At 40.3% G+C, this 288,358-nt stretch overlaps 2 protein-coding genes across 2 annotated transcripts in view; both read right to left on the reverse strand.

The window, feature by feature from the left end:
• Positions 1-6,802: 6,802 nt before the first annotated feature.
• Positions 6,803-215,304, reverse strand: dpp10 (dipeptidyl peptidase like 10; the record flags this gene model as incomplete). Its single annotated transcript, XM_083890482.1, has 26 exons — positions 6,803-6,940; positions 8,189-8,262; positions 8,565-8,637; positions 13,791-13,849; positions 15,554-15,653; positions 16,176-16,230; positions 16,837-17,031; positions 18,203-18,272; positions 18,373-18,471; positions 24,487-24,531; positions 28,941-29,062; positions 29,878-29,925; positions 31,318-31,409; positions 34,018-34,125; positions 35,864-35,902; positions 37,339-37,462; positions 41,948-42,045; positions 44,703-44,857; positions 46,033-46,153; positions 47,185-47,266; positions 49,814-49,866; positions 64,519-64,593; positions 65,244-65,338; positions 92,193-92,288; positions 94,459-94,573; positions 215,245-215,304. 26 exons carry the CDS (start codon positions 215,302-215,304, stop codon positions 6,803-6,805), a joined length of 2,391 nt encoding a protein of 796 aa, XP_083746608.1.
• Positions 215,305-273,418: 58,114 nt separating this feature from the next.
• The window catches only part of LOC310928093 (actin-related protein 3), a 20,034-nt gene continuing 5,094 nt past the window's right edge, over positions 273,419-288,358 (reverse strand). The window contains exons 2-12 of the mRNA XM_083890567.1: positions 288,104-288,159; positions 287,248-287,372; positions 286,059-286,169; positions 285,323-285,418; positions 283,527-283,634; positions 282,377-282,520; positions 279,714-279,887; positions 278,276-278,368; positions 277,276-277,401; positions 276,624-276,707; positions 273,419-274,476 (exon numbers count right to left, since the gene is read on the reverse strand). Coding sequence (XP_083746693.1) covers positions 274,381-274,476; positions 276,624-276,707; positions 277,276-277,401; positions 278,276-278,368; positions 279,714-279,887; positions 282,377-282,520; positions 283,527-283,634; positions 285,323-285,418; positions 286,059-286,169; positions 287,248-287,372; positions 288,104-288,159 — 1,213 coding nt within the window. The 3' untranslated portion in view covers positions 273,419-274,380. The remainder of the gene's footprint in view (positions 274,477-276,623; positions 276,708-277,275; positions 277,402-278,275; positions 278,369-279,713; positions 279,888-282,376; positions 282,521-283,526; positions 283,635-285,322; positions 285,419-286,058; positions 286,170-287,247; positions 287,373-288,103; positions 288,160-288,358) is intronic.

Genomic DNA, 288,358 nt, shown 5'->3' on the forward strand with positions numbered 1-288,358 from the left:
TAGGTACCATCCTAGATTTAGAAACAATGGGCACCCACTGATCAGAGCCCAAAGATTAATAGGGGTTGGGTATCTTGCTCAGAGGCTCCCCAGCCCCTGACCTGTTGGGAGTTGAACTGGCAACTCTCCAGCTATAAGCCAATGTCGCTTTCCACTTGACCACAGGCTGCCTCATGAAGTGGATGCATGACATTATCAAGTATGATTGAACAAAGTGGTTCACATTCATGGTTATTTGAATGTTTGAACGTACCTTGACCCCATTCACGACTGTAGAAGATGGCACAAAATGGCGTCACAGGTGTGAGATGGCAGCACCTGTATGTGAGGTATTTTGACCAGTGTCATCCATCTTTATACCATATTCCTGGTGGCCTATGGCTGCGATCTGTCAAATCACGAGACATTAGTAGCATTGCCAGTCCAGGAGAACATGTATTCTTGCTGTAATCTAATTCTTCAAATTATCATTATTGTATGTAGTGTGTGTATCGTGCACTGAGTCAGGGTATCAAAGAAAAACGTATTTTTCCAGTTTTGAGTTTTTGCGGACAGCTGTAATCTACTGTAATTATTTCTATTTATTAAAGCTATACTTACCTTTCTTTCATTTTTACACTTTTCTTTTGTAATCTTAAAGGTGACGTAAGTAGTTTATAGTGCCATCTAGAGGAGAGGCTGAAATTTACAACAAAAAACTGCTTCTCTGCTCACCCCCTCCCTTCCCTGAGCGCTACAGTATCCTCAGCCGGTCAAATGTCGTCCTCGTCGTCTTTCTCCGTGTCAGCAGATGAGGTTCGTGAGGCGAGGGAGAGGGCGGAGCTACCGCGCCTGTAGCAGACGAAGCGGAGAGAGAGGAGGCGGGACTTCCTGCTACAAGTAAAGAGACGCTTGATTTGTTCTCTCGCGTTTGTCCTTACAGGCTCCGGTAGAAACATGGCGTCTCTCTGCTAACAGTGGCTATGTAACCGCGGCCCGCGACCATGTTATTTTACATGACTTTTTGAAACACTACGGAAATGAAACAAAAACTATTACACAGCGACTAGACAATGCAGGAGCACATAATATGTATAAAAAAGTGGATTTTGGGTCATATAAACCCATAAATACTACACAGTGTCCCTTTAAATTGCTCCTAATAAGCATATGGCACTCTAAAACGTAAGATAAACCCACCAGGTTTTGAAACTCATCATTATTTAATTATCATATTAATATGATAAAAGTATGACCAATTAAAAAATGTGGACCGAATAAAATAATTAGCCGAGCTTCCTGTCTGTCTTCTGTCGCGCGCCTCGCCGATCGCTCTCACAGCTTGCGAGTCACGCGCATCTCTGACAGAGCAGTGTTGCCAACATGGCGACTTTGTCGCTAAATCTGCTGACTTTTTGTGGTGTTTGGAGACTCTCACATCGAAGCACGTATCATGCTTTGACGTATGTATGTACGATCCCGGAAGTATGTTGCCGGGATCACCTCACAAAGCATGGAAACCTCCGCAGACGAAGCCTACAGTCAGAGCAGCGATAACCTCTCTGTGTCCAGGCTGCTAATGAATCCCCGGAGGGTGGGAGTTTGAGGGAGACGGAGGTGTTTACGTTCAAATTTGTTGTCTAAGTGCTGTGAGACATGCAAGAAAGGTAAGTATAGCTTTAATATAGCAAATTATGTCACATCACATCGAGAACCAATTTCTGCAGGTGCCTTTTCCTCATTACAGTCACTGTTTTGTCACCTCAGAGCCAACACAGTGTTCACATATAATCAGATCTTGCCACACATTCACTACCTGCATGTCTGTGTGTGTTTTTTTTCCTTGGTATTCTAATTTTAGTAATGATTTCTCTCCTGTTAATTTGCTGTAACAACCCTAAATCTGTCCTGATGTAAGCGGATTATGGGGTCTTCCTATTATTTGTATTACTATTAGCTGAGTGAAAAAAATTGACTTGGTGGTAATACACATAACATTTAAACATTTATTTCCACCAAGTCAAAAACATTTTTTTTTAAATTCAAGCTTTATGAGATCATGAAGATTGACATGTCACAATTATGATATGAACCATTGTGAATATTACATTCATCAAGTACAAAACACTTGGTTTTGTTGTTGTTCTTTTTCTTGTGTCTATGTCTCACGTCCAGTTTAGAAATGTTTTTTTTCATATGCCTGTGAGAGTCTTACTTTACACTTGAATGCAATCTCTTGCAAAAACATTTTCTTCTCCCGACTGATTCTGTCCAGATAGATTCTACACACGTTATCATGTGGCATTTAATATCCCACAATGTGAAAGTGTTTTCAAACGGAAAAAGGGAAATAAGGTTTGGCTAACTTGAGATAGTGGTTGTTTGTGCTGTACAGTGGTCCGTAACCATGACTCCTGCAACACTTTATGTCATCATATCCTTCCTGTGATCACAAATCTTTCTCGGACCATGATCCTGTGCTGCTCACTTTACTTGATTCTATCAAATTGCATGACGTTGACACCCCAGGGGGAAATTTATGAGCTAAAATATATAACTAAAGAGAATATTAGTCTTATCTGTGTTTTGCATTGTTTGCTCATGTGCCCAACAAAGCAATAAAAGTGAGAATTCATTCATGGGATTCACATCTGATACAAACCAGTCTGGACACGCGCACACAGGACTGAGAAACAGCAGCAGGACATATGTTATCTTGCAGCTGTTTTCACATTACAATTCATTGTGAGGTAAAGAATTAGGACGATGCTGTGCCAGGTTGAGTATGTGTGTAGGCAAAGTTGAGTGGAGCAGTTGAGAAAGGAGAGAGTTAAAGGTACAATATGTAGTATTTATGGGTTTATATAACCCAAAATCCACTTTTTTATACATATTATGTGCTCCTGCATTGTCTAGTCGCTGTATAATGGTTTTTGTTTCATTTTCCCCTATATAGTGTTCCCAGTCCCTCAGTCATGTGTCAGTACGTTGTTTATGTTGCCAACCGAACGCCCGTCTAAGTCAAGTCTGTCAATATCTTCTAGCCATAGTGTTACGCTTTTTGTTGTTCCTTTTTCATCTACACAGTGTTACACTTTTTGTTGTTCCTTTTTCATCTACACATAGTGTTACGCTTTTTGTTGTTCCTTTTTACCTAGCCATAGTGCTACGCCTTTTGTTATTTATCTAACCATAGTGTTACGCTTTTTGTTGTTCCTTTTTTGATCTAGCCATAGTGCTACGCTTTTGTTTTGGAATTCTAGAGACTCAAACAAAGACTCTTAAAACCTTCCAGCGTTGCCTCCAGTCTCGAGCGTTTGGGTCCAGCAGTGTTCTGCCTTCCTAACAGTGTATGGATTCCCTGAAGTCCAGAAAGTGTTTTCCTTTTTGTTTGTTTTATTTTTTGCGTGCATTAAACACACCCCTGATTTCTATTTTGTGTGTAACACACACACACACACAATAGGATTTTGCTCATGATAAACACTATTGTTTGTTACAACTGTCATACAATATACAGTATGTTGAGGTAACATGTGTAACCAGGTACAGTAGCCTCTGTTATATAATTTTGGGTATACAAAATACCCTATTTACTGTATTCCATGATCAGAAGTGCATGAATTCTCCACTGTATAGTCTCAACGTCTATGATGATAAGTTTCATCCAAAGAATCCTGCAAAGAGCAATGATCAATTTTATATTCGGTTGTGCCTTTATACATCATTGTCACTCTTTGTTTTTTTATAATTGTATTCATTTATTTATAATCATCACTATAGGACAATCACAATAATCCCAAAACCATAGCCCTGCCCCCTCCCATTTGAACGAGTCAAAAGAACAAGAAGAAGCATTACAAAAATTCATCCTAAAAAGATAATCAACAGCTCAAAGGAAAAAAAGAGGGAACTATAAGTACAACACATCAAGGTCAAATCAATCCAATCCCCATAGACTAAACTTCCTATGAGATCTGACATCTCAAAAATATATTTATGTACACACTCTGCTTTATTGTACTGTACAAAATGTGTCAACACTTGACACATTCCCTGTAGACATGCAAACACCTTACGGACACTGCAAAATTGTCCATCTCGCTAACACCCATTTTCATTGATTTTCAGCGATTTTCAGCATGTTCCTTTTTTTTTCTCCTCCAAATGGGAGTCTCCAACAATAACTAAAATGTCTCTTGACTTTTACGAAAGCTAGTAAATCTGGTTGAGATGCCCTGAAAATGTATCTTATTTAGGCTCAATTCCATGTCACCCCTTGCCCCCTACAACTTAGCCCCGACCCCACCACAAATGCACATCACACGTTGGGTGATACAATGGATGTGATGAATTCTGTGGATGTGATGTTATGTGATAGAAGTTAAATCTTAAAAAAAAAAAAAAAAAAAAAGCTCTGCTGGGTTAAAAATGCTCAATAACGCACATTGGAATATTTCAGCTAACCTAACCTAACTTGTGAATCATAATCGTATGACGATTGAGCGTTGAGATTTTACCAACAGCGTGACATTTCAGATATGAAAGACAAAAGTACAGTTGAGTTGTGCAGTCACATGAAGCTCTACAACACGTCTAACTTTGCTACCTCTGAGTAAGTTTAGCCACAGTTGACGGTGGAAATAAATGATGCTGGCTTCCTGTAATGCAGAAAAAAATATTCCATGGCAAATTACAAGTGAATGCAAAATACACATGGCAAATTAACCAAATCCATAGAAACCAATGTTACCCACATACCATAAACTGGTCCACCAGTATTTCCTGGTGTTGAAGACATTTTCTGACATGTCTCTGCTTTGCTGCAGTGAGAATATATTTGCCCACAGCATGTAATGTAGAGCTGAAACGATTAATCGATTATTAATCGATTACTAAATTAATCGGCAACTATTTTGATAATCGTTAATCGGTTTGAAGCTTTTTTTTCATGATTTAAACAACATTTCTGATTGTTTTCAGCTTCTTTAATGTGAATATTTTCTTAGTCTTTGCTCCACATAAACAAAGAAATCAATAAAACTGAATAATTTTGGTTTGCGGACGAAACAAAGACGTTCAAGAACATCATAATTTCCAGCTTTGACAAGCGCCGCGTCAATGTTTTTTAACATTTTCTGACATTTTATGGACCAAACGATTCATCGATTAATCGAGAAAATAATCGACAGAGTAATCGATTACGAAAATAATCGTTAGTTGCAGCTCTAATGTAATGTAATACTGTATAACAACAGCTAATGATAGCATGCTTACTTCACACTCACCATTGTTTGTTTGTTATATTGGATGTAAAACTCATCTTAAAACACATTTTTATTCTTCTGCGTTCAACTCAGCATGAGACTCTGCTCTTGTTTTAGTGTTTTATTGTTTAAACATTTTTATTGTTTTATAGTTTTATAGTTTTTTTTTTATTATTTAAACATTGTTACTGTTTTATAGTTTTATTGTTTTTATTTTGTCTCCTATGTTTTATGTGCCATGTTTTATTTATTGTACTGTTAAGCACTTTGTACCAGCTTTAGCTGCCTAAAGCGCTCTATAAATAAAGTTGAGTTGAGTTGATGTTGTTAAATGTCAATTCGCACTCTCTCCCCACTGTGAACACATCTTGTTTGAAACATCTTCACAAAGTGATCACTAAGGTCGACAGCAACAATAGAGATCATTTTTTTTAAATGTAATTTAACCCTGTCTGTGTCAGTTATATTGGTTTGTTATATATTTTTTGTAATTTTTCTCAGATCTGACTGCAGCATATTAAATTATTAGGCCAAAATGTCACCTCTGTCTACTTAAAAGCCATCAGAGTCTGACTTGTAACCTTGTTAGTACCTTGTTAATACCTCTTGTAAATCAGTTCCAAGGAGAAAGCGGCAAGAGTTACAGAAAGGAATATGGGTGAACATGTAAAAATGGGACTGGGCCTTACTCAATTACTTCATGAATAGCATGAATGGCATATTAAGATGGAGAACCTTTGCAGCGGGGCCTGGAAACTGCAATAACTGTATGGCCAATACCCAAAACTTATCCCTGACCATACAGCTGACATACTAACTGCAATGCTGTGTCACAAGGACCTGAGTTGACAATCGTTTACATGACACTGCTCATGGATGATGACAATACTATCACACCATAAGGCATCATACATGTCTACACAAAACCCCTGTACAATAAAGTGTGACCTATAAAGACGGTTTTCATTTAGGTTTGGGTGACGATGGCAGAAAGTTTCAGCAGGAAATTGCACTTATTAAGGACTGACTTCCATTGAGGCAAACTCAAGTTGTGTGACTTAATATCCGTGTAGCCGACTGAAGCTCGTATGACGATTCGTCCAAATGAGAGGTGAGATCCAAAGTGCGCGTCCGTGTTCTTTTTCTTTTCAAGTGTTAGGTTAGGGGGAAAAATAACCATGCATGTGATTCAGCGTGGGTGACCGAAGAGCCTGGAGGGCGTCGTCCGTGTTCCTTTGCCAAGAAACGGAAGCGTTCCAAAACTGAAAATGACTTAATTTAAGTTTAAACCACTGTTCCCTGCCTCAAGTCCCGGCAAATGCAAGTGTCAGTGTTGTGTACCTCCAGTTATCTTTTCAGCACATTTACACACACAGTCATACACACACACACACGCACGCACGCACACATGCACACAAACACTCTGGAGCATCAGAAGCTCTAAACCAGTGTTTACGTCAGGTTAAACACTTGGTCCAAATGCTAAAGGTCTTGGCTGACTTCAGCAAAAATTCTATCGTGGTCTTCCAAAAGGTCTAATTATCAAAGCTTTCTGCCTATTCCTCCTCTTCCTCCTCTGCCTCAGGCATATGTAGTACCTCCTCCTTCAGACAATCCCTGTAGAAACTGGTCAGTGTGGCATAGAGGTGCTGGCGGCTCGGCTCAGACAGGAAGTGGCCCTCATCTGGGTAGATCTGGTGGCGACAAATGGTACGTAAATGAGTTGAAGACATAAACAACCTCCATTGGACTGCAAAGTAAGTTTCAAGTTGGCTAAAGCACACATTGCCTTTCAGATCAGGCAGTGTGTGATTTTTTAACTAACTTCACAACAGTCTATATGATGGAAAGAAAAAAGTGTTGCATTGTACATAACATACTTAAAATGTCTAAATATATGTCAGAAGAAACTCTCAACTCCAAGAAACACGAGCACATGAGAGCTAATGGAAGTAATGTGTGTTGAACATAGACGAGCAGCTAAGGAGATGCATTCAAGAAACCTCTCAAGTTTCATCACTTCTATAAAAACACATGCCATCTTGTGGCATTCACAAATTAGGTCGTCATTGGAGGAAGATAACATTTTTATCAATTTACCTTAAAGGTCACATAGAGTGGTCCTGTTGCACATAAATGTTAGTTATGGAGGTCTACTTACATATATTAACTTGTTTTTATGGTCAAAAACCTCCTAGTTGCTGTGAACGAGCCGATAGAAATCCTCTTTTCTGACGGTGTTTTTCTGCTGCGAGATTTCAGAGTGAACTTTCACCCCCAGAAGACAGAGTCTTGTGATTGGCCAGTACTATCCAGCACATCCGTTCTCAGAAGCGCAGCGCCCCCCTCTGGAACGGCGGATGCACTGCTCCTCGTTATTAACAGTGTTTAAAAATAGCTTCGTCACGACTCCCCGCCGCAGTCCCTTTTATGACTTTAAACCGGAGTCAGACCCAGAGTCAGAAGACACTGTTGCTCGTGAAACACCTCCACAACGGACGTTATTCTTCTTCTGCGGTTCAATGTACGTAACCGGATGTGCCCGGACTACCGCCCGGAGCAGGACGATCGGTTATTCAGGAGAACCGCTGCTTACGTAACTATTACGGGATTTTCAGTGATCTCGTTGAGCCCCGAGATTACAATAAAACACAACGTTCTCGGCAATGGCCGAACTGTTTGTTTCGAACCGTCAGGGCTTCATAAACAAGGTAATGACGCAGATACACACCAAAAAAACAGCGATAATAGGTCTAGTTCCGCTTTAACATAGAAAAAAATGCCATATTAACTCAGTTTTTGAATCAAATGAATAATCAAATAATCATATATTCATGCAAATCCCTAGGCAATTTAAATACTGTATACATGCGTACATTGTACACCTGCTTCACTGTGGTTTCAAACACAGAGAGGTTGATAGCATCTGCATGATCACGCACCTGCATTGAGTAGTTGGCTCCAGCTTTCACAAGGTTTTTAACCAGCTCGGCAGTATGCTGGAAGTGGATGTTGGCTGTGAGAAAGAAAAGAAAAGATGTCGGCAAGATTCCGCTTGAATACTAACTCAGAAAAAAGAGAAAACAATCAGAATATGGAGATAATCTCAAATTGGACATGCACGGTTGATCAGCTAAAAGTTTTATTATTCTTCTGGAAACTGCAGCATCGATTTCTATAACACTTCTTGCCTTTTATCTTGTTTTGAAAACCATTTTGCCCAATTACCTACAGGGAAGACCATGCTCCTTTGTTCTCGACGGTGACGCACCGCAGATATACAGTATTTTAACTCTGTGACAATTTGGTGTCTCTTACCGTCTGCTGTGCCGTGCACCAACATCAGTGTCTGCTCCTGCAGTGCTTGGATGTTCTGCAGCACACTGGCAAACTGCAAGGAAATCAGAAATAGCAGGGGACTGATAGATATAACTGGCACTGAGGGAAGCAATACAAAGTCTGTATAATGATGTGATTTTACTTTGTAACCTGAGTGTACGCAGAAAGACAAGACAGTCACACAGGCAGAAGACTGGTGCAATATACATTAAGTCAGGGGTGTCAAACTCAAATACAGAGTGGGCCAAAATTTTAAACTGAACAAAGCCGCGGGCCAAGGTTGAACAAATTAACCTTTCAATAGGGACCCAAACAAGTTTTGCATTGAATATTGAACAAGCAAGGCTTATATAACTTTATAGTGACATGCAAAATCGAGTTTCAAATAATAATAATAATAAAAAAATATCAATGGCATATCAAATAAAATTTAAATAAAAATTGAATGCACCCTAAATACAGGATAAGCGGTAGATAATGGATGGATAAAAATTGAATGCCTCTTTTCTATTTGCAGCCTTCTGAGGTAAATATCAAAATAAACTTTTTCCACAGGCTAATAATACATTTGAAAATAAAATAACAATAATGAATGAATCAAACATTCAAGCCTTGAAGTAGCAAGAGAAAGTGCATGAATAAAATGTTAATTATTGCTCAGTTTGCTACACTGATTTGCTTTAACACTGAATATGGAACAAGCAACGCTTATAAAACTTAATAGTGCAAAATCAACTTTTCAAAAAACTAACGAAAAAACATCAATGGCATATTAAATAAAAATGTAATAAAAAATTGAATGCCTCTTTTCTATTTGCAGCCTTCTGAGGTAAATATCAACATTAACTTTTTCCACAAGCTAATAAATTTGAAAATGTTACAGCGGTGCCGCTGTATAATACCGGCGGGCCAGCTCTAATGTTAATTTGATATTGCCTCAAGGGCCAAATGAAATTACACGGCGGGCCAAATTTGGCCCGCGGGCCAGAGTTTGACACCCATGCATTAAGTCATTGCTGCATCAACCACCATACAATATGAGTAGGTTACATGTGGTGTTTTCAAATAACCAAATTAATTAACAGATTTACATGTTTGGTAACATTTTCCATAGCAACCTTTAGTGGGTATATGGATGTAGATACAGTTGGGTTTAGAGCTGAAACGATTAATCGATGAATCGATTATTAATCGATTACTAAATTAATCGCCAACTATTTTGATAATCGATAATCGGTTTTAAGCTTTTTTCATGATTAAAAACAAGATTCCTGATTGTTTTTGCTTCTTAAATGTGAATATTTTCTTGGTTTCTTCGCTTCACATAACACAGAAATCATTAAAACGGAATAATTTTGGTTTGTGGACAAAACAAGACTTTCGAGAACATCGTCATTATCAGCTTTGACAAACACTGATCAACGTTTTTTTAACATTTTATGACATTTTATGACCAAACGATTCATCGATTAATCGAGAAAATAATCGACAGATTAACCGATTGCGAAAATAATCGTTAGTTGCAGCTCTAGTTGGGTTTACTGCTAAATTTCACACAACATAACATGAAGAGTTAAATGTAAACAGTTAAATTAACTTTTAAGGTTAAAACTGCTTTATTCAATGTGTTTTATTATTAATCTGAAAAGCTCCGAGGGGTATCGGTATTTACGCGGCAATCAGATCAGTCCCACTTTATTAAAAAGAGATGGGACACAATCTTATTTATTTATTTATTTAAATTTTGGAACTGCAGCTTATACTCATGCATTACAGAAACCGCACACCCTTGAAGCCGTGTTACTGCTGCAGCCACACCTGTGTTTGTGTTCCCTACAAATAAATAGTGTTCTGCTGCTTCTGCTCTGGAGGTTCCACCCATAATCATTTAACCTGTATTGCCTCCAGGAATGAGGTGGATAGACATTAGATTTGTTTTTTTGACCCTACAACATGGTGTGCTTTTAAGGAAAGGATGTTACAATGCTACGAAGACAAATCACAATCTTTCCCAGGCACCTAAAGGAATGAAAGTAAAATATCTTCACACCTTAAGGCTCCCATTTAAATAATTGTTGTTGCGATCGATGTTTTGAGCACAACAGGCTCTTCCTCAGACTATTGATGAACACAGACCACCAACTCACATGACGTAATCACTAACAGTCGCCAATAATGAGGATATATTAACTGCATATTAGTTATAATAATAATTGTAAGGTGGTATTCACAATGGTGTTTGGAATATGTTACCAAATTGGGTAACGCTTTCTTTTACAGTCCCCTAATTACCTGGTATTTAGCTGGTAAATTCATGGTAACACTAAAGTGTTGCTAGGTAATTACCAAGGGTAATAAGATAAGTAAATACAGTGAAACCGTTGCCAAAATACTGGGTAATGCACGGTAATGTACTCGGTAAGTAAAGTAAAACTGTACTGTAAAAGAAAGCCAAGCTTGTTTCCATGTAATTACACACATTTTTAGGGTTAGGTTTGTTAGATTACCCCTTGGGTAAATAGCTAGTAATTAGGGGACTGTAGGTACCTGCTTATTACCAGTTTATAACCCAATAATACACTTACATTTACCATAGTTTTGCCATAGTTTAGCTGTACATACCTTCTTATTAACAGCAGTAATAACACGATATAATTAACTATATAGTTACCAGGTAAATGCCCAGTATTTTGGCAACAGTTTCACTGTATTTACTTTCTTATTACCATTGGTAATTACCTAGTAACACTTTGGTGTTACCATGAATTTACCAGGTAAATACCTGGTAATTAGGGGACTGTAAAAGAAAGCGTTACCTAAAATGGTTTCAACATGCATCTGGATGATGTTACTCTATCAATGTATAGCAATAATAGGAATAAATAATAACTGAAAAAAAACCTTACAGCCAACATAACAAATAATAATCTCACTATAATAACAGAAACCCTCATTTAAACCTTACAACAAAGATAACTTCAAAACAGTTGGAGTTAACATCTTCCCCTCAGTGTGGAGGTTTGACAGTCTTATACAGTATATCTACATACAGTATATCAAGGTAAAAATGGCAATTTCTTTATTTCTAAACCCCCAAAAAGTGCCATACACAGTTGAAAAAAACATCACAATGATATGCATGTATGTAGACATGTAGATACCTAACATAACTACTGTCTTGTAGACCTTTCACATTGTGTTATCCTTCTGTCACACATCATCCCTGACACTCATTACGTACCTTATGTCCCACACACAATCTTTACTTTTAAGATTATACTCTTCATATCATGTTTAATGCACAGACACAGAAGAAAATTATATAAATGATACGTGTACGCATCGTCATATGCATGTGTATGAATGAATGTATATAGCACCTCTACGGTGGCCGAGAAGTGCAAATAACATTGAGAGAAATCACAGCGACATTAACAGAAAGCACAATGACATTAACTTATCCCCTCTGCGACCTTTTTGCCAGTAGTTCACATGGATGTATTATAAGAACTGGATAGATCACTGCCCCTCCTGCCACTTTTCATGTGGCCACTTGTAATACTGCAACAAAAAAATACTCATGGCCCTAAAAGAAAAATGTTTTCCCTTTGACCCAGACGTCTGTGAACATGTCCCCATGACACCTCGAGACATGGACATAGGCTTTTTATAGATCTTTATATTCTATATTTGTAATTCATATTTTCATTCATAATTCATAGTTTCATATTTGTAAAACCTTCCTAAAGGCCATAAAAAGAGTGACCTCACAGCTCTATACGAGCACACCAAAGCGCCGCCATGTGGTGTCTCGGGAACGGCGCTACTGTCAAAGACAAAGCAGGTATTAGTTATTTAATTGTCACTAAGTAGCATTTATTTTTAAACGTATTATCGATGTATCAACAAGCTGCTGTGTGGATTAATTGAGGAGAGGAGACTGAAATGCTCCAATTTATCCCTGTCCCAGACAAGGTGACACAGCAGATGACGCAGTGGGGACCTGAGGTCACCACTGATTCTCGGGGAGGCTGCTTGTCTTATCGTTACTAATAAAGTTACTGATAAATATGATGAACACACAAATTAGAGTTGAAAATAAACAGGTTGAGTGAAAGAATCTGGAAACGTTTAACACATTGTTATTTCTCCTAATAATATGCTAATATCCTAAAGTACCGGCTCATTCGTCCCATTTCTTCCGGTAGAAGTTAATGCCGTTGTGATTTGTCTTAATTGCGTTGTGATTTGTCTTGTGATTTGTCTTAATGACGCTGTGTTTTGTCTTAATTGCGTTGTGATTTCTATTACTGTCATTGTGGTTTCTGTCAATGTCGTTGCAATTTTCACTGCTCGGCCACCTCGTAAAAGTTGTTGTGATTTCTCTTCATCGCGTTGTGATTTGCGCTTCTCGGGCCACCGTACACCTCAAAAATACATCGAATATGTCGCCAATCGACCCATACAAACTACACTAACGTTTCCGCTATTCAAGACCAGCAAGACTAAGAGCTCACACTTTCATTAAATATTCAATAAAACAGCTTTGTGCTTCATCAAGCTTTCTTTACCACAAGAGTACTGTTATCTCCTTATGTATGCACAATTATTACCAACCTCTTACCTAGAAATTACATTAAAAATGATGGAATACCACAATATCACAATCTTATTTTTTAAATTATTCTTAAGTGGTGATGAAACGTGTTACCATAAGAATAACAAAGAAACAAAAGGTGTCAGATGCAGTCTGCAGACAGGAAATGCAAACCAGTGCCGTATGGAGAGCAGTAAATTGCTTGCTTTCGGGCAGCATTTGTTGTTTGGATGCTCACAATGTTTATGATTGTTTTTTTTGTTTTTTTCACTGTCTCCCACTGTGTAAAACACCTCTGATATCTGAACAGCGTGTCTGTGCGGGGAGACCTGAGAGAGCCAGACAGGCCCCTTTCTTTGCAGCAGCAGCAGCTTATAAAAAAACTCCCGCATGTGATTTGACACACCAGTGCACGCAGTTACCAAAGAGAGACGAGTGACAAAAAAATCCTACAGAGCATGAAACAAACACTGGGAAAGGCAAAGCCTCGCTGCCTCTGACTTTGATAGCAGCAACATTCAGTAACACTGGTGAGCTTTAACTGTAGGTGTATGTCACTGTTGATGTTCGTGCGTTCATAACAGGCATGGGGAAGCTGGAAAACGCACCTGGTATCTGTTGTCATCCCGTAACGGCACGCCAAGGTATCTTTCAGAGAACGCTGATGCTGTGCAAATGAGAAGTCGTTAACAGTGTCAGTGGTCAAGAGTGATGATTCGGCTATGGTTAAGTACCTAAACAAAGTGTTTTCTGTTGCAGAGAAAAATAACACCTTCTGTCGGTTAATGAGTCAAATCTGGAATCTAAAGGCCACATTATACTTCTCCGACTGCGTAATGCGTTATCCGTCTGCGTCACCACGGAGACGCCTCGAGCATTTATACTTCTGCGTCGTGGTGACGGACACTCGCTGCAATTTCCCGCCCGATCAGTAGGGGTCGCTGCGCAAGGTTGTTGTGCTTCTGGCTACAGTGAGCAATGGCGTCCGAGAAAGAAAGAGAGAGAAAGACTGTTGTTGTTGAAACAGTGGCCGTTTCTCACTTTTCTGTGTGACGGAACGCAGTTTTAAGATAATTTGAGGCGAGAAATTGGCCATTTAGAGTCTAAACATGTGTTGCGTGTGTATAGATATGACGTATTTATAGTTCGGCAGCGGCGTTATCGGCGGGGATCAGCTCCGCCTCTGTCAGGACGCCCGGAGCGCACTGTGAGCCGGCACAGAGCAGCTTCCCTCGGCCTGTCCTGAGGACCAATCGCAGCTCTTGCCGTCTCCGTTGTCCCTTGACGGAGTGACGGACACTTGAAAAATATTTCGTGCAGACGGAGACGACGCAGAGGCTCTTCGACAGTCTCTGCGTCGACGCAGAGTCTCTACGTAGCCTACGCAGAGCACTTTACGCAGAAGTATAAATTGGGCTCAAAGCTGTAAAATTGTTTCTTTTGGGTTTGTAGATGTGGTCCCGTGTTACCTTTCTGATTCTTCACAGGTAAATGCACATGACAGAATACCATCTCTACGTTGTGTTCAATGCTTTCTCAATCAAAACAGCAGCTTTAGTGGCAAAAGACCCCGCAAGTCAACTCAGATTTGCAACTTAGAAACTCAGGACAAGCTCACCAACCCTGACATGGGATTCCAAGATGGCTGCCACCAGACAAACATTGCAAAGATTACCATTAATAGCACTTCTATTGTATTTGTTTAACAGTAAATCAGTCATACACATATTATTATTTAATTTGAGACATGTTGCTACACTACTTGTATGAGGGAAAAAAAAAAACATGTACAGATATCAACTGCTATTGCAAACGATGGCGAGCTTGAGATCCATCTGTGTCCACGTTTTTTTTATACAGCGCTGTGTAATAGAGGAGAGTCGTACACGTTTTGGAGCGTGTGTTGTTGCCTGTTCTGGTGCTCATTCAATTTAGCTTTTTTTTTTTTTTTTTTTAGCAATTTTTAAGTTCTAAAAACCTCTATGGTGAATTTACAACAGAGAGATGCACTGCAAAAAAAGAAAACTCAAAATCGAAAGGCAACTTGCTGCAATCCATTTTTGAGTTTACAGCCCAATTGAGCATGAAGCCTTGAAATTGTAGCCTTTTTTTTTTTTTTACAGTGTGGTACAGCTAATGATCATTAAAATGTGACAAAATTAAATGGTCTGCTCCATTGAATATTATACACAAGGATTTATATGGATGTAAGTACACTACTCAAAAACATGCAACATTAGTCTTGTCATATTCTGATATTTGATAAACATCGTATCATAAGCAACATTAGCTCTACATAAAACCACAACAGACATGTCAGCATTCTGTGACATCAGAGCAGTAGAGTGTTTTAGATTTACCCCTGACTCACCATAGAGTTTCCAGTCTGTCACCGGCGACATTGCACATGAGCATTTGAAGACGCTGTCAGTAGATTTGAGCATCATTAATGTTATATAGGCTCCGTAACCCTGAGCAAAGCCAACAAACAGACAAATATTAGTTTCTTTGACTGAAGTATTTACCAATGTTCTTTTTATTTAACCTTTTTTATATAATTGAATCACAAGTCAAACTAGATATACAAAGACAAGAAGAAATAAAATAAAAAGAGATAACTGTAATGTAGTGTTCCAAATTACAGAAACACAATTTAAAATCTTACAGGGGATTCGAGCTAAATAACTTTGGCTGCTGCTGTGGCATGTTCCATGTTGATTGGGCAGAGCACAAGAAGGATTTTTCACATTTTAACTCAAAAGAAGAGAAAAAACAACACTGACTGTGCTTTCTATGCATGCATTAAGTCAATAAAAACTATAATATGAATCTGCAGATTGACACCCGATACTTCTTTTAGGTACACCTGTTCAACTGCATATTAACGCAATTATCCAATCAGCCAATATAATACTTTGTTTCATTGTACAGTTAGTGTTTATTGCTAAGTTATTGTTGTTTTACTATAACAGAAAAACACAACAGCGTCTTACCTTTCCAAACACAGCTATCCGTGTCCGATCGATATATGGGAATTTCATCATGTATCTGGTCAGAAAACAAAAACATAACAAAAAACACTTGAAAAGCATCTGAAATTGAAAGTTAAGTTCAATCAGGTCGACATAATTACTCCTGCAGTGACTCAATTTCACTCCATCTGTTATTTCAATTTCATTCCAAAAAAAACAAGTTATTATTAAGGCCTGAGCGCTCAAAAAGTGTGACTTACCTATTGGTATTCATGGGATTATTTTTTCTTCTTCTTCTAGCCTAAATTATTGTAATAATCTGGATGATACCGAGGGAAAATGATTGGTCTAGCTGTTGTAGAAAATTGCACATGACCCTAATAAGTGCATCATGACCCTTTGTGCATGAAAATAATTAACTATATACAGTGTTTCTGTGTGGAATTTGCATGTTCTTTCTGTGTGTGGGGGTTGTCTCCAGGTCCAATTGGACTCTCTAAATTGACCATAGTTGTTCAGACAACAATGGCTGTTCATCTCTGTATGCTGGCCCCCGTTATGGACAGGTGACCTGTCCAGGGTGTTCCCCGGCTTTTTACCCTATGTCAGCTGGGATTGGCTGCAGCCCCCCCCCCCACAAACCCTCACATAAAGTGTGAATGAAACCAGTGTGACTGCATACTCTACTGCTGCAATCTGATCCTGGACGTCGACCGTTCCCAGTCGGTGGTGAACCTCGTGCAAGACTCTCTGACCCTGGAAGCCACTGCCCCGACCATCCAGACGAGCCACGACGATGTTGTCGGAACTGACCAGCACGGAGTCCCAGCTGAGAGAGAAGCGGTCGCTCACCACCTGACCACCAGGGGCACCATCACTGAAGGCAAAGTCAGAAATTATTAAGTGACATATTTACAGAGTATAAGTAGTAGTGCACTAACAGGGCAACACTAAGAAAGCAATGGTATTTAAGACTATCCTGCTGTGACTTCATACTTCATGGGTAACAGTTAAGATAATATAAGATAAGATAAGATAGTCCTTTATTCGTCCCGCAGTGGGGAAATTTACAGTGTTACAGCAGCAAGACAATAAAGAAGGATAATAAGCTTAAGTAAAGCTAAGCTACTCGATTTTCAGAATCATAGGATCACTGTTCATCCCAAAGTAGAATAAAGCCCAATTTATACTCCTGCGTAAAGTGCTCTGCGTAGGTTACGCAGAGACTCTGCGTCGACGTAGAGCCTGTCGAAGAGCCTCTGCGTAGTCTCCGACTGCACAAAATATATTTTTTAAGTGTCCGTCACTCCGTCAAGGGACAACGGAGACGGCAAGAGCTGCGATTGGTCCTCAGGACAGGCCGAGCGAAGCTGCTCTGTGCCGGCTCACAGTGAGCACCGAGCGTCCACAGAGGCGGAGCTGATCCCCGCCGACAACGCCGCTGCCAAACTATAAATACGTCATATCTTAACACACACAGCACATGTTTAGACTCTAAATGGCCAATTTCTCGCCTCAAATTATCTTAAAACTGCGTTCCGTGACACAGAAAAGTGAGAAACGGCCACTGTTTCAACAACAACAGTCTTTCTCTCTCGACGCCATTGCTCACTGTAGCCAGAAGCACAACAACCTTGCGCAGCGACCCCTACTGATCGGGCGGGAAATTGCATCGCCTATCCGTCACCACGACGCAGAAGTATAAAGGCTCGAGTGGTCTACGTGGTGACGCAGACGGATAACGCATTACGCAGTCGGAGAAGTATAATGTGGCCTTAAGACTTGAAAGTGCAACTGACAATTAACATCTGATGCAAATGTGTATTGCTGTAAAACAAGTTACAAGTCGGCTCGTTTTCACGTAGACTTCCATTTAAATTGTTCTTTTGGCACCCAGAGGAGTGGCCTCACTTTCTCTATTGCTACTCGAGGAAAAGCATCGATCCAGGATTGAGCAAGATAAATACTTCTCCATGTAAGAACAACAAGCAAATGTATACAGTTGTGCTATATCCGCAGTACAACACTTCATCACGTGTGGTACATACACAAGCAGCAGTAGCCCATAGTGACGGGAATCGGAAAAGTCTGGTGGGTAGGAGATCTTCAATGGTAAATCTGTGAAAAGAAAGTAAAGAACAGTTGATGTACCTGCACCTGTCGTGATTTGTCTGTTTCACACAGTCGCAGAAGAAGAAAACAATACTTTTACTCTCACCAAAATGCTCTATCTGAACTGCTCTGAAATCAGTCAGCTGGATCCTCTTGGACTTCAAGGCAGTCTTCAGCTGGGAGTTGTTCTCAAGAATGTAGTAATCTGTAAAAAATGAGGGCAATGGGTTTAAAACTGCTGCCTGTAATCTGTGTTGGAAGTGTCGCCGCATAAAATTGTCCCATAGCAATATGAAGATTTGTCTTGAAAGGTGAAACGTGATGGAATAGAAGGTGCAGGCAAGACAGATAAGAGAGCGGCTGTAAATTTAAAAAAGTTCAGAAACACTGGTGCACATAGAGAAACATTAACATTTTTTATTATTATTATTAGTATTTTATACAAAAACGACTTGAAGATAAATACTTTGTCGCCTCACAGACAGGAAATAATGCAAGCTAAAAATAATTTGTAATTCGTGACAGGAAACTGGAAACGCCGACTGTCATTCAAAGCGTAATAGTTTGGTCACTGTCATCACTGTTAGACTTGGACTGTAAATACACGGTCACAATTCTTTTTTTAAACATGTACTAAATAATGAGTCTGTGATTCTGCCATATTTTTCACATTCGAGCGAGCTGAGTAGCAGCTAAATGAAATGGAATTCATCCAGCATTTCTAATGGAAAACCCAAAATCAATAGATGTCTCATTATGAAACTGCTAGAGGCCTTGAGTTCCCAGCTGTGGATGGAGAGTCTGTCCAAATAACCCTGGGCAAATTGCTTGCTTTTCTGCGGCACAGCTGTTAATTTCTCTCTCTCTCTGTGTGTGTGTGTGTGTATGTAATGTGTTATGTGTGCCCGTATTTATTCTCGTGGAAAAGGAACATTTAAAAAGAACCTTCCAAACTTGTCGAGACTTCCAGACAGTGATTCATTAATCAAAACAAAAAACTTTTCTTTTGTCAAGAAAATCAAACTAAATAAAATGTATATTTTAAATTTCTTATTTTCTAATGTCCATTGACGAAAAATGCAACAACCAAAAAATAAATAAATATGGACATGGATATTGTGGTGGACATGGATTTATCGACTCAATTCTAAAACAAACATAACAGCCAGGACTAATAATGATAATAATAACATGAAGAAGAAAAAGAAGAAGAAGAATAACCTCCACGAAGCTCATCTTGTCCAGTGACGGGACAAATGAACCTACCATTGGTTGTTCTACAAAGCAGGCAGCTGTGAAGCCCTTTGATAAAAGGTTGCTAATCTAAAATTGATATAACTAGGCTGCAAAAAACTGCAAGAAACGGAAACAAATGACATGACAGAAGACATGTAGCAGCTACAGAGTGTCATTGCTAGAATAATAGAATGTGCTAGGGATAGAGAGAGTGTCTCACCTGTTCTAACATCCTTGCATGGACTAAATATCTTTCATTGTTTTAAAGCTCTAAATTGCCTGGCAACCAATTATATTGGACCTGCTTTGCCTCTATGCCAACCCCTGAGGTCTTATACCAGTATCACACTAGATACATAGGTACAGTGTGTGATGGCAACAGCGCTGCACTGTCATCGGATGCATAAAAAGAGATTGGATTAGGAAACTGAAACACCAGCGTGTTTTACTTTGAAACAATTACTTATGCAACAGATGTAGGCTGACAGATGTAGCAATGATAAGCTCTGCAGCCATAATGGACCCCACACACATAACTCCACGTTACTCCTAACTGTTAATTCCAAAAAAAAAAAAAGAAAAAGAACAGAAATGATTGAGCATTTGCCACTAGTATGATTTCCAATACATATACATTGCTTACAGCACAGAATAATTTTCTGTCAAAGAGATGGGCATTTTCTATAAGGCACTGAATATCATTTCCGCTAAGGACACCCTGTGGGACACTGTCATATACGGACATTAGGGAACTTCAGAACGACACCCTTTTTGATTGGAAGGGCTTCTCATGGGGCACTGGATTACATTTATCCACTAGAAAGGCACCCATTTAGAAACAATCAATTTTTTTAATTTATATTTTCCGTAAGAGGCCAACAGGAATGGCTGCCAGTAGGACACTTCCTCATGGTTTTACCATTCTAGAGGGCACTTTATGTCTTGTGACTCAGGGCATTTTAGCGTGTGTGTTTTTTTGTCCATTAGGGCACACCACTGGTTAAAGTCCGCATAAATGGGAGGGTTGTGTAAGAAAGGGTATCTGGCATACAAATATCTGCCAAATCAAATATGTATCATCACTGGGACAATAAAAAAAAAAAGTAGCCCGCGGTTGATGTAGTGGTTAGCACTATTGCCTTTGCAGCAAGAAGACCCAGGTTCCTGGGTTCGAGCCCCATTTGGAACAACTTTGGAACAAGGACCTGCAAGGAGTTTGCATGTTCTCCCTGTGGGTTTTCTCCAGGTTCTCCAGCTTCCTCCCACAGTCCAAAAACACGACCAATTCACCTAATCCCCATATCTTAGGTGAATTGGTCACTCTAAATTGATCGTAGGTGTGAGAGTGTTTAGTGAATGGTTGTTTGTCTCTATATGTGGCCCTGCGATGGACTAGGGTGTACCCCGCCTATCGCCCAATGTCAGCTGAGATAGGCACAGCACCCCCCGCGACCCTCTGGTGGAGGATGAAGAGGTAGATAATGGATGAATGTCGAGTGTTTCAGGTATGGAGATTGTCTCTGGTTATCTGTCATGTATAAAATTCATCCATCAGTCCAAGTTTACTGGAGGGAGGGGTTTAAGACATAGAGTTGTGATCAAACATTCAACAATCTGCTTCCTACACATTTGATTAAAACGTGTTACATGTTGTAATGAAGTGAGTGATTTCTCAACCACGAGAGAAGGTAAATAAAATCTTGGATCAATTCTGGGGCTTACCAGAATGAGTTTGTGAGAGTCAAAGTCTGTGTTGTCATGGGTTCTTCAGACAAAACAACAGGCTGATTTGGGGAAACTGGCTATACGGGCAAAGCATCACGGCTCAAGGTTCATGGTATCGTTATTAGCTTCACCTCAGGTGCCTGAGCAATCAGTGAGTCTGCTATGTTAAGATAGAGAGATGACTTCCCAAAGAAAATGTATTCAAGCTCAAGAGCAACAAGAATTAAAACAGGTGTGTCCAGCTGGATGTGTTCCTGACAATCTGACCGCAGCACCATCAACTGTGAAACAAAATGTGCCAGTACCAGCTGAGCATTTAACTCACAACATACAGCAAAAACATCAGCCCTGCTTTTACATGACTTAAAGAGAGCTGTCACAGAATGTATATTTTTTCTCTTTTTTCGCACAACTCTGACTCAGTCATCAGAGATCAGACTTCACAATGTTTTGATCTGCTACGATAGTTTCTATATCACATGAGGCACAGTGCCATGATGTGTCTGAAAGACTTGACAGACTACAAGATAGTACCCGACCTCACCTGACCACAAACTGACTTTGAGAGGAACAGGGGCTGGGTGTATACTTGCTGTGTTGAGTTATGAGAAATGGGCAGTTTGGACCTCAAAGAGCACTTGAGGTATCTCTCCTCTTTGTTTATGCTTGTTACTTTTTCATGTGCAGAACGCTCTGTGATCTCATTGGTCAATGATGTGTCAGAACTCATCGAAGATGGCAAAAAAAAAAAATTCCAGATACAAACTAGTCATGCTTAAAACATGATGTCTGACCTGATCATTAATTGTAAGCTGCAGCTGAGTTGTGCTGTTGCATGGTCATTGCTTGTTTTCCTAAATACAGGCATATGATAACCTCCACTGTCTTTCAGTACCACAACATATTTAGTTTAAATTTCTTCTCCTGACTCTTACAAAGCACTACATAACCTGGCCCCCTTACCTTACTGACCTGCTCCATTACCACACCCCCCCCCACACTCCGCTCATCTGATGACCTTCTCTCAACAACACAAAGGACTAAGCACCAGGCGGAAGCATGGCTGCCAATGTGCGCCAAACGCCCGCTCCGACCACCACCATGATCATTCATACATTTATATAAATAGAGAGCTAGAGGAGAAGAAAACAACCATTCAACCCTCACTCTCACACATATGGTCAATTTAGAGTGTCCAATTTACCTAATCCCCATATTACATGCTTTTTAGAACTGTGGGAGGAAGCTGGAAAACCTGGAGAAACCCACGCACTGGGAGAACATGCAAACTCCATGCAGAAAGGCCCATATTCCAACCATGGCTCGAAATTGTTCCAACAGGGGCTCAAATCCAGGTCTTCTTGCTGCAAAGGCGAGAGCACTACACCAACCGTAGGCCCAAAAGTAACCCTAACCCATGCCAAATCAGGGTTGGGTGGATCTCAGTTAGGATCTTGGCACATTTAATGGAGTCAGAGTAGCTGTTTCTTTACTTTCTCCACCTGTGCCATAAGCTAAATCCACCTGCTGCTACAGTATGTTAGCTTCGTTTAGAGTACATACATAGCAGTGTTGTCAATGTTCTCATCTAACTTTCAAGCAGGCGGCAAATAGCAGTAACATTCCTCAGCCAATTCTCCAGATCATCCTCCGATCTCATGATCGTAAAGAAAAAAAAATATGGGAAGACAAAATACGCATGTGGGATATGATGTTAGTAAACACTGGTACCTTTGGGATGAATGTTAACAGCATGTAACCAGGGCAATAGCTGCAGTCTTTAGAATTAAATATGCACTACAAGAGTTATATGTCCTATAAAATCCCCTTTGATAACAGCTGCTTGTTGGGGAGCACGCTGCTGGAGTTCCAGCAAGAAATTACTTGTTAAATCTTTACACATCATGGCTTCAAGCCTCGGACCAGAACACACGTCTGGTGTGCTTAAGGAGTGTAAAGCTAATTGGTCCCCGAGATGTTTAGGAAGCAGTCGACAAGTGCATCAGTGTTTAGCTACTACTGCTGCTCACACACAAAACCAACTTCTTCCTATAGCATTTTTTTGTATTCACCCCTCACCCCCCCACATTTAACACTTGGATTGATTGTGTCTCTTTCATTCTGTCTTATGCACTGAGTCTTCTTAGAGGTATAATCAAAACTAGTACCGCAAGTGGTTTAATGGGTTTGAGCTTGAAGTGTGCCAGTTGTCGTGCGCCCACCTCGACACGCACGTCTTGAGCTCGTCTCCTGTTAATTCACTGTCTGCTGTATTTGTTATTATCAGCGCTGTCCCTGCGCATGTCGGGCTGTGAAGGCAGAGTAATGTTTTACTTCCCGTTTAATGGGTTCCACTTCCTGTTGGGAGGACACATTTTGCAGACATGTTTGGGGCGGGTCCGTGGTCTCACATATCAAGTTCCGTGCAGATCGGTCAATGTACGGTAAAGCTGGAGGGCACTGTTTAAAATGGCTGACTTCCTGTTGGGTCAAAGGCGTGTCCATTGACATGTTCAGGGAAGTTCCCTTGACTCGCATATCATGTTGCGTGGAGATCGGGCAATGTATGGCAAAGTAACATTTTACTTCCTGTTTCCGCTGTTCCACTTCCTGTTGGGAGATCACATTTTGCAGACATGCTCTTCCCCAAGCATTGACTTTCGTCCTGAGATCAGGCCCTTCCCGGCCCAGCTGCATCGACCATCTTTTGCCACCCCATGCTAGCTCCCCTCGTAGCCTCACATTATTCTCTGTTAACTTCAATAAATATTGTTCATACTACTACTACTGTCTTCTCTGCATTTTCGGGTCCAACTCTCTTTGAATCGTTCTGTTAAACAAGAACGTAACATGTTTAGGCCTTCAAAAAGGCGATTTACTTTGCGGGCGGAAGAAGAAGAATAACGCCTTCAGTTTCAATAGGGTTCTTGCACAGTTGTGCTTGAACCCTAATAAACCTGCCCCTCCCTCTTATAAATGACTTCAGCAGCTTTCTGCAAAATGTTACACCAACAATCTTTAAAAAAACAGGATCTTTACGGACACAGCATGTATGATATATGAGGAAAAATGATGCATTATTTCCATGATACCAGCATACTTTGCTAAATAACAGGTGTTGGTTTATTTTGCAGCTGCATCATCTTGATCAGCAACTGTGCAGCAGTTTCAGATCAGTCTCGGCTTCCTCATCCTGCAGTCATTAACATGATCATTATATTCCACTTTTTCTCCCACAAGACTAAATGATTGTCCTTACTTGAATTGTTGAGGCTGTGTAAAATCACAGTAGGTGCTCCAGGGCCTGAAAGGATGGGGAAAAAAAGAGAAAGAAGCTTATGAGTAATTTAAACATGATCCTGGTGGAATGATTGTTGTAGGTGCGCTCGGCACAGATAGTGAAAATTACAGCACATTTAATAATTAGCAAGTAAGGTCTTTGGCACTGGTGTTCAAACCCAAACTATAAAACCGCACTGGAAATAGTTTCCATGTGTGACAGACACCTCTGGCACCAGAATGTGGAGAATGATGACGGTGCCTAATTCATTTCAAGTGGGTCATTTATTTGTATTTTCTTCTGCTTGGTTAGAGTGGAAATGAAAAGCAAATAGACTGGCGAACTGTCCAGGGTGTACCCCGCGGCCTATCGCCCTATGTCAGCTGAGATGGACACGGCACCCCTCGTGACCCCTTCATCAGAGGATATATTGGTAGATAATGGATGAAATGGATGGAAAAGCAAATAGACAAGTGAACATTCTCTCATAATTCTGTCTGTCAGTCGGAAAGCGCAGCGCTATAATTACACCCGAGGCGATCGTCCTAAGACAGCGAGGAAAGTTCTGCTTCCTCTAAAATGTCATAAAATAAATGTCAAATACGTACTGTTGTAGTTGTATTTCATTACTAAAAAGTGCTAGAATCAGCTGTTTATCTTGTCATACATTCCCCTATTAGCATATGGCACATTAATTCCAGCGGAAGCTCAGTTTCAAGTGATCTCTTAGAGACAGCACAGAACAGCTTTCTGACTGTGACTGGATAAATGCGGCAACATCGTCACCTCCAGGGCAGCTCGGGGCCTGTCCACACAGAAACGGATGTCAGTGAATATGTGTAGGATGTAGGACATTTCGTTGGGAAACGTGAATTCATTCTCAAAATGTCGCCTTTGCGTTTTTCCTGTAGACAACAAATACACTACTTTGGGGAAACAAAGATGCCATTGTCCCACCTCTCTCCCGCACTGGCATTTACTGTCCCTATTTTATTTGTTATTGTTGTTGTCGGTGTCATAATACTCAATGAAAAGTAACTAAAGTGAGCCAGAAAAGACAGTAGATATTGCAATTTGGACTTTGTTCTTTGGATTGGTGATTGATTTTGCAAACTTCCAGTTTCAGTCAGAATAAACTGTGAGACTGGGAGACTGGAGCAGAGGATGTGGTTTTAAAACAGTGCACACTTAAGCTGACATGTACTTTATTGTCGTAAAGTCTTCTGTTAAAGGTACAATATGTAGTATTTATGGGTTTATATAACCCAAAATCCACTTTTTTATACATATTATGTGCTCCTGCATTGTCTAGTCGCTGTATAATAGTTTTTGTTTCATTTTCGTAGTGTTTCAAAAAGTCATGTTAAATAACATGACCACGGACCGCGGTTGCATAGCCACTATTAGCAGCGAGACGCCATGTTTCTACCGGAGCCTGTAAGGACAAACGCGAGAGAACAAATCAAGCGTCTCTTTACTTGTAGCGGAAGTCCCGCCTCCACTCTCTCCGCTTCGTCTGCTACGGCCGCGGTAGCTCCGCCCTCTCCCTCGCCTCACGAACCTCATCTGCTGACACGGAGAAAGACGACGAGGACGACATTTGACCAGCTGCGGATACCGTAGCGCTCAGGGAAGGGAGGGGGTGAGCAGAGCAGCAGGTCTTTGTTGTAAATTTCAGCCTCTCCTCTAGATGGCACTATTAACTGCTTATTTCCCCTTTAAGTGGCTTAATTCTGATTTTCCCTGTGTCTCCGCTCATTGAAAATATACCATTTGTGGGTCCTCATAAGACCACATTTCAAAAAAGCATGAACTATCCCTGAAACACAGAGCTAGAGCTGCAAAGCTTCTCCACTTCCACATAATTCTGCTTGACATGTTACCAACATTGTGACAACTTAATGAACTTATTTGTCGGTGAAACACTTCAGTTGTTTTCATGTGTGCATTTGGAAACAGTCTGAAATGTTTTATGAATGGAATAAAATGTAGTTTGTGTAGCTTGTGATGAAAACAGGTGTCGGGACAAGCTTGTTGGGTTTATGTGAACTTGGCCCTCAGAAGACAATACTCTCTCTCCGTTATATTTATTGCTTTTGGGAGAGGGAGCATTGTTATGATTGTCCAATAAATCACCACACCGAAGCGCAAATGCTTCAGAGCGCGACGTGATCTCATCATCTCAAAATGAATTGGAATCACAAACAATAAGAGAGAGTTAGCATCTATTAAAAAGGCGACCTAATAACTCTACCTAAAAGTAATTATACATAATAGAGTGGCTAATTGTTTTAATTTTATGCCTCTCATTTGGAGGTGATGAGGGAGACATGTAAAACTGAATTAGATGAAGGATGACAGATTACGAGGGGTAAACCCCGACATCTGCCAGATGATGGCGGCTTGACAGTAAATGGCTGACTAAATTATGGACTCCATATTCTTTTACTGCATGAAGAATGGGATGATTATACCACTATTGTGGCTAAGCTTCAACCTAAAACAATGCAAAATTGGAAATATATCATTCCTATTTTTTCAAAACCACTTGTAGAGGAGTGATGACTCAAATTAAATGCAATTTGCTATTTGGAGCGATGTTAAGAGATGGTAAGACTTAATGATACTTTTTTTCTTAGCAGAGGTGGTCCAAGGAACTTCGGGGGCCCAAGCACGAGGAACCAAAGCACAAGTCCACTTCAAAGCTACAATGTGTAACGTTTGGTAATAATCCATCCATCCATTTTCTACCACTTTATCCTCCACATGGGGGTCGCAGGGGGTGCTGTGTCAATCTCAGCTGACATGGGGTGATAGGTGGGGTACACCCTGGACAGTTTGCTAGTCCATCGTATGGCCTAATAATGATAATAGTGATGACAATCTTTATTTTTTCAGTACTTTTTGAAACAAAGTCAAAAGTGATTCACAAACTGACTATTGTATTAAGACCATGTGTCAATATTAAAGGCCTCTCTAGTGCTGTGTTCCCACCCGATTGCGATTTTTCACGTTGTGTTGCGCCCATCACGCAGCCAGATCACTTTGCACATTTTGTGACATGATGGACGCGATGGGAGTGATGATGCAAGTCAACATATTATGAAATGACTACTTGGTACCACTGCGGGAAATCCTTGACTAGTCATCAATTTGCTGCTCGTCATACTAAAGTATCGCTGGAAGAGATTCTCATCCATACGTATCCGTATGGTGTTGTGATACCACACAAGACGGCAGTTTCTTCTTTCTGCTTCTCCAATTGCAAACTGTCGGTTTGACGGCAGTAGGAACAATGTGTGGGCAAGAAATTATAATTACTATTGTCTCTCTATTTGATTTTAAAAATGGTGCAGTTGATGAGAACTGACTTCCATGAGATGTTATGGGATATAAAGGAAATGTATGTCTGAATATCATCTGCAAAACAATAGTATGGAATATCTGAAGATGCTCAGTAATTGTCAAAGTGGATGTAGGAACATGGTAAACAGTAGTGATGGGATCGGCAGTTCATTTGAGTGTAATGAATCACTAGAATCCGTTCGTTAAAATGATTCGTTCAAAAGATTAATTCACCGAATCGTTCAGTTCTTAGCAGGAGCCCAGTGCCCCCGCTACGTGACTCACATCCTCCCTGAGTGCAGTATATGTTCGTACGAACGAGATTCATGTCCACAGCCACAGTTCAGTGTGTGTCAGTACGTGCGCGGGTCAGTGAGTGAGTGACATCGCGAACGAGTTTCATGTCCTTCAAGCCACAGTTCTCCAGTTCTCTGTGTGTCAGTTCGTTCGCGAATCATGAAATACTAGTCACTCCCTCCCCGCTCGACGCACGTTGGCCCGGCGAACGACTTCACGAGTGATTCACAGAACGCGGCAGTTCCACTCCCGGCCACCATGATCGCTGCTGAGCTCAACTGAACTGAGAAAGGAACTAATCAGTTCGTTCACTCAAATGATTCATTCTTTCGAACAAATCATTCATGACCGACACAACACTAGTAAACAGTTTGTGGCCATGGACAGAACCTTGAGGAACAACACAGGGCAGATATTCTATGGATGAAGAGCATTGACCAACCGTCACTGTGAGGGTTCTGTGTGACAGTATATGAGGACAACCAATTTAAAACAGATCCAAAAATGCCCAACCACTGTGTGAGACTTTCAATAAAAATGTGGCTGTATTCAAAGCAGTGATAAGGTCTAGTTGAACTAAAACATTATTCTGCATCAGCCTGCATTAGAAGACTATGTTATTCTCATGCAGTTAATTTTTACCACCAATCATAGGTCATAAACCTTTCCATGAAAAAACCTGGCCTAGTGGTAAATAAAAGAACATGCTTCAAGCAAGTCTTACACAGGACTTACACTTTTTATAATCACCTTATCGGTTTTAACATCAACATGACAATTTTACAATTTACCTTTACAATGGAGGATGATGTGCTGGTTTGTGGGGCTGATGTCGGCATCAAAGTACAGACAGTGAGCTTTATTTAACTCGCACGTTAAACATTGCCGTGGGAACAGACCCACAGTTTTAACACTGAGGAAAAATGAAAAGAAGAGAAAGTAAGTCAAGGTCCACAAAAGTTCTCATCTCTATAACAAACAACTTAATTAGCCTTTTTCACAGCAGCTCTTTTGCTATAACAAAGATGTACAATCACAGTTTGAAATAATCAAAAGAATTGCTGAGTTCAATTTAGCTCTCTCAGATCAGGGCTCATGCTGGCTCACTGTTACACTGTTCTGACCATGTGAACTGAAACAGAGCCATCGGTAATAATTCCAGTGCTGTTCCACTGCTGTATGGCAACGAGCTGCAACGATTACAACTCAACTCAATGAGAAATAATCTGCAGCTCTTGAGAAATTAACAATTTCAAACATTTTTATGCAACGGTACAAACATTCAAGCCAAATTATTTCACACCAAGATGGCTGGGTTTTTCTCTAATATAGGAATAAGTCACTGAATGCAACAAGACAAATTTTTTGTAACAATAAATTGAGAATTGTCGATAAGACTTTAAGTGTAAAGTAACATCAGAGTCATAATTAGTGCTCATATGCTGGAGTTATATATCTTCAATAAAGAAGTCCGTGTCTGGACTCACAGATGGGTCAAAATATTTTTTTTTGGATCACCAAATACATTTTCTGAATTGTTCCAACCTTTTATATACGTTTAATTTGTCATAAATAACAAATATTTCTTTTTAACCAATTGAAAATGTTTTACAGACTTATATGGGTTACCATATAGAAAGTTTGGGAAACACTGCTGCGTAATGCCAGTGGTATGTGAGAGTCTAACATTAATGGACACATGCAGATTTACTTTGGTTCCAAACAAACCTGAAAAGCTGTCGTCTTCGTGATGATCCCTCTGTGCTGAGAAAATACCTGTCAAAAGAACACAGTGTAAGTGAACTTAACCGGTAAACTTCATAATGCTTTTAATAATATGCTATAATATAAGTGTGGAATCTAAGGCTGTGTTCACATTGCAGACACATTTCACGTTGTCTGTCCAAACATTAATTGCAGATGATCAAATCAGGTAACAACAAAGGTGTACCTACATTTGTGGTGCAGGTTTCAAACACAAACTCTCTAAACGATTGCCCTCTCAAGTCTGGGTGCTGAACCTCCCGCAAAAAGTACCAGTCGGCAATTTATCTCACTCCACCAATTTCTTGTACTCTGCGGCACATGTGAATACTTCCAGCTCTTCCATCGTCCGTTTTGATGTCAGTGTTGTGCGTAAGAGTGACAAACAAGAAAATATGAAGCCCGATTTTAGGAGCCAGAATGTTCAGAGTGAGCGTCGTCTGTCGAAATCTAATTAAGATCACATTGCAAACCACCTTCAAATGTGGTTGGAGTCAAATTTGGGTGAGTTGCCTTCCACCAAAGACATTATGTTCCTCCTGTTCCAACAGTCTACATGCTAATGTGTCCCCGATTTGCTCCTGGCATCTGCACTGAAAGTGAGTGAACATGGTTGACAGATGTGTGAAAAAGCACTGCATATAAATGTGCTGCAAGAAGTTGTGTGAACGGACGAAGAGCAAATGTGTGGAGCATTTTGAGTGGCCATCGAGACTAAAAAGCACTATAAATACAGATTTACCATTCGACACAACTCTGACTCCATATGCTGCAAAACTTAAAACCCAATCCAGGTAAAATCCAAATTGAGAACATTTATTTTTTCTGGCAAACTACACATTCTTTTACCTTCATGTTCCATGTTTTGACTTCCTGTTTTATTTTTGTGATCACTCACCCCTGTCTCTGTTTCAGGTTCCTGTCTGCCCCGCCCTCTTCCTCGTTTCCTCTTCCACCTGATCCCTGACTGTATCTCCCACACCTGCATGCAATCACTCTCCAATCAAGCACGGCTTATATTCCCCCTGTGTCTTGTCGCGTTGCCATTTCGTGGTAGTTCTTTGCTCACTGTCCAGCATTATCTTTCATAGTCACAGTCGTGTATCGAACCTTGCTTGCCTTTTTGCCTCACGTTTTTGTACCTGATCTGATTGACCTCCTGTGTACCGAACTTTTGTCTGCCAATAAACTCTGATTATTGATTGAAACGTGTTCTGAGTCCTGCATTTGAGTCCTTTGTCCTGCCTAGCCCAACTTCTTGACATCACAAGGCCCCAAAAGTGTAAAACATACAATTTATCCTTCATTGTCTTCATTGTTGAACACGACAGATGCAGAGTGGAGCTTGTGTCCTTCTCTCTTTGTAAGAAATGTTAGCCAACACCGAAACCCTGTTACACTTACAGGTTGTCAGTATTCTCGTCGTAAGCAATGATCCTTGTCACCTCCCAGTTTCCTGACGTGAGGTGTCGCACTTCATTTTGATCTGCTCTGAACTGAAACAAACAAGAGAAGATGAGGTTGGGGTCACTTACTTGAAAGTCGGACTGCATTGTTTAGAATATGCTCTGTATCTGAGAAATGACAGCACTGGGCATTTGCACTAAATGAGTGCATAATGTGAATATGTATACAGTATATTTGATGAACATTTTTTTAGATAGCTACAAATATTGCAAAAAAAATATGCCTCTCCATGCCTCTCCAGTGGTCTTTTTATGCAATAATCTTAGCAACGGCAATATTACGCAGGTTTAAAATTAGCCAAACACACAGGAACACTCGAAAATCGCACAACAGTTGCTTTGGTACCAGGCAGAACATTAGCTGGTTGAGACAAATAGCACAGACTAAAAACCCTCAAGAAAAATAAATAAAATGCTTTCTGCTTTTTAACACATATTTGGGGAAAAGACTGGGTCCATGGTTCGGCATTAATTGGCAGAATTTGACTAAAACAAAACTTTACAAGTCTGTCTTCAAGAAAACTGTAAAAAATAATCCAGTGATAATTTAGTAAAAGAGGAATGAAGTTGGAGCCAGGAATAAAACAAGAGTTTAATCTAATTCAACTGATGAAGAGACTGTCACTGTAGAACTGTATGTGTGTAACCAAAGCGCAGTTTCATCAAAGCTTTGTCGCCAAAGCACTTTATATTGCTAATCTTTATTTGGCTGTTTTTCATCTGTCACTGATCATCAGAACCCGTACGCTTTGTCGGTTTACAACCTATTACATAGTCTATTAAGCAGTGTATTAAGTTGTGTGTAGATTAAATCCTCTTAAAGGAGCCATATTATACTCAGTTTTCCAAGTTAACCTAGTTCCCTGGTGTATTAGTGAACATGTCTGTGACATGCTTTGATCAAAATACCATACAGATGTAGCACCATATTAGTTCAATCACCCTGCCAAAACAGCCCTGTTCAGAACGCTCTGTTTCCACATAAATAAACTAACTGTAAACTGTATTAACTTTTACATTTTGCAATGACTCTGTTTTGTATCAAATGATGCTTGTTTTTGACATATCAAGGTTTAATCCCCTTTCTCATTTTAACCTTAGATGTAGTGATAAATTGCATGGGCTAAGTTAAAATTGGCATGTGAACACATAAAAGGGCAGACTCGGGCTAAGTAGTAAAATGGGATTGAGTAGAAGTGAAATAACTTAAAAGTATTTGAGGAAGAGCTGCTGCATATAACAGTGCAAGCAGTGTTGTTTTTGGCAGCCATTTTAAATTTAGTCTTAGTCTTTTGGACTAAAATGCTTATTAGTTTTAGTCAAACCTTAGTAATTTATATATATGTGATCGTTTTAGTCTAGTTCTAGTCAATGAAAACTCGATTGGAGTGGACTGCCCTCAGTGAGATCCAACCGAGTCGCGTCGGTTGAGAATACACCGTGTTCCAAATTATTATGCAAATTACATTTTTCTCAGATTTTCCTAAATAGTGCAGTAAATGAAACCAGAATAGCCTCCCAGAGCAGCTGCTTTTCAAACTGCCTTCCCACCCTCATAGATCTTTTGCTTGATGATGCTCCAAAGGTTCTCAATAGGTTTGAGATCAGGGAAAGATGGGGGGCCAGACCCCCAGAGAGTTTCTCTCCTTTTATGCCCATAGCAGCCAATGACCCAGAGGTATTATTTGCTGCATGAGATGGTGCATTGTCATGCATAAAGATGATTTTTCTACCGAAGGCACGGTTCTTCTTTTTGTACCACGGAAGAAAGTGGTCAGTCAGAAACTTTGCAGTGGTCATTTGCACACCGACAGGAAACCCGAAGGGGCCAACCAGCTCTCTCTCCCCATGATTCCAGCTCAAAACATGACTCCGCCACCTCCTTGCTGACGTCTCAGCCTTGTTCGGACATGGTGGCCATTCATCAACCATCCAATACTCCATCCATCTGGACCATCTCGGGTTGCACGGCACTCATCCAAAAACAAAACGGTTTGAAAATGAGTCCATGTATTCCTGAGTCCACTGCAACCGTTTTTTCTGCTTGTGAGCATTGTTTAGGGGCGGCCAAATACTTCTTGATGATCCTACACCTTCAGGTTCCCGGGACTCCAGAGGCACCAGCGGCTTCAAATACGTGTTTGCTTCTCCCGGCAATGGCATTTTAGCAGCTGCTCTCTTAATCCAATGAATTTGTCTGGCAGAAACCCTCCTTATTTTGCCCTTGTCTGCATGAACCCGCCTGTACTCTGAATCAGAGACACATTTTATTCACAGTATGATAATCACGCATACGTTTTCGGGAAATATCCAATGTTTTCATACCTTGTCCAAGGTAATGCATAATCTCATGCTTTTCAGCAGCAAAGAGATCCTTTTTCGTTCTCATATTACTTGAAACCTGTGGCATGCTATAATAATGTGTGGAACATCCTTCTTAAGTAGTTTTCCTTTGATTGGGCTTACCTGGCAAACTAATTAGCACAGGTGTCTGATATTGATTTCAATGATCCAAAGAGCCCTGAGACACAATACCATCCATGAGTTTAATTGAAAAACAAAAACAATTAATGTTAAAGACACTTAAATCCAATTTGCATAATCATTTGGAACACGGTGTAAATACTATGACCCTCACCTGTGTGGTGAACATGGCGATGTGATGAAACTCTCCACGTCCTCCTTGTTTGACGGGAACAGTCAGGAAGAACCTGTTGCCATCTTTGGAGAACACCGGTTCTTGGTTCTGCAAAAGACAATTGTTGTAGTTGCCCCTTAACATTATAAAAATACAGTATTAATCAACTTAATGTCAATAAAAACTCTCTTAGTTAAAACACACTGCGGCCATTAATGATGTTCTGTCACTGTACACGTAGAGGCTCTGGGAGTTTGCATTAACTATGATTACTACATGTTAATTATGGTATTTTTACAGAGTACTTCTGTTTTTATACTTTTAATTTTTTTTCTTTTCCATTTCAGATGTGTCTCAGTTTGTGCATCACTAGTAACAGCCTAACAATGTAATAATGTTCATATGACTGAACTTAATCAAGATAAAATCTCTTGAATAAAAACTAGTTGTAAATATTTAATAAGCACATACCTGTTGTGTGATAAACTATACATGTATTGTTTAAAGTTGTGTATCAACAATGATTAAATAGCTCAGTAACTAGAAATGGCTACGTTGAAGAGGGTCTACCATGAAGGTTGTGATGTAATTTCGACCAAAGTGAATGTAGATGCTTGAGATTGTTTGTTGAGATCTTCAAAAAAAATGTAAATGTATGTATTTAATACATTTGTACATATCTGCACTGACACACGCACACACACACTGCAGAGATTAACATCTTGAAAACACAGGCAGCTGTATGTGCCAAGTTTGTCAAGTGGTTAAATTACCCTCTGCTAGAGCCAAACATGTACGGCTGCATGGCTATATTCAAACTGTCAAGGTTTTTCCATCTTCCAGCCTAGATTTTGTTTTGTTATTTTATTTTTTTTAAGACCCAGATCTTCGCCAACATTGCTTGTTTCTCCATTTGTTTGAGGAGCAAATAAAGCCTCATCTTTTTTCATTCATCCTGATTGATCCTCCTGATCCTCATTGATAACATCCGTTGTGAAGGTGTTTCCTGAGCCACAGTGTCTTCTGACTCTGGGTCTGACTCCGGGTCAAAGTCATAAAAGGGACTGCGGCGGGGAGTCGTGACGACGCTATTTTTAAACTTTGTTAAAACAATGTTTTGATAATGAGTAGCAGCGCATCCACCGCTCCAGAGGGGGGAGCTGCGCTTCTGAGAGTGGGTGTGCTGAATATGTCACTTCAGTTGGGAAGGCTCTACGCTGGCTGGCCAATCACAACACACTCTGTCTTCTGGGGGTGAGATTTATGTCTGAAACGCAAACTCCCAAAGCCTCTACGTGTACAGTGACAGGACATCATTAATGGCCCAGTGTGACGTAAATGTAAATGTACATTAAGTAAAAGATGGGAGTGAGTGAAATGACATGACTGGATCCCCTGCCTTTTTATAGTTTAATATATCCATCCATACATCCATCATCTACCGCTTTATCCTCCACCAGAGGGTCCTGGGGGTTCTTTGCCTATCTCAGCTGACATAAGGCGATAGGCGGGGTTCACCGTGGACAGTTCGCCAGTCCATCGCTGAGTGAGACAAACAACCATTCACTCACTCACGCTCTCACACCTACAGTCAATTTAGTGTGACCAATTCACCTAATCCCCAAATCTGCATGTTTTTGGACTGTGGGAGGAAGCCGGGGGAACCCGTAGAAAACCCATGCACATAGGGAGAACATGCAAACTCCACGCAAACTCCCGAACGAGGTTCAAACCAGGGTCTTCTTGCTGCAAAGGCAACAGCACTAACCACTACGCCAACCACGTGGCCCTAGTTTTATATACATGACTTGTAAGTCAGTAAATAAATAAATAAATAAATGTTTACCTGCTTGGAGAGCCAGAGCTCTGAGCTTTCTTCGTGTCTCTGAAAAAGATGACAAAACAAGTCACAAAAGTCACAAAACAAAAGGTCTGGTTAATCTAAAAAGAATCCTCAAAATTGCTGTTTGTCCCTTTAATTAATTACTCCAAAAATGAAAACATAACTGATCAGTATTGTACAATCACATTCTTTTTCACGGTGAGTTTTCTTTGTCCACAATACAAGTGGAAAAGTGTTATAATATCTCTTCCTACATAACGCATACATTTCCAGACAGAATCATATGTCACATTAATGGAGCCCTTATTTTGCTGTTTATTTTAACATGCCACTGGGGACACCTTCCCCCAGACTGAACCCTCATTCCAAACCAATATTCATGAGCAGAGCCTTGCTGAGTTTTGGCAGTGCATCGTGGATGCTGTGTCCAGGCCCGAGCTAAGCTGCCTCTTGGCTGCACGGGCATAATGTTTGTTCGTGCAAATCACACCAAATCAGGAAAGCACAGCACTGAAAAAGCAGCCGCTTGACTCCCACAGTTCAACTGGAGGGTTGGCGGATTGCTTTGTGCCATCCAAATAGGAATCAGAGAATATTGCAGATGTGCTGCGATTTCATCAAAGTGAGCCGGGAGCCAAATCACGAGGAGTTTAAGGCCAAGTTCTCACTCCGCGGCTTTCAATGCCGTAGGATCACTGCCCATCTGAAAACTAACTGAAATGCTGTTGTAATCCAGAGTCTGAAAAAGTGTGGAGAATGACAAGGGGAATAGACGTGCAAAACCACGCTTTATTTAGCTTTCAGCATTTTTTTTTGGTCGCTGAACTTTTACAGCAGCAGAGGTGTTGAAGGTGATGTTGAATCTTCTCTGAAAACTACTGTAATAGTCCTGTTCAGATTTAAGGCGTCTTCAATTCGTCCTGCTCACTGCGTCTAGAAATTTCCATCATATTCATTTTGAATTATTAAAATAAAGTGAATGCCATGTAAATGTAGAAAATACTTGCTCATTTTAATCTCAAAGAGGTTATGCTAAATGCCAATCACTTGCCTATTAATTTGCTTGCTAAACCTCTTATGCTTCTTCTACATTAAAAATGCACATAAAACTAAGCAGAGACTGTTTTCACCTTCCTTTTGCCTAAAATATGTACATGAACAGGTTTTTCTTAGTCTTTTCAGCTGCTCTCTGAATTTACATTTGAGAGTCTAAATTTACTGAAGGTGTGAATTAGAATTGTTGCTATATTGGTCCTGTCATCAAGACAGTGTTGCCTCACTTCTCTCATGTCTTGGCAGGAATAAAGGTGGTGGCGGGTTGTTTGTTGGGATGATGAGTGTGTGGTGTTTATTTTATAAATTAAGATTGATTGACTAATAACAGCCAGCTTTTTTGCATGGGTCATCTCATTCAGTTCTTCATCTTATTCTCTCTCTCACACACACACACACACACACACGCATACACAAAAACGCACCGTGACGCAGGCTCCTGTGGTGGTGTCGCACACGGTCAGGATGGAAATGTTCTGGGCACGGTTTAGCCACCTCACAGAGGTCCTGGTTTTGCTGATCCAACTCACCATGGTCACATAATGCTCTCTATGGAAAAACAGAATAATCACACTGGTTGGTAAATGTTTTGGAATCAAAATGTGATACTATGGTTTGTAACCCAAATGTGTCCACCTCGACACACACACACAAACAAAGGTTTGTGCTGCTAATCTTCTTAGGACGCTGTATCAACTTCCATTCATTTGGACAGCCTAACCAAAGCCTTATCCCTAACTTTAACCATGACCAGTTAACACCATATCCTATCCTTAACATAACCACTATTCAGATCTTAGCCCTAAACAAAATGAGTTCCTCAGGTTTTGCCTCATTAGGACCAGGTTTTGGTCTCCATAAGGACTAAAGGCCACATTATCCTTCTCCGACTGCATAATGCGTTATCCGTCTGCGTCACCACGTAGACCACTCGAGCCTTTATACTTCTGCGTCGTGGTGACGGATAGGAGCTGCAATTTCACGCCCAATCAGTAGGGGTCGCTGCGCAAGGTTGTTGTGCTTTTGGCTACAGTGAGCAATGGCGTCCGAGGGAGGAAGACTGTTGTTGTTGAAACAGTGGCCGTTTGTCACTTTTCTGTGTCCCGGAACGCAGTTTTAAGATAATTTGAGGCGAGAAATTGGCCATTTAGAGTCTAAACATGTGCTGTGTGTGTTAAGATATGACGTATTTATAGTTCGGCGGTATTCAGCTCCACCCTCTGTGGACGCTCGGTGCTCACTGTGAGCCGGCACAGAGCAGCTTCGCTCGGCCTTTCCTGAGGACCAATCGCAGCTCTTGCCGTCTCCGTGGTCCCTTGACGGAGTGACGGACACTTAAAAAATATTCCGTGCAGCCGGAGACGACGCAGAGACTCTACAACAGGTTCTGCGTCGACGCAGAGGACTCTGCGTAGCCTACGCAGAGCACTTTACGCAGGAGTATAAATTGGGCTTAATGGTGAGTCGTTATACCAAAGAAGGTCCTAAAGATGTAACATACACAGGCACACTCACATATACATGACAAACACATACGCAGAGGTAAGAAAATAAAAGCCAGAATAGAGAGTTATTTTCCAATTGTGATTGTTCACATTTCATTCACATCTTCCTGGTTCTTACATCGACACCAAAATGACTTCAGTGTCATGTTGCTTTATGTCTTTTGTCCTGTATGTTCTTGAAAGGGCAAAGTAACTTTTAAGAAATGATAGACTTGGAACATAATTTCTCTGAACATCCGTCTGGTCTTTTTTGCACTACAGCTCAGTCCAGCATTACACAGTCAGACCAGAACAAGTAGTGCCAAAAAGACAGGTTTCAGTCCTGCTGACATTTCCATCAGTAAAGTCACACACAATTTATTGATACCGTTAAGAATGAGTTAGACGATAAAGGCAAGGATATTGACAGGTATGTGCCCTGTTAAAAATTTTAATCCAAAAGGACACATAAAAGTCACTATCCATGTTTTTTGTTTGACATTAATACATTGTGCAAAGTTTCCTCAATATACGGTTCATCGCGGCAGCCTGTTCAACACCATACAAGGTGAACTAAGTGGTGTCAGAGCCAACATCATATTACCATACTAATTTTTGGCCCAACCAAAAAAGTGATTGTCTGTCTATTTCTCTCTTCCCACAATCATGAGGTATGAGCAAAATTGCTTTTTGACAACGGGAATAATACATGTTATTCTTTGCACTGGCCATTTAAAGCGGAACTAGACCGGAAGTTCCTATTATTGCTGTTTTTTTTGGTGTGTATCTGCGTCATTACCTTGTTTATGAAGCCTGACGGTTCGAAACAAACAGTTCAGCCATTGCTGAGAACGTTGTGTTTTATTGTAATCTCGGGGCTCAACGAGATCACTGAAAATCCCGTAATAGTTACGTAAGCAGCGGTTCTCCTGAACAACCGATCGTCCTGCTCCGGGCGGTAGTCCGGGCACATCCGGTTACGTACATTGAACCGAAGAAGAAGAATAACGTCCGTTGTGGAGGTGTTTCACGAGCAACAGTGTCTTCTGACTCTGGGTCTGACTCCGGTTTAAAGTCATAAAAGGGACTGCGGCGGGGAGTCGTGACGAAGCTATTTTTAAACACTGTTAAAACAATGTTTTGATAATGAGGAGCAGTGCATCCGCCGTTCCAGAGGGGGGCGCTGCGCTTCTGAGAACGGATGTGCTGGATAGTACTGGCCAATCACAAGACTCTGTCTTCTGGGGGTGAAAGTTCACTCTGAAATCTCGCAGCAGAAAAACACAGTCAGAAAAGAGGATTTCTATCGGCTCGTTTACAGCAACTAGGAGGTTTTTGACCATAAAAACAAGTTAATATATGTAAGTAGACCTCCATAACTAACATATATGTGCAACAGGACCACTCTATGTGACCTTTAATGTGGAGGGGCTGGGTGGGCTATAATGTGAAAAATAATATATTCCCCCATTGAAACTAAATGATTTTGAAGTCAAAATATGCCCAGAGCCACAAGGTAGTAGCACAAATCACTTATTGGAAACAGATATACTGAATGTCACTTTTTGTACGAGCCTTTTACAGGTATTTCAAGAGGTAAAAGTGGCGAAGTGGGCTTTAATGTTTTTTGCAGGAGTGAAGGATTCGCTGCTGAGAAGATGGATTTGCTCGTGTGCCTTCATAATGGGGTACACAGTCTTTAGCTGGTGGTCCCTCTGCCTCCACCATCTACTGAACCCCTGTCCCACCAACAACTCCATTATACTGCACAGAATAAGGAATTGCAATTTAACTTTAGTTGTTAAACTTTAATTGTCCAAAACTACTGCCTCTCCACAGCAAAATACATTATAACAGACTCCTTCCAGGCGATACAGGTCTGTACAAACACACACAATGACTCTGTAACCCAATTTTTTTCAATATATTTCAATACATGACTATTGCAATATGTTGATCCCACAACACTTTACTTTAAACATAACTTCCATGTTTTATGTTTTTAATGTATTTTTTAAAAAATCTTAACGTACCTTGTTTTGTTTCCTTTTGTAAACTTTTGATCAGGGTCATTTTTGGTAGTTTGTGTTGTCATTATAATTTAAAAACAGTAAACACAGTTGTTTGACAATAAATGGCTTCAGCCAACCACCAACCATGAGTGAAAGAAAAGCTTTTGTGTTATCATTCATATTCTCTGAAAAATGTCCAAGATCAGGGTTCGTACACTTTTTTAACAATAGTTTTCCATGACTTTTCAATGACTTCTCCTTGAATAAAACTTAAATAAAACAACATATGCAGTTTGTTGCGACACATTTTTCATTATCAGCATTTGGCATGTCCGTGGTCTGCGTCTTTCAGTAGCCAAAGTTTAAAGCTCTCCTTAAAAAGCCACTCTGTTGTAACTTTCTTCCATACTTATTGATTTGAATTATTATTTGAGTAATGCTTTAAGTAATGGTTAAAAGAGGGGAAGTGGTTGTATTCTGTAAGGGCTTTTTTGTTGTTTGTTTCACGCCTGCAGTATACACTTGCAGCCACTGTGTGGCATACCTCCGAGTAAGAACGCCCCCGGAAGTGTGTTGCCTTGTGTTTTTAACTGCGTCTATGCCTTATTTGCATAGACGCAGTTAAATTATATCGCACGATCATCCATGTGAGGACTGGAGGGTTGCTAAGCATGACGCCAGTGATCCTCTTGTTTCCGCTTGAACTGCCGCATCGTGCTATATCGGTGATGCGGCACTTCCGTGTCAATTTAAATTTTAATCGCATATTACATAATTTTTTAATCATGTTTTACGCATCCTAAATGTTATCCATGCAATATTTCCATGACTTTTCCAAAACTTTACAGGAAATGTTGTTTTTCATTAACCTTTCAAGGACAGAGAAAAATGCATTTTCAATTTCCAATATTTTTCCAGGTTTTTCATGACCGTACAAACCCTGATACATTCTGCTAGGGTATAACTTACGAGCACAACTGTATCTTATCCTAAAGCTTCTGTAAACCCAAATCCACATATTAAAAATGCTTTTATTATTTCAAAGTTGAGTGTCTCATGAAGCATCCGCAAAAGTCTGTGTGAAAATAACTATTCATAACTATTAAAAAACCTGGTTTGAAAACAGCTCATTTTGTTGTTTAGATTGGTTTAGACCACTGCTCAGGACAGTGTGGGCGTGACAGATAACGCTCTTGATTGACAGTCACGTCGACGGCAGAGGGACCGTTCCCCAAGGCGGCTCCGGCCGTCTGATCAGACGCGCAGCTTGTGAACAGGCAGGCAACTGCGCCAGTTAGAAACTACTAACAAATAAAAAAAAACACAGTCCCTCAATCATTGTGGATTTGATGACGAGTGTTGATCTATTATTCCAATGGCACTGAGCTGAACAGAATTTAAAGTACAACATCCTGCTACGGTTACTGCAATGCGGGGACACAACCGGCTGCAGTTGAGTTCCTACTCAAAAAAAGACCAATCAAAGAGACAAATGTCCTCAGTATAACTTCGACCGGGAGGTTAGCAGATGCTCTCACCTTAGTTTGAGTGTCTCCGGAGGCATGAGCTCCAGTGTGTGCGTCGGCCCGTAAAGATTGACGACAAAGAGCTTCACTGCTGGGTTGGGTTGGCCAGCCTGTGTGCAGAAACAAGAATCCAGTCTTAAAACCAAAGCCTCACACAAATGCAGCTCTATTGATGCAATATTTTCAAATTGTTCCTTGATTTGGTTCACCAATAGTTGGTCAAATGTGTCTCAATTCAGGAGCTGCTTCCTTTGGAGGAGGTGCTCCGAAGCTGAACCCAAAATGGGTGCAGTACAGATCACTACCATAAAGCCTTATTTACAATCCATTGGACTTTTAAAATGCATCAATTTGTGGCTGTGAAAATGTTCCTTTCCAAATGTTCCAGAGATTCTGCATCAATGTGGTGACAGCACAAAATTGAGTATAGCACTGTGACAGTGGATGTTGATTTTGTAGTTGCTAGATGCTGCATTTTGACTGCAGAAAGAGTCCTTTATTCCTTTATTGTCGCACACCTGTAGAATTGGCACAAATGAAACGGTGACCATATCATTTTAATACACAAAAAGAACACACAACCCATCAGTAATCAAGCGAAAGAGATTGCTAAAGGACAGTGTGTGGTTACTATGGAGACACCTGAAACCTTTTGTTTAAGGTCGCACAACTCCTTATTTTGTCGGATGACATTGAGCAACTGAGGATGAATCAGGTATAACTAATAATATTCATAATATACATAATATTTATGTTCGAAAACAATATATTTCAAGTCCTGTGGTCTTACATATGAACCATTATCTAAGTGTGTTCCTCAATTTGTCACAGTTGTCAAAATATCCATCTCTGGTTTGCAATGAATCTCAGGATAGGCTGGGCTGTGAGAATCTACTTTCTGGGTCCCTTTGTTGCTTGGGGATGGAAGGACATTTGTCGTAGCCTTGGAGATGTGACAGCTGAATCGTGGCACTGTGACACAATGAGCCTTGAAAAAGCCTTGGAAAGAAGCATTTGATCAGGTGGTGTAGGATGATAACTTAAATGACTAATTTGTTATTCTGTGTCGACAGTTTCTTTTTCACTCCAGCTGCAGCAGCTCAAACAATGTTTTTATTTATTTGTATTATTAATAATATTATTATTATTGTTATTATCATCATTATTAGTAGTAGTAGTAGTATTTTCTGTAGCCATTGTTAAAGGGACACTATGTAGTATTTATGGGTTTATATAACCCAAAATCCACTTTTTTATACATGTGCTCCTGCATTGTCTAGTCACTGTATAATAGTTTTTGTTTAATTTTCGTAGTGTTTCAAAAAGTCATGTAAAATAACAAGGTCGCGGGCGCGGTTGCATAGCCACTGTTAGCAGCGAGACGCCATGTTTCTAACGGAGCCTGTAAGGACAAACGCGAGAGAACAAATCAAGCGTCTATTTACTTGTAGCGGAAGTCCCGCCTCCTCTCTCTTCGCTTCGTCTGCTACGGCCCCCTTTAACATCAATGACAGCTTTGAGTCTTTTGTGGTAGTTGTGGATGCTCTTTATCTTCTCAGATGGTAAAGCTGTCCATTCTTCCTGGTAAAAAGCCTCCAGTTCCTGTAAATCGTCTTGCTGTCTTGCATGAACTTGAGTGAGAGTTGCTCAATGATACTGAGGTCAGGAGACTGAGATGGTCACTCCAGAACCTTCACTTTATTTTGCTGTAGCCAATGACAGGTCGACTTGTCCTTGTGTTTCACCTGAAGATGTTTGTGGGTTTTTCTTTGCAATTTTCCTGGCAGTTATGGCTGTAATTTTAGTTGGTCTACCTGACCGTGGTTTGGTTTCAACAGAACCCCTCATTTTCCACTTCCTAATTAGAGTTGTAATGCTGATTGGCATTCTCAATTTCTTTGAAATTTTCTTATATCCCTTTCCTGAAGATGGTTACCTTTAAAGGTGAAGTAAGTAGTTTATAGTGATATCTAGAGGAGAGGCTGAAATTTACAACAAAGAACTGCTCCTCTGCTCACCCCCTCCCTTCCCTGAGCGCTAGGGCGAGCTACTGCGGCCATAGCAGACGAAGCGGAGAGAGTGGAGGCGGGACTTCCGCTACAAGTAAAGAGACGCTTGATTTGTTCTCTCGCATTTGTCCTTACAGGCTCCGGTAGAAACATGGCGTCTCGCTGCTAACAGTGGCTATGCAACCGCGGCCCGCGACCATGTTATTTTACATGACTTTTTGAAACACTACGAAAATGAAACAAAAAATATTATACAGCGACTAGACAATGCAGGAGCACATAATATGTATAAAAAAGTGGATTTTGGGTTATATAAACCCATAAATACTACACAGTGTCCCTTTAATAGCCATTCAAACTCATTTGTGTCAAGTTGTTATCATTGTGGATGTTATCAGGCCAAATCACCAGGGTATGTAAACTTTTGATCAGGGTAATTTTGGTAGTTTGTGCTGTCATAATAATTTAAAAAGAGTAAACACAGTTGTTTGACAATAAATGGCTTCAGCCAACCACTAACCATGAGTGAAAGAAACGTTTTTGTGTTATCATTCATCTCTGAAAAATGGCCAAGAAATCATCAATTCTGCTAGAGTATGTAAACTTATGAGCACAACTGTACATGTTTATCAGTATCACAAGAAGAGTTTTCCATCCAGGCTTGATGTACATGGTCTGAGCACAGCTCTTAACACAGGGAGATAAAGATAATTTTCACACATCATGGATACAGTGCAGTTGTAAAATAACATGTTTACCTTGGGATATGGGTACTGCTTTCCTTTGGGGTATGTCGTGCCAGTGAAGCGTGGTAAAACCATATTGGGCACTAGACTGTCGTTCAGAACCAGGAAGGCCAGTCTCTCTCCATCAGGTGACCACCAGTGTGCCACATGGGTCTGAAGAATCTCCTCTGTTTGAGATACACAAGTTTAAATGAGCAAATGAGCAAAACAAAACACTATACACATTTGTGTTGTCTGGATGTGTTGTCACTGTAGAACACGCACTGTGATGAAAGCAGATGTTCGATGACTTCTAATGTTTTCATTGTTTTTACTTTGACAACACATGCTGTACTGTGACAGTACCAACAAGACACAGGTACTGCTACAGTTGGCTCATTGTGCAAAATATTCTGGCACATACACAGACTGCCTACAATTACAGCTGTACTAGTAATCGCCAAAAAGGGACGCAAATTGTCATAAAGTGTAGCAAAGTGCCAGAAATAGGCGAAGCCTATTGGCTTTTTAACAATATATTCATTAATTATGGGTTAATGGGCCGCGGGCCGGTCCAAATTGCTTGAAGGGCCACTTCTGGCCCCCGGGCCTTACGTTGAATAGCCTTGATTTAGAGCGACCCCATAATGGAAACCCACCTACACATGTGGGAGGCACATAGTCATGATCATGAGAAATAGTATTTGCAGTGACTTGCTTGCGTGTGATATTTTTGCAGATGATGATACTGATCTGCAACACTTTAATTCAGGTTACTGTTGTACTATAGTATGTGTTAATTAGAGGTATGCACGTGTATTATACCTGTCATTAAACAGATAATGCAGTTATATGTAGTCATTCATGGTTAAACATAACTTACACTCTGTATAAGTGGTAACACATATTTTGGGGTCATGCATCACTGACTGTTAAACTGTGATACTTCACAAATTAAATTAAGAACAGCAGCACAGTCACTGGGTCCCTTGCCTTTTTTTTCGTTTTATATTTAAAGGAGATTTGCAGAATTCTTGTTTTCCCTTGAGAGAGTGGCTATTTGCTGAATTGCATGCAGTGTGTGTGTTCACTTAAAGCACATCGCACCCAGTGGGAAATCTCTGTACTAGAATACACATAAATATTTAATCCTCATGTTTTATAATGCAAGGCATTTAAACACAGGCGTTTCAATTTAAGGTGTGTCAACACATAATAATGTCAGATAGTATCATTAAGTTAACCTCGGCAGTGTTTAAAACCCAGGGTGGCAAAGCAGTTTCTCAGCAGGTCGTTATCTGATCTTTGTCACTGAGGTTTCTTCAAACTACTTTCAGAGAAATTCTAAAGTGCAGAGTGTTACCTTCATAGAGAAAGTCAGTGATTCCATTGAAGATGACCCCATCCTTCCCCGAGGATGTCAGCCTCAGGGAGTTGCTCTTCACATCAGATTGGTAGTAGATGTTATTTTCAAATATGTAGATCTATAGAAACAGAGCACACGCAGTCACAGATTAAATGTGAAGACTGTATCCCAGAGTCTTGTAGGATTCACAAGAATGGTACAAATGGACAAAATGAGGCATGAAAAAAATTGTATTATGTCAATATTTAATCATAAATGCATTCCATAGAGCTCTAACCCAGCTGTTTAAAGTATGGGGAGGTTGATTCCATTGAAGTGTCACAGACCATATATAAAAATGGAGATAGTCTTCAGGTTGTAAAATTAACCTCAACATCTCTGATCTGACCAGATCAGAGATGCAATTGAAACCCTAATCTTAGGGAATATTTTACTTTGAGGAAGCAATAAGACATTTCTTTAATTAATTAAAGAGTAAATAAACCCTTAAACCAATTGTTCAAGTTAAAACTAGTGTATATGGTTATCTAGTAATGTTATTTACTGATCCAGGGCCAACTCTTGGTAATTTTATATAAAGTATTCATAGTGTCAGTGCCTTGATTTAGTCCTGATGGAGTACGAAGAACAAGAACAGCATGTAATGACTGTAACAGTATGCTTCACATGTGACGGTGATGATGCTTACAGCGCTGCGGCATCTGCAGGTAAATCCACTGTCACCCCCTGGTGCGCGGTTGTAAACACTTTGTCCATTACTGTGGTGTTTATCGTCATTATCGCCGACCTCGTCGTCTTCAAACATAATTATGTCTTAACCATAAATCCCGGTCGATTTGTTCAGCGCGTTCGAAGTTATCAGCGATGACAAAACAATGTCGCGAGGAACCCTTATACCCCCGAAAATTGACATATCCGCTCTCCCGGCGTCAATGGTAGAAATGCCGCAATGCTTTCCCGGCTTCAATGGGTTAAGATCTTTATGAGATTAAATTCTTGCAATTTTTCTATTTTGATCAGGAGTGTTTATATACATTCATATATACATATATATATATATATTTACATATATGGAGACATATATTCATTATTCACCTTACTGTCAAATATGTAGATGCTTGTTCTGTCAGTTTTTCACAGTTTACTCACCAGTTGTTGACCCTGCACTCCCCACGCAGCGTACTGCAGCACCGAGTTCACTACCTCAGGAGGGTCCAGCTCCCAAACTTCCCTGGAAAAACATACATTAAAGACAAACTATGTCATTACTAACACGCACTGTTGAATTTTAATTGGGCCACTTTATATCGTTTATAAACTCTGCCTCAGTTCTGCCGGGAATATGATCAAATAGATGTACAGTATGCATGAGCAGACACGGGCCTGCTTTTATATAAAACATGGCTTTAGTTTCTCCAACATGTTCTCACATTGGAATTTATTTCATATTTACAGAAAACAGGACGGCATCACCCAAAAATTTCTGTTACAACATGTTATGTGATATTTTATTTACGGTTCAGTCGATAATAATGGTACACATTCGAATACGGTAAAAATACGGAAAATCGCACAGTGGTTTCCCTGAAATGGCACAATATCTGAAAAATTTGACACAAAACCTGCGGAAATTACACTTGTTTTAAAAAAGGAAAATCCCTTCAGCTGTGTTGTTTTAATCCTCTTTGATTTGTAATGGTTATTCTGACTGACAGAATGAAACGTTGTGGCAGGATTTCAACACCCCGGTATGTGTGGGATTAACACTTTAGCCTCTGTGACACTTGTTTCAAAAATCCCTTTGTGAAGCAACAGAGCCCCAAACAGCTGCAAACGGATCTGCAGATAATCTCAGAACCTTTGTCACGACTTAATGTTAAACTTTTCAGTATGTGATGTGAGGCAGGTCTGCATGACAACCTGATGACCTTCAACCCACAAAGTCACGCAGCCTCACCAGATAAATTGAAGTTTGCAAGTGTGCAATGTATTAGATCATTCAGTGGAAACAAGGTTTCACATTCAATCCCATTTTTTCTTAAAAACACCTGGAAGCTCCCTGATACTTTTAGGAAATTTAAAGGTCACATAGAGTGGTCCTGTTGCACATATATGTGAGTTATGGAGGTCTACTTACATATATTAAGTTGTTTTTATGGTCAAAATCCTCCTAGTTGATGTAAACGAGCCGATTGAAATCTGTCCTTTTCAAAGCGCTTGTCAGTCGCGCTATTTCAGCCATAAATCTCGCCCGAGAAGACAGAGTGTGTTGTGATTGGCCAGCCAGCGTAGAGCCTTCCCACCTGTGTTGCGATTGGCCAGGTATCTGGAAGTGACGTAATCTATCACGTCAGCTCTCAGAAGCGCAGCTCCCTCTCTGGAGCGGTGGATGCATTGCTACTCATTATCAAAACATTGTTTTAACAGTGTTTAAAAATAGCTTCGTCACGACTCCCCGCCGCAGTCCCTTTATGACTTTAAACCGGAGTCAGACCCAGAGTCAGAAGACACTGTTGCTCGTGAAACACCTCCACAACGGACGTTATTCTTCTTCTGCGGTTCAATGTACGCAACCGGATGTGCCCGGACTAGTGCCCGGAGCAGGACGATCGGTTGTTCAGGAGAACCGCTGCTTACGTAACTATTACGGGATTTTCAGTGATCTCGTTGAGCCCCGAGATTACAATAAAACACAACGTTCTCAGCAATGGCTGAACTGTTTGTTTCAAACCGTCAGGCTTCATAAACAAGGTAATGACGCAGATACACACCAAAAAAAACAGCGATAATAGGAACTTCCGGTCTAGTTCCGCTTTAAGGAAAATGACAACATTTGTGAAAGAGTGAAGGAGATCGGACCCGACCAGCTGGACATCAGACATCTGCCATTTCCTGCTTTTCATTGTCATCTATTCATTCCTAGATACTTGTTCAGGACCTCTAGGTGAGTAACTAAATACATTTGCAGAATTTGTTTTGCCCATTTCTTGAGAGAAATAGCCACAAACCATCCAGGGAAAAAAAAAGAGCTGCTTGATGTGCCCCATTGTTGTTTGTCCTGTTGTTATCTGTTGTGTCGCCTTTATTGACGGATTTGTGTCTTATGTTTTTAACATTTGAAGTTGATCAATGCCTGCCTTTCCCTTAAAGGGGAAGTAAGTAGTTTATAGTGCCATCTAGAGGAGAGGCTGAAATTTACAACAAAGACCTGCTGCTCTGCTCACCCCCTCCCTTCCCTGAGCGCTACGGTATCCGCAGCTGGTCAAATGTCGTCCTCGTCGTCTTTCTCCGTGTCAGCAGATGAGGTTCGTGAGGTGAGGGAGAGGGCGGAGCTACCGCGGCCGTAGCAGACGAAGCGGAGAGAGTGGAGGCGGGACTTCCTGCTACAAGTAAAGAGACGCTTGTTTTGTTCTCTCGCGTTTGTCCTTACAGGCTCCGGTAGAAACATGGCGTCTCGCTGCTAACAGTGGCTATGCAACCGCGGCCTGCGACCATGTTATTTTACATGACTTTTTGAAACACTACGAAAATGAAACAACAACTATTATACAATGACTAGACAATGCAGGAGCACATCATATGTATAAAAAAGTGGATTTTGGGTTATATAAACCCATAAATACTACACATTTTCCCTTTAATGCATGTCACATATTAGACATTGCTGTATCTCTGTTGTACCAAACTGGGTGGCTGAGAGTTATTTATTTTCACTAATCAGGTTTTTTCTAACATGCAGGTCGTCCTACAGCAACTGCTGAAGAAGACAAACACTCACCGTGTATGAATATTGTAGATGCTGTAGGAGGCCATGTAAGAATAACGGTAAACCTGGAGCAAAAACACACAAGACACAGAGAGGGAGGTATTAAAGGATGACTGTCTGAATCCCTGACAAGAGATGCAGGAGTGCCACATTATGACAAAAAAAAATGAAAAGGAGGAAGGCATCAAACTAAACAGAGACGGCTGGTGGGTTTGCAGTGATATAATCTCGAGACAATGCAATTTGCATGGGTGACAGCTGTATAGGATGAGACATTTTAATTCCATCAAAGGATCACAACATCACCCGAAAAGGCCTAGGAGAGAGAGAGAGAGAGAGAGAGATAGAAAAAGTGACAGAGGTCTGCACATGAAGCTATCTGAACGCCCTCCCTCCCTGCCAGAGTAGTAATCATGCCTGACATGATAATGGACCTGTGAATGTGGCGGGTGATCGGATATAGAAACGGCCAACTGATTTGCATTCCATCATGGAGATGACACTTATGTATTCAGCGCTGACAGAAGGCAAAGGAATCTACGGCAACTCTGACACAAACTTGAGTTCTGCCACGATGAACACGCACGCTCGCGCACACACACGCACACACACAGATTAGTCTTGATTCAAACTTGTCCTAGGAGGAAGACAGACTGACCAGACAATCAACCAATACTGTCGCCAAAGCCGGTTAGAAATCAGAGCTGCCAATGTGAGACACATGGTGTCAAAGTGGCTCACTGTTGCCTCACAGCAAGAGGGTCACTGGTTTTTATCCCGGTTATGCATGGATTTTCTCCAGGTTCTCCGATTTCCGAGTCCAAAAACATTCAGAGGTTATTCGGACACTCTAAATTGACTGTAGGTGTAAATGTGAGAGTGAATTGTCTCTGCATGTTTGCCGTGCGATGGACTGGCGACCAGTCTTGGCACAGCCTGCCTTTTGCCCCATTTCAGTTGGGATTGGCTCCCATCGTCTAGTCTTTGAATTGAAAAAAAAATCTTCATTATCAGTTTGGCAATATGATCTCAAATGCATTTAACAATATTCCATTGTGATATCACAATAACGTTTACTAAGTGGTGGGCCACATGTAACTGATTGCTGGGCCACTTGTGGCCCATGGGTCGTACATTTAGAAACTCTGCAGTTGATAATGAGTGAGAAGTCAATGTTGAGATATGGTGTCAATTTTCTTTTATGGCTGGTTTTCTTTCCTCTTCTCTCCATCCCATTTGGATGAAAAAGATTTATAGATAGATAGATAGATGATAGATGAAATACACGAGAATAAAAAGTTGTGAGTAACAGACGTGCTTTCAGCACAATGAATAATAAAAGAAAAAACAACTATTTCTAGTTCTATGCAAGTGAAATGAATTATTGCACGATTACAAAAAGTGTACTCGTAAATGGTTATGGGTTGGCTTTATATTCAGTCTTAGAAAAAATGTTATCTTTTTGGTACTGTGTTTGTGCATTTATATATATATATACATATATATATATATATACATATATATATATACATATATATATATATATATATATATATATATAATAAAACACTTGAGAGAGTGAGTGTGTTTTCAGACTAAAACTGACCTTGTGAGACAATTCTAACCTACCATAAAGACAAAATGTGAACAAAGAAACAGTACCTGAAAAACTACTATAAGCACCTTTTTTCATTTTATCAAGGATGTTATAGAAGCGAGTAATACACATGCCAGTGGCACAAATGAGCTCTTCAAGTGCTCCCTGCTACACCTCAAGGAGCTGAGCCAGAGGCTACAAGTGCTCTACATCATCTCACAAGGTGTTGTCCAAGATGGAGTTCATTTTGGACCATTCCTTCAGGCTGTCCAGACCCACAGAGAGACGATAAGCCTTTTTTATTTTACACTTTTCTCTTTACAATGGTATTGTGCCTGCTGGCGTGTGGGCTTCCCGGCACACAACAGCAAGAACATGACTTGACTTTCTCAGTAAATTGGAAGCTGCCATCTGTCTCACATACACAGAGCTTGTCACGTACCACTGTGCCAGTGACTACAGGACTACAGGACCCAAAAACATTTTGTCATCATAGGCCTTTTAATTTGTCAATGACAGTGTGGTTTTATTTATAAACTTACTTTCTGGATATTATTAGAAAAACAAATACATTTAGTGTAGGCATTTGAGTTCATTATGTGGTTGCTATTATAATAAAATATATTGTAAAAGCATAATTGTCATTTTAAAATGATGTGAATTTGACCTGTAAAAACCTTTGGATGTTATACAGGATAATGCCCCCTTGCATGGCCTGCTGAACCGAGACCCTACATACCCCAAGCAGACGTGTTCTTAATGAAAACATGGCTGCAAGTAGGCGGGCAGGCAGGCTGCCATTTAACACAAACTGTAGTTCAGCATAAGCATAAGTATGAGAAAAAATGAAATGTGTTATTTTGTGATTTCTATGTTAGAAACTGAATGACTGGCAACTTCTGTGGCCCCAGGTGCAGACAAATGCTGATTTTCTTGCTGACTTTGGTGAGGGAGAGTAAAGCCCAATTTATACTACTGCGTAAAGTGCTCTGTGTAGGCTACGCAGAGTCCTCTGCGTCGACGCAGAACCTGTTGTAGAGCCTCTGTGTCGTCTCCGGCTGCACGGAATATTTTTTAAGTGTCCGTCACTCCATCAAGGGACAACGGAGACGGCAAGAGCTGCGATTGGTCCTCAGGACAGGCCGAGCGAAGCTGCTCTGTGCCGGCTCACAGTGAGCACCGAGCGTCCACAGAGGGCGGAGCTGATCCCCGCCGATAACGCCGCTGCCGAACTATAAATACGTCATATCTTAACACACACAGCACATGTTTAGACTCTAAATGGCCAATTTCTCGCCTCAAATTATCTTAAAACTGCGTTCCGGGACACAGAAAAGTGACAAACGGCCACTGTTTCAACAACAACAGTCTTTCTCCCTCGGACGCCATTGCTCACTGTAGCCAAAAGCACAACAACCTTGCGCAGCGACCCCTACTGATCGGGCGGGAAATTGCAGCGCCTATCCGTCACCACGACGCAGAAGTATAAAAGCTTGAGTGGTCTACGTGGTGACGCAGACGGATAACGCATTACGCAGTCGGAGAAGTATAATGTGGCCTTAGTGGTTTAGTAAGTGACACAAACTTCAGTTTCCAGTTGGAGAGCGCTGTCTATGCAAGATAAACAACTTTTGCACTTAAAGTGGTGCGGGTTGAGCAAGCCTGCACACAACACAGTCATGGCTGAGTTTGTACCTCATACAACCATGCTGCAAATAACTGGAACTATCTCTTTACGTCTACATTTTGTGATGTAAATAAGTGGAGAGTCAATGGGTTTTGTTCTTCAGGAAGGAGGCGTCAGAGAGGGCGCTTTAGAGTCATTTGTATATTAATTTGTGGGTGGAAAAGGGCGTGGTGTGTCACTCATTCACCCGAGTACGTACTTTTCAAATTTTGTGAGTACGCCGTCTTTCAGTATGAAAGCTGTGCACTCTTTTATACATGAGGCCCCTGGAAGACCACGGAAAACCACTGTGATGGACCACTTGTGAAATCCCTTCACAACAGTTGGCCAGATCAAAAACACTCTCCAGGAGGTCGGTGTATGTTTCAAAGTCTACAATCAAAAGAAGACTTTACCAGAGTGAATACAGAGGGTTCACCACAAGATGGAAACCTATAGGGACGATTTGGGCGACGCTCTACCAACTAGGAGAAGAAAGAGAATTTCTTTTTCCTCAGCAATTCCAAAGATCCTGAGTACTAATATTCCTTTCAGCCGTCTCTGCCAGCAAAGGTAGTTATTATCAGTGTTCTAGACATATTATCTGTCATTGTCCAATCAGAATCGTCAGATTCAAGTCACGTTTTATGGTTCCGGCTCTTCTGGGGCGGTTTGACAGATGTGGAGAATCGCCCAAAAATTCTCCCATTGACTCTCATGTTAAAAAAGTTCTTTTTCGAAATCATACCCTCCAATGCATTTTTAATGAGTTGATGTTTGTATCGCTCAGGGTTTAACTGCAGGTTAAACTTCACGCAAATCAGACAATTTTGTTTTGCGTGCTGCTTCTACAACATCTGGATCTGAACTGATTTAAGTATGGAATTGCTTCAGTAAATAAGATTAGAATCTAAATGCTATACTTTTTATTCAAAGTCACAGACGAGTATAGTTACAAGAACACACAGAAGAAGCACAGTAAATTCTGTATTGTTATTATAATAATAATAATAAAGATTCCAGTGGTGCAGCTCACTTGGCAACTAGGCTTTAGTGCTGCTGCTACAACAACCAACATTTTAAAGTGTGTTTATTTTATTTTAATAGCTTGTTTTTACAGCATGTAATGTTTTATGATTTAATGTCAGTTCCTGTCTGTATTTTATTGTTTTTATCATCATTTTATTGCACTAGATAGAAATTGATAACCAGAAGAAGAGCCGGGTCCAACTGAGAGAAGGTCACTCAAAACTCCCTGTTTTGTTCTTTCCATCACCATTTCACAATCAACGTGAAATTCATTTTCAGACCAATTGGTCAGCAGTTTTCTACACAATCCCAAACAGCAAAGTTGCAGGAAAACAGTTTTGATCAACTTTTTTGCACTGACAGCCAGAAGCAAACATAGAGAGATGCTACGGGAAAAAAAAATGCATGGATCTCAGTTCATTGATGCCTTGGCATGCAAACAATGGAGGCTAATGGTCGTTTTGATTTCACTTCAGTGGGAATGAGACAGAAAATATGCATATTAGGAGAGGGAGAGAACACGCTTCAAATGTATAACCACCATATGAAGAATATGTGGTGTATTCACATACTTAAGTGGTGCAGGTTTTCTCTCACATGGACTACATACATTCAAACTATTGTGTGCCCATTTAAAGCTATAAGCTATTTATTACACCAAGCAGGCCAACACACATCAACACACACACTTCATAAGGGTTTGGTGTTTTCCTTTGCCAAAACAGCTAAAAAAAAAAAATATTAAAACCTCCACCGTTTTCCATTTTGGTGGTTCTTTCATTTCATAATGCAAGAAACAATGTGAATCCACCGGTGGCGCATTTCAGTGCTCAGAGCAGAGCAGCTCAGAGTATGAGGTTAGGGTTCGGGACAGGATAGGACTGAGATAAAAGGTTAGGATAAATATATTCAATAAATATATTGAATATTCACTCTTGGACACTGAAGCTAACTAGCTAAGAAACATATCTACGTTGTCAACAACCAATCAACCGCTTCATGTTTTGGGGCCCAGGAACATGGCCACAAGTAAAGCTCGCTGCACTGCATAGTTGTATATCTGGGGAGAGTTAAACATTCAACACTTGCATGTAAGAAATAACATGCCGCACAGATCCTGCACCAATTCAGGCATCACATGTAATTAGGACTATGCAACTGTGTGTCCTGAGAAGCCTAGACTCTTTGTTCTATTTGTTCGTCTATACGTGTAAAGCCCAATTTATACTCCTGCGTAAAGTGCTCTGCGTAGCTACGCAGAGTCCTCTGCGTCGACGCAGAACCTGTCGAAGAGCCTCTGCGTAGTCTCCGGGTGCACGGAATATTTTTTAAGTGTCCGTCACTCCGTCAAGGGACTACGGAGACGGCAAGAGCTGCGATTGGTCCTCAGGACAGGCTGAGCTAAGCTGCTCTGTGCCGGCTCACAGTGCGCTCCGGGCGTCCTGACAGAGGCGGAGCTGATCCCCGCCGATAACGCCGCTGCCGAACTATAAATACGTCACATCTTAACACACACAGCACATGTTTAGACTCTAAATGGCCAATTTCTCGCCTCAAATTATCTTAAAACTGCGTTCCGTGACACAGAAAAGTGAGAAACGGCCACTTTTTCAACAACAACAGTCTTTCTCTCTCTTTCTTTCTCGGACGCCATTGCTCACTGTAGCCAGAAGCACAACAACCTTGCGCAGCGACCCCTACTGATCGGGCGGGAAATTGCAGCGAGTGTCCGTCACCACGACGCAGAAGTATAAATGCTCGAGGCGTCTCCGTGGTGACGCAGACGGATAACGCATACGCAGTCGGAGAAGTATAATGTGGCCTTTAGTTTGCTGCTCCTTTGCAAACTTCCACCAACTGTATTTTGACCAGGAGGCTTTCGTGCATCTCTTATGCTGCTGTGCAGGGATTAAATGTTCAGCACATTTTGCCTTCATTTTGTATCACTAGCTAGTCATAAATAAGACTGTTCACGCTGATGTCAGCAACCTCCACACACACATACACGCTGAACTGAAACTGAAAAATTACATAGGCAACATGAACACCTCTCCACTCACAAGAAGAGTAATTAGGGGAGTCAATCAGCAGTGTACTCTCATGACTCTACAGTGATTTCAAACAGCACAGAATGTGCGGACTGTTTCCCTCACTGAGGAACCCAACAACTCCAAAGTGTTGACCTGACTAAAAGAGACACTCAGGATGGGCTCAGGATAAAAGGCCCTTGAAATATATTTTAAAAAATAGCTCCTGAAATTCACATGAAATATAATAATTAAAAAGTAACATTCTGTGAAAAAATGGCCAGCCATATTAATATTGACGGTAACAAACCATTTTTAGTAGGCAGAGTAGGCTGTCAGTGTCACACTTTTTTGGCACATTTCACATTTTGAGTTACTTACATATTCTGAAAGTGTGATTTCTAAGCTTTCCAACAATGTCCAACACATGGATTGCTTTAAAATGCAATAATGTTTTAGGCGAGAGAAAAAATCCTTCAGTTATGCTCTGTTCCATGCACATTTACTCTGACACAGTGGCATCTACAGTGAAACTTACACCTCTGGTGTCACAAGTGTTATCTGTATTTTGATACCAAGATAATTCACATGCAGCTGTTTGTCGTCTCCCCGATTCCGCAGTGTATTTAACCACACCCTTTTCCTTTGTCTTATTGTGAGTTTCTCTTCGTTTGTCACCGACTTAACACATGCTTTTTGAGCTCTCCTCTCCGTCGGGTATTTTTGGTAATTTAACTGTGGATTTTGTTTGTGCACGTGAGTGCTTTTGTGCCTCTGGTAAACTCTGCTTATTTGTTCCAGTCAAGTGACTCTCACAATTATCCCCTGTCTGCTTTGAAACGCATAATTGAGGATCGTCTGCCTGCCTTGTTTTTTTTTCGTGTGTTATTAAAGAGTGTTACTTACCACCATCCTCTGGGTCCAGTCCTGTTCCTTACAGACCCACCAGGCAACACTTACTGACCAAAGGTTTGGTTTTGACACCGCCTGTGACACGATCTCTCATCCACATCACTATCACATTCTTTATTGTTGTTATTCTGGTGCTGCGGTTGCTCTGTGTCTCTCCCTCTCTCTGCAAGAGGCGTGGCTGACCCACGTCCTCTCCCACCTATGTTCCAGGGCAAAAAGTCTGGCTCTATTGCAAGGATCCCACCCCCCCCCGATTCATTGGTCCCTTCCCGGTGGATCGCGTCATCAATCCTACATCTGTCCGTCTCGAGCTTCCACGATCACTGAATATCCACCCCACCTCTTCCACGTATCTCTTCTCAAATCCGTGGTCGAATCAGAACTGGTGGGTGCAACAGTCAAATTGGGTAGTAAAATAGTATTGCTTGGAAGATAAGCTCTCTGACAAGTTTTTTTGTTTTTCATAAAAACGGGGTGATCGCATGCATCTTTGTGTCTCTTTCTTCTGCCTTCTTCCTGCTGCCTGAGGCCTGCCTTCTGGACAATTCTCTGCCTTGTCAGCTCCATCACTAGAGCCTGCTGACAGGGACCATGAATGGAGCTTTTTTATCTGTCTGTTTCTGCTCACTGATTTCCTTCTGTGTATTATAATGTCATAACAGTGTGGATTTAGCTGTGACATTTTAAGGCTAGGTGCAGAACTCGGCGGTACATTTACAGTATTTCTAATAGTACTGGCCTAATTGCACTCACTGGCTTCTTTAGTTACGCTGTGTCAACTACTCATGAAAATATATCAGTATATCTTTATTTTGATTGTTCATTATTGACTCTCTATGAGTAATCAAGAGGTATTCAGTGTTATGTCAAAAGATAATCAGTTGACACACTTGTTCATATCTCATTTTCTCGACTGTTTTTCAGATTGTCCTGACACACATTAACAGATTCAATTGTTTTGTTTACATACTGTTCACAGATTCACAGAAGAATTGATACGACATACCTGTGATCATAACATGTTGATATGATCCTGTTCACGTTCAAGTGACAGACTAATCAAAAGTGAATAGTCAACTAATAAAATACTGACAGTCTACAATGCAGTTAAGTGATGGTTAATAACACTTTTTGGGTTAGAATATGTAGAGCACAACGTATAGTCTACTGGCCCTTAGTTAATTGAATGTCAACTATCAGTTGAATAAGTGTCAACTGATTATCTGTTGACAATATACTGAATACATGTTGCTCACTAAAAGAGAATCAATGTTTTACTCAAATATCGAATCAGCCAGTCACATGGCAGCAATTCAATAAATGTCAACACATAGACATGGTCAAGAGGACCTGCTGAAGTTCAACTTGAGCATCAGTGTGAAGAAATATATGTGACTAAATATAATGGCATGGTTAATGGTGCAAGATGGGCTGGTCTGAGTATTTTTCGACAGTGGTATGCAAAAGTTTGTAAATTTTCATGATTTTCCTTTATAAATCATTGGTTGTTTGAATAAGTAATTTCAGTTAAATATATCATATTGGAGACAAACACGGTGATATTTGAGAAGTGAAACAAAGTTTATATGATTCAAAAAACGAAGCTTAGTTTTTAGCACTTAAAGGGGAAATAAGTAGTTTATAGTGCCATCTAGAGGAGAGGCTGAAATTTACAACAAAGACCTGCTGCTCTGCTCACCCCCTCCCTTCCCTGAGCGCTACGGTATCCTCAGCTGGTCAAATATCGTCCTCGTCGTCTTTCTCCGTGTCAGCAGATGAGGTTCGTGAGGTGAGGGAGAGGGCGGAGCTACCGCGGCCGTAGCAGACGAAGCGGAGAGAGAGGAGGCGGGACTTCCGCTACAAGTAAAGAGACGCTTGTTTTGTTCTCTCGCGTTTGTCCTTACAGGCTCCGGTAGAAACATGGCGTCTCGCTGCTAACAGTGGCTATGCAACCGCGGTCCGCGGTCATGTTATTTAACATGACTTTTTGAAACACTACGAAAATGAAACAAAAACTATTATACAGCGACTAGACAATGCAGGAGCACATAATATGTATAAAAAAGTGGATTTTGGGTTATATAAACCCATAAATACTACATATTGTACCTTTAATATTACATTTTATTAGAAATCCTCATGTAATGCCTCACAACAAGAAGGTCACCAGTTCGTATGCTGGTTCCCGTGTATATGTGAGTTTTCTCCAGGTAGTCAAGCTTCCCCCCACAGACCAAAAAACAAGAAAAATTGGGGATTAAATGGGTTAATTGTACAATCAAAATGTGTGGATTTTGAGAGAACTGGCAACCTGACCAGTGTTGTACCCCGTCTTTCCCCATTATGTTAGCTGAGATTGGCTCCAGCTGCCCTGCAACCCTCCTGTGGAGGTAGAAAATGATTAACATTCAATTTACAATATATACGTATATGTATATATACTGTATGAGGGTATGGTGGTGGGCGCGTAGGAATACAGTTGCGTATGATGTTATGTGTGAAACCAAGTATGATTTACTGCCTAAAGGGCCTCTCCTAGTTTTAGAGTTTTGTATGGGAGGCGAGAAATAATTCAGTCTTGCGCTCATATGTTACATCATACTCTCTCACAAACACTACTATAGTCACACACTCACTTACTAACTTGCCTGAATTTATGCACATGCCTAATTTTGTTTAAACAATTCTTGCACATGATCTGTAAATCATATAAACGTTATTTCACTTCTCAAATATCACTGCGTTTGTCTCCTATATGATATATTTAACTGAAATTTCTTATCCAAACAACCAATTAAACTTTTGCATAACACTGTATCAGTGGGAATATGTGCCTCAGAATAATTAAACAGGTTTATGAAGAGATGTGAAGGGAGGGAGCCATTCATGTGTGTAGGTTTACTAATGTAGACTAATTTAAATGTTGACTTTTTCTTTAATTTTCTTCATTTTATATGGTAGCTGCACCTCTGATGTGTTTTGGTTTATGGGGATGTTTCATGCATCATGGTTGTGTTATTAATTATTTATCGAAAGTTTGGTGGTGCTTACAAAAGGGGAAATGCACAACAGAGCACTTTTCTTCAGCTTTTTGCCTTCAGAACAGCCGACATGTCAAGGCTTGAGGCGGATGAGTCTCAGGTGAATTCAGTGCAAGCTGCAAGTTCTCATCTTTGCATTTACAACAAATGATTCTCTTCTTGCACCTAAATTTGAGTCATCCAACACGTTATACGCATATGAATGAACTAACTAGTGGAAGGGATGAGCCGTTGACACTTCACCAGCCAGTTCAGTGTAGTTCTGAGCCCGTATTAAGAGTCTTAGAATTACTCCTAAGAACCCTGCTAAGAGTAGACTTATTAGTACAAAAATTATTAGCTGAAAGTTGCACTCAAAAGTTATCAAACGTCTTACTCACACTTTCAGCGAAGTGTAGGACTGAATCTTAAGTGTCACTCTCAGAGCTGAATTACGACAGTACTATGTGCTGAAAACTAAATTTTAGGTGACGTCACTTCCGTGTCCATAGAAATGACCAATCACGGAAGGGAATCCCTTGTCTAAGAATGAAGAAATATCGCCGATTCCGTGGGCACCGACGTAGATTGTGCATTTAAATGAACACAGCTGAAGTTAAAAGGTGGATTGTTTTCTGTATTCTGGTGGAAGGTATTTTTGACCATTTTTCTTTATAAAACATCCCCAGTTCAGTCAGGTTTGATGGTTTCCGATCACACCACAAATGTTCAATAATATTCAGGTCTGGGGACTGAGATGGACATTCCAGAATGTTACATTTGTTCCTCTGCATGAATGCCTTAGCCTCCTGGACATTGTTCTCAAGAATCTGCTGATATTGAGTGGAATGCATGTGACCTCAACTTTAACAAGATTCCCGCCAAGTGTCCCGCCTCCTCTGGAACGCAGTTGATGAGGAAATTCGGTGGATCTACAGACCTGGAGCAACAGGTGTATCAAGGCAGAGCGGATCTTCTCCTGAGGCTGCTGTAGCCTACATCTGACAGCTGAACGCCACATGAAACACAACAAACTCCAGGGAGTTCCATGCAGAGTTTAACTGGACACTTTACATTGACTGTAGGTGTGAATGTGAGAGTGAATCGTTGTTCATCTCTGCGATTGTCCAGGGGGGTTTCACCCTGTCAGTTGCCAGCCCCCTCACCATCATGTGGAGGATGAAGTGGTAGACAACTAGTGAGAATTAAACTACTAAAGTACATTAGAACCAAAAAAGTAATGCACACATTAACATCACACTGTTTTGATAATTACTTATAAGTCCACAGGGGGCAATGTAAGATATTCACAAGAGAAAGAATACAATCTCTTAATGATTCGTTGAGTTCAACCTATCATTTATGCATGTTTCCTTCACTGGTGTTGATAAAACTAAAATTTACTTTATTGAAAAAATAAGGGATTAGAGGGGTTTTGTGGGCTCTACAGTGCCAGAGGTGTGGCTCCAAAGAGGATTAAATAATTGCATTACCATTAAAGTTCCACTCTGCTTTCATACAACTGCTGTCAGGTGTCAGATGAGAAGGAATCAGACTTGAAGCACATTTGATTACTTGGATTATGTTGGCTTTATTCACCACAGATGTTGTGGTCTGCATAAACGCAAAGAGAACTTTTGCAACAAGTCTCAATTCATAAATTCTATACCTTTTTAACTCTGCGATGGGTTAATAATATGTTCACCATCTTTTCCTGTCATTAGTCAGGCACTTCTGGCTGTAAACTCAAGTTTCTAATTGTTCTCTCCCAACACAAAACTCCATAGAGAAAATCATCATATTTTAATCACAGCATGTTGAAATTTTAATCCCTCTCTGCCTCCGTCATTGCCTCCTACTTGTAAAATGAGGCAGAAGTAGAACGTTAGCTCATGTGTCCCCACAAACTAAACATTTGAAAATGGAAATGCCTGCCATTCTTTTCACACTATAATGAATACTGTACATTCTGCTCCATTACAAAACTTTGTCATATGTTTGCAATCCTGGTGATCACAAAAATGTGGGTTGCACATGGATGGAAACATGTATCATTTCCATTTTTCCCAATCCATATTTTTTCCATTGTATTCTTCCTCCAACATAACCCTGTGCTGAAAATAAACTGGGCTTCTGGCTCCAAATGTAAGCGTGAACCTTCCTGCAAAAATATGCAAATCACTTATGATTAATTGCATTGTCACTAATCCTCACAGTTGATCCCTTCCAGAGTGAAGGGTCTCATTTGCATATCTCATTTTGCATCGACTCTTTCTTTTTTGATGGAAAGCTGGTAATTATGGTTCAGTCCTGCCCTGCTGCCCTGTCAGTGAATGAATGTGACCTGCCACTCACACACTGGCCACCAAGGAATTTTAATCACCCCTGACCTTGGCCTTCATCGTAATGTATTAAGCAGTTAACAACTCTGTGACAATATTTATTTAACCCAGACAATATATTTCAGCATGATTTTGTATATATAACCCTACACTGCTTCATTATGAATAAATGAAAGAAAGCGTGAAATTAAATGATATTTTTGCTCCTGCCATTTTTCTTGGATTACACCTCGGTTGCCATTGTTGAACTTGCCTACATTGAGCTAATTGGTTCAGTTTATACATTTGTCAATATTGTTGTATATATTTCAACATTTTGAGATGACGATTGTAGGTTGGCAGCATTGGATATATTTTTTTTGTAAGTTGGGAGTAGTAGCCTCCTACAGACAGTATTGTTGGTTGATTGTAGCTTTAGGCTACTATCTTACACCTGGTGCCATAATGTGATGTTGATGTCATTGCTGGATTCAGACAACATTCGATTCAGTTAATATCAATATATATCATGATAACGTATCAGATGGATAAACGTTAAGGTTTTTGCCCTTAATTGAAAGTAGATTAAACCAGTTTGTTCTGGTTTAAAATATTTAAAAAAAAGACATGTTTAAAAGTACAGGGAGTACATTTAATTAATTCTCTATTGGTGAAGTTGTATGTTGCAGATCTCTCACCTCACCCTTGCCTTCCAAGTGTGTTGGAGAACTTACGTATGTAACCTTCATTTGGAATCATGATTTAGTTTGTCCATTGTGGGGTATTGTAAAAAATATGGTACTCCAAAATGGTGGCCTCCGTAGAGCTGCCCTGGCTTCTGATATGAATATAAAAGGCTCATGTTTTCAGCGAATTGGCTGTTGCGAATTCAGCGAATGTTTTCAGCGAATTGGCACATTGGCTGTTAAAACATCACAACACCAACATCCTGTCACCGTGTGGGTTGAGTGGTGCAAGTTTTTCCTATAGGACAGTGACTACATCATGTATCTATGCACACCTCGAGTTTGGTTCCAGGCTGACTGCACACAACACCCTCAAGTCCTGTTGGCATTACATTCTTATTTTGGTCAAAAGAGACAATGAAGAAGAGGGTACCACGAAACGTTGTTTGACAAAGACAGCGCTCAAAGAATACAATATGCAGACAATTTCCTGGTGTGAAAGTGACACAACTGGAATAGAATATGAGATTGAGTATGGGTGAAAACAACTTTCTTTTAAAGTATGAACAGAGCTGAGGGCTTGTAAGCGCATGCACACAGCAAAACATGTTATGTATGACCCAACCCTTATCCTTAGAGGTTTGTGACACTGAGTGTCATGGCACACACTTAACAGGTCACCATCATACCACAAGACAATGTAAGAAACTTTCAGTCTGTCCCTGGAAATATCTAGAGCGGTTGTGCAAATATCCACAAAAGCCAGCTACAAACTCAACAGCAGGAAAAGCTATGGGTAATTCACAGCAAACCAAGTCGATAAGCGTCCACCTGGCTTCTCCCATTGCCAGGATGTTTTTGGACATTCTCCTACGGTTGTTATCATATCTGACCCAGACAATCTCTTGCTGTGTTTACCGTATGTTAACAGCAAACACAGGACGGTCTAAATTGTTACGTCTGAAAGCAGCTCCGGCAAAATCTACCATCCACACGTACATTTACCGCCTCCATGCCTAGAAGTCTTTAGACTGTGGGGGAATGGACACAAATTGTATTCTTTTGCCAAAATAATGATACAAATAAAACACGAAAACATCAGATTGGGTGAAGATTTACATAATGTCACCTTACTGATCTGTGTTGTCAGCTGATGTCTCTAAAAAAGCTTATTTTTCAGGATTCCTGTGGAAATATTGTTTTATTTTCCCAGAATTGAATGCATCTAATATTCGGGGGAAAAATATGACTCTCTAAGAAACAACAACCTTCAACAGTCCTAGACACTGCTCAACTGTGAAGCTGTGTACATGTGCAGTTCAAACAAATGCAACGCAGCTATACAAAAAAACAAACAGAAAGATTCCTTTGGAATCATGTGTTTATGAGTGTGGTGTTCACTCATAATATATGATATAAAAAGAGGTTCGCCATTTTACTTGGTGATTAAGAAACTTACCTGTTTCACATCATAAGCAAAGAGGACATACTTCAAGTCAGGTGAGAGAGAATACTTGGCCACATTGAAATTGACCTAAAGGGAAGTGGATATAAAAGAAAAGACATGAAGATAAATTAATACTATGGTAATTACATGTTACAACAAAGACAGTAAGGCTACTAGAAAGGAATGACTCAAAAAAGAGAAATGAAGAAGCCCCTTGGATGAGAGAAATCTTAAATCTTAACTTAAGCCAAGCAAGTCCAGTTCGCCTCCGGCTAACTAAAGCTGGCTAAATTAATTACCAACTATTTTGATGAATTGGTTTGATTTTTTCATAAAAAATGTCTCTGTGAATCCACCTCCTTACATGTTAAAATATGTTCTGGTTTTTTTTGTTGTTGTTTTGTTGTTGTTTTATTCCTCTACAACAGGAGACTAAATATCTTTGTTTTTTTTTTTAACACATTGTCATTTTGAGGTTCAAGAAACACTGGTCATGTCAACATTTTGTGATATTTTGTGGACCAAACAGCAAATTACAGATACACTATGTTGTGCGTTAGAGATAGTTTTAAAATAAAGAGGATAAAACACATATTCATATCAGTAGAGAGTTTCAGAGATTGAAAGATTGCTTCAGGTTTTCTTTGGCATATGAAGCAAGAGTGTCAACATTTTAATCAATAATAAAGAAAAATAATTCATAGTTGAAGTATAGCGCGAGACTAACATCTACTTACGAAAGTTGTGTTTGTCAGGACAATCACTGTTTCATTGGTGAGGATGTTGAACTTGATGACATGGCCATCGCTGTTCCTGTAGATGACCTCAGAGTCTGGGGAACATAAAGAGAAAAAGAAAACAAAGACAGCTGTATGAAAGACATTCCATTTTCAAAGTGAGAGAAAAAAAAAAGCACAGCATATAGATAAAAATCTGCAAAGCAAAGACAGGCCAAAACAGTCGCCCTGGAATATATCAAAAATTGCAAAAAATACCATTAGAACAAATGCTTTCTCAATGTATATGTTGCCACAAACAGCAAAACACACACACATGTGTCTGAGCAACACTGATGTAATGTGATTAGCTGTGAGAGAGATTTCCCAGAAGAAGCGACACAGAGGGAAGGCGTACACCTTATTCACATATTGGGTAACACAGCATGATGTTCTGTAGTGATGAGGAGACAGCATTGTGCTGCACGGGCAGGAAAACAGCTTTTGTACCGAGCTGGACTGCTTCAATGTATCTGACTCTATTGTTCGTCTTTTGTTAAAGGCAAACAATCGGTTGCAAACACACTTGGACAAACGCGTACATATGCAATGTACATGCTGTCAGATCAAAAGCTGCAAGCAGCGCAGCAGAGACTTAATCGAGCCAAGAGTCAATACTCATACTAAATGACAATGTTACTGCAGCTTTTTAACAGTGAATTATTTTGAACAAACTGAGCCATGAGCCACATATTTTCCACCCAAAGAGTGACAATATGTCATAGATTAAAGAGATTAACCTCTCTAGTACAGAAAAAAATAAACAATACATTGTATTCATGTCTCACCAGTTTTAGGTAAGACATGTTAGCCATTTTTGACATTATAAGCCGAGCATAATACAGACTTGATATACAGTATGTCAATAGCTGATAACCACTTGAGCTATTTTGAGGGTGATAATAACCTGTCCCTTGTTACGAAACAACATACATTGTACATCATATTCATTACTGTACTCGAACAGCTATGCAAACCACTAATATTCTATATATACTATATGTTGGGGTCAAAACAAATATATAAACATTGAATTTGAAACAATGCTGTGAGCAAATTGTATTGGCTGCAATTGAATCATTTTAATTGTCCCATTTGTTCTATGCCATTTCAAATACATACATAAACAACCCATATATGTACTGGAAGTTGTCCTCCTTGCATGAAGTAATTCATATTTTGATGGTGTCTCGTGCCATTTTGAGTATATTGAGCGAAAGAGTGAATAGAAGTTATATCACAAAAAAATGTCACTAAATCATTCAGGCCTATATGTAATCTGTTTTGGAGTTTCAGGTTTTCCTCAGTGAGTGCGTTTACATGCACATTAAAAAAACGATTATTATCGGGTTTTTGTAGTTATCTGGTTATTCAAGTGCTCATGTAAACGGAATAAACCAATATAATTACCAGTTTATTGCCGTTATCGGTTTTTCAAAAACCTGTTTAACACCTAGTTTTCTGTCAATAATCTGATTTCTTAGAGACATGTATACACCTAAAACATTTTTTTCCAGTTACCCAATTATTGCTAGTTATCTTTTTTTTTTGTGAGTGCAGGTAAACACAGTCACTGTCGACATCCTTTTCATTACATTTCCGAAACAATATTTTTGCTGGTGAGAGTAAACATCCATGTCTGATTCCTGGTCCTAATAATTTCCCACTGTTTGCAGAAAAAAGAGTGAGTCAGCGTGCTTTTGTATTAGAATAAAGTGCCAACCACCCACAAATCACTGCTTTTATGATGGAAATGCAATTAATAATATAAATAAGTAAATAATAAATAATATAAATTATATTTATATATATATATATATATATATATATATTCTTAAACAGCAATACTTTTGACAATGGTGGTAGATCTGCAGCAGTGTACACCAAGACAGCATTCATTTTAGTCTTTCAAACACATTTGTGTTGGATTTTGCATTTTCCCATCTTTTTTATATCAGATCCATTGATTTTGACCAATATTGGACTGATACCGATACTCAGTATTGTATCGGCTCATCCCAAGCATGAACACGAGATGTGCAGTAGAATGTGAATCATAGATATGTCATTATAGTATATTATGATTTGAGTGTGGACCAATAGAGTGAGTCATGAAAAAACACACAAAAGCAACGAAAAATAAGATCTGTTTAACTCAACAATAACTCAAATCAAATGACTTTTAATTCAAGTTAGATAAAACAAAATGAGACATTCATTGTTCTTAGTCTTGACCAGATATGAGTCAAACAGGGCTTGTTTGATCAATACTCTCATGCTGCCACACGTGACTGTTCCTTTAATGTCCTTGCATGCCCATCACAGTAATATATCATACCAGACAGGTGATATAGATATGTGGTGTAGGGACTACAGGCCAAAGATCACTCTTAATGAGGAGGCCAATGAAAAATACAGGACATAACTCTTGATTTCAAACTGGCACAGTGCATTCTCTGGAGATGTGCTTGTGCACGGCAGATACAGCAAGTACACGTATTACACATTCACCTCAAATGCAGCTTTTCTCTCAGCCCCTGATGCTTATGTTTCCACATAGTTTTGTTTCATAATTATATTTGTATAGACTCCATCTTTATCTTTATTATAATACAGAGAGATGCCACTGCAACATGCAAGAGTTTAATTTGGGTGTAGGGGAAAGATTGTGGTTTAGGTTTAAAATGAGTACTTGTTTTATTGGTTAGATAACTTTTATAGTCACATTTGCTGGGACCACTAGATGTTGTTTAGCAATAAAACATAACTATAGTTCATCGTAAAGATGCTGGAACAGACAACTCATGGGCTCGGTTGTTACAGGAGGACAGTCTTGGGTTATGAGAGGTCACACAATCAGAAACGCAATAATAAGCTGCTTCCATGGTCTCGAACCTATGTGCTGGTTTTGTTTCTACACTGCAGAAGGGTCTAAATAATTAATTGTGAGTGTTTGTGTCTGGGTGTCAGGGTCAGGTCTGGGTTTTTCAGTGCCACTATAGCAGTCACATACACTGCAGTAATGAACAGCTTCACAAGTAATCACAGCTGTCTTTGCCGAACTCAGTCTTATCCCAGCAGCTGGCGAGGCTGTGTTTTGATGGCACTGTGTCTGCACCCTGAGTCCAGCTTCAACAATAATCCTAAAGTTCCTTCTGCTGTTTTGCCCGTCAGTTAAACAATAAAAAAACAAGAGCATGACTATAAAACCCAGGTTAAAAAGTGCAATATATATATATATATATATATATATTAATGTGTATAGTACCTTTGTATCTCTAACATGCTTACATGTAAAGCATTTAAAGGTACAGTAGGTACAATTTTGCAATATTCATCAGTGAAGTTGCTGCTGAATATCCCTCACTGCACCCTCCCAAATGTGTATTTTGTCCATTGTGGGCTATTGTAAAATCATAAAGGTCCATCATGGTGGCATCTGTAAAGCTGACCCAGCTCTGTCATTACCCGATGTTTACTGGAAACATGATTTGTCCTGTGCATGTGTAAACTGTGTGACTACTTCCTATTAAGCGATTTTAAATTCTATCAGATTATATTACTTTATTTCGGGGCTTTCAAAACAAGAGTCAATAGCTTTTTTTTGCTACTTCTTTTGCAAAACATTTGCCATAGTGTTAGGCAAAAAAAAGCTTAACAATTAAAATACATTACACAATGTTTAATTATATTTCACTCTGTTTAGTTAACTCTACAAAATCAAATACACATTTGTGTATTGTTAAGTCATTCCACAACTGCCATAATACATTAGCAATAACAGGAAGTAGTCACACTGGTTATTCAGAACAAATCATGTTTCTGGTACAAATTGGGTAGTGTCAAGCTCCTGTTAAACATGTACACACTGGTCCTTTGAAATATGTCAGCCGAATCAGTCATCTTTCAACCCAAAGGTTGATGGTACAATTCCCAGCTCTGCTAGTCAGTGTGTTGTGGACTATTTTAGATCATTGGACCAACAGCTGTGCTGACAGCATATGAATGATATCATAGATCATTGACCCTAAACTCATGTAGAGGAACAAATACACCGTTCTGGAATGGCCATCTCAGTCCCCAGACCTGAATATTATTGGAAATGTGTGGTGTGATTTAAAGCGGGCTGTCCATGCTCGGAAACCATTAAACCTGACTGAACTGGATATGTTTTGAAAAGAAGAATGATCCAAAACACCATCTGTCAGAATCCAGACTCTAATTGGAAGCTATAGGAAGCATTTAGAGGCTGTTATTTCTGCAAAAGGAGGATGCACCGATTTTTTCTTGTGTGGTGCCTAAACCTATATGCACATGCCTAATATTATTTCAATCATTCTTGCAGACTTTCTGTAACTCATATAAACTTTATTTCACTTCACAAATATCACTGTGTTTGTATGATATATTTAACTGAAATTTCTTATTCAAACAACCAATGATTTATCAAGGAAAATCATGAAAATTTACAGTGGTGCCCAAACTTTTGTATACCACTGTATGCAAAAGCCAGATTCTCTTGACTTTTGACAGCCTTTTCTGACTGGAAACTGAAGTTTGAGTGACTACACTTATATCACAGAGGTTCACAGAGAAACTCAGCTATTTTAAAAGCAAAAAATGCCTCCATCGCTGATTTTGTGATTTTAATAAAAACCCTGAACTATCTTTTTAATTTAATAAAGTAATGTTCAATCACACAAAACCAATACATACGTTTTCAAGAATGTTAAAAAAAATCCATATTTTTTAAAGATTATACAGTAAATTAATCATCCACACAATCTTAATCTAATGTACGATGGTTTTCATCTCAAATAAGTGAATCCATGAAGCATTTGTGTGATTTCTAAAACATTATCATGTCTCTGCACTTTCTCCTAAATAATGAAACGCTCATATCAGGAAAAATAAGAAGCTCAGGCTCTTATGTATAAGTAATGATCTACATCTGTGACGTGATGAATAATGAAATGACTTGGCTTTCATTTAACCAGACTTACTTTACTTATGGAATGAGAGTTCACTTATGGAATAAGAGATGGTCAGTATATTGTATCTCCACACCATGTGCTTACTCTGCAGCTTTATCAAGGTCATACAGGATATTTGTCTGTTGTTCAGGTCAGTACCAATACATTAAGCATAATAGCATCAAACTCATACTGAGATGCCATATCAGTATGTCATCCTCTTCCATGTTATTATAATAGAGATGTAAACACGGAGGACGCAAATGCAGTTTTCAATAAAGGAACAGAAATAGCCTGCAATGGATTAAACTCTAAATAACACAGGAAAGTAAGAATTGAAAACCAGACAGAACTAAAAGCACAGAGATTAATAAACAGCCCAACTAAAAGTGCCTGAATGATCCAGGGGTCATGACATTTGGAGCCTGTCAGAAAAAATGTAATGCAGCGTTTCAGTCAGTAAAAGCATTGAATCTAAAAAAGATAAATGAGTGAAGGCCAGCATCAGTCAGAAAATAGCTGCTTACTAATACTGTTGAACGTTTTGAAAAGAACAGGGAGCACCTAAAAGAGAATGGTGTGTCCTTGAATGAGACAATTACAATCAAGTGCTGCACCAGCTTCGCGTGGTAGGAGATGATGGGCCTCAGAGAAACTGTCCAATAAAAAAAACATTACTTGAAGAGCAGTAGTGGGCGTGTGCCCACTGCACGTCCACCTATATTTGCAACCGTGTACCTTTTACACGGTAGCTCAATACAAGCTGAGCTTTCATGGTCAGTGAAAATGATCATGATAAAACAAAACAATCTTGTGACCCCTAACAACATCAGAACAAACTGAGGTGAACAATAAGCAAATTTCAGCCACGACCAAAGGTCACATCCACTGGTGGACCAAGACGAACAGCTGAGCAAAGCACAGGGGCCCAAAGGGGAATTCTCTCTGCACTGTATATAATATGCATAGCACACACAAATTATTTAGCCAAGGTTGCGTAAGGCTTGAATGCTGCATCTGCAGTCCCTGAGGTTTGAGCAGATGTCACAGCTGGTCAAGCTCAAAGCCAACTTGTTATAGATAGAACACAAGTACCGCAGTTCTGCAGATGCTGGAAGGAAATATGGTCGCATTAGCTAGAAGAAATGATTCAGCCACAGCTAGTGCTGAATTGTTGTTGTTGTTGCTCATTAAAATGGCGCAGTCACTGCTAAAGACGCTTATGTTTCCTTGTTGATAAAAATTGTTTTTTCAGCACCGACAGTAATATATTGACTGGCTTCCTGTTTTTGCTATAACTATGGTACATCCAGACATTCTTATGCTGTGAACACACAACACGAGGCAAGTGGCAATTTCTTTTTGAAAAAATGTATTGGAATTTCAGATTGTATATATCTATACAATCTATATTCACATCTTTATTTCAGTATTATAGAATCAATTGACTTGAATTATTTAGTCAATCATTAATACATTTTTAAATCCTATACTTTGTTTTCTTTGCATGTTTTATTTTGTTGTTTTGGGAGGATGCAGTACGTGCTGTAATTGTGTCTGTTTTGTGCTGTGTTTATTTTTATACCTGCATATAAGAATAGTACCAAAGGACTTCTGGTTATGAGCTGTGCGGAGTAGACACGTGCACAGTCTGCTCCCACTTTCAAACTTTTATTTACTCCTTTAACCTCCCTATTTTCCTTAAACAATTATCTTCAAACATTTTATAAGGTGCTAATTGTAGCCTACTACTTCAAAATGTAAAAACTCAAAGGGACGGCAAGAAAAAGAAAGGGAGTCTCTGCCAATGGCTAGCACGGCTAACATAACTATACTTATTCATAAATCTGTCCCATTCTCTGAGTCCACTGTCATATCAGACCCCAATGGACGTTTCATTATTATTACAGGTTGAATTAGTGGCAGTAATCTGGAATTCGCAAATGTATATGGTCCAAATTGGGATGATGAGTTTTTCAAACATTTCTTTTTCTCTCTTTTTGCCAGCTTATTCTTGGGGGAGATTTTAACTGCTGTCTGGATCCTTCACTGGACCGTTCTTCAAATAGGCCCAGTACTTTGTCTAAATCATCCAAAATCATCCAAATGTTTATGGAACAATTTGCAATATCCGATGAGTACCAACGCTCTCGCCTTTGCGGCAAGTAGACCCAGGGTTCCTGGGTTCTATCCCCGGTTGGAACACCTTCGATGACCAAGGGTCCTCCTGCAAAGACTTTGCATGTTCTGCCCGTGTGTGTGGGTTTTATTGGGGTTCTCCAGCTTCCTCCCACAATGAATGATTGGTTGTCTGTGTAAATGATCGTGGTGGTCGGAGAGGCCGCTTGGCGCAAGTTGGCAGCCATGCTTCCATCAGAGCTACACGTAGCTTACCAAAACCAGTAAGAATGTGTTACTTAATAATGGGTATTTGTAAAGTGCTTCTAGAAAAGCACTATAAAAAATGCAATAATTATTATAATAATAATAATCATAATAATAATACTGTCCTCTGTCAGCTCGTGCTTGTACAGGCCTATTGCCATATCTGACCATGCAATTGTCATGGTGGATATTTCACTTCCTGGTAGGTCCGTAACACGATGGCGCTTCAAATATTTTCTGCTCACTGACTCTGATTTTATTAACACCATCAGTAGTCGTATTGACCTTTTCATCCCCACTAATATGAGCTTTGGTGTCTCATGCTACAACAAGAATAAGAGTGAATTGTTGCCTATTAATGCTGCTGCCTCAGTCTATCCTTTGTCAAACTTGCCATTTAAGATATCTGCAGAAAGCTTTTAATATTTGGGTGTCTGTGAGACTAAGAATATTCAGATTTAAGTGTTTTAAGTGTTTATATCTCTTTCAATGTATACCAGTATTGATTCCAAAACACTTTTTCTATTCACTTGATAGTTACATATCCCAGTTTATTTGGAACAAAGACACCTAGGATCAGGAAAAGCATCTTAAAAAAACAACAACAAGGAAATGGGTGGGTTTTTGTGACCACAAAATATTATGGTTACCTTTAATAGCCATTCAAACCCGTTTGTGTCAAGAGGCCGTATCACCAGAGGCCGGTTGCACAAAACTAGGATAAGGGATTAAGCCGGGTTGTGTTGCTTATCCTGGCTTAATTTATCTGTGATCCGGTTGTTCGAAAACAGGATAGGTGAAAACAGGAGATTACCATGGAGATTTATCTTTAGCCCTTTAGCGTTAGCCTGGAGCAGGCTAAGTTCCAGGATTTATTAAATCTTATCCCTCATCTCAGCCAGCAGTCGCCACATATGGAAACCAATAGTTATTCCACTGCCCACTACACAAGGTTTTCACATTGAACTATACCCACTGTCATTGTCTAAACATTTGTGATTATTGATTACAATAATTTCACAGAAAAGTTTTATTTATGCACGCCATATACATATAAAAACACAAACGCTTCATTGAATAAGAATAAATCAAAGCAAATAAATCAGTTCCTTTCAAAACAGAACTCTGAAACAGAAAGCACAAATTCAAAGCATATTATAGAACATAAGAATAAATGCACATTCAAAGGTCTGTATATAATACACCACACATGTCTGCACATTGAAATGAATGCAGGACAAATCCATACACAAATGAAAAGACAAATGAATGGATGCCTCCAATATATATATATATATATATAAATGGTTTTTTTGTCTTGGTGGATTTATTATTATGTTTGCAAAAATTGTCCTCACAAAAATATGTTATGCTATTACTTTCTGTCTGTTTTGTGTCTTTTTTTGTGTCAGGAAAAAAAAGGAAGACATAATTATTCAATTTCTCATAAAATAACTCTGTCTGCCTTCCTCTTATGGTGAAATACTGTAAACATTACATAACGTCTCATTGCTAAGTTAATGGCACTCAAGTTGATTAAATATTACATGGAAAAAATTAAAATAAACCTGAGGAGATGAATGATATAGGTGCTCATTTACAGCAACATTATGAATATAACAACCACTCAGAGCAATAGCTGGTAATGGCTGCCAATGTGTGGCAAACATACTGATGTTTCAGGTGAACAGCAGTCACATGTGACCTTTTTCCTCTGAATCTTTCTACACCCATAGCACATTAATTTGGATACACACTAACGAATGATCATTTGTTAAATTATGCTTCTAATGACCAAAAAAACAAACATGACTTGCATGGAGCTTTGACCTCAAAGATGAAAGTTCCCAGCCTGGTCTCCACCAGAAAAAACATCTTTGCTGAGTTACTTTTTCTAACCTTCTAAAACATTCAATTTGTACATTCTAGATGGAAAAGAAAGGATTTCTAAAACAGCATAGTTTGAGCAAAGAATTAAAGCAAAATTCTCATTTGGAGAAGGAGAACTGGTTGGTGGTTGGTGATAATAAGCGGGACACCCGCGAGAAAGCAGCAGACCACAGTTGCAGACCAATGCCCAACCAATGTTGCAGATTGTTATACATGTAACAGTGTCTTTTTATGGGGAACATCCAACACAGTGTGTCAAAATCCATGGTCCGCCCCATAGCCATAACGAGCTGCTTTATGTGGTTAAAACTAACCACCTTCATAACCAGGAAATTGTTTCATTGTATGATTACCTTCATTTCCACCAAAAATGTCAAAAGTGGTTAAAACTGTATCATGCTGATACGCATATCTGTAGATGTGATAATAAGTAACTTATCTCTGGGTTCATACTGGTTTGTGTGCAGAGTGTGATACCTGCTGTGATGATCTGCTGTAGCTTGTTTAGCTCTGTTGTACAAACAGCGAGTGTGTCTGTTGCAGAGCAGCTGTGCTATGTCTGCTACATTTTATATAGATTTTGAAAATCCTATAAATATACATTTAAATCCTCCTCTCTACTCTCTACTAAATGCCAGGACTTTTTTAGTATGAAGCTGTGTATTGCTATGTCCTGCATGGGTAAACATAAGTGGTGATAATAATACGTGGGAACTCATAAGTGATTGATCTAAAGGACACTTAACACAACACGATGAATTATGTAAATCATTATGAGCAGTTCAACAAGAGATAATAAGAGCTGATTGTTGTCGTCAATGGTGAGTCTGAAATGTTACTATACTCATGAGGGCTGGTGATAACTCATAATTTGTGTATCTGCGCTTGTGTGTGGGCTCACGAGGGCTCCAGTAGTTGCTTACCCGTACTGGAGGTACACTTCAGATTATTTTAACTGTGTCAGGCTCGTAAACAGAAATAAAGGCTGTAGTCCAGCACACATTTCAGAATAAAGCTTTGTTTTTCTTAAAAAAAGAGAGTAGATAAAAAAAACCTGTGCTTAAGTGCTTTGAAACATGTGACATATGAGACAGATATACTGTGGTCAGAGATAATTTCCATTGTCTCAAGTCTTTAATTTTCAAGTGGATACAGCAATCCCTGTTTGAACAGCATGAAAAACCGTAAATGTAAGTCTGTCTGCTGTCAACAGGGGGCACTCATTTTGAAATTTTATATTTTCATATATACGTCTTCAGGGCTGACCTGTCATCAATCCAAGCAAGTTTAATTCAGAATGGACCAGGATTCGCAAAGTTAAAAAAAATCTGACTTTCCATTGTTACCATGGCAACGCCCTTTAACGATTCAGCATCATATTGTACACACATCATCTACCATGTGTTTTGTCAGTAATTGTGAGTGTGCTACGATGATATCTGTAAAAGTTATTCCCAAAATCTTAAATCAACTTTTTTTTGTATGTTTTCTGCCACCACCAGGAGGCGCTGTTTTTAAAAATTGACCGTTTCTTCATAGTCTTCTTCAGCAACTACCCATCATCACTCATGGTAAGTTTGGTTCAGATCGGACCTTCCATCGTAAAGTTATACGAGTTTCTCGTGCGCCATATTTAAAAAAACCTTCCCACTCATTCTGTTCCTCAACTGGTCCACAGTGTTTGAAGGTGATCAAAAGCTGTAGGACGAGATAGGTTTTGTAGCACTGCAGCCACATAAAAATAAACCATGGCATGAAATCAGTACAATAAAATAGGCAAGGGTGGTGAAAGTAGGGAGGTTAGAGGGAGTAGGCAGCCTGAAACAGATGAGTTTTTAATCTTGATTTGAAGATGGGGAGAGAGGCACAGTTAAGGAGGTCAGGTGGCAGGGTGTTCCAGGGCTGGGGGGGGAGAGTCTGAAGGCTCTGCCCCCCATAGTGATGAGGCGGGCAGGGGGGACAGAGAGGTGAGATGGCGACGATGTGGGGGTGAGCAAGGGGTGGAGTCTGTTTATGTGGAGATGTAAATAAGCAGTGCGGGCAGTGATTTTTTTTTTAATCATTAATTCCCGTATTACTGTATATAATCTGTGCATTATTGTCCTCTGTCTCATCATAACCTTCATCTAAAACAAGGTCAGCCACAAATGCAATCCTCCCTCTGAGAACAAAAAGCAATACCCGTGGTTCCTGTGAATCAAAGGAAAGCAGAAGATTCTGCTTCAGAGGGACCTGGCAACATACTGTACATCTGGATGCTGCATTGTTCCTGTACAGTCAGCAGTTACGCCTGTAACCTGCAGTTCCCCTGTGACTCTGACAGGAACATTTCCATTATCTCAAGGTGTTTAATACGAAGGTCACCAAACACACACAGTAACATCATGTGCACCATAAGCTTTGATCTAAATGACAGAACTATGGTGGCCCTGAAGTGCAAATCACCACCACAAATAGGAAAACACAACAACATTAACTGAAAACACAACAACATTAACGAAACACAATGACAAAAGCAGAAAACACAACAAGATTAACTGAGCACACAACAACAAAAGCAGAAAACGCAATGTCATTAACTTAAAACACAACAACAAAAGGACACAAACTACAGTTTCCATGTTAACATGACCAGTACTAATTAAAGCAGGGTTGTATCGAAGAAAACTATTCAGATCTAGCTGAGGTAAGGCATGCCAATCAGACCCTGGGGTCAAGTCAACCATCATTTGGCTTTCTGTGGACAACTTGTATTCCCAAACATTTAACCTATTTGTTTAATGTTCAAATGTCAGCAACAGGTGGATATGGAACGTGTGTCTGCTTTAGATAAGCAGCAGAGCATTATCACATGGTGAAAGAAGGCAATGACAAGGCCACACAAAATATTAAAAAAAAATGTATACAGAGGCAGAGGTAAAGGAGAAGGTGAGATAACCTTGGCTGATGATTTGCCTCCCTGCTGATTTTCCTGGGAGAAAATTATCTACACAGCATCTGTCAATTTCTTCTCCACTTTCAGATATAATATTTTAACACAGCTCTACACCAGGCCCTTCTTTAACTTCTCCTCTAGTTGAGATGTTTTTGAGAGGGGTACCGAGGCTTTTTAGGTTTCGTAACTTTCCAAAATCCTGCTCTCTGCTGGTATCCCATGTGTTGGACTGCTACAAGCTGTGATTTGGGGTGGATAATGGTGGGTTACCAAACCAACCAAAACACCAAACCAAGTAAATAGTAAATTAGTAAATAGGTTTTCCGATATGTACATGCATATATATATATATTTATATAATGTTTTGTTGTTAAAAAAGTCTAATGCTGGAAAATATGTGTGTTCAGCAGTTTGACTGGATACAAGCCTCTTAAAACTGGGTCGTGGAGGAGTGGGGGTGGTTGGAAATCACCAAAACATAATGTCATGTAGAGGTGCCTACAGTGTTTCGGTAATTACTCTGACTTCCTTGTGGGGTGAAATAAATTATGCACTGGATCACATTCACGATAAGAGCAGCTCCCAGATGACCCACATTATCAACTTCAAAAAGGCCAAAAAAAGGTAAGATTCAGTCGATAAATAATAAATTGAATAAAATACTAATACTGTATTGTGTCTCTTTTGTTGTAGCGTGATAACAAGGCTTATAGTTTAAATCTCCTCCTCTAAGGTCAAGACAGGAAGGTTTACAATGCTGATCCACTTTTTTAATCATCATTCTTCTCTTCTATGCAGTTGTTAGACTCCTTTTCATAATATATCATCATAATATAAAATGTATCTTACTGCCATTTACTTACATGGCAGTATTTTGAGCTGTGAATTCAAATGTATGGTGCTGTATTTATTATTGTACCCAGCAAAATGGTGGTCAAAGAAACTACAGCGTGGTTCTTCATAGTAATGAAGCAAAATGTGAGCAATAAGCTTTGCCAGGCTTTGATAAACACGTGGAAGTTGTCGTCAACCACCTTCCTCGCACACTATCCCTGTATCTGAGATAGAGCATCAAAGTACAGAGGACTTAATTAAGTGAAATGTCAGAGCTTTATGGCAGGGTTGTGCAGGTTAGCTATGGAATATGAATGTCACTCCATAATGCATTGGTCCTTACGACCCAAGGGGATGGCAGCACAGAGGTGTGTATATAAAGTGAATCTATTAGAATCACACAACAACTACACACTTGCTATCCACAGATCCATACTGAGTGGCACCATGTCATAGCCAAGGAAGGAAAGGAAAGTTAAATAATTACATTTGAAATTAAAAATAACTTAACACTTTTAGCGTCACATTGAAGTAAGTATATCATATTCTGTACAAGTTTACTTACATAAAAAGCATCTCTTATTGGATCTTGAGTACATTACTTTGGGGTAATCTGTTCAATTGACTGATCAACTTAATCAGAATATACAAATATTTGCATAATGTTTGCTCTTTACTTTGCACTTTTTCAAACAATACAGTGACAAAATGCTACTTCCTCCTCTAATAATCAAGATTTGAATGTCTAATGACTGGTGAGAGTCGCAAATTAGAAGAATTGTACTTGTTAAGTCTTGCATCGTAGGGAATTACATTGATATTTCATCAAAAATCAAAACAAACAAAACTTTTGTCTTGCCAAAATCGGACCTTTCTGTGTTCATTAAATTATCATTCTTCTTCAGTGAAGCAAATTTATTTTAGTATATTAGACATAATTTGGGAGGTTTTAGCTTTCATATGAGCCATTTCTAAAACCAATGGGTTAATTAATAGTCAGGTTATATGCTGTTGTTTCTTTAAAATGGATAAACGACAAGACTTTTGGCCAGGGAGTGTGCTATTGCTGTGAGCTACACAGAACAATACATATACATTACATTAAAAAAACTCATAATAACCTCTTAAGGTTTGAAATGAAATAACATTAAAATATATATAGGAAGGGGGGGGGTGGCTTATTCTGTTATCATTTCTTGTCCTTACACTTGTGTTGTAATATTTCCATCATCTGTTTTTGTTGTTTCATAAAATTAAAAACAAAACTGAAGAGAGAAGGATCAGAGATAGACACATGTTTCTAATATCAAATCAAACTGCCTTGCCACCGCAGGCACTAATGAAATACATTGAAGTGGCTCTGTGGTGTAGTGTGGATGAATCAGAATGTTCCTGAATGAGCTGATGATCTCAGCTCGTTACTGAGTTATTTGCATCTCAGTCAATACTTCATACACAAAGCTGTGCCATTCACACATGATTCAAAAAACAACAAAAGCTCTAGAATGTGAGTACTGTCATTTGAAGCATGTAGTGGCTTCTTCCAAACTTCAACTTGAACAATTTTGAAAAAAAAAACTAAAATCCCTCATTTTGAAAAAAATATATATTTTTACATATTTTACTCGTTTTGCGCTGGGCTGACTTGCGCCCTCTAAGGCCATAGTCCACATTTGTTGTTAATTAATCAGATTAATCAACCAATCATTTTCACTTTCATATCATTATGTGTATAATATGCTTTACATCTACTCACTCACTCGCTCACTTATCTTCTCATGGGTCACCGAGATCTTACCTGTGCTAATTTTACTATACTAGGTGTTACACATTACAGTCTATTTCAAAACCTCCTTTCAAGGACAAGGACCCTATCATCTTTCCTGCAGTTGTAAATTAGTTGGGAGACTTCCTGGCACCTGCAGACTAGACATTGAACCTGAGCTGGTGTTTACACCCAAGACAAATCAAAGCTCTCTGGGAGGAAACAGGAGACTGGACCAAATGAACAAGTAAAGTGCTACGATCCCCTGAGGGCTGCTGTTAAAGTCTAACTGGCTCCTGAAACAACAGGGGAGCTGCAAGCCCCACTGTGCCCCTGGGTTGACCTCAACCTGACAACTTTCCCTGCAGCCTTTATACAGTAGAAGTGTTGTTCTTCAAGATGGAATTTGATAGAAAAAAGAAACAAGTTAAATCGGAACTAGACCGGAAGTTCCTATTTTCGCTGTTTTTTTGGTGTGTATCTGCGTCATTACCTTGTTTATGAAGCCTGACGGTTCGAAACAAACAGTTCAGCCATTGCTGAGAACGTTGTGTTTTATTGTAATCTCGGGGCTCAACGAGATCACTGAAAATCCCGTAATAGTTACGTAAGCAGCGGTTCTCCTGAACAACCGATCGTCCTGCTCCGGGCGGTAGTCCGGGCACATCCGGTTGCGTACATTGAACCGCAGAAGAAGAATAACGTCCGTTGTGGAGGTGTTTCACGAGCAACAGTGTCTTCTGACTCTGGGTCTGACTCCGGTTTAAAGTCATAAAAGGGACTGCGGCGGGGAGTCGTGAAGAAGCTATTTTTAAACACTGTTAAAACAATGTTTTGATAATGAGGAGCAGTGCATCCGCCGTTCCAGAGGGGGGCGCTGCGCTTCTGAGAACGGATGTGCTGGATAGTACTGGCCAATCACAAGACTCTGTCTTCTGGGGGTGAAAGTTCACTCTGAAATCTCGCAGCAGAAATACACTGTCAGAAAAGAGGATTTCTATCGGCTAGTTCACAGCAACTAGGTGGTTTTTGACCATAAAAACAAGTTAATATATGTAAGTAGACCTCCATAACTAACATTTATGTGCAACAGGACCCCTCTATGTGACCTTTAACAGTCAGACAGAATGACTAGGGGATGCAGCTGCCCTGCGTGGATGTGAGGACACATCATAACAACAGAGAGCCAAAGTTTAGCAGTGAGCAGTAAGGATCGCAGTGGGTGCTGGAGTCAATCCAGGTGACATAGGGCAAAAAGCAGGGTACACCCTGAAAAGGTTGGCAGTCCATCACTAGGCCATACAGAGAGGAACGACAATCCTCGCTCACATTTACACCTATGGCCGATTTAAAGTGTTCAAATAACCCTATCACCAATCTACATGTTTTGACTGCGGGAGGAAGCCACAGTACCCAAAGAGAGCCCAGGTGCTTATGGGCCTAACAGGCAAACTCAACACCGAATGGTCCTCAGTCGAATCAGTATCTTAGCGACATTTTAAATCACACCTGTTACTTAGTAAAACAAAATGTTGGCCTGAATTAAAAAAAACCTTTGACTCATTTTGACTGATACATGATGTGCTTCAATATTTTATTTTGTCAGCATTTTAATTTGTAAAAGTTTGCCTTTAATTAAAAACAATTAATGTGTGTGAGATTTGTGTCCCCTTTTCTTTTTTTGCATAGCACAACAAATAATCCCAAACTAGTAAGTAACTTTTACTGAGTAAAACAGGTCATGAACCAGGAAGCATGAAAACCAAGAAAACTGTTTTTCTCAAACTGTACAATGTGATAGTTCACCTTTTTACCTTGATATGGTTCATTTTCAGCTGCTTATGATCTGTGTTTTTTTTAATTATTTTCTCCAGATATGAAAAGATAGAGATACATCTGACTATTGATTTTGAGATGCTTACATCTGAATTCCCCTTCCTTCATAACAAATCACGCTGGTCAGAGTCACAAAGCTGAGTCCTCTCAGCATGAATGGGCTGTGACTGGTGGTTTGAACCCTCTGCTGAGACCTGTCAGCTATTCACCTCCATCCAATACATCACTGTCTTCCCTCCACAGCCAGTTACAAGCCAATCAATATTCTGCCACTAAGTATTACACTGCGTTGTCATTACGGCTGATATAGCCAGAGATAACATTTTCTTTGCACCGTGTCTTTCAGGAGGAATAAATTAACTTACATGTTTCATAAAGCCTTTTTTAATGCAAAATGAGCACAGGACGTGGCCTGAGATTTCTTGGTGGTGAATGATATCTGTTGAACGTCTGATTTTGCAGCTAAGTCTGAACTAATGACAGACCTCTGTAATGTCATTATCATTTTCTATTAAAAGGCTTGCATTACCTCAGTGTACCTCCCACAGGTTGGTTCACAAGGGGTCAATAATGGAGTGGTTCATGGTGAACACTGATAATAACATGATTATCATTGTGGCTTCATCCACCTAGAACCTGAGCAGACACCATTGGGGGGCGTAGTGTCCTTTGATATGAATACATCTAAAAGTCAGTTGCTGGATGCTGTGGTTTACATTTCAAAGAGAAACAGAGATAATGATAAATACACCACATACCAAAAATATAACAGGAAAGAAAATAATAATAATAAAAAATAAACTATTTGTGCTAATATATATGGAGAAACCATACTGATAGGTACAATAACAGTATGCTTACACAAACTCTGTCTGTTTTCCATTAAAAACCTACCTTTAACACAACTCTTAAATATACAAATTAATTGTGAGCCTATTGAACAAGTACCTGAAATGAAGTATCTGGGAATAATTATAGACTTTCAGTTGAATTTTTAAAAGTCATATTAAGAAAATCTGTAAAACCATTAAGGCCAACCTGGGCTATTTTATTTTGATAAGAAACCGCCTGACTTATGACTGTGCTTTTATTTTTATGAACACTATGATTCTTTCACATTTATCCCATGGCTTAACCACATGGTCCCAAGCTCACCAGTCATCAGTTAAGGCCGTAGAGTGTCTATAACCGAACCTTGAAAGTCCTGGACAAGAGGAGAATAAGGTACCACCACTGTCAAATTCTAACCAAACAGAATATTTTGATTTTAAGTTTTGCTAATATCATATCCCTGCATGTTGTGAAATTGGTCTTCAAAATGCCTAAACAACACTGCTCCTCCACCCCTTTGCGAAATAATGCCAAGACAGCAAAGTAATAGATCTACCACCCGAGCAGTGTCGAAAGGCAGAGTTTGTTTCTTTTACCATATTTAAAGACAAGTTCTTGAGATTTCTGTTTCCAGTCATTCCATTTTTTTATTTATAAATTGAAAATACACATAATAACAAGCTGATGGAAACTCATCTTATGTTGCACTATCATGGTGGATACATAGTAGATGATTTAAAAAAAAAAACACATCTGCATAGTTTTCCTTCCCTCAAAATGTAAATACTCTCCCAACACTGACTCACAAAGAGTGTGACGGGCATTTCATTTCTTCACTTGATTGCTACTGTACTTTATACTGGCTGAACTCCCTTTTTCCAGCCTAAACACCATGTGCTTTGACATGACAGCTCCCTGACAGCTGTGTTGTTATGGCTGGATGTTGTTATGAGCCTCTATTCGGGTAGCTTAACTTGTGAATGTTTTTGCACGATGATAAATTGAGCAGACATTGTCAAAAAATGTTACTGGTGAATAGCTCTTGGCTAGACTCCTGATGCATTAATGGCTTTGCTCATGTGCGACTTTCTGCAAAATAAAACAATAATTATTAATTTTATTAAATAAAATTGACACATTGAGGGTGGACAAAACGAGAAAATAGGAGAATTCAACCTCTCCCTTTTGATCAGTGTCCTCTGCTGTTTGGTGTAGCAATAATTGCGGTGTCAGGAGCTGTACAAATAGGATGCGCGAACAGGAGCTCATGGAAGCTGGAGAAGAGTGTGAGACGTGTTAGGCTTATAACTGTGAGCTCGGCTTAGTGCCACCGGAGCTCACAGAAATGACGAAGCCTCAATATTTAGTCTACGATAGACACAAGAAAAAGAGGATTTGAACACGTGAGTCAGTCTGTGTGTATGCATACAGAGATGTCAAGGTGGTTTACATGGATAGTTTAAAGTAGGCTAGGGTAGGGCTGAACGATTATGGAAAATAATCTAATTGCGATTTTTCATGCCAATATTGCGATTGCGATGCGATTATTTTTTAAAGGTCTTAATCTTCTGTATTATTAAACAGGGACAAGCAATACATCATAAGTATGGCCAATACTATACTACATTAAAGTCATATATATATATATACATATATTTTTTTTTTTTTTTTTTTTTTTTACAGCAGCAGCAACTGCAGCAATGCGGGGTGGAAACTAACTATTCTACAGTGTACAATGTCGTTTTAGGCTCAAAACTGTCCATTATTGAACATCAAAGCAGCGATAATAAAAATGAGGGTCAAAAAAAAGCGGAGCAGAGAGAAACTCTCCGCTGGCACAGATGTGTCTCCAGACGACTCAGGTTTTTGAACCTGCGCTTGTTGTGTAGGATCTTGACTGGGTGAGATGCCGTCTTCAATCGTGTAGACGGCTTATTGTTGTGTCCACCCCCGTTCTTAACATTAGCGCAAGCTCGTTCGCACGACACACGCGCACACACACACGCTTGGACACGCACAGTCACTGAACAGCTGTTCGGACAGCGGCCGAAGCTCCATAGTCACCTTACCGACCCGCCCTCACCTATTCCATTCACAAAAACGGGCCGTGACTCGTCCTCCGCAACGCGCGCATGTGAGAGCGCAGGGAGCCTTCATGTGACCAGAGTGCAGCGTCTGTGGTTAGACGATCTCGTTCATTATATTTATATCACATGTTTTACACGCGCATGTCACGTGAACAGCGTATAATCGCAGCCTTTGCGGTTAGAAAATTGCACTTGATCATATCGCGATATTATCGCAAATGCGATATATCGTTCAGCCCTAGGCTAGGGTGATAAATTGAGTTAATCGATTCATTTGAATTTGTTGTTTACACTTCTCTTTAGATGCACACAGCATGGCAAGAAAGGAAGCATGGCAGCTAGCAGGGAAGAGCATGTCCACAAGAAAGGCACAGTGTCCCCAGTACTAGCCACGGCTCCATCATGTACCCCAGATTAAAGTACAAAACGCAGTTTTTCCACCAAGTGGAATGGTTTGGTACAGTATGTATTTTTTTTGCATTTCCATTAGGAATAGTACCAAAAGAACCGGCCCCTACTGTTCCATTCTTTGGCACCCTTCCCTTGGGGTACCGGAGTAAAATGTATGAGGGTAAGTGAGGGTAGCTCCACCCACAACAGTCATTTCCATGGCCACCAAGGCGCTGCAACACATATTTTGTAAATTAGTGGTCTAGGCTATTTTAAGAATAAGGGCAGTTATACAGCTTTTTAAAGCTGTAAACTGAAAGCCATAAGCTGCACACTCTCCGACACCAAAGTCCATAGAGAATATTATTGTTTTTAGCTCATTGGGAAATGTGATCTGCTGGTCTGCTGCTGCCTCATTTTGTAAGTTTGTGTCCCGAAGGTAAATCTGATTAAAATACCAAAGTCACAGAATGACACATTTAAATGTAATGATGGAGGCAGCAGTGACTCAACAACTAATGTGTGTTGTGATGTAAAATCGCATGATTTTCTCTATGGAATCTGGTGCAGGGGAATAAGCAGTTTACAAAGAGAAACTTCAGAATTTCCACACTAAAAAGGCTGTCTAAGAGTGAAATACAGTATGTGAATTTTTCAAAAGCAAAGGTTTTCTTTGTGTCTGGTTCTCAGCACTTGGGGTGCACCTAATGCAGTCAGCACTGAATTAAGCATGTATCAGTACTTGTACTATACTGTGAAGGAAGCTACCAGGCAGCAGCATGCACTCTTTAACAACTTTTATTCTCTAATAAACATACTGTATGCCCCACACATTTGCATCTCAGCAGAGAGACACTTCTGCAGCCGGTCTCTTGCACAGCTTGGTCTCTAATGTTAATTAATCCAAGGTGCTGAAGCATGCAAATCTTAATTAACCCGTGAGTACTATGCTGCAAATGCACCCGAGTGGATGTGATTCACTTTGTCAAGACACTCTTTTCCTGTGCTGGTCCGAAAAACATCGCAAACCACATTGCATATCATTGGTAGCAGACGACAGCAAGTTTGATCTTTACCTCCCTTTTTGCCACCATGCAATTGGCACAGGCATAAAGATTAATTAGCACGATTGTGTTGCTAATTAGGAAAATGAAAGAAAATGGACATGGGTTGATGGCTCAACTCTAAACAACCCAGTAAACTGAACAGCAGAGTGATTAGTCATCCAACAAAGAAAACATGCCTGTTGGTACAAAAACATCTATTTGAAAATCAGACCATGATTTGGCATTTAGAAGCAATTACTTTATGTTTTGTGCAAATTATGGAAACCTGCAAGCTCCCTTCAGTCAACAGAGCAGCATTCTTGATTGAGAATAAATAAAATCAATCAGAGTATGGGATCTGTCAATGCCAAGGTAAATGGCTCAACCAGCAGGAACACTGGTGCCGCTTTTTTTTTTTTTTTTCTCGCTCCTGCTGGTTTGATCCGTCTGTGTTTTAACTGTGTTTCCTGAACATAAGAATGGTTTATATGAGATTTTAGCTGAGTTTCTGACCTTTCTGTGGGTATGCAGCATGTCTGTGTTTGTTAAAGTTAGATATGGTTTTATGACGCTTTTTGTTGCTGTGTCTGACACTGCCGGTCCAGGGGTCAACCGTGAAGAAGAGGTTAGTTTTGCTATTAATACTTTTGCTTTTTAAAAGATGCTCTGGGCTTGTTTCTGTTGTTCATGATAAAACAGCAATTAGTTTTAAAGTATTTTTATGTTTGTTATGTTAAATCCATTTACATTTCAGGATTCTTGCGTACCGTCCTCCCATGCCACCCTGCCAAGACCTCTTGCCACGCTTTGCCATGTAGAATTTTCTGGATCAGCCACTGAGGACACTGCACTCCATAAATCATGTCACCCAGATGATGTGTTAGACGAAAATCTGGATTCTTTATTCGCTGAACCAGCATTAGTCAGCTTATGACAGTAATTAGGCCACAGGGGGAAAATATTTATCATCATCAAGGACACATACTGGACTAAAGCTACTGTATAGGACTCTCCTTCACCAAATGTCACCCCCCATTATTCAATTCATGCCTCCACGGCATCATTAGAGACATACCATTGGTTTAATAATAAAGAAGCTGTGAAAACATGGATCATGGCTTCAGCTGACGTGTGACGATTGCAGCTAGTTGTCACTCTGCTACATATACATGGTTACAGTTATATATAAAGATGGTGTTGCTAAGAAATCTTTTACTGAAGACAGCTTTAGTTTGATAAGTGAAATTATGGGTATGTTCAATTACTTATGATAAATCTTAACAAAAACTACTAACAGAAACAGTGTACACTGAGGAAAACAGCTAATAATTAAAGTAACACCACCTTTTTTCAGGCTTTTGCGGCTTTATTATGAGTAACACAGTAATTAATTAGATTACTCGTTACTGAAAAAACTAACACCGTTTATTTTCAAAGCTGTTACTCCAATCACTGCCTATAACTGCCTCAGAGCTTAAGCTTGCCAACTTGCCAATATGAACACAAAATACAAAGCCCTTCTCTCTCACACCAGATTGCCAATGACTGTGAGTGTCCAGGGACACCAGTGACTCAGTGGCATGAGCTGAATGTGACTTTCTCGTGCACATCAGACACACGCATCAGCATGAAAAAGAAACACACAAACTGCACACTCACACACACACACAAAAAGCAGCTCCGTGGAGTCGACCAGATGTCGCCTTACAGTCCAGATCTCAATCAACGGCAACCTCAGCCACATCACAATGCAATGAATTTATTTTATGCAAATTGATGCCTTTATTGCACATTGAAATGATAGCTAAGATGCAGATTTGTTTCAAATGATGTGAGCGATTCAATGATGCATGGGCCAATCAGCACATGCCAATTCATCGTCCTCTTTCATACCATGGGCGATGGACACGCTCTTCATCAGTGTGATCCAGAGGCGATGGGGAGGCATTTATAAAGAAACAAATTTGTGAAAAAGGGTTCCATTAACCAGTGAGATGGAGGTGTGCACCTGATGAATCATGGTGGTCTTAGCACCATGTTCATGTATATTACAATGTCTCGGTGAAAACATGAAGTGGAAAAGCAAAACAAGATTAGCTTTGAGCAAATGATTAACTTTCCTATATTTGATTACATTTTAAATTAAAGTATTATCAATAACAATATGTTTCCACATTCAACTGAATGGATTATATCTGTGCTTAAAATAAAAATAGTCATTTATTTTGTTAAAATAATGTAAATAATAATTAGCCTTAGTTCACCTTTTTCTTATTTTCCATGATTTAAAATGTTTTGCTCTTGTTTTGAGTAAATGTGGTGTCTACATTTCAGATCTCACTATGTAAATGCACTTAGTCTCGTTATCAGTTTATTCTCCATTGCCTTATCTTTCCTTGGAGAGTGTTTCTCACTAGCTGATCAGTCAAAATGCTCATGCATATGGCTTTATTATTATTGTAGTATTGGTCCAGCAGTTACTGTTTATTTATATATTTTAAGCATGGATTTGTGCAGCCTGGATCACTTTTAGCTCACTCTTTTTATTTCATTTGTATTTACTGTAACTGTCTGTAACTGCAAAACAAATCTTCCTATGCATATAAATAAAGTGACTTGTTTGTTCAGTTATTGTCTGGGTTGAGATTTGGGTTGAAAAAAAGGAGACTATGGCACTGATCATTTTGTGCTAATGAAACCAATTTATCGTTGTGGACGTTTTGTTATTCTGCTGCATCCCATTTGCACTTGATTATTCATTTGACCACACAACGTCATCCCCAAATTATCTCTCATGTAGACAGAGATGAAAGACTTTCAACTCAACACTTCCAAAGCCTCTGTCTCAGTAGAAAAGAAAATCTCATTTTAGCTTCAAAATCCTAGCAATCAATCTTTCTTCCTGCCCGTCACTCCGTTATCTCCCCCCCATTTGTCCAGGCTCTATTTTGCCCCATCTATCCACACACCAGCCTATAAAGCTAACTTTCCTGGCTGCCTCATCGCACAACATCACTGCTCTCTGTCAAGCCTGAGGTCAGCTCAGGGGAATGAGATGGCGTTGCAAAGATAGAGGAAAAATGTCACCCTGGGAATGAAATATTGATGGACAGAAGGGCCTCGCTTCTTTCTCTTTCCCTCCGGGGTGTGGAAGGCGAGTCACACAGTCAATGGGCCACAAAGAGGAAAACCAAAACAAACACACTAATCTGCGGGGAAGGAGACAGACGGAGTGCAATGTGGGAAGGCCACAATCTTGTCCATCCATCCAACCCTTTCCCTCTGAGATACCTTCATCTTCTCTGCTTCCTCTGAACAAACCATAATCAGATTAGCTCGCACTTGGCTTGGCTGACTTCTCCAGCTTTAACATATGATCCCCCTTCCGGCAAATAAGGATCAATACGATGTAAATAAGCAGAGGGGAAATATATTCCAGAGTGAATTAGCATGGCAAGATATGAGGTAAAGCTGGGGTGAAACATGTCAGCCTCCTTTAGAACTGTCTGCTGGCTTTCAGAGTCAGCTTCACTGGCAAAGAGAGGAGTAATGTCCTCCCCCTGCTGCTGAACAAAGGCGGAGCACAATCAGGATCCATCAAAGTGTCACTGATATCAAGTAAGAGACTGGCTGTGTTTTGTATAAATATAGAAGCATGACGCAGTGGACAGGTAATGGAAGCAGTCGCCCACACATGCCCAACTCTTTTTAAAAGCAGAAACGGACCCATGAGGCTTGCAAATTTAAAGGTCACATAGAGTGGTCCTGTTGCACATAAATGTTAGTTATGGAGGTCTACTTACATACATTAACTTGTTTTTATGGTCAAAAACCTCCTAGTTGCTGTAAACTAGCCGATTGAAATCCTCTTTTCTGACTGTGTTTTTCTGCTGCGAGATTTCAGAGCGAACTTTCACCCCCAGAAGACAGAGTCTTGTGATTGGCCAGTACTATCCAGCACATCCGTTCTCAGAAGCGCAGCGCCCCCCTCTGGAACAGCGGATGCACTGCTCCTCATTATCAAAACATTGTTTTAACAGTGTTTAAAAATAGCTTCGTCACGACTCCACGCTGCAGTCCCTTTTATGACTTTAAACCGGAGTCAGACCCAGAGTCAGAAGACACTGTTGGTCGTGAAACACCTCCACAACGGACGTTATTCTTCTTCTGCGGTTCAATGTACGTAACCGGATGTGCCCGGACTACCGCCAGGAGGAGGACGATCGGTTGTTCAGGAGAACCGCTGCTTACGTAACTATTACGGGATTTTCAGTGATCTCGTTGAGCCCCGAGATTACAATAAAACACAACGTTCTCAGCAGTGGCTGAACTGTTTGTTTAGAACCGTCAGGGCTTCATAAACAAGGTAATGACGCAGATACACACCAAAAAAAACAGCGATAATAGGAACTTCCGGTCTATTTCCGCTTTAACAGTCACAGCACAGTCACCTCACATCAAGCAGGTTAGTTTGTATTCTGCGTTTCCACGCTTTTCTTTCTGCATTCTGCATGTACTTTCCTGTAATTATGATAAACATAAGAAAGATAAAAACAACCTTATAAGTGTTTCAGCAACCCATCACAATGGTTAAACACATGTAGTGTGTTAAGGATTGTGTGTTACGACAACATAAGTTACACATTAAGAGATTTAATACTGTAGCATTGGCATCCGGTCTAGTTCCGCTTTAACAATCCTTCATTATGTATTTAGGATTTATTTCTCTTATTATATAACTTTGATTATTAAGAGGGGGCCACATGACGACATAGTGGCTAGCACTGTTGCCTTACAGCAAAAAGGCATGGGTTCACGACCCGGTTCAACTCTTCCTGTGAAGAGTTTGCATGTTCTCCCCGTGTCGGTTTTCTCCAGTCGTTCAGCTTCCTCGCACAGACCGAAATCATGGAGAAGTTAATTGCCGTAAATTGACTGTAGGTGTGAATATGGGACTGAATCGTTGTTCATTATCGTGTGTGTTTGCCCTGCTATGGACTGGTGACCTTTCCAAGTTGTATCCCCCCTTTCGCCTCATCCTTATCAGCTGGGATTGGCTAACGTGGCCCCCGCATACCCTCATTTGGAGGATAAAGTGGGAGACAATGAAATAATGAATTAATTATCAGAAGGTCTCACTATCAGTGCTAACCCTGGCTGCTGATATCACTATCCTGTATGGATATTTGCACATCCCAGACACAGGAAGAGGTTAAATAAATAGAGCAATTATTCCAAACACTTTTTGTTTGTTTGTTATTTAATTGTGCAAGGACAAAACAGCCAACCTTATACGTGCTTCCAGCACATGACTAGCTAAGCTGAATGTGCGCTTGTGAGTGAGTGAGAGAGAGAGAGAGAGAGAGAGAGAGAGAGAGAGAGAGAGAGAGAGAGAGAGAGAGAGAGAGAGAGAGAGAGAGAGAGAGAGAGAGCGAGAGAGAGAGAGAGAGAGAGAGCGAGAGAGAGAGAGAGAGAGAGAGAGAGAGCTTCATCAGCTGGTGTGCATGAATGTGCCTGACGTTTGCCTATTTTTTTGACTGTTTTTGAAGGACACATCAGTGTTTGCAGCCGACCGTATATCCGAATTCAATAATAAAAATAAGTTATATTTGTAAATCATATTCCAGGTTAGTAGCATTTAAACGAAATGACTGTACTTGTTTCTCAGATACATCACATGCCGGTGTCTGCGTTCCACTTCTTCCAGTACTACACAAAATGATACTAACTGTATGGAGGGTCCATCAAAACTAATAAATAATCACAAAACGAATAAAACTGGTACTACACAAAGCTAGAACTGACTAAAAAAATACCACGTGGTCATTTTGTAATGCATAGAAGCAGAACATCCTTAGGTCCACATGCAACATTTCTTCAAACCCATTTCAGCAAAATCATTGTCATCAAAGGTGCAGGAGCTGACAGCAGAACTCACCATTGATCCATGTGGCTTCTGGGTCCTGGACCTGGAATTCAGCTCTGAACAAATCCTCCACAGTCAGTTTGGTGTCACTTCCAGCTTGGGTGTCAGCTGCAAAAAAGCAAGTAATGTATTAATGAGCATGGAAGGGCATGAGTAACATATACTGCAGCATAATATTATATTGTACTTTATTGTAATATACTATATCCGTTGGTCTGGGGAATACAGTCTAAATTAAAATGTATTAATATACACAAATATCTGAATAATATTAGTTGGTATGTTTATTTGTTGGCACCATCAGACCTCTCTCAGTTATGGCCACAATGTAGCCAAATATTTTTTTGATTAACAGTAATATTCTAATTTGATATGATTAGTCACTAATAATAGAGAAAAATCAGTTTAATTTCAATGATTTCTATTGCATTAAATGTGGTGCAACATCCTTGCTAATGCAGAAATCTGGACCTGGGTCACAACATAGGTGTAGAATTCAAATAATTATATTGGGCCTTTTTGGCCTTAATTGAACTGGAAGAGTATATATTATTTACTTTATATAGAGTATATTTGATGACTCCATAAAGTGCCCGTCATCTTACTGACTCGATGTATGCACCACATTCATGTGAACTGATGAAGGGTAGTGGACAGAACAAACAAAATAAATAAATTACTGTGTGCTCGTTTTGTGTTTGCACTTCGATTATTTGGTTTTTCCAGCATTAGTATGAGGATTTTGTGGGTGATGCAATGAAAAAGGTCAAATTATACAGGAATACAATACAGATGTGAGTGTTATATCAAAATAGTGTAACTATGCAAAACAAGTTTATGTAGATGGAAATAAGCTGTGTACCTAAATATTACTAAACATAAGGAGCTCTTGGCCACAGAGTGAAAAAAAAGACCCCTGCTTCATTCATTTCACAATTACCTAAAGAGGTGATTGATTTTATGACCTTTTAATTTCAATTTCAATAGTCAAAGTCAACAAGGACAAGTGGTTTGGGAAAAAAAAGCACAAAGAACAATATTCCCGCTCACCGTGGCATTTCATGTCAACTAACATGATCATTAGTGGGGTAGAAAATCCTTAAGCTGTTCCAGTGGTGCTGCAGGAAATGTTTCACTTTTAATCATGAATGAGAGAATGTATGAATGCCAAATGTAAGCTCTGTCTTAACAGGATCGCTGCTGCTTTTGTGCAGAGAAGGAAGGGCCACGTCTCATTTTGAATGTCAGCCATAATATGGCTTTCCTTGATAACTCCATGCACTATGGTGGTTTATGGAGACAATGGAAGTCCAACCAAGTGTGGGAGAGTGAGACTGTGTGTACATCTGAGTAAGAAGTGTTGTTTCATAAATTTGAAGGCAGGATTATGGTACAATAGTATCAAAATAGGGGATTTAACAATAAACACCAGCTATGTGACCTGTTCTCACAGGTCCCAGAGTGGTTTTGAGAAGGGTGAATTGTCTGGCTTAACAGTGGTCACTGCTTTGAAAATAGTGTGTACAAGGGACAGAGATATTTTTAAAGTTGTATCAAATCACATACTTGAGACCTGTTATAGCTACAAGCAAACGTTACAGTCTTAAAGCCTTTTTAATGAACACTTTTGGAAATGATTTGTGATTTGCAAATATTTATCACACTGTTATTTGTCGTGTTTTGTCTTTCCTTGTATTCGTATTCATTATGTTTTACTGTTTTATCTATCTCTGTGTCATTGATGGCTTGTTTGTTTTTAAAAAGTGATATACGAAATATAAATTAAACATTTACCATCATTCTGTTGGAGTTTTGTTTTGGGTCAATTTTCACACTCCTTTCATTGTGGTTTCATATCTCTGACTCCTGACCAAAAACATAAAAAAAAAAACTATATTCACCAGCTGTATGTCAACTTTGTCTTTCTCCTGTGAGATGCAGGTCAAATGCTAAAATACTCAGACAAGCTGGGGGAAATCAGATTTGTTGACAGTTCTCTGTAGGTGCCCTCAGACCTCCAATACCAACTGAAGTTCTGGATAATGTCTCTCATGTGAGAGTACAGCACGAAAAGCTTTGAATATTTCACAGTAAGCAAGTTCTGCATGTGCAAGCTGCTGTCTGGACATCCAGGGCAATCTCCTGACCTGTGTCATCAAGGACATAGGTCAGAAAGATCTACAGATGACGTATTTGCATAATCAACTGGGAGCATGAAAAAACAGTTACAAAATAACTGGGACTCTTGAACCATAGCGTAATCGCTCTCAAGTGTTACCTGGTGTGAGGAGGATGACAGACATGGTGATGAGCGAGCAGACCGCCAGGATGACCAGCAGAGCAATGGCGATTCCCTTCCAGTTCCTCTGCGGAGGACTGCCCCCACCCAAATCCTGCAAACACACAGAGTGTTAAAGGTCAGAGAGGAGAAAAGACATATAGATATATTCATTAGGTAGTCAGGTTTGTTCAGTTAAGACACCAGTCTCAGGGGTTTCGTTTTTGTTTGCACTTTTTTTCCTTGTGATATTATACCAGAGAGCTACGGAGCCCCCGAAGTGACATGAGAAAAAAAAAAACAGACGAAAATGCATTTTGAGTCGAGATCTCGAGTTTAAAAAAACAGTTCAACATGATACTTGTTACAACTTTACTAGTGTGTTTGTCTGTTTGTGTGTTTACAGATACGTGTGTTGCATCAAAATAAACCCAGCTGAAACAACAGCATCGGGTTTCAGTGTGTGAAGCTAAATGTATAGCTAAATAATAATTGTGAAGATTACCAGAATTAAGTTATCATTTTTTGATGTAAATAAATAACACAATTCAATCATTAAAGACTCCTAGACCTGTTTCAGGGTGTATTCTATATAAAATACTTAAATTATGTCGTTAAAATTCTTTTCCCTCATAAAAAAAATTCCAAAATATGAAAATATATGGCATCCCAAAAATTTGAAGTGCAGGAACAATATGAAAAACACATTTTTGAGTGGAGGGGGAAAATCTATCAGTTTTGATGATCAGGTAGTGATGCATGGGTCAGAGATACTTTGGTTTCAGCACCATGGACAGTGGTTAGAGAGAGAGAGAGATATGCTTCTCATTAGCAAGAAGCATGTTGCTTATGCAAAGAAATAAATCTTTTTAAACACAAAATCATTTTGTGAATTGAAAAGGAATGACAATGCTGCTTGATTGCATGCGTGTGGGGGGGTCGTCCGTTGTGATAGCGGAGCGGAGAGCCAGCAGCTGGATTTTGCAGCTAGGGTCAGTATTAGTAGTGTGTGCATAGGCAAACAAACAACAACAACAACAACGACCGTTATTCATGGCGTTATTACATAATTACAATATTGAAAGTTGAAAGCGTGTTTCGTTTGTAGTAGGCAGTGGCTATGACGTTTGTGGAAAATGTATTACGTTTGTGGGATTATTGCAACACACGTATCTGTAAACACACAAACAGATAAACACAAGTATCCTGTTAAACTGTAGCGACTTTGACTGGACTTCCTCTAGACTACATTGGTCGCCATGACAACAGGACAAATCAGCTGCCTGCTGCTTGCGTGCACTTGAAAATGTTTGAGCGGCTGGCAGTCAAAAGAAACTCAAGATCTCGACTTTCAAAGCCGACATCTCTCACAATGCTTTTTTTTTCTCATGTCACTTTTTTTTTCTTTTCGTCAATTTTTTTTTGTCTCGTCAGTTTTTTTTGTTTTTTTTCATGTCACTTTGGGGGCGCCGAAGAGAGCTGATGTAGACTAGAGTTTTAAAAATAACATCATACAAAGCATGTGATGTTCCATTTTCATCAAATCTAGAATTCACTGCTTTGACATTGGAGAGACGAGCCCAGCTGTACTGGGCTCCAGGAAGAACACCAGGAAGAACACCAGGGAGAACATGGACAACAGTCCAAAGCACAAACATATATTTGGCTGAAAATAAATGACCATGGCACCTGGCTAAACACTGGATTACCTAAATTGAGGTGAATACTCAGTATCTGAAGGCTTCTTCAAGGAGAAACGACACATTCATAAGCCCAAAATATATAGTAGTATAGCCAAGTAGAGTTCAAGTTGCAACATCTCACTTACCATTATCTCCATTTCAGTCAGCTCAAGTGATATATAAAAATGACCTGTATGCATAAGTGCTCTCGTTTCTGCACTATGTCCATCTTTAACTCATCTGTATGTTGTTTTGTATACCTGTCCTGTGTGCTTTTGCTTAGGCCACAAAACCCACAAAATTGTCTTAAATTGATTCAAATTGTCTAATTTTAAGAAATAAATCTAACAATGCAGTAAGTGAATGCTTCTTGGCTATATTTTTTACAAACATAGCTCATCAATCCAGCCACTTTGAGATGGTAGTGTGCCTTAGAACAAGACAAAATAGGCCAAAAACTGGAAACTAAGAAAGTTGTGCTCATCTGAGGTAAACAAATGTTTTCATGTAAAAAATGCTCACTTAAAATTAAGTCATTAATTAAGCTGACTGTAAGGATTTTAGACTTGAGAATGTCTTAAATATGCACATAAACCAATCAGTGACTGTCAATTTTAGTTTGGCATGTAAGCCATTCTTATCATACAGCAGTAGTGACCAAAGAAACCAGATGCAGGAGCAGGACAACACACATCTGTGGCCTGGGAGCAATGGGTTTATTTCTCCAAAGGATATAAAAATGTGTAAAATTATCTGAAATTAGACACCAGAAGTGTCTATACTGTATCTACGATGCTGTGATGCTGCATACACTGAAAACACACCTTCAGTGAAGCCATTTTCAGATCGACGCAGCAGAAAATCAAACTGTTTACATAGTGAGTTTTATAAATACGACAATATATATTATTTTCAAATGCGATATGTGATTACACAATGCTATTTATACCACACAAAAGCCATGCTTGAATTTGCCTCTTTAGAAGAGGGAAGAGCAGAGCGCGCCTCCTCTATTAGAAGATGTGCTACTTTTAATTTTATGCAAGCCATTGTTTTAGTTTTGTTACTGTTAATTACAGCTTGATGTAAGGTTTAATATCTTATTAATACAATGTTAGATATTTTTATTAACATTAGGTTATTTGTCAAGTGCAAAACAGTTCTTTTACGGCTGGGCCACAGCTGACTCCAAGGTTCTCAAGGATTTTTCTTTTTTTTACAGACTAAGATAAATGGATTGTTGTTGTCCACGCCTTATCAGAAATAGCATGTAATGACACGTGGAAGACTGTGAATGAACCACAACCATCAACCGAAGATATTGCTTGTCTGTCACATGAGCAGTAAAGCAGGCATTTTGCTCTCAAGTGTTCCATCACTCAGACTTCAGTAAAGACTTGGTGTGAGCAATCTGAGTGGCCATAGAGTTTACTGTCCCTATGTGATATTATCTGCACTGAAATAGCCATCCTGGAGAGTATGTGAAGCTATAGTCACACCGCCGTGTTTTCTAAGTCCTGAGTATTAGAAGTCTTAAACCTGGCCTTGCACCACATCTGCTGCCTCTGATAAGGTGAATTAAGCCTCCAACCTATAAATTTCTCTTCTCTGCAGAGCATCCTGGCCTCAATTATCCACAAAACACGGTGACTGCTGGTCAGCAAGCAACTACTATGACATGATTAGCAAGGAGAGGAAAAACAAAATGATTGCCAATTACAATTTTTACAAAAGAGGACTCTTTTCATTTATCTCTCTCAGATGTTGACGTTGGTTTGAAAGCAATGAAAACTCACTTCTTTTTTTTTACATTTAGGAGCCCAGTTTTTTCACACATAGCAGACAAAGTGGACAATGATATTAGAGGCAAGACACATTTGTAAATGTTTTTTTTTCTCAATTTTTCAAAACAAGTTAACAGTCAGGTTGTCCATAAAGGCTCTGATGGGGGGCTGGCGTACTCCAGACTTGGTAAGTTGGGTATTCTAGAAATTCTAATTCCAACTCACAGAGTAGAAGTAAATCATATGTGATACAAATCTTCTTAAAAAACACTTGATTGGCTTTTGTGAACCATCTTTGCTAATGACATTTATATATGAATATATTTGAAAGCTAAACGACAATGACAAAGACAATCAGAAAAAGTCAGAAAACTGCTGTCTTGTTGACGTGTACCACACTGTGTGCCAAAACCACATGAACAATAGGTGCCAAATCTCTTGTCATCATCCGGGAACAATAAGTTAGCTTAGGGCAGGGTGACATTGTCACATTATCACAATAAATCATTTTCAAATGAGTTAATGTATGACAGTAAGAATTTTAACCTTTAATATTTTTTTTTTTTTTTTTTTTTAATCTCTGTTAACTATGTTTTTAAGCTACCATTTTTCAGGAAAAGGAGCTTTTGCAGATTAAAGTGTCAATGATTTAGTGTGACCTATACATTATGCTGTGCTACATTTACATTGGAACATGAAAGTCGTGTACTACTGATTTACTGCTTTACATGTATTTATTTTTACTGATTTACAATTATGAAAAAAGTGCTATTAAATATTAGTTATTAAGGTAGCAGTGTTTGCGTGGTGGCAGCCATCTTGGAATCTCATGTTGGAGAATGTGAGGTTGCTCCGAGTTTCAGAGTTGAAAATTCCAAGCTCAGACTACAAATGGAATGCATCATTACAAATGATGAATAGCACGACTCTGGCTCCTGGAGTGGAACCCTACTTAATTCATTCATTCATTCATTGTACAAATTATATTTGTCCTACTATTTCATGTTGACAAATATCTGCTCTTAAAAAAGTCTATTACACAAAGTGTAGAATTGCATGTTGTATGAGTTAAACAAATTGACAGTTTGCTCATATATGCCAATGATTGAAACAATCAAAACAATAAAGTTGGTGGTGCTCTGAGACTTTTACACAGCTCTCTTTTAGCATTCTGATTACTGTACAGCTACTTCATTTTCCTTCCTGGTTTTCCTATGCTCCATTTGATGCTTTGCTCAGCAATATGTTACTTTGTGAGTGGCCGACATTGACTGAAATCTTCAGTTAATCTGGATGACTCAAAACCATGTGAAAAAAACTGGTTAAAACTGCAGTCTCACATTACAGCCCCCTTTGGACTCATAAGTCTGATCTATTATTGGGACTTGGACCACTGCTCATTTCATTTATAGCACAAAAGGCTTCCGTGCCCTTGAAAATTGACAGCAACTTTAAATTGCTGCTGTGCCTCCATGCATGCAATTCTTTCAAGCTCTCCTCTGCATTTTCTCCTCGTGTCATTTTCTCCTCCAAGTTCCTATCCAGCACATTTGGAGTCATCGCCAGCAAATGTATTGACCTAATTACGATCAGTGCTATAACTGCAAAGATAATTTTGACCAGCTCAGTCTCTTCACTATAGTCATTGCAGAAGCATAGAAAAGGCCCTGATGAACTGATGGACTACCACCAGGAACAAGAGTGGGTTTTACCATAATCATCAGATCCTCATATGAGGCCACACTGAAAGAAACACTGGTGTATTCACAGTGGGTTCATCACTTTTTGTGTCACCTTGAGACCTTTGTCTGTGCTGCAAGTAGGACATTATTTTATTTACACCAGGCGCGTAGCCACATAAGGGCCAACGTGGACCAGTGCCACTATGATTGACAGCTGGCCCACCCTATCAGAAGTGCCCAGCATTAACTTGAATTTGATTGCAAGAGATTGCGCATCGCGCTGTCCGGTGTCTCCAGTCAGGAACATTGTACTTGCAGCAGCAGTAGTGATTCTCCTTGTGCCACTTACCTCTGTAGCACAAGGTAAGATATAAACCCCCACTTCTTTCTCCTTCTCCTTGTCCGGTGCTCTGACTGCGGCCAATGCTCCGCGCATCTCATCTCATCTCTCTCTCACACGCACACACACACACACACTGAAATGTTTGTTAAATTCAATAGGCTTTTTTTGGTCAGTAGTTGTTATTTTCTGTTTTGTTAGGCTACCGCAGAATTAATGTTTTTACGTTCAGGCTGTCTGACCGGGCCATTTTTTTTTAGTCTCAAAGCACTCAATTTTTTAAATCACATATGCATGCATTTTGTGCCTCAAAAAAAATTAATAAAGTATAATCTATTTATCATTGTACCCTATTGCTGTTTGCCATTAATCGTCTAATATGTGATGAACTCAAATGTTGTTTAATTTAACAAATACTGCCTAATAATAATAATACAAAGTCATGAGTCACTCCTTGTGACTCGCCTAAACTTTTGGTTTTGTTTGATTAAAGTTCTTGTGCTATTGCTTAATCCAAGCCTGGAGGCCGGTGCCAGCTGTTTTTAATCGATGAAGCCTATCTGTTTTCCATTAATTGTCTGATATGTGATGAAATAATGTGCTGTTTAATTTCATGAACATATATGACCAATAGCATACCACTGTATTTCCATCATCTGTTTTTGTTGTTTCATGAAAACAAAAATATACTATATAAACTGAAGAGAGAAGGATCAAAGATAGACACATAATTCTCTGCCAGACCACCTGAAAGCAATTCCAACATTAGCCACCTTCAAAAGAAACACCAAATTTTGGCTAATTCAGGAGCAATATTGTACTCATTTTTAGCTTGTATACTGTGTTCTCTTGTGTATATTACTGTGTATACTGTGTGTATACAGTGTATATTACTCTCCTTTTACTCTATTTTATTGCATTTATTTTTATTATTATTATTTTTTTAATAATAATGTCAACCTGTATTTTTATTTTATTCAAAAGCCCTACTAGGGACAAGTGTTGTGAATTAGCTTTAGCTAAAAACACTATGATGCATGCATCAGATGACTGTTCAAAATTGTCTATGTTTTTGTATCTGTCCCTATCTAAATAAACCTTAATAATAATAATAATATCAAATCAAACTGCCTTGTCGCCGCAGGCACTAATGAAATACATGAAAGTGTCTCTGTGGTGTAGTGTGGATGGATCAGTCTGTTAGTGAATGAGCTGATGATGTGCTAACTATCAACTTGCTGCTAAATCATTAGCATAACAGTCAATACTTCACACACAAAGCTGTGTCATTCACACACGATTCAAGCACATCAGCACATGTTTGTGCTGAAGCAAGTGAATAACAATAACAAGAAAAAATGTCCCTGTATGTGACTGAACACTAACGTTACGTATATAAACCACGTTTAATGAAAACTCACCCATAAGGAGATAGAGCGGTGCTGGAGTCACATCATCGTCTCAGACAACTACGGTGTCTGTCAATGAAGTCTGCTAACACGTTAGCATTAAGATCGCTAGCTTAAAATGCTAACCAGTCCACTCACCGAGAAGTGCTGTCTCTGCGTATCTATGGACTGCGTATGTGTGCCTCTTTTTTTAAAGTTTACCGTTACTTTAGAGACTAGTTTTAACCATAGACATAATGGCCAATGTCTATTGTTATAATATAACAGTAGACGCCGCATTGGCTGCTGGGGCGCGAGAAATGCGGGCGCCATCTTGGACCGGTCGTTCTACTATTAGTTGAGCAGCAGAAGCAACACGATGCCAGAACATTGTGCAGCATATTCCTGCGTTAATAGACGGACGTTTGAAAACAGGGCTCGAGGGATTACTTTTCACAAGTAGGATTGAACATGACCCAGAACAGGTGATTAATTGAACCTAAAACTGATTTTGTCAGTTGTTTATTACTGTTCCGTCCAGTGTCTCTGGTGTGGGCTGCAGTTAACGATTCAACCTCCAGAGGCATCTGTTCTGTTAAGTAATATTGAGATTCCATAAAATTTAAAAGGAAAAGGGAAAGATATCATTTGAAAAATCAAGATAATAGTGGAAAAACAATAAACACTGTGTTGTGATCTCCCCAAGTAAATATGAGAGTTTCTCTGTGTCTGTAGTGTGTTCAAATTCAAAATAATACAAATACAATGTATTTGTATTATTTTGGGAAAGTGTTCATTTCTCAGAGCCTGGTATTTGGTATCTCTCTCTGTATATGAATTATATATATTTTAATTTTCTCTGATATATACCGTGTGTGTATGTGTATATATATATGTATGTATATATATATATGTGTGTGTGTGTATATATACATATGTGTGTTTGTATATATATATACATACACACACATATATATATACACATTTATATATGATTACTCTATGGTTTCTATTGCTGTGTTTATATTTATAGTGTATATAGTGTTTGCAAAATACCTACATATCACATATATCATACATCTGAATATTCTATTACTGTTAATCCCACTATGACTATTAAAATACACCGAACCATGTGTTCTACCATGCATGTATCACGTTTGCAGCAAATCACGGGAACGCGTCAATAATGTGCGTTAACGTTGACACAGTTGATGCCGTTGGCGCCTTTACAACAAACCCAGAGAGATGTATTTGATGCGCTCAGTATTTTTATTTTTAGTGATCTAATAAATTGACATGTAAGCTCCTCAGGCAGCAGTTCAATTCACACAAATCTCTGTCTGGATGCTACTATTTTTATGTTATCGATCTTGACCAACACTTGTGAGCTTCACAGTTTCACTGTGGGCGTATAGTTTACTGTAAAGTGGACATGTTACCGCAGTTAGGGCAAATGAATCTGTCAATAAAAACTGATGTTTTGCGCTGTTTACATCATCACGGAGGTTCCTGAAAAACATTCTGGTGCTCTTCGTTTTGTGGATATGGTTACAGGTTTTTAAAAAAAAAACAAAAAAACACCTAGTTAAGACAAAGGAAATGTTTATACTTTGTCTTAGCTGTGGAGGTCCGCCGCTTGGCTGATTTCAGAATTCTGGATCTCCATAAAAAACACCTTGTGTCCACATAACACTGTAAAATCCTTTTGTTGTTTGTCTCAATCTGTTCTGGAAATGTGGTGTCCTGCTTAGCCAATGTGGCTGAATAATTTGGTGGGAATATCTTACTGTCATACTCTCCCCAGACATTGGGTTCACCTCTTTCACCTTCTTTCTATTTTAATGCAAATACCTTATCGGTTCAATCACATGCATTTAGGCATGTAGACATGGCCAATATGACCTACTGAAGTTTAAACTGAGAAGAATCATCATTTAAAGGTGAAGTAAGTAGTTTATAGTGCCATCTAGAGGAGAGGCTGAAATTTACAACAAAGAACTGCTGCTCTGCTCACCCCCTCCCTTCCCTGAGCGCTACGGTATCCGCAGCCGGTCAAATGTCGTCCTCGTCGTCTTTCTCCGTGTCAGCAGATGAGGTTCGTGAGGCGAGGGAGAGGGCGAAGCTACCGCGGCCGCAGCAGACGAAGCGGAGAGAGAGGAGGCGGGACTTCAGCTACAAGTAAAGAGACGCTTGATTTGTTCTCTCGCGTTTGTCCTTACAGGCTCCGGTAGAAACATGGCGTCTCTCTGCTAACAGTGGCTATGCAACCACGGCCCGCTACCATGTTATTTTACATGACTTTTAGAAACACTACGAAAATGAAACAAAAACTATTATACAGTGACTAGACAATGCAGGAGCACATAATATGTATAAAAAAGTGGATTTTGGGTTATATAAACCCATAAATACTACACATTGTCCCTTTAAGTAACTTTGAATGTAACAATGAGTATTTAAGAAATTGCAGAGATACCCAGATTGGGAATGAAACCAGAACATATTGACCTGAAAAAAAAATAAAAATAAATACATTTAAGGCAACTACGTTATTCACGTAATGGTTGTAATCAATATAGGATCAACTCTTAAATGGCAGCTTTTGCAGTTTACAAATAACTTTTTTTTAAATTACGATTTAAGTTTGAAAATTATAATTTTTTTTCATCATCATTTACTCTACTCCTGATGCTTCATTTAGTGTCATGTCAATTAAATGGCTGTGAGTTTATATTGCAAGTGGATTCATACTATTATAAATATAAATATATATAAATATAACAATTGCCAATATTGGTGTTTCATACGGAGGCACATTGCATTCCAAAAAAAAAAAAACTCTGGTTGGTTTTTCTGTTTTTCCTGGTTTTCTGAGAATTTTTTTTTGTGGTAAAATAAATTACTCAAAACTAAATTACTCTGAAAAACAGAAATGATTACTCCGAAAAACAAACCAGTTTTTTTTTTATTCTTTATTTTTTTTTTTTTTATTTAAAGTGAATGCGCTTCCATAGTTTCAAGATGCAGTTTCAAATAAGAAATGTTAGGTGATATTTTGGCTTGTGTACTAGTCACATCAAATGTCATTGAGAATTGAATTGAGAGTGTCCAAATGCGCCTGCTTTTTATTTCATTTTCATGAGTCATTATGTATTTATTCAACCCATGCAGGCAATGATTAGAAGCCTCTTTTAATTTAACTGACACCGAGTGCAATTCTACCAAGCTCTCGCTGGACAAATTCCATCACACTCGATCAATACAATCAATTATTCATCAAGTCAAGCAGGCCAAAGAAAAGAAGTGGGGCACGTTTGTTGGTTCGAGACATATTGAGAGGCACAACTGAGTGAACAGTGATGATGGTGTTGATCCAAGCATGAACCCCTGCAGGACCTGAATCATACAGATATCTATTAAATATGCAGGTTGCTCACACAAACATGAACTATAGGGGAAGGCAGATTACATTTTCTGAATCTGAATCTAACTGATTTATCAATGCAGTAACATTTATTTGGGCAAATTTCAAGGTACAAAGAATATATATATATAGAACATGCTCAAACTTGAAGAAAAAGACAACACAAAAATCCAACATTTTGGCTCCGTCCATGCAACATACGACCTCATTTCATTCAAAAATATATAATAAGAATAATATTCTTCAGAGAGAAATACTAAAAAAAGATTATGCAAAGAGAAATACTGACGAGAAACAACAATGGAGGTAAATATGAACGTGGATTCATTTTTGTATTAGACAGATGACAAGGAAGGTGACATTTAAACTGAAAGTAATTGCTTTAACTTTTTTTAATTCAGCTAGTCGAGTCATGGCTCCAAATGACTTTCCAAAGAGCTTAATTTTGGCCTGTCTGGAAATGCAGCGACAGAGATTAAATGCTCATCATCAATGCAAATGTTTATTTTCTGTTATTGTTTTATCTGAAACCATTATTTTCATTAAATAATAATAATAATAATAGTAATAATAATTAAAACAAAGTATTGAATTCCAATATTAGCTATAGAGAAGGAAGCACTATCTCCATGGTCAGACACCTAACTAGAATGTATCCTATACTAGCTTGCTACTGGCATGAATGAACCATGAAGCAAAGAGTAAACAAAATAAATTAAGGAGTTAAAGGGACACTGTGTAGTATTTATGGGTTTATATAACCCAAAATCCACTTTTTTATACATATTATGTGCTCCTGCATTGTCTAGTCGCTGTATAATATTCTTTGTTTAATTTTCGTAGTGTTTCAAAAAGCCATGTAAAATAACATGGTCGCGGGCCGCTACTGCATTGCCACGACGCCATGTTTCTACCGGAGCCTGTAAGGACAAACGCGAGAGAACAAATCAATCGTCTCTTCACTTGTAGCAGGAAGTCCCGCCTCCTCTCTCTCCGCTTCGTCTGCTACGGCCGCGGTAGCTCCGCCCTCTCCCTCGCCTCACGAACCTCATCTGCTGACACGGAGAAAGACGACGAGGACGACATTTGACCGGCTGAGGATACCGTAGCGCTCAGGGAAGGGAGGGGGTGAGCAGAGGAGCAGTTCTTTGATGTAAATTTCAGCCTCTCCTCTAGATGGCACTATAAACTACTTACTTCACCTTTAAAAAGCGGGAGTATAAGAGTGGCTACACCTAATACATTTACATTGAAGTTATAAAGTGTATAGCAGAAGAGAATTATTAGCTAGTTCTCAACTTTACAAAGTTTACAACTTTGCAAGTCAACTATTTTCTGTTAAGATGTATTATGTGACTATATGTTCATTTAAATGTGTGGTTTGGGTATTGTGTGTTTCTCTGTGTGTGGAGGACAGGGGGGCTCAGTTTGGTTTCATGCAGTGGCCCCCTTTGAGTGCCTTCAAACGCCCCTGGTGGCACATCATCATCAATCATTGTATGCTATAAAAACTTCAGTGCCATTTTGGCCGTGTGGTTTACAGCCTCAAAACAGAGAAATGTCACACAAAGGAGAGCTGCCGAGCCGTGGGCCACACAGGAACAGTGAGAAATAATGGAATGTGCAAGTAAAGACACGTACAGGTGAGGCTGAGAACCAGGAGATTTTAAATAATCCACATGTGGAAGTTTGGGAAAATAAAGCAGTGACGAAGACAATAAAGGACAGCAGGGAAAAACTTAATTGATTGCTGCATCGTTTCTGTCTTTTAATGAAGACATGCCTTTATTGAATGCTGACATAAACTGGTTTCTATAATTACATCATTTGTCTTAAAATAGCAGGAAAAGCTATACCCTAACCCGTTGGTTCTCAAAGTGCGGCCCAGGGGCCAATGGCGGCCATGAATTACAGTTGATAGTTTTAATCCAGGAGCTACTAAGATTGTTAAGGACAACGGATGAAAACTAGCTATTGTGCTAACTCTGGCATATTTACATTGTTGCTCTATGCTGACATGTCGGTGAATATGCATTGTCCTAATTTAAATAAATAGATAAATAAATGTTTATTGGACATTACTGGATACAGACCAATAAGTGTAAACAAAAATACTGGGTATTTACCTGGTTTCTATATGGTGAATTTTAGTGTATTATTGGGTTATAAGCTGGTAATAAGCAGGTAGCTACAGCCCCCAATTACTAGCTATTTACCCAGTAAATATATGGTAACAGAAATGTGTTAGTTGGTATTAACCTGTAATTAGAAGGTAAGAACAATGGCCAAAATACTGGGTAATTACCCAGTAAATTATAAAGCGTTATTGTATTAATGCTTAAATTACATTATATTAACGCTTATATTACTTAACGCTAAACTGTTAAACTGAAATCTGGTCATTAAAATTATTACAAATGGTTTTTTTTTTCCTTTTTTTTCCTTTTGGCGGCCCTCAGTCCAATGTTGGGTTCCTAAATTGGCCCTCAGGTATCAAAACTTTGAGAACCCCTGCCCTAACCCATTTAAAAAGGCCTATAATCAGAGCTGAGACCGAGCAGAACAGAGACAGAGCTTATTCCTGCTTGAATGCACAGAATGGAAATTTAACATGGAGTATCAACCGTCTCCACCCATTCCTTACTCCCAACTCCACTGCCAGTCACATCCCGCCTGGACTATTGTAACTCCCTTCTCATTGGTCTTCCCCTCAAGTCCATCTATAAACTCCAATTGGTTCAGAACTCTTGCTGTTATTTTTTGTTATCATTATTTTGTTGTTGTACGGCGACCTTGAGTGTCATGAAAGGCGCCTTCGAATATAATGCATTATTATCATTATTATTATTATTATTATTTATCAGCATATGCCATATGATAGTGTATATTTTACATAACAGTTGTACTGCCAGTAAGTGCAAAATACTATTGCAAATTGTGAAACTAATATTTAGACGTTTTCTAAAATGTACATTTCTTTCAACTTTTGTATGTTTTTAAATATGTTGTTGTAAATGTAAATTAATTTCAACTATTGCATTTTTTTCATGTAAATTTGTCTCAGCACTTCTCAAGTTTTACAATGGTGTTTCACAGTTTGATTTGCACTTACTGCCCACTGTAGTAAGGCACCAGTGTTGGTTTTTCTCTCATTTCAAACCTCTGGTCTGGTCATTCTCCTCTGACCTGGCATCAACAAGGCATTTTCTCCCAGAGAAACTGCTGTTCACTGGATATGTTTTTCTTTTTTTCTGACCAATCTCTGTAAACACTGGAGATGGTTGTGTGTGAAAAGAGAGAGTCAAATATTGTGCTTACTACTTTGCTGTAACACGAAATAAACGTTTAACAATTTGAAAAATTATTTGTGTGACGATCATATTAATATTGTGGTGGTGGCTGCGACAGATACATTTTTTTTTTATTGTTTAACTGCCTTGTGTTGCTGAGGGGTTTAGACTTCAATCTGTCCCGAAGATGTATTCTCTCAAACACACAAAGATAAACAACCATTCACACCTTTAGTCAATTAAAGGTCACATAGAGTGGTCCTGTTGCACATATATGTTAGTTATGGAGGTCTACTTACATATATTAACTTGTTTTTATGGTCAAAAACCTCCTAGTTTCTGTAAACGAGCCGATAGAAATCCTCTTTTCTGACAGTGTTTTTCAGCCGCAATGTTTCAGAGTGAACTTTCACCCCCAGAAGACAGAGTCTTGTGATTGGCCAGTACTATCCAGCACATCCGTTCTCAGAAGTGCAGCTCCCCCCTCTGGAACGGTGGATGCACTGCTACTCATTATCAAAACATTGTTTTAACAGTGTTTAAAAATAGCTTCTTCACAACTCCCCGCCGCAGTCCCTTTTATGACTTTAAACCGGAGTCAGACCCAGAGTCAGAAGTCACTGTTGCTCGTGAAACACCTCCATAAACGGACGTTATTCTTCTTCTGCGGTTCAATGTACGCAACCGGATGTGCCCGGACTAGTGCCCGGAGCAGGACGATCGGTTGTTCAGGAGAACCGCTGCTTACGTAACTATTACGGGATTTTCAGTGATCTCGTTGAGCCCCGAGATTACAATAAAACACAACGTTCTCAGCAGTGGCTGAACTGTTTGTTTCGAACCGTAAGGCTCCATAAACAAGGTAATGACGCAGATACACACCAAAAAAAACAGCGATAAAAGGAACTTCCGGTCTAGTTCCGCTTTAAGAGTGTTCAATTAACCTCTGCATGTTTTTAGACAGTGGTAGCAAACCGGAGAACCTGGAGAAAAAGGGACGTAATGGAGGTGGTGGTTTAATTAAATTTGTTAATTATGTCCTGCAGCACAATGTGTATGGAGAGCAGAGAGGCACCATAGAGGACAACATAAAATAATCTGTGTGGCTTTCCATTTGTAGTTGGAACTCGGAATTTCCAACTTGGAAACTGGGAGCAGCTTCCATCAGTTTCTCCATCGAGTTCTCTGTGAAATGCGGTGAACTTCCTAAGGTTCTGATGTAAATGGAATGCAGCACTTGCGTCACAAAATCTGCCATCCACTAGATTCAGCCCAGTGACCCACCATTCGGGACTGTTTTAATATTTTATTTCTGCATATGTCAAACATATCTTCACACCTTTGGTCGTTTCTCTGAACATATCCCCCTGCTTGTTTTCATTTAGTGCTACGTCTAACTTTCAAAGTGGGAGAGTGTGAGAAAGATGAAATAAAATTACAAAGCACAAACGCATCATCAAGATTCCTGACAAAACTCCAGCTCGTGAGCTTTCTCCTCACTAGCTTTTGCTCTGCATGCGAACGCAATGCTGTCAGAGGAGCTGGGCTATTTATAGAGCTGTGAGCTTATAGCCTCTCCTGGACCCCGACCTTGGCGACTGTGACAAATGACTAGCAGCGTTTTAGACGAAGCTGGGCCATTTTTACAATGACAGCAGGTTGTAGAGGGCGAAAGAAGAAAAAAAATATATGGCGCTATCTGTACTGCCTGAGTTTGTTTACCCATGAAGCACCATTTCTCACTGCCTCGTGAATCATTGACATTTGCAGCCAAAGCTATTGTTGGGGTCAGGAGGCTTAACATCTGAGATTGATCCACTGGCTAATAGGAAACTGCAAGCGTAGCTACGTGTTGTCATTCTATTGAATTTAGCATTATCAGCCTTGCCCTGAAGGACTCTGGCCTTTGATCCCTGTAAGATAATTCTCAATTAATCACTGTCCATCCCATATTGGTTCCTCGCACACGAGCCCGTGTCCTCAGACACAAATATCGAATGATAAAATCTGTGCTGAGATAAGCTACAAAGAACCAAACCATTCAGTTGGCATTCCGGGGTCAGTGTGGCATTTGTGATTTACAGATACAATGGAAAGTGGTCTTCAAGTTTTTTGCACCTCACTGGATATCAGTAAGCTGTCAATGAGGATTTTCTGATCGTGAACTCCCTTTTAGAGCCATTTACCTAGTTTCTTTATAATTTTCTTCCATGAATTGTACACGTCTCTCCCCTGATGCTGTGCAAAAAGCTGAAATTGGTAAGTCTGAGCACATTTAAAGCTTAAAAAAAACAACCCCCTGGGGGCAACCAACCCACAGAGGCACATAGCACTGAAGCAGACACAACAGCCAGATGTTTGCTAGTGTGTTAAAGAATAATTATGAAGTTAAACTTAGTGTTTTGGGGTCAGAACTTCAACAAGAGGTCCAACTACAAGGGGTGGGATGTATTCATTGTATTTTGTCTGTTAAAGGGGAAATAAGTAGTTTATAGTGCCATCTAGAGGAGAGGCTGAAATTTACAACAAAGAACTGCTCCTCTGCTCACCCCCTCCCTTCCCTGAGCGCTACGGTGTCCTCAGCCGGTCAAATGTCGTCCTCGTCGTCTTTCTCCGTGTCAGCAGATGAGGTTCGTGAGGCGAGGGAGAGGGCGGAGCTACCGCGGCCGTAGCAGACGAAGCGGAGAGAGAGGAGGCGGGACTTCCTGCTACAAGTAAAGAGACGCTTGATTTGTTCTCTCGCGTTTGTCCTTACAGGCTCCGGTAGAAACATGGCGTCTCGCTGCTAACAGTGGCTATGCAACCGCGGCCCGCGGTCATGTTATTTTACATGACTTTTTGAAACACTACGAAAATGAAACAAAAACTATTATACAGCGACTAGACAATGCAGGAGCACATAATATGTATAAAAAAGTGGATTTTGGGTTATATAAACCCATAAATACTACACAGTGTACCTTTAACAGATTATGTGTGTGAATTATCTGTATCTATATGTAGCACCTTTCTAGCTTTAGACTACAGTTTTTACCATTTTACCAATTTACTGCATGCAATTTGGAGTGATGCAGACACACCAGTTTGTAGTCTTGAGGAATTAAAAAGATAGTAGGTGGTTAGAATGGTTGTTATTGAGGACAAAATAGATTCTCTCTGGCAAAGCGCTAGACAGACTTTAAGATAGAGTTCCTCTACGTTAGAGAAGAAATCTGCTAAGTTAGAAATGGTAATAGCCTGCATTATCTCCCACATCAAAGTAAATTAACCATTACCAGATTAATGTCATATTGAAGAGTCACTAGTTGACTAGTCTACTATTACGTGTGTTTTAATAACATTAAGTTAATCCTTTGACCTTCATGACTGTTGTCAGTTAGTCAGTGCAGCCTGCTTTTTTTCCATGGACTTACAGACCCCATATATATATATATATATATATATGTCCAGGGGCCTCATGTATAAAAGAGTGTGCAGCTTTCATACTGAAAGATGCCGTACTCAAAATTTGAAAAGAAATTCTCTAAGCAGAGGTGAATGACTAACACACCACCACCTTGTTCCACCCGCAAATTAATATACAATCGACCCTAAAACTCCTTCCTGAAGAACAGTGACAAGTGCGGCTTCAAAAGGTGGAAAATAAAAGAAAAAGAAGGAAAGTGCTCGATCAACACATCAATTTATGACGCATGAATTTGAAAAATACATATTATTTTGTTTTTGTTTTGTTTTTTGGAGTTAGAGATAAAAACAAAGACATTAAATGTCAGGGTCACATAGACTGCTCTCATATTAAACCCCAAACTTGGCTGGCCATGCATTTATAGTTGATCGTGTGGGCGTTGTTTTTTTCTGATGTAAGATGTTTGTTGAGACATGACTCATCCATGTGAGCTGAATCTGTAAATGTGCTTTTGAAAGAATGTCCTATAGTATGATAAACAACATTGATATATGTGGCCCGACATGGCCCAAGAGGGCGCAAGTTGGCCCGGCACAAAAAGAGTTAAATATGAAAATGGCATGAGGAAATGTTCAACTCAACGTTCAAGTTCCATTTTCTTACAACGAATGAATCTGTAATTTTATTTTGGAGGGATTAAAACATTGTAGACTGACATCTGTTCATGTGTTCACATCAGCAGCTGTGTGTCTATTTACATAAAGAAAAGAGCTGTGTAATGTGTGGAAAATCAGTCTCAGTCATTTGCAGTCGATTAAGACTTAGATAAAAGTCTGTCTCACTCTCACACTGTAGAGCAGGGGTGTCAAAATCAAATACAGAGTGGGCCAAAATTTAAAACTGAACAAAGCTGCGGGCCAAGGTTGAACAAATTAACCTTTTAATAGGGACCCAAACAAGTTTTTGCATTGAATATTGAACAAGCAAGGCTTATATAACTTTATAGTGACATGCAAAATCGAGTTTCAAATAATAATAATAATAATAATTAATAAATATCAATGGCATATCAAATAAAATTTAAATAAAAATTGAATGCACCCTAAATACAGGATAAGCGGTAGATAATGGATGGATAAAAATTGAATGCCTCTTTTCTATTTGCAGCCTTCTGAGGTAAATATCAACATTAGCCAAATTTGGCCCGCGGGCCAGAGTTTGACACCCATGCTGTAGAGTAATAATGTTATTATAACACTGTGATAAGTTTCAGAGCTTAATATTGCAGCGTCTCCACCTGACAAAAATTTGCAGTGCCACCCCAAGTACATTTTTATACATGGCGTTGTGGGCATGAAAGCAAGCTTACACTGTCTTTTTGTGCGTACACACAGTTTATACACAATGCCCCAGGATAACACAGTAATGTAGTGTAAGATTCCGCAAACCGCAGACTTAATGTGAGCTCAAGTTTCTGCACCACAGAACATTGTCCATAGACGTGCCAGTGTTTTATCTGCTTGTGGCACTTTGGGGAATGAGTATGATTATGTATTTCCTAGTTAAGAACAACTAACATGAACCCATTTTAACTTAAGACCACACATTTCATCGTGACTGACACTGAAAGGAACCCATATACAATAAAACACTACAGTAGTAAGTGTTTTGTTCGTACTGTATATTTACAATCGTTAACGTGACAGAAACACTTCACTGCTCATGTTCGGGCAAATTGGAAGACACACTGACACTCTTGTTTGTGTTGTGATGTAAGTGTTTGATCTATACAGAGGCTGGATAAGTGCACGTCAACTTAATTCATGTCATACTTTACATAATTTGATATGTATTTATTCAAGGCTTTGAGATCAACATGCAGTGCAAGGATCCTAATGTGTCTGTCAGGTCAGGTTGCTATGGAATAGCATGACAGATGAGAAACAACTGTCTTTACTTACAGTTGGAGCTGGGTATCATTAGCATTTACAAATTCACAAATAGTGACACTGATACCAATATTTTCCTAATACTCATTGATACCCCATATTTTCACTCAATTTCAAAAGAGTGATTTGGTGCTGACCAGTGACAAGGCAGTACCGAAAATACAAAAAAGTACAAAAAATTGCAGATTAAGTATTTTATTATCAATGCTTAAAGGTCACATAGAGTGGTCCTGTTGCACATATATGTTAGTTATGGAGGTCTACTTACATGTATTAACTTGTTTTTATGGTCAAAAACCTCCTAGTTGCTGTAAAATAGCCGATAGAAATCCTCTTTTCTGACAGTGTTTTTCAGCCGCGATGTTTCAGAGTGAACTTTCACCCCCAGAAGACAGAGTCTTGTGATTGGCCAGTACTATCCAGCACATCCGTTCTCAGAAGCCGGCGCCCCCCTCTGGAACGGCGGATGCACTGCTCCTCATTATCAAAACATTGTTTTAACAGTGTTTAAAAATAGCTTCGTCACGACTCCCCGCCGCAGTCCCTTTATGACTTTAAACCGGAGTCAGACCCAGAGTCAGAAGACACTGTCGCTCGTGAAACACCTCCACAACGGACGTTATTCTTCTTCTGCGGTTCAATGTACGCAACCGGATGTGCCCGGACTACCGCCCGGAGCAGGACGATCGGTTGTTCAGGAGAACCGCTGCTTACGTAACTATTACGGGATTTTCAGTGATCTCGTTGAGCCCCGAGATTACAATAAAACACAACGTTCTCAGCAATGGCTGAACTGTTTGTTTCGAACCGTCAGGCTTCATAAACAAGGTAATGACGCAGATACACACCAAAAAAAACAGCGATAATAGGAACTTCCGGTCTAGTTCCACTTTAAAGATAGATCTTTGTAATAAATAAATAAATTAATACATTTAACCAACACATTGTGATTTAAACATTTCAGAGATCTGAGGTGACAACATTATCATTATGTTTTAAATTTCTAAATTAATTTGCACCTTTCTATCAACAGTATATTGACCTTGTTGCAAGTGGAGACTATATATTTTAATTTTCATTAAACTGCAGCCTTATTCACATCTTCACATATTCTAATGGTCCAATCACAAAAAAGAAGCAACGACAAAACAATTTAGAGAGAGAGAGAGAGAGAGAGAGCATTGCATGAGACCATTATGGTGAAGGAGCTCAAGCACGGACAAATAAATTTGATTATTAAAGGTACATTATGTAATAAATCTAACCCAACTGGCCATAAAATCCTCCTAATATGTCACAGAGACTCAGAAATAATGTTCATATAACAAACTGAACTCACCAACAACAACAGGACAGACAAAATATTTGCATTAAAAAAAATACTGCAGACTGCAAATCATGATTTGAAATCATGTTTTGGCATGTGGCGCCACCTACCGCCATCTACCAGTCATTGCAGTCAGTAGAGTCTCAGCTGCCGACCAACCACGGGTTGCCAGTTACGTCAGATAACTAAACCTAAAAGACCTTGGTATTTTGAATTTGAATGTAGTAACCGTTTTTGGCCACATTCTTACATATGGCACCTTTAAGCTGTTTACTTTGGACTTTCTATGCATTTTTTTTTTTTTTGATTTTATATCATTTGCATGGCAGGTCCCACAAAGCCTTTGTCTGTCCACTGCAGTAAAATCTCTGAATGCAATTAGAGTCAACTCCATTCTGACCATGGACAACTTTTTATCTGTGTCCACACAATTAAAAAAAAAAAAAAATCTCATTTACTTAAAATATATAAAATGTACAAAAACAGACCCTAACATGAGGATGGACAGCAAAAGAAGCTCGGCATGGAGTTCATTGTTCCTGTGTTTGTCCTACTATTTTATGTCCAAACAAATTGACAAAGTGTGAATGTCTGCACGGTTCTGGAATGAACTTTCTGGACAACATTTACAATTACATGCAGCTTGACTGAGTCAAAACTTAAAATAAAATTTTGTTTCACAAAATATCCCATTTTTTTTTTTTTCTTAGAGACTCTCTTTTCCTTCTGTAGTTTAACTTCAAAACCTTTGACTGATAGACGAAGAGTCTGGGCTACACGGACAGTCAATGCATGTTTTTTCCACTGGATTTAAATACAAAAGGAAAAGCAATACTGTGCCACAGTGTGAGTAATTGTGGATGTTTGGTCGGGGGGGAGCCAATCCTAGCTGACATTGGACAAAAGGCCTATCACAGTAGACCTATCTTTGAAAAACAGTGTAGAGGACGACAGCGGCTGTTTTGAAAGTGTGTTCGTTTATTATGAAAGCATCCTCAGTTTTAATGCTTCAACTTCAGTTTATAGCACTGTGTTTTTGAGCAGCTGCAGCCTTGTGAGACATGAGAAAACTTTAAAAGCATTCAGTTTTTTTGATCACATCTATGAATGCCAGTGACATCCAGATTCATGAAAAGGCAGCTTCAAAAACAAGGGGAAAAAAAACCTGATGGATGTGTTTGTCTGAGTTACTGAGCTGTGAGAACATCAAGGTTGGCAAAAAACGTGAAAAAAAAAAAAAGTTTTGTGCCTCAACTGTCGCTCGCTGACAAGGATTTCATAGAGCTGTCGGACAAAAACACTAACTGCGGCACAATAATCCTTGAAGCTGCTGATGACAAGTTTTTCTTGTCTTGAATTTTTTTCAACTTAGTGGAATTAGGAATGTTGTACGGAAGCGTATTGCATTCACTTGAAAAAAAAAAAAACTCCTGTTTTTCTCAGTAATTAATTTTCGGTTTGATTTTTTGAATAATTTTTTTTCTGTTTTTTTCTGACTAATATTTTTTCCTGTTTTTCTGAGTAATTTTTTTTCTGTTTTTCGTGCAAATATTTGTTTCCCCTGTTTTTCTGAGTACATTTTTTTTTTCAGTTTTTCATGCAAATATGATGCATTTAAAATGCCATATCTGTCCAACTGATCCTGGAGAAAGATTGCTATGTCTAGCAGATCTGAATGGGCTTTTCCTTCTGAACAACCGCAAGGCCTCAGGTGCCTGCGTTAAGTCGACAAACTAATGATAATACCATCTAAAGACAGGACTATCTCCCAGTGTCTTAAATCCAGATCAAAGTATTACTTGATTAAACTAATCAAGCCGTCCAGGTTGTTATAAAAAAAATACTCGGAAAAACAGGTGGGGGGGGGGGAATTTGCACGAAATACAGAAAAAAAATTACTCCGAAAAACAGGGGGAAAATTTTTTTGCACGAAGAACAGAAAAATAATTACTCAGAAAAACTGAAAAAAAATTAGACAGAAAAACAGAGAAAAAATTATTCAAAAAATCAAACCGAAAATGAATTACTGAGAAAAACAGGAGTTTTTTTTTTTTTTCCAGTGAATGCAATACGCTTCCGTACTGTTGTAATACTAAAACTTCCAATTCAATACCCAGGAACATATTCAACTCTGAATACATTTGTTTAATGAAGACAGAAAAAAAACAATATCAATATCAGCACAAAGAATTATGTTGTTTGATATCTTGCAAAAAAATTTAAAAAATGTAAACGTTTCATTGAACTGAAAATGTCTCTTTGTTGACTATTATTACTTACTATTTTAATTTTTTCTCTTTGCTAATCTAATAAAGCTAGGAAAGGAATGTCTTGCTGCTGGCCAACTTTTCACAGCTCCAATTCTGGATTTTAAAAGAAACATTACCCAAAACCATACAAACCAATAATTGTTATCCTATTAAAGGGTAACTAAACCTCCTCTTCTGAAACTAACTTGGCCCAATGCCTGATTTTGTAAAATGCCAAAACGTGGGCTGAGTGCCCAGGGAGGGAGAGTGGGGAGCAGTGAGGGGGCCATGTTCTGGTAGTGAAATTTGGCAGCGAGTTGCAGGTGCTTAGTGACATTGAGACCCTTATTGCCTTACACCAGGTTGAGTATCAAACTGATTTTAAAGGTCACATAGAGTGGTCCTGTTGCACATAAATGTTAGTTATGGAGGTCTACTTACATATATTAACTTGTTTTTATGGTCAAAAACCTCCTAGTTGCTGTAAACGAGCCGATAGAAATCCTCTTTTCTGACGGTGTTTTTCTGCTGCGATATTTCAGAGTGAACTTTCACCCCCAGAAGACAGAGTCTTGTGATTGGCCAGTACTATCCAGCACATCCGTTCTCAGAAGCGCAGCGCCCCCCTCTGGAACGGCGGATGCACTGCTCCTCATTATCAAAACATTGTTTTAACAGTGTTTAAAAATAGCTTCTTCACGACCGGAGTCAGACCCAGAGTCAGAAGACACTGTTGCTCGTGAAACACCTCCACAACGGACGTTATTCTTCTTCTGCGGTTCAATGTACGCAACCGGATGTGCCCGGACTAGTGCCCGGAGCAGGACGATCGGTTGTTCAGGAGAACCGCTGCTTACGTAACTATTACAGGATTTTCAGTGATCTCGTTGAGCCCCGAGATTACAATAAAACACAACGTTCTCAGCAATGGCTGAACTGTTTGTTTCGAACCGTCAGGGCTTCATAAACAAGGTAATGACGCAGATACACACTAAAAAAACAGCGATAATAGGAACTTCCGGTCTAGTTCCGCTTTAAAGGGTCACTAAACCTCCTCTTCTGAAACTAACTTGGCCCAATGCCTGATTTTGTAAAATGCCAAGGGACCGGATGCCCAGGGAGGGAGAGTGGGGAGCAGTGAGGGCCCATGTTCTGGTAGTGAAATTTGGCAGCGAGTTGCAGGTGCTTAGTGACATTGAGACCCTTATTGCCTTACACCAGGTTGAGTATCAAACCCATTTTAAGTCAGGGGGCCATTCTGATCTCAAGCAGGCCGGATGAGTAAAATAATAGCGTAATAGCGTATATACAACAGTAACTCCAATTGTTTCCCTGGATCTTTTCACAAAACATATTATGAAGAACCTGAAATTGTATGCTTAAGTTTACTATTTACTATTGTAAATTGCAACTTACAGATCACAGTGGATCTACAAAGGTGCAAAACAAGATCTATAAATAGAGACCCCAGGTGACAAATTAGGATTTACAGTAAAATTTTGTATGTGATTATCTTCAATGTAGTGTTAGGAGTCTAAGAAGGAGGCTAATGAGGCTAATTATCTTTCTGCAATTGTCCCAATCTTCTCACATATGAGCACTTATGTCCCATTCCTGTTCATGATTCTTCTTGTATATATTCCAAACCTCACATTCGCTCACAGCACCACTGAAATCTATCCTCCCTGATCTATCCCACCCGCTCCACACACACACATCCAACACCTGCAGCAGCTCGACTGGTCTTCAACTTATTCAAACTCATCAATACTCACGACTGTTCGAGCTCCCCGTCGATATCTGGACAGCAGATATAGCCTCTACATCTTTGCACTTACTTGTACATCACACTTACAAGTGGCACTTTAGAGTTTGGCATATTTGAAGCACTTCTAGCTCTTGTATGTACCCAAATGTTGAAAAGCTTGTATTGCAAGTCGGTTTCGATAAAAGTATCTGCTAAATGACATGTAACATGTAAGTTGAGTAGATAATCAATGGTTTATTTTCCATTCTGTATGAATGAATGAATGAATGAATGATTTGTTTATTTCGGGCATGACAGTTAAATCAATTCAAATCAATAATTTTTTTTCAGTTTCAGCAGCAGTAGCAGTAGTATGTATGTGAGACTTAAATGGGAAATGTGGATGATCTATTTGTAATATAACCATGCTATATTACAGTATATAGAAGAGGTTTGATGAGTGCATAGAAGCAGCCTGAGCATTAGATGGATGAGACAGACTGAAATATGGCAAACATGTGCAGCAACTGTATACCTGAGTGTAGATAAAGAACATGTGATGTCTGCAGCAGCTATTTCACAGAGAGGGCAGGTGTTTTGAGTCTGAACACAGATGAAATGATGCTCTTAGTACCAAAGACCACACATCTGTGAAACTAACTGTGTTAGTCTGGCTATTATGCTTTACAGACAGTAACTGAAAGAAAAAACATGAAAAGTGGTCTAGACGAGTGTGACCCCTTTGGCTGAGACTAAAGGCCACATTATACTTCTCCGACTGCGTAATGCGTTATCCGTCTGCGTCACCACGTAGACCACTTGAGCCTTTATACTTCTGCGTCGTGGTGACGGATAGGCGCTGCAATTTCCCGCCCGATCAGTAGGGGTCACTGCGCAAGGTTGTTGTGCTTTTGGCTACAGTGAGCAATGGCGTCCGAGGGAGAAAGACTGTTGTTGTTGAAACAGCGGCCGTTTGTCACTTTTCTGTGTCCCGGAACGCAACTTTAAGATAATTTGAGGCGAGAAATTGGCCATTTAGAGTCTAAACAGTTCGGCAGCGACGAAGTTGGCGGGGATCAGCTCCGCCCTCTGTGAACGCTCGCTGCTCACTGCTCTCCGTTGTCCCTTGACGGAGTGACGGACACTTAAAAAATATTCCGTGCACCCGGAGACGACGCAGAAGGTCTTCGACAGGTTCTGCGTCGACGTAGAGGACTCTGCGTAGCCTACGCAGAGCACTTTAGGCAGGAGTATAAATTGGGCTTAATGCCACTTGTTTGAAAGAAAACAACAAAAAAACATAGGCCTGGTTAATACATTCCCTGTCCATGTCTGCAGAGGTCCACCACATCCATGTACATTCCTGCCCAAGGCTCAGCCACCACGAGGAGCCCTGGAGGTCAATAGCACACCAGGATTGAGGATTTAATTATACGTGGATGTGGAGAGAGCTGTATTGTCATGATTGATCTAGTTGATTAGTTAAGATAATCGAGACGTTTGGATCTGTCTTAGGTGTTGTTTGGTTTCATTTTGGAAAATTCCGTTCCATTTATGAGCTTGCATACTTTGTGCTCTAGATTTTGTATCTATTTTCATTGTTTTTTATTAATTTACTTTCATAAGGGGAGGGTCAATACTGGCAATGGTAATGGGAATGTGGAAGAGGAACAAATGAAATGTCACACATGATTAAAACACAATAACACAATGTAAGAATAATGATGCAATTGCAACTAAGACAAAACAAATATTGAAAATAAATATAAAAGGACAGTGAGTGTGGCTTAATTGTATGTGGGCAACAGGTAAAATAGTATGTGGGATGATCAGAGACTAAATCAAGGTGTAACTAAGTACATTTATATTAGAGAAGGTCATAATTTAGCTAATATAATCCCACATTTGCTTTGTGGACAGCCTTCCCATGTGAGTTTTTTTATTTTATCAGCAGAAATGTGCTATATTTTCAAAGAAAAGAGGGAATTAGTATAATTTACAATAACCATAACAGCAAAAATAGCTATCTGTAAAAGAAAGAAAAACAAAATTAAATGGGATTTACCCTGGTGTAAATAAACTGGGAGATTACTGAGTTACAAAGAAATTGCAGAAAACTGCATCATTATTTTTTATTTTACTCCCCTTCAGCTCTAATTTTCCTCAGAATTCTGTCTTACTTGAAGCTCTAGTCGGAATCAAACAGCCCTGTTCGGCATAAATATAGCACGAGCAGCTTGATGGACAGATATGGCCTTCTGTCTGTCTGTCTGCAGAGTGCTATCAATATAGCTGCCCTTCAAGATGAGCCGTTGATTATCTAACCCAGGGAGTGAAATCGATCCGCCGCTTTGCCCTCAGTGCTTACTATAAGTCCTGAAAGTGCAGAAAACCTTGTTTGCCAGAAACACTCACTTCATTCTGTGCTCAGCTGATGAACTAGCGGTCGAGTAAAAGCCTGGCACGAGTCGCCTCATTAATATTCATGAGGACAACATTTATGAAATAAAATGGACTCTGTCAAGCAATAATGTCAGAACCTGACTGAGGTGAGCGTTCGTGTGTATATAACAGCAGTACAAGGGCAGGCGGGGAAAAGAAGCATTTAAGAAGCACTTCTGAACAAGCAGGTTTGTAGGGTGGCAGAATTCATTTTTTTTCTTTTCATTGATACTCCAAACTGTTTGCAATTGTCTTGCTTGAGTGCAACGTTGCCTCCCTCTGTCTAGACCCCGAAACTAATCCCCACCTATGTGCAGCACAGGAATGTCACCACACAGTAAGGTTTGCAATGTTTTAATCACACTCACTCTGGAAAATGTTCATTTAAAGGTACAATGTGTAGTATTTATGGGTTTATATAACCCAAAATCCACTTTTTTATACATATTATGTGCCCCTGCATTGTCTCGTCGCTGTATAATAGTTTTTGTTTCATTTTCGTAGTGTTTCAAAAAGTCATGTAAAATAACATGTCCGCGGACCGCGGTTGCATAGCCACTGTTAGCAGCGAGACGCCATGTTTCTACCGGAGCCTGTAAGGACAAACGCGAGAGAACAAATCAAGCGTCTCTTTACTTGTAGCAGGAAGTCCCGCCTCCTCTCTCTCCGCTTCGTCTGCTACGGCCGCGGTAGCTCCGCCCTCTCCCTCGCCTCACGCACCTCATCTGCTGACAAGGAGAAAGACGACGAGGACGACATTTGACCGGCTGAGGACACCGTAGCGCTCAGGGAAGGGAGGGGGTGAGCAGAGCAGCAGGTCTTTGTTGTAAATTGCAGCCTCTCCTCTAGATGGCACTATAAACTACTTATTTCCCCTTTAAACGTTAAGTTGTCTTCAATTGAACCATTTCAGTGTTATTTTACCAATAAAACTATTAAACCTAACACTATTCTGAGTTAATTTGGTTCTAATGAGAAATGATGTTTTTAATTGACTGTTATTTTTACTTGGTAAAATTTACTATGTGACAATACAAGATCTAAACACTACTATACTGACAAACAGAACAACTCATTTGACAATGCTTTGATATGACATTTGTTTTTAGATACTCACATTTTTTTAAGCTGTAGACCGTAATAATCGCTTTCAAAAACATGCTTTATCTGATCTGTTGGAATATTCTTGTCGTCCTGATAATCATCAATACATAACATTGAAAAGAGATCCAGTGTCTGTATCCCAGGGAAATCTTAGGTAGCAGTTGCCAAAATGATAACATGCTGACATTATACTGCATCGAAACAAGCTCATGTTTACCAACATGGGATGTTTGTGTCAATATATCAACTCATGAAAAAGCAAAGGAAGAGATCAGGGACATGACTACTCTGTGGACTCAGCAACATAAGCAGCGTGGACTAGTGGGCAGACATGTGGTGTCTAAATTAGAGCTGAGGTGTTTTTTTGGAGACGAAAGTTGCCTGAAGCAAGTTAAAATTTGTAATACATTTGAGACCAGAAAGGAGTTCTTTTTTTCTAATGTGCATGTGTAGCAGAGTCTATCTTCACAGAAAAATCCATGTATGGAAGACAAACCATCATATCAGAGAGACTCAAGCAGTTGAGTTGGATGTTTTTCCTGCATTTACTAGCATCCACTTTATCACACACACACACGCACGCATGCACGCACGCACATCCACACACAGGTTTTCACAGCTACGCTCCTTAGGACAATGCATTGACTTCCATTCATTTGGACAGGCGTATCCCTAAGTTTAACCACAACCAGTAATTGTCTAACCTTGGGCTGGCTTAACACGACAACGCTTCCGGGTGAAACCAACAAAATATTATATCAGATGTGCCTTTCTTTTAGAAAAAATGCAAAAAAAATGACCCCTCCACATTGGAAATCTTAAAGCGGAACAAGACCGGAAGTTCCTATTATCGCTGTTTTTTTTGGTGTGTATCTGCGTCATTACCTTGTTTATGAAGCCTGACGGTTCGAAACAAACAGTTCAGCCACTGCTGAAGCGTTGTGTTTTATTGTAATCTCGGGGCTCAACGAGATCACTGAAAATCCCGTAATAGTTACGTAAGCAGCGGTTCTCCTGAACAACCGATCGTCCTGCTCCGGGCGGTAGTCTGGGCACATCCGGTTGCGTACATTGAACCGCAGAAGAAGAATAACGTCCGTTGTGGAGGTGTTTCACGAGCAACAGTGTCTTCTGACTCTGGGTCTGACTCCGGTTTAAAGTCATAAAGGGACTGCGGCGGGGAGTCGTGAAGAAGCTATTTTTAAACACTGTTAAAACAATGTTTTGATAATGAGGAGCAGTGCATCCACCGTTCCAGAGGAGGGCGCTGCGCTTCTGAGAACGGATGTGCTGGATAGTACTGGCCAATCACAAGACTCTGTCTTCTGGGGGAGAAAGTTCACTCTGAAATCTCACAGCAGAAAAACACTGTCAGAAAAGAGGATTTCTATCGGCTAGTTTACAGCAACTAGAAGGTTTTTGACCATAAAAACAAGTTAATATATGTAAGTAGACCTCCATAACTAACATATATGTGCAACAGGACCACTCTATGTCACCTTTAAAAACGCTCCACCGTCGTGTTCCCGTCTAAAGGGTTGAAAACCCAAAAAGTGTGCTCTGAGCTGCTTACGCTGGCTACCCTCCCGTACGCGTTGACGTCAGATCCATGTGCAGTACAGCCAAACAACATGTCGGATTATATCCATCAGTCGGACATTCAAATTGCCTTAGCTGCTCTGATACCTATCCAGGAGTCATTTCAGCAATTAAGCTGAGTTAATGTTTTGGTTTTCGACTGTGGGCTACTTCACGCTACTTGAGAGAAGTAGAAGGACGTTTCAACGCATGCGCGCACTCCTGGTGTTGTTGTATGGCAGTGCTTCACAGTGCCACTTAGCCACTTGGCATGCATATTACATCAAATTTCACACACTTTAGCGTCACCGTGTGCATGCAGATTTCCACCCAAAGACACCATCGTCTAAACATGAAATAAAAAGTGGGAAAGCAACGCCACTTTTGCAGTTTGTGTTCAGATCGTTGTCGTGTAAAGCCAGCCTTGATCTAACCACAATTCAAATCTTAGCCATAAACTTAACCAGTTCCTCATAAATTAGGTTCTGCCTCATTAGGACCAGGACTATTGGGCCTTAGAAGGTCAGTGTTTATGGCAAAAAAATGTCATAAAGAGGTAACAAATACACACACTCATACACACACGCACAATCTGTCTTCTTTTTTCTACTCGTTATCTCAGGGTTTTACTGTAGTCTGTGCAGTATGTGTCACAAATGATGAGTCAGACTTTGTAATTGCCTTTTAATTCTTTTCCAGAAAGGAACATGTGTTGGTGACAGTTAACTCGTGGAACAGGTCGGACCTCAGGATACCCAGGGGAGGTTGTGGCACCAAGGTCACGAGTGTGAATCACCACACAGGCCGGAACATTTTGGGCAGCAACAACAACAATGTGGAACAAGTAACAGCTGTCTCTCTGGTTCCGTTTGAGAATATGTGTGTGTTTAATCACAGGGCAGAAGGAGTTGTAAAAACTGAAATCAATCGTGAATAAACTGTAAATCTACATCCAGTCTGCACGTGGAAAAATGTCTACGTCTCCAAAGTACAGCGTGTCATATTTTCAAAATGCACCTCTCAGTGAACACGCTCAGTATTCATGAAGAGATGCGTGCAGATGTGGGCAGAACATTTATTAGGAAAACCTTACAGTGCATTCACATTGAATTCAAATTGCCAACTTCACTATATGCAACAAAAGGTTCCACACGTGTCTGTAGAGTGAAATCAAATCTATGGTAGATTCCACCGGGGTTCACGCAGGCTATACCCTGGATCATTTCTTTGAAATTGCAATTCAGTTTAAAACCGGTGAATATCTTTTTATCAATTGTCCAACTCTTCTTATAGGATGTGTTGCAGCTCAGGCAAGTTATTAAGGCTGAAAAAGCAAACCTCTTTCCCCTAAACGGAAGCGCATGTTTCCCCCGGCTTAGTAGAACAGAGGTGCCCTCTCTCTCTCGCTCTCTCTCAGCTGCCCTATATGATGGATAACATTTGACTGGCATGCATTGGCCCAATTTCTCCAGGCTGAAAACGGGAGTCTAGAGGAGATGCAGAAGTCTAGTTTGGAGTGTTTGATCGATAATGGCAAAAGTAAAAGAATCCATATTCGCAACAAAAATGAATGAACCTGATCAAAACAGAGGTGAGACATCACCAGGAGAATAGAGTATGAGCAAAAGGTGTGTATCAGGTAAACAAACAATGGATTTACACTCACTGGAAATGTTAGTTACTGCAGAGTTATTTTGTTGTCTGTGCGTATCTCTGCTGCCGATTGTCTTGGCCAGTAAGATTTTTTTTAATCTCAATGCTTGAAGCTTTCCTGGTAAAATAAGATATAATAATAACAATAATAATAATAAACTCAAATTCTTGTGATTCTGTTAATATATCGTTATTCCAAAAACATTATTGCCACCATTGTATTTTTGAGCCAAAACAATGACTTTACAAACATGTACATGTATAAATGTGCTCTTTAGTTGATATCTTTAAAGGTGACAGAGTGGTCCTGTTGCACATAAATGTTAGTTATGGAGGTCTACTTACATATATTAACTTGTTTTTATGCTCAAAAACCTCCTAGTTGCTGTAAACGAGCCGATAGAAATCCTCTTTTCTGACAGTGTTTTTCAGCCGCGATGTTTCAGAGTGAACTTTCACCCCCAGAAGACAGAGTCTTGTGATTGGCCAGTACTATCCAGCACATCCGTTCTCAGAAGCGTAGCGCCCCCCTCTGGAACGGTGGATGCACTGCTCCTCATTATCAAAACATTGTTTTAACAGTGCTTAAAAATAGCTTCTTCACGACTCCCCGCCGCAGTCCCTTTATGACTTTAAACCGGAGTCAGACCCAGAGTCAGAAGACACTGTTGCTCGTGAAACACCTCCACAACGGACGTTATTCTTCTTCTGCGGTTCAATGTACGCAACCGGATGTGCTCGGACTAGTGCCCGGAGCAGGACGATCGGTTGTTCAGGAGAACCGCTGCTTACGTAACTATTACGGGATTTTCAGTGATCTCGTTGAGCCCCGAGATTACAATAAAACACAACGTTCTCAGCAATGGCTGAACTGTTTGTTTCGAACCGTCAGGGCTTCATAAACAAGGTAATGACGCAGATACACACCAAAAAAACAGCGATAATAGGAACTTCCGGTCTAGTTCCACTTTAATTTCTCCCTCTCTGTCCTCTATGAGATGGTCATTCACTGATTACTTTCCTACTTGTCTCAGTGCTTTGCTTCCACTCATATTGACATTCTCTCTCCATTCACCCTTGTTTCTCTTGTGTTCATCCCATTATTTCTGAGAATTATAAGGTAGCAGAAGCAGCAGCAGCAGCAGCAGCAGCAGCAGCAGCAGCAGCAGCAGCAGCAGCAGCAGCAGCAGCAGCAGCATTGCCTTGAACATTTTCTCCATGAGTGAGAATTACAGTTTCCTGGGCAAAGGGGATCACAGCATGTGAAATCACTCTGACTCACAGTAAGGTACGTATTCCCTTTCTCCTCCTAACACTTGCCATTTTGTCCCGACCACAGCCGACAACAGCAGTTCCATTAACAAAGTGAAGGTGGAAACACTGCCAAAGCAGGTGGCAAAGTCTGTCCAACCCACTGAGTGCAGAGAGTCAGCGGTGGCCACAGGGTCACTCACACAGGTCAGCCTTTTCAGTCAGTGTGTGTTACACAGTGTGCTTTAAGGAGCCAGTGACTCAGCTTCAGTCACAGTCAATGTCAAATAACTCTGTTTGTTCTTGGGCTTTTCTCTCAAGGAAACTAAAGTATATTTCTAAATAGTTTGGCCACACTGTACGATTCCATTGCCAAGAGTGCTCCAGTGTGTCCATTCAATGTTGACTGTCTGGAGTTAAAAAAATGTTTTTAAGTACATATGAAGAAAAGCAGGAAAAATATATGATAATCCTGGATCCAGTAGAGATTTAATATGGGCTGAAATATGTGCCACCAGAAACTGAATTTGAATCATTTATATTTGAATTTGAATTGCTAAACTTGAATAACTGCATAAAAAAACAGAATTTGAATCACATAGTTTGAATCTGTATTGTTTAATTGTAATTATTGCATTAAAAAACTGAATCTGAATAGTTAGAATTTGAAATTGAATCTTTCAAATTCAACACTCCATGTATCTTCGCATTCAGTTCTCAAAATTCAGATTCAAATTACTGTGACAGACATCCGGGTAGTTCAAGGATGAAGGAATAACAATCGAGCGCAGACACAGGATCTGCCGGCTTGGCGTTGATAACAGCTGCCACCATAGACTTCTTTAACCACTGGCTGTAGCTCTATCCTACCGATAAGTTTCACTTTACGTTACTTTGTTCACTTGACTGGGTTTATTTAGGGGCTACCGGTTAGCAGATGAGAGGCTGAAAAAAACTCTCATCTCATCGCTAAGTTAACAGCCTACATTTACGCTAAGACTTAGCAGACATCTCTCGTAGGTTGAAATCAAGACGAACACATTATTAATTAATTAATCTGTTAACCTTTCCTGCTTTATCTCCTGATGGCACACACATGACCGGCCATTTTTGCTGAAGAGAATTCGGCTTTATTAGTTGATTGCAGAGTAACATTCAACACGTACAGTGCAGTTCTAAGCCTCAGTAAAGCCCAATTTATACTCCTGCGTAAGTGCTCTGCGTAGGCTACGCAGAGGACTCTGCGTAGGCTACGCAGAGTCCTCTGCGTCGACGCAGAACCTGTCGAAGAGCCTCTGCGTCGTCTCCGGGTGCACAGAATATTTTTTAAGTGTCCGTCACTCCGTCAAGGGACAACGGAGACGGCAAGAGCTGCGATTGGTCCTCAGGACATGCCGAGCGAAGATGCTCTGTGCCGGCTCACAGTGAGCAGCGAGCGTCCAAAAGAGGGCGGAGCTGAAGACCGGCGACTTCGTCACTGCCAAACTATAAATACGTCATATCTTAACACACACAGCACATGTTTAGACTCTAAATGGCCAATTTATCGCCTCAAATTATCTTAAAACTGCGTTCCGGGACACAGAAAAGTGACAAACGGCCGCTGTTTCAACAACAACAGTCTTTCTCCCTCCGACGCCATTGCTCACTGTAGCCAAAAGCACAACAACCTTGCGCAGCGACCCCTACTGATCGGGCGGGAAATTGCAGCGCCTATCCGTCACCACGACGCAGAAGTATAAAGGCTCGAGTGGTCTACGTGGTGACGCAGACGGATAACGCATTACGCAGTCGGAGAAGTATAATGTGGCCTTAAGGGTCGCGGTGCTGTGCCAATCTCAGCTGACATCCATCCATCCATTATCTACCGCTTATCCTCCACATTCATACTATACAGACTTTCAAACTGTCGGGTCAAAACGTTCACATTAGAAAAGAAAGTAACGCGTCAACAACAAATCTATCGATCACACCAAATATCTAATGACGGAGCCGTCTCAGCCAGCGGATCGTTTCAACAGGACAGGCCGAGGTAACGCTGCTCTGTGCCGGGAACTGCATGCACCGAGCGTCCGCTGAGGCGGAGCTGATCACCTCCTACAAAGTCACAGCCAAACTATAAATACATCACATATTAATACACAAACCACATTTTTGAACTCCAAATGACACATTTCTCGCCTCAAATGATCTTAAAACCACGTTCTGGGACACAGAAAAAATATTTATTTCAGGTTTTTATTTGTTTTCTCTGCTGCTGTGTTCTGGTGAAAAACCAAAGCAATTCTCCTGCATCTGCGCTCCATTGTTCTTCCTTCATCCTTGAACTACCCGGATGTCTGTCACAGTAATTTGAATCTGAATTTTGAGAAATTAATTTGAATTGTGAGAGTGTTGCATTTTAAAAACGTATTCAAATGAAACAATACAAATTAAAATATAAATGATTCAACTACTCAAAACACCAAAACATATTCATAGTCAAAGGGACTGATGTTCCTTAAAGAGAGTTTATTGACATAAATTGATTATACTACCCATATATCATTGCTTTAAATTACAAACTGTTTGGTTTTTGTAGCCTTAAAATAAGCCTGTGAGGAAGGACCTTGATCTATGGGGGCTGCCATTTGCACCACGATGACCAACCAGGCACAGCATGCATTTTTAGCGTTACAAAACAAAAGCTCTCTATAAAGAGAACTGACATTCTTCCTGGTATGTGAAGTTCCACCTTGGTTCCCTGATAAACTTGGGAAAGTGATGAATGAGAAGCAAAAGAGCAAGAGTCATCTGTTACCATCTGCAATCTCGAGATGCCACTGATTTATACACACTGGACCTTTAAAACTATACTAACACACAACAATACTAATGAACTATGCACAATATTATCAGCAGAATATAGGTATTGGCCGATAATGGCTTTGAAATGACAACCACTGGCATAGCCAGAAAAAAGACATTGGGCGTGCACCAGCAAATTGGGTTGACAACCATGCCAAGATCCCCTGACATGACTCATGACTAGGCTGCTACCTCCTTGACTTCTATGCTTTAGCCTTCTCCAACTCCAACTGTATATCTAGCAGCAACATAGGTATGAAAACATGTAAATTTCACTCCAAAAGACACTAAAGGAAAAGTATACATCTATACCCTTAATATACCCTATACCTTAATAGGCCATTCATTTTGAGGTTACTTTACACTCTATTTTAGAATGGTGAACATATTCTGAATTATATAGGGTTAATATATGATTATTTGGTCAATATTAACACATGCAGTTAGTTTTTTTGTTTTTTTTGTTCAATGAGAGTAGCTTTTATTTATAAAAAAAAAAATAAGAATAAATAATAATTACTGTTTATGGGGTATTGCCTACTCATTGGGTCCATACTATTAATAAGTGCTTTGTAATTACTAATGAGGGTCACAGGATAATAAGTAGCTAGGTAATGGTGAATATGTATAGCCTTATACAGTATAAAGTGTTACCAATATGACCATCATTGTTTTAATGTATACTTATTAAACAATGTAATTGCCAGAATTAAACATGTAAAAATCTAAACTTTTGTTTTAATCGGTTATCAAGCTTCGCTTTTGTTAAAGAGGTTGGTCACAAAAAAAACTTTAATCCCAAAGTTTTTTTTATTTTTTTATTATTATTATTATTATTATTATTATTATTATGTTCAAATTATTCTACTACTACTATGAATAATAATGATAATAATAATTAGGATAAGGATAATACATTTAAATAATAAATTTTAAAGACCGTTGAATATGCTGTATAGTTAAAGATTGCAAAGTAACTCATTAAAGGATTACAAAAACAAAGTTACATATACAAACTCTGATCAGCATTAGTGTGAATGCAAGACCTGGGTGAACATGCACATTACTTATTTTATCTGCTTCCTTTTTCAATAGCAATCCATTTCCTGTCCCATTTCCGGGCACAACACTAACATGTGCATTCCTCATCCAGCCATAAGTCATGAAGGTTTTAGGCTAACCTTATTTTTTTTGGATTATTTATTAACTAATCTTACTTTATTTTATTATGCCTTTTATTAGGGACCTAAGTAAAAGATCCAATATAGTAACGACTGCAACATGGTCACTGAGCTCCATTGTGGTGCTTTGTGTTTGTTTTTTTCCTTCTACCTCTGAGTTGTTTTGTCTACAGCAGAACAACCCCTGGCTTGGGGAATGGTGTTGTTTCTGTTCAGTAGGTTTATCTTTGCCCAAAACATCTCAGTGGACAAAAGTACAGCTCAAGCAAACACACTACATGTAGAGCAACCGAGTTCGTGAATCCGGCACGATGCAGATGCTCAGGTCTACTCCTCCACCGTATTATTTAAAGCTCCTGCCGTGTAATTCCACTTTGCATGGTTCATGCAAATTTGATGAAGAGCTCACCCAGATAAGAGCCTGCATGGCAAAGAGCAACAGTGGTATGCAAAAGTTTGGGCACCCCTGTAAATGTTCATGATTTTTTTCCTTCATAAATCATTGGTTAAATATATCATATAGGAGACAAACACAGCGATATTTAAGAAGTGAAATAAAGTTTATATGATTTACAGAAAGTGTGCAAGAATTATTTAAACAAAATTAGGCATGTGCGTAAATGTAGGCATTTTATTGATTTCAATACCTTTAGCACTAATTATTGGAACTCAAAATTGGTTTGGTAACCTCAGTGACCCTTGACCTCCACACACAGGTGAATCCAATCATGAGAAAGTGTATTTAAGGAGGTCAATTGTAAGTGTTTCTCCTCTTTGCATCTTCTCTGAAGAGCGAGAACTCAAATGACCTGAAAACATTGATTGTTCAACATCATGGTTTAGGGGGAAGGATACAGAAAGCTATCTCAGAGATTTAAGCTCTCAGTTTCAACTGTGAGGAACACTGTGAGGAATTGGAAGACCACAGGCACAGTTCTAGTTAAGGATCTTTCAACAGGACAATGATCCTGAACAAGGCACTAAGGCATTCATGCAGAGGAACAAATACAACGTTCGGGAATGACCATCTCAGTCCCCAGACCTGAATATTATTGAAAATTTGTGGTGTGATTTAAAGGGGAAATAAGTAGTTTATAGTGCCATCTAGAGGAGAGGCTGAAATTTACAACAAAGACCTGCTGCTCTGCTCACCCCCTCCCTTCCCTGAGCGCTACGGTATCCGCAGCCGGTCAAATGTCGTCCTCGTCGTCTTTCTCCGTGTCAGCAGATGAGGTTCGTGAGGTGAGGGAGAGGGCGGAGCTACCGCGGCCGTAGCAGACGAAGCGGAGAGAGAGGAGGCGGGACTTCCGCTACAAGTAAAGAGACGCTTGATTTGTTCTCTCGCGTTTGTCCTTACAGGCTCCCGTAGAAACATGGCGTCTCGCTGCTAACAGTGGCTATGCAACCGCGGTCCGCGGTCATGTTATTTTACATGACTTTTTGAAACACTACGAAAATGAAACAAAAACTATTATACAGCGACTAGACAATGCAGGAGCACATAATATGTATAAAAAAGTGGATTTTGGGTTATATAAACCCATAAATACTACATATTGTACCTTTAAAGCGGACTGTCAATGCTCGGAAACCATCAAACCTGACTGAACTGGAACTGTTTTGTAAGGAAGAATGGTCCAAAATACCTTCCACCAGAATACAGACTGTAATTGGAAGCTATGGGAAGCATTTATTGGCTGTTGTTTCTGCTTTATTTACATTGCTTCAGATGTGCATATCGACATGATAATGACGTTTTGAATATGTACCGTTTTTATCCTCCATATAATAAAGACATGATCACACTACACAATATTTTTGTCTTTCAAGATGGTCAGTATATCATATATTCTATATATATATATATGACAGAATGATATATATATATATTCATATATATCACAGATTCTAGCCTATCTTGTTTGGGGGACTGGCAACACTACAAGCATGACACTGACCAACCATTGTTCATGACACTGTGCAAGTTCATAGGTCATCGGGAAGGTGGGACAAGGAGTTGTCAATCAATACTACCTAAGATACTACCTTGTTGCCAAAGCTCAATGAAACGCATCAAACCTGACTGAACTGGAACTGTTTTGTAAGGAAGAATGGTCCAAAATACCTTCCACCAGAATCCAGACTGTAATTGGAAGCTATGGGAAGCATTTATTGGCTGTTGTTTCTGCAAAAAGAGGATGCATGTGGTGCATAAACTTACGTACATGCCTAATTTTGTTTAAATAATTATTGCACACTTTCTGTAAATCATATCATGTTTATTTCACTTCTTAAATATCGCTGTGTTTGTCTCCTATATGATATATTTAACCAATGATTTATAAAGGAAAAAATCATGAACCTGCACAAAATCTTATGGAATAACATCCACTGGCTGTCTGATGGAAAGCTATTAAAAATGTATCAAGGGTTTGACACTGTGTACAGTAGGTGTATTTTTAGTCACGCAGCTTTGTATAACTTAAATGATGTTTTATTTAAATTCAATTCTCACAATAATAAGGAATGAATGAATGAATGAATGAATGAATGAAGAGAAGAGAATCAGTGTAAACTCTGCAAACTTTTGTATTTTAACCACATCTCAAGAGAGCTTCTAACATTTCAGGCACAGAAACTCAATAATGAGTCTGAGGTTTTGAGTTCTTAGAATAATAGGACGACGTGGCTGAATTCAAGTAGGAGCACCGAGAATAGAGTTGACAAACTCTTTTAGAATAAGATCCACACTGAAAATATGACTGGTGTATATGGGAAAAGCACACTGGCTGGTTAAAGTTAACGCATGAATGGGCACGGTATATGCAACGCAGGGTCATCTAAATAATTAAACAAACCACGGTTACAGTAAAAGCATCACCGGAAGCTTTCAATTATGATATTACACACACTGCACTTCTTGAAAGTTTGTTACATGTTGAAAACAAGATGCAATAAACACTTTGCATGTTGAGTAGGTACTTTTTTTGCTGTGGAAACACAATCAAACCGAGCTGAGCCGCGTCCTGCCGAGCCGAGTAGAGCCGGTGCACACACGCCACAAACGGCACAGTTTGATGCACATTCATGCATCATTAAGCCCAAGCCCTGCGACATACACTTGACTGACTGTACAGACTTGATTGAACTGGATCAGGCTTGGTGAGCTTAAATGATTAAATAACCTATATGGCTGCACAAAGAAGAAAGAAAAAAAGGCAGGAGAAAAAAGTGATGTAGAAGTGATGGAAACCAATAGAGTCAGGTACAGACTGAAGATTATGAATCATCTGTTATTATAATGGTATCTGCTATTTATGGCTGCGTGGCTGTAGAATAAGTGGGTGGATTGAGGTAATTGCTAGTGAGACATTGATTACTTTCTCACACAATAACCAAATTGCAACCTCAATAATCTGTTTAAGGAATTTACTTTAACAATTGGTGTTACTTTATTTACATTGCTTCAGATGTGCATATCGACATGATAATGATGTTTTGAATATGTACCGCTTTATCCTCCATGTAATAAAAGCCATGATCACACTACACAATATTTTTGTCTTTCAAGATGGTCAGTATATCATATATTCTATATATATATATATATATGACAGAATGATATATATATATATTCATATATATCACAGATTCTAGCCTATCTTGTTTGGGGGACTGGCAACACTCCAAGCATGACACTGACCAATCGTTGTTCGTGACACTGTGCAAGTTCATAGGTCATCGGGAAGGTGGGACAAGGAGTTGTCAATCAATACTACCTAAGCAAAGTGATGTTCACAGTCTTGTACTCGGACATAAAAAGAGAAAAGAGAAGAGCAGCAGGGGTATTGTTGCCAAAGCTCAATGAAACGCAGCAGCATCTCCATTCCCTGGAATAATCGAGCTAGGTATTATCTGTTATCAGCACAAGCACTCCTGGTCTGCAAAAAGTCCAATATTGGACATGCATGTGGACATATAAAGGTCAATCAATGGAAGGAAGTTAATAAAATGAATGTAATAGTCCAGTTCATTTTCTTGCTGACCATGCAGATTGGCTTCTGAAAAACAATGAAAGATGTTCTATGTCAGATGAGTCTAACACTTTTTCTCGTTTCTATCTCTTTTGCCCTTTTCAAAACAACCAAGCTGTCAACTCAATGGCGCTGTTGCACTTACCAACTCGACACAACCAGCCATCCCCAAAAAATCCACAAAAACAAATTCTTCATTCCCCTCCTACTGCTTAAAGGTCACATAGAGTGGTCCTGTTGCACATAAATGTTAGTTATGGAGGTCTACTTACATATATTAACTTGTTTTTATGGTCAAAAACCTCCTAGTTGCTGCAAACTAGCCGATAGAAATCCTCTTTTCTGACGGTGTTTTTCTGCTGCGAGATTTCAGAGTGAACTTTCACCCCCAGAAGACAGAGTCTTGTGATTGGCCAGTACTATCCAGCACATCCATTCTCAGAAGCGCAGCGCCCCCCTCTGGAACGGTGGATGCACTGCTCCTCATTATCAAAACATTGTTTTAACAGTGTTTAAAAATAGCTTCTTCACGACTCCCCGCCACAGTCCCTTTTATGACTTTAAACCGGAGTCAGACCCAGAGTCAGAAGACACTGTTGCTCGTGAAACACCTCCACAACGGACGTTATTCTTCTTCTGCGGTTCAATGTACGCAACCGGATGTGCCCGGACTACCACCCGGAGCTCGCGAACGTATTTGACATGAAGTTGGTAATAACGGCGCACTTGAAATGTTGGAAATGTTCCTGTTGCAGGGCTGCCAACTTTTGAGAAAAACCTTGGAGTGAGACATCGTGGCATGCGGGGCACATGTATGGCTGGGCCCAGTCGAGGTTAGCACCACACATCCAATATATTTATTAATGCTTAAAGGGGAAATAAGTAGTTTATAGTGCCATCTAGGGGAGAGGCTGAAATTTACAACAAAGACCTGCTGCTCTGCTCACCCCCTCCCTTCCCTGAGCGCTACGGTATCCGCAGTCGGTCAAATGTCGTCCTCGTCGTCTTTCTCCGTGTCAGCAGATGAGGTTCGTGAGGCGAGGGAGAGGGCGGAGCTACCGCGGCCGTAGCAGACGAAGTGGAGAGAGTGGAGGCGGGACTTCCTGCTACAAGTAAAGAGACGCTTGATTTGTTCTCTCGCGTTTGTCCTTACAGGCTCCGGTAGAAACATGGCGTCTCGCTGCTAACAGTGGCTATGCAACCGCGGCCCGCGACCATGTTATTTTAAATGACTTTTTGAAACACTACGAAAATGAAACAAAGAATATTATACAGCGACTAGACAATGCAGGAGCACATAATATGTATACAAAAGTGGATTTTGGGTTATATAAACCCATAAATACTACATATTGTCCCTTTAATACTCATAATGCTTTATACAATAATAAGATAAATAATATTTGACACCTTCAGGATTTGATCCTACAACCTTCTTGACTCAAGTCCACATAACCGCTAGGGCCCAAAAGGGAGGGCACGGATTACTAAACTGAGGGAACTTACAAACAAATTTTTATTTTTTCCACACCTGACCCTAGCAGGGCTCCGTACTCCGTATTGCATTGCAGCAACGCAAGCTGTGAGGTGCCCACACTGGGAACATGTAAAACCTCCTGTAGTCCCAGTCATTCAGAGTGTCTAAATATGTCCCGAAGTCAGGGAGAGTGAAGGGAAATGCACGCATTACACTCTCCTCCATTTCCATTTCCATTTCCCACGACTGTTTTCCTTCAAGGTGTCGGGGGAGGCAGCAGCTGACGAGAGGCAGCGGCTGAATTACAATGCGCCCCTGCTCAGCCTCCCTCTCCCCTCAACCCCCCCCCCCCCCTCTCCACTCTGCTTCGTGTGCCCGTGGCGTTAAGAGATTCCTGTGACCCAGTCCTAACAGCCACGGACAGTGACGCTGATGGAGACGAGGGTGCAAAGGAAAATGCAGCATTTTTTACTTAATCTTTGCAAACACAGCTGTCTAATAGTTTGCATATTATTCAATTATATTACATGCTACGTGTGTTGACCGTGAAGACCAGGTTAACCTATAGAGTTTTGGACTAATGTGCATGAATAAAAGTGCAATAAACTTGCAGATGAAGTCCAAAGGAAGAAAAGAGCCCAGCTGCTCGTACCTCATCCTGCTGCTGTTGATTCGGTCTCTGACTCGGCTGCTCCTTGGTGGCTGTCATTGTCAATTAAACATAAAACGAAAAAAAAATAAACTCCCCGAGGATACAACTTGATTGAATCCCGACGAGGCAAAAAATAAACAGCCAGATTCCAGTTTCGTTCCTTTTTTTTTTCCCTTTCCCCCTTTCCCCCTTCTCTGAGAGGAGGAGGAGGATGCGACGATGCAGGGCAAAATGCAGAACCTTAAACAAGGAGTAGTAGAGAACAGATCCGTCACGACTGAATGTCTGCGAGGTCTTAGAGAGAAAGAGAACGAGAAAGAAAGAGAGAGAGCAAGATAGAGAGAGAGAGATAGCGTTTAACGAGAAGCGAACGCATGCAGCCTGTGTGCGTTCACTTCAGCATCAGCCTCCCTCCACCTCCATTCACTCTATCCTCCTCCTCCTCCTCCAGGAAAGAAAAATGGGAGGAGAGTTTCGGACACGCTCGTTATTGAATCTGTGGAAGCTGAAAGTGCTCTCACTTTTTTTTTTTTTTTTTTTTTTTTTTGCCACCTCACCACTTTCGGGTGGATGGGGCTTGTAACCAAGATGAGGGAATTAATTCATCTAAGAGAGCAAGGAGATGGTGGGGGGTGAATGTGGGGCTTCAAGTGATCTTGTAATGGTTTTCCTGTGATGATGATGGAGGAATGTTATGGCATTTTTGCTCAGAAGCAGCAACAGTAACAGCGTGCGGATGCCCGGGAGCTGTCCGCGGTGCTGGAACCACGCACTTCATTCATTGTTTCGCCACCATCAACACCAGCTCTACTCTTTTTTTTGTTTGTTTTCTTTTTCTGTTTAACCATGCGTTCAACACTGACCACACTCTGGGTGACTCACTGTGTTCTATGGCTCAACCATATAGGAACAATATCTAATTGTATTTTTTTTTTCCTTCAGATATTGTAATTGTGATTTAAAGGTGAAGTAAGTAGTTTATAGTGCCATCTAGAGGAGAGGCTGACATTTACAACAAAGAACTGCTCCTCTGCTCACCCCCTCCCTTCCCTGAGCGCTACGGTGTCCTCAGAGGGTCAAATGTCGTCCTCGTCGTCTTTCTCCGTGTCAGCAGATGAGGTTTCGTGAGGCGAGGGAGAGGGCGGAGCTACCGCGGCCGTAGCAGACGAAGCGGAGAGAGTGGAGGCGGGACTTCCTGCTACAAGTAAAGAGACGCTTGATTTGTTCTCTCGCGTTTGTCCTTACAGGCTCCGGTAGAAACATGGCGTCTCTCTGCTAACAGTGGCTATGCAACCGCGGCCCGCGGCCATGTTATTTAACATGACTTTTTGAAACACTACGAAAATGAAACAAAAACTATTATACAGCGACTAGACAATGCAGGAGCACATAATATGTATAAAAAAGTGGATTTTGGCTCATATAAACCCATAAATACTACAGTGTCCCTTTAATTTGTGAAATATCATCTTAAAGCTGCAGCAAGTAGCCAAACTGTTTTTTTGTTGTTGTTGTTTTTGATTTTTACGCCATTTCTTCATCTAAAAATGGGCTCTGTGAAGTAATATTATCTAAATTGGCTGAGGGAGCATGTGTCTGTATAAAGCTGCAGTGCAAGAAGCATTAGAATTGGAAGTGTAGAATTCACTTCTGAAACTTTGTGTGGATACTTTCAGTCACACACCAACCTGTTTACAGTCGTCTCACTTAACTAGCACAATGTTGCTGTTGCCTGTCTCTGTCTAAAAAAGATAATCCAAATCACTTCCTGTGTGCAGTAAGGAAATGTCACAATATCTTAACAATACTACACTGAGAAAGTTGTCAGTCAAGTCAAACATCAGTTCAATTAAAAACTCAAATACTATCATGTGCTATTTGCGGTTGAACTTTAATCAAAACCAGACCAATTAAATTACAGTTTTTGCGAATTGCTAGTTGCATTGATTTTATTTAGGATTTTATTTGGAAACAATTACTTGTTCAGCACTTCTGTGTTTTAGAAAATGTTCAACTTTTTGCATCATGGATTTAAAGGTACAATATGTAGTATTTATGGGTTTATATAACCCAAAATCCACTTTTTTATACATATTATGTGCTCCTGCATTGTCTAGTCGCTGTATAATAGTTTTTGTTTCATTTTCGTAGTGTTTCAAAAAGTCATGTAAAATAACACGGTCACGGGGCCGCGGTTGCATAGCCACTGTTAGCAGCGAGACGCCATGTTTCTACCGGAGCCTGTAAGGACAAACGCGAGAGAACAAAACAAGCGTCTCTTTACTTGTAGCAGGAAGTCCCGCCTCCTCTCTCTCCGCTTCGTCTGCTACGGCCGCGGTAGCTCCGCCCTCTCCCTCGCCTCACGAACCTCATCTGCTGACACGGAGAAAGACGACGAGGACGACATTTGACCGGCTGAGGATACCGTAGCGCTCAGGGAAGGGAGGGGGTGAGCAGAGCAGCAGGTCTTTGTTGTAAATTTCAGCCTCTCCTCTAGATGGCACTATAAACTACTTATTTCCCCTTTAAGCAAGGGGCTTTAATGTTCAATAAAAGAGAAGAGTCAGCACTGCCCACTGCACCTGGATCTGGATACTTACTGTATATGAAGGTTGTAGTTCCACCAGTTTGCTTGTTCCCCTCATGTGTGAATTCTCTCACAATATCCTCTCACAGTCCAAAAAAAAAACATGCAGCGGTTAATTGGCCGCTCTACATTGAGTGTAGGTGTGAATGTGAGCGTGAGTATAGTTTGTCTCTAAACAGAAAACATTGGTGACTTTAAATGCTGAGGCCACAACGTTAACACTGAAGCAGAATGAGACTGTGATGCTGTGAGTCTCATATATCTGTTCATCTACTGACGAAATCTATATCTGGTTTGTGTCTGACTTTGGCGGTTAATTACCATGCTCATTAGGGATTGCCAGGTGTGACATTCAGACACACACTGCTACAACGACAGCTGCAACAAAAATAGACAAATCAGCCACTAAGTTAATTGCCAACTATTTATACAATTGAAACATACTTGGCAAATGTGTTTTATTATTATTATTATTATTATTCTATGTATCTAGTTATTTATTGCACAATAATTTCACCGTGGATATCTGTCAAATCAGCGCATTTATGTCGATTTTCGGGCATTGTGTGCCGACATGAACAGCTGAATGTGCTCTCCTGGCCAACTTTGCTAACGAGCTGAAGAGGCGATGCCAAGGATGCAGAGCTGGCGTCAAACAGAGAAGACGGATGAGCGAAACCAGAACGCAACGGCAATACCGGAAAAACGCAGCATCATGGAGACTTGGCCGAAGAAGGGAGGCATTCCCAACTCAAACATCCCCAGATTTCAGACTGTATGGGTAGGGCTGCTTTAAAGCGACAGACTGGGACGCATTCTGTGAGCCCCACGCTGAGGATATCAACACCATGTTTAACTGTAGGGCTGTAAAGTCAAAGTTGACTGGTCGACTAATTGGTCGACACGCTCTGGCTCGACCAAAATTGTGATTGGTCAACTAATTTTAATTTTTTTAATTTTTTTTTTTATGGTGAATTTCATTAGGAGGAAAGTACCAAGTGCTAATAGGGGTGTTTTAGAGCACCCGTGTTTCACAGGTAACAGCGTGTCTTCAGAGAACACCCCCCCTTGTTTTCCACTATTTTGGTCTAGTCCAGCCCAGTGGGTTGTTGTCGCTCCGTGGCTCATGAGCGACAGACACATTAGCGTTGCCATTAATTAGACGTGAATTTTGAGCTTTTCATTTTAGGCTACAGTCAGTCCTCCTGTCGCATCCATGTCAAAGACATCAGCAGTGTGACAGCATTTTTCAAAAGTAGATTACGGTAAAAAACAAAGTGGAATATTTTATAAACGGTAAGCTAAGGTTGCTCCGTCTGTTTTGCGTATGAACATATCAGAATTATTAGCATATTTCCATGTTTTAGTCTAATAATCTGTGACTGGTTTGCACCGGCAGTGTCCCGCGGTCTATTTGTGTCTCAGCTGCGAAGCTGAGCTCCTAAGTTCAGTCTCGCTCTGTATTCCTCAACAGTTATTGTGCCGATATTACTAGTTGACATAGTACATTCTTTTCGTAATGCAAAACGCTGTCAGAGCCGTCAGACTCTGTTAAACCGGGCCTTCAGTCCTCTCAGTTCGGAATCTACAGTACATATGTGACTAGCCACGAGAAATATTAATATTATTTATTGTGCATTGGAGGACATCATGCCTCTCTCAGTTCCATAGAAGTCCTCTCCATCTGACCTCAACGACTACAGATTGGTCACCCTGACATCTCACTGCATGGAGGTCTTGAGAGGCTGGTGTTGACCCATCTTAGACATCAGGTGGTCACCTCTCTACACCCACCACAGTTCCCAGAGTTGGAGTTGACATTATCATCTATCTGCTACTCCTGGAAAAAGCTGGCAGCACTGAGGAAGTCTGTTATTAATGCATGGACTGCTTGATTATACAATCACACAAGGACAATTCACTCGCATAACAATGACACCTTGAAATGTCGTCATTCTGATGACAATGTGTTTTTATAATGCACCATTTTGTTATTATCTTATTGTAAGATTAGTTTGCACAGTTCAACTATTCTTCTTAGTCTTCATTTGTATAGTTTGTGTATTTAGATTGTTTTTTTTGTGCATTGCAATTTTCCCCTTGGGGATGAATAAAGTTATATTTATCTTAAAATAACTTCAACTAAATCGTTTACTGAATGCCTAATACAAAGGATATTGACTATTACTGCAACATTAGATTGCTGCCGCTCCATATTATTCCTGAAAACATTATTTCTTTCACTATGTGCCACTATTTATTTGAATTTAGCAGTGAACATTGTTTTTATTCTTGTGCACTGTATTGTTGGACAAAAAACACCAGTATGTAATTAAATAGAATGATTAGTGGTTGCTTTTTGAGTGTCTTTATTTTGTCACACTGAACCAAAAATGCTGACATGTTTATGTGGCTATGGTACAAATCCAGTAGCTGTGCAAAGTTTTACTGAAATTTACTGATCATTTTATTTCATTTGATTATATCGGGCATGCCAGTTAGATCAATCGTCATCACACATCGTCTTAGTTTAATTCAAACGCATGGCTGAAAAGGAAAGCGGGAGAAGCAAAAGCTTATCTAGTCCCGCCCCCCTGACCCCAGATTTCCACTGGACGCGTTCCGCGGTTCCGCTTCGACCTCTGCCCAGCGGTAATCCCCACCGGGTGCGTTACAGCAGCGTTGGGAGCCAGCGGTATTTACGGAAGCTCACGCGATAATCTCGAACGGACGCGAGTTCGCGAGATCCCGCGATAGACTGTGTGTATAAAGGAAACAACAACACAGCTTCTTTCATTCTCCGACGTGGAATAACTGCTGATCGGGTGTCATAAATAAAATAAATGGTGTCATAAAATAAATGATTTTAATGTTTCTCCACTTCAACAATCAGTCCTAGACATCAAACATTAGGCGGAGCTGATATATTGAATGAAGTATGTCTGCCTCTGCTATGCTAGAATGTAACATAACCCCTTTCTGCTCGTTAGTATTACATGTTCTGATTTAGTTGGCTGCTTGTTGTTAGCATGTCAAGCTTTCAAGCAACATTTGAATGTGAAATTCTCATAATCTCAGTCTCCTTGTCAGTCCAAAAGCTGCAGCAGCCTGGAATTCGTCCTGTGTTTCTACTTTTATAATTCCCTCCTTTACATGCATTGTAAACCTTTTAGTTGGAATAATAAAACTGATAAAATGTCATGCAAAAACGTAGTGTTAAGTTCCCTGTGAAAAATGTGTCAACCCCCATTTAGTTCCCCATCACAGCAATACATTTGGAATTTTGACATTCTTACATATTTGTAGTATTGTTTCGAGCAGCAATATGGCTATGTTAAAACAAAACCACACAGTAAAAAACACTTCATTGAGATTAAGGCTATTTTTTACATTACCAGGTACATCTGATTTTTTTTGCCAATTCAGCACAAATATGACTTTTATATAAACACAACCAAATGTCTGAGTCCACTCAATATTGAAGGGGGATATCGGTCAAGCAAATTTCTGGCAATAAGCAAAAAACTGGATTCTGATATGACCGTTCTCAGTTATGGCTGCATATTTGATGGTATATCTGATCTGATGACTGTGATGTGATAGAAAAGTGATATGACAAATCAAAAGTGACAGATTTTCAGATCAGAATCACATCAATCGAAAATATACGTCAATTCAATTAGTCACTTAACCCTGCAGAGCTTAGTGACTGTAAAATCCTGAGGCATGTGATCATTCTGCGCCAGGATGCATATGTTTTAGCCAGCGTTTGTTTGTTTGTTTATCTGTCTGTTAGCATGTTAACATAACTCGAAAAACGGATTTGGCGTGATCCGTACACACTGCATGCTGGCAGGGTGTTATTTTGTAGGCACTGAACTGCCTTGGCGGAGGTCTGCGCTCTCCGAGTGCTTCTCTAGTTTTAATTAAATTGTTCAGTGGCCCCTCATGTCTGCATGATAATATTTTAATGTTTTATCTTTTTTTTTTTATCCCATTTGCCACCTGGAGAAGAGCTCCATCTCTGCAATGTATTTTTTATATTTAAAAAAAATTAATTTATATTGGATACTTAATTTAATGTGTGATTAACAATGATCTGTTCAACCTAACACAACAATTAACAAAGAGAAGCAGAGAAAGATTAGACTCAGATTCTTAGGTGTGTATCCTGGTCTTACCAGGGAAGGATAATGTGCAGGATGGCCATAGGTTTTCATGTAACTCTGCATACTTCAGTAACCAAGCGCCATAAAGCCCAATTTATACTTCTGCGTAAAGTGCTCTGCGTCGACGCAGAGTCTGACTGCACAAAATATTTTTAAGTGTCCGTCACTCCGTCAAGGGACAACGGAGACGGCAAGAGCTGCGATTGGTCCTCAGGACAGGCCGAGCTAACGCTGCTCTGTGCCGACTCACAGTGCGCACCGAGTGTCCACAGGCGTGGAGCTGATCCCCGCCGATAACGCCGCTGCCAAACTATAAATACGTCATATCTTAACACACACAGCACATGTTTAGACTCTAAATGGCCAATTTCTCGCCTCAAATTATCTTAAAACTGCGTTCCGTCACACAGAAAAGTGAGAAACGGCCGCTGTTTCAACAACAACAGTCTTTCTCTCTCGGACGCCATTGCTCACTGTAGCCTGAAGCAGAACAACCTTGCGCAGCGACCCCTATTGATTGGGCGGGAAATTATAAAGGTAATTATAAAGGCTCGAGGCGTCTCCGTGGTGACGCAGACAGATAACGCATACGCAGTCGGAGAAGTATAATTTGGCCTTTAGTCACACTGAACCTTAGTGTCCTACAAAAGTACACAGGAATGTCATCCTTCCTAAGGCAAAATAAAATAACCCAGAGAACACTTATGGCAGAATGAATGATGGACTTAATAAAAAAATTATAATAATATGACAAGTATTAATCCTATTTTCACATCAGAAGCAGATAGAGAAAAGAGAAGTGGAAATAATAGGCTTACATGTGGTTCCAAAAAAAATCACCAAAACATGAGGGAAGGGCCATGACCTGAACAGACAACAAACAACACAGATAACTATACAAAAATAGCAAGAGACTGGAGAGCACAGAGATCTATTTCAGAGACAGGAATAATTGAACACAGGTGAAACCCATGAGGGCAGAGGAGGAGATGACAGAAGAATGAAATGAGAAAAAAAAGTCAAATAGGATCTATCTTAGCTGACATTGGGCAATAGGCGGGTACACCCTGGACAGTTCGCCAGTCCATCGCAGGGCCACATAATATAGAGTGTGAGTGAATGGTTGTTTGTCTCTATATTATAGTGACAAACAACCATTCACTCACACTCTCACACTATACGGTCAATTTAGAGCGACCAATTCACCTTAATCCCCATATCGCATGTTTTTGGACTGTGGGAGGAAGCCGGAGAACCCAGAGAGAACCCACGCACACATGGGGAGAACATGCAAACTCCTTGTAGAAAGGAAAGTTGTTCCAAACGGGGCTCGAAACCCAGGAACCCGGGTCTTCTTGCTGCAAAGGCAAGAGTGCTAACCACTGCACCGACCGTGGGCCCCCAAGTGGGTTATGTTTAGCCTAACCCACTACAAGAATCATTGGAGAGGGAGTGACCTTTAACAACCTCGTACTACAGTACATGGCGCAAGTTTCAATGCTGGGTATAGTTCTTTCTTTCTTTCTTTCTTTCTTTTCTTTCATTTCAACCATAAGAATGCTTGAAAGGCCTGCTGCCTCTTCAGTTTTTTCAATTGATTAGTGAATTGGGGCCACACTGGATGCATGAACAGAGCATGTATATCGCTGATTAGAACTCTCGTCTATTCTTCCCATGAAGCGCTCACATTTCACAGCAACATAAACAGGGAAAAAAAATATATTTCACAACTGTTTAAATGTTGCATAATTCAATGTTGCATATGCCACATATGTCTAATACTTCCTGTTTCTGTTTCAGCACTTTTCTATTTCAGTTCCCTGAATCCATTCGTTGTTTTAAACAAGGCTTTTAATGTAAAAATGTATGCAGGATTTACAAATGCAGCTTCAAACTGAAGCGCCCTGGTATGTTGTTGAGTACAGAGTGTTGTTTAAATGTATATTATTCCATTACCAGTAGCATACATAAAAAAAAACCTGCATAAAACAGCGCAGCAGCTCCACAGCAAACCTCACTCACTGTGTGAACTATGGAGTGAGAGAGACACACACTCCAGGGAGACATGAGTACAACAAGAGTAAAGATAGCAAATAATACTAACAACACTTTTCATTTTAGTGCCTCTTTAGTGCTTTATGTATATCTGTGTTTTGTATGCCTGTTTTCTTTTTCAGCTGACATTAGAATACCTTAGAATCCACTTAAAATTGCCCCGAAAAATGTGTATGTCATTATGTGTCAATATGTCATTATACTTATTTTGATTTGATTTATTGTTGATTGCACAGAGATGCTTGTGTACATATTTAAATAGTAGATAAATAGTATATTGGACTTAAGGTTCCAGTGTGTAAGAAATTGAATATCAGGAATGATGTTGTTATTCTTTGTTTGTGTGATAAGTTTATGCTTCCAAATGTGAAATATACACTCTGGTTAGTTTGTTTATTGAGGGTACTGTATAAACATGACAGCGCAAAAATGTCAGCCAACTTGAAGCAAAGCTTTATGTACATTTAAAGGGCTTAAAACTAAGGCTACAAAAGCAAGAAAAATCCACCAAATATATTATTAAAATATAATACAAATATATCAAATACTATATACATATATTAAAATAGCATATTAATATATAACAAACAATACATACTAATATTAAAGCAATTATACACTTATGCACTTATAATTTGCAATCGCATCACCAATTAAGTGATGTGATGAGATTCTTTGATATTAGCAAGAACCTTTTAAATGTCCTCTATCAGGGAATGCTGGCGAGTGCTTTTCCGGGGAGGCACCGTCTGTATCCATGACAAAAACAGAAACAGAAAGTTTTGGCAACAGAACTAAGACACTGAAGTTTTAACTAAAAACAATTGACTACTGTATATGCACGGTCTCTTTGTGGCGATGTTCAAGATTCAAAGTATGCAGAAGTTCCTAAGAGTGTTTGGCAATGATTTATAGAATTTAGCGGAGGTTGAGCAGAGGGATACTGCAGTGCTCTGCTGTTGTCTCCTCATGATGCTAAAATTCCTTGATGCCTTTTTCCTTTTATGCCATATTGAGTCTCTCAGGGCTAACCACATGACATTCTTTGATTTCTGACCAGGAGTTAAGGAGCTGGGTTATATTTTACCGGAAGTTGTAAGTGCACATAGTCAAAAATAGCATCAGATAAGTTAAAACGCAAGGGAGAGAAAAAGAAAAGTGTTTCATACTTTGTGGGTGTGTTGAGCGTATCAGTCGAGCTCATTAGCATAAATTCCTCTTAACCTGCGCTTATTGCGCACCACTTTCCGAGAGAGACTAATGGAGTTTGCCTGGAACAGAGAGCTATGCACATCAATGATGCTTGTGGAGGATGAATATATCTAATAACCTTCGGAGAATTGTGCCAATCAAGGTAAAGGTTGCATCTTCACTGGGCATCTTTGAAACCATTTACTCAAAGTGGTTTTACTGTTGTAGGCTAGATGTAATAACTGGTTTCCATTCAAATGAATTGCACTTTTTAATTATTATTATTTTTATTTGTTTTCCAAAAGGAAATTCACATTGTTTCTATCAACATGACGTGGCAAAGACCAAGGTTGAAACCGCAGACTGCCTGTTAAAGACTGCATTTACAATCATGGGAGAGAAGAGGGGGAAGTGTCAGTTTCACACAAAAACACTAGGCCAAAGCATCTATTTTCACAAGAAATGGGTAGAATGGCAATATGAATTACACACATTGGCTGAAAATAAATAAACACATTGTGTTGCAAAGGCATTGGACCCAAACACGGAAACTAGATCTAAGTTTCTGTCAGAAAGCAGACCAACCAAATCAAGATCTGTGTCAAGCCAGATATCCACACTCCTCCTCACTAAGTTGCACTTTTACTTAATTAGTGAGTGGTGATATGGTCTGATTTCCTGCAGACTTCAAAACTTTCTTGGTCTCAACAGAAACAAGGGGTGTAATTCCCATTTTGGGATAATCACTCTGCTCACATATATACCGGCCAGTTCCCCTTGCTTTCTGCCAGATTGTGTAGCTTCATCCCCAGTAGTCAAGTGCTATTTTCTCTCTGCTTTTGATATTGCCTGAACCTGCTTCTGATCTGTTGACGTTCCCGTTTTTGCCTGAACCTTACGGGGGTTTTGTTCCTGGTTTGATCCCTGCCTGTCGTCTCCTCGTCGCACCTTATCGGACTGACTTCCTGGTTTGAACTCTGCCTTCCGAATAAATACTGCCTGTTACATCTGAGCTGCTCTGTCTCTCCGTCTGATGTGTCATTTTGTAAAAGCCTGACAGTAGGTGAGATGGAAACTAAAATTTCCCAAACTGAAATCCCACTAGCCTGACATTTCCATGTTTCCATGTCCTGAATTGTGTGACTTGAAATATTAGTGTAGTTGTAGCTTTGCATTTATTTTGTACATAATCTCATTACTGGAAAATGCAGCATGTTCTCTACCTTGACTCTTAACTGCATCATATAATAATAATGTTTGCTGTGAAATGATCATTTAAAGAGTAAATGCAACAACTGGCATACTTCAAGGCCAGTCTCTATATTTCAGAGTATTTAAAGTTTTTTTTTTTTTTTTTTTTTTTTTTTAAATATGACTACACAGCAATGTGGAAAAAAAAGACTATGTCCATAATTATATTGATCCCTCGTAATCTTTGCTTTCACTGCGTTTATTTGTTGTTGTATCTTTTTCCTGTGCCACAAGAACAGAATTTTATGAGGAAAACAGAATTTATCCATCCATCATTATTTCATGACACAACTATCTCACTATAAGCATATTTATACTGAGGGGTATTTAAATCATTGACCAAACAGGAACTGCTGAGGATATGAAAGCTGTCTCTTAATGTATTTTTTTTTCTGGCATGGTAAATGGCATGTATTTTTTTTTAGAAATATACAAGAAGAGCAAAGAATAACCAAGGACAAACAATCTTGTTCTGATGTGTGCTGTGGTTATTCAGCTAAATGCCACTCTTCTTGTCATTTTTTCGAAAACGTCCATTACTACAGTTAGAATATAGTTATAGTTTGATAGTGGCTGAAAGTGCAACTCAAATAGGGTTGATGTGAGCATACAGTGGTATGCAAACGTTTGGGCACCCCTGTAAATTTTCATCATTTTCCTTTACAAATCATTGGTTGTTTGGATTAAAAATTTCAGTAAAATAAATCATATAGGAGACAAACACAGTGATATTTGAGGAGTGAAATAACGTTTATATGATTTACAGAAAGTGTGTAAGAATTATTTAAATAAAATTAGGCATGTGCATAAGTTTAGGCGAAGAAAAGAAAAAAACAACAGCCTCTAAAAGCTTCCAATTAGAGTCTGGATTCTGGCATAAGGTGTTTTGGACCATTCTTCTTTACAAAACATCTCCAGTTCAGTCAGGTTTGATGGTTTCCGAGCATGGACAGCCCACTTTGAATCACACAACAAATTTTCAATAATATTCAGGTCTGGGGACTGAGATGGTCATTCCAGAACGTTGTATTTGTTCCTCTACATGAATGCCTTAGTAGATTTTGAGAAGTGTTTAGGGTCGTTGTCTTGTTGAAAGATCCAGCCCCGGCACAACTTCAACTTTGTCACTGATTCCTGGACATTGTTCTCCAGAATCTGCTGATATTGAGTGGAATCCATACGACCCTCAACTTTAACAAGATTCCCAGTCCCTGCACTGGCCACACAGCCCCACAGCATAATGGAACCACCACCAAATTTTACTGTAGGTAGCAAGTGTTTTTCTTGGAATGCTGTGTTCTTTTTCCACCATGCATAAGGCCCCTTGTTTTGCCCAAATAACTCTATTTCAGTTTCATCAGTCCATATGAGTCCATCAGTCCATATGATATATTTAACAGAAATTTCTTATCCAAACAACCAATGATTTATAAAGGAAAATCATGAAGATTTACAGGTGTTACAGGGGAGCCCCTGAAGTGACATAAGAAAAAAAAAAAACAACTTCTCGAGTTTCTTTTGACTGCCAGCCGCTCAACATTTTCAAGTGCACCCTGTTCAAGTGTAGTAGCACCCTGCACGCAAGCAGCAGGCAGCTGGTTTGTCCCGTTGTCATGGCGACCACTGTAGTCCAGAGGAGATCCAGTCAAAGTCGCTACAGTTCAACAGTTACAACTTTACTGTGTTTATCTGTTTGTGTGTTTACAGATTCTTGTGTTGCATCGAAATAAACCCCATAACAGCTGAAACGGCAGCATCTGATTTCAGTGTGTGACATGTAGCTAAATAGTGTAATTTTTTTTGCGTTGTAATTTTGTGATAACGCAATGAGTAACGGTCGTTGTGGTTGTTGTTGTTTGTTTGCCTATACACACACTACTAATACTGCTGCAAAATCCAGCTGCTGGCTCTCCGCTCAATAATCACAACGGAGGACCCTCCCGCACGCATGCAAGCAAGCAGCATTGTCATTCCTTTTCAGTTCACAAAATTATTTTGTGTTTAAACAGATTTATTTCTTTGCATAAGAAAAATGCTTCTTGCTAATGAGGAGCATCACTCTCTCTCTCTCACCGCTGTCCATGGTGCTGAACCAAAGAATCCCTGAATAGGGCACACTTGAAAATGTTTGAGTGGCTGGCGGTCAAAAGAAACTTGAGATCTCGAGTTTCCCAAAAATAACGGAAAAAAAGTCCCCCCTTTTTTCAATCAATTTTCAATTTTTTTTTTTTTCATAATTTATGGGAAATTCGAGATCTCGACTTTGAAACTCAAGATTTCAATAAATGACTATTGAATCATTTCAATAATGATTATATTTTTCTTTCCATACATTTTTGGAAAGTCAAGATCTCGACTTTGAAACTCAAGATTTCAAGTTTTTTTTCATCAGTTTTTTTCAGTCACTTCAGGAGCTCCGTAATAATAAATAAATATGAGTTTGCTATTTGGCAAGTAAAAATATGAATTCACTTGAGCATAACACTCAACCACTAAAATTACTGCAAGTAAATAACTATAATTTGACATCTTAATCAAAAAATAATAATGTGCTATACAATTATTTTTTGTGTAAAACTGTACATTTGAACAATCATGGATGATTTTCATGATTTTGATAATTACTAATTATGTTAATTATGTTTATGAACCCGACAAAGGGCTAATCAAACCTTTGTGTGTCCAGTTTAAATATATACTCGACATACTACAGTTTAAAGTTCACTCTTGCTCAGCTCAAAGTTGTGATATTAGCAGTTATCTTATGTTGGTGATCTATATTAAAGGTACAATGTGTAGTATTTATGGGTTTATATAACCCAAAATCCACTATTTTATATTCATTTTCGTAATGTTTCAAAAAGTCATGTTAAATAACATGACCGCGGACCGCGGTTGCATAGCCACTGTTAGCAGAGAGACGCCATGTTTCTACTGGAGCCTGTAAGGACAAACGCGAGAGAACCAATCAAGCGTCTCTTTACTTGTAGCAGGAAGTCCCGCCTCCACTCTCTCCGCTTCGTCTGCTACGGCCGCGGTAGCTCCGCCCTCTCCCTCGCCTCACGAACCTCATCTGCTGACACGGAGAAAGACGACGAGGACGACATTTGACCGGCTGAGGATACCGTAGCGCTCAGGGAAGGGAGGGGGTGAGCAGAGCAGCAGGTCTTTGTTGTAAATTTCAGCCTCTCCTCTAGATGGCACTATAAACTACTTATTTCCCCTTTAAGTAATACTCAGTAATATTGATGTGTGAGCAGGGGCAATATCTGAATATCTTCAAAGGAATAGCATTTATTATCATGTAATATTGTGACATTTTTGTTTGTTTTTTGGAAAAAAAGAGACTTGGAGACTTATGCCTTGATCACACTACCCTGTATGAGAGTATGGCATGATTGGGTTAAAAAGGTGAGGTGAGGTGGTGAGAGTATGCAGTTGTTGGGTGAAATGCTTTTTTTTTGAAACTACTTAGCAAAGGTGTCGACAGTGTGTGTGTGTGTGAGGGTGGACATTCAGAGTGCAGGAGAGAGAAAAAGGAAGGGGAAAGCGAGAGAGGGGTATATAGACAGAAAGAAAGAAAGTGAAAGAGAGAGAGAGCCGCAGGGAAGTGTTTTGCTGAGATGTCTGCTGTTGATAAAGTATTTATGACCCTGGGGCAATTTAGTGCAGACATTCAGGAACTCCACACCACCGGGCTGCTGATGAAAGTTTCATGACTGAACTCCACTGTGTGCCAGTGTGGCTTAGCCAGAACAACTCCACATCCAGAACATCACATAATTACAGCAACTATTCTTTTCTAGCTCTCGTAGCTGTGAGAAATAATATCACCCCAGAGTTCTAATATAAACTTTTCATGGTTAAGAATGCTTCACTTTTTTGTTTATTTTAAATGTTTAGCATAAGATCAGGATCAGGATTGTTTTTTCAGTGCACAAAACCATGGTGGGTGAATCATGGAGATGCATCTAAAATAGTCTAAATCCACTTTCCTAGTTTAAAAACAGATGTAAGTGGTTGTTACTGATACTCTTGGGTGTGCATTTGGAATTTGTTGGGCATAACTCACAATGAAGCAAACACAGCACCATCTCCCATTGCTTTAATAAACTAACTGCATTTGCCCCTTGGCCAATAATGGTGAAATGGTATAGTAATGGATTTCCAGATAAAATGAGATTAAATGTCTCCATTGATGCTGAAAATGTTGGAAAAAAAGGCATGTGAATCATGGCACTGATCCATTGCCACATCCTTAACCTATACTACTGTATATGCGATTGCTACACTGCAAAGAAAAATATCTCTATCACTCCAAAACAGCAGTTTTGTCAAATACAAAGAAGTGAGCAGCAGAGCAACCTTAGCCATAGCCAAAATGAACCATTTTGATAAATATCACAATATTTCTATCGGCTTGTTTACAACAACTAGGAGGTTTTTGAGCATAAAAACAAGTTAATGTATGTAAGTAGACCTCCATAACTAACATATGTGTGCAACAGAACCACTCTAAGGGAGCTTTAAGATGCTAAAACTCACAGTTTATCATGAGACTTGACTGAAAAATATCCAAAGCATGGACCTTGGTGTGCTGCAATTATTTGGCAATAAAAACTGAAACTTGAAACTGAAAGACTGAAAGTGTTTAGGGAATTTAAAAGAAAACATTCTTGTGGTTTACATCAGTGAATAAAAGTATATTATACCAGTGATGCAGTTACTTCAAACTGACAGGTATTTCACAGGCAAATATAATAAATAAATAAAAAAGTGGGTTGCTTATTATGGATCCAAGCTTAACGTGTGTTTTCAGCTGCCCATTAGTTAAGATTTACTCTATATTATTGCAGTGTTGCTTTAAATATGAAGCTGAAAAGAAGACTCACAACACCCTGATTGAAGGCAATTGGATCAATGAAACAGTCCCTTGACACCTCTCTTCCAGTGTTTTACACATCCACATAGAGGTGATGGTATCTAAAGCCCAATTTATACTTCTGCATAAAGTGCTCTGCGTAGGTTACGCAGAGCCTGTCGAAGAGCCTCTGCGTCGTCTCCGACTGCACGAAATATTTTTTAAGTGTCCGTCACTCCGTCAAGGGACAAAGGAGACGGCAAGAGCTGTGATTGGTCCTCAGGACAGGCCGAGCGAAGCTGCTCTGTGCCGGCTCACAGTGAGCACCCGAGCGTCCACAGAGGGCGGAGCTGATCCCCGCCGATAACGTCGCTGCCAAACTATAAATACGTCATATCTTAACACACACAGCACATGTTTAGACTCTAAATGGCCAATTTCTCGCCTCAAATGATCTTAAAACTGCGTTCCGTCACACAGAAAAGTGAGAAACGGCCACTGTTTCAACAACAACAGTCTTTCTCTCTTTCTTTCTCGGACGCCATTGCTCACTGTAGCCAGAAGCACAACAATCTTGCGCAGCGACCCCTACTGATCGGGCGGGAAATTGAAGCGCGTATCCGTCACCACGACGCAGAAGTATGAAGGCTCGAGGCGTCTCCGTGGTGACGCAGACGGATAACGCATTACGCAGTCGGAGAAGTATAATGTGGCCTTAACACAAATAACAATCCTGACTCATAGTGAGATGGCTGCCCTGGCCCACAGTCTAATCACTGGCTATTCATCAGAATAGTTTATATCATCTTTTTTTCTCCACATCTTAATCATTTTTCCCCTCCCATGTCCTATGTCTTTTCTTCCCGTCCTATTTCTTCTTTCAAATGACTGGAAAGCTTGGGAATGATTAGCGTCAGTTCTTTCACAAAGCAGTCTGTTGTCCTACTTGAGATTTTTTTTCTCTGCTGTCACAAAGTGCTTGAAACTGTCTGTATATACAAATAAACTGCACTGACGAACACGGTTTTTTTGTGGGCATAATGAAATAAATGTTGTGTATTTTATATTCTTCCTATAAGCTGGTGCCTCTAAAGAAGATGATTAATCAGCTGATTAACCTTCAATGTAAACAATGAGCATGATTCATTTTACTGTCTCTGATGGGAGGTATCAACTGAAGTAACACATTTCCAAGTGCACCATGAGCCAGTGATTCAAAACTAAGGCATGCATTCCCAAGACTTCACCCTGTGACTATGAATAAATTAGCTCATGCTAAATTTTGACACCACATCACTGTGGTGGACTCATATTCTCATTTCCTCTGAGGGCTAGAGGAGAGGGCTCATCCTGCACGGTGTTGCTGCAGACACTGGCCGACTGTTTGTCTTTTTTTTCTGGGCTATCAGTGTTCCCGAGGCAGATGCAAGTTAATGTTTGAGCTAGCTGAAGGTAGTTTTAAAGCCCAATTTATACTTCTGCATAAAGTGCTCTGCGTAGGCTACGTAGAGACTCTGCGTCGACGCAGAGCCTGTTGTAGAGCCTCTGCGTCGTCTCCGTCTGCACGAAATATTTTTTAAGTGTCCGTCACTCCGTCAAGGGACAACGGAGACGGCAAGAGCTGCGATTGGTCCTCAGGACAGGCCGAGCGAAGCTGCTCTGTGCCAGCTCTCAGTGCGCTCCGGGCGTCCTGACAGAAGCTGATCCCCGCCGATAACGCCGCTGCCGAACTATAAATACGTCATATCTTAACACACACAGCACATGTTTAGACCCTAAATGGCCAATTTCTCGCCTCAAATTATCTTAAAACTGCGTTCCGTCACACAGAAAAGTGAGAAACGGTCACTGTTTCAACAACAACAGTCTTTCTCTCTTGACGCCATTGCTCACTGTAGCCTGAAGCACAACAACCTTGCGCAGCGACCCCTACTGATCGGGCGGGAAATTGCAGCGAGTGTCCGTCACCACGACGCAGAAGTATAAATGCTCGAGGCGTCTCCGTGGTGACGCAGACGGATAACACATACGCAGTCGGAGAAGTATAATGTGGCCTTTAGTCAGCCGCGTCTCGTAAAACAAGGATCCTGCTGATCATATCTGCAGTTCTCTCTCTCTCTTCTCAGCAAATTTTAACTCCTTTATTTCGTTCCATGTTTGAAAGATCATACTCAATTGTGTTTTCTCAAACTTTGTTGAGGTTTGTGCATATGTGTTCTTCTAGTATTGCAGAATTTGGACTAGTTTTGAATTCTGTCTAAGATATATCAATGCTATTTCCACAAATACCCCTTTAAAAATGTTTAACAGTCACAGCACAGTCACCTCACATCAAGCAGGTTAGTTTGTATGCTGTTTCCATGTACTTTCCTGTAATTATGATAAAGATAAGAAAGATAAAAACAACCTTATAAGTGTTTCAGCTACCCATCACAATGGTTAAACGCATAACTAGACTCCACAAAGTCGGCTTCTTCACAGTTAAACATAATATTAAAGCTCCAGAGTGAATTAAAAAAAACAATCATACTTTTCATCACACAGCACCCAGTTATTTAGTATATGTTGCACTGCACATATCTCTTCTATAAATACTAATAGATAGAACAAGTATTCATGGCGTTTGTGACTCAAATCTGATATTTTACTGAAACATGTTCAGTCGGCATTCACAATACATAAACATACTGCATAAACATGTTTTTGTAAACCAGACTCCTGATGTATATCACATGTTAATACCAAATTTAAATGTATGGCCATAATGGCAGAGGCAGTACCTATAGCACTGGCCCTGGTGAGACAGTGGAGACGGAGCAGGACCCTGAACTGTGTCCTGTATCTCCAAGCTCAGCATGCGGCAACCAGCAGTCTATCTGAACACCAGTTCTGTGACTTTCATGCTGTCCTTGACACAGCATCAAGGGGGGGGGGGGGGGGGGCAGTGGACCAGCGGCTCCAGACAATGAGCAGCATAATCATCGGTGCTGAGATATTTGACCTCAATATGTCCCCATAAGTGGACATTGCCCAAGACTCCTGAAGAGGCTATGGAAGATTGTCTGGGTCATATGGCGGAGGGGGAAGGTAGCCAGTGAAGGCATGCATAAGTTGTCTGGATACCATAACATTTGTTCATGCCTTTATTACATCTAGAATAGATTACTGCAACTCATTACTATCGGAATGTTCCAACAAGTCTGTCAAAACCCTTCAGTTAAATAAAAACGAATTCTGACAGGAACTACAAAAAGAAACCATCATAAACAGTGTTAGATTATCTACACTGGCTCCCTGTATAGTTTAGACAAAGCACTTAATGATCCTGTCCCTGATCCCTTAAATAAATGGTATTACCCTATCATCCTGTCAACAGATCACCTAAGTCCCAAAATGCAGGCACAGGACTCTTATGGACTTCACCGAGTGGGTCAACAAGTTTTCTCTATGGATTTTGGTGGAGGAGAAAATCTTTTTAATGTTCTTGCCTTTTCTAATAAATCGAACTAAATGTACTTTTATCCATTGCTATTGCTTTTTTTTTTTTTTTTTATGTAAAACAACCCTAAGTGGTTTTACTGAGGTTCAAACATCTCAGGTATACAAACTAATCTTACTGTGAAATAGGCTTTTATAATCTCTTGCAGGGGCTGCAAAGTTGCATAGTATTGCTTTAGGTCAACTTCCTTTTTCATAATTTGTTTTGATAGACTGGATGTAGTCAGAAACGAGACATTTTTATTTTTAAATAACAAAATAATTTCACTTTTCATCAAAGAATGTACAAAAGAAATTGTCATGTTCTGCATATCTTGCGTGAATGACCTCACGCGGTGCATGCTGCCTCGGCTTTTCGCTGGTGAGGATGAAACAGTTCAGCCAATGTCGAAGAAAGCCTGAAGGCTATCGGAGCCCTTTGCTCCATAGCCGAGCTCTCGCCTGCCTCTGTTGATCACTGATAACAGAATGCAGAAAAACAAGAAGCGAGAACGCTGAGTGTCTCAGTCCTGCAGGTTAGGATCAGGCCGAGTGTCTTTGACCACAGCGGGAGTCTCGGAGCTTCTCGTTACCCTCTTTCCTCTGCAAAGACCCAGGGGCTGCATTGATTTTGAACAGTACTTTATGTCTGCACTGCTGCATACATGCATACTTTGTCTTCATTATGGCTCAGGCAGAGGCTCATGTGCATGTTTTGGCTTAGAGTTCCAAATGTGGTTTGGTTTTAGAGGCAGAGGTTGGGATTAATAGAAGAAAAAAAAATGTGGACTGTTAACTGCTTTACATATCAGAATTAGGATTGCACATACATTTGACCCAGTTTTCCATTACTCACTGTGTACTCACACCTAAAAGACAGACCAAACAAGTATGTTAAAGCGGAACTAGACCGGAAGTTCCTATTAACGCTGTTTTTTTGGTGTGTATCTGCGTCATTACCTTGTTTATGAAGCCCTGAAGGTTCGAAACAAACAGTTCAGCCATTGCTGAGAACGTTGTGTTTTATCGTAATCTCGGGGCTCAACGAGATCACTGAAAATCCCGTAATAGTTACGTAAGCAGCGTTTCTCCTGAACAATCGATCGTCCTGCTCCGGGCGGTAGTCCGGGCACATCCGGTTGCGTACATTGAACCGCAGAAGAAGAATAAAGTCTGTTGTGGATGTGTTTTACGAGCGACAGTGTCTTCTGACTCTGGGTTTGACTCCGGTTTAAAGTCATCAAAGGGACTGCGGCGGGGAGTCGTAAAGAAGCTATTTTTAAACACTGTTAAAACAATGTTTTGATAATGAGGAGCAGTGCATCCACCGTTCCAGAGGGGGGCGCTGCGCTTCTGAGAACGGATGTGCTGGATAGTACTGGCCAATCACAAGACTCTGTCTTCTGGGGGGTGAAAGTTCACTCTGAAATCTCGCAGCAGAAAAACACTGTCAGAAAAGAGGATTTCTATCGGCTAGTTCACAGCAACTAGGAGGTTTTTGATCATAAAAACAAGTTAATATATGTAAGTAGACCTCCATAACTAACACTTATATGTGCAACAGGACCACTCTATGTGACCTTTAAACGATAGAATGAACATTCAAATAAAAACAGTGTATAAGGAGGTAAATACAGTGCCTTGCAAACGTATTCACCCCACACACACCAGAGGTTTTATGGGCTTCATGTGAATACATATGGAGGTGAATACATATGCATATGCCAATTTTCAGTTATAAAAAATTTCAGTCATAAAAAATAGTTGTATGTATAATTATGTTTTTCTCATTTCACTTAACCGACTTAGACTACTGTGTTCTGAGCCATCACATAACATTCATTGAACTAAATGCTGTAATGCCTGTAGGTCCTGTGTTCAAAAAAGTGGTCTCATTGTAAAATAAAGAATTGTACATAGTCTGAAGATAGTGCAGACTTAAACTGGCACAGAGTCTATGAGATGAGCCTTTTGTCAAGAGGCGCTTAAATATATATTTTACCTGTTATTTCCACTGACAAAGTTGCCTTTGTTCAAATAGCGAAGGTTAAAGGTGTTTTTTCCATCATTGAGCAGCATTTTTATTTGAGTGATTTTGATTGTGGGATGTTATGCGAAACACTCACTCATACACTCACTCTTGCATAATGAAGGAGGCCTCTGCTGGTCATCTGGTGCAGCTGGTGATTATACGCCTGAGGCAGAGCATTTGGAAAACCCAAACAGCAGAGCAAATTGACCATTTTGATGTTAGTATGTATGGCACTGGGAGGCTCAAATCGGTGCTGATACCGTTTGTAAATACTGGCGGAAGTTAAAAACAAACAAATGGATACAGAGAAGGGCTTTTAAGGGCGTTTTTTTCGGAGTCAAGGTTCCTTCCTTAGGAAATAATCCTAAAGCATTTGGGAATGCACACATTTTGCGCATTTTTGGACACGTTCCTTAGATTTAATCATCTGGCCTGACAAACGTGTGCAATGACATTATTGAGAAGTTTCTGCCCCTCAAAAGGAAGATTACACAACATAAACCAGGGGTGGGCAACAGTCTTTTTCAAGAGGGTCACTGTGACATAAGTGAATGAAGTGAAGGGCCACAAATAAAAGGTTTTAAATAAATGATAATCCTTAAACCCACTTTTATTTACAACTATAGTTAAATTTTTCATGTTGTAGAAATACAAAAATGTTTTATCTGTGACATATTTCAAAATAAAAGTCTGGTTATTATTATCATTATTCATTACATTTTTCTATGGCGCTTTTCTAGACACCCAAAGTGTGTGGTTGTGTTTCACCGAATGCTTTTACTGTGAAGGCGTGAAACTGAGACGTTTGGTCTGTGTTTGCAGTAACTCTACAGATCCTGAACATTTCTTTATACGTCTCACTTTGAATTGACTCCTGTGAAAAAAATATTTTAAATGTTAATTTTCATAATACTCTAAATGTATGTTTATGTTTATTACAAATTATTAAATATTTCCTCAACACATGTATGGATAATCCCAACATCGCTAACAGACAGACAGATAAACAAACAAACAAACACCAGTGAAAAATACCTCCTGGCAGAGGTCAATGAGTCAAGTGGGCCAACAAAAAAATTCTGAAAAATACATTTCTTCAACGTGCATATGGATGTATTTATTATTTTATGCATTTATTTCTGTATTAAAGGTCACATAGAGTGGTCCTGTTGCACATAAATGTTAGTTATGGAGGTCTACTTACATATATTAACTTGTCTTTATGGTCAAAAACCTCCTAGTTGCTGTAAACTAGCCGATAGAAATCCTCTTTTCTGACAGTGTTTTTCAGCTGCGAGATTTCAGAGTGAACTTTCACCCCCAGAAGACAGAGTCTTGTGATTGGCCAGTACTATCCAGCACATCCGTTCTCAGAAGCGCAGCGCCCCCCTCTGGAACTGCGGATGCACTGCTCCTCATTATCAAAACATTGTTTTAACAGTGTTTAAAAATAGCTTCTTCACGACTCCCCGCCGCAGTCCCTTTTATGACTTTAAACCGGAGTCAGACCCAGAGTCAGAAGACACTGTCGCTCGTGAAACACCTCCACAACGGACGTTATTCTTCTTCTGCGGTTCAATGTACGTAACCGGATGTGCCCGGACTACCGCCCGGAGCAGGACGATCGGTTGTTCAGGAGAACCGCTGCTTACGTAACTATTACGGGATTTTCAGTGATCTCGTTGAGCCCCGAGATTACAATAAAACACAACGTTCTCAGCAATGGCTGAACTGTTTGTTTCGAACCGTCAGGGCTTCATAAACAAGGTAATGACGCAGATACACACCAAAAAAAACATTTTAGCCTCCATAGCCCACTTCACCCTCTTTCCTTTCCGTCCTGTCAGATGATATCTGCGACAACCATCTCCTCCTCACCATCATGCAAAGCTTTCCCTGGTGATCCATCAGTCCCCTCACCCCCACCCATCTTTCGTCGCCATCTTCTTCTTCCTCACCCTCCCTTTTTGCCTTCTGTACCTATAGGCTGCTATCGTAATGAAATCTAAATTACAGGCTGTGGTCCTGGGTGCTCATCCATCCAGGCGAGAGCTGCCTGCCCTTCCTGCTGCAACCCCACCGTCCCACTCTGAGGACTCCCTACAGCCAGAAGAGACTGATTTTGGCAGTTTGACATTTCATAAATACATTGGAGACAGTGAAGGAAAGGAATTGTAGGGGAGGGATTCAGCCTTGGATGTCTCATCACTCATTCCACATCTATGTCTGGGAAATAGATGACAAACAGCAAGTGTGTATATGTGTGTGCATAGAAGGTAATGTTCAAGGGAGTTGGATGTGCAACAAACCATCTACTGGCTGGAGCTTGGTATTATTGCGAGCGCAGAAAAAGGACAGGTGCCTATTTTGTGACAAAACAAACAGTAAAAAAATCTTCATCACAATTAATCGCATAAGTCAAGAGCAAATCTTCTCAAAACCCTAATAACCATTTCTTCGGGAAAAGGTTTTTCAAATGGTTCCAGGTAGAACCTCAGCCCTTGTAGAAGAACCATTTGCAATGGTTGTTTCTAAGAGTGTACTTTGAAGGAGCTCCAGTTTAGTTGCCTCTGTTTCAGGCAAACTATGACTATGACTATGCTCCCCCATGTAATCGGCGCAGCGCACGCTTGTCCAGGTGCCGATTGAAACCCAAAGCACACTATCAAGTGTGTCATTATTACAATTACATTGTTCTTGTCAATAAATATGTTAAATTTAGGGATGCACAAATAATTCGTAGTACACTGTGGAACAGCACCTATTAAACTAAACAATTTTAAATGTAACCACTCAAACATATAGTTGAACCGCAGAGTTTCCTCCACCAGCCATGTTCCTGGTGGAGGAACACGGTTCACATTCAACTGTTCTCATGTGAGCGTGTCGGCGTCGACACACCCCCTGGAAGAAGTGGGTGTGTGTTTACCTGTGTCTCATTTGCATGTAAAGGGACCAGGCACAAAACTGAGCATTCTGAAAAGGGCTGTTTTGGCAGGGTTATTGAACTGCTATGGTGCTCCAACCTTGCTTCATCCATGCTTCATCATGTCACAGACATGTTCATTAGGACACCGGGGTACTAGGGTACAATATGGGACCTTTAACTCATCCACACTTCATCAATGTCCTTTTCTAAGGGTCACATGAGGAGCTTGAACCAATCCTAGATGGTGATGGGGAAAGCAGCCTGGTTACCCCTTCCCTCAACCAGACTGTTCCACTTCGTGGAAACACACCATGTAACTCACTGCAGTTGCAGGTTAAAGGCTAATCTGCTTGGCCTTGAAAACACAATGAAGTTCAGGGCACAGCTGTATATTGTTGTGTAGTATCAGACTGAGACGGTACAAGTCTCAGTATGAGACTTGGGGCGAGATGTGACTGAGGACCAGAAGAGGTTTAAAGCAGCTCACTGATGTCATTTGTTTCTACGACAATCTCCTCCGATGCAGAATACAAATCCTGATAAAGGTGCCCTTGGCATGAAAAACACTGTGTGGCTTTGTTATCTCTAGAGAGTGATGCTCTTGACATCTTTACCAATGAACCTCTATTATGAAAAGACAAACAAGCCACAGGGGAAACTCAGCCATGCTCTCACTCAAAAACTAATGTACTGTACATGTAGATGTAGTGCTTGTTGGAAGAAATAGTTAAAATATTTTAATAATTATAGGTACAATATGTAGTATTTATGGGTTTATATAACCCAAAATCCACTTTTTTATACATATTATGTGCTCCTGCATTGTCTAGTCGCTGTATAATAGTTTTTGTTTCATTTTCGTAGTGTTTCAAAAAGTCATGTAAAATAACATGGTCGCGGGCCGCGGTTGCATAGCCACTGTTAGTAGCGAGACGCCATGTTTCTACCGGAGCCTGTAAGGACAAACGCGAGAGAACAAAACAAGCGTCTCTTTACTTGTAGCAGGAAGTCCCGCCTCCTCTCTCTCCGCTTCGTCTGCTACGGCCGCGGTAGCTCCGCCCTCTCCCTCGCCTCACGAACCTCATCTGCTGACACGGAGAAAGACGACGAGGACGACATTTGACCGGCTGCGGATACTGTAGCGTTCAGGGAAGGGAGGGGGTGAGCAGAGCAGCAGGTCTTTGTTGTAAATTTCAGCCTCTCCTCTAGATGGCACTATAAACTACTTATTTCCCCTTTAAAGACGTATGACATTATATTTGTATATGTTCATATGTGTATATATATATAATTGTTCTTTTCTTTTTTTTTTTTAATTCACAAAGCGATCCCCATCTTTTTTTTCACGTCCTATGGCAAAAACCATCGTCTTTTTGAAACGTTTGCAAAAATCTCCTTCCATTAATATAAGGTCATGTGACTGTCTCAGTGAGTTGGTGCGCGCCCTAGCACACACAGGATATGAAGTCATTTTGGACGCGCGCCCTGGGCACTACGGGCGGGTATAACCCACACTACGCCGAGTATAATCAAGGCTTTAGCCAATCAGAATTTACCTTTTTTTATCCAGTACTCTGATTGGTTGATTTTGACGCACAGTCATAAATCTCTGTGTCAAGTTCAGTGAGTGTGAACAAACCTTATCCAGAGAGGGGAGAGTTTGAGCGAGTTTGAAAGAGGGAGAAAGAGAGCGCATCGGAGTAAAACTGAGTGACAGAATAGATTTTTGCTCGCTCAAACTAAATTATTCTTTGCCTGAGTATAATTTCTTCTCTAAATCTAATTTCCGTCGCAAAATATATATATCTTTTGTGCTCAAAAGAGCTCCTGTTGCTTGCTCAGCACTCGGGCATAACAGCAAATACAAGGACATAGCAACGGGAGTGAAGTGTGGCCTTAAATGTGGAACTCTTAACTGTACTTACAGTGTATTCATACTATGGTATGAATGGAACTGTGGTTATGTGTGTGCATGCAGAAACACGCAAAGTATGAACACAAGTGAATCTGCCAGTGATTTGACTTCAATCTGCAGACATATCTGACAACTTCAGAACAACCATCTCCAAGATCTCTGTTTGAATGTAATTTGATCTTTTATTATGTGTTTTGAATTGGCTTGTCTTCATTCCATAATTGCCTCTCAAAAATATTTCTTATATTTGCCATGGTCTATTCACTCAGTGTCAGGTCAGTAGCCATTAGCCTGCCATCATCACGACTGACGGTGTTAAATGATCGATATATGGTTTCAACCTTCATTGCTTTGTGATAGCAGATTAATTCACGGAGCTGCAAATATTGACAAAGCACCGACAGATTGGTAGCATGCATGTTGCGTACATAGGTTTCGATGTACACGGTCAATATTGTGTACCTTTGTGTACCTAGATTCAGAGGGTTAGCCAGTGGCACTGCGTGTTCACAATCATGTTATTAAAAAAAAAAAACTCACTGCAGTGGACAAATGTGCAGTCAAAACACTGATAGCTATCTATAAATTGCAGAAATGTCTGTCTGTCTGTTATTTGCATATCTCTCAAACCAATGGTCCAAGTGATTTCAAACTTCTCAGACATAGGGTGTCTTTCTATGGGCACGAGTAAGTGCAGTGCCAGTGTTTGACTTTGTTTGGATAGTAATGCAAAAGATATTGTTAAATATATTGGTAAAAGAAGCACACGTTGATTTTTTTTTTGCCGCTCTACTGTAGCCACTCCCCCTCTCACTCACACGGCACTGTGGGCTACCTGCGAGGATAAGCGGGCCTTCTGGCAGAATTGAATCCGCAGGTAAAAAAGTTAAAGGTCACATAGAGTGGTCCCGTTGCACATATATGTGAGTTATGGAGGTCTACTTACATATATTAAGTTGTTTTTATGGTCAAAATCCTCCTAGTTGATGTAAACGAGCCGATTGAAATCTGTCCTTTTCGAAGCGCTTGTCAGTCGCGCTATTTCAGCCATAAATCTCGCCCGAGAAGACAGAGTGTGTTGTGATTGGCCAGCCAGCGTAGAGCCTTCCCACCTGTGTTGTGATTGGCCAGGTATCTGGAGGTGACGTAATCTATCACGTCAGCTCTCAGAAGCGCAGCGCCCCCCTCTGGAGCGGTGGATGCACTGCTACTCATTATGAAAACATTGTTTTAACAGTGTTTAAAAATAGCTTCGTCACGACTCCCCGCCGCAGTTCCTTTATGACTTTAAACCGGAGTCAGACCCAGAGTCAGAAGACACTGTTGCTCGTGAAACACCTCCACAACGGACGTTATTCTTCTTCTGCGGTTCAATGTACGCAACCGGATGTGCCCGGACTAGTGCCCGGAGCAGGACGATCGGTTGTTCAGGAGAACCGCTGCTTACGTAACTATAACGGGATTTTCAGTGATCTCGTTGAGCCCCGAGATTACAATAAAACACAACGTTCTCAGCAATGGCTGAACCGTTTGTTTCGAACCGTCAGGCTTCATAAACAAGGTAATAACACAGATACACACCAAAAAAAACAGCGATATTAGGAACTTCCGGTCTAGTTCCGCTTTAAGAGTGCAAGATGTGTGGGTAATTTTACAAAGACATGCCAACAAACACAGATATGCAGTGGCTATTCAAAACTATGGAAAAACACGATGTGCAATAAACTGACTCTTCGAATAGCCCAGCCTACTTTGGACAGTCTAGACTTTGAATAAACAAACGGCAGTTCTGACTGCAAGAGCCCAAATTTAATGGAGCAATAATGGTCCAGAATTTGAGGATGTTTTCAGAATCTCACACAAAGCACAACAAGCTACAGACAATAAGTGGCAGACAGAATAGTATCTTGCCATTGCACATTAGCGTATACATGCACAAACTGATATTGCATGGGTACTGCACAAGTATTCATAACAATGAATGGCTACAGTGGTCTGGACTGGATACATGACACATACATCAGCTGTGACATCAATTAAAAATGATGTATGGCCCAAGTCTCTTGCGCCTCCTTCCAAATCCTTTCTCACACTAACTCTTGTCATGTGTAGTGGACCAGCAGCAACATGGCACCTAATGAGATATAAGGAGATATTCAAACTGGAAAATAGATTGACTAATGAATGACTAAGGTGCAAATATAACTGAGCTGCAGTATAAATCTATTCAGATGGAGAATGTGACTAAATACAGATGTATGACTCACCGACAGGGAGCATATATTGCAATTGTGACTGTGTAACGCGAAGACATGTATCATCGGCAACGGCCGCATATCAACACTTGCTGTGTCAATGTGTGAGGGAATGGCTGACACTGACACACACACACACACACCAACCACATGTAGGTCAATAGTGGAGGCTCAGAGAGAACCACCACATGGTGACGTGTTGTGTCCAGACTGAGTAGGAGATGAGTAATGTGCAGCACAGGTGACATCTCTCCTCATCAATGAAAATATGTATTTTTTTTCTTCTGCTATGTATATGTGTGTATATCTATATAGATATATATATATATATCTATATATATCTATATATATATATATATATGTATATAGATATACATATATATATATGATTTGTAAAGAAGAATGGTCCAAAATATCTTCCGTCAGCATCTAGTGACAAGCTTGATTTGGGTCTACCACTTAAATGTTCTGTTCCATAACCCTCAGGATCTTTTAAAGGAACACTATGTAGTATTTATGGGTTTATATGACCCAAAATCCCCTTTTTTATACATATGATGTGCTCCTGCATTGTCTAGTCGCTGTATAATAGTTTTTGTTTCATTTTCGTAGTGTTTCAAAAAGTCATGTTAAATAACATGGTCGCGGGGCCGCGGTTGCATAGCCACTGTTAGCAGAGAGACGCCATGTTTCTACCGGAGCCTGTAAGGACAAACGTGAGAGAGCAAATCAAGCGTCTCTTTACTTGTAGCAGGAAGTCCCGCCTCCTCTCTCTCCGCTTCGTCTGCTAAGGCCGCGGTAGCTCGCCCTTTTCCTCGCCTCACGAACCTCATCTGCTGACACGGAGAAAGACGACGAGGACGACATTTGACTGGCTGTGGATACCGTAGCGCTCATGGAAGGGAGGGGGTGAGCAGAGCAGCAGGTCTTTGTTGTAAATTTCAGCCTCTCCTCTAGATGGCACTATAAACTACTTATTTCCCCTTTAAGAAGATGGAAGAGGACAGTGTGGATACCTGACAGAAAATGGCACTGGATCCACATGTTTGCAAATATTTAGGCTTTTAAAGGCTGGAGAGCAAGGGTGGGACACCCTCCAAAAGAATCCTAGCTTAAAGCCTGCCTGGAGTTTCACTTCAGGTTTAATTCAACTACCTTTCTGAAAGGATAGAACCCAGACTTTCCCTGATATTAGGGTTAACAAACTCAGCTTTCAGTAAACATGGTATTTTCAAAAGACAATTCATTTGGACTGTTCACCTGGTTAAATGAAGAAAACTGAAATTAGTCAAGAATAAATTCATGTTTAATCTTTATTATACGTTTTACTTGTGATCTCATCACAGTGAGCACCGAGCGTCCACAGAGGCGGAGCTGATCCCCGCCGACAACGTCGCTGCCAAACTATAAATACGTCATATCTTAACACACACGGCACATGTTTGGACTCTAAATGGCCAATTTCTCGCCTCAAATGATCTTAAAATTGCGTTCCGTGACACAGAAAAGTGAGAAAACGGCCACTGTTTCAACAACAACAGTCTTTCTCTCTCTTTCTCTCTCGGACGCCGTTGCTCACTGTAGCCAAAAGCACCCCTACTGATCGGGCGGGAAATTGCAGTGCGTCCAGGACACAGAAGTATGAAGGCTCGAGGGGTCTCCGTGGTTATACAGTCGGAGAAGTATAATGTGGCCTTAAGTATGAGACAAGCAGGACAATGACTGCAATTCTCACAGTCACAGGTCACTCTATAATTTGTGTCTTCTTCTGTTACACCAATAGTCCTGATGAACCATCTTTGGTTCAATATAATCACTCTCCCTCCTCTGCATGACCAAACCATCTCAACCTTGCTTCTCCTACTTTATTTCCAAACCTTTCAACTGGAGCTGTCCCTTAGATTTGCTCATGTCTAATCAGGTGTTGGGGTAGTTACTCAAAAATAGTAATTAGTTACTAGTTACTCGTTACTGCTGTAAATTGTAATGCGATTACTTTACTAGTTTTACTAATAATGCCTATTTTGAGCAAATAGGAGATCAATTTTGATTCTGCATGTTTGACCCTCAGATTCAGTACACACACACACACATTGTTCTATATGGTGACTCAAATGATTAAAAAGCAGAACAGTAAAGTACAAAGACTGATCAATTTCACTCACTCTGTTTGACCTTGACCAGAGAAGAAGTGAAGTTGCAAAATAAACAATGACTGCCGAGCTTTGTTTATATAAAGCTCGGTGGGTGGAATGACAAATCACTCCTGCGGTAACGGCAAAGAAAGAAAAACATGCATCAGAGACTGTTGCAGAGTGACAGCTGCGTTTATAGTTCTCTTATCTGTTAACTTTGTTACAGTTGCCTTGCAAAATAATTCACTTCCCTTGGCATTTTTTCGTGTTTTGCTGCCTCACAACCTGGAATTAACGGATTGTTTGAGGATTGGCATCATTTAATTTACAGAACATGCCCACAACTTTGTGTGAAGCAAACAACAAATAGGACAAAATAGCAGAAAAAGTAATTGTACATAACCCCCCCCCCCTCGAAGTCAGTACTTTGCAGAACCACCTTTTGCGGCAAGCGCAGCTCCAAGTCGCTTTGGCTAAGTCTCTATGAGCTTTCCACATCTTTCTACTGGGATTTTTGCCCATTCCTCCTTGCAAAACTGCTCCAGCTCCTTCAAGTTGGATGGTCTGCGCTTGTGAACAGATTTTCTATGGGATTGAGGTCTGGGCTTTGACGAGGCAATTCCAACACATTTACATGTTTCCCCTTAAACCACTCAAGTGTTGTTTGAGTGTGTTTGGGTTCATTGTCCTGCTGGAAGGTGAACCTCCATCTTAAGGCCACATTATACTTCTCCGACTGCGCAATGCGTCACCACGTGGACCACTCGAGCCTTTATACTTCTGCGTCGTGGGATAGGCGCTGCAATTTCCCGCCCGATCAGTAGGGGTCACTGCGCAAGGTTGTTGTGCTTTTGGCTACAGTGAGCAATGGCGTCCGAGGGAGAAAGACTGTTGTTGTTGAAACAGTGGCCGTTTGTCACTTTTCTGTGTCCCGGAATGCAGTTTTAACATAATTTGAGGCGAGAAATTGGCCATTTAGAGTCTAAACATGTGCTGTGTGTGTTAAGATATGACGTATTTATAGTTCGGCAGCGACGAAGTCGGCGGTGTTCAGCTCCGCCCTCTGTGGACGCTCGCTGCTCACTGTGAGCCGGCACAGAGCAGCTTCGCTCGGCCTGTCCTGAGGACCAATCGCAGCTCTTGCCGTCTACGTTGTCCCTTGACGGAGTGACGGACACTTAAAAAATATTCCGTGCACCCGGAGACGACGCAGAGGCTCTTCGACAGGTTCTGCGTCGAAGCAGAGGACTCTGCGTAGCCTACGCAGAGCACTTTACGCAGGAGTATAAATTGGGCTTTAGCCTCAAATCACACACAGAGTTGTACAGGTTTTGCTCAAGAATATTTCAGGTTTATATGTGTTTTCTCTGCCTCTATGTTCCGGCGAAATTTAGGAGATGGTATAGGTCTGTGACAAATGATTACCTTTAAAATCACTTAAATACTTTTTTTTCCCCACTAATTTGATTAGTTTATTGAGCTTGAAGCAATTAGTGAGCGACATCCACCAATCAGCAGACCACAGACGGAATCCAATCAGAAGGACATTAATATAGATTGTTGCTGAGGAAAAACTACAACCTTTGTGTGTCTAAAGCTAACAACATATAATGCTGAAAGTTGTGAAGGTTGCTTCAGGTCATGCCAGAAAATAATATTTTGTCACAGGAGTTTGACGATTTCTGTCAACAGTGGACCATAATCATCTCCACTCACAGCCTGAATAATAATCACCTTGGATAATGTGTTGTCACATCACAATGCTTTACTTTCGGTGTGGATAAATAGGACACAACATGTCGATGCATTTGATCTTAAAAAAAAAAAGCTGTAGCTGCCAGTTGTGCGATCAGCTGCATAGCAATAATTTATTAGAAAAGTTCCAATCTGGGTTGAGAACCCACCATAGCACAGAGACTGAACTACTCAGAGTAAATGATGATATTCGTATGGCCTCTGAAAAAGGACTGGCTTCTATACTGGTCCTGCTGGATCTCCGTGCTGCATTTGACACAATAGATCATGAGATCCTGCTACATAGACTAGAACAAGATGTCAGGATTAAAGGATCGGCACTTGTCTGGTTCAAGTCCTATTTATCGGACAGATTTCAATTTGTTAGTCACTAAACTAACTACGGAGTTCCTCTGGGTTCCGTGCTCGGCCCGATTCTTTTTACCCTGTACGCGCTGCCGCTCGGCAACATTATCACGTGACCCAAACCCCTCAATTAAACTCCAACAGTGTCTTATAGACATACAGACATGGATGACCCAGAACTTTCTAATGCTTAACACAGGAAAAAACGGAGGTCATAGTCCTGGTGTCAAAACACATAAGAGCACCATTTTCAAGTGGAGCTTTAAACCTAAGCAGTAACACTCCAGTCCCTTGCACTACAGTAAGGAACCTGGGGGTCCTGTTTGACCAGGATTTATCACTGGATGAACACATTAAAACAAATATGTAGAACAGCCTTCTACCACCTTCGCAACATTAAGACAATTAGAAATATTATATCGCGACAAGACTCTGAGAAACTAATCCACGCCCTTATAACCTCTAGGCTGGTTTACTGTAACTCCTTACTGTCTGGATGTCCTAGTAAGTCCCTGAGAAGCCTTCAACTGGTCCAGAACGCAGCAGCACGGATACTGACTGGAACCAGAAGAAGTGATCATATAACTCCGCCTTGTCTTCTCTACGCTGGCTCCCAGTAAAAAGTAAAATAGATTTTAAAATACTTCTACTCACAAACAAGGCTCTGAATAATCAAGCACCTTCTTATATTTGCGATTTAATCACTTTATATCAGGGGTCACCAACCTTTTTGAGGCAGAGAGCTACCTGAAGGGTATTTTTTTTTTCTACCACTTAAAGGGGAAATAAGTAGTTTATAGTGCCATCTAGAGGAGAGGCTGAAATTTACAACAAAGAACTGCTCCTCTGCTCACCCCCTCCCTTCCCTGAGCGCTACGGTATCCGCAGCCGGTCAAATGTCGTCCTCGTCGTCTTTCTCCGTGTCAGCAGATGAGGTTCGTGAGGCGAGGGAGAGGGCGGAGCTACCGCGGCCGTAGCAGACGAAGCGGAGAGAGAGGAGGCGGGACTTCCGCTACAAGTAAAGAGACGCTTGATTTGTTCTCTCGCGTTTGTCCTTACAGGCTCCCGTAGAAACATGGCGTCTCGCTGCTAACAGTGGCTATGCAACCGCGGTCTGCGGTCATGTTATTTTACATGACTTTTTGAAACACTACGAAAATGAAACATAAAAACTATTATACAGCGACTAGACAATGCAGGAGCACATAATATGTATAAAAAGTGGATTTTGGGTTATATAAACCCATAAATACTACACATTGTCCCTTTAAATGATTAATATTATGCATTCAACTGCATACATATTCAATCCAGTGCTTACTCCTAAGGATTATCAGCTTTAATAAACAATATCAATGATAATTTACTCAGTGATCATATGGATACATGCAAGTGAGGTGAAGGGAAGTGAGCCCGCGGGCACCGTATTGGTAGAACATTTAGCTACCATGCTCCTCTCCTGTGGAACCAACTCTCACTCTCAGTCAGAGAGTCTGACTGTGTCCATCTTTAAGGTGAGACTGAAAACCTCCCTCTTTAACATAGGCTATAGTCAAAACTAGATCAGGTATGTCCTGATTAGAATAGTCCATCTTATGCTGCCATAGGCTTAGACTGCTAAGTGATTTACTCATAATAAAGAATAAGGCCAAATTACTGTATGGCACCTGAAATGAGAACATGATTGAGTAAAGATGGACAATTTCAGTCATTTACATTTCATTTGTTTTCATTTAGAGATGCAAATGCCTCGATGCAAAGCCCTTGTATAGCTCAATCATAAAACTAACTGCATCTGTCACCGAGATGAAAGCACAGGAAGCCTGCGCTGACCTTCACTGTGCCCAAAATAGCTCCTTCATCTGGCTTCAGTGCAGGTGGATTCAAAGACTTTGCTTGCACAGAATACCATTTTACAGCTGCATCCCGAATCAAGAGAGCGAAGCTCAAGTTCGTATTTTCTTACTGGACATCTATTTTACAGGGTTTTCATTTAGCTATGAATAGGTATCATATTAGATGTGTTTTTAATTAAATGTCTATTGTGGCAGTGGGGTGTGGTTAAGGCAGCAGCTGCTGGGGAAGAGGTGATCAGACAGACTTTTTAAACAGGCCTACTCCCTCTAACTCTCTAACTCTATACCCGTTGTTATTATTGTTACTATTATTTTGTTGTTGTAAGGTGACCTTGAGTGCCATGAAAGGCGCCTTCAAATAAAATGCATTATTATTATTATTATTATTATTATTATTATTATTATAATACAGTAAATACAATTTATCGAGGTACAAATCAAATTCAGCTTTGGGCCCCATAAATGTTTGGGCCTGCATAAATGTTTGGAGTTAGTTAATAACAATGCAGCCAAATAACGTTCTGAAACACACAATGGATTATTAACGACATTAAAGCCTAATTTTAGGTTTAGTAATTTAGGGTCTTATGTACATAATATTTAACATCAGTTTTCATCCAAATTCGAAATATTTGTCCTTTTAACTGTTGAAATGTGGGTTTCAATTGTTATCGCCGGGATCTATTACACAATAAATCCAAACCAATCCAATAAATCATCCACGTCAGTTTTGTCACCCCGCCCCCCAGTGGCAGTTAACAAAACCGTTCTGCTCCTGCTCAATCTGCCTCTTTCAGTCTGAGCCAACTTGTGATTGCAATCTATCTCCAATCAATCAATCAATCTATCTCTATTTCCTCCGCCGGTGGTGCGCCGCGACCGGCTCGAGTTCGGCAAAAAATGTAATAATAATTATTATTTTGCGTTATCAAATAATACATAATGGAAATGACCTCACACAGGGGTGGGTGTGTGTCTTTGTGTTTGCATTTGTGCGTGAAAAAGACGAGATGAGTGTGTGTGTTCTTGTGTTTAGGCAATAATACGTAATTTACCATTAATAATAACAATAATGTTTATTATTTAAACAATTCAAAGCTTCACATCATATCTAGTCAAATCACATCACGAGTCACGACATCGCTACAAAAACAGTACGATCCGGTAAACTACATTAAATCAGCGAACATGAATGTTTACGTTAGCATTAGCAACCGGATGCTTTCGGCTCAGATGCTGAATCATTGAGGACGTGCTGTTGTGGTACACCAGTTGTAGTTTGCAGTGGTTACTCTGCAGCTTGTTGGCTTCTTGTTTAAGCGTTAAATGGTCCCACACTTTGGACATTTTCTGCCTTTTGCGGGCTGTTGCGGACTGCTGTCACAGCTTTTTGTGGTGTTTGGAGACTCATGTGAGCACATACCACTCAGCAGTTACTGTGCTCAACAAACAGCGTGTGTTGCCGGGATCCTCTCCCAAAGCACAGTAGACTCCGCAGTCCCAGGCCTACAGTCAGAGCAGAGAGGACAACCTCACCACTCCGCGTCCAGGCTGCTAATGAATCGCGCATTCGCATGGCCACTGTAATGGTAAATTCAATTAGCACTCAAATTTGCTCTCAGCACTCAATTAGTTGAAAATTGCCTTTTGTCTGCAGGGAAAAGGTGATAATTGCTGTGGGTCACAAGTGATAATTGTCAACGAACCCCTCAGAGCCACTGGTTATTAAAAGGAGTTATTTAAATCGCATAACCTTTCGGGTGCTTTCACTCTTTAAAGCTCATTTTTTAATTGGGGAGCATATGTATGAAACTTTTCCCATCGTTTGATCATCAGTGCAGTACTAAACTTAGGCGACACAAATTGAACAGTTGGGTGAAGATGGATATGAAGTATTTAATGTATTAATGTAGTATTAATGTACCAAATATGGTGGAGGGTCACCAAAGTGAACCAAAAAATACTACTTTACATATATAAAACACAAAATCTTTAGTCTGTAAAGTGGTATATGACTTAAAATTCATTAAAAATAATTAATCTAATGAACTTATTGAAGCCTTCGACTTCAAGTTATCCTCCTTGAGGCTTAAAGAGCACTGCACCTTAAGTACACATGTCTATATTGGTGTTTGAAGCAAGTCTCTAGTGCAAAATGCATGGTAGTGAGCAAGAGGCCTAGTTACATCAGAGATTGACACAGATCAAGCAAGGTCTATCAATGAAGTCATTGCACTGCAGACGTATTTCAAAGTATAGAAGGCAGGATTTTTATTTCACGCAAAATGGATAATTTCATCAAAAACAAAAAAATAGAGAGTTTTGGAGATGAAGGAATTACCACAGCTCATTTGTCACTTATGAAACGGGTGCACTTAAAGGATCTCAGACATTCAGACACAATCCTTCGTACCGCAGCTTTAGGAAAGGGTTTACTTGTCTAACCCTTTTGAATGGACAAAGTGCATAATAATAATGCATAGTATGGTTGTAATTAATCTAATTATAGTTGGATTTACAGTTATTAGAAGTTCACAAGTCACACCATCCCATAAGATAATGGTTTAGAATCAAAAGCTGCAGTTTATGGATTATGCAGTTTGGGAAACTAACAACACACTGCCATAAAACAAAAAGGGTGACAGCAAAAACATGAAAAGAAAAAAGAGAGAAGATACAGGAAGTCAAAAATGAACAAAAGAAGAAAAACAAAATGATCTGAAAAACATGTAAAACTGCAGCCATTAGCTTTCAAAATGTGTTATGCAATCCAAAGTCAAAATATTAGAGAGCATTGTTCGCTTCTCCATAGACTCCAAGCACTTGAGGGGTGCCAGATATTTACTAAAAGACAACCGTATTAAACTGTGTACATACACGTAAATGTCTTGAAATATTTGACAAATTTCTATGTGTTGGCAACAGATTGAATGTGAAAATGTGTCCGCTTCGAGCAGCAGCAAAGTAAGATCAGATGACGAGGCAACAGTATTGTACGAGTGAGGTCAGTTGCCTACCTTTCCTGGTGAAAACTAGCCACACTAGCATCTTGTTGTCAAATTCGTCTCCGCTCTCCTCTTGTCGAGTCATTTTTGGTAAGGGATAGCAAGGCGTTCTAGGCTCCTTAACTTTCCAACCCATAGCTGTAGCTCGACATTTGGGTGGTGCAAGAGGCCAAAACTCAAAATATGAACAGAGTTTAAAAGCGGAACTAGACCGGAAGTTCCCATTATCGCTGTTTTTTTGGTGTGTATCTGCGTCATTACCTTGTTTATGAAGCCCTGACGGTTCGAAACAAACAGTTCAGCCATTGGTGAGAACGTTGTGTTTTATTGTAATCTCGGGGCTCAACGAGATCACTGAAAATCCTGTAATAGTTACGTAAGCAGCGGTTCTCCTGAACAACCGATCGTCCTGATCCGGGCACTAGTCCGGGCACATCCGGTTACGTACATTGAACCGCAGAAGAAGAATAACGTCCGTTGTGGAGGTGTTTCACAAGCAACAGTGTCTTCTGACTCTGGGTCTGACTCCGGTTTAAAGTCATCAAAGGGACTGCGGCGGGGAGTCGTGAAGAAGCTATTTTTAAACACTGTTAAAACAATGTTTTGATAATGAGGAGCAGTGCATCCACCGTTCCAGAGGGGGGCGCTGCGCTTCTGAGAACGGATGTGCTGGATAGTACTGGCCAATCACAAGACTGTCTTCTGTGGGTGAAAGTTCACTCTGAAATCTCGCAGCAGAAAAACACTGTCAGAAAAGAGGATTTCTATCGGCTAGTTCACAGCAACTAGGAGGTTTTTGACCATAAAAACAAGTTAATATATGTAAGTAGACTCCATAACTAACATATATGTGCAACAGGACCACTCTATGTGAGCTTTAATGCTACAAACAGAGCAAGCTACACTCAAATATACCCACAAACACACCAGAGAGAGGGTCTTTTCTTTCCAATGTTTCTAAATCATTATTGGGTTAGTGAGGCAAGAAGAAAAGCTCCCACACCTTAAGTGAGCTTGCGGCCCAGTTAGCAGGCTAGATAGCTGATTTGCTAATGGCACAAAAACTGCACACAGTTTGACCCATGTTTCAATTTTAAATCAATGGTCAATGTAACACTTGACAGAAGGGGAAGGTGAAACTACAACCTACCATTATTTTGACCCTCCACCTATCCATTCTCTCTAAAGGTCAGCGCGGTCAATGAAACAATTAATGGCGGGGAATTAATTAGCCTCTAATGTAAAAAGTACACCAGTTAGTACACTAATCCATCAGAAAGGTACTGATTCTGCCAAATTCACTATGGAATTGTTACTGTATGTTTTTGTAACTGAATGCCACATATGCCTTTGAATGCATTTGGAAAACAAATGCAACAAACTCAATCTGAAGAGACACTCATGGGTGTTTGAGTCAGGATTCATTATTTGGCCAAAGAACAGGAAACACAGTACGGCAGAAAGTAACTAGCAGACATTGCTAAGTGCAGGAAAATAATCAAAGAATGCAAGTAAGGATGTAAGGTGAAAGGAACTACCAGCCATCAGAGCAATTAACTGTGTGTTTAACAGCCTTGCGAGAAATATTCCGGGGACAACTCCGCTGGGAAAGTGCCAAGTAAGCCTTTCCTAATTACCACAGCTGTAAAACAGGACATCTAATCTCTACTGGAGGATTTGCAAAGCCACAACTATCGACCCACATAAAAAATTCTCAGTATGTGGCTTATGACTCAAAAGTACTGTAGGAATAAAAATGTGTGCTCTAACTTTAATTACTCAAAGAGTGCAGCAACAGCACTGCTTTAACCTCTGTTACAAGGACCCATTTCAAGGAGAGGTTCTTTGAGAAATGAAAATGCATACAAAGTTAATGGACATACAGTGGTATGCAAAAGTTTGGGCGCCCCTGTACATTTTCCTGATTTTCCTGTATAAATCATTGGTTGTTTGAATAAGACATTTTAGTTAAATATATCATATAGGAGACAAACACAGTGATATTTGAGAAAGGAAATAAAGTATGATTTACAGAAAGCAAGTAGCTAGTGTTTTTCTTTTGTGATGCCGTGTTATTTTTTCCGCCATGCATAACGCCCCTTGTTTTGCCCAAATAACTCTATTTTAGTTTCATCAGTCCACAGCACCTCATTCCAGAATGAAGCTGGCTTGTCAAAATGTGCTTTAGCATACCTCAAGCGACTCCGTTTGTGGCGGGTGCAGAGAAAAAGGCTTTTTCTGCATTACTCTTCCATACAGCATCTCCTTGTGTAAAGTGCGCTGAATAGTCGAACAATGCACAGCGACAGTGTATTTGGTACCTAAGAAATCTCAAATGGCACAGATGGTGCCAAACTGTGCCAAACGAGAGAATGCAGAGGCATCTCTTTACTAAAACCTCTGTAATTTTACTCTGCTTCACTTCAGCAGCATCAAACTTTGCACAGCTAATGTCCACATGTTGTTACATGACCTCCATGAGTTCCTTCTGCATTTACTATGACAAAGTGGCATCTACTGTGAAGCTTACATACTTCTGGTGGAATCTCACCTTATGTGTAATCTTTATTCTGATACCAAGATAATTCACAAAGAGCTTGTAACTGCAGAGATATACTCTATTTAGTTTGGGCATGGCATTTTCGAGCAGGGACCCCGAAAAGAGGGTCAGGGAAGAAGAGGTGAGGTATACCTAGAGGAGGAAAACACAAGTTCAGTCGTTCACTTTCGGCAAATGGACTTGCTTGAGTTAGGTTTGAAGATGTTTCAAACCAGTGCAGTGCTTATAGCTAACAACTGAAGATGACTATGACCTGAATGAATGACAACCTTCACAGACATCAGAAAACACAAGAAGGCTACAAAGAGAAAGACAAGTCTTAGTTTCACTTCTATTCTAAACCACTGTGTCAAGATTCAATTCCCAACACATATACACTGTAAACATATCTGCATGACACAGATGTCCTCGGCAAACAAACTGCTCTAAGGTCCTCTCTGCATTCAGACCTTGTTTATGTTTATGACTAAAGCATACCACAGTGTAGAGAAGATTTCTTGTGATTCATGCTCTCTATGGGAATTACTGTACACTTAACTATGGCAGCTTTGGTTGCTGTTACTAATTAGCAACTCTTTGCCATTTTCACCAAGGGTTTAAGCATAGCAGCAGAACAGAGACTCAATGTGCTTCAGCGTTGAAATGCAGATGGGAATGCGCGGCCTACAAGAATGTCACTTATCATCACAAGGACATTTAGAGTCGGCAAATCATCCCTTTTAAATGTTGCCATAAGTCTTAAAGGTAAATGATTCCAAGCAATACAATAGAAGGTTGCTGTCTTCAAATTTGCGTTCCGCAAAGAGCTGCTTTCCATTGCCACGTCAGTACATAACCATTATTCCTTTCATACTAAAATGAGGGTCCACGCCAATCTAGTGTCCCAGGATTGTGTCCGCATTTCTATGTATTGGATTATTTGACTATTGATTTGTGCATGACCTCTCCGGACATTGTTATTTCAACAATTTCCCACTTTTGTGATACATAAAGTACATATCTATCCATAATCAAACAGATAGGCAGGGTTAAATCTCCAGTGTAAATCTTTAAATATCAAGTGAATAACATTTAGGGGGTTTATTGGCAGACAATAGTCAATAGTTACTTCAGAATAGACGTTAGATTTTTGTACACTCATAATAAATATTTTCTATTGCATTACGTAGGCCACCATCTTGTGCAGACAACAGTCTAAACAATCATGCATGTTATATTTCGAAGCAGGAGCTTATACTACGCACAATGACACGATGACAAACACTTTTGCCCAGATAAACCCAGTGCATAAACTGTTGAAGAAAAACAGCAGAGAGAGTTTAAGAGTAGAGAGAGCTGTAGAGAGAGCTGTGGAAGTGTGTTTACATCCTTTGGAATATGCATGTCTCATTATTATGTCACAAATTCAGACACTGGTCCACTTAAAAACACAAAAGAGCACAATACACAGTAAAACGCTCACCATTATTTGTGCAAGTACTTTAGGCCCGTCTCACACATGCAGACAAAGCTACGTTGGACTCTTCACACCTGACATTAAAATGCATGCTCCAATTGAATCTGTATTCAAATACCTAGTGATGTAATGATTGTTGAGCTTGATAAATCCTGGTAGAATCCTCATGGTAGAATTATCATCTCAGAATGCGCCTGAAAAACCTAGTCATTCAGTACAGTCTCCCTGCACAGGCTTGTACAGTATGTGACTTTTTTGGCCAGACAGTGTATATTACTGCTAATCAGTAAGTAACGCCGTTACTTTTTTCAGTAACGAGTAATCTAATGGATTACGCTTCTCATTATTATAAAGCTGTTACCATTACTGCCAAAAAAATGTGTCCTTTGCTTTATTGAAGGCAGTTGTTTGACATCAGAACTCTGAGCAGAGTGACAGAGAAATGTCTTGTTCCTTCTTGTCCTTGGTGAGGGTGGGGGCACGAGACAATCGCAAAAGTGATGACGATTGGCCGAGGTTGAGTAAAATTCGATGGTAAGCCAATCGGTGGTGAAGTTGGGCGGGCGCTTAGTCTGCTTACTCACGCTGTGCGCAGCAAGATGCGGCTAATCTATAGATTTCTACGGGCTAAAGCCCAATTTATACTCCTGCGTAAAGTGCTCTGCGTAGGCTACGCAGAGTCCTCTGCGTCGTCGAAGAGCCTCTGCGTCGTCTCCGGGTGCACGGAATATTTTTTAAGTGTCCGTCACTCCGTCAAGGGACAACGGAGATGGCAAGAGCTGCGATTGGTCCTCAGGACAGGCCGAGCTAAGCTGCTCTGTGCCGGCTGACAGTGAGCAGCAAGCGACCACAGAGGGCGGAGCTGAACACCGCCGACTTCGTCGCTGCCAAACTATAAATACGTCATATCTTAACACACACAGCACATGTTTAGACTCTAAATGGCCAATTTCTCGCCTCAAATTATCTTAAAACTGCGTTGCGGGACACAGAAAAGTGAGAAATGGCCGCTGTTTCAACAACAACAGTCTTTCTCCCTCGGACGCCATGGCTCACTGTAGCCAAAAGCACAACAACCTTGCGCAGCGACTCCTACTGATCGGGCGGGAAATTGCAGCGCCTATCCGTCGGATAGACGCATAACGCATTACGCAGTCGGAGAAGCATAATGTGGCCTTAACGGCTTCCACAGAAGCGCAAGAGCGAGACAGACAGGTGGAAGAGATAATGCGCCTAAGAAGACGTTCGTGAGAAGAGCTAACTTTTGCTCAAGTCTGCCAGTGGATCCTGACAGCGTGGGGCAGTGTGAAAGAAATCTTTGATCACCAGCGGGGTTTGGAAAGGCTGGACTGCTGCGTGATGAAGAGAACACGCACAAATGACAGTGAGAGCGATAATGAAGGAGAGACTGTGTCTGACAAAGTCATTCTGAGGCTGTTCAAGTCCGACACTGAAGAAGACCACTTCAGTGGTTTTTAGTGTGCAGGACGAAGATGAAGATAGATGAAGATTTGAGGAAGAAAGTACTTACGTTCAATTAAATTACGTAAAAACATACATACAGTATGTCAACTATTTTTTCTTTCTAATTTACACTAAATATTAAATATATTTATTATTTATTTTTGGTACATTGCTTAAAGGGGAAGTAAGTAGTTTATAGTGCCATCTAGAGGAGGGGCTGAAATTTACAACAAAGACCTGCTGCTCTGCTCACCCCCTCCCTTCCCTGAGTGCTACGGTATCCTCAGCCGGTCAAATGTCGTCCTCGTCGTCTTTCTCCGTGTCAGCAGATGAGGTTCGTGAGGCGAGGGAGAGGGCGGAGCTACCGCGGCCGTAGCAGACGAAGTGGAGAGAGAGGAGGCGGGACTTCCTGCTACAAGTAAAGAGACGCTTGATTTGTTCTCTCGCGTTTGTCCTTACAGGCTCCTGTAGAAACATGGCGTCTCGCTGCTAACAGTGGCTATGCAACCGCGGTCCGCGACCATGTTATTTTACATGAATTTTTGAAACACTACGAAAATGAAACAAAAACTATTATACAGCGACTAGACAATGCAGGAGCACATATGTATAAAAAAAGTGGATTTTGGGTTATATAAACCCATAAATACTACACAGTGTCCCTTTAACAAGTATCATTTAATTCTTCTTAGTTGTGGCCTGTTGAGGTGCAATAAATAAGTTCAAAAGTTCCAAAACATATATTGTGTTATTTTTTTATCAATCAACTCTATTAGCAATTATAATATCTACAACAATCCATCACATTTTATTGGATGCTAGTCTCACTTTCCCACAGCGATGCTAAAATAGTTTAGATTTGTGCACTGTGGATTTCAATTATATTGTGTATTGTCCATTTCATTATAGTATTCAGAATTATCATAGATATTTGAACACGCACACGCAAGTTCTGTCAAAGAGGGGTAGAGATGGAGTCCAAATTATTTGACACATATGAGCATTTAAAAATTACTTGAAAGTAATGCAATAGTTACTTTCCAAAGTAACTAGTTACTTTTTTAGAATAATTAATGCTAATCAGATACACAAGGCTGAACATATTGCTTGTTGGACAGTGCTGTATAGCATGTGTTCAATGCAACACTGCCCTCCTGTGTCTATACAAGGCACACCAACACATTCCAGTGAGTCTTATTCCTTGCAATGTCTCGCTAAGTAAGACTGTCACCCAATCTCTCCCTTGTTCGGGTTTCTCTCTCCATCTGTCAGTCAACCGTGTCTCATTCCCTTATTCAGTCACTGCCTCACCTTCTCAGTCTGTCAGTCTCCTGCTCGTTCACTCACTCCGTCCCTCTCGCCTGATTTGCAATTTGCAAACCTTGGTTCCCTCATCGACACTTTCCCCCTATCCATCACAGTCAGCATTAATGTGGGGGGGGGGTGACCTGCTGTTGGTGACTATTTTTCCTTACCACCTAAACGTTTTACTCTCCGAGTCCCACATGTTTTGTTTTTTTATTTTTGTATTTAATGGTATAGGATTGTGCCGAGGAGCCTTTACTCACCGAGCTGCTTTTATTCTCTTAAGCCTTAAGCAATTCATTTACTTCCTTCATCTTGTCACTTCTACCGCTCTGCTTTATGGCCTCCTTAAACTCTGTTGGCTCAATTTCTTCCTTCTCTGTCTTGGTGTATGTGTTGCTACATCTTTCCTCCATCCTTTCCCAGAATATCCCAAATAATTACTGCTGCACAGGACTCATGTATTGCATGTCTGAGAAATAGCAAAGAGGAAGAAACAAATCCTGGATCCTGAGATTTGAGAGAGATCGACACTTGTGCACCTCCTCTGGGTTCTGTTTACATCCTTAAAGCTAAATCTGTACTATCACCAGAAGACTTTGACCAAGGGAACAGGTGTTCCGTCTGGCTTTCTATTACATTTATCTCCACATCTATAGGTGCATTATTACAGCATCAGCAAAAACTGCCTGTGCTGCAAAGAAACCTACAAAAGTACATTTGTAGAGAGTTTCAGAAACAGAGAGGCTGCCTCGTTTCACAAATGTGTCTATCCGTGCTATTTCTCCAGTGATCTTGCCTACTGCACCCCTTGAAGGGGTAGGTCAGGATTTTCCAGGCTCAATCGCCTGTACCAAATTCCATATAGAAAACCAGTGTTCATATCTCACAGGGAGCTATAATCCAGCATGTATAGCTCACGTGGACACATGAGCTGCTAAACAGCTGCTGTCTCAAGTGGTAAATGTGATGAATCTATGTAATATATTTCAAACACCATGGTCACCAAATAACACAACAGACTGATTGAGGCAGCATTGATTAAGATCTCTTTGAATCTGTGATGTAAAATTGCTGATTTTCTTTGGTGCAGGTAGCAAACAGTTTACAAGCTTCAGTTTCCAGAGAAGGCTGTCAAAGGAAAACTTGTGAACATATTCTTAAAGGGGAAATAAGTAGTGTATAGTGCCATCTAGAGGAGAGGCTGAAATTTACAACAAAGACCTGCTGCTCTGCTCACCCCCTCCCTTCCCTGAGCGCTACGGTGTCCTCAGCTGGTCAAATGTCGTCCTCGTCGTCTTTCTCCGTGTCAGCAGATGAGGTTCGTGAGGCGAGGGAGAGGGCGGAGCTACCGCGGCCGTAGCAGACGAAGCGGAGAGAGAGGAGGCGGGACTTCCGCTACAAGTAAAGAGACGCTTGTTTTGTTCTCTCGCGTTTGTCCTTACAGGCTCCGGTAGAAACATGGCGTCTCGCTGCTAACAGTGGCTATGCAACCGCGGTCCGCGGTCATGTTATTTTACATGACTTTTTGAAACACTACGAAAATGAAACAAAAACTATTATACAGCGACTAGACAATGCAGGAGCACATAATATGTATAAAAAAGTGGATTTTGGGTTATATAAATCCATAAATACTACATATTGTACCTTTAATTGTATTAGACTAGACTGGGTTGGTGAGAGTGAGTGTCCGTATCACAGGCTGGTTCACAGAAACAGTGGCACACGCAAAACAAACTAAATGCAGCTAATGTTTAAGTTGCTTCAAACTATCACTATCCCTTTATATCTGAAGATGGTGGTTGTTCAATAACTGTGGCCCCTGTCTGGAATAAGGCAATTGCCTGCTTGACAGTCAAATAGAGAGTCTATAAAGCCAATTATATAACATTTGAATGCCCATTTTGGGGCAAAAAAAGCATATGTTTTAACAATTATTTTTGATAGATTTCAGTGGTGATTCTGTATTGCACATTTGGGAAGTTGTGAAGGTGTAGTTTGTGTGCAGCAGCATGTATTTCTGATTTCTGAGACCCAAGTTATATGTTTACATTTATAGAACAGCATCAGTCTACTGGCCAGTCCACCACCGATCAGAGGCATAAGACCCCTGACAGGGAATCTTTAATGACTCTGCTAATGCCCTGATTTTTCATCTAGTCCTAACAGCAGGTCAGGAAACATCCGCTTATCCAGTGAAATATCTCATTTGGATGGATTGACACAGGATCTTGTAGCATTTACACCCCCCTGCTCAACATGAATTGTATCACTTTTGTAATCCCTCGACTCTCCTCTGGTGCTTTCAAGAGGTCATGATTCTAATTCGTCGATTGCCTGGGTTTATGAGCAAATACCTTGCCAATTTCCACCAGCCACTGCTTCACCTTATACTCAGATGCTAATATAAATATATAAATATATAGACGATTGATGTACCCTGTCTCCGGTTGCATCTGTCTTTCCACCTCTCGAATTCCCTTTGCATTCAATAAAAAACACAGGATTTATTTCAAACCTTGATCATCTCTGCACATGTAATGCTGTTCTTGTCATGTGTAGTTCCAAAAAAAACTAATTTTAACCTAAAACCTAATTTAAGAATGTTAATAATAATAACCTTGTCTGATATCAACATTCTGGTCATAGGTTTGAGATTCCTGCTTCCACTATCTCTCTCACTCCACGTTCCCCTATTCTTCTCTTGCCTCCTCATATCTCTCCTTCCCTCTCACTTCCTTCCCCCTCTTGATCCTATATCTCTCGTCACCTTCCTTCCTCTAATCTCTCCCAGTGTTCATCCCCGAGGACTTATGCAGGAGGGAGAGCTGTGCCATAAACCTTGGCATTCAAACCCAGCAAAGCTCATGAATTTTAATAGACCACACAAGGGTATGGGCAGACAGGTGGGCAGCTGAGCTGTGCTCAGAATCTCTGCATTTCTTTCCTCCCGCTCTCCAGCGAGCGGATAATAAAAAACCTCTCTGACGTCACGGCTCCAAGGTTGCTCTCCTCACCACTCAGGCCATTAGTGCTGGAGGAATCACGTTTTTATCATGCTTCTTTGGGCTTATCTCAGCAACCAAGCCTGCAGGCCAAGGTCAGTTTCACGCCTGGGCTGAGGTGGTCATGCTGTGCTGGGTGTGGAGGCAGACTGGGGTTCACACCGTTGTCGTCAACCTAGCTGGCCTTTTTTCTGGAGGAGGGTCAATAGTACGAATAGGAATAATAAATTGGTGCAGCATGAAGTTAATTATGAGGTGTGTGTGTGTGTTCCTGTACTTGATGCATACTGAGGACCAGTGAGGGTTTTTAACCAACAAAGTGAGGTCATTTTTACGGAGTGAGGACATTTTGGCCGGTCCTCACTTTGTTTTCATTGAAACCACTTCCTTAGGTTGCTATAACATGCTGTACTCAATTTGTAAAAACAAAAAAAATTTCAAATTTTTGTCAAATTTTAGACCAAAAGTTTTGGGTCAAATTTTTTTTTACATTTTGGACGACATAGTATAGTATGACGTTTTTGTCAAATTTTGGATAAAAAATTTTTGTGTCAAAATGTTTTTCAAATTTTGGACAACATAGTATAGTTATGACGTTTTTGTCAAATTTTGGATCAAACATTTTTGGTCAAAATGTTTTTCAAATTTTGGACGATATAGTATAGTATGACGTTTTTGTCAAATTTTGGACCAAAAATTTTGTGTAATTTTTTTTAAAATTTTGGACGACATAGTATAGTATGACGTTTTTGTCAAATTTTGGATCAAAATTTTTTGTGTCAAAATGTTTTTCAAATTTTGGACGATATAGTATAGTTATGACGTTTTTGTCAAATTTTGGATCAAACATTTTTGGTCAAAATGTTTTTCAAATTTTGGACGACATAGTATAGTATGACGTTTTTGTCAAATTTTGGACCAAAAATTTTGTGTAATTTTCTTTTAAAATTTTGGACGACATAGTATAGTATGACGTTTTTTGTAAAATTTTGGATCAACATTTTTTGGTCAAAATGTTTTTCAAATTTTGGACGACATAGTATAGTATGACGTTTTTGTCAAATTTTGGACCAAAAATTACAACAAAAAAAAACATCGCAAAAGTTTTCCAGCCCTTTTTGCTCTGGGGCTCCACCTGCAGACATTTTATGGTACTGCAACCAGTAGTTCTTTGTAGATGTCATTCATGAAGTAGATATTTGTAATTGTGTTGATTTATAAAGTGGAAATGCTGGTCCTTACTCTGTCAGCAACCCAGTCCCCAGTATGCAGCAAGTACAAGAATGTGTGTGTGTGTGTGTATGTGTGTGGCCCTGCACAGGCCTATTGCTTGGTCAAACAGTCAATTCTTCTCCTTCGCTTCCCTCCATCAACTGTTTTCTCTGCTTCTTTTCCTTTGCCTCTGCCATGATTATTGTCTAAAATAACACTATTGCTGCCTTGATCGCATATAAGCTGGGTAGGGTGTGTGAGTTTGTGTGTGGTTTTCTGCAGACAGACAGTAAGGGGAGTGCAGAGACAGCCCCCCCAAACTCCCCTCAATGAGCCAATTAACCATCATAATGACTCCAAAGCTGTTCATTTAGGGAAAAAACTCCTCCATAGTTCCGGTTTGGTTAGTTTCATGTTCTTCTGGTGTACTCATTGACATTGCAATCAGGTTTTCTCCTAGGCATGGTAATAAGAGACACAATCAAGGAGCAGGATGGTAGATTGGTCCTACATTCTATAAGGGAGGTCCTGTAAAGGGACATTCTGCAACTGATGCTCAAATCATTTTTGCCCACACCCAACTGCGACAGACCAATCATTTTGTAGATTGTTACTTAAAGGGACAATGTGTAGTATTTATGGGTTTATATAACCCAAAATCCACTTTTTTATACATATCATGTGCTCCTGCATTGTCTAGTCGCTGTATAATAGTTGTTGTTTCATTTTCGTTGTGTTTCAAAAAGTCATGTAAAATAACATGGTCGCGGACCGCGGTTGCATAGCCACTGTTAGCAGCGAGACGCCATGTTTCTACCGGAGCCTGTAAGGACAAACGCGAGAGAACAAAACAAGCGTCTCTTTACTTGTAGCAGGAAGTCCCGCCTCCTCTCTCTCCGCTTCGTCTGCTACGGCCGCGGTAGCTCCGCCCTCTCCCTCGCCTCACGAACCTCATCTGCTGACACGGAGAAAGACGACGAGGACGACATTTGACCTGGCTGAGGACACCGTAGCGCTCAGGGAAGGGAGGGGGTGAGCAGAGGAGCAGTTCTTTGTTGTAAATTTCAGCCTCTCCTCTAGATGGCACTATAAACGACTTACTTCACCTTTAAATAGTGCATGTTAAAATGCTGCACCAGAGAAGGTACACACTTCAGTGTTTAGAATGCCAAAACAAATATCTGAAACAGTTACACTGACTGCTAATCGAATTACATTTTCTCCAAGGACCATGACTTGGTATTAACATCCTTCCTCATGTGATCCGATAATACCTCCTGAATGTGACTTCAGATCTAGTCACAAAAACCACATTCAGAGGTGGTTTGAGGACATGTGACCACATTCTCAAGCATCAGGATGGATTAGTATAAATGCCCATTTCTGCCAGAAAAAAAAGGAAAGTAAAACTTAGCCTTGATAATAAAAACATCCTAAAACTAAAATTGACATTATGAGATTAAAAAATAATAATTATGACCTTTTATCTCATCATTATGACTTTTTTATGGCTCATAATATAAAGAGTTGAAATTATTAGACTGAGTGTTCGGGCCACATTGAGGGAAAAAAAAAAAATCACAGACTTCAAGAATAAAGTCTTAATTTACGAGCATACAGTTGTACATTTACGAGATTAAAGTCGTAAATTTACGAGAGCTAGTTGTGTGTATGTGTGGATATGTCTGTTCATACTATTTGAATAAAGAACCAGTGAGCAAGGCGTACAATTATTAATCATCAGTCTGATTGTTTCCTGAGAAACCACAAAACCGTGATTCACTCTGTTCCTCCCGACTCTTTTCTCTCCCTCGCTCTGTCACTTGCACACAGACAAGTGCATTGATATACAAAAACTCATTAAAAAAAACACTAATGTTTTTCTTTTAAACAGCCATGACATCAGCGTGTACTTGGAGTAGGCGAAGGGGATCATATGTCACACCCAGGATGCATTTTAATGTCAAGTGTGAGCAGTTCTAGTCTAGGTTTAAAAGTGAAATAGCTTTTTCTGTTGCTGCTCTACCCCTGAGTTCTGAAATAGTTTCCTGTCCATCATTGAGTCCTTTTCCACTGACATTTTTAGATTTATTTTAAAGCGGAACTAGACCGGAAGTTCCTATTACCGCTGTTTTTTTGGTGTGTATCTGCGTCATTACCTTGTTTATGAAGCCCTGACAGTCCGAAACAAACAGTTCAGCCATTGCTGAGAACGTTGTGTTTTATTGTAATCTCGGGGCTCAACAAGATCACTGAAAATCCCGTTATAGTTACGTAAGCAGCGGTTCTCCTGAACAACCGATCGTCCTGCTCCGGGCACTAGTCCGGGCACATCCGGTTACGTACATTGAACCGCAGAAGAAGAATAACGTCCGTTGTGGAGGTGTTTCACGAGCGGCAGTGTCTTCTGACTCTGGGTCTGACTCCGGTTTAAAGTCATCAAAGGGACTGCGGCGGGGAGTCGTGACGAAGCTATTTTTAAACACTGTTAAAACAATGTTTTGATAATGAGTAGCAGTACATCCGCCGTTCCAGTGGGGGGCGCTGTGCTTCTGAGAACGGATGTGCTGGATAGTACTGGCCAATCACAAGACTCTGTCTTCTGGGGGTGAAAGTTCACTCTGAAATCTCGCAGCAGAAAAACACCGTCAGAAAAGAGGATTTCTATCGGCTCGTTTACAGCAACTAGGAGGTTTTTGAGCATTAAAAACAAGTTAATATATGTAAGTAGACCTCCATAACTAACATTTATGTGCAACAGGACCACTCTATGTCACCTTTAAAGTTTTGCCAAAATAAATCATGGGCTACAGCAACAGACCACAGAGTGAATGTCGATTGAATGGACTGTCCATGCAAACAATAACAAAATGGGGTTTTCTGACTACAAAAAAATAGTGTAAAATACAGAAGTAAGGCAGGGATTGCCTATAGGGATAATACATGTTCAATCAGCATGTAACCTGATATGACCAAACCTTGTCACAACACTCATGTAGTGGCATGTAACCACAGTTTCCTTAAGTATTTTACCCCGTCGAGCTAATATCATCTCCAGTAACTCCACACTAATAAATTCCCTGTTATAGCCAAACCTTTCATGTCCAGCTTTAACTCCACAGTAATCTCTCTATATTGGCAAAAGCACAGGAGCCTTTTAGCAGGACCACAGACCCCATTCTGTCATCGCCCTGCTCATGAATTAGATTTTCCCCCGGCCACTGACGGCAAAGAAGATGAAGGGCAATCAGGTTAGGGAGTAGGAAGATTAAATGAAAAGAGTGCATGCTTTCAAAAGGTCCTTTTCATTTTTTAGTCTAACTGCTGCTTTGCACTGGATACTTAAATGCTGTAAGACACAGGAAGGTATTTTTTTTTCATCCATTATCATGTGGGACACCGTTTTATAACTTGTTGTATAATAAATATATTTTTTCTGTGCAGCGACTGCTTACTTTTTCCATTTAGTGCAAAAGTTATTCACAAGTAGTAGTTTCTTTTACCTTCCTTTCACTTGTTAGGCCATTGTGAATATGACTCTCACTTAATTTTGAGGCAGAGTATATAGAGCATGGTAAAACTTTAAGTTGAAATTATTTTGTTGCACAACATGCCCCTCATTAGTTGAAGTATTTATGTCGGTACACAACTCAAAACTAAACTCAAATAAACTGCTTCAGGTGAATGTGTAAATGCAAAATATATGCAAAATATATTTTCCTCATCTTCCATGAAGATTTTAGTTCTGCTCAGCTCTTTTTTATGACGACCAAGCTGCTGAACAAGCAGTAACATACACTTTTGTATGGTGTTACTTGATGAATATAAGGCCAGTTTTAACATCCTCTGATCTGATCACAGAAACCACATTCAAGGGGAGTTTGAGGACACATTTGCAATGTGATGCAATATGTCCTTATCTGTCCCACCACAATATCGCCACTGATAGCTAAATCATTTCTTTGTATTAATGGTTAAAACGTTTTTTATTTAAAGGGACAATATGTAGTATTTATGGGTTTATATTACCCAAAATCCACTTTTGTATACATATTATGTGCTTTTGCATTGTCTAGTCGCTGTATAATAGTTTTTGTGTCATTTTCCTAGTGTTTCAAAAAGTCATGTAAAATAACATGGTCGCGGGCCGTGGTTGCATAGCCACTGTTAGCAGCGAGACGCCATGTTTCTACCGGGGCCTGTAAGGACAAACGCGAGAGAACAAAACAAGCGTCTCTTTACTTGTAGCAGGAAGTCCCGCCTCCTCTCTCTCCGCTTCGTCTGCTACGGCCGCGGTAGCTCCGCCCTCTCCCTCGCCTCACGAACCTCATCTGCTGACACGGAGAAAGACGACGAGGACGACATTTGACCGGCTGAGGATACCGTAGCGCTCAGGGAAGGGAGGGGGTGAGCAGAGCAGCAGGTCTTTGTTGTAAATTTCAGCCTCTCCTTTAGATGGCACTATAAACTACTTACTTCACCTTTAATAGAACCTAAGTCTTTAGGTTCCATTAAGACCTGGTATGTTTTACTGAGTGAGTGCTTGCTGGTCTCATGCACCTTCCAGGAACTATAGGGGCCACTGACAAAAATGATTGTTTGTCTCTACATGTTGGCCCTGCAATGAAGTGGTGATCTGTATTTGACCCTATATCAGCCCAATTAATCGATTGATAAATGGAAACACACACAAAATAAGAAAATAAATATTGAATTAATTTTTTTATGGTTGAAGAAGGTGGACAACTTATCAATAAAAGGTAGATGTGAATGACTGCAATGGAAACAAATGTATTTAATCTTTTAAACAAGACATTTAGTGTTAATCAGCATTGTTTGAACTAATTTGCCGAGTTAACGTTTACTTATGTAATATGTAAAGTACCACTGTAGGAACAGTTGTTGCATCACCTTTGATACAAGCAATGGTTTCTTTGTTTACTTGCACGCCTGCAACTATCACAAGTGCTCTCTGATACTTAGGTAAATAGCACATACACAGCAATATGTGGTCCTTTGGGAACGATCTGTGAAAGAGCAAATATACGTCGACGGAAACATAACACACCTCTCCACTCGTCAATATTTGTAGCAGTTAGTATTACAGACGACCAAAGATGAGATTCTTCCTCTTGACATTTTGGGAATGGAAGATCAATAACATTCTCTTGTCTGCATTGTACACAGTATAAAGCTGCAGTAGCACCTGGTTAACAGCCCAGCATTAAGACAGAAAACAGGGGTTAGAGTGGCTCTGCCTAATCTCCCAGTCAACACATTATAAGGTCACAGATTTACCCAAAAAAATCGAGTAATCTAATATTTGGCTTGCCTATCACAGAAGCATGTGGGGTAGAGTTATGATAACCCGATTCAGCAAAATCCAGGTTGTGCGGCATATTCGAAGATGCAATGCCCAGATTCACCATGCTCAAATTGTGAAAGAATGGTTCAGGAAGCATGAACCGTACTTGGCCACAATCCGGGGAAATTATTGGTAATCTTTGGGTTGTGCTGAATATGACATTGGCACTGGTGTGTGATGTGAACACCTGCTGAGCTGTGCTCAACATCAGTAAAACTTGATGAATACATGAATAAGTCTCAGCCCACACACTGGCTGCCCATTGATGATGCCTGCCTCACTGTATACATGGCTTATCCCTACTGACCACTACATGCCGTCTCAGACCATGCTCCAGCCCAACAAATGTTTACTCTCAGTCATAACTCGGAGCTGAATAAATTATAAGTTTCATTCATTCACTCGATCCCAGTTGCCACTGCATACAGGAAGCTAGGGTCTCCACTGCATCACACAGCTTATAAAACCATTGAAAATACTAAATATGTTAAACACTGTAGTGCATAAGTTTTGAATGAAAACACATCTCTCAATGTCAAATTAGCTCACTCAGACACACTGAAATTATATTTGTCTTGAGCTCGTTTCCCAGCAAGAACCGAAAGATACTTTTGTATTTCTTGTCATCAGTTGGTGTGTCAATTTAAACTGTTGAGACGAGAAAGAAGGACAAGAACTGGTGAAAATGGCAAAGGAAATGAAGAAAATTCAGTGGTCTCTGGAGGAGGAGACAAAGTGTTTGGAGGCAATGTGCGCAGCTGCTGAATTTAATGCGGAGCTTTGCAAGCTCCCTTATAGTTTTGACTAAATGTTTATACGACACCCCCATAAACATTCATCCAACCATCAAGACACTTTTTTGCAAGGCCTCCTGATTCTGAGGACTCCTGGGGCCGTATTTATCAAGCGTCTTAGAGTGCCATTTTACACTTAAGTCGTGAGAATTTGTGAAATTTAGTCTTACTCTCAAACCTAAGAATAAAAGCTATTTATCAACTGTCTTAAGTCTAAGAATCACTCCTACTCTCCCAGATATTTAAGAGACCTCCAGAGCCCCACAAGCCCCACAACTGGCTTTAATGACACAAATGTAGGTTAAACTAAAAGTGTTACTAACTACACTACACAGCTGTAAAATATGGGTAGAAATCCTGCATAGTTCTACTTTAGAGAGCAGCAGTCTGCTATGTTGCCAGTGTCACATTTCCATATGCTCACGTTGTGCCTCAAGTATAGCGCCCACTGTTGATGACATAGGGTGGTGAATTGTTTTTGTTCTGATCAGCTGGTTTGCTGAGAACACAAAGGTTCTGAATGGAAGTAGAGCCCAAGTAGGGAACTGTGCCAGTGCTTGCTGGTGTGAAAGCGCCATCACTGTGTTTCTCACCACAGCTGCATTTAGATCACAAACAGAGGCAATCGCTCTAGTAAACGTGAGGCAACTGCAAAAGTTGGGTAACAATAGCAACACAAAGTGACACGCACAAAATGTTCCAGAAGTAATTCGTGTTGCTCACAAAAACGTACGGGATACATTCTTTTGTCGTCACTCACCACTGCGTTGCTGCTGTATACATACAAACACTCCCTCAGTCAGGTCAGATATGATTAACATATGAAGGATGCAGCATAAATAATGTTGCATTGTCGACATCCACACAGGCAGAATAATAGAATATAGAAAATAATACAAAAAATCACTAAGCTACACACTGCAATTTGCGGTTTCTACCCTTTTCCCCAGTTATGAGGGTTTTTTCCCTGGTAGTTTTTCCTGACCCTGTTCGAAGGTCTAAGGACAGAGGATGTTACCGACCCTGTGAAGTCTTGTGAGACAAACTATGTTTGGTAAACTGTGGGCTATACAAATAAAGATTGATTGATTGATTGATTTTGAGATATATAACTATAAATTTACGCAACAAATTTACATAATACATTAAACCTCACTTACAACCCTTTTACAGTAAATAAAGCCCAATTTATACTCCTGCGTAAAGTGCTCTGCGTAGGTTACGCAGAGACTCTGCGTCGTCTCCGACTGCACGAAATATTTTTTAAGTGTCCGTCACTCCGTCAAGGGACAACGGAGACGGCAAGAGCTGCGATTGGTCCTCAGGACAGGCCGAGATAACGCTGCTCTGTGCCGGCTCACAGTGAGCACCGAGCGTCCACAGACGCGGAGCTGATCCCCACCGACAACTTCTCTGCCAAACTATAAATACGTCATATCTTAACACACACACAGCACATGTTTAGACTCTAAATGGCCAATTTCTCGCCTCAAATTATCTTAAAACTGCGTTCCGTCACACAGAAAAGTGAGAAACGGCCACTGTTTCAACAACAACAGTCTTTCTCTCTCTTTCTCTCTCGGACGCCATTGCTCACTGTAGCCAGAAGCACAACAAACTTGCGCAGCGACCCCTACTGATTGGGCGGGAAATTGCAGCGCGTGTCCGTCACCACGACGCAGAAGTATAAAGGCTCGAGGCGTCTCCGTGGTGACGCAGACGGATAACGCATACGCAGTCGGAGAAGTATAATGTGGCCTTAACAGTGGGTTGTGTGTCTCAAAATATTAGTGAACTGCTGATCACTGCATCAAGCCAAAATATATGCTTCTGTCAAACGAGTAATCGCAAGTATCACACGAAAGAGGGTTTTTATATGGGTACTTGTGTGAATGAGTTGTGTAGACACCTGTGAGCTCATGGAAGCAGCGCAGACACCCAAACGAAACCCTATTTGACTTTGACAAGCTAATATATCAAAAAACAATATAATGTGATTAAAAAAAGAAAACTTCCCTTTGGGTAATTGAATAGTAAGTGCAGTGGGGATAAGTTGTGGGGGAAGGGAACGCAAATTAATGTAAGACATGTTTTTTTGTTTGTTCTTTTTACTAAAAGTACAATGAAATCACACGGCATACATGCTCATCATCCCTTTTCTTCACACTCTTTGTGTGGGAAGCTTAACCAAGCCCCCCTAGATACAAGTTATGTCAAGAAGGACAAGTTCCAGACAATGCAGCGCCTTTGAGCAGAAAGAAAATCGTGTGTTGTGATTATGCATAATGCATTCCAAAAAGCCTCGGAGCATTGTAACGTATTCATGCTCGATGTGATCGAGTATGCTGAGGAGTCCCCACTGTTTTACTGCCATGGCTCTGAATGTCACTGTTATACTTGCTGATTATACTGATAGGTGAAAGATGAGTGGCACATGACACATATGAGTGCAGGAGAATGCAGATAGTGTCTCCCTCTGAGAGACAGCCTCTATACTGTAAATTTGTCACATTACAACTGGTCGATTGGAAAATATATAGACACCAGACATATATGAGGAGCAGTCAATGAAGCTGGATCATTTTAAAGCGGAACTAGACCGGAAGTTCCTATCATCGCTGTTTTTTTGGTGTGTATCTGCGTCATTACCTTGTTTATGAAGCCCTGACGGTTCGAAACAAACAGTTCAGCCACTGCTGAGAACGTTGTGTTTTATTGTAATCTCGGGGCTCAACGAGATCACTGAAAATCCCGTAATAGTTACGTAAGCAGCGGTTCTCCTGAACAACCGATCGTCCTGCTCCATGCGGTAGTCCAAGCACATCCGGTTGCGTACATTGAACCGCAGAAGAAGAATAACGTCCGTTGTGGAGGTGTTTCACGAGCAACAGTGTCTTCTGACTCTGGGTCTGACTCCGGTTTAAAGTCATAAAAGGGACTGCGGCGGGGAGTCGTGAAGAAGCTATTTTTAAACACTGTTAAAACAATGTTTTGATAATGAGGAGCAGTGCATCCGCCGTTCCAGAGGGGGGCGCTGCGCTTCTGAGAACGGATGTGCTGGATAGTACTGGCCAATCACAAGACTCTGTCTTCTGGGGGTGAAAGTTCACTCTGAAATCTCGCAGCAGAAAAACACTGTCAGAAAAGAGGATTTCTATCGCCTCGTTTACAGCAACTAGGAGGTTTTTGACCATAAATACAAGTTAATATATGTAAGTAGACCTCCATAACTAACATTTATGTGCAACAGGACCACTCTATGTCACCTTTAAGTTTGTCTTCAGGGGTGGATATTCAAGCAGTGATTATGAGGGGGAACATGAGTACATTTTCAGCCAACATGCTGCTAACCCACACATCTCGACTCCTCGACACTGAAGAGCTGGGTCATCTGGGTCTGTAAACTCACGACAAATAAAGATCCAAAAAAAACAAGATGACACAAAGTCACTACCCCCTGAATTCTGAAATGTAAATAAAAGAGCCAGCTGGAAGTGTGTGGTTACCATGGAGACAACTGGACCCTTTCACTGGGGCATAAATCAGGCTTTAACTCTGACTTTAAATGTGCCATGGTTAAGGTAACCTTAAATCACAAATGACACCTTTTAAATGTGATTTTTTAGGAGATGCTAAAATAAAATTGGACATTGACAAATTTGGGATTGTGATTTTGATATAATTATGATGTGAAATGGATGCGTTAATATGTCCGTTTCTTTTATTCACACAAATATTCTGTTCTTTTTTTTAACGTTTTAAATAATCCATATCAAATAGAGTGTATACATAGATTTATTATGAATAATATATGGGTAATATAAGGGATTTCACTGCATACACAATACAAATAAATTAAGGCATAAGTGCTTTCTGTCCACACAGCATGAAAACATGCATCTGCCTTGGGGCTGGTCTGACCTTTTTTGTAGAACAACAGTGACTTCTGCTGGTCAGCTGGAGGAAATGCATGAGCAGCATGTTGGTATGTCCTGTGTAAAACTTCAGTACCTTGAGTAATGAGTTAAACCTAGAGAACAATGTGACCCAGCAGAGATGTCTGTGTATAACATGTGCGTGAACCTGCCTCTTCTCGATTTGCATTCCCTTTATCCTTTATGTCTGAAAAGCTGTCGCCACGCAACGGTTTGCGTTGTGTGAGGCCATTAGCTTCACATTTTGATTTTGTTTGGTGCAGCTAACACAAAAATAAGATTGTGAACATGGGAAATTAAATTTCAGAGTTAGCTTGCGATTCAGACGCAGAGCTTGATATTCAGAGCACACGATTCAGGAGGAGGTTTATATTTTATGTATGCGGCGTTAGCAGCAGTTGGGTTAATATTTATTTAGAATCCGGAAAAACTGGACAGAGCTGACTGACACATACACACGAGGGATGGGAATCAATTTAGTTTCTCGTTTATTTTATTCAAACACACAAAGTAGCTTTTTTCCCCACTTGATTGATTTCTCTGTTTATTGTCTCAGCCTAATAAAACTGCACATGCCAACATGATCCACATTCTGAATTACATTCAGTAAAAACAAAATAGTAAAAATAAAAAATACATTAAATATGCTATTTGGTATGGACACAAGAATTATCATAATTAATCAATCAATTAATTAAATGTTTCAGTCAACAATAAACAACAACAAAAAACTTTACTGATTTAATTCTATTATTCTTTGAGGACAAAATAAAGTACATTATATTCAATTATATTATTATATTAAAATATAAATATTTAAATATCCCTGCTCTAGCTGGACAATGAAGATGTATTCTATCACGCTATTGTATTAATTATTTACATGTCTATAGGTGTGAATTTTAACGTGACAGCGCTATTTGGTGTTTGGAGGAAGTGAGGATGATGATAATAATTTCCTGGTTATGGGTTTGATTTGGTTTTTTTCGGCTCAAAAAGCAACATATTTCTTCTCCATAACACCCCCACAAAATAAAAAAAAACAACACACTTTAATGTAATAAACACTTGGGTTAATAAAATTATCCAGCTCTTAGAAACCAATATATCAAACAACATACAAAAATGGAATAAAGGATCAGTTGTACAGCAGCAATTTTGACAGGTATGTAGTAATTTACTAGCACAATGTTGCTTTTGCCTCAATCTGTCATGACAAAAAACAAATAAATTCCTCTGTGCAGTGTAGGACTGTTGCCGGGCAACACAAGATGTAAACACTATACTACATTCAGAAACACAGGCAGAATTGTATGGATATATAAATGTAATGGACTGCAGCTTTAAAGATGCTGCCATACAACAATCATCTGCATTTAAATGTGTTTCCTTTGTGTCTGTTTCTTTAAATAAAAAACACGTGCAATGATGTGATTTTCCAATTAAACGTCGATCATTACAAACATCATTATTAAAGGTCCTGTGTGTAACAATGAGTGACACACTGAATGGTAAGACTGCAGAGTGCAACAAACAGAGCACTCTCCCATTAACTATTTCTTGCCATTTCATACTTTTCATTATTTTTATTTGTTAATTATTTTAATTCCTAAAGCAGAAATGTAATTGAGAATGCAGTTTTCCCCGCCTCTTTTCACTGCCTCCTGAAAAACTAAAGACACACAGTAGATCCTGTTTCTAATCATATTTGATCGCCCTTATTAGCAAACACTGGAGAAAAGTGATTATTGGCAGTGTGTTTTTTCTCCACCTGGTTTCCACAGCAGAAGTGACGAGAGCTAAGAGTGACAGTACGAAAATGGGATACAATGCAACACTTATTCAGGACAGATCCTGAAAGGAATCAGTTTTGGCATATTCTTGCGGTATACTCGAGGTATTCAGATACGGAGCCCCCGAAGTGACATGAGAAAAAAAAAAATAATTGAAATCTCGAGTTTCAAAGTCGAGATCTCGAGTTTCCCAAAAAAATCTGCAAACATTTTTTTTTAATTTTAACTTTTTTTTGGGAAGTTTCCCAAAAACTTTTTTGGCAAGTTTCCCAAAAAAATGAAAAAAATTTTATTTATTTTTTTCAGATTTTTTGGGGAAACTCGAGATCTCGTCTTTGAAACTCGAGATTTCAATTTTTTTTTTTTTTTTCTCATGTCACTTCTGGGGCTCCGTATTCAGATAATTCAGAAGAAAATAAAAAAATAAGCTTGTGAGAATAAATTTGTAATATTTTGAGAATAAAGTTGTAATATTTTGAGAATAAAGTTGTAATATTAAATCGTCATATTATTGTATTGTTGTCAAGCAAAATCTCAGCTGATCAGCTGCAAGCTGTGACAAAATGAGGAATGTGGAGCATCTTGTGACGTTATATATTTTGGCTTCCCAAATAAAATACTTAATCTTTTGGCACATCGGCACCACATTAGCATTAGTATAAATACTTTGAAAAGACTGTGAAAAGAAACTGACTCGAAAAAAAGTATCACACAGACTTGGAGGAAATCTGCAGGACTACAGTTGGTTACATGTGCGTGCTATGCATACATGTTATAGTTTCTCAGGAAACAATTAGATTGATTATTAAGATTTTGGATTCAGATTGAGTGGAACTCCACAAGCAAGGCGCCAGTATTTTAATTCCCAAGATAAACAGAAGTCATTTGACATTGCCATCAATTGCAGCACTGACTGAATTAGTCACCACATGTGAAAAACGTTTTCCCTCAAAATCTTTGTTCTTACTTCAGTATGGCCCCATATGGGGGGGGGGGGGGCACAGCAGATACAGCTGGAGCAGAGCTCCACCGCATTTTGGCCAAGTTCCTGGAGGGGATGATTGCACATGTAGCAGAGAGAGGCTCATTAAAGAGGACAAGAGTACATGACAAGATGAAGAGGGTACTGCAACAACCACCATAATGTTCCATAAACTAACCATTAATAATCACTACTCTTTGCCCCTCGTCGCATGCTCTGATTACGGGTTTTGGTTGACAGAACACAGCTTGCCATCAGGCACATTTACTCATTACAGTTTTAATTCTTCACCATAGCTCCTCTGTGTCTTGCTGGAATTACATGTGCATCAGAAGCTCAGAAATACACAAGATACATGTTTGATTGGTGAGAAAAAAAATAAAGTTAGATTTTTATCAACACATCTGTTGGGCTGAGTGCTGCTTTATGTGTTGTAATGTTTTTGCCATTCGGAGGACGGAGGGTATGTTTTTCTTTTCCTTATGATTTCATTCTGTATTCCTTTTTATCTGGGAATCACTTTGTGCTTAAACTGCTTTAACTGCTATATAAATAACATTTATATTGCAGTGGAGGCATGAACCCATTGGTGGGAATGGCGTTATAACAGTGGGGGTATAATTAGTCCAGATGTGAAAACGTGATAAATGCTGCACAGATACATTCAGACTCTCTAATGAAAAAGCTGAAACAGAATCACTGTGGTGCTCTTACTTTAGACTGTGATAAAAAAAAGATTAGCAAATATTGATGTGTGTGACTTACTTGACAGGCGTATTGTGCAAAACTCTCAATGGTCACTTAAACTTCTGTTATGAAGCTATAGGGCTGCAACAATCAACTGATAATATTATATATTATTTCATAGTCAATTAATTGGTTTGAATGTTTTCTCAATAATTAAAACACATTCTATGTGAATATTTCTTTCTTTGCTCCAATTAACAAATCAATGAAACTGAATCATTATGGTTTGTGTACAAAACAAGACATTTGAGAACATCATCATTTCCAGGTTTGAAAAATATCAGGCACACATTTGTTGACATTTTTATGGACCAAACTATCACTAATTTAACTGAGAAAATAATCAATGGACGCATAGATAATCAGAATATTCATTAGTTGTAGCCCTAGAAAGCTATACCTGCTGACCTACTGTCTCCACGGCAGATATTGTTGACATTAAATGTAAAACAACATTAATTAGACTACACATAATTAATTAATTAATATTACACCTGAAAAGGTGTTATTTTAAAACTGCATATATGTTTCCAGTATCTTTTGGATATTATCCAATATTATCCAATAGAGTGATTTAAAAATAATTATACCATAAGGTCATTATAGCACTGGTACAATTAATAGACTACTAAATTAATTGATATTGATCGTCAAAATGTTTTAAAATGTATATACTGTATGTTCAGGTTGCCTTGTTCCTCAATGATTATTAAATTGATTGAACTGACGATAATTGTGAGTTGCAGTCCTACATTCAGTACATATATATATATATATATATATATATATATATATATATATATATATATATATATATGTTCTAGCCACTGCTGTTTAATTCTTCCATCACCATTGTCTCCAACCAGGCACTGTGACCAAATGCATGCTTCATCAACTTTGTCACAAAGTCTATGCATTCTATAATACAACAAGACAGACAGAGCAGCTCTAGAATACAAATGACCAGGCTGCATGTGTCACTGTAAAAAAAAAAAAAAGCCAAACTTAACATCGCCTTCCATCACACAGAGTAATATTTTTCCTGTCATATCAAGTTATGAAAAGGGCTGAAGGATTGCAGTCTGTTCATTGAGATTAACACACAACCAAACTATTCACATACTGTTTAGCCAGATTTAAAGAAAACCAAAGGCCCAGAAAATTGCATCACCTGTCAAGGCTGGGCCGCCACAGATTATTACCACCAATAAATCGTATTTCAGCATGAGCTGACGTGGTTATTTTGAGTGATTTTCTTGTTTGAGCATGAAGAATGAGAGATATCAAAGAACCTGGAACCAACAGAAGTGGGTTTTTGTGAATGTCTTCACTGCGAGGTGACAATCAAATGTACAAAGAGCTGGATTGTTTTGGCATTATTGATAAAATTGTGATACTAAACCTTTAGCATAATGTATATGAAGTGGTCTGAGAGAGAGCGAGATTCTAGCGTCTCATCTAGGCTCCGATTACAGCCTCACAACTAAAGCTGTAATGGAGGCTTGACCAATCACATGCAGGTTCGCTCAGAGAGAGAGAGAGAGAGAGAGATCGCTCCTATTGGCTGTTCCACAGAGTCTTAAATAATGGACTTAAGCTCCCATTTGAAAAGGGAAGCATAGGAAGCACAATGAAATTAGCAAATAACCATTGGAGGGTGACCTTTGGTTGTGAAAATAAGTAAATGTGGGAAAATGAGCTTTGTTCATTATGACCATAAACATTTCCCTGTGGAGGTCATGGACATGATCGCACATTTTTACATGATGTCAGTTTTAAAAAATATTGTCCCGATTTAAAGGACACTAGACGATAAAGCAAAACACATGTAACCAGTGGCGGCTCCGGAAATAAAATTTGAGGGGCATTTTTTTCTGATAATGAGTAAGGGGATCCATTCAATAAGTGCATAAAGCAAGACGATATCAATTTGTTGTTAGATGATTAACAGAGTCCTCCTTGTGTGATCGATTGTCCGCACTGGCCGGCTATTGACAAAAAATATAGTAAAATAGAAATAAATTGTTACGCAACAATGACGTCAGTAATCTATAATATATGGCCCTAAACTAAGATAATACAATGGTTTTCATAATTGTTATATCTCTACTAACAAAGAAAATACTTAATTTGTAGTGCACGCGCTTCGCTGCTTTCGACGCCATCTTTCTTATGTGAAAACACGCAATGCATTCTGGGTAGCCCTTGCTCCCAAGGGTGGTCTCGGAAAATCTCAATATTGAGGGCGATACAGCCCTTAAACTTGCCCCTCAACTTAATTTTTCTGAGAATCGGGACAGCACTTGCACTAGAGGGAGCGCACATTTTTGAGATTGAGGGTGAAGCAAGGAATTGAAATTCACACAAAAATTACATACACTAAACAGGAAATAAAAAAATGGAAGATTATCTTATGACTGAATAGACAACAATGGCAGAGACTAACCGATGAGGGAAGAGTAAATACTGCAGGTGTGGCCAATACTAGAAAGTTTGAAATAAATGGCTAAAATAAATGAATGATCTGATGCTCCATGTTCATTCCAAAGCATGCCTGACATTTGACAGCTTGCAATAAATGGAGAACTTTCCTGTTAACCCTTCCATTTCCAAGAGGTTTCAGGGAAATATCCACTTCACATAATGTCATTGTCAACATGCATTTACCAATGCAAGCACAAGATGGTAGATTTCATTAAAGCTGTTGCCTAAAGTACATATGAAAGCTACACACTTTTTATTGTAAAGTGATTAAACATTTATTTGTTAGTTTGTGTATTCTATTTCAATTTCATTCTAAGAGTTGATTGTACGTCAAAGTGGATGTAGGCTCCTCTCCTTGTCTGTAAGTAGGTCAGTTTTTTCAGCCACATGATGTCAAGTTCAGAGTCAGAAAAAAAAAATCAGTGATTCAAATCACATTATTTACAGATGCATCTCATTCTAAGCACTCACATTAATGCGGCACAGCGATGACACAGTCAAAATTGGTGGTGGAATGAGTTGGCAGATACTATGGTGGTTACACCTTTGTCATTACCAAAGCAAACACATTCAGAAATGTTGGTCGTCTGGACACGAACATCTGATTTGACAAATTCAAAAATAATACTGTGTAAGAAAATATCTAATTAGAGAAATAGTTCAATTTGTTTGCAGTCTGAACATAACCATTGTTAGTCCCTTTATAAAGGAACCTAATGTTAATCCCACCATCGTGTTACATCTTCATCAGTCCCCATGTTACATCTCAAAAGGTCTCTTAAGTCACCTTTACAGAAGTTCTGAGGCAATTACTGATCTATGGTTCCCACAGTATACCATGGGGGTCGTAAATGAGATGGCTGTACAACAATGTGTCCTACAGGGATAACGTGACATTTAAGAGTTACCGTCTCAGAATCTTTTTTCAATACATAGACAAATAGAAGGAAAGGGTTTCTACACTTGCCCGCAAAGGAACAAAGGCGAAAAATTAAAATGTCAAAGTATGCCTTTTAGGCCAACGCTAACTTTCGGAATTAAACCTTCATACATGTCTTTTACTGCCTGGAAACAGTCTTTTGGTGGCAAATGTAGCCCTGTGCCCTTCACATTTCGCCATTTTCCCTGCAGTAACAGATGTCATCACATCCTGGTCCTGGTCAGCTGCTGCAAGTGACCAAAGGCTAGATTGTGTCTTTTGATAGATGAGAATCATATTATTATTATTGTTCTATTTCCATGATGACACTGACTGGAATGATGCAACCCTTAGCTTCATGATTTATGGTTGTATGTCATTCTTTGCAGAACCTTGAAGCCAAGTCATAAACACAAAATCTCTCCATAACAATGCTTTTAAAGGTGAAATAAGTAGTTTATAGTGCCATCAAGAGGAGAGGCTGAAATTTACAACAAAGACCTGCTGCTCTGCTCACCCCATCCCTTCCCTGAGCGCTACGGTATCCTCAGCCGGTCAAATGTCGTCCTCGTCGTCTTTCTCCGTGTCAGCAGATGAGGTTCGTGAGGCGAGGGAGAGGGCGGAGCTACCGCGGCCGTAGCAGACGAAGCGGAGAGAGTGGAGGCGGGACTTCCGCTACAAGTAAAGAGACGCTTGATTTGTTCTCTCGCGTTTGTCCTTACAGGCTCCGGTAGAAACATGGCGTCTCTCTGCTAACAGTGGCTATGCAACCGCGGCCCGCGACCATGTTATTTTACATGACTTTTTGAAACACTACGAAAATGAAACAAAAACTATTATACAGCGACTAGACAATGCAGGAGCACATAATATGTATGAAAAAGTGGATTTTGGGTTATATAAACCCATAAATACTACATAGTGTCCCTTTAAATTGCAAGTGCTGCTCTACAAAAACAAAAACATTTTGAGTTATGACAGCAAACAAATTAGCTAAAAATTATACAAGATTCAATAGATATATTTATGTGTATATAACTGCAATGTGACTTGACATTCTTAATAAGACGGTGGCCCACACGCAGAAATACTCCTGCAGCAATAGTCTCCCTGCTGCCAGAAATTGCCCAGACCAGAAACCACCTCTTGCCAACAGTGTCTGCTGGAGGAACCTGTGAGCAGGTTTTGATTTATGGTCACAAACCCAAGCCTGTCTAAACCTGGAATAAAATCCACACCTGTGTGCACCATCTATCAGAGATTGTTCCTCACTCACACACACTACCTGAGCAGGAGACACATTTTGACACCCAGCTTCATTACGGAAGAGGTCTCGGTAGTTGCGGAACATCACATGCACTTGCTTGTTGCTGCTTACTAGAAAAACAAACAAACAAACATTCAATTTGCTCTCATTCCTCAGGAGGGTTATAGCTTATGGAAACAGAGAACATAACAGGCATACTGATGCACTCAATAATGTCCATCCTTGAAATGAATTTCTTCAAAGCAATGGAAACAAAAGAAAGACTCGTTAACATCCTACTCAAGACCACCCCGTTGAGAACAAGCTCACGCTTAATATGCATCTTCCTCTCTGCCCATTAAATAGTTCATTGGAAAAATAGACAAAGGAAAGCAAAGGGAGGTTACATTTTAAAAATGCAATATTTTTAGCTTGAAAAATAAATAAATACAAAGCAAAATACTTTCCTTTGTGTCTTACTTATTCAGAGATTCAAGGCCAGAGATTTGAAAGGAAATGTTTTGATGAAATGTTTTTTGAACTTGGTTGACACTAAAGTACCGTGTGTATTTGTGGTGACCGTGGTAATAGTGGAAGCTTTTACGTCGTTCTCACCTCCGGTGTTACCATAGTTGCATGAGCCGCTGCTGGTGCCGCAGATCTCACACATGGAAGCTGACCTTGTTCAGGGACAATGCAACAGGGTACAAAAAGGCATTTGCTTGGGTTCCCAAGCTGGGGAGGCAACTGATTACACCAAAAAACCACTGTCAAAGCAGTCCACACAATGTTGATTAAGCCTATCAACTCCATTAATTTTATTATATTATTATTATTTGATTAATGAGCCGCGCGGCGCAGTGTGTATGTAAATTCCCATGCTAGAAAAAAACCCTAAACGCACCAGCGTAACTGCGACTGAAAGTGACGTGTGTGGATCAACAACACGAGGAGAGAAACGTGGAAACACGACAGAAAGGCAGCCTTTGGTTGAGAAGAAATGTAGGACAACATCTACATCTTTCTGCAGTGCTTTCAAACGCGTGCTCCTCATATCGCCGATCCACACATGCCACTCGCTAACCGCAGGCACGTAACTGGTGCGTTCAAGGTGTCCCTCCAGCATAGGAATTTACACACACGATCAACAACAAAGGGCTTGTGAAGCTTGTGAACATTTTTTTCATAAATAAGATATATCCACTGGACACACAAGTCCTCTGAGGCTGGAAGTTTGTGTAAAACACTGTGCTCCGCTGTGCAGCCACTCTTCCTCCCTCGCCTGCACTCTCGTATTTCACAGGGACAAGGGGGAGCTACGGTGGAGCTGTGAAGTACTCTGCCTGGCGGGGTGCCAACATTCACGGTGAAATGTCCGCACTGTCGTCACTTGGTCGGGAGGTGTAAACATCGCGTGTTTTATCGCCTATACTTACACAAAGTGGAACCACTAAAACATGACTGAGTCTTGTTTTTTCACATTTTGGGGACTGGTATGGCCCACTGAGTCCCAAATATAAGTACTTAAAGATTAAAAAGTTGATTTTGCACAATAGGGGACCTTTAAATAAAGCTAACAAATGAAACGGTTAATCTTATTGTGTTATTCTTCTTATTGTTTTCAGACATTCAGAGACATTATATCATGCAACATTTTCAGCATTTTCTTCACAGGGACAAATAAGCCTTCTCAAGCAAAATCACTCATTCAAACAAGTGGCAGATACATATGTCGCAACCGCGAAACAAATTAGTGACACATTTATTACATATTCCACCAGACTTGGGAATGTGAGATGTACTCAGAGGGGAGAATATATTGAGATCAGCTGGCATAGCTTTACAATTATAGACTGACTCTGGACAATCATTCTTATGAAACTGATTTCAGCAATCTGTTTCACTCTGGGCAAGCTGGTCCTGAACAGTTTTTAAGGAGTGATTATGTGATAGATGTGAGGAAAGAGGGAAAAAACCTCACAGGTTCAATAACCTGCTGGAGGTGTTTTATATGCTGACAGAGAGATTGCAAACAATACCCATTTTCCTGACAGTGCAAGGAAATCCTCAGATTAAAAAGCTGTGCAATACATATCTGTAAACATTGTTCAATGAAACGTAAATATTGCAAATTGAGGCTTTTGTTTACCCAGAAAAGGGGCTCTAGGTTATATCCATTCTTTTTTATTTCATCATATATCAGTTTTGAATGTAAGAAACATCTATTTTTCTCTTTTTTTTCAACCTTTTCTGCCAATATGACTAGTAGATAGATCTGTACTTAATAATGATGCTATTTTATCATGATGGAATAAGGACATTGGTGATGAAGATTTTAACCATTATCATTCAGTCAGGAACATTCATCATAATTAAACCATTTATTACAAACGGAAATACTGTTAGACTGTGCACTGAAGGATCTGCGCTTAAGATGCTCCAAGCAGCATGCTAAGCCAAACAAGGGATGCAGGAAACCCACCTAGAGGAGCAAAACAGTAAAAAAAATTAACTTTTGAGCCTGTGAATTTGATTTAGAAAAGTGGAGGCTGGGGTGGTGTCCAATCTTTGTCAGCTGCACCATAGTGAGGCTGCATTGGTGTAGCAAGAAGTGAGGGAGGAGTTTTATTGAAATGGATCACCCTCGCATGAGAGTGGCTAAGCGTAAAGCCCAATTTATACTTCTGCGTAAAGTGCTCTGCGTAGGTTACGCAGAGACTCTGCGTCGACGTAGAGCCTGTTGAAGAGCCTCTGCGTCGTCTCCCACTGCCCGAAATATTTTTTAAGTGTCCGTCACTCCGTCAAGGGACAACGGAGACGGCAAGAGCTGCGATTGGTCCTCAGGACAGGCCGAGCTAAGCTGCTCTGTGCCGGCTCACAGTGAGCACCGAGCGTCCACAGAGGCGGAGCTGATCCCCGCCGATAACGCCGCTGCCAAACTATAAATACGTCATATCTTAACACACACGGCACATGTTTAGACTCTAAATGGCCAATTTCTCGCCTCAAATTATCTTAAAACTGCGTTCCGTCACACAGAAAAGTGAGAAACGGCCACTGTTTCAACAACAACAGTCTTTCTCTCTCTTTCTTTCTCGGACACCATAGCTCACTGTAGCCTGAAGCACAACAACCTTGCGCAGCGACCCCTACTGATCGGGCGGGAAATTGCAGGGCGTGTCCGTCACCACGACGCAGAAGTATAAAGATGTCATCTCATCGACTTTCTTTCGACTTCCTCTCTGCATGTTGGTTTCTTTGTACGCCACAGAACTTTTAGTATATCAGAAATATAAACAAGGCTTCACTCTCTGCTCAGTACTCTACAATACTGTATCTTAACAGGTCCCATTTGTTTCCTAATAGAAAGTAAGGAGTTATGGTAGGTTAATTTGTTATATCCTTAATATAGCCTAATGATAAGTGCATATTACACATAAACTTATACACATTCCCGAGCCCTTACCCTAACCATCACAAAATGCTTAACCCTGACATAAACCTAGTTCTAAGTGTAACCGTATAAGTTTTTACTGTAAAAAAAAGGCCTTTAAGGTCGTGAGGAAACAAGAAAGAAAGAAAAAACAAATTTTTACATTTAACAAAATGTGTTTGCTCCTGTTTTTTCTTTTTGTGGTCCTCAAAAAAATATAAACACAAATATACACATACACATACACAAACGAAAAAAACAAAGCCTAACCTAAACCCTAACCAGTTCAACAGGAACGAGGTTCTGCCTAATTAGAACCAGGGTTTGGGCTCCATGAGGACTACTGATAAGTCCTGATAAGTCAGTGTTTACCAGAGAAATTCCCAAACTTTGTTTTGTCATTCTATTTTGATTAAAGGGGAAATAAGTACTTTATAGTGACATCTAGAGGAGAGGCTGAAATTTACAACAAAGACCTGCTGCTCTGCTCACCCCCTCCCTTCCCTGAGCGCTACGGTATCCTCAGCCGGTCAATTGTCGTCCTCGTCGTCTTTCTCCGTGTCAGCTGATGAGGTTCGTGAGGCGAGGGAGAGGGCGGAGCTACCGCGGCCGTAGCAGACAAAGCGGAGAGAGTGGAGGCGGGACTTCCGCTACAAGTAAAGAGACGCTTGATTTGTTCTCTCGCGTTTGTCCTTACAGGCTCCGGTAGAAACATGGCGTCTCGCTGCCAACAGTGGCTATGCAACCGCAGTCCACGGTCATGTTATTTTACATGACTTTTTGAAACACTACGAAAATGAAACAAAAACTATTATACGACTAGACAATGCAGGAGCACATAATATGTATAATAAAGTGGATTTTGGGTCATATAAACCCATAAATACTACATATTGTACCTTTAAGTGGCCTGTATTTTACCACTGTATGTTTTTGTTGTTTTGTCATCATCTTGTGTCTACAATAATGTGTACAATAAAAACATAGCATAATACAGAAACGCATCACATCAAACAATCATCTTCAGTATCATTTCAACTTGGGACAATACTGTGTGTCTTTCTGATAGAAGGCACAGATTTTTCTTAGATGGAGCACTTTCACATTTGCTGCTTCAGAAGTACACGAGGCAACAGATGACTGGGGTTGATTATAGCTTTGCCCCCATCAGCAGTGTCCTCGTTGCTTATCTGTAAAAAAATCTAGCTGGCTGTCACTTCAGCAGCAACATAAGAACTTGTCTGACATAAGGAGCGACATCAAAGCACATCAGTGCTTTAACACTGCATATCTGAGAACTGCAGTTACAAAATTGCTCTACTTTCAGGTTGTTGCAGTTGACTTTACACGACAGCTGTGCCGGTGTATTTTGTAAGACTGTTATAAACCTCTTAACTCTATTTGCTAAGGAGGCTTCAAAAGTAATCGAGGATCTTTGTGTGAATGCGCTGGCGAACATTTAACATCACTATGCAACTCTATCATGAATATAAAATATTGTATAAAAAATGTATGCAGCTCTAGATGGCAATACATGGTGACATGGCACATTGATTGCATGTTGTCGGTGGTTGAGTACATACAGTATTGTATCTGCCTGTGTAGTTCTACAATAAGGTAAACCTTTCTCTAGCTAAAATAGTACTTGACATTTGCCAGTTGATGTTGATATTGTGCTGAGCCACCATCAACAAATCAGTGTTATTTGGAAAAAAAAGCTAGACAGCTTCCTTTTTTTTTCTAAATTAAGGTAATTCCTACGGAGCCCCCGAAGTGACATGAGAAAAAAAAAAAAAATTTAAATCTCGAGTTTCAAAGTTGAGATCTCGAGTTTCCCCAAAAAATCTGCAAAAAAAATTTTTTTCTTTTGTTTTCTAAAAAAAAAAAAAAAAAAAAAAATATATTAAATATATTAAATATATATTTTTTTTAATTTTTTTTTCTTTTGTTTTCTTAAAAAAAAAAAAATTCAATATATTTTTTTTTTTCTGATTTTTTTGGGAAACTCGAGATCTCGACTTTGAAACTCGAGATCTCGACTTTGAAACTCGAGATTAAAAAAAAAAAAAAAATTTCTCATGTCACTTCGGGGGCTCCGTAAATTCCAACCAAAGCTGCACACAATCACTGCTCGAATCCCACATATTCAAAACCGACGAGGTCTTATCTGGTACTAAAACAGACATGGTTTTGCCCACTATTTGTAGACTTTGCATTACTTTAATGTTCAGTTTCAGGCTTTTTTGTCACAAGAACTTGACTGGTTTCGGGGGTAGGTGGTGGATACAGTGAGCTTTCACTCGGATGGATTTTTTATCTCGTCATGATGAAACAAGATCTTAAAACCGGTATTTTCAGATAAATGGAGGCTCAGTCCTTAACACTTTCATGAATCACTGGCTGTCGCTCTTACCAAACTTCCTGTCGAGATCCCCGCTGTGTAATGTCAGCGTAAATCCTCAGTGTTACAGCGCAGCTTGAGAAATGTGGCACATTCTTCTATACACAACCTTGTGCCCCCGTCACTGATGAGCACACTCGGAGAGGAGCACTGACACAGCTCCCTGCTTCCATGACAATCCAACTTTATAGCAGCAATCTGCATGTGGGTGGACCTGACACTTCAACGGAAACACTCGTGACACAAGCCTCGGGCTGCCTCCAGTCTTGTTAAACTCAGCTAGACCCCAGCAGTTAAGACCCACGACAAATCTGGTGTCTCTTCCTAATTGGATTTCTTATTTTGGCTAGTGGACGTTAGGACACACTTATAACATGAAGAGGGGATGAGGAAGAGCTGTTATGATCGCAGTACAAGGTAATGACGGTCGGACAGGAAGAGATTAGTGGGTTTTGTGCAACATAAAGGGGTTTGGTATTCTTAATCCTCCCCATAATCCCTGCTTCTTGCACCGCTTTCTCAGACAGATTGGAGGTTAAAGGCCACATTATACTTCTCCCCGACTGCGTAATGCGTTATCCGTCTGCGTCACCACGTAGAGCACTCGAGCCTTTATACTTCTGCGTCGTGGTGACGGATAGGCGCTGCAATTTCCCGCCCGATCAGTAGGGGTCGCTGCGCAAGGTTGTTGTGCTTTTGGCTACAGTGAGCAATGGCGTCCGAGGGAGAAAGACTGTTGTTGTTGAAACAAGTGGCCGTTTCTCACTTTTCTGTGTCCCGGAACGCAGTTTTAAGATAATTTGAGGCGAGAAATTGGCCATTTAGAGTCTAAACATGTGCTGTGTGTGTTAAGATATGACGTATTTATAGTTTGGCAGCGACGAAGTCGGCGGTGTTCAGCTCCGCCCTCTGTGGACGCTCGGTGCTCACTGTGAGCCGGCACAGAGCAGCTTCGCTCGGCCTGTCCTGAGGACCAATCGTAGCTCTTGCCGTCTCCGTTGTCCCTTGACGGAGTGACGGACACTTAAAAAATATTCCGTGCAGCCGGAGACAACGCAGAGACTCTACAACAGGTTCTGCGTCGACGCAGAGGACTCTGCGTAGCCTACGCAGAGCACTTTACGCAGGAGTATAAATTGGGCTTAATGTGTCGCTTTTAAGATTTCAATATCATTTTGGGGAGGAAAGCTCAACCTTGAAATCCTGTTTGAGTTTGAAATATACAGCCTAAAGGCACATCAGACCATCTGAGCTAATTACATGTGCCCTGTCAGCTGCACACATGGAGGAGACGAAAGTCAGACGATGTGAAAAATAATACGGTCCAGCCCACACAACTCACCAATTTCCTAATAAATTCTAATAGGCCGCCCACCGAGAGGTTAAATGCTGCCCTCCACAGGTTGAAGTTGTGATTCACAGTTCTACCTGCACCTGGAAACCGAACTGTTTGTATTACCCTTTATTGGCCTTAATTTAGTATTTTTGATGGATATTATTTTATGGAACAATTAAGTAAATTGGTGAATTGGTCACTCTAAATTGACTGTAGGTGTGAGAGTGTGAGTGAATGGTTGTTTGTCTCTGTGTGGCCCTACGATGGACTGGCGAACTGTCCAGGGTGTACACTGCCTATCGCCCCATGTCAGCTGTGATAGGCACAGCACCCCCCCCCCCCCCCCACGACCCTCCGGTGGATAAAGCGGTAGATAATGGATGGAATTAAGTAAATGGAGATGCATCAACACAGACACTGGCATGTGATATATCTCATGTGCATGTGAGACAAACACCAACAAACATGAAGTCAAATCATTTCTCTTAAATCCCTTCATTCCATAAGCAAATGTTACTCATATGAATGCGATGGAATGAAAAAATGTATCCTGGGCACAGATCTCTGATTCGGAACATGTCAAATAAACATGGTTAAGCCTCTTCTTCTTGCGAATTGTTACTCCATAAATATAAATTCTTCAAATAAATGGTTGCAATTACTTAGTAAATTCCTGTCAGTATTTGATGATAAAAGGCAAATTGAATCATAATGAAATGCTCTTTTTGTACTGGTTTTTTTTTTTAGAGATTATTTATTTATTTACTTTTTTTTTTTTACATGTGTCTTTGTCTCCAGGGGCCTATTGCACAAAACTAGGATAAGGGATTAAGCCGGGCTATGTTGATTATCCTGGCTGGACATAGCCTCAAGTTGGTCACACATAAGTTACCATGGCGATTTACAGTTAGCCTGGTACCAACCAGACTAATCAAATTTTAATTCTTATTGATCCTGAATGATTGCATGTTTGGTAACCCTTTTTACAGTCCCCTTATTACCAGGTATTTACCTGGTAAATTCATAGTAACACAAAAGTGTTCCTAGGTAATTACAATGGTAATAAGAAAGTAAATACAATGAAACAATGGCCAAAATACCGGGCATTTACTGGTAACTATATAGTACATTATAGTGTGTTATTGGGTTATAAGCCGGGTAATAAGAAGGTAGCTACAGTACCCTAATGACTAGCTATTTACCCAGTAAATATATGGAAACAAAAATGTGAAAACTTGGTCCGTCTTTAATTATTCCGTTTCAACTGGACACATAATTATTGTTCATAATCATTATATGTTCACTTTGACTCACAACCTGCTTAGCTTTAGATGGCCAGACGTAAGATGTCAAGATTACAGTGGTCTCAAAGTATCTGTCATGTATGTGAAGGTTCCCATTCATCCAGGTCATAGATGTATTCTGTAGTTTGCTGTAGGCAACTGGAGTTGCTTGAGTTAGGTTTGCAGACGTTTCTCTCATCCAAGAGGCGTCTTCAATGCTGACTCAAAGGTGTTTTTTAGCGTTTATATATTAGACACAAACTGATCACTGGATGCATAAAATCTGTGGGGGATAATCCTAGTTCTATTGGTTCCCTGTCATTTCTGTCCTGTCTGGTTTCTACTCATTGAGTGTCACAATAAAATTGGCTTCTTCTAATTATCTTCATTGATCAAGACTGTCACAATCACCATGACAGCTTGAAGCAAACAGGTGTAATCAATTCTGAGTGACTGTGAAACAAATGGACACAGGTGGAAAGGTTTAATCGGGAAGGTTTGATCAAAAGAAAACCTTGTCCAGACACTCGATTTTTAGACCCTCTCAGTGACTCATGATCCATCACGTACCACTGCTACATTCACACAATTCATTCAATTTTAGTTTGAAACTGGATCTGAAACCAATAAGCTGTTCAGGTTTAGTTTGAAAACTCAGGGGCTGCATTAGTCTGGACAGACACAGACCTTTCGGAAATGATGACACAATTGCGTTATCCGTTCACATTCTGACTGGCTCTTCATCAGTCACGACTCAAATGCTCGGTGAATGAAATCAGTGAAGCTTACTTTCAGTTTTACCTCTCAACAATCTCTTCATTTGCACTATTGCTCCTTTGTACTTACTATAACTAAGCAACCAAGGGCAGAGAAAAAAAAAAAAAACATCTGCTTTCCATTTACACCGTTATGCACATTCCCAGTGTTACAAATGATCATATAAAATACATTTTAGGTATCTTGTGTGAATGCAGAGTGAAACAATTCAATTAAAGGGACACTGTGTAGTATTTATGGGTTTATATAACCCAAAATCCACTTTTTTATACATATTATGTGCTATTTCCAATATCCGATCCAGTGATTTTGGCCAGTATTAGACCAACCAGTCTATTGCCTCATTCAAAATGATCCACTGAAAAACTCACAACAAAGGCTTTTTAAAGTTTTATTTTCTCTCATCATTCATTTCGAGTCAAAACTCCACTAATACATTCTGCCATAAATAAATTGCTCGCCTCTGGGACTTAGTGGGGAAAGTATGATCGATGCATTTGCCCAAAGCTACGTTTCTCTGTTGGGGACATCCAGGTTGAAAAGTGATGTGGGTGAAATCAATACACACAAAGATGTTTGTGCAGCTCTACTTGTTAAGACACTATATTTAATTCCAATTGTTTGCACAGCCCAACTAAAGCCTTTTTTTAAGAAAAATATTAACCATAACCAGTTACCCTTATCCATCCATCCATTATCTACCGCTTTATCCTCCACCAGAGGGTCGCGGGGGGGTGCTGTGCCTATCTCAGCAGACATTGGGCGATAGGCGGGGTACACCCTGGACAGTTCGCCAGTCCATCGCAGGGCCACATATAGAGACAAACAACCATTCACTCACACTCTCATCCACACCTATGGTCAATTTAGAGTGATCAATTCACCTAATCCCCATATCGCATGTTTTTGGACTGTGGGGGGAAAGCCGGAGAACCCGGAGAAAACCCACGCACACACGGGGAGAACATGCAAAGGCCCTTGTTTTCCGGAGTTGTTCCAAACGGGGCTCGAACCCAGGAACCCCGGTCTTCTTGCTGCAAAGGCAAGAGTGCCCACCACTACACCAACCGTGGGCCCCCCCCCCAGTTACCCTTATTCTAATCACAATTTATATCTTCATCTTAAATGTAGCTAAAGACACAGGTATGAGGTGAAGACCAAAAAGTCAGTACTTAAAAACCAACCAATAAAAACCAACACACACACACACAACACAATGCCACGCTCCTCCTATTCTTCTATGGTTTACTCGCACTATATTGAAGACAATGCGGATGCTGCTCTCCATCATGACTCACACAGAAAGCGAAGGTGTTAACTTCACTACACCTGATTAATTCACATTAAAGAAAACACACACATACAGACAATCATTCATCGTAATCTCCTCGCAGCGACGTCTTTCATGCTCTTTTTTAACAACAACAGGTTGGATGATCTCCAGCGCAAAGTTGAGCAACTGATGCGCCATCATCAGATCCCCGTGTTGTTGTTTGACGGTTGTCGGTGTTTCACATGTGTTCATTTCACGACTGTAACGAAGTTGCGACAGAGACACCAACAGCAGTGCGCTGTGACATTATTATGTCTGATCAGCCCCCAAACGAACAACAATAATGATCGTGAGGATTAGGACGTGATATGAATGAAATCTCGCCACTGCGCCAGTGCCTCCTCATCCATTACGTTCACAGTGGACGAGGAACACCTTCGTTCAAAATCCCCGAGACTCGTGTCACTTCTTCACTTTTTCATACAGCTTCAAAAACAAGAGCAGCAACTTGCCACAGATGCCGATGAGCATGCATCATCCACCCGTGGCAGCATCTCCATCCAAAAACGCTGCGCGTCAATGCGCATAGCGTTCACCAGTCACCAAGCTCTCGCTGAAGTTTCGAGCTGTTCCACAGCTGATGCTGCTGCTCAGACGCACGCAGCTCAACGCACCGCGGGAATATAAACAGATAAAGTAAAATACCTTGATGGTCTTCGTGGACTGGCATTTGACTTGATGCGAAACGGAGGCGGTTTGGTTCATGTTGGGGACGTAAACAATCCTCCTTCTATCCAAGTGACAACAGCAGCAGCAGCAGCAGAGGCAGAGAAACAAAGCGAGTCCCGGCTTCTCTACAGCAGCAGAGGATGCTCACCGATGTCGTTCTTTTGTTCAATGTGCGCGACTGAAGCGCGCGCAACCGCATCTGACAGCTACAACATGCGACTCTCACAGCTCATCGCAACGCGCGAAGGTAAAAAGCATGATGTGCACATGGCAACTGGTGCAAGTGATGACCGGTAACCAGGGGCGACCGCAGACATGTCTGAACGGGATGGCCGCTATAGTGAACCGTAATCCGTATTCAATTCTTCTTCTAGTCCAGGGGTCTGCAACCTGCGGCTCTAGAGCCTCATGTGGCTCTTCAGCACCCTCGGTAGTGGCTCCATCTCGCTTTGAAGAAAAAAAACTTTTCATGTTTTTCACACTTTTTTGTCAAGTTAAAGGCGTAAATAATAGTGTTTTGAAAATTTTGTCCTTCATATCCAATTGGAAAACTACGGAAGCATATTGCATTCACTTGAAAAAAAAAAAAAACTCTATAACTCTATAATTTTTTTTCTGTTTTTCTGACTAATATTTTTTTTTCTGTTTTTCTGAGTAATTTTTTTTTTCTGTTTTCAGAGTAAAAAAAAATCTGTTTTTCGTGCAAATTTTTTTCCCCTGTTTTTCGGAGTAATTTTTTTCTGTTTTTCGTGCAAATTTTTATTCCCCTATTTTTCAGAGTTATTTTTTTCAGAATTATCGAGAACTCTTGCTATGGTACACACGCTTTATTTTCAGCAGTCTCCTGGTCGTCTCTTGAGTCACCACGTAGCCAGCCTGAATGCATTTCAAATGCATAATCTTGTATCCATGGAGCCATATCTGTCCAACTGATCCTGGAGAAAGATTGCTATGTCAAGCAGATGGCTTTCCTTCTGAACAACCGCAAATTCCTCAGGTGCCTGCATTAAGTCGACAAACTAATGATAATACCATCTATCTCCAAGTGTCTTAAACCCAGATCAAAGTAAAACTTGATTAAACTAAACAAGCCGTCCATGTTATAAAAAAAATTACTCCGAAAAACAGAAAAAAAAATTACTCCGAAAAACAGGGGAAACATTTTTTGCACGAAAAACAGAAAAATAATTACTCTGAAAAACAGAAAAAAAATTAGTCAGAAAAACAGAAAAAAAAATATTCAAAAAATCAAACCGAAAATTAATTACTGAGAAAAACAGGAGTTTTTTTTTTTTTTTTCAAGTGAATGCAATACGCTTCCGTAGAAAACCTCCCCTGAAAGCCATTAAAGTAATGCTTACATGAAGAAATTAACATTTGGAGTCCTGTCCATGCTTAGATCCATATACTTAGGCCAGGCATATTTTCTCATACATAAACTACATAAAATTGTACATAAAATTTCATCTCAAAGTCATTTTTCTACACTTTGGAGGTTTGGTATCAACGTGCGACAAACTGTAGTTCTTTGAATATAGTACATGTGTAAAAACAACAACTTTACATGTTATTTTATCTTCATTTTAAGGATGAAATAGGTTTTTTTGCGGCCCCAGAATAATTTTATTTGGGTGGAGAGGGGACAAAAATGGCTCTTTTCATTCTAAAGGTTGCAGACCCCTGTTCTAGTCCAATGAAAATTTCAGATACCCACAATGACAATATCTGTCATATCCACAACTTTCAGAATCAGAATCTGTTTTATTGTCAGGTAAAGCTTACACATTTGGAGGAATTTGTTCTGGTTGTTGGTGCAAAAAACAAGAATAAAAATAGTAAAGTAAAATGAAAAAAAAATTAAGAGAGTAAATGTAAATTTGTAAATATGAATTAAAAAAAATGTGTGCATTAAAGAAGTCAACAAACACATTTGTTGATGTAAATTTTGCCATGCAAAGCCACTGTTTAATTCGATTTATGTGTAATGTGGTTTTCCATTACCTTTCATGTAATGTTTCATGTTTCAAACATTCAAACATAAACAGGTGTCCATTGTTTCAATATAGAAATGTCACTCGACTAAGTTTGATTCCACTGCTAAATTGGCAGGAAATGCTGCAGCAAAAATGAACTGTACAATAACCCTTGGTGCTTTTCACAGGCATGGGCATTATTCCAGATCTACAGTTTCCCAACATCCTATTCACAATAACACAGCATGTGAAATTGAGAAGATATTAAGGCTATAAAGCACCGATATCACTGCACAAGACATATTTATTTGTGTGTATTACGGCAGTGATCTCTCAGGATCACTCAGGATATTTGGTAAATCATTCAAATATTATTCCCTTTTCTTATAGCTTGTCTCAGACTGTTGGCATCACAGGGCACAACAGTGATCAGCCTGATAAAGGTCACCTGTTGCATTGATGGATTTGAACAGCACAGCTTAGTGATAAAATTATTGTTTGATTGCAGCATCAGCTTCTGGAGTTCATAGCGGTTTTTAGATCTTGTGTCTTTAGCGTTAACAGTCGATCATGATATTCATCCACACAGATATGATCAATATAGATTTTACTTACATCGTGATGTTGGTATTGCGTCTTCACTGTTTGAAAGTTGTTCCGAAGGTGGTTTAATTCCTTATGAGTATGACTGATTATGTATTGGTGAATCAATAAATCAAAAAACAATTCACAAACTTAACAGGATTTTTACAAAAAAAAGACGTATCAACTAAATTTACTAAATTAATTGACCACGACCCTCATGTGGATGATAAAGTAGTCGAAGACGGATGAATGTATATATTTTTGGGGGGTAAGGTTGATCACTGTCTTCCTGGCATTCCCACTGAACAAAGAATCTGCACACCTGTCCTCACTTAATGTTTAAGGTGTGGGTCAGGTGGTACAGCATTTCAAAAAAAAACAAAAAAACAACCACTTGGTGGTGCTGTTTCAAGTTTGCAAGTTTCAAGCAACTGGAAATAAAAGAAAAACATTCTGCTCAACATTCGGTAATTTCCTACTGTAAAATGTTTACTTGTAGGCCACAATTAAAACAGGAGATGCACATGAACTCATCTATATTAAACTGACATTTACGACAAAACAACTATGTGGCAGTCAGAGTCTGTGGTGTGTGAAAGTGCATACAACTGTCATCAGTGTGTGGTTGTGTTAAAGGTACAATATGTAGTATTTATGGGTTTATATAACCCAAAATCCACTTTTTTATACATATTATGTGCTCCTGCATTGTCTAGTCGCTGTATAATAGTTTTTGTTTCATTTTCGTAGTGTTTCAAAAAGTCATGTTAAATAACATGACCGCGGGCCGCGGTTGCATAGCCACTGTTAGCAGAGAGACGCCATGTTTCTACCGGAGCCTGTAAGGACAAACGCGAGAGAACAAATCAAGCGTCTCTTTACTTGTAGCAGGAAGTCCCGCCTCCACTCTCTCCGCTTCGTCTGCTACGGCCGCGGTAGCTCCGCCCTCTCCCTCGCCTCACGAACCTCATCTGCTGACACGGAGAAAGACGACGAGGACGACATTTGACCGGCTGAGGACACCGTATCGCTCAGGGAAGGGAGGGGGTGAGCAGAGCAGCAGAACTTTGTTGTAAATTTCAGCCTCTCCTCTAGATGGCACTATAAACTACTTATTTCCCCTTTAAGCTCGGTGAAAAGTGGAGTTCGGTGTCGAGACTCAAGGCCCATGCATGACAATGAAGGAGGGAAACACACCTTTGGTGCAAGTTGAGAACTCATTAATTTTACATTACATGTAAAAAAGCAGAAACTGAAAAAGACTGAAAAGATGCAGGCCACACGGGTTGGTTTAGTGGTTAGCACTCGAGACCTGAGTTCGAGCCCCAGTTGGAACAAGGCCCTTTCTGCATGGAGTTTGCATGTTCTCCCCCTGTCTCTTCAATCTCTAAAGGCTTATTCATACTCACGCTTGTGATATGGCGCGGGGCTCCGCAGACGGCACGGAGGCGTTTATACTCACCGTGTTGTTCGTAGCAGTAACATCTTTTGATTAAAGGTCACATAGAGTGGTCCTGTTGCACATAAATGTTAGTTATGGAGGTCTACTTACATATATTAACTTGTTTTTATGGTCAAAAACCTCCTAGTTGCTGTAAACGAGCCGATAGAAATCCTCTTTTCTGACGGTGTTTTTCTGCTGCGAGATTTCAGAGTGAACTTTCACCCCCAGAAGACAGAGTCTTGTGATTGGCCAGTACTATCCAGCACATCCGTTCTCAGAAGCGCAGCGCCCCCCTCTGGAACGGTGGATGCACTGCTCCTCATTATCAAAACATTGTTTTAACAGTGTTTAAAAATAGCTTCGTCACGACTCCCCGCCGCAGTCCCTTTTATGACTTTAAACCGGAGTCAGACCCAGAGTCAGAAGACACTGTTGCTCGTGAAACACCTCCACAACGGACGTTATTCTTCTTCTGCGGTTCAATGTACGCAACCGGATGTGCCCGGACTAGTGCCCGGAGCAGGACGATCGGTTGTTCAGGAGAACCGCTATTTACGTAACTATTACGGGGTTTTCAGTGATCTCGTTGAGCCCCGAGATTACAATAAAACACAACGTTCTCAGCAATGGCTGAACTGTTTGTTTAGAACCGTCAGGGCTTCATAAACAAGGTAATGACGCTGATACACACCAAAAAAAAACAGTGATAATAGGAACTTCCGGTCTAGTTCCGCTTTAAGCTTAGCATGACCATGATTTATATCGGATTTTGTTTTTTGACAAAAACACCCACTACACTCTTTCCAGTAAAATAAATAAACAGTATAGTCTTCAGCCAGCATATCTACTCCATTATTCTTGACACCATGTGGCGAAACAGAATTTGACATTGACGAAATACCCTTTACACGCATGATACAATATATAGAGATTACTATACCTCTGAGGTAGATTCTCAGTTACACGGGCAACAGCTCTGTTATTGGGAGGGGATTTCACAAAGCAGAGGAGGAACATGTGTCTTCACATCAGACTAAGTAAATGTGTCTGCAGTGGCCTTTAGAGGCTGGTAAATTAGGCACAGCCCTCTCTGCGCTACTGTGTTTCTGCCTTGTCTGTTTGTCTTGGAAAATAATATTTAATTCATTGTGTTTGCCCCCCTTTGTCTCATATCTGTTCTCTGCTTGTCTTGCCCGGGACATGCTCTGCGTGTAGTTGCGGCGGCTGAACATGTTGAGATATTCAGGGACCTCCTGCACTGCTCGGGGGTTAATTGAAATATTGTGGTTTCTCGTTTGTGCACTATTATCTGAGGAGTTCATTAGAGGGGATGTTGTACAGAAAACATTGCATCTTTGCACTACATGTATATGCCAAAGAGTCTGAACACCACACAAAGTAATGTTATAGTAATTTGTATTCATTTGTTATGTGCTGCCATCTCATTCTGTGGTGTATTAACACCCAGCATAGAGACACATTCAAATTATTTTAAGATTTTAAAGGGGAAATAAGTAGTTTATAGTGCCATCTAGAGGAGAGGCTGAAATTTACAACAAAGACCTGCTGCTCTGCTCACCCCCTCCCTTCCCTGAGCGCTACGGTATCCGCAGCTGGTCAAATGTCGTCCTCGTCGTCTTTCTCCGTGTCAGCAGATGAGGTTCGTGAGGCGAGGGAGAGGGCGAGCTACCGCGGCCGTAGCAGACGAAGCGGAGAGAGAGGAGGCGGGACTTCCTGCTACAAGTAAAGAGACGCTTGATTTGTTCTCTCGCGTTTGTCCTTACAGGCTCCGGTAGAAACATGGCGTCTCGCTGCTAACAGTGGCTATGCAACCGCGGTCCGCGGTCATGTTATTTAACATGACTTTTTGAAACACTACTGAAAACAAAAACTATTATTCAGCGACTAGACAATGCAGGAGCACATAATATGTATAAAAAAGTGGATTTTGGGTTATATAAACCCATAAATACTACACATTGTACCTTTAAGCTTCAATACATTTAATCATGTAGTCTATCCTATTTAGTAAGAATTAGATTTTGACCCATTACAGGGCAGTTCAGAGGACACACCTATTGTCTGTTGTACTACTCTGCATACACAGTAGGACCCTTTGGTGGTGAGATCAATATTCCAGCACCAGAAGCAACCTCTCATGCTGCAAAGAAGTGCGACTTAGACAATAGACCTTCATTTCAGTAGAAGCATGTAAAGTAGATGTCGCCTGTAATTCAGCGATTACTGCGTATGCAAAGTACTCAATAATGTAAGTGAATTAGTGTTCGCAAAGCTAGCTTCTTCCATGATTTTCCGACTGACAGACGTACAAGACAAACGTATTACGTACTTGCATCATTGGCGGATGGTTAATTAATAAATGAGCATGTGATTTAAAGGTCACATAGAGTGGTCCTGTTGTACATATATGTGAGTTATGGAGGTCTACTTACACACATCAACTTGTTTTTATGGTCACAAACCTCCTAGTTGCTGTAAACGAGCCGATAGAAATCCTCTTTTCTGATGCTGTTCCTCAGCCACGATATTTCAGACTCAACTCTCACACCCGGAATACAGAGGCCCTTTCTCAATACCCAAGTATGCCAGTACGTGCTTGCATACTTGGGAAGTACATACTTGAGAAGTACGACTGGAGTACATACTCGCCAAGTATGAGTATGATCTCTTCAATTGGAACAGCAGTGTACTTCCTTGTTCTACTGTTTGAATGGCGGGTGGTGCCAAGCACTTAAAGGTACAATGTGTAGTATTTATGGGTTTATATAACCCAAAATCCACTTTTTTATACATATTATGTGCTCCTGCATTGTCTAGTCGCTGTATAATAGTTTTTGTTTCATTTTCGTAGTGTTTCAAAAAGTCATGTAAAATAACATGACCGCGGACCGCGGTTGCATAGCCACTGTTAGCAGCGAGACGCCATGTTTCTACCGGAGCCTGTAAGGACAAACGCGAGAGAACAAATCAAGCGTCTCTTTACTTGTAGCGGAAGTCCCGCCTCCACTCTCTCCGCTTCGTCTGCTACGGCCGTGGTAGCTCCGCCCTCTCCCTCGCCTCACGAACCTCATCTGCTGACACGGAGAAAGACGACGAGGTCGACATTTGACCGGTTGAGGATACCGTAGCACTCAGGGAAGGGAGGGGGTGAGCAGAGCAGCAGGTCTTTGTTGTAAATTTCAGCCTCTCCTCTAGATGGCACTATGAACTACTTATTTCCCCTTTAAGCCTCATTACCGCCACCTACAGTGTTGATGAATGAACATATTGTGTGTTTGTGCGTCGCCGTAGTGCTACCATGGAATGAGAGTTGCGCTTCACAGGAGGTTGTATTTAACGTGTTTCGCTGGTTCGACTAATTGTTGTAGTCAGCCTGCTCTATTAGAGTTGAGGTGCTGTGTAACCAAGAGAGATCTGCAAAGATGTGGACACCCAGAAATTTGAAGTTGGCAACAGGCTAGTGTCCTGCTGTGGTGTCCCCAATAACAGTTAATAAAGTTGCATCATTAAAACTGGGTTATACTGTCTACTTTTTATTTTTCATGAATTTATTATTTTGTGTCATTCATATATTCAACCGTCCATGCCAAGTGACAGCACATAATGATTAAAAATGTCCTCATACTTTACATGAGGCCACAGAGCAGTCGAAGTCCAATTCCAAGAAGAGCTCTCGGAGAGCACAGACCTCTGCCAACGCTTAAACACTTTGTCACTTATGTTTTACATATTGGCGTCTGACATTTTTACACTTTTATCCACTGGATCCACAATACTTTCAGGATCTGTATAGAACTTCACCTGCATATATTACCATCTTACTTAAAGGTACAATATGTAGTATTTATGGGTTTATATAACCCAAAATCCACTTTTTTATACATATTATGTGCTCCTGCATTGTCTAGTCGCTGTATAATAGTTGTTGTTTCATTTTCGTAGTGTTTCAAAAAGTCATGTAAAATAACATGACCGCTGGCCGCGGTTGCATAGCCACTGTTAGCAGCGAGACGCCATGTTTCTACCGGAGCCTGTAAGGACAAACGCGAGAGAACAAAACAAGCGTCTCTTTACTTGTAGCGGAAGTCCCGCCTCCTCTCTCTCCGCTTCGTCTGCTACAGCCGCGGTAGCTCCGCCCTCTCCCTCACCTCACGAACCTCATCTGCTGACACGGAGAAAGACGACGAGGACGACATTTGACCGGCTGAGGACACCGTAGCGCTCAGGGAAGGGAGGGGGTGAGCAGAGGAGCAGTTCTTTGTTGTAAATTTCAGCTTCTCCTCTAGATGGCACTATAAACTACTTATTTCCCCTTTAAGCATGACAAAATTCATCCTGATCTGTTAAGATGTCACTGAGATACATGCATCTAAATGTGTTAAATCTGTATTAGATACAAATGTAACTGTAACTGTGTGATCATGCATATTTTGTTCAAATCTCATGAGTTTTGTTGGTTATGAATGAAAACCCTCTGGTGAGAAGCCCAACTCCTTTTCCTCTTGCCCGCTGACTGCCCCACTTTAAGATCTCATGCTGAAATAGGTGATGACTATGGATGTGTATACAGCTGCATGTGTGGGTGTGGGTGTGTGTGTGCAATAACGACTGCATACAAGCATAGTTTTCTATAAAAATGTCACTCTTCAATAACCAATATTCCCTCCTTCAAACATAAGCAGAGCACTGCTGCCGATGTGCATGACTGAGCATGTATGCATCAGTGACGTCCAGGTTTTTGTCCCATCACCACAAAGCATCACCGCGTGAATAGGAACTTGATGCACAACGCTTGGTGGATGCGCGCAATGGACTGGAAGCAGCTACAGGCAAAACTGAAACTCAACCACTTAAACAACCAGCTGCCTCTGATGCTGTGTTCACCAGAGCTTCGCATTGAACAAAGAAGACACGAACAAAGCGGCGGCTAATGGACATATACAGTAGAAAGTGTATAGAAAGCAGCAGGACATGTGTTGTGGTCCTCAATTCTGCAAACACACTACCATTTTTAGCCTTCCATTTTTCATAAATGCACTCATGTTATGTGCAAGCCATTTACCGGTAGTGAAGTGACCACTTCTGTGAAAAAGTGATAATTCTCAGAGTTGTGGTTGTATTAGGTACTGACACATAAGGTAGGTTTCCATTACCGTGTGTGTCATGCACATTTTCAATTTATATACAAAACTGAAACTGAAAGGAAAGCTTTTACAAAATATGTATTTTATTTCCATCTTTTGAAATCAGAGGAGCTGATATGATGCAGATTATCTATCTTTTGGTTTTTTTTCCAGCATTATACTAATAACTAATAAAACACTAAATTTTTCAAGTTAAATCAACACGTATTGAAACATCACTCTACACTTTATTACAGTGGTTCCCAAAGACTTGGTCAGGACCAAAGTTATTATAGTTAAAACTAACGAAATGACAAAAACTAAAATTAAAAAAAAAACATTGTCATTAATTTAAATAAAAATAAAAACTAGAGTTAAAAAAAAGATTACTAAATAAATTGTGTGTTTACAAAACTAACTGAATTTTTAGCAAAACTGAAAACTAAGTTTTCATATGGTTGGATTAACTTTTCATTCATAATAAAAATATGTTCTATTTGTTTTGGTTTGTGATGTGGGACATAAGGCATATACAAGTTAAACATAACATTTGTTATGTTGATTGGGTTGAGTTGGTTCATCTAAGTCAGGGTTCAGCAACCTTTACAATCAAAAGAGCCATTTTTGGCCCCTCACCCCTAAATAAAATTAATCTTGAGTCGCACAACCTACAACCTTGACCCTTAAAATGAAGAAAACACAGTGTATAGTTTTATATATAGTTATACTATATTCAGAGGGATTTGAATCCATCCAAAAGCATATTTCTAGTATGTTTGACAGAAGTTTTTAATGCAAAAGGAGGTCCTACAAGATACTAATTAAAATTTTGTTTCCAAGTTGTTTTTGTCATCCACTGTAAACAAACTACAGTTTGTTGCATTTATGAAATTATAGAATAACAAAAAGGAAAAAAAATACATTTTATTGCTGTTTTTACCTGTTATAACCAGTACCGCGGGAAGAAGGGGTGCTGCAGCACAAAACTAGGATAAGGGATTAAGCCGGGACAGGGGAACATAGGACCCTTTTTTTGAAAAAGGGTTAGAGAAAGGGTCCTATGTTCCCCGGTCACATACAAAGCGGGGAACATAGGACCCGGGGAACATAGATACGGTCCCGTTTTTCTCAATTGTTTACACACAAATACAATTGTGTGTAACTGCTGGGTTTCCTGTTACTTGCACTGGTGTAATCTCAACGATATCCACCGTTCCAGAAGAGGGAGCTGCGCTTCTAAGGAGCGGGTGTACTTCCGGGGTACTGGCCAATCACAAGACTCTGTCTTCTGGGTGTGAGAGTTGAGTCTCAAATCACGCGGCTGGGGAACAGCGTCAGAAAAGAGGATTTCTATCGGCTAGTTTACAGCAACTAGGAGGTTTTTGACCATAAAAACAAGTTAATGTATGTAAGTAGACCTCCATAACTAACAGTTATGTGCAACAGGACCACTCTATGTGACCTTTAAGAAAATGTTCACCACTCACTGACTTCTACAGGAGCTTCTGACTCTGGTCTTCTGACAGATGCGGTGGAATGCTGAGTAAATGTAGCCTGGATGTTTTTGAGAGCAAACTTTTTGGAATCAAGGGTGAACTTTTAGACTGAAAAAGCGACATATAGGCTTAATGTAAAGCTGCTATCAGTGATGTCGTATTCTGGCAAACCTCCTGCCCATTGCTGCCATTTGCATCAGCCTCCTTTCTACCTGCGTATCACCCCATGGACAGGAGCAGACAGGAACTTTTTTTCAGTTGGTGTCAGTTTGTTGAGGCAACAGCATGTGAAAAAAACGACAAAGTTTGCACGGCCAAAAAGAGCGTTAATCGCCCGATAAAAAAATTGACGCCGTTAAAATAGGTTTGTGTTAAATTCTCTCTTCATGGTCTGTGTGATGGCATTGCTGCTGGCCAAATCATCAATCCACTATAGAGCCTGCCCCCTAATCGGCACACGTATCGGCACACAATGGTCCCATAGGTCACGCTTCTGTCTACACATTGCTGCCAAATTAAGATTTGGACAGGTAATCTGGTTTCCTAGCCATGCATTTCTTGCACGCAGACCAACTGGGTGAAGGCAGTGAGAGGATGCAAACACTTAAAGGTACAATGTGTAGTATTTATGGGTTTATATAACCCAAAATCCACTTTTTAATACATATTATGTGCTCCTGCATTGTCTAGTCGCTGTATAATAGTTTTTGTTTCATTTTCGTAGTGTTTCAAAAAGTCATGTTAAATAACATGACCGCGGACCGAGGTTGCATAGCCACTGTTAGCAGAGAGACGCCATGTTTCTACCAGAGCCTGTAAGGACAAACGCGAGAGAACAAATCAAGCGTCTCTTTACTTGTAGCAGGAAGTCCCGCCTCCTCTCTCTCCGCTTCGTCTGCTACGGCCGCGGTAGCTCCGCCCTCCCCTCGCCTCACGAACCTCATCTGCTGACACGGAGAAAGACGACGAGGATGACATTTGACCAGCTGAGGATACCGTAGCGCTCAGGGAAGGGAGGGGGTGAGCAGAGGAGCAGGTCTTTGTTGTAAATTTCAGCCTCTCCTCTAGATGGCACTATAAACTACTTATTTCCCCTTTAAATCTGAACATTTTAGCATTGCCATTTACACATCATGACTATCTGCACTGTAGAAACGCTCAATTCTCGTTCTGGTAAAAACATCTGACCCTGTAAAGACCCAGCCGATCCAAGAGACCTGATAGAAGACTATCTATTCTATCTACTTTAGAAGATAGAAGATGATTTGGTAATTCAGGGTTACCGTGTTGTCACATTCACAGTTGTCCTTGTCAATTCTACTTTTTTGCACTTTTGTTGTCTCTCACACTCGCTGAAACTAATCAAACAGCTGAGAAGACGCATCAACTTCCTGTCTACACCAACACGCTCAGTGTAACTTCATCATTACTGGTGACCACCAGCTTTGCTGTTGTAATGCTTGGCAAATTCTGTGATCATTGGCATTTGGATTGGAATAATGTGACTGAAGTCGGTCTTTTATATTTACCCACATGGGTAACACTTTCTTTTACAGTCCCCTAATTACCAGGTATTTACCTGGTAAATTCATGGTAACCTAAAAGTCTTACTCGGTAATTACCAATGGTAATAAGAAAGTAAATACAATGAAACTATGGCCAACATACTGGGCATTTACCTGGTAACTATAGTAAATTATAGTGTGTTATTGGGTAAATACTGTGGGTAATAATGAGGTAAGTACAATTAAACTATGGCCAAAATGTTGGGTATTTACCTGGTAACTATATAGTAAATTATAGTGTGTTATTAGGTTATAAGCTGGTAATAAGCAGGTAGCTACAGTCCCCTAATAACTAGCTATTCACCCAGTAAATATATGATAACAAAAATGTTTTACTAGGTATTAGCCTGTAATAAGAAGGTAAGAAAAATGAAACCATGGCCAAAATACAGGGTAATTACCTGGTAAATTAAATTGTGTTATTGGAAAATTACCACTGGTAATAAGCAGGTAATTATTTCCCCGTTATATGTATGGTAAATCAAGATTGAGTTACCAGGTAAATGTCCAGTATGCTGGCCATAGTTTCATTGTATTTACTTTCTTATTACCATTGGTAACTCCCTAGTAACACGTTTGTGTTACCATGAATTTACCATGTAAATACCTGGTAATTAGGGGACTGTAAAAAAAGAAAGCGTTACCGCAACATGTGTATGTAATGCTCAAGCATGTCTGAATGAACCTGACATAATGAATCTGGAGAGTAACAGCTAAGGTTTTAATGGCCTCCAAGACAGAACAACGCTTTTATTCAGGCTATATGTGTTGTGTTCATGAAGCATCATAAAGCAACATGCTTATATTAAGTATCTCTCCAGTGCCCAATCACTATGCCATTAACTCCATCGCTGATGTCACATATGTACACTGGGAGGTTTATGTGGCAGTATTCTACTACTTCTTCTCATAATTTCATTTAAAGGTACAATATGTAGTATTTATGGGTTTATATAACCCAAAATCCACTTTTTTATACATATTATGTGCTCCTGCATTGTCTAGTCGCTGTATAATAGTTTTTGTTTTATTTTCGTAGTGTTTCAAAAAGTCATGTAAAATAACATGGTCGCGGGGCCGCGGTTGCATAGCCACTGTTAGCAGAGAGACGCCATGTTTCTACCGGAGCCTGTAAGGACAATCGCGAGAGAACAAAACAAGCGTCTCTTTACTTGTAGCGGGAAGTCCCGCCTCCACTCTCTCCGCTTCGTCTGCTACGGCCGCGGTAGCTCCGCCCTCTCCCTCGCCTCACGAACCTCATCTGCTGACACGGAGAAAGACGACGAGGACGACATTTGACCGGCTGAGGATACCGTAGCGCTCAGGGAAGGGAGGGGGTGAGCAGAGGAGCAGTTCTTTGTTGTAAATGTCAGCCTCTCCTCTAGATGGCACTATAAACTACTTATTTCCCCTTTAAATGTTCATTTCTGGCAAAAAAGGTCACTTGTGGGAAACTCATTCTCAGCTATCCAGGTAAAACAGCGATGCTACTTTGGATGCAATACAATCCACATCAATAACCTCCGCACAGGGAAAACACAGATAACTAGAAACAGGCTCTCAATGGATGCAAATTCAGTAAAAAATGCTCTGCAGAGTTTATGCCCTAACGAAAGTTCGAAGTTCTGCTTGCGTGTAGGGAAAGTTTTACAGGTCACAGCATTGCAGCTCCAGCTTGCCTTTGAATGTGTTCACCAAATTGCTCATGTCGTCATTCACATGTTTATCCCTGACCCTGAAACTCTAAATTTAAATCATGTATCGTTTTAGTGAGATCTGTCAGGAATATGCAAAAGACACAGCGAGTCCCTCCAGTTGTGCATATTCCGTGTGCTTTGAAAAGCTTCAGAAAATCTTTGATTTTGGCAACAAAACTCAACAACTCAGTGAACCTTGCCAAAACTGTACCCCTGCTGAGAACATCTCGCATCTGTGAAGCAGCAGGTCTGTGTGTTCTGCACCTGAACAGAGCACACTAGCTTCATAGCAACATTCATCACTAACTTTCATGTTTAAACAAACACAATGCTTTCTGGTGGAAAATACAGAGATAATTAAGAAAGTCCAGGAAAGATTCTTTCTCTTTGACTAACTGCATGTCCTTGATAGCAGCAACATCTCCGTTTTTGTTTTTAAACTCACCAAAGAGTGCATCTGCAGTCTTGATGAACGCTTCTTTAACAACTTTGCTGAGCAAAAATGTGACCTATAGGTGACATAGAGTGGTCCTGTTGCACATAAATGTTAATTATGGAGGTCCACTTACATATATTAACTTGTTTTTATGGTCAAAAACCTCCTAGTTGCTGTAAACTAGCCGATAGAAATCCTCTTTTCTGACACTGTTTTTCTGCTGCGAGATTTCAGAGTGAACTTTCACCCCCAGAAGACAGAGTCTTGTGATTGGCCAGTACTATCCAGCACATCCGTTCTCAGAAGCGCAGCGCCCCCCTCTGGAACGGTGGATGCACTGCTCCTCATTATCAAAACATTGTTTTAACAGTGTTTAAAAATAGCTTCGTCACGACTCCCCGCAGCAGTCCCTTTTATGACTTTAAACCGGAGTCAGACCCAGAGTCAGAAGACACTGTTGCTCGTGAAACACCTCCACAACGGACGTTATTCTTCTTCTGCGGTTCAATGTACGCAACCGGATGTGCCCGGACTAGTGCCCGGAGCAGGACGATCTGTTGTTCAGGAGAACCGCTGCTTACGTAACTATTACGGGATTTTCAGTGATCTCGTTGAGCCCCGAGATTACAATAAAACACAACGTTCTCAGCAATCTCTGAACTGTTTGTTTCGAACCGTCAGGGCTTCATAAACAAGGTAATGACGCAGATACACACCAAAAAAACAGCGATAATAGGAACTTCCGGTCTAGTTCCGCTTTAATAAGATGCTCTAGTTTCTGTGCAGCATTTTGAAATGCCATTCCAGATTCCAAATCGTAGGTTTTCAGTCTTTTGGCCATATTTATGCTTTATGGTTAACTACAACACACCTCTCAGTCTATGAGCCCCTCGATGCTCGTGTGACCTGACTGACCTGACTGACCTGACAGGCACAACTGAGAGGGGGGCATGGCACTGGCACAGCGCAGCCTATAGAAACATACGACCAAATAGTTGATTCATTATTAAAGAGTTTAATTTGATCTTTGGGTCCCCGATCAGCTGAGAATCAGTCGACGATCGACTGGTAGGACACTTCCCATTATCAAGGTAAAATTAAAAAAAATCCAGAATGTTGACCACACTCTCCCGGAGCGACAATAAATTGGAATCTGCGATGGGGACATTTTTATTACAACTGGAACCACAGTTATTTTTATGTGTGACACATATGCAACTCTCTGTGCACCTGGAAAGTGTTGTCGTGACCAAAAAAAGTGGCACAATGTAGAATTTCAACCTTCAAACGTCTCCAAGATAATTTCGATGGTACATCAACTTGCAGCACGGTGAATGTCACCCTTGTCAAAGTCTGAGCTTGAACTGTGCCACAAAAAACTACAAAAAAATCTGCTTTTACCTTAGGGGGACCCCAAGCACAAATCCTTTCAAGGTAATCAGTACCATTTTAAAATGTATTCAAAAATGGACAGGAAGCCAGTGAGTGATTTTTGATTAAATTCTGGTGATTATTCTGGCTGTTGAATTTTAAATTAACTGTAGCTTGAGATATATGGGATAATAGTGATAATAGTGAGTAGCAATGCAATCCACCGTTCCAGAGGGGGAGCTGCGCTTCTGAGAGCTGGTGGGCTAATTACGTCACTTCCAGGTATTGGCCAATCACAAGACAGTTGGGATAGCTCTCGCTGGCTGGCCAATCACAACACAGTCTGTCTTCTGGGGGTGAGATTTAGCATCTAGGAGGTTCTAACCCTAACCCATAAAAACAATTTAATGTAACTCAATAGACCTCCATAACTGGCATATAGTATGTGCGATAGGACCACGCTATGGGAGCTTTAAGTACCAACTCAAAGCATTCTCCAGCATGTATTTCTTCTGTCTAACATCTAACTGAATGTTAAACTCAACTCAAGATATTTGATTTCACTGCAGTTAAGCTGCTTTGTTTTCATGCAGAAATGCATGGTTAAGTACTGAAGAAGTCATTCAGTCATGTGTGTTTCAGTACACTTTTAATGAACAAATTAAAGAGACCACGGTCATACATGTTTATTAAGAATTTGGCAAAAAAAAAAGTAGCAAACTGTTTATGATTTTCCTAATTTTTTCTTCTTTTTTTTGACTGTCACTGTCTTACTATATTTATTTTCTTTCTTATCTGGGCAACCATTCAGCCTGGTTAGCACTGCCAATAATTGAGCTCTGAACTGTCACCATGTGTCCACAGTAGCACAACCAAATACTACAAACCAATACTGGCTTAGGTACAGTATTTATACTGGCACACACAGGTGTGGAGTGAAGTGGAATCAAGAACCAGGAATTGAAATTTGCCAACTCCATCATGGGATTAGACAAGGTGGCTGCCACCACAAACACTGCTGCTTTTACTGTTAATGGCACTTCTCTCATATTTGTGTCACAATAAATTGTCGTACACATAGTGCTGTTTAAGTTTTCTTTTTCGTCCTCCAAATGAATTGCATTTTTTTGAGTGCCTGAACATACCCCAAAACAGATTTACATGTAAAAGTTGTTTGAAAATTGGAAATGGGAGTAAGCAAATAACTGCTCTGCTTCCAAAAAAGTCCACTGATTTGACTCTGGTACAGAGTCGGAGCTAAATTTAAAATGATTATTTCACGATATTTTAACTCTCTTTCAACAAAGGATGACACTGTATCTATCCTCTTACACCAATAAATCTTCTCTCAGCTGAGATGAACACTTATGCCTCAAACAGACCGAATGCAGCATTGCATCCGCCCACATCCAAACTCCAGGCTCATGGTAATCCACTCCTCCTTCAGACAATCTGGGGATGTCTGCAAAATGAAAAACGATGCTGCTTTCCCCTCACTATAAAGCTGACACAGTGAAGAGTGCGTTTGTGTTGATGGTGAGGGTTTTCTCGCGACTGCACAATTCAAGTGGCTCAATGTAAGTGATGTGCAGAGTGAGTCGAAAAGGCAATACAGTTGTTTATACTGTGTGATGCCGACTAACAGACTAACACTAGATGAAGAGGAGATGAGCGTGCGATGTCTCATCTTTCATTTTGTAGCAATTAGATAGTTAGTGTCTCAGATGCTCTGCGGGGCAGCGGCTGCTCCTCCCGGCTTTATGCAAACAAAGCCTGGGCAGGTCTGCGAATGGATGGTGCAGATGTGAGATGACGGTTAGTCTGCTGCTCAGCGGGAACATGAATGAATGCTCCCCAGAGGCACAGTGGGATGTTCCCTCCCACGGTAGACCGAGGTGAAGCGAGCAGCGACCTGCACATCAATTTCCCAGCATTCACAGCGGAGGACCTGGAAGGCACAAGCAGTTTACCTCATCCATCCTGAGATGAATAATCTATACCCTAATCCATCCTCTCTTACATAGATTAGAGCTGGCTCACAGGGAATCCCTGAAGAAATATACACATACAAACGTTCCATTCCTCTGTGAGTCTGTGTGTGTGTGTGTGTGTGTTGTAATTACACTTCATTTGTTACTCCAAAGATTAAGCACAGACAGGATGCAGACATGTAGCAACTCTGCAGTAATCTTATGTTTTAAAGGTACAATATGTAGTATTTATGGGTTTATATAACCCAAAATCCACTTTTTTATACATATTATGTGCTCCTGCATTGTCTAGTCGCTGTATAATAGTTTTTGTTTCATTTTCGTAGTGTTTCAAAAAGTCATGTAAAATAACATGGTCGCGGACCGCGGTTGCATAGCCACTGTTAGCAGCGAGACGCCATGTTTCTACCGGAGCCTGTAAGGACAAACGCGAGAGAACAAATCAAGCGTCGCTTTTACTTGTAGCGGAAGTCCCGCCTCCACTCTCTCCGCTTCGTCTGCTACGGCCGCGGTAGCTCCGCCCTCTCCCTCACCTCACGAAATATCATCTGCTGACACGGAGAAAGACGACGAGGACGACATTTGACCGGCTGAGGACACCGTAGCGCTCAGGGAAGGGAGGGGGTGAGCAGAGGAGCAGTTCTTTGTTGTAAATTTCAGCCTCTCCTCTAGATGGCACTATAAACTACTTATTTCCCCTTTAACGATGTTTATGTATATTTATCAGCTTGGTGATATTTTTTTGTTCTTCAGAACAAACAAAAAAAAACTTTCTTTCATGTTTAAAAACATTCATCATCCTGCAGTTTCACCCCGCAGTCCCGTGACACGGCAGATTATTTTAGCTATGGTCAGGGGCAGCAGCGCCACCTCGCTCGCCACCAGCATTTACATTCTCCTTTATTTATTCAAGGTAGCCCATTGTGAGACGTGGAAATACTGACAGAGTCATCACTCAGTGAAGCAGCCGGATAAATATACCTTATCTAGTGGTCCATCGGCCACCAGCCATAGCCCATACCTCCACACGTTCCTATAGGAGATAGGACTTTGTTGTTGCTGCACAAGATGTATGCTGATGGTTTAATTGTTATGTCGACTTATAGTGCTGGTCTACAACAATTGTTGAAAGTTTGTTCAAACTACAAAATGAAGCATGACATCAAATTTAATCCCAGAAAGAATGTTGTATGATAATCAGTATACAAAGGAGGATCAGAATTGAAGAATTGTCATAATTCTCCCTCTTTTTATTTCAGATTTTAAAGCGGACCTAGACCGGGAAGTTCCTATTAACGCTGTTTTTTTGGTGTGTATCTGCGTCATTACCTTGTTTATAAAGCCCTGAAGTTTTGAAACAAACAGTTCAGCCACTGCTGAGAACACAGTGTTTTATTGTAATCTCGGGGCTCAACGAGATCTCTGAAAATCCCGTTATAGTTACGTAAGCAGCGGTTCTCCTGAACAGCAGATCATCCTGCTCCGGGCACTAGTCCGGGCACATCCGGTTGCGTACATTGAAACGCAGAAGAAGAATAACGTCCGTTGTGGAGGTGTTTCACGAGCAACAGTGTCTTCTGACTCTGGGTCTGACTCCGGTTTAAAGTCATAAAAGGGACTGCGGCGGGGAGTCGTGAAGAAGCTATTTTTAAACACTGTTAAAACAATGTTAAGACAGTTTGCCAGTCCATCACAGGGCCACATATAGAGACAAACAACCATTCACTCACACTCTCACACCTATGGTCAATTTAGAGTGACCAATTCCCCAAATACGCATGTTTTTGGACTGTGGGAGGAAGCCTGAGAACCCAGAGAAAACCCATGCACACATGGGGAGAAACATGCAAACTCCATGCAGAAAGGCCCTTGTTTCAAGATCGAAGTGCTAACCACTGCACCAACCATGTGGCCCATCATTTAATGTTCCATATTGTTGAAATTCACTATTTAAGCAGGCTTCAGAATGTTACCAGATTTGTCAACTTTGCCTTAAAGGTACAATATCTAGTATTTATGGGTTTATATAACCCAAAATCCACTTTTTTATACATATTATGTGCTCCTGCATTGTCTAGTCGCTGTATAATAGTTTTTGTTTCATTTTCGTAGTGTTTCAAAAAGTCATGTTAAATAACATAACCGCGGACCGCGGTTGCATAGCCACTGTTAGCAGAGAGACGCCATGTTTCTACCGGAGCCTGTAAGGACAAACGCGAGAGAACAAAACAAGCGTCTCTTTACTTGTAGCAGGATGTCCCGCCTCCTCTCTCTCCGCTTCGTCTGCTACGGCCACGGTAGCTCCGCCCTCTCCCTCGCCTCACGAACCTCATCTGCTGACACGGAGAAAGACGACGAGGACGACATTTGACCAGCAGCGGATACCGTAGCGCTCAGGGAAGGGAGGGGGTGAGCAGAGGAGCAGTTCTTTGTTGTAAATTTCAGCCTCTCCTCTAGATGGCACTATAAACTACTCATTTCCCCTTTAAAATGTTATTGAAGATTGAAACCAAATAATTTTTCAAAAGAACAAATACAAAAATGATATTGGACAAATTGATTTGTACATTTTTTCAACATTTTTTTTTTTAAACTTTTTAATCAGTCCAATAACAATATTTAGACAAGACAATAGAAACAACATAAAGCACTATTTAAAGCATGATACTAAGAATTCATCCTATGTTAATGAGGAAGCAGGAGAGCTTGGCAGAAAATTGCTCAATGTTTACATCCATAAAAGAATATAACCAGTTTAATGTGCAGTACATGCTCAAAGGTCTAATTGCACCATCTGCTTTGTTGTTTTTGTGTCTGTTAAATTATGTAATCATTGGCATTTAGATTATTAGATCATTATAGTCAATTAAATCAGGGAAATTATTAATTAGAATGATCTTTTTGTACAATAGATCACTTTGTAATGTGAAATAATTCATAATAATAAAAATCTAGTCAAACATCAAATTATTCCAAAGAAAACACAAGGGCTTTCCTGAAAATTATGTTTTTATCATCTCAGATAAAGAGAATACAACATGATTCCTCATAAGTAAGCTTCACTGTGTGCCAACTTCTCGTTAACTTTATGACATCAATTATGTCTGTTTGTACATCACAGATTGACTAAAGTCTAAAAAAAAAAAAAAAAAAGCAAATTGTAGAAAACCTAATTTATTCACAGTCAGATCACAGAAGTGTGTCTCCCCTAACAGCCAGTGGAAGAGCAAAATGAAATTTCCTAGAAAAACAAAAAGGTTTTGCCATTTTTCTCTAAAGGGCCAACATTTTAATATGCGTCGACAAGCTACGTCCCTGGAGCATGTTGACATCAGACACAAGCAAGTGACGTGTTCAACATAACAAGGTAACAACACATGTTGAAAAACAAAATCTATATTAAAGGTCACATAGAGTGGTCCTGTTGCACATAAATGTTAGTTATGGAGGTCTACTTACATATATTAACTTGTTTTTATGGTCAAAAACCTCCTAGTTGCTGTAAACTACCCGATAGAAATCCTCTTTTCTGACAGTGTTTTTCAGCCGCGAGATTTCAGAGTGAACTTTCACCCCCAGAAGACAGAGTCTTGTGATTGGCCAGTACTATCCAGCACATCCGTTCTCAGAAGCGCAGCGCCCCCCTCTGGAACGGCGGATGCACTGCTCCTCATTATCAAAACATTGTTTTAACAGTGTTTAAAAATAGCTTCGTCACGACTCCCCGCCGCAGTCCCTTTTATGACTTTAAACCGGAGTCAGACCCAGAGTCAGAAGACACTGTTGCTCGTGAAACACCTCCACAACGGATGTTATTCTTCTTCTGCGGTTCAATGTACGTAACCGGATGTGCCCGGACTACCGCCCGGAGGAGGACGATCGGTTGTTCAGGAGAACCGCTGCTTACGTAACTATTACGGGATTTTCAGTGATCTCGTTGAGCCCCGAGATTACAATAAAACACAACGTTCTCAGCAGTGGCTGAACTGTTTGTTTCGAACCGTCAGGGCTTCATAAACAAGGTAATGACGCAGATACACACCAAAAAAAACAGCAATAATAGGAACTTCCGGTCTAGTTCCGCTTTAATAGAATGCATCACTCGTGCAATTGTGCTGATGTTGCTTATGTGTAAAGTTACTCAATACTGTGTACTTTGATGTAAAACCATGTATACAGTACATCTATACATCAAACACCCACCATGTCCCCAGATACCTAAACCAATGAAAGCATTTTTGTTTTCAATCCAAAAACATCAGACACCCTGCAGCTTAGTTAATGACCTTGAATGAGACAAATTGGGCAGTGTTTTCGCATCATAAATCTAACAACTAAACAACTAAATAACAAGTCCACAAGGAAGCAATTAATGAACCACTTCCAAATAATGAACATAAACAAAAAAGGTAAAGTTTATGATTAGAACTCAGATGAGAACATGAGGATTCCACTTAGCTAAGTTTTCTTAATGCTAAACTGCAGCTTATGGGAGATTTCTACGTGAGTATTTATTCTCTTAATTGTGATTTACACTCTTTCTCGATTAAGCATTATTGATGTTGTCCTGGATGTGTGAAAATGTCAGCAGCTAACAGAAAAACAGCAAAAAAGTCAGCCTGGCAAAAGTCTTGTATCTTGAGATTTATTTCTGTTAAAAGCTCTTTCTGTTTATAATTTTTTTTTTCTCTCCACTGTTGCCAAGTGCTTGCTCATTGGGTTTCTCTGTAATATGTAAGGTATTGTGATATAAGGTCTTTACCTGACCGTGTAAACCAGGAGGAAGAGGATAAACCAGGAGAAATCTGTATTTTCTTGTCTTTTATCAGTAATTTTGTAATTTAGTTGTTAGTTTTGTTTGGCAGTTATTTGGAGTTTGGTTTAGACTATTAAGTGAATTGCTTGGTTCTTTTGTTTGCCTGATATTTATTTCCTGGACTGGACATTAAGTTTCTTGTGCCCATGAAGCAAAACTGGTATTTTGATATACTTTTGTTTGACTTTGATTTTGATCTTTTTCAACAAACAGCTAATACAGGCAGCATAGCATTGCTCAATTTCCGTCAATAAACCCTCCACACTGGAACAAATGCTGTTTTCTATCACTGTAATATTCACACAGTGTTTGTCACAGCCTCAATTTAGATGAGTATATTGTTGTGGAAATGAAGGCAGCATTCTGAAGACAGTACTTTGAAATATAGATTGTGTCTCTCTTAAAGGGACAATGTGAAGTATTTATGGGTTTATATAACCCAAAATCCACTTTTTTATACATATTATGTGCTCCTGCATTGTCTAGTCACTGTATAATAGTTTTTGTTTAATTTTCGTAGTGTTTAAAAAAGTCATGTAAAATAACATGGTCGCGGGCCGCAGTTGCATAGCCACTGTTAGCAGCGAGACGACATGTTTCTACCGGAGCCTGTAAGGACAAACGCGAGAGAACAAAACAAGCGTCTCTTTACTTGTAGCAGAAGTCCCGCCTCCACTCTCTCCGATTCGTCTGCTATGGCCGCGTCTGCTACGGCCGCGGTAACTCCTTAAAGGAGCAGTTCTCCTTCAAACCTCTCCCTCGCCAGGTAGGCGAGGGAGAGGGCGGAGCTACCGCGGCCGTAGCAGACGAAGCGGAGAGAGTGGAGGCGGGACTTCCTGCTACAAGTAAAGAGACGCTTGATTTGTTCTCTCGCGTTTGTCCTTACAGGCTCCGGTAGAAACATGGCGTCTCGCTGCTAACAGTGGCTATGCAACCGCGGTCCGCGGTCATGTTATTTTACATGACTTTTTGAAACACTACGAAAATGAAACAAAAACTATTATACAGCGACTAGACAATGCAGGAGCACATATGTATAAAAAAGTGGATTTTGGGTCATATAAACCCATAAATACTACACATTGTCCCTTTAAGCATCCCTTCGATGCTGAGGCACACTCAGTGTGCCTGCACCACTGGTCTGTGCTTTCCCTCAAACACAGATGTGTGATGTAGGAGAGATTTCCTACAGTGAGGGAGGGAGTTCAGCTCAGCAAGAGCAGGTGTGACATGAAAACTGCAGTCTATCTGCCTCTGGGCTGTGCGTCTCCGATTGAAACTCTTTTTCTTGTTGTGGGAGTTGCCGTGAAGCAGCGAGACGCAGACGCTGCTTAGTGTGAAAAATTAGTGCCATCAGTGTCTCGGCATCCGGATTAATGAGAACTCGCAGTGCTGAGCCAGGCATAGGCTGCTCATTTGTTTGGGTACCCATCTCCATTAAACGGCAATAAGGGGAATTCACGGAGCTCCATCAGAGCGTGGGAGTGCGTTGGAGATGCTTGGCGTGCACGGAGAGGGATTTGAAACACGACTAGCTCATCACGCGCTGCAATCTTAGTTGAAATGAAAAAAAAAATGTGCACAGCTACAATAAAAAACAAAAAATCACACTAAATCCCTATTTTCCTAGTTTCTTTCGTCTTTCGAACAATGTGTCTAAGCACCATTTTTCGTAACAGTTCCTGCCAGGTATTAGTGCCAAAAAGACAGGTAATAAAAGATAATGTCAAACTCTCTAAGCAGGGATATAGAAGTGTTGATGAGCCATATGGAGCTGGGATGAACTGCAACAGAAATCAAATCATAAATGGAAGAAACAAAGCACGCAACTGACACTGTGTTAGTAACAGCTCAATACCACTTTTATAGTCTGATACTGATATTACAACCTAGACTTCCTGATACCAGGGCTTTTACTGGTTTTTTTTAACATCTTAACTGCTAAGACATTAGTGTAGATGCATTTCCCACCCAGATATAACCAGCCATTTAAAAAAAAAATCTCCAAACATGCATGGATAAGATTTGAAGATCGTGGTCAAATAACGGCGGATGGTGGATATTTCTCTTTTAACCATGTTGTATATGCTTAATAAAGCATTTACATTATGTGCAGGGTTTACAGATCACATAGGATTTCACTTTCATCTTTTACTGATATTCAATCCAATGGGGAAGCCTAAGAACAATTTTTTTTTAAATGTAACTGGAGGGTTGCCAGTTGCCGCCAAGTTAAGGGCTGGGGCAAGCAATTTACCAAATCCCCATTTTGATCATTGTTAATTTGACACTCTAATTTCACCCCAGCCACAGGGGGTGTAACCCGGGGGTGTCGTGCCAGTCAAGCCCATTAATCATTCCAAAAGTGTCACTATCACTCTGCCTTCAATCGCCTTACAGATGCAAGGTATCCTTCTATGCCTCAGTCAAACCTCAGTCCTAACTTTACCCTCGGTCCTATCCTGGCCCTTAACCCTGACCTCATAGTATGACTTTTTATTTTACTCTGCTCTGAGCACGCTTATGTGGGCTTAAGGCCACATTATACTTCTCCGACTGCGTATGCGTTATCCGACTGCGTCACCACGGAGACGCCTCGAGCCTTTATACTTCTGCGTCGTGGTGACGGATACGCGCTGCAATTTCCCGCCCGATCAGTAGGGGTCGCTGCGCAAGGTTGTTGTGCTTCTGGCTACAGTGAGCAATGGTGTCCGAGAGAGAAAGAGAGAGAAAGACTGTCGTTGTTGAAACAGTGGCCGTTTCTCACTTTTCTGTGTGACGGAACGCAGTTTTAAGATAATTTGAGGCGAGAAATTGGCCATTTAGAGTCTAAACATGTGCTGTGTGTGTTAAGATATGACGTATTTATAGTTTGGCAGCGGCGTTATCGGCGGGGATCAGCTCCGCCTCTGCGGACGCTCGGTGCTCACAGTGAGCCGGCACAGAGCAGCGCTATCTCGGCCTGTCCTGAGGACCAATCGCAGCTCTTGCCGTCTCCGTTGTCCCTTGACGGAGTGACGGACACTTAAAAAATATTTTGTGCAGTCGGAGACTACGTAGAGGCTCTTCGACAGGCTCTGCGTCGACGCAGAGTCTCTGCGTAACCTACGCAGAGCACTTTACGCAGAAGTATAAATTGGGCTTTACATTGTAGTCAGTTGCAATCCTGATATGTCTCTTTCAAACAAGGGAGGGATACCTTGTGTGTCTGTGAGCACGCTTTTGGATGAGAACTTGTTTGCCATAAAAATGGGAGGGTTGCGTCAGGAAGGGCATCTGGGGTAAAAATAGCTACTAAAGCAAACATGTGGATCATCCGCTATGGCGACCCCCAGAGAGGGAGACGGCAAAAGAAAAAAATTAGTTTAGTTTGAGTATCAGCTCATCCCTACTGTATGGCAGGTTCATACTATTGATTTCAACTTCATATTCTGTAGTTAAAGGTACAATATGTAGTATTTATGGGTTTATATAACCCAAAATCCACTTTTTTTATACATATTATGTGCTCCTGTATTGTGTAGTCGCTGTATAATAGTTTTTGTTTCATTTTCGTAGTGTTTCAAAAAGTCATGTAAAATAACATGACCGCGGGCCGCGGTTGCATAGCCACTGTTAGCAGCAAGACGCCATGTTTCTACCGGAGCCTGTAAGGACAAACGCGAGAGAACAAATCAAGCGTCTCTTTACTTGTAGCAGGAAGTCCCGCCTCCACTCTCTCCGCTTCGTCTGCTACGGCCGCGGTAGCTCCGCCCTCTCCCTCGCCTCACGAACCTCATCTGCTGACACGGAGAAAGACGACGAGGACGACATTTGACCCTCTGAGGACACCGTAGCGCTCAGGGAAGGGAGGGGGTGAGCAGAGCAGCAGGTCTTTGTTGTAAATTTCAGCCTCTCCTCTAGATGGCACTATAAACTACTTATTTCCCCTTTAAGGAAGATATTAGCATGCCTTCTGTGAACTGAGCAGCTAATATTGTGATATAGTGTCTTTGGTTGTATTTTACATTACAGCTAGAAAGTCTCCCCAGTGCCTCAAGTCAACCTGTGATAGCATTTAGTCTTATTGATTTGTATGTCTGACCAGCCTCTGTGTGAATTTTTTTCGGGCTTTTAACGGTCCAGTGGGTATAATAGAATTGAAGAGAGAGAGAGAGACAGTGCACCAGCACAAAATGAAGAAAAAAAAGCCCATTTAAAAATGATTAACATCTTTCATTAGGCAGAAGGAGAAGAAAATACCTGAGGGAGGAACAGGAGACAGAGGAAAAAAAAGGAGGGAGAAATGACAAGAGATGATAATGGTCAGGACCAGGGGCATTTATGTCAAGGAGTATTCAAGGTTTCTAAATAATTTCATGACCCATTATCATTACTGTAAAACTGTAATTGCTTCCATCTCACTGACTGTTCTAGCTGGAAATGTAATTATATCTATAAAAGGCAGCATGTGCCAAAATCTATATATTTAAACAACATGTAATATAAATGAAAACAAAGGCACAGCTGCCCACATGGACCACAAAACTTACTGCAATCAAAATGGAACCACAGCAACTAATTAAATGAATTAATGCATTTTTTTTATGAAAGTGACGATGTATAGTTAAAACGTAAATGTGTGACCATTATAGTTTATGGCACGGAGCTAATTGTCAGGTCACACAAAACAAAGACAACAACGATATTCACACACAAACCATAAAGTGCACATACAGTTTTAAATGTTCACCAGAGCAGTTCACATAAGCTCTGTTCACACATGGCATCAACATCAGTCTGGTGTCATTACTGAATGGGCCTGCTGAGCCCTGTACCAGGGGGACCTGTAGCCAAAGCCTCTGTGCTACTATCTAGATATGTTTCCACTAAAATGTTGTTCATCCTGATATTTTAATAACACTGGTTATTATGTTGTGTCTTTATCGAGCCCCTTAGACTATGTTATACACCCCTGATATCTCAAAGTTGCCCTCAGTTGCCCTGATATAACAAACGTTATAGACGAGAGTCTGTATCGCAGATTCACGAGAATCTGTGATATTCCTTACATGACAATCAAAATATTTTTCTTTATTATTATTTATTTTCTAAAAAAAAAAAAATCAGATGACCTTATTACTAAATATATGAACCTAGTGGTCTTGCTGGTTTGTCAATTTCCCTTCTGCTCATAATCCTTCCCAGGTGTCGTGCAATAACAGGTGTAAAAGTCTAAGGGCCTGATTTAACCTGAAACTGATTGTGGTGCCTATTTTTGTGTCTATATTTAGCACGTTTGAAAGGCAGGTCTTAACTGGCACAGCGGCGTGCACACATGGCTGCGGTTACGCACATTATCCTCTGAGAAATCCATAAACAAAAATACTTTTTGTAAATCAGGAAATTACGCTTTTCCTGAGCATGTTCAACTACGCGTTCACAGATGACGCACAATAATTTCTTATTTGGTATATATGAATAGTTTTCTTTGTTTGATACGTCAGGTAATGATGGAGCTGTCCAAAATACAGACGCAGGATTAAAATAATAAGAATAATAAAAAAAAGGTTCTATGGACCCGAGGAACAAGGATGTCATATCCCTCGATCTCAGTTATCTGCTCATCTCAGAACGTCAGCTGTGCTTTCTGTTCAGTGGCTTCAAATTTCGCTTCCGTTGAGTCTGCTCTTTCTCCATGCGGACAACTCTTGACTAGCGCAAAATCCTCATTTAAATAGGGCGGTCTTAACCACTTCCGCGCCTGTAGTCAATTGCGGTCGCAATCTTAGTAGTTCACCCGCAAAACGTAATCCAGTAGCAGGCGCAGTCCTTAAGCCCGCACACGCAATTTAGCGCTGTCTATTTGGAATCTTAGTGAATCGCACCCCAAGTGTCTGACTGTGGCCTGTGTGTGCAAGATGAGATCTGATAACTCAGACCTGAAAGTGTTTTTTTTTTTTGTTTGTTTGTTTTTTTGCATTTCCCAATACGCAGCGATCTCAGTGATTTGTTTGTGGCCATCACCACAATATCAGCACTGACCAACATATATCGATTTTCTTCTTCTTTTTTCCAAATGATTCAAGCGGTTGTTTATAGCTGTGCACTGTGCATCGATTCCCTACAGCCTTTGCTGACTCTTCTTTCTCACTTCTTCTGATACACTGACACAGAAGTACACAAACAGAAAACCACATTGTCTGGGACCAACTGTATAATCAGACTGGCTCAAAACTTCAGCAGGAGTACGTGCGTAGAGGGTAAGATCTGATCACGTGTTCATAGCAAATTTTGTAAGTAATGAGGTTTATTTCCATGATGCATAAAGCAAAACAGACCAAACAGGCGTGCCGAGGCCCACACGGATGGCGTGCGTGAGCTGGTGGTGAGAGAGACTGGAGGGTTTTTAAACTACGTGGATCAAGGTGTAGCTCATCACCTCAAGATGACCCCACCTTCCTGAGCCAGAAAAATAAATAAAGACCCCCCCCACACACACACACGGGAGCTTTAAATATAAACATAAAGACGTTTCATGCTTCTTTTTCTTGTCCTTTCGGCTGCTTCCTTCAGGGGTCGCCACAGCGAATCAACCTCCTCCATAACCCTGTTCTCTGTACCCTAACCCACATTACATCAACAACGTACCATTAAAATTATAGACCATTCATTTCTTTGTTAGTGGATGATCTTACAAAATCAGTGAAGGGTCAAATACTTATTTCCTCAACTGTAAGAAGTTTCTAGCGAAGTAACCACCTGCAAAGATGGCTTGGTCTACCCAAGAGCCTGAGTAGCATCGCACTGTACAGAAGTAGCAACAAGCTTCAACTGCCCTTCAAATCCTTGGAGGCAGAATTCAACGTATCAAGGGCACAGAGTAGAGGTGGGTAGGGTAGCCAAAAACTTTACTGAAGTGAAAGTACTTTTAATTTAAGATAATAATTACTCAAGAAGAAGTCAAAGTACTCATATTCAGATCAACAATCGTGTTTTAGGCGTTGGTGGCAGATTTTGAGGCCTTAAGGCAGGGGTGTCAAACTCAAATACAGAGTGGGCCAAAATTTAAAACTTAACAAAGCCGCAGGCCAAGGTTGAACAAATTAACCTTTTAATAGGGACCCAAACAAGTTTTGCATTGAATATTGAACAAGCAAGGCTTATATAACTTTATAGTGACATGCAAAATCGAGTTTCAAATAATAATAATAATAATTAAAAAATATCAATGGCATATCAAATAAAATTTAAATAAAAAATTGAATGCCTCTTTTCTATTTGCAGCCTTCTGAGGTAAATATCAACATTAACTTTTTCCACAAGCTAATACATTTGAAAATACCGCTATACTGACCATCAAAGTCGCCAAATCGCCGGCTAAACTCAGCGCGATTGCCGCTGTATAATACCGGCGGGCCAGCTCTAATGTTAATTTGATATTGCCTCAAGGGCCAAATGAAATTACACGGCGGGACAAATTTGGCCCGCGGGCCAGAGTTTGACACCCATGCCTTAAGGACAGGGGTAGGGGGCTGTGACAGACAAATGCAACAATTAATGTATGCATGACCAGAATATAAAATCTAAAAATGAAATATCACCACTAAAAGTAGCTGGTAGCTGACTAAAATTGGACGATGCAACGATGAAACTGTATTCACTGCAACTGCACTGCAAACTGTTATTTCAAAATGAAAAAAGCCCCCGACAAACCGCCGATGGCCCCTCTCCTGCTAAACAGGTGAAAATAGACTTAATCGGAATGCAGTCAAGAGAGACTTTGATTTTACTTATTTATTGCTGTATTTTATTTACATCTATTCAAATGAAGGAGTATAATCCAATCCAATCCACTTTATTTATAAAGCACGAGTTTAAACAAACAAACTGTTTCCAAAGTGCTGCACAATAGGTAAAACAGAGATAAAAATAAAAACTGAAATAAAATAGAGTGACAACAAAACAAATACAGTCACATAAAAACACATGAAAAACACATAAAAACATATACAAACACATAAAATCAACGCTCTACGTAGTGTTAAAAGCCAAAGAAAAGAGGTGGGTTTTAAGAAGAATTTTAAAATGGGACAAAGTGGCCTTTCTAAGACTCGGGGCTGCAATCGAAAAAGCTCGGTCCCCTCTGAGCTTGAGCCGAGCCTTAGACACTGCAGGAGCAGCTGGTCAGCTGACCTGAGAGATCGGCTCGGCACGTAGGGCTGCAGGAGCTCAGTGAGGTAAGGTGGGGCAAGTCCATTCAGGACTTTAAAAGCAAATAAAAGAATTTAAAAATGAATTCTAAAATAAATGGGCCGCCAGTGAAGCGATGCTAAAATCGGTGAGATGCTTCCTTGTGCCAGTTAAAATACGTGCAGCAGCATTCTGCATATAAACACAATTATTTAGGTTTTTTTATATGCTGGACTATGCAGGAATACAGAAGATTTTTATTTTATTGATGTGCATAAAATAGGTTTAAATTTTCTTCAAGTCTGAGAATGTTGCATTTGATTTAATTTTGCTCAATGCAACTTGCATAAAGTTAAAAGATTGAAACTAATAAAACAAGTTTTGAAAAAGAGACCGTTTCATTTGATTCAATTTCATGTGGCGGAATATGCAGAAAGAAGAGCACTAGGCTGAAAGTTTCCTGTTTAAATTCACCCGTTGATGAAAATGGACAAGATGGGATTGTTTATTCAAGCAGTCGTCATGGAGATTATGTCACGTTGTCATCTTATGGACTTTATGGAAATATTATGTCCAAGGCGAACGCAGCCAGCAGCATGAGCCGGTGATGACATACTCCCGGGAATGTTTAATGCCATGGGACAATCCGAGCGTGGGAAACATATATATATATATATGGACCCTCTTGTAACTTAAGACATTCTAGCCGAGAGGAAGGAGGAGAGGTGGCGCCCAACTCAAGTTAAAACAACAAAAAATATGCCGTATTCCACTCCCTTCCATAATACTTGCAAACACGCAGTCACTCAGAAACAAAATTGATGAGCTACAAGCAAATTCAAACTATTTACATGAATACAGGAACGCCTGCATTATGGCCTTCAGTGAGACGCGGCTGTCGCCTAAAGATCAGCGGCTTTGGGGCGCTTTGTCAGGTTGGACAGGGACGCAGAATCCACTGGGAAATCTCAGTGTGTTGGTGTGAGTGCATATACATTAACCAGCGGTGCGGTAGCAACATCACAGTCAGGGAAACAATATGCACTGCCAACATGGAACTGCTTTCTATCTCTGTTCGCCCTGTTCTATCTCCCCGAGAGGATTTCCCCAGGTATTTGTGACTGTAGTATACATACACCCCCAAAGCAAACACACAAACTGCTGCCGATACTATTCGCAAGGTGACTCAAAGACTTCAATCTCTTTCCCCAGATGCCCCGTGTCTTCTTATAGGAGACTTTAACAACTGCAAACTGAATAAAAGTCTCAATCTCTATCCATACATCACATGCCCGACTAGGAAAAATAAGACTTTGGAAAAGTGCTACGGCTCAATCAAGGAGGCTTATAAAACCCCCTCTCTGCCGCCCCTCGGTTCCTCAGATCACTGTGCCATCCATCTCACCCCAGTGTACAAGACCTATGATTAATAAGGGGAGGGGAGTAAAAACTACAGAGATTGAGGTCTGGGATTATGTCTGTTTTTAAATTACAGGTTTGTTTTGACTGTACTGATTGGTCAGTCTTCATTGACTCTGCTTCAGATATTGATGAGCTGGTTGACACTGTATGTTGTTATATCTCTTTTTGTGTGGATGCTGTTATTCCTAAAAAGCATGTAAAAGTTTATGCAAATAACAAGCCATGGGTCACTAGTTCACTGAAAAAAGCACTAATGAATTAGTAACAAGTAATCAGTGGTGAAGTGACCGCAGGTCTCAGTGCATCACACGGTCACAGCTCCACAGTCCACACCGTCATCGGTGTCTCGATGTCCGGGACTGAACACAGTGATGAAGTGCAGCATGTCAGTCTCCTCTCCTCAATGAATCCACACAGCAGCTCGTTAATACATTGATGATAAGTTTGAAAATAAAAGCACCGTTCCCGAGACGCCACACGACCGCGCTTTTTATGGCCTTTAGGAATGTTTTTCAAATATGGCGTCTCTTTCACTATTGTGGTCAATTGGAAAATTGCTTTTTGGGCCCCATGGGATTTTTTGTTGCAGTACCCACAGTGGCCACCATGTAAACATTGTCTTCAAGGCAGAGGGGGCGGAGCTCTATCCAGATCAGACTATACATCCATGGTCTGGAGTGAGGTTGGTTTTGTTCGAGAGGGTGGTGTCTTCCATGAGTCATTTCCTTGTCACCATCACTGCTTTTGTGGTAGAAGCAGTGTCCTTTTTTTTCCAAGACCAGATTACAACATTAATAATAACCCGTTTAATGTCATTGCAATCCTACTGGCTAGTCGACTGCTAGTTTTCAAATGGACAGATAGAAAAACCTCTACTGGTTCCGTGTTCAACAATGTATTCAATGTATTCCTCTGTGAGAGAAATTCATATATATTGACACATGAATATTAAATATTATTTATCATAAACAGAGCCCTGATAAAGCTGTAGAAGATGGATAAACATAGAGCCATTGCTAGTTGAAAGTTCATTTGTTACAAGAACATTTTATTGCACAAACTGAGGATGGCTCACAATAGAAAACAATTATTAAACAAATTATTTCAAATATTTTCACATGAAAATTACTTGGTAAATGGTCAGGAACCACAGGGGGCATAGCCTATTCGAATGACAACATCTCTCCGGCTGTCATTCAGCAGTTTGTGAGCAATCTGAGCCCCAGCTGTGTGCATCCATGTAACCTCTAAACCCTGTCAAGATGCTGCTGTTCACTGTCAATTGTCGCCCGACTGGCTGAAACAACGAACAGCTCATAAAATCATACCCTATGTCATTTGACCTGCTCTCACCATAAACAGAGATGTTTGTTTTGCTCGACACTTACACAATAAGGAGAAGATTATTTCGTAAACATTATAATACACAGGCACACACATGCACGCGATGATTAATTTTTAAAATGAGTTCACCGGGGCCGTACACCACTGTGTGAGTGTCAAATTAAACCCATAATGAACGAGTTGGGTTGGTTTTTTTTTTGTGGAATTGAAAAATCCCTAACCCTGAAAAGGTCAACTCTGATAGACTACAGTAAATTGTCAAGTCATTTTCATATGCAGGCTCACCATTCAGTAATGACACAATCCATAAAACCCCATAAGACCTCATGTTTATTGAAAGCAGAAAAATAATTGGGATTTCATAATTAACGGGGGGGGGGGATTGATACTGTAGCATGATCCGTGGTCAGGAAATAATGAGGCAAGTATTATGCAAACACTCTGCCATAGGTTTGCAGTATGTCGTCGCCCAAACACACCCACATATAAGGAGCATGATGAGAGCTACACACCTTCCTATTAAAGGTGACATAGAGTGGTCCTGTTGCACATAATATGTTAGTTAAGGAGGTCTATTTACATATATTAACTTGTTTTTATGGTCAAAAACCTCCTAGTTGCTGTAAACTAGCCGATAGAAATCCTCTTTTCTGACGGTGTTTTTCAGCCGCGATGGTTCAGAGTGGACTTTCACCCCCAGAAGACAGAGTCTTGTGATTGGCCAGTACTATCCAGCACATCCGTTCTCAGAAGCGCAGCGCCCCCCTCTGGAACGGTGGATGCACTGCTCCTCATTATCAAAACATTGTTTTAACAGTGTTTAAAAATAGCTTCTTCACGACTCCCCGCCGCAGTCCCTTTTATGACTTTAAACCGGAGTCAGACCCAGAGTCAGAAGACACTGTTGCTCGTGAAACACCTCCACAACGGTCGTTATTCTTCTTCTGCGGTTCAATGTACGTAACCGGATGTGCCCAGACTAGTGCCCGGAGCAGGACGATCGGTTGTTCAGGAGAACCGCTGCTTACGTAACTATTACGGTATTTTCAGTGATCTCGTTGAGCCCCGAGATTACAATAAAACACAACGTTCTCAGCAATGGCTGAACTGTTTGTTTAGAACCGTCAGGGCTTCATAAACAAGGTAATGACGCAGATACACACCAAAAAAAACAGCGATAATAGGAACTTCTGGTCTAGTTCCGCTTTAAGAGGAAAGCATTGCAGGAGTTAGAGGTAATAGTATTTGAGGCAATAACAGTTTAAGCTAACATACTCAACGTTCTTTATGGTGTTTGGAGCCGAGAACAAACCCCTTTTCTTTGGGATTTGTGTTTGGGTAAAAGGTTGTTAGATCGGGTTTTGTAAGGATGTCCGTCTCTGTGGGAGTGCAGTGTGCGATGAAATCCAGTTCGACGCATCAAATGGTATCTGAACAATGCTGCCGCAAATACTCCTGACGGGTGTTACATGCTGGTGATATTGTACTAAATGCCCCATGGGAGGATTTACCAACAACTCTCATCAAGAACATGATGAGGTTCACAAATAGGTTTTTCTTTTGGACATTTTGCACATTACACCCACGTTGCAGCACTCATGCCTTCACTAAACACACTGTTTCAAATCAAAGGGTGCAGCTCATTACTGTTTGATGCCGGTGGGCATAATGCCTTATAAGTAGTTTGAAGTAAAAAATTTGCAGCCGAGTGTGATAGTGATGTGATTTTTGCTCCACAGACAAACCTGGTAGGATGCCAACTTCAGAATCCCCTAAAAAGGAAGGAACCAATCACAAACCCCTGGCGCACTAGAGGCAGGTGTGAAGTGATGATGACAGAGAAGCCTTGTATAGACCGAGGCAGCCCCAAACAGATGAACAGTCATTCTGTATTCTCGTGGTTCATTTTCCACCCTCCCACCAAAGAAACCTCAGGAAGTCGCGAGCTTCTGGAAGAACATGGAATTGATGGAACATTACTCAATATCGCAGACCACAGCAACCCTATCTCTTCTGAAGCGACACAGAACTTCCACCAATGAGTTTATTAAATCTGGGCCAGTGAGCAAAGTGTCATTCAAAGAAATGCCGTTAAATTCCGCTGAACAATCAAAGACCACTCTCAGTTTGCCTGGCTTCTTTGGGTGGAACACTCCATGGTGAGGAATGTACCAAACAGTTTCGCCCTCAGCCGCTGCATGGACTAGCTCTGCATCCCCTTTCGTTATCGTTTCTTCAATGAAAACAGTATACTGCTCATGATATTGTTTGTTGGCCATTAACTTCCTTTTCAGGTTTTGAAGCCGAGCAGTAGCAAGTTTTTTATTATTTGGCAATGACGGAGGGCTGTTATTTTTGAAAGTGAGGGGCATCTGATAATGTCCGTCTTCCTCCTGCTTTATATTATCACTCAGAAGCTGTATAAAGCAAACACCAACTCATTAAAGTCTGACTCCAAAGCTTTCAACACATCTGTAACAGCAGGCACAGGCAACTCTTTCACAGCAACACGATGCACAAAACTATGGTGTCCCTGCCTATCCAAGTGAGGGTTAGCAGACCCTATAATACTCCATCCAAGTGCAGTTCGTTGAGCAAAGGGTTCATTTTCACCTCCGATAAGGACCTCTAAGGGGGCTAGTGCTGAAGGGCAGTCATAACCAATGAGAAGTCCTACCTCACAACCTTGCAGCTGTGCTATCTTGTTGGCCAGATGGCTTAGGTGAGGCCACTGAAGTGCTGTAGCTTTTGTTAGGATGTGGGAGTTGTCGACTGGGATGAAGTTGCATATGTAAGCCTGCGTAATTTGTATGCGTGATTCAGCCTGAACACTGCGAAACTTGAAGACAGCTGGCTACGTTGCTGTTTATGTTTGTGTCAGCAGATGTCATTGTGTTCAACTTCAGCTGGACTGGATGAGTGCTTACTTTTAACTCTGAAATTAAGTTTTCCAGAATGAAGGTGGAGTCACTTTGAGAAGAGCGTAGGTAAGTATTTCTCTGCGGGGTTGCCGAGGACACCAAAACTGGAACAAAATGATCTACAATGCTTTAAATTGGAAAGCGAAACCAGAGACATGGAATGAAACCGAAGACTAGTGTTCAAATGGATCGAAGAATAGCCAGAATGGTAAAGACTCAGCCAATGATCAGCTCCAGGGTCAACAAAGATGGCCTGAAGTTACCCATGAGTACTGTGACAATTAGAAGACACCTGTGTGAAGCTAATCTATCAGCAAGAAGCCCCCACAAAGGAAAAAAAAAGACGTGCTGAAGAGGTTACAGTTTGCCAAAGAACTCGTCGACTGACCTAAAGAGAAACAGAGAAACATTCTGTGGACTGATGAAAGTAAGTATTGTTTGCAAGGGTTTGTCAGACGACCCGAAACACTGAATTCAAGCCACAGTACACTATGAAGACAGTGAAGCATCATGATATGAGGATGTTTCTCTTACTATGGTGTCGGCCTATTTATCACATACCAGGGATCATGGATCAGTTTGCACATATCGAAATACTTGAAGAGGTCATGTTGCCTTATTCTGAAGAGGAAATGCCATTGAAATGGGTTTTTCAACAAGACAACGACCACAAACACACCAGTAAGCGAGAAGCATCTTGGTTTCAGACTAACAAAATGAAAGTTATGAGAGTGGCCAACCCAATCCCCAGACCTGAATCTGATTGTGGGGTTTCTGAGGCAAAACCAAGAAATGCATGGGTTGGAATAATATCTGTTCACAGGTGCAAGAAGTTGGTCGACTCCATGCACCAAAGATGTGAAGCAGTTCTCAGAAACAGTTGTTACACAGTTATCTATTGTAAATATTAGTTTAGTTGATTCACAGGGATGCTAGATCCTAATTTCCAACATTTTTCAATTCATACAGTAAATATATGAGTTTGTAAAGAAAAATGCAGACACTGCTATTTATTTTGAAAAGCCCATTTATTTTTTCTTAATTTTCTCTTAAGTAGTTAAACAATTTAAACGTTTTTCTCCATGTTATGATTTAGAATATAAGGTGCAGTGTTCCCAGTGCATGGAAATAAAAACTATTATAAGGATGTTGTGCTTTATTCACGTTTTAAACACACTGCTATTATTTGTATGTGTGATAGGACTATGGTCGCTTTAAATCCCCTGAAGCAAAACTGCCCTACAGTTCAGATTTGACATAAATCACACCATACACCTGAAGAAATCAAAAGACCTTTAAAATAGAATAAAAGACAGAAAAAAATAAATGATATAGCAGTGTGATACAGTATTGCTGCGCTTCATGAGCTGCCTCTGCCTTGTTACAGTGGATTGCAGATAGTCTTCAAAGGGCCTGAACATCACACATTTATTTATTTTATTTTTTTCTCTCTCTTCAGATACTGAAAATCGGGCCTTTTAAATCAGGGCTTTTTCTGTGGCGGCACACAGATCATTATATAAATCGCTGCATATTAAATCTTCACAAGTGCTTATGCTCCATTTAAGATTTCTCAGTATTACTTCAAAAACATCCACTGAAGCCACTGGAGTTCTTAGGAAAAAAAATGCTTCTTGATTCTCAGGAAATTCAAGAACTTAATTGTCACCAAACTGGAGCTTTTTCACTAATGGTTTTTAAAACAGTGTGCACAATCATATGGCGTATGTAATAAATGTGTTCCATTAAGTCTTGAAATGTCCTTCATGTGTCAAGGTCACATCGGTACATGTGTTAAACTGAAATAATGGCTTCACTGATCACCACCGTGCTGCCGCTATAGGTCAGTAAATCTGAACCGAAAAAGCTTCACTACTGGAACTATAGGTAAAAAAAAAATAGAAAACAGAAGGTAGAGAGGAAGTTGAAGACAGATATGGATAATTCTCCAAGACAGCTGCAGCCAAGGTTTGCTATTTTGTTCTCTCTCACACTCATACATATTGTTGGTAGATATTCAACATAATATTTATTGCCTGCTATTTGTTGCATCACATTTTCTTCTGCCTTCATCTCCTCTCATGTTCACTTTTAATCTCCCTCAGTGCTGACAGTGCAAACTTAAAGTAAACAAGCTCATTGATTCATTGTCTAGCATTTTCCATTTTTATAGCCTGGCAAACCAGACCTACATCAAGATGTTCAGTCTGGGCAAACACACACAATTGTGGAAATGTTTGCTGGAGAGATTCCTGTAAGCCAACAAATGTCAACTCCACCTTTGTCAGTGTATAAAATACCGGCTAGTTTGTTCGATCACCTTTGTGGTAAACCTGTTTGATTCTAGAGATGATCTTGTGCATTCCTGAATCTTGAATATCACTAGTTTCTGCTGTTTTCCCTTTTTGTCCTATAGTTCCTGTCTTTCCCTGTTGCCCAGCCATGTCATATGTTGTATGTCTGCCAAGAGCTTCTAGTGAGTTTTGTGTTCTGCTGGTTTTTCACCACCACCCCTCCTAGGAGTCATGGCAAGCCACGGGCCAGGTCCCTCGGGGCTCCCTCCGACAGACCAATAGAAGGACAGGCGGGGTCAGGTCCGCCCCGGTGCAACCTCTAATATTCGGCGAGACATTTCTTACACATGTATATATTTCTAATTGGTATAAACTTATAATAATATAATAAGAATAATTACATTGCAATCGTCACTAAATCTGTTTTGCTGGATCAATCTACTGTCAAATTGCAATTTAAAGGTGACATAGAGTGGTCCTGTTTCACATAAATGTTAGTTATGGAGGTCTACTTACATATATTAACTTGTTTTTATGGTCAAAAACCTCCTAGTTGCTGTAAACTAGCCGATAGAAATCCTCTTTTCTGACGGTGTTTTTCAGCCGCGATGTTTCAGAGTGAACTTTCACCCCCAGAAGACAGAGTCTTGTGATTGGCCAGTACTATCCAGCACATCCGTTCTCAGAAGCGCAGCGCCCCCCTCTGGAACGGCGGATGCACTGCTCCTCATTATCAAAACATTGTTTTAACAGTGTTTAAAAATAGCTTCTTCACGACTCCCCGCCGCAGTCCCTTTTATGACTTTAAACCGGAGTCAGACCCAGAGTCAGAAGACACTGTTGCTCGTGAAACACCTCCACAACGGACGTTATTCTTCTTCTGCGGTTCAATGTACGTAACCAGATGTGCCCGGACTACCGCCCGGAGGAGGACGATCGGTTGTTCAGGAGAACCGCTGCTTACGTAACTATTACGGGATTTTCATTTTCATAGATCTCGTTGAGCCCCGAGATTACAATAAACACAACGTTCTCAGCAGTGGCTGAACTGTTTGTTTAGAACCGTCAGAGCTTCATAAACAAGGTAATGATGCAGATACACACCAAAAAAACAGCGATAATAGGAACTTCCGGTCTAGTTCCGCTTTAAGAACTTCTTCTGCCAGGAGCCAGACCGCGTCCGACCTGGGCGGACTGCTGTCTGGTGGGTTATTGTCCCGGAGGAGTGGCTTGAGAATTTTAGGATGTCGCAATCGTCGCTGCTGTCACTCTGTCACTTGAATAGTTACGTCCATACATCGAGGGTGAGAGGTCAGTCGTTGTTGTTGTTGTTGTTGATGAGGATTCTGATTGGCTTGTATGGCTCTCTCCTTCTTCCTACACTGCCGCCCACAGGCTTGGCGTAGTAATGATGGCTCTGGACAGCATATTTACGCAGGTTAATATAAACCAGGGTCAGGCCTGGTTAGTACCTGGATGGGATGGCTGGAATATAAACAGAAACTTTTTGGAAAACGATGATGTGTGCACGAAGTTATTTTGGAAAACGGAGGGAGGAAAAAATCAGTTTTTTAAAAATATAAAAAAAATCAGCTGTGTTGAAGCATCGGGAAACATCTAAAATATGCAGGGCAGGGGATCCCCAGGCACAGGAATGAGAAACCCTGTTTCGTATTTTAGTATAGTGATATACTAGATTGAATATTTAATTCTAGTTTCTTCATTTTGTTGAATGTAAAGATGACCTGAAGCCCTTGACCTGCATTCACATGATCTTATACATTGCTGTCCTGCCACACGTGATTGGACTGACTGAGTAGTTTGTGAATAAGCACATGTACAGGTCATTATCTCTCTGATTTTTACAATATATAATGTAGAATTTGAAAAGTGAGGTGACAGGCGAGGATTAAAATCTCAAGGCGATATTGTCTGCTTTGTGGATGACACAACATTGGTATTTTCCTTTCCGTTTATGAGAAAAGTGTCTCTTAAGAATGTGGATTCACAAAAGCAACCACTTTTCACTCTTCTCGTGCTACACAGAGCTTTGTTATTGCAGCTGGGTCACAGCCATTAGATGCAGTGTGTCTTGTTTTTATTAACCTGAATGTGGAGCTTGAAGATCATTGTATAAAAACACTTAAAGGGGAAATAAGTAGTTTATAGTGCCATCTAGAGGAGAGGCTGAAATTTACAACAAAGACCTGCTGCTCTGCTCACCCCCTCCCTTCCCTGAGCGGTACGGTATCCTCAGCCGGTCAAATGTCGTCCTCGTCGTCTTTCTCCGTGTCAGCAGATGAGGTTCGTGAGGCGAGGGAGAGGGCGGAGCTACCGCGGCCGTAGCAGACGAAGCGGAGAGAGTGGAGGCGGGACTTCCTGCTACAAGTAAAGAGACGCTTGTTTTGTTCTCTCGCGTTTGTCCTTACAGGCTCCGGTAGAAACATGGCGTCTCGCTGCTAACAGTGGCTATGCAACCGCGGCCCGCGACCATGTTATTTTACATGACTTTTTGAAACACTACGAAAATGAAACAAAAACTATTATACAGCGACTAGACAATGCAGGAGCACATAATATGTATTAAAAAGTGGATTTTGGGTTATATAAACCCATAAATACTACATATTGTACCTTTAAAGGCAAAAGAAAAAGAAAAAAAAACTCTCTAAGTTCAGCTTTTACACTAGAATACCACCTCACATCGCCAGTGACTATTGTAACCAAAAAAACACATGAAACACTAAGTCTCTAAGTGCAGCTTTTACACTAATGAAGCATTGAGCATCCATCCTGTTCAGCGGGAGTCTTTACATCAGAGCTGCACTACTACACTACTACTGCATCCACTCTCTCATGCTGTGTTGGAATAATGATCTAAAGAAACACAGTAGTAAAGTAGTGTTAACAAAGAGTGAAGTGAACACTGTGAAGCTCTATTCAAGGATCTGTTTGATGCCATGATGTGGTTCTACATAAATCTCAATATTACTTATTTATTAAACAATTCAGGACATACTTTTTCGTGCACCAGTTTTATTATAATTATTTACAGTCACATTCAAATAGTCTGCACCTGGAAGACAACAGCTATGTAGCTTAGACAGGGTTCAACTTAGCTTCATAAATAAATACAAGGGAATAAATACAATGAAATCACATTTGGGCCTAAGATTCGTTCTTGTGTGTTCTCCCTATGATGCTGCCAGACCTCCACATCACTGCTGCTCCCTGCATTTTATTAATCACCTGTTGTTTCTGACAATAATGGGTCAATATTTCTGCTGGATTAAATACTTGGTGTTGGAAGTAATAGTCATATTGTTCCCCTGATATTCCCTTTTCTCCCCCATTTGATTTTCCACCCAAATGTCAAGATAATACAGTTAAATGAGGAAAAGCTCAATTTTCACAGCAATAGCCAAGGCAATAATAGTCTCACTGCAGCTTTTCACATTTTCATGTGCACTTTTATGGACTCCTACTATATTTACTTGCATTTTTATTAAATTTGTTTAATTATACCTTTTGTTTTATTAAAGCGGACCTAGAGTGGTCCTGTTGCACATAAATGTTAGTTATGGAGGTCTACTTACATACATTAACTTGATTTTATGGTCAAAAACCTCCTAGTTGCTGTAAACTAGCCGATTGAAATCCTCTTTTCTGACGCTGTTCCTGAGTCGCGATATTTCAGAGTGAACTCTGACCCCCAGAAGACAGAGTCTTCTGATTGGCCAGTACTATTCAGCACACCCGCTCTCAGAAGTGCAGCGCCCCCCTCTGGAACGGTGGATGCACTGCTACTCATTATCAAAACATTGTTTTAACAATGTTTAAAAATAGCTTCGTAACGACTCCCCGCCGCAGTCCCTTTTATGACTTTGACCCAGAGTCAGACCCAGAGTCAGAAGACACCGTCGCTCGTGAAACATCTTCTGCAGTTCAATGTACTCAACCGGATGTGCCCGGACTAGTGTCCGGAGCAGGACGATCTGCTGTTCCGGAGAACCGTTGTTTACGTAACCGGACCGGGTTTTTTCAGAGATCTCGCTGAGCCCGAGATTACAATAACACAGCATTATCAGCAGTGGCTGAACTGTTTGTTTCTAAACTTCAGGGCTTCTTAAACAAGGTAATGACGCAGATACACACTAAAAAAACAGCGTTAATTGGAACTTCCGGTCTAGGGCCACTTTAAAGTCTTTATCCTGTCTTAAAGCGGAGGGGAAAATAATCCAGAAATGGTGGGGCCCATCACGAGAGGTGGGTGGAAATACCATCAAGTGACCCCCTTGCCTCCAAGTACAGTCCAACATTACCTTGTTAACCTTCTCCGCCAGTCGATTTGTTAAATAAAAGTAGCATTTGCAGCACTGGGACGAAGGCCATGTCCTTGTCTCTAGGCTGTATACTTATAACAAAATGTTTTTAACAAAACAGAATATAAGCCTCCCAAGTTTGGCACTGTATCAAGCCCAATTTATACTTCTGCGTAAAGTGCTCTGCGTAGGCTACGTAGAGACTCTGCGTCGACGCAGAGCCTGTCAAAGAGCCTCTGCGTAGTCTCCGTCTGCACGAAATATTTTTTAAGTGTCCGTCACTCCGTCAAGGGACTACGGAGACGGCAAGAGCTGCGATTGGTCCTCAGGACAGGCTGAGCTAAGCTGCTCTGTGCCGGCTCTCAGTGCGCTCCGGGCGTCCTGACAGAGGCAGAGCTGATCCCCGCCGATAACGCCGCTGCCGAACTATAAATACGTCATATCTTAACACACACAGCACATGTTTAGACTCTAAATGGCCAATTTCTCGCCTCAAATTATCTTAAAACTGCGTTCCGTGACACAGAAAAGTGAGAAACGGCCACTTTTTCAACAACAACAGTCTTTCTCTCTCTTTCTTTCTCGGAGGCCATTGCTCACTGTAGCCAGAAGCACAACAACCTTGCGCAGCGACCCCTACTGATCGGGCGGGAAATTGCAGCGAGTGTCCGTCACCACGACGCAGAAGTATAAATGCTCGAGGCGTTTCCGTGGTGACACAGACGGATAACGCATTACGCAGTCGGAGAAGTATAATGTGGCCTTCACAGTTGTGTTGTTTTTTTTAATTTATAGTATTGTGCTATGTCGAATCATCTTATTATAATTTCAAGACTATTTTAGGATGCTGACTCACTCGCAACTCTACCTCCTGTGTCTCAGGTGATAACCGTTTCCTCGGGTCTCTGAAACTCCAGCAGCTTTCCTCTTATGCACTGAGATAACACACTTTGTGGTGCTGGTTCTCTGACACGTTGCTATTTCCAAGTTCCCCGTATCTGAGCCTCATCAACGTCCTTCATCATAAAGCCAGTCCAGTGGATCCAGTGATCCGTGTTTGGGCCGTCTGGAACCTTGTGCCTTTATCCTTCTTTTTAAATTCGGTTCAGGCTTTGTGTTTCTGCACCACCTGTCGTGTAATCGTGGTCAAAGAAGAGGAGGGCATTGTTAAGTTTAATCCATTTCTGGGAGACCTGTTTCAGAGTCATCGCTTTTATGTAAAATCTTAGAAAGTTGACAATTATGGATCGCAGCATCTCTCCAGGTCGGGGGTCTCCTTGCACCTTTGCTGTGCCCACTGAATGAGCAGAATGGTCCCATCCAGCAAGGTCAGCTCCCTCTGAACTAGTTATTTCCCCGGGATTTTCCCTCCAGGTCGGTTAACATTATCAATCGGGGGCCCACGGGAGGTGTAGTGGTTAGCACTCTTGCCTTTGCAGCAAGAAGACCCGGGTTCCTGGGTTCGAGGCCCGTTTGGGACAACTTCGGAACGAGGGCCTTTCTGCAAGGAGTTTGCATGTTCTCCCCGTGTGTGCGTGGGTTTTCTCCGGGTTCTCCGGCTTCCTCCCACCAGTCCAAAAACATGCGATATGGGGATTATTACTCTAAAATTGACTGTAGGTGTGAGAGTGTGAGTTGTTTGTCTCTATATGTGGCCCTGCGATGGACTGGCGAACTGTCCAGGGTGTACCCCGCCTATCGCCCAATGGCAGCTGAGATAGGCACAGCACCTCCCGCGACCCTCTGGTGCAGGATAAAGCGGTAGATAATGGATGGATGGATGGATTATCAATTGGCTTGTATATGGCATCTTGAATACGAAATGTGGAATTTTTTGGATGAAATTAATGATTCATCACCCACAGAAATTGTTGGTTTGATCACCTAATTCAGTAAAACAACTCCTGGGTTTTTTTTTTGTATCAGTTTTTTTTCATGAGACACAAATGTTGAGCCACACAGCTTTTCTTCCTAATTTTTACAAGCACAAGTCACCCACTCACAGTCCCTGCAACATGCTCCAGAGAGAAGATTGCATGTCAAGGCATTGCAGCCTTGTTCTTGTCTGCTCGGCACAACACATTCCTTTGAGCCACCGACCAGACACGTCCCTGGACCAGACAGCCAGGGCTTTAGAATTCACCAGCATGATACCAGAACCTGACATTGCTCGTCCTGCTGCCCTGACAGCAACCATGCAGCTCACCTCACACCTTATTAACTGTGTAAAGCAGCGCGCTCAAAAGGCATCTGCGGGGGTTGCAGACAGGGTTATTTATCACACCTGTCACCTGCCTCAAAGGCCATTGTTGTCATTGCAACAACTTTGAGCTGTCGGATGCAACAATGGTACTGCAGCATTCTCTCACTGGTCAAGGCTATGTTTCATTAGACTGCTCAATAGCCCGTTAACTGTAGAAATGCATAAAAGTGAATGTTACTACAAACAGAGCCACATAGGTGACTCGTGTAAAGTTACATACTGAATGAAAAAGTATGAATAAGCCCTATATATCCTGCCTTTCACCCTATGTCAGCTGGGATTGGCTCCAGCTCCCTGTGACCTTCATGTGTAGAATACAGCACGAGACAATGAATGAATGAATGAATGAGCAAGTATAAAAGTGACAGGGTAAAGGCCACATTATACTTCTCCGACTGCGTAATGCGTTATCCGTCTGCGTCACCACGTAGAGCACTCGAGCCTTTATACTTCTGCGTCGTGGTGACGGATAGGCGCTGCAATTTCCATTGTGAGACTGATGTATGCGTTAAGCATAAAGCCCATATATCTTGAATAAAACGTTGGAAATTGAACACAGTTTCACCTGCCTTGTACCATCTAAGCAGGTCAGGCTCCACTGCCCTTTTCTTATTCACATCTCATCGCATCACCTCACACGGCTTCTGTGAGATGACAACACTGAACATGTTTGAAGCAAAAAACGAAGGTGTTCAGATGGCCCTGTAACGGACTAGCGACCTGTCCAGGGTGTACCCGCCTATTGCCCTACGTCAGCTCTCTGAGCACTTTCTAATTTGCCATTTGTCTGTAGAATATTAGTTTTCTCTGCTACCTCTAAAGAACGTGGTTCTGGAGAAATAGCAGAGGTGAGGGATTGACCCCTTCACACAATAGATTTAATCCATCGTTAACATGAAATGTATCGATCGATACAGTTGTTCTTATTTTACCGGGAGGTAAAGCTTTGCTGCTGCAAAACACACGATCGGCCTTTTAATACTGCTGACTGTATTGTATTTGGTTTTGATAAATGATGTATTTGTCAGACAAATAACACTGTTTGGCTGGAGTGACGTTGAACTGTGGCATTCCATAATGAGATTTGGTTGCACAAAAACACAGCTTGGCTTTTGGAATTGTCCACAAAAAGGTCAGCTGGAGCCTCTTCTGCTACAAGTGTGTTTTGTGCACAGTCACTATCCTCATATAGTGACATCTCAAATAGTCCTTTTCATGTCATTACATGTTTTATTAATTATAACCCTACTCCTGGTTTTTCCTTATTTACAGACAGGTGAGATGGTGATTCCTCAGCTCCTTTTTCGTGTAGGACTGATTAAGATTGATTCTGACCATAAAGGTCCTGTATTATACCCTATTTCTCCAAGTTAAACTAGTTCCCTGGAGTCCTAAAGAACATGTATGTGACATGCTTTGGTCAAAATACCATAAGAATGAAGCACCACAGCAGTTCAATCACCCTGCCAAAACAGCCCTGTTCAGAACGCTCCGTTTAGCTCTGTTTTTAAAAAAAAAAAGTAAAACAAAACTTAAGGGACAGGAAATGACATCAGCCACAGAGGCTACTGGGAGCTAACAACAGTTAGCATTTGTAAAAGTGATCATTTGCAGGCTCTAGCAGGCACATTGCCGTCATATCTAACATGAATCCACTGGACAGATAAATCCTCTGAGGCTGGAAGTTTGTGTAGGACTCTGTGCTGCACTGTGGAGCCAAGAAAAGCAGAGCTCCGAGAAACAAAAATTCCAGGAATTTAGCGTCTTGTGACGTCCCAAGGAGCACGGAAGTCAGCATTGCATGTTTTATAGCCGTTTGCACTTTATGGTTTTTGCTACAAGTATATTTCATCAAAGGTTTAAAGAACTATCATCTTAATTGTCTTCATTTTTAGTTAGCATATACCTTAAACCATTGGTTCTCAAAGTGCGGCCCTGGGGGCCAATGACGGCCCGTAGAAACATTTCTGGCGGTCCGCAATGAATTACAGTTGATAGTTTTAATCCAGCAGCTACTAAGCTTGTTAAATGTTTATTGGACATTACTGGATACAGACCAATAAGTGGAAACTGTACAACTGCAATCTGGTCATTAAAATTATTACAAATGGGATTTCTTTCTGGGGTTTTTTTGGCGGCCCTCAGTTCAATGTTGGGTTCCTAAATTAGCTCCTCAGGTATCAACACTTTGAGAACCCCTGCCTTAAACAACTTCAACCTGAAAGCTAATGATTGTTATATAAGAGCAGCTGCACGCAGGTGATAAACTGTATGTCATACCTTCAATTTACATATGATTCGATGAGTCGACTAATCGAAAAAAAATTGTTGGCGAATAGTCGACTATCAAAATAATCATAATATCATATCATAATAATTGTGGCAGCCCTATACCACACTATAGCTCTATTCCCCCCAATCCAATGTGGCCATGCATTAGATTACATAAACTTTTACACGCCATCATCTCGAGGTCATTCATTTACACATTCGATCTCTGCGTGCAGAGATAAAAGTAAAAAAAAAAAACTATTCAACATTTTGTGAGGCCATAAACCATTTCTGCACTCTGCAATATAATCTCATAGTCTGCACCGGTTGCTCAGCAACTGCAAAGAACCAAGAGAATTATTTTTGTGCAAATTAAATAAAACACAAAGGCTCTTAATAAAAAGGCATATTTTTTTCAAGTTACATTTTAAAAATCTGTTAAAATTCTTAGACTGATATTGTGATGTTTTTTTGGTTTTCAGGACGCAACTGCAAACCACAATTTACAGATTAAATGCAACAGCTGGAAATCCAGCGTTTACGTCACGTTATTCTAGAATGAATGAATGAAAGTGTGCAAAATCTGACCCTCAGGTTCAAAAAAAACTTTTCAGACGTAATATTGTAAGGAGAGATGTTGCCTCCACTTTGCTGTTTTTTAATTGAAATCTATTTTTACCCTATAGAAGGTAAAGCCTTTGGTTGCCCCACTTGCCCTGAAGGTGGACCACTGTTTCAGAGGTTTTCTGCAGCTCTTCATCAATCAGGCTCTTCATATGGTAGAATACACAAGTCAAAGGTATATTACAGCCAGGGGCACCACGAGAAAGTTCTGCCCACCAAAATTTCCAAATTCGACAACTAAAAAGTAAAGAAGGAATACTGAGTTCCCTGTGAGTTGCTGATTGTATGGTAATAATAATAATGGGTGGAACCAACCCTCATTGTTGTAAATTTCAGCCTCTCCTCTAGATGGCACTATAAACTACTTACTTCACCTTTAAAGGTACAATGTGTAGTATTTATGGGTTTATATAACCCATAATCCACTTTTTTATACATATTATGTGCTCCTGCATTGTCTAGTCACTGTATAATAGTTTTTGTTTTCAGTAGTGTTTCAAAAAGTCATGTTAAATAACATGACCACGGACCGCGGTTGCATAGCCACTGTTAGCAGCGAGACGCCATGTTTCTACCGGAGCCTGTAAGGACAAACGCGAGAGAACAAAACAAGCGTCTCTTTACTTGTAGCGGAAGTCCCGCCCTCCACTCTCTCCGCTTCGTCTGCTACGGCCGCGGTAGCTCCGCCCTCTCCCTCGCCTCACGAACCTCATCTGCTGACACGGAGAAAGACGACGAGGACGACATTTGACCAGCTGAGGATACCGTAGCGCTCAGGGAAGGGAGGGGGTGAGCAGAGGAGCAGTTCTTTGTTGTAAATTTCAGCCTCTCCTCTAGATGGCACTATAAACTACTTACTTCACCTTTAAATGATTCTGATAATAAACAAAAATGTGTTTGAATTACTTGTGTTTGGGAGGGAAAAAAACACTTGGAACAATTATTCATTTTTGTTCATGAATAGCAACTTTTCTTTTTTTTTTTTGATTATTTCACCTGCTTTTGAAAATACCCTTTCGCAGGGCACAGATGACACTGGGATTTTGACTGCTAGCCTATACACAACTGTGGTGGACATATTTAAACTTTTCCCACTTAATACTCATAATGCTTTATACGATAATAATAATGATGATATGGTAAACAATGTGGATTTTGTGGGAGCTGGAATCGATGCTACAACCTTCCCGACAAAAGTTCAATTACTTAAAGCGGAACTAGACCGGAAGTTCCTATTATCGCTGTTTTTTTTGGTGTGTATCTGCGTCATTACCTTGTTTATGAAGCCCTGACGGTTCGAAACAAACAGTTCAGCCATTGCTGAGAACGTTGTGTTTTATTGTAATCTCGGGGCTCAACGAGATCACTGAAAATCCCGTAATAGTTACGTAAGCAGCGGTTCTCCTGAACAACCGATCGTCCTCCTCCGGGCACTAGTCCGGGAACATCCGGTTACGTACATTGAACCGCAGAAGAAGAATAACGTCCGTTGTGGAGGTGTTTCACGAGCAACAGTGTCTTCTGACTCTGGGTCTGACTCCGGTTTAAAGTCATAAAAGGGACTGCGGCGGGGAGTCGTGAAGAAGCTATTTTTAAACACTGTTAAAACAATGTTTTGATAATGAGGAGCAGTGCATCCGCCGTTCCAGAGGGGGGCGCTGCGCTTCTGAGAACGGATGTGCTGGATAGTACTGGCCAATCACAAGACTCTGTCTTCTGGGGGTGAAAGTTCACTCTGAAATCTCGCAGCAGAGAATCACTGTCAGAAAAGAGGATTTCTATCGGCTAGGTTACAGCAACTAGGAGGTTTTTGACCATAAAAACAAGTTAATATATGTAAGTAGACCTCCATAACTAACATTTATGTGCAACAGGACCACTCTATGTGACCTTTAATCTGTAGACTACCACTGTTGACATGATATACTCATGTGAGACACCTCTCTTGCTGAACTGTCGAGGTATCATGGGTGCGTGCGGTTTAAAACGTTTCAGAGGATGGATGATATTCGCACCATAGTTGCCAAATAATTGATTTTAAAATAAATATTAGGAATGTACAAATATTTTTTATAAATATTTGGTTGTGCCATCTGACATTTTTTTCATTGTGAAGTTAAAAAATATTGTTAAAAAATGAGTTAAAACAGTTATTCAATATATGAGACATGTTCAAACACATTGTTCTGGACTCAAAAACATCTATATTGAAAATACTTTTGAAAAATACCTTTTTGACCCATAAACACCTATTCCAGTGCAGTGAAATACTAAATTCATCACTTTGATTTTTTTTTTTTTGTCTTTATTGACTATGACTAAGACTAAATATCAGAAGAATGAATTAAATAATTCAAGTGACCCAGAGAGCCTTTCCATTTTCAGGTCAAATAAATATGTCAAACAAATGTTATATTTCTAAGCTAACCAGTCAATTTCGAAAAAATTAATTAAAGTCAGGTTTAACAGGAGCAGTTGATTTAAATATGCTCCTTTGGAACTCAGCAACCGTGTCAGCATTTACTCTCCAATAGTAATTACTTTTCTTGTAATTTACATATTTATATGTAATTTACATTTTTCAGTCCTCTATAATCCCAGAGCTGCAGAGAGTTAAGCATTAACCGGTATAGAATATTTATCAACACCTGCTGTGTTAATGTTTATGTTGCATATAATCACAAAAATATGTGGCAAGATGATGATCTTAATAACTGTCCACGTATATGCACCATGTAAACCGATATATACCGCACTGTATATCTGTGTTTAACGAGATTTACGCGGAACTGTATCCCTCATTTTAGCCATATTTTTTTTTAAAGTCTGCATAAGCAGTACTGAGCAAGTCACCATGGAAGAATGAAGCTAAGGAAAAGTTTCCTTATCGATCAACACATTCCTCCTCTTATGACATTTTTTGCTATTTTTTCCAGTGTAGAAGCTTTTATATACATTTGTATTAAAAGGTACAATATGTAGTATTTATGGGTTTATATAACCCAAAATCCACTTTTTTATACATATTATGTGCTCCTGCATTGTCTAGTCGCTGTATAATAGTTTTTGTTTCATTTTCGTAGTGTTTCAAAAAGTCATTTTAAATAACATGACCGCGGACCACGGTTGCATAGCCACTGTTAGCAGCGAGACGCCATGTTTCTACCGGAGCCTGTAAGGACAAACGCGAGAGAACAAATCAAGCGTCTCTTTACTTGTAGCTGAAGTCCCGCCTCCTCTCTCTCCGCTTCGTCTGCTAGGCCGCGGTAGCTCCGCCCTCTCCCTCACCTCACGAACCTCATCTGCTGACACGGAGAAAGACGACGAGGACGACATTTGACCAGCTGCGGATACCGTAGCGCTCAGGGAAGGGAGGGGGTGAGCAGAGGAGCAGTTCTTTGTTGTAAATTTCAGCCTCTCCTCTAGATGGCACTATAAACTACTTATTTCCCCTTTAAGTGATTTATAAATGTAAATTGACACCTTCATGGGTCATATCTGATTTGTGCCCCGTGAGAAGAAAAAAAATTAATTGGATCACTCGCAGCCTAAAAAAAAAGACCGTCATGACACAAGGGTCAAAGGAAAAAAAAAGTTGGGTTTTTGAAGGGAGGCAGTGGAACTAAATTCTCCACAACCACCCAAGGACGCTGTCAAAATGATTGACAAACAAAACAAGTGGAGACTCAAAACCAAAAGTAAAGCAGGAGTCTCTCTGCGCAGCAGGGGAAACTGAAAAATAATGGCCAAAGAAGAAACACACACTCACCTCAGATTTCCACGCAACACAAATACAGCAAAAATCAATCGAAGGTGTAGACTCTCTGCAGACAATAAGAAAAAAACTTCTAACCTCTCTTTCTAACCTCACAGACTCCCTGATTACCCTCAGCTGTGGAGCTGAAAGGAGCAGGTGCAGCCGATCGCTCCTGATTAGCAAAGAAACCATGTGATCTCAAGTCTGGATCTCTGTCCACAGCAGTGATTAGAACACAACAGTGTGTTTTTATGGTTAAAAATGGTGCTTTTCATTCCTAAACCTTTAACCACAAGTTTCTCACTGTGCCAGAACCAAACCACAAATATTTACCAGAAAAGGCTCATTTCAGCCAAAAGCACCGAAAAGGTAATATAGTGAGCTTTATTTTTGTTGTTGTTGATATTTGCTTTCAAACCCCACTCGATTTAGGGCTGCAACATATGATTATTTGAATTGTTGGTTAAAAGTTTCTCAATCATCATCATTTTTATTGTCCATAAAATGTAGAAAATGGTGGAAATTTCAATTTGACAATGTAATTGAATTGGTGACGGTGGATGAGTGGTAGAATGAGCCTTGGGTTCAAGTCCTGGCTCATCTACATGCCTATGTGTCCTTGGGCAAGACACTTAAGGCGGAACTAGACCGGAAGTTCCTATTATCGCTGTTTTTTTGGTGTGCATCTGCGTCATTACCTTGTTTATGAAGCCCTGACGGTTCAAAACAAACAGTTCAGCCATTGCTGAGAACGTTGTGTTTTATTGTAATCTCGGGGCTCAACGAGATCACTGAAAATCCCGTAATAGTTACGTAAGCAGCGGTTCTCCTGAACAACCGATAGTCCTGCTCCGGGCACTAGTCCGGGCACATCCGGTTACGTACATTGAACCGCAGAAGAAGAATAACGTCCGTTGTGGAGGTGTTTCACGAGCAACAGTGTCTTCTGACTCTGGGTCCGACTCCCGTTTAAAGTCAAAGGGACTGCGGCGGGGAGTCGTGACGAAGCTATTTTTAAACATTGTTAAATGAGTAGCAGTGCATCCACCGTTCCAGAGGAGGGAGCTGCGCTTCTGAGAACGGATGTGCTGGATAGTACTGGCCAATCACAAGACTCTGTCTTCTAGGGGTGAAAGTTCACTCTGAAATCTCGCAGCAGAAAAACACTGTCAGAAAAGAGGATTTCTATCGGCTATTTTACAGCAACTAGGAGGTTTTTGACCATAAAAACAAGTTAATATATGTAAGTAGACTCCATAACTAACATTTATGTGCAACAGGACCACTCTATGTCACCTTTAAGCCCAAGTTGCTCCAGATGGCTGTGAATGGTAAATGGTTGGTATTTATATAGCACTTTTCTATAGTCTTGATGACCACTCAAAGCAGCTTTACACTACAGTTTTACCCATTCAAACCCATTCACTCACACTTTCATACAGTGCAGTTATCTAATCGCTCATCCTCCATACCCATTCACACGCTGCCGGCACATCCGTCAGGAGCAACGTGGGGTTACGTGTGTCTTGTCCAAGGACACGTCGAATGGCAACACTATCATGTAAAGCAACTTTGAGTGGTCATAAAGACAAGAGAAAAGACATTTGAAGAAAACCCTCTCCTATTTTAGGTGACAATTAATTTAGTAGTCAATTAACGTTTGATTAATTGTTGCAACATTAATTATATTGTGTTTAAATATCTAATGAAACGCCAATGTTTTCTCATATTAAAGGACAGTATAATTGCTTTATATCAAGTAATAGATTAGACACTTCAGTAGCACGGCCGACGGCACACCTTCTGTGTCTCTGTAGTCTGGATCAGCAGAAAGCAGCATGCGTCCAGCTGTTTCCTGTTTTGATATTGCACAAGCCAACACTCGCAGAGTGCCTTCAGCCCTTTCATTCATTCTGTGATTGCTACTCACTCAAGTGAGGCGACATATGATTTCTGGCCCCGTTATTGTAGATAACGGGATATTACTTTCCTCTGTGAAGCAAAGGGAGACCAGCAAACACTGCAGTGTGTGTGTATCATTAGCTGTCAAATGACTCAGGACATTGGCTGCGCGGAGTGAAAGGAAGAGGTCGTTTAGGTTGTGGCGATGCAAGCTTTAAAAAAAAAAAAAGAGATGAAAATGTTCAATCAAGCCGCCTGCGACAACGTATCAGCATTTAACCGTCTCAATACAGTCTCAATACAGAGCGCTTGTACATGTTTTCATACACAGAGCTGATGTGGATATTAATTTCTTCTGCGCTTATGAAACCGTGTGTGCGTCATGCAGACATGCTGCTTATACACTCCGATAAATGGCTTTTCCATTACGCTACGTAGCCTTGTAAAAGGCTAAGTAGGGAATGAAAACAATTTCAGATGCAGAAAGAGTGACATCTAATGGACAAATGTGAAACTGCATCTATTAAGCAGAGAATATACTGTAAAAAAAAAAAAAATTAAAAAGAGGGTCATAGTGTATTATGATAACATAAATACATGCATATCTTCAGCACAGCAAATGTAATTTTTATTCATTGAGTATTGAGATTTATTGATTTCTGCAGGGACCCAAAGAAAAACACATCATATCCACTTACCAAAAGGCTCACCTAACAAAATCTATGCCAGCGTAACTCTTACTATATCTTTAGAATATATTTGCGCTGTTATTTTGCTATTAAACAACCGTTCATGACTGGAAACTTTGGAAAGTTTGTTAACTGCTTACATTTTGCACCAAAGTTCCACTGCTGCCTCTTTGAATAAGTTCAGATATATATTTTGTGACTTAGGTGTTAGAAATCTTTTGCTTGGATTGACCTCAGTGACACAACCTCACCAACTGAGGCAGAAGTAACTAAGCAGCTCCAAGTAGTGTCCCAGTGAGCTAAAAAACACCACTTTTCTCTATGGACTTTGGTGAGGGAGAGTGAGTTTTCTGTGTCTCAGTGACAATCAGCGCCAACTGTGTCTCCGTATATGTCATTGAACCACACTTCAAAAACCGTAACTGTCACTTTAACCTAGCACGATTTGGAAAAATTGACCTTTTAAATAAAATAGACTTACCAACTCCAAATATATCCACACACTCAAGAAGTAATTTCCTACTACGTGCAAGAGAAGAGAGCATTTTATACAAAAAATCCTGTCAAATTAAATGTAAATGTCACGTGCTTGAGTCACCGTCGCCACCACTAAACAAATTGTCCATGTGGCAGTGTTTTTTTTTTTTTCCAAACTGACTTCCTGTCAGGAGAATAAAACTATTTAAATGCAGATTTCCACCTCGTATTGGTATTGTTTGACTTTCAGAAGGAAGCGATTACCTTTTGTGGAGGAGTGCAACGTCTGCCCCCCGCTCATTCTGATGAGGCCATCGCCTTCAACTTCATTTGTTATTCATACCAAGAGAACAAAATGTTGACTTTATTAACAGCTCTCCCTGGACTCAACTGACAACTGAGAAGAACTGTCGAGCATTTTGGTGGTTGAATAGGCATTTGAGCATCACACCTATGAAGTGTGAATACAGTGCCTTCACCCCCATTGGATTTTTACCATCCATCCATCCATCCATTATCTACCGCTTCATCCTCCACCAGAGGGTCGCGGGGGGTGCTGTGCCAATCTCAGCAGACATTGGGCGATAGGCGGGGTACACCCTGGACAGTTCGCCAGTCCATCGCAGGGCCACATATAGAGACAAACAACCATTCGCTCACACACTCACACCTACGGTCAATTTAGAGTGACCAATTCACCATATCCCCATATCGCATGTTTTTGGACTGTGCGAGGAAGCCGGAGAACCCGGAGAAAACCCACGCACACACGGGGAGAACATGCAAACTCCTTGCAGAAAGGCCCTTGTTCCGAAGTTGTTCCAAACGGGGCTCGAACCCAGAAACCCGGGTCTTCTTGCTGCAAAGGCAAGAGTGCTAACCACTACACCAACCGTGGGATTTTTACCTATTTTGTTGTATTACAGCATTTAGTTCAATGTTTTTTTAAATCTGAATTTTATGTGATGGATCAGAACACAGTGGTCCGTATGTATTCACCCACCTTTGTTATGAAGCCCATAAAAAGCTCTGGTGCAACCGATTACCTTCAGAAGTCACATAATTAGAGAAATGGTGTCCACCTGTGTGCAGTCTAAGTGTCACATGATCTGTCGGCACATATATACACTTTTTTTGAAAGGCCAATGAAGGGACAATGTAGTTGAGAAGTACAAGTCAGGGTTAGATTATAAAAAAAATATCAAAATCTTTGAAGATCCCCCAGGTGCATCATCAAATCTATCATAGCCAAAAGGAAAGAAACGTGGCACAACAACAAACCTGCCAAGAGACGACCGCACACCAAAACTCAACGACCGGGCAAGGAGGGCATTAACTTTAACTTTCCTTTTTAATGATTTTAATAATTTTAAAATAATGATTTTAAATTGCATTTTTTTTGCATGATTTTAAGTTGTTAAATGTTTTAAATTGTTGATCTTAAATTGTTTAATGTTTTAAATTGTTTTAATTTCACAATTGATTTTTGAATTTATTGTGCTTAAATTTCAAATGATTTTATATTACACTCATTTCTGCTTGATTTTAAATTGTTTGATGTTTTAAATGGTTTTAATTTCTTTACTTGATTTTTTAATTGATTGTGTTTTAATTTCAAATGTATTTCCTGCCTGTAAAGCACTATGAATTGCCTTGTGTAAGAATGGTGCTATACAAATAAACTTGCCTTGCCTTGCCTTAATCAGAGAGGCAGCACAGAGACATGAGGTAACACTGGAGGAGCTGCAGAGGTCTCTGTGCATAGGACGACAATAAGCCGTACGCTCCATAGAGTTGGACTCGCGTTTTGAGTTTGCTAAAAGGCATTAATATGCATGGAGGAAGGTGCTCTGGTCTGGTGGGACTAAAATCGAACCTTTCGGCCATCAAAGAAAACACTATGTCTGGCACAAACCCAACACATCACATCACATCACCCAAAGAACACCATCCCCACAGTGAAACATGGTGGTGGCAGCATCATGCTGTGGGAAACTGGTCCAAGTTGAGGGAAAGATGGATGGTGCTAAATACAGGGATATTCTTGAGTAAAACCTGCACAACTCTGTACGTGATTTGAGGCTAAGACGGAGCTTCACCTTACAGCAGGACAATGAGCCCAAACACACTGCTAAAACAACACTTGAGTGGTTTAAAGGGGAAATAAGTAGTTTATAGTGCCATCTAGAGGAGAGGCTGAAATTTACAACAAAGACCTGCTGCTCTGCTCACCCCCTCCCTTCCCTGAGCGCTACGGTATCCTCAGCCGGTCAAATGTCGTCCTCGTCGTCTTTCTCCGTGTCAGCAGATGAGGTTCGTGAGGCGAGGGAGAGGGCGGAGCTACCGCGGCCGTAGCAGACGAAGCGGAGAGAGTGGAGGCGGGACTTCCTGCTACAAGTAAAGAGACGCTTGTTTTGTTCTCTCGCGTTTGTCCTTACAGGCTCCGGTAGAAACATGGCGTCTCTCTGCTAACAGTGGCTATGCAACCGCGGCCCGCGACCATGTTATTTAACATGACTTTTTGAAACACTACGAAAATGAAACAAAAACTATTATACAGCGACTAGACAATGCAGGAGCACATAATATGTATAAAAAAGTGGATTTTAGGTTATATAAACCCATAAATACTACATATTGTCCCTTTATGGGGAAATTTGACTTATTGACCTAGTAGACTCCAATATTGATGACAAGGTGTCAACTTCTAATGTAAAACGAAAATGTTTTATCCTTCTTCTTCTTTTATCATCAGGCAATGTTCAGCCTAACCCCGGCCCCTTCAGAAAAATATATGTACTCCTAATGAATTCAGAGCCAGATCAGGCCTTGGCATCTTACATCTGAATGTCCGGAGCTTGCCTCCTAATATTGATACAGTTAGGATTTGGGTACAGACAACTGAAACTGATATTCTTGTGTTGCCTGAAACCTGGTTGGGTAAATCAGTCTCAGATCGGTGGAGGTGTAGCCATTTATATCAAAAGCAAACAGTTTGAATTTCTAGCATTAAAACTTTTAAAAGACAATTAATAAAAAAAAAAAAAAAAGTCTTCAAAGTTGTGGGCAAGTTCTGTAAATTAAATGCTGCAAATCCTCAAACAATCCATGTTAATTCAAAGGGAAAAATGATGAATGAAAAACACTCCATGACTTAGAAACAAATTTGAGCCTTTATTGGAATGTTGCAAGGCATTAAATACACAAATTCAATCGTTTTTGATAATTTGGTATTTAATAACAATAATAAAAAAAAGCCTAACAATACTGGTCCAACAGTATTTTTTTTTTTTTTTTCAATTTAATATCATCACCTCACGAAATCCAGTTTTTTTTTTTCTTTCACTGCATCACAGATGGAAACCTGACACTGTCTGAAGTGAATTCAGATGTATGAAGAATTAAAGGGCAGACAGAAATGACACATGGGGGGAAAGTTTAAAAAAATCTTGTCATATTGGAATCCATCATCTCTTTCTTTCTTTTTTTTTTTTTACCCGATTTCCTCCAAATTTTACATATAAAACACTTTTTTTGCATGAAATATAAACAAGCTCTTGTCGTGACACACAGACGTGTGCATTTGAAGCTGAAATAATTTGCAAAAAATTTAAAAACGGAAAATAATATGTTCTTGTGGGATCTTGGCCTGGACTAGTGATCTATAAAACATAAATAATATGTTCTGGTGTCAGGAAATTACTATAAATGTCACCGTCATCATCTTCGACCTCCACCTACACCATCTTTATATGCATAATCTTCATCCTCACTGCATGCTGCTCAACAGATCCAGAAATATTCCTTAAAGTTATTTTGGCTCACGAATCGTTTCCCCATCATTTTGAAATGAAAATACAAAGAAAGAAAGAAAAAGGAACATTCACAATACATTTTCCAGCCAGTCTGTGTTTGGTCTGATCTCTTTTTTTTTTTCTTTTTATATTCCAAGATCCTCCTTTTGCATCCTACACACATCCACAGCTGAACGGATAATCAAAAAGCACAGAAGCACCGCTCGCCTCCTTAGTCTGACCTTTACGCCAACCGAACCGATATTAAACACGCCTCAACGCACCGACCCATCCAACCCACCGCCCCTCCCACGCTTCTGTTCCACTGAGGAGGTTCTGCAGTTAAGACATGACTCCGAACACAGGGTTGTGGCGACAGATGCTCGGCCCGATCTCTTCGTAGTCCTTTTTGGTGTGGCAGACCTGGTAGAACTCAGGCTGTGGGGTAAAAAATGAAGGCATAAACTGTTATGAGACGTGGAAAACAGGAAACATTTAATAACACACAGACATGAAAAGAGAAAACGAAGAAATAAAAAAACTTGCGCAAGGGGTGGCGTTTATTTCTTTCAAATGAGCCGCACCTTTTTTGTAATTAAGAAGTAAATGTAAATGTAAAAATGCCTTATTTAGAATGTATGCCCTTATTCTGAAATTGTTGTGAACACTGCATGGTAACCCACATATACCGTCGTGGTTGCATCTACACTAGAGCACAAGTTCAATTCGGTGGAACTCAATGTTGCCCGTTTTCACCTTAGAGGGCGCTATGGAGCACCCGAGCAAGACACGGGTCGGGTGCTATGCCAATATCCCATTTTTCGCCAGACCTGGCCTCCTTGCCAAGTTTCAAGGGTCTTTATGCACGTTAACCACCTCAAAAACGGCCACAAATCCATGGATATAATAATAAAAATAAAAATAAAAGGATAACAATAGTTTCCTCACACAAATCTGTGCCAGGAGCCGTTTCGACCCCTGCCATTCGTGGCTCAGGCCCTAATTAAACACAATGTGTGCTGGCATGATGTTACGAACACAGGCCAGAAGGAGGAATATGTGTTAAGAGGGAAATAATATTTATAACAATAACAGACCCCTCATATTCTGAGCAGAAGGCACATAGGCAGGGTATGTGTTTTGTTTCCATGTTATTCTGTGAACCAAAAAAGAATACATGCTGGTAAAATATCAGTTGGAGTGTGCCTTAATCAGCACCAGAGAGAAAACCTTGGGGAGCAGCTTTACACTAAGAGAGGGGCTTAGGGCGCTTTCACAACACTAGTTGGATTATTTGATCCGCACCAGGCAATACAATTGTTATTATGTAACATATGACTCCAGTGTGGTCCGCTTTCACACCAGCAAAGGAACCAAAATTGGCCCGATTGACGTTTCATCAATGTGTTTATATCTTCCGGTAGAAAAGCTCCAATTTTGACTCACTATGGAGCAATAACACGTTCGCACATTGCTACTTGCGCTGATCTTCGTTTATTACATTCTCTGTATTGGCCATTTTATGCAAAATATCCAATTTGAGAATGAGTCGCGACTGCGTCTGGAGAACAATCTGCTGATGCGCTGGAGTCGGCGAAGACGTATAGCGCGTAATTTCAGGCAGAGGAGACGCGCTATTTTCATGAATGTGGTCGTGCTAACTATGAGACGTAGATTGCTCCAAAGACCTACAAGGTAGACTATGTCAATGGCATTTACTGCAGAATCTTATCAGACCTACAATCTATGGTTTGGACCCGAGTTTGCGTGCTCATCAGAGGGACCGCACCAGTCTGACATTTGGTGCGGAGTCAAGAGGACCGAGACCACCTCTTTTTGTCTCGGTCCGCTTGATTTGGTGCGGACCCGAGTGCGATTGATGCTTTCACACCAACGAAAACGAAACGAACTAGAGTTTTTGGTTCGAATGGATCGTTTGGTGCGCACCAACTGTTGTTGGTGTGAAAGCGCCCTTAGACTGAATACCTTTGGTTTGTGGACACAACAAGACATTTGAGTGGTGGTAGACCTATCAAATGGTGTTGATCAGGCCAGTTCTTGACTTTTTTTCTTTTTTTTTCTTATGCAAGTTTATAGATGTTTTTTTTCATCCAAAAGTTTATTTGACCAAGGTTGGATATCTGAAGAATTCATGCATTTAATATTTACATATAGATATATAGACAAGAAGCAAATTGGAGAGACTGTCACTCGATAAATGTTCCTTTTTGTTACCGGATTTTGTTTATTTGTTATTACTAAATAGCTATATTCTATATCAGATGAAAGAAAAAAGAAAACTGCCATCATATATACATCATTGGCTGCCCAGATATACAGTACTTGAAGCGACATAGTTGTCTAAGAAAGCCAATGGGAAAATGTGAATGCAGTAGCTGGTGTTTGACCAGAGAGGCAGCAGATATGCATGTATAATTTCAATACTTTACACTAAACTGAAGATTTGCACCTGGCTCAACAAATAATATTACTCGGTACCCATATACACTTGTTTTCACCTTTATAAAAAAAAAAAAAAGGTTCAGGGGTTTAGTTACACTTTAATTAAGACTTGAAATACTTACAGTTGATGCTAACATTGAGCCACCAAACCACACTGCATATCTCTGCATATGATGAGTAATGACCTGGACATCGATTGGTTTGGGCTGAAGCGGGAGAGAAAATGGGATCAGTTACAGTTACATTCTAAACAATGTAAGATGGTGTAGTAATGTCATTACATCAGACAGAATCGATAAGAGGAGGGTTTTAACACAATTACATATGGAATATCGATACTGGCCGTATCGTCACTATACATACTTTATTTACAGCTGAGAAAATCTACACAACAAACAATTCACAATTAAGTCTTTCAGTGAATAAGTACCCTAGAAAACCTTTCTTTTCGCTTCCTGATGTGAATCAGCCACATTGTGCCAAGCTTGAGGTGGATTTATAAACGCCTGTCTGCACAAACTCAGGCTGGATGACATTGAACGTCCCATCAACATGATAGGCACTGCCTTCACAACGACACCAACAGAGGAGGAGGCAGGACGAACTTTATACATTTAATCATATTCCTGCCTCTAAACTTAAACTCAACTAATCTACATTCAAAACATATCCTCATAAAGCATACACAAACTTTTAAAAGACATTTTTTCACATCACGCAGTAATAGTCTAATAGTTTTTTTTTGTTTTTTTTTGTTAATGAATGTGGACTCACCTTGAGTTTGCCTCCACTAAGCTCCTCACTCATTTTCAGTCGGGCATCGACTGTCCTCTTTAAGTCTCTCTGCATACGGCGACCAAAGTCCCTGAACATGGTCGAGCCTCCTGACAGAACGATGTTCTGTGGAAGAAGAGGTGACGGAAATTACAAAGCAGCACAGATCAAAACAACAGAGCTCCCAAATCGTGACACTGATGGTCTACTACTGCGACAAAATGCCATCCCTGATTACTAGAGATAACAATGTCCCATAATTGACAAAAAGCTATATAGGAGCCAAAATAACACTATCTGAATAGTATTTCATATTATTATGTTTTTGACCTTGTCTAAAGTGTGTTTAAATCCCAATTTATACTCCTGCGTAAAGTGCTCTGCGTAGGTTACGCAGAGACTCTGCGTCGTCTCCGACTGCACAAAATATTTTTTAAGTGTCCGTCACTCCATCAAGGGACAACGGAGACGGCAAGAGCTGCGATTGGTGCTCAGGACAGGCCGAGAAAGCGCTGCTCTGTGCCGGCTCACTGTGCGCACCCAGCGTCCACAGACGCGGAGCTGATCCCCGCCGATAATGTCGCTGCCAAACTATAAATACGTCATATCTTAATACGCAAACCACATGTTTAGACTCTAAATGGCCAATTTCTCGCCTCAAATTATCTTAAAACTGCGTTCCGTCACACAGAAAAGTGAGAAACGGCCACTGTTTCAACAACAACAGTCTTTCTCTCTCTTTCTCTCTCGGACGCCATTGCTCACTGTAGCCTGAAGCAGAACAACCTTGCGCAGCGACCCCTACTGATCGGGCGGGAAATTGCAGCGCATATCCGTCACCCTGACGCAGAAGTATGAAGGCTCGAGTCGTCTCCGTGGTGACGCAGTCGGATAACGCATACGCAGTCGGAGAAGTATAATGTGGCCTTAAGTCAAAAACCTCCCAAACAAAGCAAACGGTAACATTTGAAGACAAATATGTAGATTAACGAGAGGTTACCTTATAGAGAGGACGCCTGGTATCAATAGGACAGTTCTGAATGACCTCATCCACGACCTCGGAGATCGGCTGGGTGAAGTCAGGGTTGGCAAACTGGGAAGGTGAGAAAACAAAGTAGACGTATTTACCAAAGATACCAAAACACTATAGTGAACAAATCAAGGATATATCTGTACAATTTGCCGCATGCCTATACAGTTGTGTTCAAAATAATAGTGTGTGTTTAAAAACGTGAATAAAACACAAAATCCTTATAATAGTTTGTATTTCCATGCATTGGGAACACTGTGCATTATATTCTAAATCATGACATTAAGAAAAAATAATATTGGGCTGTACAAAAAAATAGCAGTGTCTGCATTTTTCTTTACAAACTCATATATTTACTATATGAATTGAAAAATGTTATTAGGAAATTAGGATTTAGCATTCCTGTGAATCAACTAAACTAATATTTAGATACAGTAACTGTGTAACAACTGTTTCTGAGAACTTCTTACACCTGTGAACAGGTATTCCAACCCATGCATTTCTTGGTTTTGCCTCAGAAACAGCATTTTTCCCATCACCCCACAAGTTTTCTATCGGATTCAGGTCTGGGGATTGGGCTGGCCACTCTCATAACTTTAATTGTGTTGGTCTGGAACCATGATGCTGCTCGCTTACTGGTGTGTTTGTGATCGTTGTCTTGTTGAAACACCCATTTCAATGGCATTTCCTCTTCAGCATAAGGCAACATGACCTCTTCAAGTATTTTGATATGAGCAAACTGATCCATGATCCCTGGTATGTGATAAATAGGCCGACACCATAGTAATAAATTATACCTTTTGCCCTCTCCAATCAACGTTTTAGTCAAAGTATGCTGTTCTTATAAACAATGTCTGCAACGACCCATTTTTTCAGTTTTTCAGAGAGAAATGCATGTACAACATGTGCTGGCTTCATCCTTAAACAAGGGCCACCTGATTGACACTTGTTTTTTCACAGAAAGAATTTCCTCACTAATTGAACTGCACACTGCTTTCTTGCTGAACTTGTTGGTTGCTTTACGTAAAAACATTTTCCCAGTCACTGCACATTAAAAATGAAGAGGCTCAGAGTGCCCTTTTTGTGTCCTGGTGAAGTTGCAAATGTCTGTCGAGCTGCACTTTATACTGTGACTCTGGCAGAGTTTGGTGTCGTCAGCAAGTAAACTCATAGTCTAGTCGTCTGGCATTTTCCACACAATCAGGAAGAGCTGCTTTAAATGTCTACTAAAAGTGTCAGTTTCACTCTATTGAGAACCAAATAACTCTCTGGAAAGCGCAGTTCCCAGACTGTTTTGTCTCATACATGATGGTCCATCGTTAAAGTCCTGGATGAGAGTTGAGCAAACAATGTGGTGTTTCATGCTTAAAGTCTGATCACTCTCAGATCCCTTGCTGGGTTGACCAACCTCTGGATGGAAGAAGATCTCGGGTCCCAGGAAGCGCTCATAGCCGACGTCAATGGTGAACTCCTTCTTGCTGATGGCATTGATGCCGGTGTACTGCTTGATCCACTTGGAGCCGTCCGTGTCATACTTGCTGAACTCTTTGACTAGATCTGGGCACACATAGCTGAATCGCTCCTGGTGGGGAAAGGACAAGTGCAAGCTGTTTATTGTGTTTCAGCAATTTCATAGTGGTGCTACTGACACCGTGTTAGTAATGATTAAAAAAAGTCACCATGGGATAAATCCTCATTATCATCCATCATCAAGTAATCAGCCACAGCAACCTACTAATGCATTTTTTTTATTATTATTTAGTGTTGGTTGTACATTGGTCGTATTGCTAGACTAAGAGTGTGTGCAGGAAACTTTGTAATAGCCTTAACATAATCCTGCATCATAGAGCTTAATTTTACTGTATTTTTATCCTATTTTATGTTGTATAGTTCTTCCAACTTTGTTTTATTTACATTTACAATCAGGTTTAGTATGAAAGCAACCTGTAAACTTGTCTTTTTTCCCTCATTGTGTAACAGTGTATTTTGTACATTGTAATGACGGCTGTCATTTGTTTTATTTGTAGGGAATGTGGTCCATACTCCAGACACACAACAGTGGAATTTGAATCATGTCTAGAAAATATGCAGGACACGCACTTGATGCTGAATCGTAATTATTGGACTTTATTTCTTGTTTGTGTGCCTCTTGGAAATGAAGAATTGTCCTTGACACGGAGAACAATGTCCTGGACAACAGGCTATTTAATAAACATAAGGCAAATGTGGGGAATTGACCAGAATATTGACCTTAAATCAATAGGAAGTGGTGGCTGACCGGGGATGCAAAAAGAGGTTTAGCCAAAGAACATGGCATTATTATTATTATCTACTTTTCTATTTAAAAAACTGAATTGAAAAGAATTCACAAATATTTTTGGTACAGTGCTGATTATCAGAAACAGCAGCTACACATCACTGGCAGACCAACAGTGACACCTGGTGTCTCATGGGGATAAACAATGAAATTCCAGCTCTCCATGTCATGAAAAATCAAAGATAATAAAGGAGCTGAATTGAAAGAGAATAAAACATCATTCCTGTCATAGTGAATGAAATGAGTCTCTGATTTACTCCCAAAATACCAACACGAGATGTGTTTTTCCATGTAATGTAAGATTAATATTGACAGTACTTTAATATTTTCATATTGTATAAACTGTATATTGACTTTACTGTGTTGACTGCCTAGCAGGAGGGCATAATACTTTCAAATTGGTATTTTTTATGATTGTAAATGTGATTTAAACTGCTATACAAGTTTTTTAGTTAAGCTTCATAAATTGACCATGTTACCACATAAAAAAAAATATTGGAATGCAAGAATGAGAACTTTAAAGCGGACCAAGAACGGAAGTTCCAATTAACGCTGTTTTTTTTAGTGTGTATCTGCGCCATTACCTCGTTTATGAAGCCCTGAAGGTTCAAAACAAACAGTTCAGCCACTGCTGATAACGCTGTGTTGTATTCTAATCTCGGGCTCAGCGAGATCTCTGAAAAAACCCGGTCCAGTTATGTAAACAGAATTTCCGGACACTAGTCTGAGCACATCCGGTTGCGTACATTGTACCGCAGAAGAATAACGTCCGTTGTGGAGGTGTTTCACGAGCGACAGTGTCTTCTGACTCTGGGTCTGACTCCGGGTCAAAGTCATAAAAGGGACTGCGGCGGGGAGTCGTGACGAAGCTACGTTTAAACATTGTTAAAACTATGTTTTGATAATGAGTAGCAGTGCATCCACCGTTCCAGAAGGGGGAGCTGCGCTTCTGAGAGTTGGTGTGCTGATATGTACTGGCCAATCACAACACAGTCTGTCTTCTGGGTACGAGAGTTTGTCTGGTTGGTGTGCTGATTACGTCACTACCAGTTATTGGCCAATCACAAGACGGTCTGTCGTCTAGGTGTGAGATTTCAGTCTGAAACAGCGTGACTGATGAGAGCTTCAGTGAGGAGAGATTTCTATCGGCTCATTTACAGCAACTAGGAGGTTTTTGACCATAAAAACAAGTTAATGTATGAAAGTAGACCTCCATAACTCACATATATGTGTGATAGGACCACTCTATGGGAGCTTTAACATTACTTTTTTGCATGCATGGCATCTTACAATTAAATTGCAGCATTTTCAGATTTGCAAATTGCATCGTTTCAAACTGCCATTTCAAATTTGACAATGTTTAATAAATGACAAGTATTAATCAGTTCTCTAAAACAAAACAAGATTGTTCAGCCACATTTTTGCTCTATCATAACTATTATAACGAAATAATTCATTTTGAGGTTTAGGAAACACCAATCAAACATTTTTCAACATTTTATGGACCAAACAACTAATGGATTAATTGTTAAAACAATCAACAGATTAATATAATATGAAGATGACACAAACACATCAGGATCACCAAATTCAGCTTGCGACACTGTGTCAGTGATATCTGCCATAAGAGTCTCCCACTGAAGACACATGGAATAACTTTAGTTACTCTTGTCACCATCAGTGGAAGAACAATAATTGCCTCTTCAATAAAAAAAAAAAAGCAGATGAGGGGAATTGCAGCTTGTAGGACCTACCTTTACTGCCTTGGCCGTCTCCAGTGACTGCTCAGGTGGGATGCCCACCTCCCTCTCCCTCAAGAGCTGCTGGGTAAAGTAGGTGATGTCCCGTCCCGCGATGGGAATGTGCTTTATACAGCTGCCAATGACATAACCTTCAGCCTGAGGGACACAAGTAAAAAGATGTTGTTATATGTATAATGTGCAACATACAAGTACAAGTATAGAAAAATTTAAAAAGAGAGACACCGAGGCTACAAATGTTTTTCCAGCTCTTCTCTTCATCTCTGTTGTGTTTTACTTGGCTTGTGTTTCATCCTTACTGACCGCCAGAGGTCATCCAGGATTCATAGAACCGTAGTTACATACGTAAATTTCATTTTAACGTGTTCAGCAGAGGCAATGCTGAGTCAGTCATACGACCTCTGAATGTATTCTGCAAGCACATTTCCTGAAACTGAGGAATTCCTTCCGACCACTGAAACACCGATTTTAAAACATCAACACTCAGCAAATAGGCGAGTGGAAACACTATTTTTTCTCTTTTTTTTTTCTTTTCCTTCATTCATAGGCACAAACTGTATAAAACCTCAACCTAACACTTCTTGGTTCTCAGCTCTTGAACACTAGTGCCCCTGATCTTCTTTAAAGCTGTAGTAAGCAGAATATCTAGAAAAGCAGTAGATTGTTGACTCATATCCTCAGGTTGTTAAAATAGTTTTCAGGCTGCAGCTCTAGTTTGCTTTGTACAAGCTCTTGTGCCATTTTTGAAGTTGGACATAATTTAAACAAGCAGCTAGTTATTTTACACATTTTTGTCTTCTGCCCTCGCAGACAGTGAGACTTTGACAAACTGCCACGAAATGTATAGAGACAGGATGCTGCTGTTGACTCTGACAATGAGCACATTCACACTGATGGACCTTTGGGGGAAAGTTTTCTATTAGTGCATTGAACACTGCAAAACAAAATAACAGTAGAGTCAAGTCAATAAACAAACAAACAATAAAGCATGTCAATATTAGTAAAGTGTTTCCGAGAGACGGACAGATTGCCTCGGGTCATTTGTCAGGCGTGAACCTAGCATGCTGCTCCTGCTCATCTGGTAGAAGGAGCTCAGTTAGAAACGTTGAGAGACAATGAGTAAATTAGAGAAAAGTTAACTCACCACAGGGATGACGTGGGTGACACCGTCTCCACTGTCAATGACCGTGCCTGTCAGTGTCCGCTCCCCCACCTGCCTGGATGTCCAGGAGGCTGCCAGAGCGAGCACGGCCTGCCACACACATACAATACGTATAAGGAAATGTCCTTCTGATTATATCTGTATACATGTATGCTCACATGTAAATAAGTGACAAACAATACTATACACCAGGGGTGTCCAAACTTGGGCCAAATTTGATAATGTGAAGATTTCTGGGGGCCAATAGTAGGCTTTAAGACCTTTTTTTAACAGCCAAATTTACACATAAAGGCCATGTTTTATAATAGCTTTATTGTCCTCGCACAATTATCATCTTAGATTTGGAGATGTAACCTAATCAAAGTCACGCAGGAGTGAACAAATGAAACTATTCTGCATTTCCTTCACGTCTGGAGTCAGATATCATAATAACATAATAAGGTAACAGGAAATGACATGCGATTGAGGCCGATTTTCAGCCCCAGTCTCTCCTGGGCCATAAATAATACAGTATAGAACTGATGCTGAGGGCCGCACAAAAAAAATCTGACCGAGGGCCGTGATTTGCCCCCGGGCCGGACTTTGGACATGCCTGCTTTACACCATGTACGTGGGAACATGTGTGGTAGGGATGCAACAATATTCGTTACTTTACCGAACCGTTGGGTAAACCCTGTTCGGTTCAATACGCAACGGCAAACAACAGTATTTCAGTACTTTTCTGGCCCGTCAATATGTATTAAAATACACTATATTGTGTAATTAGATCCACTCAGGATCTGCTCAGGTTGCTTCAGGGCCAATCAGCGCTACGCATGCAAATGTTGAGTGCTGCTGCGGCGTGTCGAGACTCGTTTGAAACGTCTTAAGTCCGCTGAGTGAGATCGTTTAGGATTCAGCCTGGACTACGATGAGAATGAGAAAATGAATGTCAACAAACAAACCACGGTGTGCAAGCATCTGTTATGCAGCGCAGTGAAGTTGGACATTCGACATACTCCTTTACGTCGTCATCATCTTCCTCCCTACCCAGCTTCCACAACACAATCAGTGACAGTAATGAATCATTACATGCAGTAACTAAGTAGCTATCTGCTTATTCTGTGTGCGTAATGCATGTGTAACTGGATGATGACGTGTGACACTGACAAATTCATAGATTGTTGGAATGATCTGTAAATTGATAAGTCATGTCTAAACAAACATGCTACATCAGAAAAACAACACCCACAGGATCAACCATCAATGCACAGCCCGTTTTTTAACCCATTGACACCAGGAAAGCATCTACCAACAACGCCGGGAGCATGGCTGCGTAATTCTACCATTGACGCCGGGAAAGCGGATACGTCAATATTCAGGGGATATAAGGGTTCCTTGTGACATTGTTTTTGAAATTTCTTCGAGCAAACATGGAGAACTTTGACAGCAAAGAGATTTCTGAAGGCAGTGATTTTGAGGAGTTTCTCAGCTTCTATGACATCATTGCTGATTACTTTGAACGCGCTGAACCAAACGACCGGTATTTATGGTTCAGACATAATGATGTTTGAAGATGACGAGGTCGGCGATAACGACGATGAGTTTGAAGTTTTTCAAAGTGACGGAAGACGGAGAATTACCACCGTAATCGACGGAGTGTTTTCAACCGCCCACCAGGGGTGACAGTGGATTTATCTGCAGATGCTGTTGTTTTCATCAATTAAAAGTAATTTCAGCTCGTGTGACAATACAAAAAAGGTACATGTAGGCATCACATGTGGACTTGTAAATCTTACCTGCACAGCGATGTACAGCCCTGGTACGTTGAAAGACTCGAACATAATCTCAGCTGTGTACTCTCGGTTTTCTGGTGTGTTGAGAGGAGGCTCCGTCTGCAAGGACAACACATGCACAAGGTGTAAATTTATTATATCACATAATACTCCGACTTAAAATTAGAGATGTAATTAGAGCTGCATCTGTAAACTATACTACAACAAGTTCTCTAATTGTTCAGCTTCTTAAATGTTAATATTTTCTGGTTTCTTCGCTTCATATTAAACAATAAAGCATTAAAACGGAATCATTTTTGTTTGTGGAGAAAACTAGAGATATGAGAACATCAATTGGAGGTTGTTTGCAGCATTTTTCAACATTTTCTGACATATTATAGACCAAACAGTTACTGGAATATTTGATTGATTAATTGATTATTAAAAAAAATGTGTTAGTTGCAGACTAACTCTGTGCAAACTACAGAGCAACACAGACCTGTTAACAACAACCTGAATCTGGAAACCTTTTTTTGCATTGTGCTGCTCAAAAACAGACAGAGTCCAGTCCATCCTATAATGGTACATGAATGCCTAGGTGTTCTCTGGCCTTCCAGTATTAACCTTAAGATGTGACACTTATTGTAGCTTTAATTAATCATTACTATTAAATAATAAAAAAACAACACAAGACAAATTTAGAAGTATTATTTGTGGCTGAACCTTTTGTTTACTCGACCTGGATTGAACACATTCTTACCAGGAGGAAGTAGTGGTCCTCAGGCTCAGCTCTCAAGTACTTGAAGATGACCTGCTCCATGAAGCGCTCCATGAGATCCCAGTCCTCCACGATCCCATGACGGATTGGCCACTGTTGACACATGGGTTCACGTATTTAGAGCAGTGTATGTGACCTGAATGCAAAATACCAGAACAGTGACATACGCCCTTCTCTATTTGTCCATCCATGCGACTTTAATAGCATATTGTTTCCTTTATTCACCGACACGTCTACAACTGACCCGTGGAAACAGTGAGTGCGCTGCAGTTTAAGACTGTCATAATGAAGTGTGAAGTACTGCCGAGTAATAGCATCATGCATTTCTTATGCGACGTGCAGCTGGCTTCATCCACAGCACCATAATAGAACTTTCCTTTAGTCTCTTGTTCATTTCTTCAGTGTTTCACGGTGAACATTTTCTCTTCAAACAAATACAGATGTCACCGGACGACTGCATTCCACTTGTGTGTAAGTTTAAGGTTTCCACAGTGTGTCTGGACTAAATTCTCATAAACAGTATGTCTATGCGTTGTGAAAGTTGAGCTGTACAGGATTGATCATGAATAAATGTATGCATAGCTTTTGCAAAACTTAATCTGCAAGAGAAAACAGTTAAATGTGTAGAAATGATTTATGTGTGGCCTTGTGTGAGTCTTTGAATTTGATTTTATCATATTCTCGTCATTGAAAACAGACTTTTCTGCTTAGAACTACATGGATTCAGGACACAGCTCTACACCGGTGCTCCATATAAATGGGACATTTATGTAGAGCAAAGCTATTGTCAGGGATATTAACTCCTGTGCCTTTTCTGCTGCGAGGCTTCTGTCTGCACCAAAGTAGAGAATGAACCAACTACAGTAAGTATATGCTTCAGAATCACAACACAACATTCAGTTATAATAATCAGCACAGTAAAATGAACTATCCTATATAGAATACATTATCTTCAACTTAACTTGTCATTTAACACCATAATGTTGCACACACTGAAAGACCAATTCACTGACACTGTTAACATGCAGTTAACATTGGCACCTCTTTCACGACCTCTCTTTTAAAAGTGACCGTGTTGGAGAAATACAGGCTGTGGTTATTAATGAAAATCACATTGCATGTCATGCTGTGTGCCTTTTTGGCTGTGCAACAGGGGCATGGGGTCACGGACCTTAGTGGAATATGAGGGCTTGTCTACTGCTTCATCTCCAATGTAGAAATCCAAGTCATCCACCCCCTTCATCATTCTCCGCTGGGCCTGGTCTCCGACTTTGGCTGACTCTTTGATGGCGATACCTGACGAGTAAGAGAGAACTCAATATATGGGGAAAGAGTTGTGTACTGAAAAGTCCATGTTATTAACTTGATGTCAAAATTACTTCATCACATAATTATAAATTTTTCATCATTTCAAGTTAACAGCAGCCAGATTTAGGCCAAAATGGAAATTGTGAATTTAATCTATGGTTTAAAGGAAAATATTGAATTGCTTTTTTTTTTACCTGCAGTGTGGTTGACTGCATGCTTTGTGATGTAAAACAGATTTGCTATGCACAGAAAGAGTCTGTTATACTTGCCCTGTTATTTATTTAGGTATACTTTATTATTTATGTATATATTATTATACTTTTTTTTTACTGCACTGTGAGGTAACCAAATTGGATAGGGGGTGGGGGTAGACAGACAAGGGGAAGGGAAGACTCGTTTTGACAGATATTGCAAATGTGATTTGATTTGCAAAAATGATTTAATATTGAGCAACACAATGCCATTGCAAAGATGACAACTGGGGGTTAAGTTTTTTAAATTTGCATAAAATAATCAAAAATAAAAGAATTTGACTGAAGCCTTTGCAATTTACTAAACTGCATTATTATGTTCACACAAATTGGGATTTGAAAATGATTAACCGCCGCAAATTAAATCTCCAATTTCCACTCCTGTATGACGTATTGTGGCCATTGTGATTGTCACTGGCCTGCTTGGCTGGTGTTAACACAATTTAATGCACAGTGAAAAATACTCACATGATGGAATGATGAACTGTGGCTCTGTGTTCCCTGCATAACCCAGTTTGGTATAACTGCAACAAGAGAAAATTATTAAATCTCTTTATCGGCGAAGCAAATTGCATGAGCTGGTTGAACAACATCTACATTCGTATGTGTTGAATTTTACTTAAGCAAATAATATTTTCGGCTTCTTTCTCGTATTGTTGTAATCAATGCCATCACTGTCCTGTGGGAGGGGGCTGGTTGGATGCCAAAAGCAGCGGCGGCTAC

The sequence above is a fragment of the Microchirus variegatus genome (assembly GCF_963457635.1).
Source record: "Microchirus variegatus genome assembly, chromosome: 5".
Lineage (NCBI taxonomy): Eukaryota > Metazoa > Chordata > Actinopteri > Pleuronectiformes > Soleidae > Microchirus > Microchirus variegatus.